The 288358-nt window shown below is 39.8% G+C and overlaps 9 protein-coding genes, 1 long non-coding RNA gene and 1 other non-coding gene across 28 annotated transcripts in view; 6 read left to right on the top strand and 5 right to left on the bottom strand.

The window, feature by feature from the left end:
- Positions 1-10136, bottom strand: part of camk1ga (calcium/calmodulin-dependent protein kinase IGa) — a 14729-nt gene extending 4593 nt beyond the window's left edge. The window contains exons 1-8 of the mRNA XM_044349179.1: positions 10037-10136; positions 7728-7839; positions 2715-2840; positions 2345-2419; positions 1562-1700; positions 1177-1300; positions 505-580; positions 1-43 (exon numbers count right to left, since the gene is read on the bottom strand). The exon at positions 1-43 is cut by the window's left edge and continues 70 nt beyond it. Coding sequence (XP_044205114.1) covers positions 1-43; positions 505-580; positions 1177-1300; positions 1562-1700; positions 2345-2419; positions 2715-2840; positions 7728-7813 — 669 coding nt within the window. The 5' untranslated portion in view covers positions 7814-7839; positions 10037-10136. The remainder of the gene's footprint in view (positions 44-504; positions 581-1176; positions 1301-1561; positions 1701-2344; positions 2420-2714; positions 2841-7727; positions 7840-10036) is intronic.
- Positions 10137-12634: 2498 nt separating this feature from the next.
- Positions 12635-28910, top strand: usp48 (ubiquitin specific peptidase 48). 4 transcript variants are annotated; one of them, XM_044349163.1, is made up of 28 exons: positions 12635-12791; positions 13284-13421; positions 13914-14034; positions 14218-14359; positions 15570-15697; positions 15887-16011; positions 16443-16551; positions 16729-16862; positions 17014-17099; positions 17325-17504; positions 18517-18654; positions 18858-19007; positions 19440-19523; positions 21053-21164; positions 21409-21551; positions 22079-22153; positions 22297-22421; positions 23696-23818; positions 23958-24019; positions 24243-24353; positions 25545-25675; positions 26206-26312; positions 26613-26720; positions 26986-27180; positions 27353-27478; positions 27657-27705; positions 27815-27841; positions 28150-28910. In XM_044349163.1, the coding sequence occupies exons 2-28, from the start codon at positions 13288-13290 to the stop codon at positions 28170-28172; spliced, it is 3048 nt and encodes a 1015-aa protein (XP_044205098.1). In that variant the 5' UTR covers positions 12635-12791; positions 13284-13287; the 3' UTR covers positions 28173-28910. The 4 variants fall into 4 exon arrangements, with proteins under 4 accessions (XP_044205098.1, XP_044205096.1, XP_044205099.1 ...); XM_044349161.1 differs by having other exon boundaries at positions 19323-19523; XM_044349162.1 differs by lacking the exon at positions 12635-12791 and adding an exon at positions 12858-13111 and having other exon boundaries at positions 19323-19523.
- An 837-nt stretch (positions 28911-29747) lies between these two features.
- On the top strand, positions 29748-39800 carry zbtb40 (zinc finger and BTB domain containing 40). Of its 2 annotated transcripts, none has more exons than XM_044349170.1 (12): positions 29748-29897; positions 30842-31031; positions 32294-32730; positions 32883-33076; positions 33477-33690; positions 33843-34247; positions 34497-34703; positions 34883-35047; positions 36401-36615; positions 36771-36927; positions 38013-38254; positions 39282-39800. In XM_044349170.1, the coding sequence occupies exons 2-12, from the start codon at positions 30880-30882 to the stop codon at positions 39495-39497; spliced, it is 2604 nt and encodes an 867-aa protein (XP_044205105.1). In that variant the 5' UTR covers positions 29748-29897; positions 30842-30879; the 3' UTR covers positions 39498-39800. The 2 variants fall into 2 exon arrangements, with proteins under 2 accessions (XP_044205105.1, XP_044205104.1); XM_044349169.1 differs by having other exon boundaries at positions 29748-30095.
- A 1325-nt stretch (positions 39801-41125) lies between these two features.
- LOC122980821 (probable transmembrane reductase CYB561D1) lies at positions 41126-49738 on the bottom strand. 2 transcript variants are annotated; one of them, XM_044349193.1, is made up of 4 exons: positions 49311-49738; positions 48865-49204; positions 47546-47583; positions 41126-45004 (listed from the first exon to the last, which is right to left on the bottom strand). In XM_044349193.1, the coding sequence occupies exons 2-4, from the start codon at positions 49019-49021 to the stop codon at positions 44498-44500; spliced, it is 702 nt and encodes a 233-aa protein (XP_044205128.1). In that variant the 5' UTR covers positions 49022-49204; positions 49311-49738; the 3' UTR covers positions 41126-44497. The 2 variants fall into 2 exon arrangements, with proteins under 2 accessions (XP_044205128.1, XP_044205127.1); XM_044349192.1 differs by having other exon boundaries at positions 48865-49738.
- Positions 49739-50817: 1079 nt separating this feature from the next.
- On the bottom strand, positions 50818-67577 carry atxn7l2a (ataxin 7-like 2a). The gene is made up of 10 exons (XM_044349171.1): positions 67398-67577; positions 66283-66351; positions 65072-65411; positions 62792-63042; positions 60765-60847; positions 56973-57184; positions 56209-56389; positions 55143-55264; positions 52675-53653; positions 50818-51246 (listed from the first exon to the last, which is right to left on the bottom strand). Exons 1-10 carry the CDS (start codon positions 67525-67527, stop codon positions 51229-51231), a joined length of 2385 nt encoding a protein of 794 aa, XP_044205106.1. The 5' UTR covers positions 67528-67577; the 3' UTR covers positions 50818-51228.
- Positions 67578-70783: 3206 nt separating this feature from the next.
- Positions 70784-85734, bottom strand: sypl2a (synaptophysin-like 2a). The gene is made up of 6 exons (XM_044349191.1): positions 85514-85734; positions 85208-85282; positions 77870-77988; positions 75914-76112; positions 74115-74288; positions 70784-73200 (listed from the first exon to the last, which is right to left on the bottom strand). Exons 1-6 carry the CDS (start codon positions 85526-85528, stop codon positions 73075-73077), a joined length of 708 nt encoding a protein of 235 aa, XP_044205126.1. The 5' UTR covers positions 85529-85734; the 3' UTR covers positions 70784-73074.
- Positions 85735-86822: 1088 nt separating this feature from the next.
- zc3h11a (zinc finger CCCH-type containing 11A) lies at positions 86823-97240 on the top strand. Of its 3 annotated transcripts, XM_044349167.1 has the most exons (18): positions 86823-86928; positions 87281-87321; positions 89278-89349; positions 89772-89919; positions 90287-90406; positions 90679-90802; positions 90911-91093; positions 91225-91290; positions 91399-91572; positions 92632-92709; positions 92831-92917; positions 93091-93153; positions 93246-93776; positions 93922-93995; positions 94089-94617; positions 94878-95050; positions 95284-95486; positions 95899-97240. In XM_044349167.1, the coding sequence occupies exons 4-18, from the start codon at positions 89866-89868 to the stop codon at positions 96116-96118; spliced, it is 2679 nt and encodes an 892-aa protein (XP_044205102.1). In that variant the 5' UTR covers positions 86823-86928; positions 87281-87321; positions 89278-89349; positions 89772-89865; the 3' UTR covers positions 96119-97240. The 3 variants fall into 3 exon arrangements, with proteins under 3 accessions (XP_044205102.1, XP_044205101.1, XP_044205103.1); XM_044349166.1 differs by having other exon boundaries at positions 86825-87321; XM_044349168.1 differs by lacking the exon at positions 87281-87321 and having other exon boundaries at positions 86835-86928.
- Positions 90474-90592, top strand: LOC122981566. Its single transcript, XR_006403279.1, has one exon. It is a non-coding gene; the product is annotated as a small nucleolar RNA SNORA26 (small nucleolar RNA).
- A 2411-nt stretch (positions 97241-99651) lies between the features above and the next one.
- LOC122980814 (zinc finger and SCAN domain-containing protein 12-like) lies at positions 99652-103324 on the top strand. Its single transcript, XM_044349183.1, has 2 exons — positions 99652-100037; positions 102300-103324. Exons 1-2 carry the CDS (start codon positions 99677-99679, stop codon positions 103109-103111), a joined length of 1173 nt encoding a protein of 390 aa, XP_044205118.1. The 5' UTR covers positions 99652-99676; the 3' UTR covers positions 103112-103324.
- Positions 103325-108871: 5547 nt separating this feature from the next.
- Positions 108872-253604, top strand: nfasca (neurofascin homolog (chicken) a). 11 transcript variants are annotated; one of them, XM_044349149.1, is made up of 34 exons: positions 108872-109183; positions 109509-109869; positions 177765-177828; positions 187194-187368; positions 191823-191840; positions 194285-194390; positions 199315-199511; positions 199846-199968; positions 202336-202506; positions 202910-202957; positions 208127-208238; positions 208923-209107; positions 209197-209328; positions 209981-210124; positions 210805-210916; positions 211100-211266; positions 212306-212453; positions 213224-213348; positions 214922-214966; positions 215578-215679; positions 216240-216437; positions 217223-217293; positions 218108-218330; positions 218600-218715; positions 218931-219141; positions 219648-219770; positions 219904-220077; positions 222064-222090; positions 225615-225851; positions 226541-226663; positions 231094-231240; positions 233311-233439; positions 234794-234863; positions 248434-253604. In XM_044349149.1, the coding sequence occupies exons 4-34, from the start codon at positions 187275-187277 to the stop codon at positions 248660-248662; spliced, it is 4107 nt and encodes a 1368-aa protein (XP_044205084.1). In that variant the 5' UTR covers positions 108872-109183; positions 109509-109869; positions 177765-177828; positions 187194-187274; the 3' UTR covers positions 248663-253604. The 11 variants fall into 11 exon arrangements, 10 of the variants coding, with proteins under 10 accessions (XP_044205084.1, XP_044205083.1, XP_044205089.1 ...); XR_006403086.1 differs by lacking the exons at positions 108872-109183; positions 109509-109869; positions 248434-253604 and adding exons at positions 152436-152738; positions 234105-234156; positions 235998-236359; XM_044349148.1 differs by lacking the exons at positions 108872-109183; positions 109509-109869 and adding an exon at positions 152436-152738.
- LOC122980828 lies at positions 170819-172854 on the bottom strand. The gene is made up of 4 exons (XR_006403091.1): positions 172542-172854; positions 172036-172111; positions 171593-171706; positions 170819-171095 (listed from the first exon to the last, which is right to left on the bottom strand). It is a non-coding gene; the product is annotated as an uncharacterized LOC122980828 (long non-coding RNA).
- Positions 253605-288358: the final 34754 nt, after the last annotated feature.

Genomic DNA, 288358 nt, shown 5'->3' with positions numbered 1-288358 from the left:
ACGAGTCTCATTATCTTCAAAGAATGGAGGGTAGCCACTCAGCCTGCAACACAGAGATAACAAGCTAGTACCACTAACCCGTTTGTTTGTAAATCCCTTACCATCTACATTTTGGATCAGTTTTGGATGATTTTAGCAGCTATGGTGCAGTGTTTTGCTCTTGGTTACAGGAATAGGGTAAAAAAAAAAGTGTTGTAAATATGGTATAACTCTGCTTTCACAGATCTGGTGGGATTTTTCACTATAGAAACAGTCAATGACCTGTAATAGTATCATTCCTCCTGTAACAAAGCTGGAGAACTGACTGTATAACCTCTGGCCTTAACATACCACAGTACCATAAATTATACAGGAGACATGTTTCTGACATTTAGGTTACTGTTGAAAGTAAACTTTCAAATATAAGTTTACAGTGGGTAAAATATCTCCTCTTAGTTCTCCATTCTGTAATGAGTTTTTATGAACAGTCTTACGAGGTGCCTTTACGTACAGAAATGTACTTACAGGATATAAGTGATAACTCCAATGGACCAGCAGTCCACTGTTTTGCTGTAGGGTTTCTGGGCCAAAACCTCTGGGGCTGTAGAAAGACATAAAACACTGATTATCATGCAGCTAACAGAGCAAGAAGAAGCCCTGCTTAAAACTGATTACTTTTACTTTGCTGGTTGCATAACATTTTTCTTTCTATATGAGCCACTGGTGTGATAAAGGATCATCAAGATGTCATATAAAAGGTCAATAGGTACAATTCTGCTTATGGCTTCCAGCTGCCAAAAATGTAACTTCACATATGATTAGTGTCATCAGATAAAGTGCTGTTTTCTAAAACACAATTTAGAATATTTTAATCTCTCCACTTGTAGAATCCCACTTACGGAAGATTCAAACTCATAGATGTTAATTATCATTTCAGGCACCACAACGCCCATTTATTTCTAGTAAAATTTAACTTGTTATAATTATGATACTTTTTAAGCAGCTAATATCTACATTTAAGGATCATACATTTGCTCATTCAGTACGATACTTCCTCACATTGGCCTCTGGTTGCTTGGGCTATTTTTATTTTTTTTATGACAACCACTCCTGTAGATCACTCCTGTCCTCTTTTTAGAGTGTGAGGTGTATTTGCAGTGTTGGCTTCATGTACATGACCCTCTCCCAATAACTCACCAACATATCCTGGTGTACCACAGGCAGTGGACATCACACCATGCTCCAGTGTCTTAGACAGACCAAAGTCACTGACCATGATCTTAGCATTCTCATCTGTGTTATAGTACAGCAGGTTTTCAGGCTGCTCGGAGAGAGAGAGAGAGAGAGAGAGAGAGAGAGAGAGAGAGAGAGAGAGAAGGGGACAGAGCAAGAGAGATGATCAGAAACCACTTGGTTTAAGGTTTATTGTAGGATTATAACATTCTCATGAGTTATGTCATCTTGATAATGATTCCAACATAAAATGTTCAAAAAGCATACAGTACTTCAGTTACTTAAAAAAAAAACAATTCACATCATAAAACATCTATGTGTGCGTCGTGAGTGTGTGTGTGTGTCTTACCTTCAGGTCCCTGTGTACGATGCTGTTTTCGTGCAGGTAGCTGACAGCCTGCAGCACCTGTTTGATCACTGTGCTGGCGTCCTTCTCGGTGAAAACACCCTTGTCTAAAATGCGATCAAATAGCTCCCCACCTGACACCCTGCACACACACACACACACACACCATAAAGAAAATCATCAGTGTTTCTATCTTTCTAGGGATCCTGTTGCCTTGACAAAAATGCTGTTGGTCAGAACCCTCAGAGCATTCTTTTACATTTTAGTGGAGGTCTCACAGTTTCCAAATATACCAAAATATGTCAGCTTGAATTTTGTGTGAATGTGTATAAATGATGCACAAGACATTCAGTGTTATTATTTTTGATGGAATGGTGCAGCCATAAAAAAAAAATTAAAAAAATTTCCAGCCTTAAAGCTATAGGGCAAACTAAGGACATGTATATTGGGGGGTTTATGGCTTTATGCAGCAAGCAGATGCACAACATACAGTTTACAATAAGTGATGCTGTCAGTGTTGACTTTTTGGTAAGAATGTTACTAACTTTACACTAACTTGAAGGTACATTTTAGAGAAAAAAAACAGACGTTTCAAGGTGTTAGTTTAAAAAATACATACACTGTAAATCATAAATGATAACATGACTGAAATTCTCATTTTCACTAAATGTTCTCATATCCTTCATCATTATTATTGTTATTGTCAGATTTCATTGCACTCAATATGACATCCATTGTCAATTGTTTTTTCTACCAAGGTAATCACTCAATAATGAGTGTACTTACAGTTGCATGACCAGGTAATAGTGTGTTCGACTCTCGTAGAAATCCTCCAGTCCCACCACATTCTCATGCTTTATCCTGACACAGTGAGAAAGAGATTGAGTAGTCACTGCTGTCCTCGGGTGCAGATGTTACATGTTTACAGTGTTGTAGATGCTTGCTGTCATCCTGGTTAAGTTCTTATTCAGAACAGGTTGTTTATACTTTATGCATGTTACAGGCACTCATTTATTGTTTGTGAGTAAAGAGTAAGTTAATGCTGACTTCTAATGGAACAGAAAACTGCTGCTGCACTGCTCTCTGTTGGATACAACATAATGGAAATCACTTGTATGTGTGTGTGTGTGTGTGTGTGTGTGTGTGTGTGTTTTACCTCCTCAGTACATTGATTTCATTTTCCAGGTTGCTATGAGCGAGGTGTTTTTTCTTCAGACATTTCAGAGCGTACAGTTTCCCTGTGTTCTTCTCTCTCACCATAAAAACCTCGGAAAAAGAGCCCCTGTACAAAAGAGCAACCACAGAGACATGAGAGGAAGAGAAGTTAATAAAGAGACAAATATCATCCATCTATGGTGATGCATGCAAGTTTCAGTCTAGTGGAAGCTGTCTGCACAAAAATCATGTGCTTATTTAAATTGATTCTTCATCTTCGCAGAGGTGTTTTTAAAGTCAAGCAATTAAAGGACCAGTGTGTAAGATTTAGGGGATGACTCCACTGGTTGCAAAAAGAAGTCCAATCATATGGAAGTTATGAGAAAATGACCCTACTTCTACCCCAGTAAACACTTTCCTAATGAGTTTATGGTCTTAATCGCTAGTTTCAAGTCTTCTTCAATGCATCATGATGTTCATTTTGTAAATTATGGTCCCATTTAGAGTAAAATAGACGATAAAGCAGGGTATGCTTTAGGGCATGGCTACATTGTGATTGACAAGTCCCTACCACGGCAGTAATGTTGATTGAGTAACGTAACCATGGCGTAACCCCAGATTCACAGAGTATAGGTGTAGCTGCTGCTATTTCAGTGTGCTTTCAGTTCATTGGTCACCTAAAAAAGTCTTTCTCAGCACTTGGTTGTACTAAAAGACCCTCTAAGGAGTCAGCTGTTCAGTTTTTCTCGTAAGTACATTTTGTTTTAATGGTTTTAAGCCTGGTTTTCGCTAGGGAAAATTAGCATTTGCATTAGCATTATCACAGTTAACTATATGTGGTGCTACTGATCACTCTTGTCTCAATATTTAGTGATAAACATTCATTAATGTGGTGTTTGTTCTTATTATGTCTCCATATGTGATGCTACAGTAATTGCTCATTGCTGCACTTTCCAAATAGATACAAGTGGTGATGATGGAGCCTTCAGGTCATGAGTTCAGTGTGCAGAGTGCAAGAATGAAAGATGAAATTAAACAGTATTTTCTATGCTTGGCTTGTCTGTGCTCTGTTCATTTATCTATTTGCACATAGTGTGCCGGTTTAATATTTGCACATAGCACTTCGTTTTCTGTCAAACAACTGCAGGGTTATTAAAATGGAACTATATAGAAGACACAAAGTGCTAACAAACCTAACTGTGATATGTTCAGTTTGAGATGTCAGATCTGAAGATTTGCAGTTGTGAAAGATCAGTGAGTAAATATTCACACCAAATAACATAAATAATCTGAGCACAGATAGAAGATAAGTAATTTATTCATGTCTACTGACATTTCATATGTGTGTCTGCAATACTGAACATGTTATGACATCTCTCTGCCCAGTTGCTGTAGCTTTGTGCACAGGTCTGATCCACTGTAAGTGGCTGTCTACAGGGTTGCTCCACACTTCACTCACCATCAGTTTAAATATGGTGAGGTCATATTCAGAGGCTTGCTTGTTGAGTTCAGCAGCTACTGTTCTTTACCTCTTTACAGACCATTTAATCTGCCTTTTTCGTGTAATTTGTGAGGTTAAACTATGTGAGTAATTGTGCTGCAACTCCAGCAATTATTTTTCATATGTCTACATCACAAATTTCATTTAGAATTATCTGTCAATGCTTTTCATATTGTGTACATAACAAAATCTCAGTAATTAGAACCTCAGCTATGTTCATGTAAATGTGCTTGTATGACCTGACCAACTGTGTGCTTTGAGTAATGATTTCAAGTAAAGTAGAACAGTCTAAAGCTGATGTCAGTACCTATCAACCTTCAATGTCAATTACATTAAGCCACATACTGTAACCAGCCTAGCACTGATCAACACAGCAGTGTCATGTTGTAATAAATCACTGTAAGCCAGGCTACCATGACTTGACATCACCTACTGTAACTGTACTGTAGCTCAGACAGGCAAAGACAGTATGGGCAGCTGGGTATCCATCTTTAGGCTCACACTCAGATGACATTGAAGGCGTAATCCTACATTTTGGCCATTGAGTCTGAACACCTGCACTGATGATACTGCAGCTCTGACCTAAAAAGCCTAAAACCCAAGCAAGGTATCAAAAAATCATGTTATTAATGCATAATACAATCAAGACCTTCTGCTGCTGTTATATTTTTTGTCATGAACTGTGTTCTGAGTTAAGGTTTGACTCATAGACTTACATTTGTTTTAAGTTATATCTGGGTCTATATTTTTATGTATTTTTTAGCAGAAAAGAAGTCCTTTCTGATCCATAATTCTTAGAATAGAGTATATTTAAGCCTACATTTAGGCAGATGAATAACTTTATCTTTAATTTTCATAACCTTGTGAAATCACTGTACCCTATCAAATCCTATCACTTGAACTAGTTTGAGTATTAGTTGGGAGAATAGCACTGTCCTGTGAACACGCTGATTCAGACATGTTTTCTACCTTCAGATACACATTTATGAAAGAATAAAAAACTATTAGCGTGAAAAGCATGGAGATATGAAAAATCAGCTTATTTATAACTTTATTTGAAAACTGAATACGCCCTTGAAAAGCCATATAAGTCAAATATGTTAACAAAATAACACATGTTGACTCAAACACATTTCTACCTCATGTTTTTTCTAACACACACCTGCACCTGCTTATACCAGCTGTCTTCATATACATTAAGTACACTCACACACCGATATAGCCAGCCAGACTCTTAATCCTATAATGAAGTGGTACTAGGATGTTCCTGCGCTGTCCTATTCTGACGTCAGTGCTCAGGAACCTCAGACCCACACACACACACACAGAAGCCTGACTCATTCACAGCCAGTCGAGGAGGGAGCGCTTTAAGCAGCTTTGAGACTGCAAGACAGCTCTGAGACAGCAACACCTTCAGTTCATTTAGCAAGCATTTGTTACAGGTCATTCTATTGGCTGGTGTTGTGAAGCCAATCTGGTCTCAAAAATATTCTGGAAATGATGCTTATGATGCAAATAAAAATGAGATAGATAAAGACAATGTACCTTAACCACATTTATTTCACTTACTAAACCTTAAAGAACCACATCTGTCTATTCACATATAAGCCTGAGTGTGGAACCTCAATATTAGCACTGAATACTTTTAAAAAAATTTTCTTTAATTATTATTTGATTAAATATTTCCTGATTTAAATCATAATGTCTTTAATTTTATTCTGTATCTAATGTATTTAAAGTTAAATTAAATCATATGCAATTCAGTTTTAATTGTAAAATTGTATTTAAATGTAAAAGGGTGAAGTGGCCTTTTATATAGATAAAAATAGAGGCTTTTTGAAAAGTATCATTTTGCTATTAGTACTGAAACTCAGGTATCATACTGGCACAGGTCAAAACAGCTGTTCCATTAACAAAATCATCAGGGAGTGCATAATAATATTTACATAAGCTCTGAAAATTTTCTCTACACAAAACAAAACAAAATCGCACCTGAACAAGTTTATTTAACTGCAAAAGGCAAAGTTATAATTATGATCATTATATGATTAATTGTGCAGCTCTTCTGTCCACTAACAGGTCAAAATGTAAAGTCCTCTACCGGCAGGTTCAGCTGTGAGTGGATTACACAGACCGAGTAAGAAGCTCCATTGATAAAACTGAGGGAGATGATGAAAGGATTATCTCCAGACTGTGTGCAGATCTGAACCTGCCGTCCTCCACTCCATACTCTCAGTCCAGTAACAGCCCTCTGAAGTTGGACATAATCATTTAATATTACTGTAAAACAGCTGCTGGAATCAGGAATTTGGCTGCAACAAAAACATGAGTCCCATCTTTGATGATGGTTCATAGTATTCGTACTCAATACTCATTATAAAAATCTAGAGTCAAGCATGTTCAACAGGGGAAATTTCAACCTTTACAAGGAGATGAATCAAAAGTTGTGCTAATCAAAAAGGATGCTCTGGGCCTGCTATTTTCAGATTGGTTTTCAGAGACCACACCCACCACTTCTGCTGCTTGTTGTGCTGCAGGAGAATACATCTGCAGGATTTTATGACACAGCCACTCATTCCCACAGACCACTGTACCAAGCCTATCTGCAGTCTGAATTCTGTGCAAGTTACCATCACCAGGTGACTCCAATGAGATTCCATTAAATGGAGCAAAGCAGTCAACTGAAGCTGCACTGCTATATACGCACCAGATGCCTCACTCTCCGCATCATCTATCGAATTCATCCTCCCAATTTGGCAGTCTATTTAAGCTGCAAAATCTCCCATCTGTCCCTCTAATATGCCAGTGCCACTGCTGCACTGCACCACAGTGTTGCTGCCTGCTCCTCCAGCCCAACCACCACCCCCAGCATCCACCTGCAGGTGGAAGATATTTACTCATCACTCCCCAACATCTCTGTGGAAATGTAATCTGCAGGCAGCGGTGAGCTCGGAGCCTACACGCCAAACTCCAACTATGTTCTGCTTGCTGTAAATAAACATTTCAAACATGAGTTGTCTGACTGAAATGTCTTTCTAGTGTGAAAGAAAGAAAGAAATCAGCTTGGATTTACAAACTGTTGTCAGATAGCAGTTTGCTGTTGCGTGGGACGAGTGAACAGTCACATCACACACTCTCACCGGTTTCACCACACTGTTTTGCAAAAGCAAGTCATTTTGTCCAAGCCTGCAATATTTCCAAATTGAATGGTTTAATTGGGAGACTGATGAAATGAATGAATGAATGAATGAAAATTGAAGCAGTCATTGTGCTTTCCCTCATTAACACAAATAAAATCACACCTGGACAAATGGCATTCTTTAGAAAAATTCAATTCAGCCAGGGAGCATTGTTGTCCTGAATGGCCATTATTGGTGAATTAATAGTCTTCAATCATAACTTTTTTTTTGTAATTACAAACTTTCCTACGATTCTCTTACTAAATAACTAAAAAACTTGCAAGCCTCTCCTTTCCTTCTCTTGTCCGCCTTTATTTTCAACAGCAGTACTTACGATCCCATCTTCCCCTTGAAGTCAAAGACATCTTTAATGTTATTGATGCTTTTCTTCCAGCTGCAGATGATCTCCTTACGCCCCATCTTGGCTCTGACGTTGCCGTAGACTCCTGAAGCACACATGACATGAATTGTTTATGTCAACATATATTTCTTATGGGTTAAAAAAAAAACACTGAGGCACCATCATAGATCAAATTGGAAAGCCACCAGTACTGATTTAAAAACCTGGAATGATTTCAATTTGATCAGTATCACATAAATGTTTCTTTTCAAGTTTCGTACTGAATATTATGCACCCACTTCAACATGTCTCTGTCCCCTCAATCTAGATTGAATCGTGGCTGATTAAATCATTACAACAGCAGGTTTTTTTTAATATTGATTTGGTCTGATGGCTTTCCACTGCAGGAAAACTATTATATTTAAACTAAATAGTTATTTGCAGTAGATAACCTCAGTGTACATCTTCACATGCACCTGTTTAAATCCGGTTTTCTGCTCCATGTGCCTGTGATTACAAGCATGTGCTGGGTACACAGACCCCAGTACATCTATCTGGAGGTATGTTTCATTTTTTACAGTGATAAAAAATATTAGTAGATAAACAGCAAATCTATCTGTTACATGTTTAATAATCTGTTATCTCTGTTACCTTTCTTAAAATGATGGTAGAGGGAGTTTGCATTCTTCAGTTTTTAGGCTGATTCCAGTATGTTTTGACTCAATACATCCAATTGTGGCAAATATCTAAACGAGTAAATGATTGATTATTTCCCCATCATAATTTTATTCTTGCCAGTGTGCAGAATCAATGTCCAGAGAAAACCATCAATCTCCACATTTAGTTTGATTTTAAAATGTACAGTTAATTGAATAAATAAAATGATCAATCAAAATAATAAAAAAAACAGACTTGATTTGTGGTTTATGGTCAAATTCTTCTGGGGGAGAGTGGACCTGCACTCATTACCTCTGTGTGTTCAATCCTGGCTGCAGCGTTGACTGCAGTGGCCTCACATACCTTATAAACACAGTCAATGTGGTGTGACATAAGTCCTAACCTGACCCTAACCCTTGCCTGTTCCACAACCCCTTAAGATGTCACCCCACCTTCCCCTTGTATTCTGGTTACATAAACAGTTGCATGTCCATGACTGAGGTCAGTCCTAGCCAGGTAAAGCCCATTTGTACCTATCAGTTACACAAGATTCAAAAAAGCAGAGGATTAGAGAGGTAAATAGCAGTGGTTAGTTAATCTTCCCACCTATCCCTCCTGCCCTCCCTCCTTCTCATCCCCTGTACTCCTTCCTTGTGTCTGCTGTGGGAACAGATTAGCAGCTGATTCCCTGAGAGGGCAAGAACTGGGTTGTTTTATAATCGTGGCCTTGAATGGCCACTGAACTCTGAACTTCATAAAACGTTTGCTGAAATGCACCAATATTATGTATTACATCCTAAAAAAGATATGCTAAATGATGAAATTCAGGAAAGTTACTAACTCAGAAAACCATTGTCACATTTTTTGAGTTTACATTGTGATTATGGCAAATGCAAAATGCAAGAACATTTCGCACCAACATATAGTGACAGGTTCCTTTATATGTTAAATAAAGTTATTACAGGTCCATTTTAAATTTGTAAGAAAGAAGAAGAGAATAAAGTCTCAATTTGTATTCATACTATTGTTAGCTAGTCACTGTGGAGCAGAATCCCTTTTATTATATGTTTGTTCTTTCGTTTCTGAATCCCTAAAACGTTACCTTCGTTGCCCTTATGTTAACATTTGAGACGTTCGACCATTTGTAAGGAAAAAATATGCAATTTGGAGAACCCGTAATTAAAGAGGTATAGATTAACAGGTCGTTTAAGCTGTTTTTGTAAATCCAAAAACCAAACACCAAAGCTACACAACACTTTAGCAAACAGTGTATCTAGAACTGACATGTTGAAATACGTGCTGTTCATCTAAACGAAAATCAAGAGTGTTTCCCAGAAAATTCATGTGAGTGAGAGGTATCTATCAAGGATGTCACATAAATTATGCCTCCAATTAAAATTACAATTCCTATAGATGATTAAACGAAGTTTGGTTTCACGAGAGAATAGTTTTCAATTCAACAGTTTCAGCGGGAAGTACGAGCCAATTCGTGTCCCATATAAGATTAAAGTTCAAGTTTAAACTATTATACAACTAAAGATAAGAGCATAAGGCATATTTCTTAACTAAGACTATTTTATTTTATCCATACAGCTTGAACATGTCAACAAAATAGTTTAGTCTAACTCTAAATAAAGATGTTTTACCTGAGGAGCGGAGCAGAGGTGCTGGTGGAGGTGTCTGGCTCTACCTGGCTGATTGAAGCAGGCTGCTCTCCTCAGCAGCAGCAGGGGGCGGAGCCTCATCCATTCATCTCCTCACGCGCTCAGCACTCAGCATTCATGCTACATTCAAAGACTCTGAACGCCTGTTGCAAAGCTGAAACAATCTATGCTACTCATTTTATTCATTACGACTCTTCCATTTCATCATTTTAGTGTATAGTTTTCTCTCTGTCATACTAACCGTGAAGGCATCTCTTATATCTATTCACAATGCTTTTAATATTGTTTAGGCTATATTTTTCTTTATATATGGGCAATGTGTTTTATATGTTACCCCCTGAACAGTGGGCGTTTTCTTCATTTTTATTGTTTTTAAAATACATATGATTCAACACAAGCTGGACATTTTGTCAGTGTAAGACAGTTTGGAGGAATCCATGTATTGTGATTAAACGAAAGAAAGTCCTCTGAAAAATTTGAGTTTGGGTAGGGCTGTAAGTAATGATAATTGTCATTGCTGACTCTTCAATCAATCAATCGTTAACTGTTTAGTCTACAGTAAAACATCCAAAATCATAACAAATAGCTATTATAAGCTCTCAGCAGAGCCAAAGGTGATGGTAGGCTTTCACATGAAGGAAGACATGATGAAATGGAGAAAAAACCAGGGAGGAGAAAAGTAAGAAAATAAAGAGAGATTGTATTAATTGTATTCTAATGATGAAGATAAAAATTATTGCAATAAGAGCTATCAGCTAAATGGAGTGGAGTAAAAAGTAAAATATGTGTTTCTTTGGAATGTAGCGGAAGAAATATCAAATTAACAAGTGGAATAAAAATGACTGCGATCCTCAGCAAACAAAAGATATTCCCTAAATGTTATGTTTCTCTGTTCTTACAATGATTATTGACAGGTTTAATCAGTATAATAGAATGTAAGCATAAGCAATTTATGAGACATGGAGTTTAAATTAAAGGCTGTGTATGGTGATGAACTTATTGAAGCCAAAAGAAACCCTCTCCTCTTCTCCTTGAAAAAGCATAGATCTATTCATGTATGTTTTCAATTGGCAGATACACTGCACATGGACACACATGCTGAAGACCTGTAAACACCGAGAGCTATTGAAATAGCACAATGATAATGTTGCAGATTATTATCTCATACACCTAATCAGCAAACCTGACATAATGATTACATCACCTAACCATATGGCCATTCACTCTCCAGGTACAACCTGGATCTAGCAGTTGTGTAATGACAAACCATCTGTATGACTATGTGCATCGGTTTCTGCAGAGTCGTAGCAGGTGCTCAGTTGTTTGCCAACCTTCCAAATATGCTGTCATGAGTACAATCTACTCACAACCAGTTCCACTTCCATGTCAACATTTTATCATATCACTAAAGCCTTGGAAAGGACATGCTGATGTGAATTTCAAGATTCCCATTATGTCATGCTTCACTTCAGCAGTCTGTACAGCCTGAAGATACGCTTCAGTACAGTATAAGCTGATTATGTATAGGCTATCAGCAGCTAATGCAAAGGGATGTCCAGAGAGGCCACATACAGTAACTGCATCATTAGCTGTTATGATAGACAACTTAATAATGAATAATAAACATAACTTGAAAAGGGCATCAAATATTCTTTTACAATCAACTTATAATAAACATAATTTGAAAACGGCATCAAATATTCTTTGATCTTCTGAATACAACCAGCAGAGAAAAGAGTTTGCTTTAGTTCAAATATAGACAATATTGAGGTACACTGCATGAAAAGGTTGTGTATTAAAGGGCAGGATGTAGAATAGAACAGATTGAAACAGACATTGAAATAAATAACAAATAGTAAAGAATTTCAAATAAACACTTGAATTAGAACGAACAACAAACCATAAGAGTCTTTACATTTATAATATGCTCATATGGCAGCCTTACTTCAGGCTGGCTATGGTTACATCATGAGGCATTAGCATTTAACAACATGGTCAATAACTTGAAAAGGGCATCAAATATTCTTTGATTGTCATCAACTTTTATTAATGAGACATACACCCATATATAGACTTTGGTTTCCTCGAAAATTGTAAACAGCTCACTGACAATAAATGCACATATATCAAGTGGTCATGGAAATTCATGGATAAATAGTATAACTTGAAGGAAAAAAAGCTGTATCAGCGTCACAGTGGGCTGTACAGCTATAGTCTAGCCAGGTTAGTCCAAGATCTATGAACTATGGATTGAAAAAAAAGTTTTAAAATAATGCATAACATTTTCTTTATATAAAAAAACAATTCTATAAGACCACCATCTATTTATCCTTTCACGTTTTTTTAATTTATTCAAATAAGCCATCACAAGATATAAGCATAATAGAACTAAAACACATATTTCATTACTAAAGTAAATTAATAAGTAATTAGTGAAAAAATAAATATATTGTATGCACAACAAAACATCTTGCAATTAATCTTGAGTCAACAGAAAACAAAAAAAGGAGAAAATTCGGGTCTTCTGTCTTCAAGTGAAACAGGAAGGCAGTGTCCGCTCCCTCCTCACGTCACAACAAAGAGACGTCGTCTACGTCACTTATTGACGTCGTGTTGATTTTGAGCAAAGAAATAATTTATTTATAAACTGACGCAAGGGCGCTAAATCTAAAATAAACCGTGAATAAAATGTGAAAATACATAAAATATTTTGGTGAAGCAGCTGCACGCATGAAAGGTTCGATAATATTTGACCTTAACACAATAAACTCGTTACGTTAGCGTTAAGTAGCGTTAAATGGAAACTTAAGGGGAAAATGACTTGCTAACACTGCCGGTCGGGCTAGCTACATCTTAGCTAGCTAGCATTAGCACTGGGTAGTCCGCACTTCTGACGTGACCCTGCAAATAGTGATTGTCGTGGTTTCTTGTATTTCAGTTGCTCTACGTATTGTTGCGATGTAGTGGGATATGCTCATTTTTAAGTTCAATGGGATAATGAGGGAACTACAAAGCTAACATTAGCTGGCTAGGTAAAGTAGCACTGCATTGCTAACGGTAGGTTGCTTCGTAAGAGGTCTCTTCAACCTGCTACAACCTATTTAGCTGCTGTTAGCCGGCTATGTTAGCATTCCTGGAACTAGTTTGGCAAACCTTAGGCCACTGCATTCTTACTTTCTCTTGTCCGTCCACTCATATATCTGACTTTGTGGTTAATGTTACATCGTAGGAATATGGCGCCCCGCTTACAGTTGGAGAAAGCGGCTTGGCGTTGGGTGGAAACTGTGAAACCAGAAGAAATCAGCCAGGAGCACATCGAGCTAGCATACCGCGTCCATCTCCCGGCCTGCAAGAGAGGAACCTGCAGGTACTATATCAACATTTCTTAAAATACCTTCGTTGTGCTAGCATATTCCAGTGAAGAATACTAGCTGCAGAAGTTAAATTTGATTTGATTTTAAAGCTCCACAGAGAGATGCCGAGAGGTGTGTATCAAAAGTCAGATTCATTTAAGTGCTTGTGGACAAGCCCTCATAGCTTGTACAGCAACTTTACAGACGCTGTGTGGAAGGTCATGATGATCCACTCTGCTTTTTAAATCGGCATACCACTGAATAGCTCTAACATACATCATGGTAGACGGTGGGCATCACAGAGAACTCAGTCCCACTGTTGAAATGTTACTGAACTTTATATATAAAAATGGTGGGTAGCTATGTGTGCAGAACATCATTAACCTGCCACATTTTAGATGGAGTTTGACATGGCTTTTGTTGCACGTAAGAGAGCTGCAGGTGGATGTTACTTCTGAAGTATGTAATGGAACTGTAAGGTTAATGATCATGCCTTGCTTTTGCAGGAGGAATTGCAAAGGGAATCCCAACTGTCTTGTGGGTATTGGTGAACAGGCGTGGCTTGGGGAGATTGATGAAAATGCTTTCCACAATATCGATGACCCAAATTCAGAGCGTCGAGACAAGGTATTTCTTACATCGGCCGCTCATACTGTAAATTGTTCACTCATCTGTCTTTTTTTCTCATACTGTATCACCAGTCTGTTGTCGCTGAAATAATAAAGTCCTGGGAAGTCATCATAAGGCCAGAGATGGAAGGATTTTGAAAAAGACAGTTAACCCCTCTCTCACTCTGTCTCCCTCTACCAGAACACATTTGTTGGCCTGACCAACCTGGGTGCAACATGTTACGTCAACACATTCCTTCAAGTGTGGTTCCACAACCTTGAGCTGCGAAGGAGCCTCTATCAGTGCCACAATTCCCGAGCACAGGAACACAACATTGAGTCAGGTAAACCTGACAACTTCTTTATGTTAGTTCATTGTTCTAGTTTAAATCAACATATTTGAGCCAGATTTTGTATAGTGTTGTTGTGCATACACCTAAAGCAGTGGATATACTGCCAGCTGTTAGTATTATCTAAAGATGCACCAATTGATCAGCCACCGATCGAATTGGCTGGTTTTCAGATAATCGGCAGTGACTGGTGACTGGCCCCGGTCAGTCTCATATATCCGATTTTTTTGCCCATCATATTTTCCACACATAGCTGCACTATAGTTCACGTCGTGCACACAGCTGCTGCAGCACAGACAACACGCACACAACATGCACGTCGCCCTCACAGCGCACAGACAGTACAGCCCCACACACAACGTGCATGTTACACACACAGCCACAGACAGTACAGCCCCACACACAACATGCATGTTGCGCACACAGCGTGACAGCCACACACACACACACACACACACACACACACACACACACACACAACATGCATGTCGTGCCCACAGTGCACGGACAGTGTAGCCCACACACACAACATGCACATCATGCACACAGCGTGACAGCCACACACACACACACACACACACACACACACACACATACACACATACACGCAACATGCACGTTGTGCACACAGCGGCAGCTGTAGCACAGACAGTACAGTCACACACACACACACACACACCATGTCGTTGGTGTGGAAATTCTTCAGTGTGAGTGAAGAAGACACAAAGCTCGCAATTTGTAATACCTGCAAGTCCAAAATAATAAGAAAGAAACTCTTTCTTTTTTAAAGTTTTGAGTAGATTCTAGTTGGGATTCAGTACATTTTAATTTTGGATGTTGCTGTTTGTTTGTTTTTCCTGTTTTTGGTGAGATGTCTTTATAAGCCCTTCTCTGTTATTTAAAATCCCATCAGCACAGTCCTGTTTTACTCTTTATATGTATTGTTCTCGAGTGTGTTTATGTGTCTTATTTGTACAAATAAATAAACTAAACTAAACTAAACTAAACTTTAGACTCATCTAGAATAGAATAACATTACCCAAATAAATTTGACAAAACTGAAGGCCCACTTACATGTTGGCTAGTGTTTAGGAGTGTGTGACTGAGGCTAGCGTGACACTGCAAACTCATACTTCAACTGCTCTGTAGGTTGGTCCTTTTTTCACTTTTCATCCTCTCTAACAAACTTGTCTATCTATTTCAGATTATGAGCCTCAGTCCATCTGTGAGCATCTTCAGTATCTGTTTGCCCTCCTGCAGAACAGCAACAGAAAATACATCGACCCTTCAGGGTTGGTCAAAGCACTGGGCTTGGACACAGGACAGCAACAGGTGAATCAGAATTTAGTCTCTTAACAACTAGATGATTCATTTTCTGCTGGTGAATAATCAGTTGTTTCAGCATTGCACAGGATTAATAACTTACTACACAGATAGAGAGTGCAGACATGTTTCTGAGTGGTTATGTTGTGGTAGCTTGGTTTCTTCACAGAGCATTGAATTCAGACTTTTCTCTTTCAGGATGCCCAGGAGTTTTCAAAGCTCTTCTTGTCTCTGTTGGAGGACACGCTGTCTAAGCAGAAGAACCCCAGCCTGCAAAATGTCATCCAGCAGCAGTTCTGTGGACAGTTCTCCTACGTAACTGTGTAAGGACAGTCAGAGCTCAAACCTGACACTAGTTAATTATACTTAATAAGTGCCGTCCATCAGCACTCTTGTTGTTCAGCAACAGTTCATTTTGATACTTCAGCACCCACAGGCCAACCCAAGCTGAAATGTATTCACATTTATAAACAAAATGGCAGCACAGTAAGTGTTGAGTATTTTGAAGTATGAGGACATTTATAATTAACTTAGTTAAATGGAAGAGGGAAGAGAAGAAGGAAGTGTAGTAGATAAACAGGAGATAAAAGGATCTATCACTGTCTGTATTCTTGCCAAGTTTTTTTTTAGTGACATCCCACCAACTGTATGAGAACTTTAATGCTCAGAGCAGATGTCAACATCTGCTGCAGACACAAAATGTTTGGTGCTTTATGTGAGTGATGTATCAGGTCTCGGTTCGGTTGTTTTCTAGCTGTAACCAGTGTGGACGATCCTCCGCACTGCCGTCCAGATTCTACGAGCTGGAGCTGAACATCCAGGGCCACAAGAACCTCACAGAGTGTGTCACAGAGTTCCTGAAGGTAACATTCATCCCCTGCCACATTGTGTTTACATCCACAGCAATCAGTCATATTTAGGATATGAGCACCACTTTATTCACTAGATATGATATGTTAGAATGATAAACCTGTCCAGTTTGAATTTGAATGTCTTTTTTTTGTTAACATTATAGTAAGCTGTTTGCCTCCATCTTGCAGGAGGAGAAGCTGGATGGGGACAACCGTTATTTCTGTGAGAGCTGTCAGAGTAAACAGAGCGCCACCCGGAGGATCAAACTGCACAGTCTCCCTCCTACCCTTAACCTGCAACTCATGCGCTTTGTCTTTGATAGGTCAGCCACTGCTCTGCACTGCACTGTGTGAAAAAATCCAGACAGTATTGATAGAATAGAATAATCAAATTTAAAAACAGCAAGTTCAAGATTGGATCAAATGCCTGCTGGTGAAGGCCAAAGTTTGACTGAACGTTTGTATCTTCTCTAGACAAACAGGCCACAAGAAGAAGCTCAACACTTTCATCAGTTTTCCAGAGCAGCTGGACATGGGGCCTTTTTTGGAAGGGAAACAAGGTATTAGCAGTATGAATCTGTATGAGACACACACACACACACACACACTTTGTACATGATATGCTGCCAGTGCTAGGTCAGTGAACGGTGGCATGTTTCAGCTTGTGCATCCTTTTCTATTGTCTTAAGAAAAATTCACTTAAACTACATCATGTCCCCATTTTTTGTTGATGACTGGCGATATGTTGAAAAGTAAACATGTTTTATTTGTGTGTGTTTCTCCAGACCACAAGTGTGTTTATGAACTGAGTGCAGTGCTGATCCATCGGGGCATCAGCGCCTACTCAGGACACTACATCGCTCATGTGAAAGACGCTCGTACCAGTGACTGGTACAAGTTCAATGATGAGGAGATTGAGAAGATGGAAGGCAAGAAGCTGCAGCTGGGCATTGAAGAGGACATTGGTGAGTAGTATTAATGGACACTGTACAGTCCCCACTTCCTGAAATCCACAGATACCTTGTGTACTGTTATGTTCTTATTCTGTTTGCAGAGAGACAGCCCGACATGAAAAGACTGAAATGAGTGTGTACTGCTTTCAATTTATGGCCCAGCAGACATACTACAGATGATTCAATCAAGACACTAAGGGGGTGTTTTGAGTGTACAGATTGGTCTAGATTCCATGCACTAGAGCTTGATGAGGCTACTGTTACCAAAACCAATCACATGACATTCTGTGTTGACAGTGTGATAGCCAAGAAGGATGTCGTCGTCTATCCTAATAATAAACCCTATATTACAAAAGACTGCATAAACAGGAAAAAGCAAGTCCTTAGAGATAAAGACAGGACTGTCAGTAGTCCACTCCAGAACTTAAACAACTCCTTACAAATGCAAAGGAACAACACAGGCAAACAATGGAACAGAGCTTTCAAACTTCAAACACTAAACTTTGGGACACAATGAAATCAGTAACTGAAAAAAAAAAAAATCACCTTGGATGAAGGTGGTAATTTTGGATGAGTGTGACAATATGTTACAGTCTCTGTCAGACACTGATGCCACCTGCTGGCTGGAAGTGGACCCACCTAATGTTCATCTTCTTTGTCAATAGGGTTGAAAAGAAGCTGAACTCTAATATGTAAATCTTACTGCAATACAGCAATGTGCAATAAATAAACAAGCACTTTTGCACTTAAATTCTTTTTAAGCCATTGTGTTGTCAATGTCAAATGTATAGTCAAATGTCCTTTTATGTTTTTAAGATATTTTGATGTGAAGCAACTTTCTAGCATTGTGTCAAATACTTGTCGTGTATTTGTGACGTGTGATTTTATGTGACACAACAGACCGTAGCACTGTGCCCAAGACAAAGTTCCCCTCAGGGACAATAAGGTTTACTCTACTCTATAAGCTTTGTCTGTAAATGTATACACTTACTCAAAGTTGTTAATCTTCCTTCCTGGTCCCTAGCTGAGACAGTGAAGTCCCAGACAAGAAAGCCCAAGTGCAGTAAAGGCTACCACTGCTCCAGAAATGCCTACATGCTGGTGTATAAGCTCCAGGAAGAGGAGAGCTCAGATCCCTCCAGGACCATAGTCGAGGTGCCAGGTGAGTAGTAGTAGTAGTAGTTGTTTTATTCCTCGACCCAAACAAAGATTTTAGCCAGACAAGGAACCGGCGATCATTAGCGGTTTCTATCTTTGTTTGCACCATGGAATGAACATTTTAATCATAATAAAATACAACCTGCAGCCTGATCTATGTCTGTCAGCTTGTCTGATGGTTTCTTTTACCTCTGTCCTGTCTCACAGCCTTCCTTCAGAGGTTGGTGGACCAAGACAACCATAAATTTGAGGAGTGGTGTAGTGAAATGGCCGACATGAGGAAACAGAGTGTGGATAAGGGCAAGGCCAAGCATGAGGAGGTGAAGGAGCTCTACGAGCTTTTACCTGCAAGAGACGGTCGGTACATTCCACATTCACCCACAATCCCCCTTGATAGAAACGTTAAAGAGAGTGTACTTGTATGTTGTGACTTCCAGTTCAAAACACACTAGAATTACAGACAGCTTAGTACAGAGACAGTCAAAGTAATGGAGGAGGGGTATTTTACAACAGCTCCCTTGTCTGTAGTAAAACTGCTAATGCACCACATCACTGTGTTGATGTACAGAGAGCCAGATCTTATCACAGATGATGTAATGGAATTATTGAATCAAGATCAGAGCTTACGTGTTTCTTCATGTGGGATGTTTTTCCTCTGTGCTTCCTCCTCAGGTGAGCCATATGAGTTTATACCCCTGGACTGGTTGAAGAAGTGGCTGGACGACTCCACTGCCACTAAGGAAATTGACAACTCCTTCTTCCTGTGTTCTCATGGCAAACTACATCCAGACAAGGTGGGAGAGTCCAAGAGGGTTTCCCTGCAAGCTGGTCAGCTCCTATATGAGCGATATGGTGGAGGTCCGAGACTGGATGGTAAGACGAGCAGAGGGTCTGATCTCTGGTCAAATCTTTGGCTTCTGTAATACTGATAAAGTATCAGTATCTGATCAAGAAATCAAATATGTAGTGTAGTGTCCATTTATTATTATCATAGTATTATTGTGTGTAAAATTTGTTGATGTAAAATTCTTGACTGTAATTTATCAGATCACTAACATCACTAGCTCAAAGTGAAAAAAGTAGCTGTTAGCTTGGATATACTTGTGCCAAAGGGACATTCTGTTATTTTAGGAAATACCGTTTTTTGCAGTCAGATGAGAAATTGTGTACTGGACATTAGGATGGCACAATTAATTGAAATAAGATCATGATCTTGATTCAGGCCTCTGCAATCTATTTATGTTTTCAAGTGCATTAAAACAAACGCACCTAGAAATATCCCTAAACTGTATCAACAAATGATAAGTGTGAGTTTTTCCACGTGACAAACTGTGAGCAGGAAGAGGAGGCAGGACGTAGATGTATATAAATGTAACGTGTGTCAGAGACTGAGAAGTAAAATGCAGTGAAAGAAAAAGCTTCTTGGGAACAACAAAGTGTTGAAGTTGTAAAAAACCGGCGATGGTGAGGAAGAGCAAAGTACATTTTTGAACCCCCAGTTCTGATAAAAATGCAGTGTTTGCACTGTAAAAAGTTGGGCAGTCTGCTGTGTGGAAATGATGCAGCTCTGGTCACCATAACAAAACAAGGGATTAGTGCTTTGCTAGACAAACACTACTCAGTGACATCCCACAACTGCTTTTCATGTGGTGCCTCCTGCTCTAATGTTACATTAAAGTGAAGTTTCAAGCCACAGTAAAGGCAGAAATGGGAAAAATGCATCATTTTGATGCCACAGCATAAAACTGAACTATGGAATCATACATAGACTTCATTATGAATGGTCTACAGACTGTGAGAATCCTTGAAGATCACACCAGACTGAAGCAGGCTCATAATACCTGCTGTACATTGGAGGTGGTAGAAATTGTTTGCAACAGTGGATCAAACATTGTCAACACAGTCTCCCTTTTTAAGTGGACAAGGCCTTCGTCAACTGTCTGTTAGTTACAATTCTTGGATCGTTTTTTAAATACACACAGGAAAATATTTTTTAAAAGTGCTCCAAACAATAGAAACACATGGATTTTTCTTGAATTGAATCATGCAGTTGCATGCTTCATACTTCATATCTCCCTGTTTAAGGGTTAGGGTGAAAAAAATCAGTGTGCCCTTTGCTAGTAGCTAAAGATCATATTGCTTGGACTGTCTTCATGAAGACAGTATGGTGTGTAATACATGTATTTTTTGTTAAAAAACTGATGTCCCTAAGTATTGTGGAAGAAAATCTGATCTCATTTCTGAGTGGAAAAGAATTGTGATCCTCAGTTTGACCAGAATTGTACAACCCTACTGGACCCTACTGGACGCACATCTCTGCCTAGAAATGTCTCCGATGCTAACTGCTCCTAAAACCACAACGTTGGTCTTCTATGTTTTACCACTGTTGTGTTTTTGTCCAGGCTCTTCTCTGTGTCGAGAGTGTGTTGGCCAGCGATGCAGGGTGCTGCGGCTGAAGAACCAGCTCAATGAGGACTACAAGGAGGTCTCCAATCTGGTCAAACGCACACTCAGGTAAGTTCAAGATTAGATCAAATGATATTTTAATGATTCATTTCCCTTCCGTCATGTTTTTGGAGCCTGACAAGACTTTTCTATGATGCAGCAGAGAATATTGGTTTCTAAATATGAACAAATTGTATTAGGGCTATTTTGGGACCAATCCAATTTCTCCATAATAGAAAACCTAAGTCCTCAAGGGGGCTTACAGAATTGCTATCAGTACTTATCACTGTGTGTGTGCATGTGTCTGTCTCAGTGGTGAGGGCTACTGGGTGGGCAAAGCATCTCTGCGAAGCTGGAGGCAGTTGGCTTTGGAACAGCTGGAGGAAGATGAACACGAAAGTAAACACAGTAATGGCCAGACCAATGGACAGGGACCACACACCAACAACTGCAAAGGTTGGAAGAATGGATGTCATTTTGTTTCACCTGTTTAGTCTTTTATTTATGGTGGCTCTATATTTAATGATCATTACAATAATTCAATTCATTGATTAACAAAAGGCCATTATAAACTGTCATAGGCTGGTATAGGCTGTAGAACAACATCATTTCAACTGGAAGTCAGTGTGGTAATGGTGATCTGCACATAAATGCTGCACTTGTGGAAAGCTAGTTTATGTGGATTAAGGGATCACCAAAGTTGGTAGGCGTCATCCTCTGGGAACCATGAATGTCTCCAAACCAAGTTTCATGGCTTGTCAATATTGAAATATTTCACTAGATAAATGAAAACTTTGACCTGCTGGTGGCGCTACAGTAAATGTCAGAGGATCATCAAAGTCGTGAGGATGACAAATGCACAAAGTGTGTTTTTAGGTGTAAAATATGTCATATTATTAAGGGCATGGTTGATTCACATTATGCCCCACTGCATGTGTGTTTGGTGTCTGTGTTTGAGCATAAACATTCTTTGGTTTGATTAGAGTTCGGCCCAGAGCTCTCAGAGGGCAACGAGGAGGAGATGAAGACTTTCAATGAGGATATTGTCTGCAGTCACGGTAATTTTCCACATGGCATTTAGAATGACATTGTGCAATTCAAACAATAAATAATTTCCATCGCACTCATACTTGAATCTCATGTCTTTGAGGCCATCTAGCTGCTGTCGGTTGTTAAATGCATATGTTTGTTCTCGCTGTAGGAGGCCTGAGTATTCTGGAGACTGAACGGAAACTGGTATCCTCTGAAGTTTGGACCAAGCTGAGGGTGTACTTCCCCAAAGCCCCAGAATTCACCCAAAACCAAGAGCAATGTCAGCAGTGCCTGGTGAGTGGACATTTACAAACCATCCAGTGTTGCACCACACGGATCCCTTACTTGGATCTTTAATTTTTCTTGTATTATTTTTCTAAAAGTATTTTCTCTAAACCTGCATGAAAATTGTTATGTAAAGGTGGAATTAGCCATCCCGCCATAGATGCCTCTTGAGTAGTAATTGATTTATAGCTCAGACTGGGATAGACAGACATTATCAGGCTGTATTCTCTTTTTATTATATAACCCACAGTTATTGTGTTTACATTCTGTGATTCACTTTGTGGTGTAGAGTGACAATGTGAAAGTTTGTCTTGTTTAATTGTTGCTGTTCAACCATGAATACCTGCAGAAATCCTGTTTGTTTTTTGATATATTAATGATCATTTTTTCAACTTGCTGAATGTTGTCTTCACTACCAACAATCTCCAACAGCAGCATAGGAAACCCTAGCAGGCCAAGCTGACCAATCACAGTTCTTGTAGTCCAGGTGGTATCTTCATTACCTGATTTGGAGGGGGTGCATGTTAGCTACAACAGCTGTGTATAGGTTCTGTTAATTCACTGTTACCCCTTAGCTTGGAACCGTATCAACATAACTTAAAGACCCCCTCCAATGAAAATCAAGTTTTTAACCTTGTTAACATGTCAGTGTGGTGTTTTTCATATGCTGCAAGACATACCAGGAGCGAAATAAGCAGTCAACGCCGTGGTTGAGCATTTCCACTTTGAAACTGCAGTGTACCAAGGACAGTCTCAAAAAAATGGATTCAGTCAGACAGGACATCCTACATCACAAATCTAAGGAACTAGTCATTTATAATAAAAGATAATGATATGCAGAGTCTACCTCCTTGAGTTTTCCCCAACAACTGATGCACAGTAGAGTAGCAAACCGTTGAGTTGAAAAGGCAAGTTCGAGATATTGCTGTTTAGCCAAGTTTCCATCAGGATAAAAACACAGTAGTTCCTCATCTCTCAATTGATTCTCAGCCTCAGTCAGATCAGATCCATTTTGTTATCCAGTGAGCGAACGTTATTTTAAGGATTTTAAAAAGGTAATTATACTTTTTTTGCAGAAAAACCATATCAGACACACATCATTGTTCTGAGCAGAGTATCTTTATACATCTTAATACATGTCTGGAGAGGATCTTTAAAAAAGCTTTGGTCATACAGCAAGCACAGAGTAACGAGTCATGGCATCCACAGTTGGGAAATCTGTCAAAATAGAGTGAACCATTGGGTTAGTTGTGGAATTAAAATATTTCCTCTTGTGTGTCCAGACATTAGAGCAAGAAGAAAAGGACAATGAGGCTGTCAGTAAGATGATGGCCCTGGACCAGAAGAACCAGCTGCTCAACCTCTTCCATGAGAAGAACCGGCCAACACTCACCAAGTGGCCTCAGGTAGCTACAGAGCTGAGCACCAAACTGTCAGTCTGCAGGACTCTTTTTTTTAATAATGAGTAATAAATATATTACAGTGTGGAAATGACACACTGTACTTTGATTCAGGTTGAATAAATCCTCTCTGTTTTGTCTCCAGGACACAGATGTGCTTTATATTGTCCCTCTGTTTTTTGTGGATGAGTGGAGAAAATTCATCAGGTATGTTTGTGTCAGCAGTGAAATTAAATAGTGCTACTGTTTTTGTTGCCACATTGTCAGAACTAATTTTCACTGCATGCACCCAGGAAGCGGGTAAGCTTTCTATAAAAGAGCAAGTAAAGAGATCACGTGTAATTAGTAATGACTGAAATCAATTGTCATTTTTTTGGGTTGCATTCATTTAAAGGTCATTTTCTCCCATCTGTGTGTGTGTATTTTGTAGGAGGCCCACTAAATCTTCTCCAGTGTCTAACGTGGGTAACAGCCTGCTACTTTGTCCCCACGGAGGCTTCATGTTCACATACGACTCCCTGATCAACGGAGATGCACAACAGTGAGTGCTGCTTATTTAACTGACCGATATGTGCTTCTCATCCACAACAAAAATCCCTAAAACATTTCTGAGAAAACTGTGTTTCCATTAGAATTATATTTGTTACATGATGGGGGGAAAAGCTTTTGGAGCAGCAATGAAAGCCCACTCTCCATAACAAACAACAGTGTATCACCACATACGTCTCTCAGTCATACTGACAACATGTTTGTCTTCCATCCTACAAAGATATTAATGGATGAACATGGCTTCCCAGATAAGGCATTTTTGAGTGTAAAAATTAAAAAAATATAAAAACATTGGAATTGAACAAAAACATTTTACAGGCCCTGGTTTTGGGAGACAAACATCATGTAGACAAACTTTGAACAAAGTCTGAGATGATGCCACAGCCACTTTCCTGGATTCTGTCTGATTTGACACAGAATGACCCAATCATGTAAAACAAGTGTATCACTTTAAGTGATTTTAAGCTTATATCATATCTACATGTGTACATGTGAGAGAGAGCAGCGGTCAAGTGAGCTAGAGAGTGAATGAAGAGAGTGAGTGGAGCTGGTGAGAACTTGAATCAGATAAATACAACTTATTTTCTCATTGTTTCATATCTGTTACGTCTTAAAGCACAAACAAACACGCACACCGCCACACAACCCTGCAGGAAGGTGCTGCATTGCTGGATTTTGTGTGAATGCAGCTTCATCCTGTCTGCTGTGATCTCTCTGCTCTGCATGTGTGTAGCTCAGTCTCACCCTCAATCTAGAAGACACACACACACACCTGCAGCTCTTTATACATCCATGAGACAGAGAGCAGAGCAGAGGAGAGAGACGGAGACAGCCATGTAACCTGGTCGCTACGCTATAAGTCCAGACCTCACACCCTGCACACTGTTATTGGCTGGCGGCTACACACCCACTGCCCAAAGGTTGATGCCCAGAAGCCTCCACAACACAGCAAAATAATAAGGAAATAAAAAGATACAGGCAGAGGGCAGAGTCTCGGTAGACAAATGCACTACCACACACTTCTAGTGGGTCATAAGTGATGATTGAGAGGGATTATTTTTGAGTCTATACATTGTTTTTTAGGAAAATCCTCATTGGATGAATAAATCCAATGAGAGCCCTGAACTGAAGTCTTTGAGTGGACACTATTGTGGTCTCATGTTGTGCTGTTTATCCTGCACAGTATAGCTCTGCTCTGGCCCAGCGAATGGGACGTGATCAGCAGACTCTTCATTGTGGACCAGCCAATCTCCATCCACTGCTTCAAACAGACCACGCCCACTGGTCCCACCACCCAGTACACCACTCAGCCTGGTAAGAGTGCAACACTGGAGGGAGCGATTCACCTCAGATGTTCACTTTAAAAATGGTTATTGTATTGTCATGAAATTACAGTGATATAAAAAGTGTGTATCTTGCTGCTATGTTGAGGGTGGCAGCTGTAGTCAGCTTGGATTTACAGCTGTTACAGTGGATTCCAATAATGACATTTTCACAGTAAAATAAAATGCTTATGGACAGATTATGCCGTAGATTTTAGGAGTTTCTACTGACATTTTCATACTTTTTGTGCCCTGTGAAATTGGGTCAACATTGGAAGCCAATACCCACCATCAATCCAAGCTGAGTACAGCAGCCACTCCCTGCCAAACACATTTCTGTTAACTTGTCTTTATTGTCACTAAATGTATAAACTTCAGCTACACACTTAATAAGCCACCTTTCAATCCTTCAGTTTGATACTCAAAGGGTCAATTCTGGGTGGAGTATTTTTTCACCTATTTTGGCTTTTCAGCATCCTGGATTCATGTGATGTTTATGTGTGTGTGTGTTCATGTGCTCAGATCTGTGTTGGGAGTGCAGAGAGGGCTTTCTTTTCCAGCAGCAGAGGGACCTCAGAGAGTACACCCAAGCCACTATTTACATCCGCAAAGTCATCGAAGACAAGAGGGTATGACAAATATATGAAGACAGTCTTTTCACTGAAATGTGTTTGTTGCTGGGCAGTAGACTTGACATCAATCACCTACAAAACTCATCTTCAGGGTCATGGAAAATTTCAGGATACATGAAAGAACGTCTGGGGAACTTGTAAATTCATTACATTAGATTGAGGTAGTTTGCTGCCAAGTTGGCTGAGCATTCCCATGGAAGCCCAGTATTCATGTTAAATGATGTTTGACCCAACCTCAAGGCCCTGCAGTGGGTATCAGGCATTGTTGTTAAAGTGTTGATGTTGTCCTCTGTGTAGATGATAAAAGAGGCAGCCCCAGAGCTGAACGCCAGCAGCTCCGAGGCAGAGGAGGACAAGGAAGAACACCCAAAGGTGGATGGAGAGAAAGACCCAGACTTCAGTCAGGTAAGTCATTCATCATATGATAGCAGTAAACTAAAGGATCACTTCAGGTACACACCACATGCAGAGCACACATAACAATTTACTGCTGCTAGCAACAGAAATTCTATGAGGCAAGATAGTAGCAGCAGACTTTGATTACATTTATGTTTTTGGTTTTATTTAACACTCTTTGACGGTTATGGGCCTTTCTTGGTGTTTGTAAGACAATAAGCAGAGACATTGTCTAGCTCTAGCCTTGATAGATGGTCTGATTTCTTACTTGCAGTCACAAGATGGTGCAAAGCGGCTTAAGTTGAGTGACGACAGTACTGCAACATCAGGAGAAGCAGCAGCAGCTGTTCCTGTAACCAACGTGACCAAACTAGGTGGAATCAGGAGAAGCACCCGGCACAGGAAACTCCGAGGAGAGAAAGCACTCATAGTTTCAGCTAATCAGACCCTTAAAGAGCTGAAAATCCAGGTGGGAGGCCCAAATCTCCCACGAATACAAGTCTGAAGCATTTGAATCGAATGTGAAATATAGAGTTTCTGACATCTTGAAGATGGATATGATGAAAGGAAGTTAGTTCACATAAAGCGGTTGTTACAGAATCAGTCATTCTTTGCTCTTTGCTCTACTTGTCACCCTGTAGATTATGCACGCCTTCTCCGTGGCTCCATTTGACCAGAACCTCTCCATCGATGGAAAAAGTCTGACGGATGACTCAGCCACACTGGGCAGCCTGGGCGTCATCCCAGAGAGCATCATCTGTCTAAAGGTACATCACACAGCAACCTGCATGCTCCCCGTCTGATCATCACATAGTACTATGGTTTTCTTGTGGCTTGGTTTTTGCAGAAATCTTAAACACTGCAGCTTTAAACTTTACTTTCATCAGATCATTATGATGGTGAATACAGACATTTTCCATATTTCATGCCATTGTTTCCTTACAGGCTGATGAGCCGATAGCAGACTACGCTGCAATGGATGATGTCTATCAGGGTAAGTAGCGTTTTCATTACCTCCATTATAGCTGGTTATATATACCTTGATAAAGAAAGCAGAATCATTATACTAGTTTCTTACATTGTGTCTTCTACTTAATTTACAGTGAGAATGCCTGAAGAGGGATTTAAAGGTGAGCATTCATTTTCTCTTCATTGGTTTTAAAAATAATTTTCTTTTTCATCCTTCATCAAGTGGGAAGTTAACATCTCCCCTTTATCTGCACTAGTGCTGTAGTAAAGTAGAGAGGGACTAATGGGACTGAATGGCCACTTCATTATTCTATTTGAATAATAATATGGACAGTGAGTCTCTTGCCTCAGAGTTTCCACTTCACCTTTTTAACATGCTCATGTTGTAGTTCTGTTTTTTTTTTTTTTTTTTTTTGGTGATGTGTTTTTGGTTCTGAGTTGGTCTAATCATTTCTGTCTATTTCTGCAGGCACTGGGCTTCTTGGGCACTGAGGAAATCAGTGCTGTAGCTATGCTTGAATTGGACGGATGACAGATGGAAAAAAAAGAAGCTTGAATTTGTCAAGTGTCCATATATAAATAAGTGCTTTAATTTGTTTTAGTAATTTTATTTTATTTTTTACGTTTTGAGTAGGCTTTCTTTTAATAAAACTGTGACTATGTTGCAAATCCGCTGTTTTTTCTCTCCATAAAGTTAGCTGGCCTTTGGTATTTAAAGCTCCTAATCATTCTGAAGGACTCTGTGGTAGTGCTTCTGCCTGACTAATAGAAACAGGTTAAGGAAGCTAAGTGGATCTGTCGTATTCTGAAGCTTGGCTTCAGTTAAGTTCTACTCTTACTTGTAAACATGAGCTTTGTTTTTGACTCTTTTTAAATTATGGCAGAATAAAAAATCAAGATAATGTTCTTTCTTTCCATTATGTGGAAGCTTGTGTTCTCACTGCAGATTTTTCAGGTTTGTCAAAAGAATGCACGAGTATGTTAAGTATTACAAATATAACTGCTCTTAAATGTTAGAACATTTATTACCTCTACAGCAAATCTATATCCATATACTCCACATGGCATTTAGGAATACATAACTACATGGTATGTATAGAGGCTAATTCTTGCAGAAATGTCAGCAGTGCAAACCTCATGGGTTGGAAGTGAGAAACAGAATGCAAGCAGTGATATGTACTGTTCTTTTCACTGTTATTTCTTATGGACAATAAAGTTATTTTCAAATCACCCTCTCCTCACATATTTGTAATTATTAGACTCAACAAATAGCCAGCTTTAATGCAGTAATTGTGGTAAAGTGTTTATTTCTGTATTGTTGAAATTAGGATCATTTTAGTCAAAACTAATAATAATTTCCATTATGTTGTCTTCTAAATAACTAGCTAAAGAACTGGAAAAAATTTTTTTTGATCTCCTCTGACATGAAACATTACCTGGTGCCCCTCTGTGGATCAGGCATGTAGACAGACCAGATGGAGGTTTTAGTGAAATATTTTATTAAATTCAAATGTGATATAGGATTGCCTATATCAGATGTTACACTGAAATATAAGCTATTGTCAATATGCAAATCATGTCTCAAACCTCATTTTTGGTATGATGACCTTACTTTTTTTTGTATTTTAATGTTTGTTTGTATAGGGACAAACAGCATGAACTTAAGCCACATACCACAGCATTTACAGCCTACGCGCTAGTTTGCAATGCCTGTACCAGATGTGCTTTAAAATACAAATGAAACTGCACAAGACTCAACAATACATATACATATGTGACAACACAAAACTGAACAAGGTACATACAAAGCAGCACAAAACAAAACCAACAAACATAACGTACATAAAAGTATAATTTTATCTTATTTCGGTCAAACTACATCGAAATTCAGTAGTAGACAACTTTTATTTACTATTTTGTGGAAAGAAAATGGTTTACGCTATTTTTTAAAAAGTATCGAAATAGTTATACTTGAGAAATAGTGAGCAGGGGTTTCATGTTAGGAGTCCTGAAGCCCATTGCGCGTTCAATGTTGTATTACAACATACTGTGTACCTTCAGTATATTAAGCTGTACCAATAACATGCTAAACTACTTCCGGTTGTTACAGCGCCGCGTGCCCGCTGAAACGCAGCACGTTGAACCCGCCGCGTGTCTGTCGTCTTTGATGAAGGAGAAAAGCCGGATTCCCTCATGTCCCTCAATGAATTTACAAACGTAACTATATCACCAGACATACTTATATTAGTGCAGCTTGAAGGGCTAACTCCGGCTATTAGCCGGAAACAGAACCGTCCTCATTTGCTTGCCGTACCGACTGTCGCCATTTTCAAAACGGCCAAGCTTTATTGCGCACACCAGCGTTGTTCAGCAAAGAAGTTTAAATAAAGAGACGGATCGTTTGAATTATTCAAGGTAAATACATCCAGTGACTGGAGGCTGCAGTCAGGGGTTTATTGAGAGTATAACTGCTCCTATGTCCCGATGACTTTCACTGATCTAACATTAGTTCCCTTCTCTAGAATACATTAGCATCCGAAGCTAAAGCTAGTGACGGACAGCCTGCTACAGCTGGCTAGCTTGTGTATGTATATTATATAAATATAATATCAAACAGTAACTAAACCTGACAGCTGCTAATAAACTGCGGGCAGCTTGGCTTGTATTGTTGCGAAAGCACAGTGGCTTACAAATAGTACCTGACAGGCCACTCTTTCATACAAAAATCCATTCAAACAAAATAAATGCCGGTGATGTTATTGGTACAGATCATAGACTGTATATGCTTTAGATACAGTCAGTGATACAGATACACAACTCAAAGGACATCAGCTATTTGAATGTTTGCGATCCTTTCAATATTCAGCATACATTCAACGCACAAAGCATGTTTATTACACAAGTCAAGTTCCAACATAATGCTTGACTTGTTTCCTTTTCTTTCCTTGTTCCAATAATCCTCTATAGAATATCCTGACTTTTCAAAGACACGCAATTTGCGCTTCTCTGTATGACGTGTGTGCGATTTTACCACTTGAGCCACATTATTGATCAGTATTCAGGTTACTTACAATACTGTCAATGTTTGTTCATTGCTGAGAATGAATAAAAACTGTCAGTTTCTATGTTGAGTTTGACATGATGTTCTCTTCATACAAAAGAGAGCAGAGCATTCTGCCCCTCCAGACCATCTAGCAAAATGATGGAGCTACCCAACTACAGCAGCCAGCTGATGCAGCAGCTGTGGGCCCTGAGGAAGGAGGGCCACTTCTGTGACTGCACCATCCTGGTGGGAGACAGTCCTCATCGTGCACATAAACTGGTGCTGGCTGCATCCAGCATGCTCTTCAGGTAGGGTGTGTATGGGATTGGGCAAGAAGCTTTAAACATTTAAGGGCAGGTGTTCAGTTTTCATGTCTTTATAGACAAGTTGGAAGACTATTTTTCCTTTCAGAACTTAGAATAATGCTTTTTACATGCTGATACTAAGACTGTCCATTGCATTCCAATACAACTTTTATAGACAGAAAATAGGCAACAAACCCTTTGTTTTGGAAAAATAATTAGCTGCTTGCTGTTCCACTAATAATCAGAATCAAACAGGATAAAAATACCTGCTGTTAACAACTCAGTCAAAATAAACAGGCTCATTCAAAAAAAAAATTTCACTCTGTTTGAAAGGACTGATTTAAACCTTTCTAAATCAGTTTAATGAGATGAGAACTTCCCATGTAAAGACATTTCCAGTTACTTTCTGAATATCTATCTTAAGTCCAAGATTGCATTCTGATAAGATGCACCACTCTTTCCTCGGTTGTCATTTATAGCTATTTTCTATCAGTTTTCAGATTAGTGTCTCTCTCTCAGGAAAATCATTTTATTTTTGGGGTGACAAAATTACAATATAAAAACAATGTGAACACACTAAACAGACAACATCGACTAATGTCATGGCTGGTAGTAGACCATAACATCAGTTATAACTTTCTGAATGTGTTTGCAGCTGTCAGGAGACGTTCTACATCTATAAACTACATCAGATCTGTAGCAAACACTGTCACCACTGCAGCTACAGTAGCTAGCAAGCTCATCAAAACACAAGCAAAGACTTAAATCAACTCGAGTTATTTTGTAATCGTTCAATCCATCCATCAATTTTCTGCCACTTATATCAATAAATTCATGTGCTTAATAAATAATTGTAGGCGATATTGTCCACACTGCCTGACTGTGAAAAGGTTATTAAATTGTATTCTATGTGGTATTAAAAATGTCTTTAAAAGTGTGAAGTTCAGTTTGGTGAACACTGGCTGGTAAATCACATCATGTAAGTTTTTTTCATGCAGTTCATCTTATGTAATTTGCCTGATTTTCTGCACTTGCCAACTGCTGTATGTGGCAAAATAAGCAGGCATGTAGTATTTTTGTGCCATTAGAAGACCAGATCAGAGTCACCAGTCACCTCTAGTGATCTCTAGTCTGTTGGTTATCTAACAAATTTATTCAATGGTAAAGACAAATGGGTTAAAAAAGGGAGTTTTGACTTGTAGCAGTGGTTTTTGAATGGGAATAGAAAATAAGGAAGGAAATAAAAATGTCTTTATCTCTGTCAGGTCTCTCCTGGATGGCTCCGACACCATCTCCATCGACACAGCTGTGGTGTCTTCGCAGGAGTTTGGCTGTCTGCTGGACATGGTCTACACCGGCAAGCTGCCTCTGGGCAAACACAACGTCAGCCGCATCGTCGCCGCCGCAGACAGCCTGCAAATGTTTGACGTGGCAGTCGGCTTTAAAAACATCCTCACCAGCCTTGTGAACCAGCAACCCCCGGCTCCAGTCTCCTCTACACAGACCCCGACCCTCACCCTGGTCAACAAACTCCAGAGTACTAAACCTGAAGGTTCAGCCTCACCCGACAAGGAGGACGAGTCGATTTCAGACGAGACCCAGTCAAAGGCTGAGCTGAAGAGGGAAGAATGTCAGGGTGACAGTGAAGACGCAGAGGGACCAGCATGTAAAAAAGCCTGTCTGGAACACCCTGAGTCCTCAGGTCAGTGGCAGGTGGTTGCCATGTCAACACTTTCTGACTGCAGTAAAATGTGGATGGACAGACATGGTAGACTGGTAACTGGGTGTAATCTGCGTGTTAGTCTCTTAGGCCAATGCACAGCCAAAAAAAAGCTTCTCTGTCTTTCTCCACAGGTCCTGAAGAAGCCAAATCCTCAGAGACTGTAGTGGAGGAAAATGACAGTACAGCAGCTGAGGTGTCCAATGGTCCTGCCTGTGGTCTTCTGGAACATTCCTCTCAGCTGATAGAGCTCCTCACCAACATGCCATCAGTCCTGGAGCTGTTGAGCCAGGCAGCACACAGCAGCCTGGATGAACAGGAGAGACAGGTAGAACAGGTCGCTCCAAGTCCTGGAAAATCCTGAAATCGTTGGCATCACTTGTGAGGCAATTTATCAGGTTTCGTACAGCTGCCTCTGGAGACACAAAAATACTTTAAACTACTCCCCAACACCTGCTAACACAGCAAACATCGGTGGAGTTCTCTTTTTAAATGTTCTATCTTCAAAATGTTTTTCCTTTTACAAGTATTAACTTTCCTTTCCAAACGGCATTAATTACACAAATTGAATCATCAGAAAACAGGGAGGCTTCTTACTAAATTATGACGAAATGAAACTGGTGGGATTAGGAATAAAGACCTGTCTTTAATATAAGCCTGTTCCAAATTGAGGCTTGCTTCTCTCAGCAGTCAAGGTGAACAATTTGATATGTTTCTGCTCCCGCCAGGTTGTGTGTGAGTGCTGTGAGGAGGCAGATTCCAGCTCAGCGATGGAGAAGCTGATGAGCAGAGTGAAGGAGGAGAAGATCAGTGAGGGAGCGCTCCTCAAGCTGCTCCGCGCTGTCCAACAGAAAGCTCCTTCCTCCTTCCCCACACCACTGCTCTCTCTGCTGGAGGAGGTGGAGAAGAACACACAGGAGCCAGACACAAGCCAAACTGCAGGTAAAACAGGGCAGTCAGTCAATTGTTGTTAAACCCATTTGTAGTCAATAGACTGCTGTCACATATTTATCTGTTGTCGTTGTTGTTGTTGTTGTTGTTGAGAGAGGGACGATGGTTCAGATCAGTGTCGGAACCTTCTCCATTTTTCACAGCTGACTCAGAACAGCAGAACGGTAACAGCAATGAAGAAAAGCAGGAAGAAGAGGGAGAGGAAGAAAACAGCAAGGAGGAGACCGAAGAGGACGAGAAAGACGTAAACGCTACCACCGACTCCTCCTCCCCTCCACCCTCCTCCTCCTCCTCCCCTTCCTCCCCCTCCAAGCCCTACTCCTGTCGCTGGTGCAAGAAGGGTTTCGCGTACAAGTGTCGGATGGTGGCCCACGTGAAGCGCTGCTCCATGTCCCAGGAGTGCGAGCAGCAGTGTCCGCAGTGCCCCGAGAAGCTGGCCAACCAGCGGGCTCTGCAGCGCCACCGGGCCGAGGCTCACCGCAACACGGCACGAGTCAAGAAGAAGGTGGCCTGCGACCTCTGTGGAAGGACCTTCGCCCACCCGTCAGGTGAGCATGAGCTAGTACTCTCCACATCTGTATGCAACACACATCAGGCTTCCCACTCTCATCTGTTACAACTGGAATTGCAGGTGACATGCTGGTGTCGTGTTGAGAGTCTCACATGACTTCTTTTACATTCTCTCTGCTCTCGCCTTGTCATGTAGCCTACTGTAAAAGTGTGATACACAGATAGAATTTCCTCTCCTCTTGTGCCACGTTGTCATGTTTTTTCCTCCCTCTTGTCGTATATTTCAGGTATGATTTACCACAAGCGCACCGAGCACTTTGAAGAGAAGCCGTTTGCTTGCGAGGAATGCGGCGCAAAGTTTGGAGCCAACTCATCTCTAAAGAATCACATGCGGCTACACACGGGAGAGAAACCCTACCACTGCAAACACTGTGACATGAGCTTTAGCGTGGCTGCTGCACTGGCATACCACACCAAGAAGAAACACTCTGAGGGTAAGACACACACACACTCTCACACACACGCAGAGTAACAAAGAAAATGTTTCTGTTGTATTGTGAGCTAGCTTGAAATGTTCATCTGAATGTTCATCCATAAATATCAGAAATCTCTTCTCACTGGTGGTGCCAGTCCTTGCAGATTTTTGTGTGTGTGTGTGTGTGTGTATTTTCAGGGAAGATGTATGTGTGTCAGTATTGCAAGGCTGTCTTCGCCCAGTCCATTGAGCTGACACGCCACGTGCGAACACACACCGGCGATCGGCCGTATGTGTGTCGGGAATGTGGAAAAGGCTACAGCCAGGCCAGCGGGCTGACCGTCCACCTGCACACCTTCCACAGTAAGAACACACCACACACCCTCTCACAACCTTCTGCTGCTCTCTTTTTCAACATCATTTTTTGGCTTTTCTTTAACTTTGATAGTTTTCTTAGTTTTTTTTTGTAGTGCAGGTAATGATGTAGGTAAAGCATGTGTAGAGCTAAGGGACTGTATGATTAGGGGGGGTTATGTACTTTCTCTTTTTGCTGACCTTTTTGCTAAAGCAGAGGAGGGTCTTTGGTTTTTTTTCTCATCTGATTTTTTTATTTTATTTCCTTCTGTCTTTGTCAGATTTAAATATATAATAATAATAATGAATAAATCTAGTTATCTCAGGGCACTTTTCACATAGAGCAGGTCTAGACTGTACTCTACCAACAGTTCCCCCCAGCAGCTAGCACTTGGTGACAGAAGCAAGGAAAAACTCCCCTTTAACAGGAAGAAACCTCAAGCAGAACCGGACTCTAGGTGAGCGGCCATCTGCCCTGATGGCTTCTGTGTGCTACACGTCATAAAGGACAGCAGTCCAGTCTCTGGTTCAGATCATTATTTTCTCTTTAAAATCAACCAGTACTGAGTAGAACAGATATGTCAGCTTAGTGAAACACAACACATGTTGATCTTTAGAGTAATTAGTGATTTATTAGTTGTTGGTTCAGCATCACACATCGCCAACTTCTTCTACTAATGAGTGAACTAAAATGAGGTCAGTTTATTAATGCAGCATCTTTATTTCTCAGGTGATTTAAACACACACTAAATTGTTCATTTTTCAACAGTTAACCAACCTGTTACTGTTACTGGCCCTGTTTAGATTTTATACATCACTTTGTGCCTGAAACCAAATGGGCTATGAGTTTCTGTTACTTTCAGAGAGCGTGTTGCACACAGCTTCCTTTCTCTTCTGCACCTCAGTGTGCACTGAACTTTCATTTACTGACAGTATTGATATGTGCTTTGATATTAACTGTGTACTTTTTTGGAACATCATGTAAGTGGTTTGAATGTAACAGATACTCAGACATGTGATCTAATAAATATCGGAAGATGTTGAATATAATGTTGAAAAACTGTTTCAGGCTCAAGCCCATCAGAAGCTACAGAGCTGCTGCCTGTGTCACATCCATTCACTGAGGCTGTAACAAGAGTAATAAGAGTTAGTTATGTTTGTCATTAATATGTTGTTTTGACATAATGGGGGAGGGTGTTGCAGTTTTAAGTCTAGGGAAAAGTCCCACAAAAATATTAATAGTGCTGGGAAGGGTCTTATAAGATTCAGCTCCCCTCCCCACTCCACTCCCTCACTAAAATAATAACAGAAGACCTGAATGATCAGATATAATATGATATGTTTTCTCCCACTTCATGTCAGACTTGTCGGAGCCTCATGACTGTCAGAAGTGCTGTCTCAGCTTCTCTTCTTTGGAGGAGCATCGGCAGCACATAGAGGAGTTCCACCCAAAGGAGTTCCACAAATGTCCCACCTGCAACAAGGTGTTTACCAGCGCCGCCCTGCTGGACAAACACAAGGCCACACACACTGGAACCAAGCCCTTCAGCTGTGACCTGTGCAACAAGTCTTACCAGGTAGGATGTGAATGTTCAACTCGACTTCACAGGAGTAATGACTTCTCCACTCACAGCTCATTGTCACATGTGTTCCTGTGGGGACATGAGATGAAAAAGTGTAGAGTACTTTATATTTCATGTAAAAGTCTCTCCCTCTCCCTCTGTTGCCTCAGCAACTGTCAGGCTTGTGGTACCACAACAGGACCAACCACCCCGATGTGTTTGCTAACCACACCCGGCAGCTCAAGACTCTGGTTCAGTGTGATGTCTGCTTCAAGTTCTTCCCCAGCGCCGCCAGCGTGGCCAAACACCAGGCAGCTGAGCACCAAGGTGAGGACAGCACAGGCTCACATTGTGAGGTAGATAGTGGTCTGTGGGGCAAAACTGGACCTCCACCATCAATCATCTGACCCCAAAGGAAATCTAGCTTTGAGCTACATCTCAACTTTTAGGCATTTTAGAAATCCAGTGTGGATATAAAAATGTAATGACCAAAAAAAAAACTGTGAATCAGGTCAGATTAACACCTCCGCTGACATGAGGTCCAATGAACTTTACCAGAAGAAGAACAGGTGATAAATAAAACCACTTAAATTTCATTGCATACCATATCTCTTGAATTCAAAAACACATGTAATTCTTCTGTATAATGTGACCAAGAGAGATTTTTTATCTCACAAACACAAATATAAACCAGAATATATTGTTTTATAACAGCAGTGGCTCTTTGCAGATGTGCTAAGCTTCTTTAAAACACCCAGTTTCATAGTCGTCAAGTATTTTTTGCACAGATTCAAGAGAGAACATGATGTAGAGAGGCTGGTTTTCACTGTAGACCACAGTGTCAGGTCCTTCCACATCTGTCAGAAGTTTAAGTCTAGTTATATTGCAGGAGCTGTATGTACAGTTCAGACATCAAACAAACAAGTTTAAAAAAAAATGCTGATATTTCATTTGTAAATGAATTACAGAATGCATGTCTGTGTCTGTACTGCACAGGTAAATCTTCATTGGCCTCCCATTCAATAGTGCTGAAAAAAAGGTCAATCAGCTGAAAATTGCCAATTTTGTTATGATGGACAATAAACAGGTCACCTTTAGGACAAACACAGTCTAAAAGTCTGTGTAAAAAACTCACAAGTGTTTGGTTTTACTGTTAGGATCAATTAAATGCATCTCAGTAGTCCTTTTAGTCTTAACTCAAAAATCTGATTTCTGAATGAGATTTCTTCCCAAAAGTGTTCTTATCATTTGAAGTGTTCAAAGAGGAAGGCTGTGTTTGACTATTTGGCCCAAGCTGCACAGCAGAAGGTCAAGATTTCCTTCATTGTCGTGACTTAAGGCGGTACAAATGAATAAATAACAGCAGCGTGTGTTGTGCTGTCCTCGCTGACCCCTGTCCGTCTGTCCTCCAGGCTCGGCGGCTTCCACAGTGCGTTGTCTGTACTGCCCGGCCGTGTTGGGCGGGGAGGAGGAGCTGCAGGAGCACATCAGCAGCCAGCATGTCAGCCAGAGCAGCGAGGCATTCAGCTGCCCCCTCTGCTCCCTGGTCTGCACTTCCCAACTGGAGCTGCAGGAGCACCTGCTCTCCTGCCACATGGAGGCACAAGAGGAGCAGGAGGCTGGGGAGGAGCAGGAGGCCTCCACCTCCCACACGGTGAGTCAACTCAGATGGGGAAACATAGTGCACTCAAGCTTCCTACAAGCTTCTTCACTTCAGCCTCCAGCTGTTACATTGTTCACCTCAGCTGTCAGATGGGAAAAAGTATTCAATTCAAAATCATTCCTGAAGGGGAAACATGAGTGCACACTGGCAGCTTTCTACATTACACATTGCACCAAAGTCTAGTCACCCTTGACTTTCTAGATGATTGACACATAGACACCACAACAGCACATTATGTCAAACTGCAAGTGCATCTATCAATCTATCAATCTATTATTATTATTATTGTTCTTATATATTTTTACTTGAGCATGTACACCAGGCCAATATACACTTTAGCATTTTAATACTAATACTATTATATTACATATATTCATCATTTTTTATATATTTCTTTTTCTTGTTCTTATTATTTCTCCTTTAGTGATCATTATTTCTATTACACACTAGAATTTTAGCAAAGCCTCAAGTAAATTTAACAAGTAAATTAACAAATTAGCCTTTGAATCTTAATTGATTAATTCAAAAAAAGATTATTCCATAATAAAAAACAACTGTAAGCGGTATTCTAATGAAATAAAGTAAAAATACTGTTTGCCTCAGATAGTAGAACAGACAACAAGTGAATACTGAATCTATATAAGCAGTTAACACAGTTTTGTCTGTGTTTTACATTGCAGTGTATGACATGAACTACAGTACATGTCGATTAATTCTCCATTTTCATGATGTAATCAGTATCTAAATATCATCTCATCAGAATATACACTGACAAAAATGTAGCTGATCTTCAGATGCAAACAGAGAATTATTCCAGGTGTAAAAGCATCTTTCAAGCATCTGACCAAACCTCATTAATGATGTCACGATAGCCGTTTTGCCTTTGACAGTAGATGGGAACCCTGCTCTGACATCACTTCCTGGGGGTGTGGCCAAAGCGCAAAAAGTTTCACCCAGCAGAGAGCAGTGTAGCAGATTAAACCTGTATATTTAAAACCTGTCTTCTCTGTCCAATCAGGTGATCTCAACAGATCCGACAGGTGATGAGGGGGCGGAGTCAGCTATCTCTGAGGAGCAGTCACAGCTGGCAGCCGCCCAGCAGGTGTTTGTGGCTCTGGCAGGTGGAAGGGAGGGCGGTTCATCAGCGGAAGTGGTGGAAGTCAACATGTACGACCTCCTGAACAGCTCTGTCACCTTCATCTGCGAGGACAAACAATCAGGTCCTGACTCTTAACTATGAACTTTGACCCCTTGGAGGATCACTCTGAACACTGAGCAGTTTTATGGTTTTATTATCTTTTCTGGTCATTAACGCAACTACAACTCAGGCTAAACTGACATCATTCACAAGCCAAGTCCATGTTTAGTCCACCAGAAAAGATTTAGTGTTGCAGTTGTAAATACATGTGGTGAATGTGAATTTCACTGTAAATATTATATACAGAAACCCAGGTTGGTTTATATGGGATGTCCCCAAAGAGCACTGAAAGTCTAACACCAAACACAAAAGCAGAAAAATAAATATGAGCTCCCCCAGGCTGCCTTGTCTATTTCTGCTTCAGTTACTACACTTCCCAGAATGCCTTTCAACAACTTCTGGAGATGTAATGTGGATTTATAGTTTTTTTTAAAGGTGAGGATCTGGCGATAAGAAGAACATGAAAGTTCTTGACCTTGGAAACAGCAATTCAACCACAATGGTACTCTACTCACTGATGAAGAATGTGAGATGTGGTCATGTTTTGCTTTTGTTTTTTCATAATTTAAGCGTGGTCATTAAAGGAGAAGGCTTGCATTATTTTATACTTGAAACAATTCCACAAAAATACCAACAATTTGTTAATCCGCCTCTAAAACTCTGTCTCCCCTACCCTGTCTGTGGCTCTTAGCCCACACTGAAGACACAAATGATGAAACACATAAATATTTTAAGTTCAGTAATTTCCTAAAACAGGTGGGCATTTTAGTTTTCAGCTGAGGATTAATACACAGTTGGTGCACTACTTTGTGGCAGCAGGGCGGTGTTTGAGGGATTGAGTCAAAATAAACTAGTGTGTGTGTTCAAAAGTGTGACTCATTGATGTGTTTTTAATAGTTTTAATAGTGGTCAAACTGGAGGTCTACAGCACAGGGAGAAGATATATAAGGCTTTGATACGCTTTGGGCTAAATGCTCATGTAAGCATACAAACATAGTCACAATGACAATGCTAACATGCTGATGTTAAGCAGGGATTATGTTTACCTGAACAAATTCAATTAGTGTGTTAGCATGCTAAGCATTTGCTAATTAGCTACAAACCCACCGGCTCATAGGAATGTGTTTAGTTTTGCAGCCAGTTTATCATAAACCAAAGTACTGGACACATTCAAATCTTGACTTAATGTTTGTCTTAGATGAAAAGTCAGAGGATCACCAAAAGATATTTCAGTCTGGAATATTATTGTCAGATGAATGGCTAACAGATTAGCATGGCTAGAAACACAGAATATTCCCAGCCTTATCCTTTAAAAGTATGAAGCCGGAACATGAAGGTAGCATGTTGTGGCTGTTCTCTGCTCCTGTAGGTGTACAAACTGGTATCACTGTCTTGTTCTACACTGGATTTCTTTCTGTATGATTGTTAAATAACAGTGAAAAATTATTTATTTTCTGACAAGTCCTGTTTATCTCAATCTGAAACATTTGACGTGTCACTTTTTGACCACATTTGCTACTTCAGTCACACAGGAACATGAAATCACACCATCAAAACAAATACTAGAGATGGTTCATCACCAGTACAGCTTGTTTTTTTTTTTTTTAAAGATTCTGTTATTAAGGTGGATTTGTCTCATTATGAATAAAAACACATGATCAAAATTCAAATGTATGTATTTGTTTATTAGAGAAGGTTCACAGGCAGCAACCTGCTGGTAAGAATGGGGTAAGTACAAACCTCACAACCTCCACTCTGATCATCCCACTAACACACAGCACAGGCTCATACAGCAAAGTCCTGAGTAGTAAACTGAACCAACAATACATTTATCTGTGAGCGAGTCGTGCTCAGTAGGATATCAGAGTATATTCATGACATTTGATGAAGGGAAGAATAAATTCTAAGGCGAAAGATTACACAGGTCTCCAAAAGGTGAGAGTATAATTAGAAAAAATCACACAGTTTCTGGAGTTTTACTTTCCACTATTTTATCAAGAAAATTTTGACTTAAAAAGAACATTAAAAAAATACTTTCCAATTGTGTACATTCATTGCATTAAATGATTTTCATCCATCTGAAACCAGATTGAAAACCATTAACAAAAGCTGAAGGAACAGTCAAAATGTCAGACTAAACAGAGAAATTATTTCAGTAGGTCTAATATTGCCTGATTTCTCTTACAATTTCCCATTATTAAGTGCATTCTACATTGATGGGTGCTTTAGAAGAACCTTAATATGTTTGCTGTCTTAAAGCCATGCAATGATCTATAATGAGCTTAGTATTATGTCAAAAAGGAAACTACTGATTTGTATTTGTATGGGCTGCCTAGTAGTGATTAAGACAAAGTTGAGACAAGGTGCTGGAGGATCAGTACATCCAGTCGGTCTTTGTGCATCAGGTTTGCTCCAGAATTTAAAAATAGTTCACATTAATCTGTCCCACCAGGGTCTCCCAGAGTGTCGTCCTGATTATTGCGCCTGAAATAACAGAATCTGCAGCTGCTTTTCTGCAAAACTGCAAAGCAAAGCAACTTCTTTGTGCTATCTGGGACTTTTATTTTGCCCTGAATTCAGCCTGTCAGGTAGTACTTGCTCCCAGGCTGTAGCTCTCCCAACAAGCTCCATGTGCATCAGATGATTAGTTTGACGGTTAAAAATGGGCAGGATCTTAATCTCTGCCGAGGAAGATGACTTCAGATGCTCATTTATAAGGATGCCGGTTTGCTGAGACCAAGTTTTGATGAATTTGCCCTTGGCTTGATCTGACTTGGATGGAAAAGTGCTGTGATTGGTTCAGTTTTGAAGTCTTCTCATGTGACTGTTTTCAGAGGTATTGAGAGGACAGGACAAAGTGTTGAACTCTTTCAATTAATGAAGGGATTGGATTCATTTGCGTTAGTTTGGTTCCTGGAGGGACTGACTGATGACGTCTTTGCTAGAGGAAAGCTTGTACCTTTGCCTTTGTTTGACAAAGCAACACAAGAGCGAGTGCACATTCATTCACTGTTTACATAGGCAAAAAATCACAAAGAATACGGCTAACAGATAGCCACATAAAAGACAGAATGCTAAATGTCACATGTACACACTGAAAAAAAACAAAAAGTTGATGAACCAGAGGTGCTACATGTAGCTCTGCATACAGTTTATCTGTCACGTCAATGACAATAGCATATCATTTGTGTAATCAATTAAAGGCCTCAGTGAGGAAACCGTTCCGCCGATCATGCTAATGCTAATGTTGTGCTAATTAAGAGCACATTTCCCATGAACCTTATTGCTTTCTGTAATGATACATGTGTCCTTATCAAAAAAAAAACTTGGACCATGAGGCTCAGTGTAGCTCACAATACTCTATTCAATGGTGTCATTTGTTTACAACTATTGTATTAATTCTTGTGGCCATTCTCTATTAAAGCTGCAAAACTGATTTTTGTGAACACTAGAGGAAAGAATAACAGTTATAGCTAACAGGTTAGCAACTGTTGCTCTGTGTCCAGCAGACAGAGCAACATTAGCATTCAATTGGAGTAATTTTCCTGCTCATCTGTTCTGGTTTCCATTAACTCCTGAGAAAAATGTCTTTAGCAGCTAGATATTCCACTGTCTTGACCAGCTAGCTAACTATGTCCATCTGTTTTGGAGACAGTGGATCTATCTATCAAAGCTTTTTGCTGAGGCAACCGTCTGCTGACTGATGAAGGTGCTGAGACGACTCCACAGTAAATGTGCCATAAAGCCAAAACAATGAACGAAAGAGGCTAAAAAAAGCTTTGCAAAATCTGCAGGGTTTGTGATTATTCTTTGTGGGTTCATCACTGCAGGTGTCCATGTACGCATTACACATATTCATCCGCTGTAAGTATGAAAAAATATTGTATATTTGTGGAGTTTTAGTGCTAAAGGCTCCATGTAGCACCTGTAAGCAGACAAGACAGACACAACACAAAAATATCATAAATGAATAAATAAATACAATTTACAGGCTGGTATATAATCAACCACAGCACCTTCATTGCAGAAGCTGCCTCCTAACACATTCAGTGTTAAACTAAACAGCAGTCGCTGCTTTATATCCCTTCACAAAGAGTCTCTTTTGCTTTCACTGCATATGTAGTGCAAATATTCCTCTGGAGAGGCAACAGATGAAAGTAGTTCAATCGCAGAGATGTAGACCAGCTCAGCTCTGCCTCCAGCAGTTTGTCGGATTGATGAGCAATACCCCATGTGTCCTGTGGTGCACATTGGAGCATGGCGATTGACATACTGTGCATAGTGTCATCCCTCTGTGTTTCTCATTTCAACAGGAGTTGCAGCTTGAGGACACCAAAATGTTTTGAGCTGCAGTGATTCTACTGGCCTGATAGATGCTGGCTCTCTCCTGAGTGTATTGAAGTGTGTGAAGTTCAAGAGGTATCAGGGGTAGCATTTTTGAAAATTTGACATTTTTTGAAGCGCACAACTTAGTCATTTGTGCCCTCAAATGAATAACTTCTGCCCAAAAATGTGTAATTTGTACCCTCAAATTAATTTATTCCTCAAATTGCTTCAATCATTAATCAAATGGAATAAATGTGATAACTAACATAACAGTTAAAAATGAGGTATAAACTCATGAAAACATATTGCATTCTTAATTCAAGAATACAAATTGATCATTAGAGGGCACAAATGATCAAAATCAACTGTGGTGTTTTGAGTTTTGCATGTTGGGTCTCAGTGCCACCGAGACCACATCCCTTTGCCTAATCAGGATTTTCTGGCTCCAGTAACTGACACAGATGGCGGCAAGCAGTAAAACTAGATTCCAGGCTTCAAGCCTTCCCTTGAGAAACCTGTGTTTGAAGACAGACACTTGTATTTTCATGTTCTTCTTCTGTCTGTGAGACTACTAATGTATAAAGCAGTTTGCTTTAATGATTTCATCTTCAAATGCTGCTTTAGCCTTTGATTTTGAGTGTCTGGCCCTCTGAGTACAACATCAATCCACTATGGCCACGGTGTAAATACAATCTCATCCTCTGTGCCTCCTAGCTGGTGATCTTCTTGCGGGGCAGGTAGCCATTAGTGATCTGATTCATCACCACCAGGGCAGGAAAGAGGGGCAGCAGGAGGAAGGCCCACCATGCCACCCCTTTAACGGTAGCCTGGAACCAGTCTGAGAACATGGCTGACATCACGGTCACCGTGGCCAGCAGGTAGACCACTAGGCCGCAGGTGGCGTGGTACAGCTTCAACCTGTGTGTAGGTAAGGTCAGACGCAGCAGCTTGGGGAACATGACGCAGACACCACAGGCCGCTTGGATCAGGGTGGCTGCCAATGTGCAGATGCCCAACAGGCTGTGCCAGGTGACCAGGTGGGGGCGCTCTGACACGTTCTTGCTGGCCACCATGAAGCCAAGCCCAGTAGCCGCAACTATCAGGACCAGAGCCTGGCAGAACCAGTGGAGACGGACTTTACCCTTCCGAGACTTGAAGCAGAAGGGGGATCCTTCAGCTGAGAAGAGGAGGATGCCTTCAGTCATACACAGGCAGTACTGGAGGAGGATGAAAAGAAAGAAATGTGGTTAAAAAAAAACCAACCCAAACATGTCATTATTTTGAGCAAGTGTAAGTAAATGGATATAAAAAGAGGTGTTCCCATGTAAGAACATCATGGATGAGGTTGAGGCGTATTTTCTCATACTGGGAGATCATTGTGGCTTGGTGACATTTAGCTAATAGTGTGGTATGATTCACCAGTGAGGATTTTAAGGATAATTAGCTTAGATTAGATAATAGATTAGATTAGGTCAGGTTAAAACTACAGTGACCGGAAATGAGTGAATTTGATCAGTAATTTAGAACAGTGTTTATTCTGCGAGATGTCCAAATATATGATTTTATCAGACACCTGCCAGCCAATCAGAAATCAGTATTATTACAGTATGTTTGCATCATTGTACAAACATACATATCATTAAACCCCTGAACCGTTGAGGGTTGAGTTGTAATAAACAGTTTCACATACAGTAGGTCTGTCTGGTTGCACTGATACAGAATCGACTGTTGCATAACTTTCTGCCAAAGCAACTGTCAGTGGTTGGTCTGTTTGAATGTCAATCAAAAAAAACAACCTTTCCATATCAGAGGGGACAGCTGTTGTATGATAATGGTAGAAAAATAACAAACAACCCTAACCCTAACCCCCTAACCCTAACCCTAACCCTAACCCTACCCCAACCCTAACCCTAACCCTAACCCTACCCTTACCCCTACCCCTACCCCAACCCTAACCCTAACCCCTAATCCCTAACCCCTAACCCTAAGGGTTACAAACAGACTTTATGCTGAGACTGGGGTGTTGATGATATGTCATTTTTAATAAAAAGACTATCATCCCAATAAATCAGTTTAACTCTAGTGAGTGTGTGTGTGTGTGTGTGACACAGTGAGGTTATAAATAGCCTTCTATTGTATGTGCTTTGAATTCATTTCAGTGAAAGAAAAGGTGTGACGTCAATCAAAGATTCGCAGCTGAAAGGGAAAAATAGTTGTGATGTTTGTACGGTGAGTTATCATGGCTGACATACTGCTGACATACCGCTGGGACGACTGACTCATCACGCTGTACTGTCATGACTCGCAGAAGAAGCCGTTTCAGTGTGAAAAGCTGCGCTCACCAACATATTCTAGGTCAGTTTGTAACACAATAGCTGACGCAGTGATGCAACACAGTCGTCAGTGTTACCACTCCCTCCTCCTCCCAACCCTTCCTATCTATTATTCACAGTGGAAAGAGGGATGGAGACACGACGACTAGAGGGCGTGAAGGTGAAGATAAGTGGAGAGCTGACGGGAGAGTTCATATTCAACTGGAGAAATACTTTATTCAGTTATTAATTTGATGTCATTTCTTTCTAATCTAAATGTAATCAGCTTCTTTACATCCTGACTGAAGCTGTATGCGTGTTAATCATTACTGAAGACACCAAACTGTTGTATCATTCCTAATGATAATTCATCTACATGACTACATGGTTTTCACATCTCCAAATGTCTAAAACAGAGGACATCAAAGCAGATAGTAACATGACACTTTCTACTTATAATTGTTACATTAGATTACATTCATCTGGCAGATGCTTCCATTTCTCCCCTGCGCTCACACTGGGAGTGAGGAGGGTTTATAGTATAGAGCTAGAACGATTAACCACTTCACTCATTAGTTGACTGAAAATTAAGTGGCAACTAATATGATAATTGGTGAATCATGAGAGTCATTTCAGAAGCAAAAAAGCCAAAGTGTTGATGTTTTTTTCCTTTTCTTGACATTATTGTAAAATTCATATCTTTGGGTTTTCTGGTCGGACAAAACAAGATTCATAGTCGTCACCTTTAGCTCTGGGAAATTGTGATTAGGCTTTTTTTTTATTATTGTTTTCTGATGTTTTGTACACTAAATGATTATTAAAATGACATAATAATTGAAAATGAAAATAACTGTTAGTTGCAGCACTAGTTCTTTATCTTCAACAGGAGAAGCAGTGGATTCAATTAATCAAGCTTTCAGCACACAGTCTTCTTCAGGATAGATTGTTGTATATTTATCCTAAAGAAGGAAGTGTGCTGGAATGTTGATCTTCATCTGTTCAATAAATTCAGAGTTGTGCGGCTTTTTCACTTCTTTTGATGTCAGTTTGCATTATTTTGTCATAAGTAAGAAATGCTAAATTGTAATTATGAAACATGTAAATCATGCTTACAAAACATCAGCTCATATTATTGTTTCTTTGGTGAATGCAATGCACTTCCTCCACTATGTACAATAGCTACATGTTTAAAAAGTAAACATCTGCATCTCACTGATGATTTTAGAATGTTATATGTTTGTACTAACTGATCATCTATAATGACGATATAAGGATCATTTCAAATTCAACTGATAAAAGCTGAACGCAGATCCTAAAGCACTGTCAGGTTTAGTCACAGTAAAAATGACAGGTGTGTGTGTGTGTGTGTGTGTGTGTGTGTGTGTGTGTGTGTAAGAGAAGGAAAGAGATGGAGAAAGTGAAGTCATATATAGACAATAAACTTACTGCAACAGACATGCATACTGGATGCCAAGAGAACAGACCTGCAACAAAGAGAAACAGCACTAAGCAATCTGAGACTAACAGAATGTTCATGGATGTTATCGATTCATTCATGACAAAACTGTTGCATGATTCACAAAACTAATTGTTGTAGGTCTACAGTAAGGCTCCCTCTAACTTTTGTTTCTGAACCAGTTTCTATTGCTTTCAAGAAAATTATAAATGACTATCAAATGATCCAAAATGAAGAACCTGATATGACAGCTAAAGGACAGAGTGGGAGCAGATCACACAATACTGTATTTTAACTCTGATTGTTTTAATTGACTGAGAAAATAACTTGATAAGAGTGTGTTGTTTGTCACATATGTAATTGATAAACAACAATGTTGTTTATCAATCACATATACCAGTCAGTCACTGGTCCCAGCTTCTCAAATGTTAGGACTAGAAACAGTTTTTCTCTGTTTCACCTCATTGTAAATTTGACAGTTAGAAATTATTCATGTTTGAAAAAATATCATAGATGAATTGATAATGAAAATGATTACTTTCTACTCTAATAGAAATGGGTAGAAATACTACACATACCTACACAATTACAAGTCTCCAGAGTAATATTACAGCAGTACTACACATAAATATCCTAAACTGTAATACTACAAACATTGATCCAGTGAATCCTTCAAATGTATCAGGGAGGAGAATACATGAAGTTTGCATTACTTTATTAAATGTATCTAACTATGAAGGAAGCAGTCTGTCTGTCTGTCTGTCCTTCGTTTTTTCTCGACAACTATTCATCCGATCGACCTCACACCTGGCAGGTGTATTGCTGAGGACTGAAGGACGTGCAGTGTCCAGTGTGAGGCTGTTTGGTTCTCCAGACAGCTGCCAACAGCATTACTGGACACCAAGAATCAGCCCGTTTCTAACTGGCTCTGCTCTAGTATATTATACAATATATATTATACATGTCGGATTGCTAAATTTAACCTAATAAATTCACTGAGACATGGGAACTAGTCTTAAAAAATATGAAAACTTGACAAAGTTTAAGGCTGTATGAAGAGGCTAATGCTAATGCTAGAGGCTAATTTTGCTATTAAATATAAAGTGTACTACATTTAAATGGTTTATTCACATTAGTAATGCTTAAACCAGACAAAAAACAAATAATTACAAGAGCCCCAATAAAGAAACCCCTGATTAAATTGCTGTAAACTCTATTGCACTAATCCTGTACCAACCGTGGCGGTTTAAATAGAAAATAATTTGGATTTAATGGCTAAAGCAGGTGATAAATCCATGTCTGCACTCACTGGTTCCGGGTCTTGACAGCAGGGAGATGATGAGGCTCAGGCCCAGGCCAGTGACATGAGCCGCTATCACCGCCGCCCTCCGCATCCACACATACAGCCAGAAGTCCCGCATCCCCAGCCCCTCTCCCACCGGGCTGTACTCCACATCAGCCCGCATGCTGTCTGCCAGCTCCTACGGCGCGTGTGCTGCTAGGACTCTGCATGAGCGCCATACTTACTGAGTTAAGAAGGAGGAACAGACTCGAACAGGCGGCCAGATGTACATGACTGTAGTCAAGCTACACGCAACCACAACATTGTACTTCCGGTTTGTAGTTATTCGCGACAAGGCTATCCCAGCCTAATCAAAAAATAAAAAGTGCATTATATAAATGTGTAACGGGGACGCTAAAATAAATATATTGATTGAAAGATGCTGTCCAATGTGGTAGAAGGGAAAAACTAACTTCCGGTCGTAGTTTAGGATAATTTCACGATACAAATGACTGTAATCCCTCCGAGTCAAATCCAGCCCTGTGGATTAAACATGTAGGTCAGACACCGAATGACATGCAGAAACATGAGCAGCAGCAGCAGGACGGCGGCTGGACATCAGCCATGGATGTATAATAAGACCTTATAATAACAGCCATGATATCAGCTGCAGCAGCAGCCTGACAGCTTGTTGTCGACTTGTTTGAACATCACCCACACATCATCTGTAAACAAAGTCCCGGCCGTTTGACAGGCTGTCGCTCACATAGTGACACAAAATCATCAAGGTTGCAAACTTGTAAACGTCTCTGCTGATGATAGTTCGTGTTTTGATTTCACTTCCTGGTTTGAATCTATGCCGAAGAGCGTGAGAAGTGAGATTCTTCATTTCCATTTCCTGATCAGCCACATGACGGTTGTTTCTCTCTACAGTGACCTGCTGATAACATTAAGCAAAGTTTGTGCCTCGTGTATTATAATGAATGATAAGTAATCATGTAATGTCATTATGAAAGGCACAGACTAGCACCAAGGGCTCCATATAAACCAGGGAGATGGAACTGGGTACATTTACTCAAAGCTACAGGAAGTACACCTATTTCATTTTTATTATCCATCCTCCTTTTATAGGTTCTGATTAGTGCCCAGACTGTTCTGCATTAATCATTTGGATCATAGCCTGTATGAAGTGTATGGTTACCATATATTGTATGAATTGATTCACTATTCAGTATTTTGAGATGTCCAATTGTTTTGTGTTGTAACTGGTGTCAGCAGCACAATACATTTCATCAACTGAGCACAGTCCCTGCAGACACCACTATATATATATATATATATATAAGTAAAAACAAACTGAATGCAATACAGTATGGTGTGGAATGTGAGTCAGGAGTTTTAGACAGAAACAAATTTATAAATTAAAGACAGCCTGTGGAGACTTTACAAACAGTTACAATATGCTCCAGCCTCCAGAATGAAAGCTGCATATTGCATTTTAATGACTAAATCATTCTTCCTGTCACTCAGAGAGCTGCTCAGTTTCCTCCTTTCCTCTCCTCCACACTCACCTTGTGTGCAGTGTCTTCTCCACACCTTCACTCTCCTTCCAGAGCTTAAACTGAACTGAGCTGTAACATCACTGCAGTAGAACAATTAGTATTATTCCAAAAACTCATGCTGTGTACCCAGGCACTGTTCAAACTTATATTGGAAACTTATTTTAAACTCTATGTGGGATTCAAAAGTTCCTCTAGATGGCCTACACAGTATGTCAAGCTGAATGTTTGGCAAATTTAAAATACAATTATTCATGAAGTGTCACTCACAGTGAGCATTTTATAGCTTCAATGGAGTGTTGGAACAAGGAGAGGCAGAACATCAATGGGATACAGTCACACACTGTGCAGACTTTACTTGTGAAGAAGAGATAAGAGCTTAAATATAAACACATATAGCCTTAAAAATAAGTCACAGAAACAAAGTGTAAAGGACATTTTTAATCCATTTTTATAAACCAACATATTTAATTTAGCAGCATAACCGGATGGTCTTGAGGTATTTCTAAATCCATACTCTGAATTTCATCCCACCCTCCCTCTCCCAGTTCTCCCTCAGACATTCATCCAGACACAGACCCACACACCCAGTTGTGATTCACACCAACAGATCCATACTGCACCAACTCTGCACATACAAACACAACCCAACACACTCATACATGAGCGTATGCTCGATAGACAAAAGGCAGACGAGTGTGCGCTCACGCACACGCACACACACGCAGGCAGGCACGCACACACACGCACACACACACACTTGAGTCCTGTTGCCTCAGTCTTGGACTGAGCAGAGCTGGCTCCCTCATAGTGGCTTGTAAGGCAGGCACACTTAATGGTGCAGTTTTGGCTGTGGGACAAAAAAAAGAAGAAGATATTATTACTTTAATTTTGACAATTGTTTGTACATTCACTTCAGAATGGTTAATAATGGAGTGAAATAAAACAAAGTGACATACAGGGTGTTAGAAAAGTCAGAATCAGAGCACCAGCTGATTTTTTAAACAAAACCGTTCATTTTTCACAGTCCTGGGCTCTGAACATCATCAGGGAACCCTAACCCTAACCTTTTAAGTCATGCTGTATTGTGGGTAGCTTTCAATGTAAAATACATAGCTGATAAGGCTTCAGCTTCAATCTGCTAACCTCTGTTAACACCCACAGAGGACCTGCGCTTTCTGGAAGGTCGAAATTACAAGGTCTTCTTTAATGGGAAAAATATATCTCCAGACGGGGTTAATTCAGTCACACAGCTCACCGTGTCCACACAGAGGAGTGTGGTGTGAGCAGCACATTTAGCAGCTTCTACGCAGAAAGACATGGTGTTGTTGAGAAATAGCCTGCAGGTAGGCTGACTAACTTTTTAGAGCTAAAATTGAGCCTTTATTACTGTTTTGCAACTGTCTGAGTTGCATTAGAGCAAACTCATGTCTGGCCTATAAAACTAACTAAAAGATATAAAAACCAGCCTGCAGAACACATGCTGTCATATTCTGATTAGTAACTGATTCCTATGTGATACAGATTTTTTTTAGACATTATATGTACATTTCAGCAATGATAGGCATCTCTTTTCACGTTGGCAGAATTGTCTGCAGAAAAATGGGTTTTGGGTAACACTTCCCGCCTGTGGTCTTGGAAGGTGGCTTTGAAAAGTTTGTAGCTGGCTCCTTTGCAGAGGACTGCAGCTGTGGTCAGCTTGGATTCACAGTAGTTACAGTGGATTCCACTGGTGACCCAGTTTCACATCAAAAGTTTCTCAAAGTCAGCAAAAACTTTTAATACCGCTACTACTGTTCAATACTCAAAACAACCGTGATGTGGAGTATTCCTTTAAAATCACAGACTATACACAACAGTGTGTGTTCATGTCTACAGCTCTGGTTTGCTTAAATTTGGCTTTTCACACATTTCTGGGCATTTATAAGTTCTTGAAGATGTGTTATATGGGCATGGAAAACAGTTCTTTAACAAGGTAAAAAAAAAAAAAAAAAAAAGCAGCTGCAAGCCATGCAATCATGGTTAGAAAGAAAAAAAAATCCACATCAGTGTTGTTTTTTGTCAGATTGCAGTGTTCACCGCCTGCTTCTTCACAGCCTGTAGAGGCTTTACAGATGCCGTTACCTCCCTCTACACTTGATTACAAATCATGAAGATAAATGTTGTTTTGACCGCTAACAATACGCCTCAGCCTCCAGAATAAAAGCTGCATATTGCATTTTTAATGACTAAATTATTCTTCCTGTCACTTTCTTGCTTTCCTCTCCTCCACACTCACCTTCTGTGTGCCCAGTTTCTTCTCCACGCCCCCGGCCAGCCCCCCGCCTTTACTGTCCTTCCAGGGGTAGAAGTTAGAGCGAGGAGAGGAGGAGGAGGTGGCAGAGGTGGAAGAAGAGGAGGAGGAGGGCAGGCGGTGCGCTGAGGGTTTAGAGGAGGGCGAGTGCTCCTCGATGCCGCCCCCTTTGCGTTTCTTCACCAGCCCCTGGTGCTCAAAGCCCCTCCCACTGCCCTGCCCGTGCAGTCCTGAGTCCCCCATGCCACCCCGGCTGTGGGAGTTGTTGGTGGCAGAGGAGGGGTCTGGGGGTGATGAATGGCCCAGAGGAGGGTGTGTCCGTCTGTAGGTCCAGACCGCCTTTGCAGCTGGTGAGTGGGACTCTGAGGGGGAGGGCTGGGGACGGGGTTTGCTGCTGGGGGAAAGCGTGCCATTGGTCTGTCCGTGTGGGAGAGGCGAGGGTATGGGGGCTTTAGATGAGGAAGATGAGGAGGAGGAAGAAGCGGAGGGTGGGCGGCCCCGGTCCTGGAGGACGATGCAGTTCCTGTCGGGGCCTGAGTGCTCCCCTTCCTGGGAGGGGGCTTTGCGCTTGCGGAGGGCAGCGGCAGCGGCGGCCTCCTCTCGCAGCTTCAGCATCTGCTTGCTGGGACGCCCCACTGGGTTCTTGGCTCGCCCAGGACCCCCCTGACGCACCGCTACAGGCTTAGCCGGAGACACCAGATGACTGCCACCCAAACCACCACCACCACTGCCCCCAGAGTTCTCTGATTGTATGGCTGTCGGGGGTCTCCCTGGCCCACGACTGGAAGAGGAGGAGGAGGAGGAGGAGGATGCAGTTTTGAGGGAGGAGCTGATATGACTTCCTGTGCGGACTTTAGAATGCAAAGAGGAGGAGGACGTGGTGGCTATGGAGGAGGGGGATGAGGAGGTGATGGTCTTGGCTGAGGGAGGTGGAGACTGAAGGTCTGTGGCTTGAGGTATTTTCCTGGATTTAGAGAAAATAAATCCGTAAATATCTATAAAAAACAGCTTGATCATAAAAAAAAAAAAAAATCTTTGAACTGTTTGACCTCGATGACTCTGATTATTTTCAGATATCACAAAACCTTGTTGTGTATTATTGCAAGTTGTTAACTAATGCATCAACCTTTGTTGAAGGTTTCTCATGGACACCCAGGTGATATTGATACAGAACTGATCTGACCAATCCACGTAAAATATTTAATGATACAACTGCAAAATAAAATATGACTTATTAGTTTCTCTCCCTGTTTTTTGTGCTTTATTTGACTTCATTTCATTTTAAGAGTATGCTAATTTTGGTTAAAAAAAAACCCAAAACAGTAGTGAAGCAGGATTACTGAGCAGCTGCATTGAAACAGATTTGCTAGTAACCAAGTTACTGACGGTCAGCTCGGAGTCCTAGCTGTAGTAGTAGTAGTGATGACGTAGTTCCTTGTGGTCTTCAATTGTTAGCTACGTTAGCTAACGTTAACTGGCCGACTAATTTCACTTGAGAATATTGTCCTTTCCGAAATGTTTGTTTGGAGTTAGTGTGTGTCTTGCTATAGAGAATCTATCTATTTTGTGGCGCCAACACAGCATCCATACACTGACGTACAGCCAATCATAAAGTCATCTGTAAACACAGGACCCAAAGCTGATCCAGATCTGGTACTTACTCTGATGATCTGCCTAAACCTTACTTCTTAGATTCGGCTTTCTTCCTTATGTGCATGTACACGTAGTTAATATCAGCTGATATTCAAAGGAAATGAGTCTCCATCTTACTGCCAACTTCACAGACTCTTCCCCACTCCTGTTGTGGGCAGCAGAAAACACCATCTGCTTCATCTATTACAGACTGAGCAGTAGCTTTCACTGAAGTTTATCTGCATTACCAGCACAAAGGATCTGATGTAAAATAGCCCTCACACCCATCAACAGTGGGTGACAGTCTACAAAGAAACTGGATGGAGGTGGAAAGAGAGTGGTACATTTGATCATCACCCATCATCATTCACCACTCAGCATTTTAAACATGTCATTGATGATTAACAAAATTTCATCTGCGTGATCGGGAAGGTGGAAGAGTGTCATTAAAAGTAGCAGCCAATCGGGGCTGAATATTTGTAGAGTAGGCATGTCATCCATCTGGCACTGACAGCTCAACCAGTTCAAACACTGTACACAAGGCAGAGCCACTAACCCTCATTACATAATTAAGAGCCAATCATGGATTTGCCTTTCCAGGGGCTTTAAGAAAAATACATTTATAATTAGCCAAGAAAGCCTTATTTTCAGTCACCCACAATTAAAATAGAATAGCGAGGGCCATTTAGAAAATGAGAATATATTAAGTAGCTTTTGATATAGTGAGGAAAAGTAACTTAAGTTATTGTTTCCTTACAAAAAAACTCCAAAGGATTAACTCCATAAAGGCACAGCAGGAATGTGAGGTTAAGGTTTCTTACTTCCAAAGATGGGCGCTGATGTGCTGCTCCAGCATGCTGCTGAGAGCCGACCTCAGGTGGTGAAGTCTCCGGTCAAACGTATAGATGCCATGACCCAACGCATGGCTGCCGAATGAACATACCTAGAGAGAGAGAGAGAAGACTTGTTTAGAAATCTGTTACACGATTGTCCTCTCTTGTTATCTGTAACGTTGAGGGTCAGCGGTTGCTTAGAAACAACTTCCACATCTGACATCCAGTCTTTTTAATGCAACTATGAAGCCGCAGACAATCGCGTTTCATTGGTGTATTGATTCTGTTGCTTGATGTATTTCTAGGTAAAATGGGAACTACCTCTGCAAGAAATGTGAAAATGACTATTTACCAATTACCATCCATGTCTTTATCTGAACACAAAGTGATAAATATGGCATGTAGAATTTAGGGCCCCTTCTAGATAAAAAAAAAAACAGAACTCCCTGACACTTTTATTCTCTGAATGAGTATATGAGAATAAAGACACTGAGGAATGGACTGCTGTAAAAAGAAGAACGAGGAGTATTCAATACAAGACAAGAATGGAAAACCAAGGTGAATATCTAAAAGGACTTGTCTGTCTAGTCAGGTGTGGAACGTTAAGGACATGCAGGAAGATTTAGCTGGAGCATCGGCCCACTGAGTGTTAGTCGCACAAACATGATTTGCCTCACGATGGAAAGCTACCTGTGATCTCATCACAAGACCTCAGTGTGCAACATAACACTCATAAGCCAGAGGATTTTTAGAACAAAACTACTATCGTCTGATGACACAAAATGTAGTTAGTAAAAATAAAGCATTAGGGGTGAATGTCACTATGCTTTGTAGGTGCGTTGTATTCATGGATGTCCATTTTAAACTGGAATTCACACTGGATAATGAAATATGCCTATAGTAGCTCAGAGCAGTTGTTTTCTAACACATAAGCCATAACAATATGAGAAGATGATAGTATGCCAGGACAAATGTCTGCCCTCTACAGGTCAGAAAATTCAAACAACAACAACAAAAAAAGAGTTTGCAAGTTAAACGAGTTAAAACTGCTCACCGCTAGCGGTCTGGGATGTGCGGCAGAAGATGGAAACTCGACGGGCTCCTCGGGTCCTTCTGCCTCGCTTTCATCGCTGGAGATTCTTCCGTGAACGAGAGGTGAGGGGGCTCGGAGACTTCCCTCATCCTGCCGCTGCTTCTCCTCCTCCGGGGTGCTCTCTGATATGGCTGTGGACCGACTGAAGAACACAAATTCAAAACTGTTGGTTTTATCTGTACAGTGATTGGCTGTGTTATGTCTCTAACATACAGGAACATAATCTACTTTGTTGTGTAGCTGCCACTTGGAATGAAGAATTTGTACATATTAGAACATGGATCCAGTTCTAAAATTATCATCTCTAACTTGTCGTGTGAAGAATCTTTGAATATCTTGAAAAGTGCTCTATAATAAAAGTATATTATAATTGATATTATTGTTATTAATAAGTAATTTAGTCAAGACAGAGAGAGCAACAGAGCGCAGGACAATGAGTGAGAATAAGGAAACAGAGCAGCTATATTTGGTAATTACATAATGTCATTCCTTGTAATTCTGTGTTTGCTGTAAGAAAGGAGTACAAAGAAGTTTGTTCAATATATCTTCCTGTGTACTGCATTTGCAGGAGCTAACCACGCATCACTGCTCCAAGTCAAATAATGTTTGATCAGCTGTGGTAGTTAAAAAACAAGAGTTATTACTGTGTCTGTTATGTTGGTGGTTTAGAATCTCTAGTAAAGGTCCTTGCTAGTCACTAGCTAGTTTCAGTAAAGCTCACCAACCTGAAAGCAGGGAGGCTGGCCAGAGGTCTCCTGCAGTGTGGAGCCCCAGCCTGCTCCCTGGGGGCCTCTGGGCTGGGGGAGCGTCCAGTAGAGGAGCCTCCGTCCAGGGATTGTGCCCCTTTCTCACGAACCTTGGTTTTGAGTTCTGCCACTAGCTGGTCGAAGTTCTTGCTGCGGCCCACCACCTTCCTCCGCTGGTGAATGGAGTGGATCTGGAGGACCAGGACGCAGGATACAGGCAGTTAGACATTAACTCATTAACTTGATTAACTAAGACAGTGAGCGGTTATGACTGTGACTACTGCCCAGCAACTGTTGCACAAGCTACCTCTGCTGTTGGTCCTACTAACACTCTGTACACATATACTACAGGTTCTATTTACTCTAATCTCATCACATAGCCAAACATAGCAGGTTGTAGCTTAGAATACAGGACATGGTTAGCAATATGACATGTAGAAACATAGAAAGTATCTTTTCATTGATTGTTTGCTGGTGAAGTGCATAATTCAGGGAATTACCATTCATATTTGCTCATACATCATTTCCTCAGTGTGCTTTCTGTGGTTACCATAGTCACATGACGGGCCATGACGGTAAGTTGAAATAGTTGAAGCACTATTGACTCTGACAGCAGCACTAAATAGCTGTGCACATTTGCAAGAGTGGCAGCCGCCCTCCTCCTCGCCACTGCTGGCTTGTTTACACTAGAAACAATGGAGGCAGCAGCCTCTCAGGAACTGACAGCAACTTCAAGCTGAAAAAGGGGGAATGTTGAAGGTACACTTAAAGACAGTTAGGCTCAGGTAAAGAAGAACCTGATTCTAATTAGCTAACAAGCCACTGACGACCATCAGCTGTTTCCCACTTTACTCCTGACAACTTTGTTACATGACCATACTTTCTTCTTGTTGGTTGTTTCTTCTTCTTCACCACGCAAATGATTTTCTGATCATCCACTAGACTTGTGCTCCTCGGTCTACCAGCTCATTTGTCATATTCTAGTTTTCCTGTGTGCACCTGCTTTTTAGAATGAACCCAACTGTTGATTTTGGCAAACCAACTGCCTTTGATATCACTCTGATAGATTTATTAATATCTTCTTTACTTGCATGGTCACCTCTTTACTCCCCATATTGACAGAAAATTCCCCCTCAATCTAAATTCTTGACTCTCCATCAACTCCATCAAGTCACGTGTGAGCTTTTTTATGCTGAACTAACATTGAAACGACACACAGCTGCCCAACAAACATTTTGGAACCCCTAAACTTTGAGCAATACATGTTCAAAAAGGCCATATCTCCTGCATAATACTAGTCAAATTAAAGCTGAGACTTGGCACTTTAATGTGGTATCCGTTACTTTATTTCAAATTGAATGTGCTGAAGCACAGAGCCTGAAGAACAAACAATATGTAACTGGTTTTGTTCTGTCTTGTTTTTTTAGTTTGACGTTCTGTCACTTTCTATAAAGTGATCCTGGAGAAACTATATTTAATTTAAACTGTATTATGACAAAATAAACTTTTGAGTTTTGACCATTAATCTCTCCAACTAAAAAAAAACATATATATATATATACACTGTATATATCTCTAATAGTAAAGTGTTTCAATGAAAGGGTTCAGCTATGACTCAAAAACTAATCATATCATTAAGTTCATTAAGAATGGTGGCTGCTGTTTATTTAGTCAGCTCCATAGTTCACTTGCAGGTCACAGCACAGTGTGTTATGAGATGTCTCACTGTTTTAACTAAGTGTACCGAGCATTTTTTGACAACTGCTGGACTCAGAGCAAGTCAACAACAAATTGGGGACAAATTGGGATTCAGGCTTTTAACAGCTGATATACTTTCATCAAAAAAAAAGCCTGGATTGGCCCTGATCTGGCTCCGTATGCTACTAATCACTACCTGATGTATCATTTATTCTAGGAAAATAATGTATACTGAGACAATAATAATGTGTTGTCTTCAAGTTGCATTAGTCTTTTAGCCATTCACACATAATGTGAGAGCTCATTCAAGAGGCCTAATTAAGTCATTAAGTAGCACTATTGCTGTTATCCTTGTATTTACAGTGCTGCTGTGCTAACGACAAAACAACACATTTATCATTTCATTCACTAGTAATCGCCACAACTTTTGCATAATGTTTTCTTCCTAGTAGCAGGTGGAACGCCAGAAAAAAATCAGGCATCTACTGAGAGCCTGTTCACCTCCAGAGCAGGTATAAGATGGAAGCTGTGTTCCTGCATGTCTTTCCCGTCACTACTGTCATTTCCTGTTAATCAGGTCATCCTGTCTCTACTGGGCTGGATGTTGCCTCTCACACTCACTTCCTCCTTCTCTCATACACACACACACACACAACCATATAAGGACTCTTCCTGTGCTGGGAGCCATTTTCACCGCTCAGTGTCAGTCAGTGCAGATCAGTAGCAGGAGCAGTGACTATTGTTTCATTCATTTTAAAACGACTCTGATCTCATATCATTATGGCTCTTTTATCCACTGTTTCAGTGGTGATTTCATTCAAAGTGTGATGGATGGGGATCAGACTTTGGATGTAATAGATGTGTAGTAGATGTGTGTGTGGCTCTGTATGCGAGGTTGCACACATGGATCTTATGATTTATTGAGATGAAAGCGACTATCAGTTCATCAGCTGCAGAATAACAGCTTCACACAAATACAAAGCACATATGATAGAAGACAATATATTGGTAATTATTCTTCAAAGAGCAATTAACTTCCACCTTACAGCAATTCGCTCAGTGCATTAACGGCTGTATGACAAAGCAGAGATATAAAAACACACAGAAGGTTCAACTGATTGCCAGAGGCATCCACTAAACTTGTTCTATCACTGCATTACTCCAAGAGATCGCTTTGAGTTTTTTTTTCAAATGTCAGAAATCTATGTGGTAACTTGTTGGCATAAGATTTTATGTCATTCTTTTAGCGGGCATAGACATACAGGTATCACACAATATCAAACACACCCAAATGAGGGAATCATGTGTTTCGGAAGCAAACTCTTCCCTCAAGAGTTCCACACACTTGGAGAATCTATTCAGAGGAGCAATCAAGCTGTTCTGTTCTGGACGACACCTTACTAACACACTCCAAGTTTTCCTTTCATTCCTCACACATTTATACATCACCTAATATAACTAGGAGACTAGTTTACCACAACTGTTGCTATTGCTGATCAGTGCATCCCTGCAGGACATATTGAGAGTACTTCTGTGAGACTGACAATAAGAAATACATTAACAATCTAACTCTTTAAATGAAATCAAAATTCCAGATGAGTTCCAGATCAGTTATTAAAATCATCATGGGACTGACAAAATATATTCTGACACTGTCTGTCTTAATTACCATTTACTTATTTATTATTGTATAGAGCATTTAGCCACGTAGAATCTAAATGCTTCTATCACTTCTCTCTTCCCATAGCCATGTTTCTGTTTGTTGTTTACTGTCAATGATCTGATAAAAGGCACAACGCCAAAAATATCTGATTTGTTGGCCGTTGTCCGTGTGATGAAGTGACCACAAACTCACAGCCTACTTCCCTGCTCTCATGTGTACTAATTGGGTCTAAAGCAAAGGGGACAGAACCAGATGCTGAAATGAAGCCTCTCAACTATTTACTGATCTACACAATGAAAACAAAACTAAAAACAAGGAAAAAGGGGAAAAAAACGAGCAGTGACATGAAAATCTGAGGCAAAAAGAAGCAGGGCAACAGTATGGTGGGGCTGAGTGTGTTTAGAGCTTACATTGCATGTGAGGAGGCGAGTGCAGACTTTCTTCCGGTCGGGGTCAAGGACGCCGCAGTGTTTGTCCAAGTCACATTCTCTCTCTGAGGACACACAGAGAGCATCTCAGCTACATCATCACACAGTCAACAAACAATCCAAAACATGTCAAGTTTTTCTAGAACCCCCGTCCCAAAGTGTTGCCAACAAACATCTAGTTAAAAAAAAACACAGACATTTAAAAATTCTAGAATTTTTTTACTTAAATGTGTTGTACAGGCTGGACTAGCAGCCACTTGACACCTTGTCTACACAGGAGGCTTTTCAGTCAGATGGAACAGATACACTTCTATTTTAATGAATACAGCTGTCTACACAGACTGCACCACGGCCTGTGTTTCAGTCACGCTTTACACAAATAATCACAACCCATAGAGTCTCTTTAAGTTCAAGTCTATTTTCTTTAGTTTATCATGTATAACTACAATTATTGTGTACTGGACTCTGATTACTGCCAAAACACGGGTGAATTCACAGCAATAGTGAGCCAAAACGCATCCTGCATAGACACCAGCCCTCTAAAGACTGCCTTTTCTCCCCCAAAACAGAGCTTTTCTGAAATAGTCTGCAAGTGTTTAAATCTTAAAATGCTGGCTTGGTATTTCGTGTGTTCCGGGAAAACTGAGCTTTTGTAAGCAATGACATAAGCTGCCCAGTGAGGGGCCGTGTGGCAATGAAGTTTCTGCCTCTAACTTTCCCCTGTGATCAATCATATTAAATGTAATTATAGCTGCTGCTGTCATTAAAATAGTTATGTTGATATTGCCAGACAACTTCACGATTATAAAATAATGATTTTATCACCACAGTCCAGCATCTTGGGGATTACTACTGGTTAAGAGTGTTTAAGAGCTGCAATTATAACACTAGAATCAAGCTTGTTCCATTGTCTGACAACAGAACCAGGAAAATATGTAAATGAGACCAACTATATCTTGAAATCAGCTGTGTTAAAACACAATACAGGTGATCACAGAGAGCAGGAAGATTTATAGGGCTGATAGAGTAACTGACTGTGGCTGAGACATTTTGCTGTTTTTCCTCTTCTCTGTATTTTAAATATGAGCACAGTATAGACATAGTCTGACAAAAGACATAGCGGATACGCAGAAGTAGAATGCTCCGACGAAAGAAAAGAAAGCAGAGTAAGTTCAACTTGAATTAACTTTTGTGCTGATCAAACAGCATAAATCTACTTGGCGTTTAACTTGTGACTGTCAAGACAGTGGAAGGCAAGATTGTCACCATGCTAACTTTTCAGAGTTAAAAACTGTGCCGCGTGCGTTTTGGTGAAGTCAACAAGCCACGTATTGCTTGAGTTTACACTACACTACACTGGCCTTAGGACACTACAGCAGTTTCTGTGTGGTACCTGTGTTGTAGCTGAACTAGCAGCTCTACTATGAGAGGCTCTCCGGTGTGTGTGTGTGTGTGTCTGTAGGGGAGTGTCAGTACATAGCTGTATCCCTGCTCATGGTAAACGTTACCACAGTTATCCATGGGCCTATTTGTCATGTTTACTGCCAAAGAAAAGTAATGACTCTCCCATTTATGTACCATATTGTCTCTCTGCCATCTCTCATCAGGCTTGCTAACTCCACCAGCAGTTATGTGTTACCGTTATGTTATGCTACAGTTAGCCAGTGTTCTGGTTTTTATACTTGGCGCGGCAGCTGATATACAAAATATACCTTGGAGTCTTAGATATTTCGTCACGACCAGGGAGGGGCAGAAAATTCAGCTGAAATTAATTTTCAAATGCAAGCAGATACAAATAAGTTCATTTTGAGCAGAAAAGGCGATTATTGTGTTTGAAAAACCTCCTGTATCATCATATGCCAACATAAGCCTATACGATTATGTGTGCAGTGTAAAAAAAGGTTTAGTGTGTAGTTACCCTTTAAACATGAACAGACTACATGATAAGTATTCATCCTTTAACCTCTCACTTTTTTCCATATTACCCAAATCTGTCCATCTGTACTCACTGGAGGCCACTTTGTTGTAGGGTCTAGGGATCCGGTGGCTTGGCACCGCAGGGGCCAGAGAGGAGTCCTTCCTCTGGGTGGGGGGCCTGTCATTGGGTGAAGGCCTGCTAGGTGGTGTGCCTCCGTGCGGCCAGGGGGGATCTCTGAGGGATGGTGGAGGAGAGCTCATCGGAGGCTCCAGAGGCGGCGGTTGTTTGAATACTGATGACTCTGTGTGGCTGCTGTGGGAGGACTTTTCCAGCGGGGAATGTCTGGGTGATGGGAGGAGAAGGGCCGATAAAGTTAACTTGTTGGATTACCTTTCAGCAGCTGGCAAAATCAAAAAACGTCTACTTTTTTAAAACAAAACTGTTGTCCTGACTTTTCAATGCTTTTTTCTGTGTGTAGAATCTCATAGTACATGTTGACCAAAAATAATAGCTACAGTTTATGTTAAGCTGCAAAAATCACATGTTTAGATTCAGTTTGGCTTTGATGTGATTGGCTGAGGGTCAAGCAACCAGAGCCAACAGACTGTGTTCAGAGACACTGTTATAATCAATCAGTATTTAATCTTCATTTACTGACTGAACCTATCACATGCCTTACAGCCATGATAAATGGATCCTCTCTCATTTTTGGCTGGATCACAACAGTGGGGCCAGCCCTAGAACATGTGAATGTCTGTCCCTGACTGACTGACTGACTGACTGAGTCACTGACTGAGTGATGGGGTTATGCCATTGGCTGGCTGAAGCCTGGGACAGCCAAGTATCCCAGAATGCATTTTGCACCAACCGGTAGCAGAGCCAGGCTAAAAGCTGTTGAAATGTTTGCTGTACTATTAATCTGTCACTTTAAGTTTTAATATTTGTTCAAGTGAGAAAGTAACCACTTAGATTCCCAATATGTGGTCAGTTTATCCAAATAATGCCCATTTGGAAATTTGCTGACATTTTCAGAGATGTTTTTTGGAGCTGCTGGCCAGGTGAGACCAGCTGCTCATCTCAGCTGCTAGCAGCCCGACTCCTGAGATGATTGGCCGGTCAACGTCCATTGTCATCCCAGAGAGAACATGATCCAATGAACTGATCTGTGCAGCTCTGTGGTCATTTACAACTGGCTCTAATGTCTCTGTAGCATTTGGATATGTAACTCCTTTTGGAAGCTTCATGTTTTTACTGGTCAAACAGTTTGACTTAGTCTTGTTTCCTTGTATTTTTCCATTCTTAACTTAGTGGATTTAACATGTGAAGCCCTTTGAAGCTGGTGCATATCTAGTTTGTAGGATGCCTTTCACCAACTTGGTCCAAACCTCCTCTAACTGGATTCCAGTTTTATCTTTCATAGACTTTTCATTTTGCTGACTTTTGATTCCACGTCAATTTGACTACGTCTCTCGTTTTGATTTCCTGTTCTCGTTCTCTTCCTTCTATTTAAAAGAGTCAACATCCTCAATCACAATCTAATTGTGCACAAACCAGCAAACCTTTACAAACAGCAGTCAAATTATCTCCTCAACTGCAAGACATTCAATTTTCACTAACTGAAGCAAGAAGTTGTAAAATTTGTCAACAAAATTGGGTTGTGTGATGTCAGCATGTTTATGTTATAATTATGAAATGCAAAAAATCATTGCATACAATTTAACAACGCTAAACTGGCTAGGACTATAAGGAAGTGAAACAATAGGTCAGCTGATAGAGAACCTTTATGAGTGTTCTGTTGTGTCCTAGACAACAAGAACAGTAAGAATATAATATGGAATTTATATATATATGATATAATGACGAACTCATATCAATTTGCAACATTTGGGAATATAATTCCTGATGTTGTATCACAGTATACACATACTGCTTCTACTCCAGAACCGGAGGTGTAAAGATAACAGCCAATATGTCCAAATAGTAACGAGATAACGTTGAGGTATTTGTATTGAGGTTATTGTAGGTTTACTGATCTGGTACCAATTTTGGCCAAAGATTTTGTCAATGTTGTTCTGCTCTCTGTACAGAAGAAAGGGTATGTACGGAGACTTACAACTTAGAATAACCATATATTTTCACTGAAGTTAACACATTTTCAGCCCGAGTGGACATGTGAATGTTTCAGCCCATTTCTCAGCCCTATTGCAAACAAGCTTTTTCAAATTAAGTTTTGAAAAGTGGATCAAAACGTAGGACAAGACTCCAAACATCAAAGATTTTGTCAATTTTCTTATGAAGTTCTTTTCTTTTTTTTCCAATGACCCCTTATTTCTGCTCTCTACTTTCTACCCAACTTGCCCCGTCCTCTTACCGTACTCCATCCTTGGAGTTTTTGGAGTGTCTGTACTGGGGTGGTGTGGAAGGGGAAGGCGGGGTTGCCCGTAACGATCCAACACCTTGGCCTCGACCCTCCCATGATGAAGCAGAAGCAGCGTTGGTCCCGTGGGAAGGAGAGTGGCCATGGTGGGGCCTCTGCTGGGGCTGGGGAGCAGGGGTGGGAGAGCGCAGTCGGGCATACAGCTTGGCCAGAGGGCCATGTCTCCTCTCGCAGTGCTTTTCAAAAGCCTGCGGCTTCACTACTTGGCCACAATGGCTGCACACCACCAAGTAGAAGTCATCATGGCCAGGGTAGAGGCCAAAGATGGACATGTCTGTGAGGAAAGTGGAAAGAAGGACTGTTGAAAGAGGAAATATAACAAATGTACCCACCAGGCTATAGAAATTAGCTTCTCACTTAAAAATAAAACATGTGAAATGCATTAGCAGCAGTCTCTCGCACAAAAGAGATTGTGATCTCAATGAGATTACCTGATTAAATAAAGGTTATATGCGTCAGCCTGTGATAGAATGGCGGCCTGTTCAGCAGGGTGCACCCCACTTTGTGCCCAATGTGAGCAGGGATAGACTCCAGCCACATACAACCATGAACAGAATAAGTACTGAAACAACTGAGACAAATCCCAGAGTAGATGTATACTAGGTGAGAAAAGGCGGGTGACAAAAGGTAGAGAAAACTTAAATTATAAACCCAGAACAAATATATCAGCTCCAGGTTATTCTTATTAATCATCTAATTGTTTTAACTTTCATTCCCATGTGACATAGATTGCAGCATGAGTGTGACTAGGTGAACATATACACATACTGTGACGGTATTCTTTATGATTTATCATGTCATGCTCTGGCACGCATACACAATAACACAAAGGGGGAATGTCTGTCAGACAGCTGCTGCTACAGCCAGGCTAAGTGCCAGAAGGTGCCTAAGCACAACAGTACCCAGCTCTAATGCTCGCCCTGGTCTCTGCAAACCAGCCAATTTATTTACTCATTGTCTCTGGGTAAGGCTGGAGACCCAAGAGAAGCTGAGGCACAGGTCATTGAGACTTTACAGGTCAGTGTACTCATACAGTAATGTAAACACACAAGTAAGGTTTTCAGATTATGCTTTCTTGTTTCAAGATGTTCCAAATAACAACAACAGCCTTGACTTGTCTTGTAGATGATAGCGTGAAGACTTACCCTCCTTGCAGAGTGACATAGCCTCTGCAGCCTTTTTGCCATTCTTGCTGTAATCATCCACATCAGGGCCTAAAACATCACACATTAGATACATGTTCAGTAAGCCCCTTGGGGTCAGGTGTTATCCTAAAGTTGAATATCAAGTTCATCTTTAAGACAAAGCCTAGTCTTACTGTACAAATTCTGCACATCAACAGTCCCTTAAGCTATGTTATATAAAGGACTGATTTGCAGGTCAACTGCTTATCCACTGACTGTGCTAGTCAACCAAAAGGACCCTGAGCAGTACTCAATTCAATCGTAGTTTGTTAACAACAAAAAGTAGCTAATGTTGTTGTGAGGTGTAGAAGGACTTTATTTGATAGTTATTGACAGAGTAGCACTTGGAGGGATGCCAGACAATGAGTGAGCGCACATACTTAAAAGCTGGGAAGGGCAAGAACACTTTTTGGGGCACGAGTCACACATGAGATTTCCTCTCGCATACAGAGATGTTAATATCGGTTAAATAGAGGCGGTGACGCTGGCAATCAAAGGGGAGCATTAAAATGAAGCGAAAAGAACACAGAGTAACGTTTGCTAATATCAAAGGCTGGGCCAGCATTTACATGGTGGCAACAGCATCAGACTCCTCCTCCGTCACCGGTGTCTACTCTGAATCCTCTTGCTAGCGTTAGCATGCTAATGCTAACTGCCTCGTCCTCAACGGCTAGTCTGGCTAGCTAGCCTGCTAGCCTAGCTTTCCACGGCAAGAAGTTGCTCGCCCCACCATCCACACTAGCCTCCTTCCGCTCTGATGCCACCGCTGCCCGGCTCGGTTCACTCAAATGAAACGCACCCCTTTAACGCTGGCAGCTTATATTATGACCACAGCCGTAAAATGTGCACTATAATTGCTACATTTTAATAACTATCACTTATTTTTTTCTTGAAGACAGCGTATGCGGGGGGAGCTGGGAGAGAGCAACATGTTACCCACCCAGCACTAGGACCCGGCAGGGTCTTTGTTTGGGTAACATGGTTAGCTCTGTCCTCCGTTTCCACGAAAATAAACCCCGGTGCTTTGGATAAATGGCTTCATAGCTGCCGGTGTTTGCGTCAATGTGCTTCCTTACCTTCCGCCGCTGTCACACCGGCCCACTCGGCCCAGGCAGTCCAGCTTTGACCCACGAAATCATCGAGGCTAGGCACCCGCCGATCCAGAGCAGCCATTACTTTTACTGCGCGTTCACGCACCGCCATCATCACTGCGCGGCAAGCAGCTTACGTCATATCTCGCGCTCTCGACAGGATAGGAACTTCCTGCGTGCGCGTACTTGGGACACCCACACCCGGAGAGGCAGGGTGCTGGCATAGAAAGACTCTGTGATGTCATTTCGTCTTTCTTTACAACTTTCAAATATTAATGCAGTGTGGCTTCTGAGTCTGAAAACACAACAATGCGAAGAGGAGAAGAAGAACAGGGAGATATGTTGAGCCAATTAACAAACAGACAAAAGCACTTCAAAATTCGAATTAAGTAGGCTAGACACAAGAAAACATTTTAAAGAGATAGAAATACCTGTAGAAATGTAAACTCATGCCCAGGTAAACACATAGCCTATGGGGCAAGGTAGTTGCATTGAACTTTTCACAGAGGCAGTTATACAGTGAAGATATGCATTAGAACAACACTTGAAAACCCCACAAAATAGGAAAACAAATCAATGAACCCCAAGTTGAACTCCAAAACTGAGAGGAATTAATAGAGCCTTTCCATTATGTATAACCAATAAAGACAATGCAAGGGCTTTTTTTTTTTTTTAAATACACTGTTGGGGCCTGAACCCCACACATCTTCCCTTTGTGCATTGTGTATCTACCCTGTCAATTCCAAGTTCCCATTAGCACTCCACACAAACACCTAGAAAGCAGCAAGTACTCTTGATATGGAATTCAACCTGGCCCTAGGTTAGCTATGTGTCAGTTAGTTTTTGGTATTTGATTCAAGACAACTTTATTTGGGAGTATTCACCATGTCAGCATAATATAGAATAACATAGTCAAGGTCTAAATATTGACACAGTGCTGTTATAAAAGACCCAGGGAAGTTGCCCATTTCCCCCTGTTGAGCCTCCAGAAGAACTGTGTCTCTAGATTAGAGTAAATTGAGGACTTCCTTTGCTCACAATGTGCAAAACTGCTGGCTCTTTTTTTCCCCAAGAGGTGATGATCTATTAGTCTGCATTAAAATGAGACATGCTTCTAATATTCTCTACCCTTCATGTCTGCTAATAGGGGTAGCTAAAACATTAGAAATACCTTTTTATATACAGCAATGCAATCAATTACACACTACCGCCAACTCAATAAATACTATAAAGATGAAAAACTTATATAAAAGTTATGTGATGTGATGACAATTTTCTTCTAATTACCACCATCCCCAAACAGAATTGTACATACTGTAAGCATAGCTGCATCCCCCACAGAGGCCCCAGCTGTTAGGCAACACTTGACAACAGTGCAAGTTAACCTTTTACGTCCAAATAAGCTTCTCTCCTGGTTCTGACTGTGACTCTGATTGTGAATCACTGGACTGATGTTTACCTGTGTGTGACTCATGTAATTTATCATCAGTTGCACGATTGTGATTGAGCCTATATTTGTACATCCGTATGTATATTCTCACCTCAGGACAAGCACACTTCTGTTGACAGCAAGAGTGTGGGACAGGGAGAATATGTTCTTAAGTGGTGATCAGAAGTCACAGGTCCACACACGTGGACACACCTTCCCCCTTTCCTAATCCCTATAAGTGGTTAAGCCTCACACAGCCAGGGCTGTGCTGCAACACAAACACAATTCACTATAAATGATGTAACTGTAACTTACATGTAAACTGTGTGTCTGGGGTCTTGTAATGTCACCTCATAAATCATATTTACATCAAACTAAGGAAAAAGATGGTTTGTGTACATTTGTCAGTGGGAATGAAAAGTCACTTTCATTTGTCTGAAAGAGAAAATAGTGACAAAAGCTGTAATTAAACATGTTTTATATATATTTTACAGTTACTCTAAGTGATCTCTGAGTTTCAACTAAATCCTAGATAAATACAACCTATCATGTTATCAGTATGTCCAAATACAAAGCACCTTAGCTTAAGAAGTCTGAAGCCTGTCTCATGGCCAGCCCAATTGCATCTATCAGTTACTGTCACTGATCTGGACATACAGACAGGTGACAGATTAAAGGAAAAACAAATATAAAATGTCTTAGTAAGGTGTTGGGCCTCCATATGCCGCCAAAACAGCTTCAATGCACCTTGGCATTGATTCTTGGTGGTGGAGAGCACTGTCTAACACGACAGTCCAGAATCTCCCATAGGTGTTCACTTGGGTTGAGATCTGATGACTGTGAAGGTCATAGCATATGGTTCACATCATTTTCATGCTCATCAAACCATGCATGACCCTTCATGCTCTATGGATGGTAGCATTGTCATCATGGAAGAGACCACTCCCATCAGGATAGAAATGTTTCATCATAGGATAAAGATGATCACTCAGAACAACTTTGTATTGATTTGATTCCCTCTAAGAGGACAAGTGGACCCAAACCATGCCAGCAAAATGCCCCCCACAGCATAACAGAGCCACCAGATCCCCTCACTGTAGGGGTCAAGCATTCAGGCCTGTACCAGTTGTTCCTATGTAACCTGTCTGTATTTCCTGATGATTAGAAATCATGCTTGAATAACATTAATACAATGTATACAGGTTATCCAACTGATAATAATATATAGACTGCATTGGATAGAAAATATTTGCATACTTTGACTGGAAATGAATATCAGTAGACCCTTGTTGGAGATGTGAAGGGAGTGGTGCCTCTATTCTATGTATACTTTTCATGTCCAGCACTTAAAGATGTGTGGTAATTTGGAGTGCTAAAGAAGCATGCAGTTCCCAGCTTCTGCAAAATTGCCTTTGTTGGGCTCAACCACTGAACTTTTGTATCTTAGAATGATACTCACATTGAAAGAGTTTGCTGTAATTGTTCCCTCTGTCCATACTGACTGTGAGGAGATGTCTTCATAATGTGATTCCAGTTTAAATGATGGGGGCAGTATGTTTAATATGGCACTATCCATTGTAAACACTACTTCCCTCATGTCCTCCTTGTTTCTCCATGCAGGAGAGGAGAGACGATTGGTGTTGAGGCAGGACAGGAAAAGAGAAGTGACAAAGCTCTGGGATGAATCTGTTATCAGGGAAGGATGCCACTGGTTCTTTCTTTTATGGTTTCTCTCATATCTAGCTGAGTAGTACTGTTAAGTGATTCATAATACAATCAGGACATTTGAGGCACTATCTGCAGCACTGAAAAATTTCTGAATTTGTCGCCACCTAGTGTTAGTATAAAAAAGGACATTTGCAGACAGTAGTCACTGACTCTGTGGATTTGACCCCGAGACACTGAATGAATGGGCTGAAAGCAAAACATAATGCAGACTGCATCGATTTTAAGAAGAACTTTCATTTTTCGACAAAAAAACAATACTATTAGACCAATTCAAAAGATGCTAAAAAAAACTTGACGGTTCTGCACATAGTGACTTTAAATCATCAAGGTGGTGAACAAGTTTGCAATATAATTTTAAAGAAAAGTCAGAATCCAGCATTTGCAGCTCTCATGTTTTACATGTCAATACAGACAGACCATTGTTTCCTTCTGCACAAAATGGCATAAAATACATAAATGAAAAGTCCAATGTCAACAATCCATTACATAAACATCCCACATATGACTGTGCTCTAATTGAACTATGATTTCTTGTTTATAATTGATAAAGAAACTTAATTATATATGTCATTTCAATATGATGTGGAAAATATATTACTTTACTCATAGTGACTCAAACAGCTGCTCATATATTACCTATAGAGGCTTCAGCTATCAAATAAAAAAGCTGCACAGATGGCCCAATAACTCTGATCAAAATCTATTCATGCACAGTTCCTTCATAGACATTAGATCTCTCTTAGTGCAATGCAAGAAGTCAGTGTCTTGACAGTTATCAACAGTGACTCAGAACAACTGTACAAGTTCAATACAAAACCTTCTGATGTATGGCAACGGCTGTCAAGTTACATGTACTGTATGCTGGAACAATGGGCAGGAGTCATGAAGGAATACAGCAGGATTACTGGCAACCACATTCTGCCACTTCTGTTACTTGAACTATTTATCATCACAAGATTAAGCCTTAAGCTATGTAGTGGTACAACAAATTTAACAGCAAATTTGACAAAGTTACAAAAAAAAAAAAGAGAAAAAGGGAAAGCTGCACATGGACACTTTTTTCCATAGGGAAATACAAACAGAAACCCAACAATGGCTTTAAAATATGCAATGGACCAATTAATGCAGATAAAAAAATACATATGAATTGTATATAAATAATGTAACTGCAAGTTACCTTTTGCAAGATGGTTTGAACATGGATGAATCTTAGTGTTATTGACTAATGTAAATGTAACATTGTGATGAAACAGGAACTAAACATGGTTTGGCCTCGTCAGTCATTTATACTGTGAAGCCATGTACAACAGCTACTGGAGTAAACATGTAGAGAGCTGGCCTTGTTCGGGATACAGGCTGAAAATAAACACGTGTGGCCAATGCTGTCACAACCTGAAATATCAGTCAAAACAACACTTTCAAAATAAAGGCCTCTGCTTCCCCACTTGAAGTACAGAGAGGTTCAGTAGATTGTAGTGAGTTTTTGTCTTTATACTTACAGTGTGTATTCTTTTTGCAATGAACGGTGAAGTGCAAGAAAATTAAAGTGTGTTAAAATTGGAACATTCATGTAGTTATTGAGTGTATATCATGAGATTAGAACATCAGTGGGGGGGGCAGGGGTGACATAGATATTGGGGGATGTTTGATCTTTAGATGGTCTGATGCTTTGGAGGCAGAGTTCAAAGAGTAGTCTACTGATACAATAAAGCTCCTGCTATCAGGTTTTCCTTTGACTAGAGGAAAAGGAGCATTCAACAAATCTTGAACTTCAGGCTATGACTTATTTACATTGACATTGAGTAACTGAGATCTTTAGCATTACTGTATTTGGAATCTGAACTGTAGCACTGTACAGATTACATAATGGAAAAACGAGAAACAGAACAGGTCCTTACTAGACTCAAAAGAAAATGAGTTGGGTGCATTGGTTTCCACCAAAATTGTTTTCTTCTGGATGTTGGTTCTTATAACAACACGTCTCAGTTGGGAGGGTCATTAGATTTCAACTTGCCTTTTTTCCCCCTTGCTGAAGGCGAGAGGGGATCTTGGTGTCTTACATCACAATTTCATCACTAGATGTTCCCTGAAGGGCAAACATCAAGGGAGGATACTGTGCTAATGTGGAAGCGAATGCACTGCAGGCCTGCTGTTTTGAACACCTAATAGATTTAAACTCTACATTCACAGCAACTCTTATTGTACGTAGTGTGTAAGCATTTTAGTGTGTATTTGTATTTAGTGTTTCCAAGGCACATGGGAATTGGGAGTTGATGACAGCTTATTAAAAAGAAAAAAAAGAACAAAAGGTTGCTCAGTCGTTAGGGACTAAATTAAGTTGAGCTGAAGACCCGTAGAAATAGCTGAGGATGAGGGTTGGGGGGTATTGGGACAATTGTTTTCCTTTTGTTTCCGTTTCTGCAGGTTAACATTAGAACCAGTGTTGGGCACAAAGCATCTCTGCTGTGGGTACAGGGCTATGCTTGAGGAGCCTCAGTGAACTGGCTACGGCCCAGGGACCCCTCCTTCCTCCATGGTGGCCGGTGGGTTGGGATCTTTGTGGAAAGGAGTCTCCTTGTAAATGAACCAGCAGTTGCCTGCCCACAGGATCAAGTTCAAAAAGCCAAAAATCTGTAGAAAGACAGGGAAACAGAGGAAATAAACGATAACAAACAAATAACTACTGTGTACTTCTATAGCTCAGTGTTCAGGTTTTCCTCACATGGTCTTAAAGGATTGCTTATCTAATTGGTCGTTTGTAAGGTTACACTTTGTGCACTGGATTGCATTATATTCATGATACTGTGTCCTGCCCCCTGTGTGTTCCAGTTCATTTATACTATAAGCTTTAAAGGTTTTATCTGCCTACATTATGTATGTCTATCTGTTGCAGGCACACACTGCTCAACACCACCACCCCTAGCAAAACTGCAAAACACGCCACAGTGTTCTGTAACAAACACAAAGATGTCAGTCAATGTAGATATTCAGAAGTGAAAATTCAAAACAATTATTGCATTGATGTAGTTATTTTGACTCAAATAATGAATCCAAATGCATGAAGATCTTAACTCTTCATTTCTACAACAAATATTGAGGCAGTTCCAGCAATGGAAGGTAATGTGGCTTTTTAGTTTGAACACTAGATGGCACTGTACATACTCCATGAGTGTTCATATCCAACATAACCCAGTATCAGCTGCCCAAAAGTAGTATGTACTATACTGTATTAAAATGTGTACTCTCTTGGCTCTTTTAGAAACAATGACACTGTGGTTTTAGGACACTAACAACTGTTGATAGTGTTGTTTTACATCATCACCACCTGATCTACATAATTCAAGACAGGAGAAATCATGCTCAGAGTAGCAGAAGTAGCATCACTTCCAGGTGTATGACAAGCTCCTAGGAAGAGTTTCCCAAGGTTGGAAATTTGGTAAAATACTTCTCCTATAGGTCAAATATGGGACACAATGGGAATTTTCAGGAACTTGAGAATAAGATGATAATGTCTGCAACCGTGACACTGGTTTAACGTGACTTACCACAGAGGCGTTGAGGCGGCCCATAGACGGAAATTCTCCTGCCTGACAATGATTGCTGCAAGACTCGATTAGGTGCTCAGGGTTAGTGGCCCATTTGACATCAGTCAGGCCTTTGCCCCACGCTGAGGAGGACACAAGCCACAGGAAGGCAAAGGCAGCAGTCACCACCAGGTCCTGGCAGGGAGTGCAAAGAAAACACTGAGCATGCTGACATATACATCAACATCACAAGCTAGTTCTAATTGCACGCATATGAAATAAGTATGCTCCTCTTCCAAGAACATAAATCCCTCAGTCCTTATACAATTGGTTTCATTTCAGTGAAATATGGTTGTGATATGGTTCAGTCAGAATCAGTTCAGAATTAAGTTTAATTGTTTCACAATCAAACGGACACTTTCTATATGATGTACAATTATTTACTTTTCAGCTGAACTCTATTCTGCTGTTCACATTGGGACTCAAAATCTATGAATGCCTCTCAATTTCTCTGTGTTCATGTAAGAAACACTTGATTATGATTATACAGAAGGTGGAGGGAGAGGTTAGGGCTGTGTCCAGAGTCTGATTAGGCAATTTAATACAAGATTGGACTGCCAGTAATAAATATGGAATGGGTGGGTGGGTGTTGGTGGATACTTTCCATAGCATAGCATGGGTTTTAAATTACGACAGTTTTTCCAAGCACTTTCCAAACCAACACCCCATCAAGGAGTATTTAAAACAGTCCCTGCTTTACACAGCTTTTTATATTTTATAACGTGCTTCATGGTTGGCTAACCCTTCGAGGCTAATAGTGAAGCCCCTTAGAGGGCTATGGTTGTACCCATAGAACTGGACTTACAATATGGTTGCTTTCATCAGAAAAAAAAACTGACATAAATAAACACAACCAAAACAAAAAAAACAAGACAAGCTTGATTTGACCATGGTGAATTTCCTATCTAGAGAAAGTTTAAAGGTTCTAAAAACTATGTTCTCAAGCAGCTTCTAATTGTAAGTGATGTAAGAAGCTGCATAGATGAATGCACGAGTTTCTAATATCATTTCTTTACTATGCAAGGTTCTTGTATTTCTGTTTTTGTCCTACCTTTATTGTTTGTTTAAAGAAGGCAGGGCTCGTTTAGAAAAAGGTGATTTTCAAGTGTTTCCATGTATCGATTGGGATCTAGCAACACACACAGTCCTGATAAAGCAGATCCGCTGAGTTTCATAAATATAACTAAGGATGATTTTTCCCAAAACTTTAACTTTTACTGTTGCTTATTTACTGATTGTCGTAGAGAAATACATTTGAAGTTTGAAAAATAACGTTTTCAGGGGCTTTAAAATCTCTTAGCTAATTTTCATTATTTTCTGAAAAGAATACAAATATATAAATCAATGGCTGTGTAGAAGGTAGAAAAATGTATTAAAATGACTCATATGGTTTGCTTTGGACGGAATTCGGCACAGGTGATATTTAACATCCTCAAGGTGCATCTAATCCCTGAGCGTCATTGCTTATCATGTGTGTCTGAGTTATTCTATGGACAATGACACATTGAGAATAAAAAATGGCCATTTAGTAGATGATTCACAAGGGCAGCAGTTACAAATAATGCCACTGAGATGCCTAATGATGCATGGCTCAGTTCTTCTCCCACAGATATGTAATGCAGTGAGCCGAACCAACTACAGGATACAATCCTGAAATGTATAAAACAAGGCTAACTCACACCCTACCCAGGGTTAGCGGATATGAACAGGGTTAGAAGCTATGAAGAAGGCTTCTTGCTGATCCGGGGTAGTGTACTCACTATGATGGGACCGCGGGAGGTCTGGCGGTAGACGTTCTGGTAGCCCAAGTAGAGGATCAGTGTGGCGGTGCAATAGAGGAACCCAAACACACCCACACACACAAAGAACTCTGCTGAGGAGGAGAAGTCGCCCTGCAGGAAGGTCTCATTGGCTTGACTGCCATTACACGTTGGCATTTGGTATGGGTACGCTGACAACCTGAAAGGAGATAGAGAGGAAAACTTTAAGCAGTCCTTCTGGTGACTCTTCTGTTTTTTATAGTCTGTGTGATTTCAGAGAAAAGAAATCCTCACCTGGGTTACTCCTCTCTCCACGGACGCAAGAAGAGAGAATATAAAAAGATTAAGCGAGATCTTTCACTGATCTGCATGGTTGTATAAAGAATCTTCATAAGGATTGGAAGATTTGACATTTTCTTCCAATCATTTCTTTAAATCATTAGCTATTAAGATGAACAGAATATCACAATGTCTGTTTAGGCGAGAAAAGTTCATTGTCTAACTGATGTTAATCACACTGCACTACATGATAATGAGAAGTAAAACTCTTTAGTATAAAACAGTTTAGTTTTCGAATTTTGGTTGAAGAGAAGACTTCCTTGAAATTAGAATTGTAAAAAAAAAAAGGATTCCCCCACTGTGTCCGCCTGCAAGTTCCCACTCAGCCCATAGACTTTACATTGTGATGACGTCACAGATTTTTAAATCGTTTTTCTTGGCTCGAGGAAAGTTTTACAAATATAAAACCTCCATGGATCAAAATTTTGTAATAGAAAGAGCCATAATTGACCTTGTTTACAGTTCGAGGTGTCCTGTCAACAGTTTTACAGACGTCTCTTTAACAATGGTGGTCTAAGGGGAAAATGCTCTTTGGGCCGCAGGGGGGGGTTTTCCGCTGCAATACCGTGAATGACCACTAGGAAAAATTAGCTGCAAAGCTGAGCGGCAGCACCCTAATCAGCTCTTATTATACATGCATGGGTAGGAAGTGGAGACGCGTCGTCCATCTTTATATACAGTCACAATGCTCTAAACAGTAACAGCAAAACACCCATTGCATGAGCACACGTGAAATTTTCAGTGGTGCCGCTTTATTTTACCCACACAGCACCTCGGTGACAATCCTTGGCAAATATTGTTCTTGTAGAAAAAGAGAAGGGCGCAGAGCAGCACCGCCGCACATGTTCTGTTTCTTCACCCTTCTTTCTGCTAACCACAGATAACTTCAATGCTGGCAACGTTTCCTCTGTCCTTCAGTGTGATCGCCACTTTGACTGACTGCCTTGTCTTTGTTGACTTTCAATAGAATTGTATGGTGGTAATACATACTTATATTTATTGATAGACTGTACATATGGTCACTCATTCACTCATTCAGAGATCCAGTGCAGATATCTAGGGTCAGCTGCTCAGTGTTTTACTTTATCATTATGTTTATTCTTATTATCTTGGTTTGATTGTGGGCTCTTAGGGCGTTTTCACACCTCATACACATAATGCACAGCACAGCTGGCTACGGGAGCTGCTTCAATCCAAAAAACCTGAATCTCCCTCTGGGGATTAATAAAGGTTTGTCTTTATCTTATGATCATATCATGTTATTATTTTGCAAAACTGTTATCCAAATGCATCATTCTGAGCAAGCTAATTAGAGTTTGCGAAGAATGATGTTTGTTTTACATACTGTGTCATAAGGTTTGTCTGATATAATTTATAGTACTGAACACCATTTATGAGGTGCTGCAGACTTACTCATAACATGATAGATAACGGAATTTGAAAGATATTCTCATTTATGACACTGATTACAATAGGTTGAATCCATAAAGATATGTCAATGACAACATCAGTATTGTGTGTTCTCCTGTATTGAGAAACTAAGTAAGCAATGAAAGAGTATTGCAGGAGAGACAATGCAAAAGCTATTATGACTATTATAACACTTCAGTGTTCTACCTGAATGGGTATGCAAACACAGGACTTATAGGCATTGGATCCTTGTCAGGACATTTCACTGTTAAGTGGGTTTTCCCTGTGTAACCTCCAGTGGTGGCGAAGGCAAAGATGGTGAAGACCTGTGGAATAAGAGGAAAATGGGGATGAGAGGTTTTAAAGGAGAGGCATGCTTGCTTGACTGACACACTGAACAGTGGTGGTGGTGGCTGCTGCTTATGAAACCTTTTCCCTTTCCATATAAATCAGACATGTTTTTTTTTTTCACCTTTTGAACTAACTTCCCCTCTTCTCTATCACTCTCTTCCCTGCAGTTGTCACATCCTTTTTCCCACACAGGAAACTCCCTCCCACCCTCTCAGCAAACATGGTAACCCTTTAACATGCAGCTGCCAAACCAAACTTTCAGCTTCAACCTGCCAAACTCCTGCAAACAGTCACAGTTTACATGTTGTTGAATGTCATACTGTGTAACTACACTATTTCTTTGAGCAATGTTTGCTAAAAAAAAAAAAAACAAAAAAAAACAGTGTCCAGCTGTTTAAAGGAAAGTATTGAGCCTTTTATAAAAATGAAACTAAATATTTGTGAGCTGTGCTAAAAGATTGATGTCTTCAGTATGAAGAGTAGGAAATAGATTTTATTTTTCTCATTATGTTTTCACAATGTTTGAATGCATTTATTTGTCTTATGTAAAGGACTGGCACTCCATTTTACTTGTGAGGGTCAGGTGACTAACAAGTATGTTACTGCAAGCATAACACACAGTACTTCTAATGCAGCACTGATAAAAAAAAAAAACTCAAATGTGCCAAAACAAAGCACAGAAAAGTACTTAAAAGGCTTTAAATGAACTGAGACTGATTATCTTACTCTCTAGAGGCAGTTTTTTTATATATTGCATAAGAATGAATGTCAGCAAATAGGTTTTTTTTCCAGGGGAGAAAAACAAGCTAATATCGTCAACTATGCTGACAGAGAGCAGAGACCAGTGGGGTAACCCAGACCATTTCCTCAAACTTTATCAGAAACTGACTCTGCAGAAAAACGTTGCTGCTACTCCAGGGTTGCAGGGGGAGTCTACTGCAGCACAGCAACAACTGCAATCAGGGGTTTCCATTTATGATATTCACCCTTACAGTATACAAGACAGCTTTGGGTTCAAATGCAGCCAGTTTGTGTCTGTTTTGGACTGATTTCTCTATTGGGCTATAAATTGAAGCACAGGCAGCAAGGTTTGGAGAAGATTTGGACAGTCTTTCTTCATCTCCCGCTTTGAACAGACCCATACTGACGTTCACTTGTCAGGGTGTAAAAGCAGGGCAGGGTCAAAATTTCATGCCTGTGCAGTATTCCACATCGTAGAAAAAGATTTATAAACCAACAAACACAACAATACCAAACCTCCTACACCCTGAGGAAGAACCAGAGACCCTTTCTGAACCAGGAGAAAGTATGTTGCGGTGCTAAATGGGTAAACAGAGTACATCTGTCTAACTCCACTACAATGTTGTCGAGATCCTGGCTGCTGCGATATCATCCTATTTATAAAGGCAAGACGTTAAGTGCTAAAGTAATGACACAAACTAGGACCAGAGAAGGTTGTGATTTCATATAGCAGCTCTCTGTCATACAGCCAATACTGACAGACATTACAGACATGCCACCCCTGTAACTAATATGTAGAGAGTAGGAAGGAAATATGTCAAGTCTTTCATTAAGGCTCTCATGACTACTTTTTTGGGGAAACATGACTTACATGTCTCAACATTGTTGCACTGCTAACATAAAGTAGTATAAAAACTTGCAGTACATTGGCATATACTGTTGTAGCTCTGTTACCAAAGGCCTCTATACACTGTGCCATAGCAGCAATCATGCAGGTTCATTGCTTGTCTCACTTTGCAGGATAGTCTAATAAGATCTCAGTTGCCGTCTCTGTCAGACTGTATAATATCAGTTTTGAAGCATGTCAGACTGTGTGATTAAAGCCTGTGGACTCATCATGCTAGGATGTAGCAAAAAAACAAGCCATAGATATCACATTAATATACATATTAATGTGATGTGGTATCTACATACAGTATATATGACCATTTACAATGTCATTGGCCAGCGCGCTCTGTTTCTTCTCATGCTTTATTTCCATTGGTTTGGTTTCAGAGCTGCATCGATTAGATGATTAATCAATTAGTTGACTGACAGAAAATTAATCTGCAACTTTTTTGATAATCGAATAATCATTTCAGTCATTTTTCAAGCAAATATGTCAAACATTTGATGGTTCAAGCTTCATAAGTGTGACAATTTGCTGCTTTTCATATAGAACAGTAAATTCAATATCTTAACATTTTAGATTGTTGGTCAGATAAAAAAAAAAAAGCTTATTTAAAACATTCCTGTTGTCTGAGAAATTGTGAGTGCCATTTCATAGCCTAAACGATTAATCAAGAAAATAATCAGTACATTAATGGAAGATGAAAATAATTGTTAATTGCAGCCCTAGTTAGATAAGAGTCCTAGCAGCAGTTCCACTGTGTTTCCTGAGAGTTTGGTCCTAGATTTCTGACACATCCCGTCTTTGATCACCAAAGCTCTAAAGCAACCTCTAAAGAAATACATCTGTTTTACACACACATATGCCATCTCCAATGAGTACACAAACTGTTGTTTTCACATATTTAAGACTTTGGCCCATTTTATCATTTCATGAACCTGATGAATCACTGAACACATTCATCTTACCAGTGTTAATAAAAGGTCCTTAATCAAATAGTTTGGGGTTGAGTGTACCACGAACACCTCCAACTCTGACCTACATGCTACCCACAAAGCTTTTTTCTGTCTCGTTGTGTTGATTGAAAGGAATGATACAGACAGAAGGGGTAAATGTGTGAAATAGTAAAGAAAGTGTTGGTACATACAGTATATGGAAACATTGTAATTATATCTCCAAAATGTCAAGTGTTAGGAAATGAGGAAAACACTCAAGTCCGACCAACACTGGATTTCTGAAGTGGATACCAACATTTAAGAGTTTTAAAAATCTGGAAATAAAAATCAAAAGCATTTTTGATAAGGGTCAGTTGAATGTGTTTCTTCAATTGTGACCAAGATATGTACTGAGCTGGAATTTTTACTTGTCACTAAATGACCTGAATTACTTCAAACATATAATGTACCGCAATTCCCTGTTACTTATTGGCCAATATTATGCTGATATATTATATGTGTGATACACCACAATTGGTCAATAATATCCACATGGCTGATGTATCGGCCATCTCCAAAACACAGACTTGCTGCTGAATGATGGTGCATATTATGCAAAATGTTTGGAAAGGTTTTGATCAGCCAAAGTGGAAACCCATGGAGAGCATGTAATACTTTATTACTAGCAGTTAAATTGGAGATACTACTGCTTTTTATATGATATTGATGATATGATAATAAAAAAAAAAACCTTTTCTCATAATCACATGATGATGTTGCAGTAACTCTGTTGAAAACTATGCACAAGTATGCACTACCTGGAAACACTGTGGGACAAAGGGCATCCCCTCATACACACACACACACACCCCTCTCCCCCCTCCCAGGACATCCTTCCTCCAATGAAAAGCTTCTGATGAAGGCATGTGATTCTTGCTTCCGTACTTTCTCTCAAGAATAATGTCCTTTGTTCACTTACACCCACATCTACCACAGCACATTCCCAAATCATCAGTATCCTTTTCCACTACTAACAGTTGTATACAATGGGCCAAAGCACAGGGCCAGGCACTGAGGTGAACAGCTTGCAGGCTGCACTAGTGCAGTAAAGACAGCAAGATAAACAGCAGAAACATGCACAGAGGAACAGAGTGCAGTATTTAGCGAGCTTCCAGCCCGCTGAGGATTTTCAGGAATGGGTTTCATCTTTCAGGTGTCTCTGGAGCTCACCAACATTTCTCAGCTTTCATCTCAGCCTTGTTTGACCCACCCGGGCCAATCTGACAGCACCCCAAATAAACCCTGCAGCCAGGGCAGGCGTTCACTGTCCAAAGTCCAGCGTCCCACCCAGCCTCCCTCAGACTGACTGAAACATTCCTCGCTACCTTTCGTGGTCAGGGAGTAGCAGGGCAGATAGGAGACGGCAGCCAAACAGAGTCACAAGATTCTGACACTAGCAGTTTAGCATTTTCATACAACCACCTTTACTTGTTTATAGCACATCACGTGAATGTATGGCAACACCGAACCATAACAGACCAAGTATGTCACGATAGCAAAAATAGCCAGACCACCACCTCCCCTAGACCACCCTCCACCTGACACTGAAAAATTGCACTTACTGGCTAATGTCCATGTTTACAGGCTGTGGCATACAGACCAGTTTGACATTCAGTAATATAAATTATAAACATCTTCCAAGACCATGTAGAGGAGGGAGACAAACAGTTTTTCCCAGTGCTGGAATACTAAGAACGCCTCACCCTGGAAGAATTCAGCCTATTTCAGCCTTGAGTGTGGACTAACAACTAGTTGAACTTGCTGAACTGCCTGGAGAAATTGGAAATGGCTAGAAATACAACAGGCTGGCTGCAGCTGTGAAAATCAGAAGCTCTGGGACTATCATCAAGGAGCAAAGATCCTCAAACTGGAAAAGCGGAGCCACTGAACTGATGGCCACGTAAGCACATAGACAGTGGCAGCCCTATTCAGTCACAAGGTTCTGACAACAAGTGTTAGCGCATGGAGGGAAACAATGAACCAGACAAGGACCAGAAAAGAAGATGTAATGGTAATAAAGCCAATAAAGCCAAATGAGATGTTTCTGACAAATCATATATGGTAGATTTGGATATTTGTGTACGCACAGTGTAAAAAAAAAACATGGATGTAGCATCTGTGACCTCACCGTTTCTGGTTTCCAGAAGGCTTTGGAGGAGACTGGAGTTTGGTTTTACTATGGCTTGGTAATGAACTTCAATACTTCTTTGGTACCAACTGAAATGTGTCAGTCAAATGATCAAAATCTGCCAAATACTGAATGCTGGCATTGAAGGGTCTGTTTTAAAGCATTTTTTCCCCCAGTTTTTGACTTCATCTTACTTAGGAAAAGTTCTTATATGGCTGCTTGTGTTAAGACAGCATTTAACTTTTGAGAAGTTGGCTTTAGTTAAATGAAAAAACAGGTTTTGTACACTACATGTTCATGTTCCTCAAAAGGTTTCAGAAAATGTTTTATTTTGGTATCCCTGCCAAAACCCAGGCATCATTATTACTATTAAGAAATTAAAACCATACCCACCAGTGATACATGTTACCACTCAGTGCAGTGGTGCAGGTTTGTGGGGGAAAGGTGGGAACACAAGAACCAACCACTGCAGTAAAATACAACTGTCAATCAAATTAACACACATCCTAAACATACCTGTCATATGTCTCTTAAAACCTTGATATTAGTTTAATTAAGCAGGTGTTGTCAATGGGCATTAAGACACACATTAGAAGAAGGCTACGGCTACTGTTATGAAATGTATTGACTCTGAATTTCATGAGAGATGTTAGTATTTTTTTCAGTGACTTCAGTACAGTTGCAGTTTTCTTGGCACCAGTAAGCAAACATGACCTTTTAACTGTGGTTATTTTTTTCTATGTGCTTGTTCCTCAAGAGTTCAACTAGGGGTTCAACTCTTAATCGATATAATGCTTTGCATTTTACAAAGAGAAATTATGGAAAATGGTAGGACCACGCCCTTCCTCATGTACAAACTTGTTGAAGTCAGTTTCAGTATTGAGTATACCATGGCCTTCGCACAATCTAACGCACGTATGCTGCTTTATCCCAGTGGTAGTATACTTATACCAGTAAACCCCCATTCCCCGGGGAGATGCCCAGAGAATGCTGTGCAGCAGCGGGAGCCAGCAGAATTTACAGCATGTTCCCTATGAAGTGAGCTCTGCCCTGTCAGACCCAGACTCTCCCTCAGCTCTACATCCAACAGTCAGGAGGAAAACTTCATCAATACAGTGTAAACAGCATTTGTCCCAGCATTGTTGTTCCAGTCTAAATTTCAAGACCCTAATTTTCCACTTTGACATTAAATACATATACAAGCAAATTGAGCGAGTGAAAGGTATCACCCTCTTTTAGGAATAAGTCTGATTTATTGCAATTTCGATCTGTATTCAATAGTTTTGGCCATCATTTATGACTGTAATAACAATATTGTACTCACAAAATTAATATCTCAGATCTGGGAATGCAGTAAAATTGCTAAGAAGAAGCTCAACAGGGCAAGAAATATGAGTAGTCATGTATAGTAGGGTTAGCCACCGACCCCTAACACTGTGTAATAAAGTTTAAAAGTGGCAAAGCTAAGCATCTTTAACCTTCCTGGAGAGAAACTCCACAGCAGCAGAAAAGACCTGCTGAATATGTTAATTACAAATAGGACATGGTTGCTCCTGCTCCACAAGCCCACGCCTTAAATACACACAGCACTGCCTGCTGTAGCGAAGCAGTTAGCATAGTAGTCTGCATCATACGAAATCCAGAGCACTACCACTATAAGCGGTCTCATAAGAGGGGGAATTCCTGCACTGTTTCCTATTTTAGTATATAGTCCACTCAGATTACTCATTACAAATTCTATCAAACAGACTCACACAGTAGGGATATTTAGAGTATGTTCTACTGAGCAGCAGCAGTTATATCCAAGCTATTTGATTCTCAACAACAGCCACACAGAGCTGCATATGGCATCAACAACACTCCTGATCTGGGTGGCACTGCTCAACTGGACTACTTCAATACGAAAGTCACAAGATCTGTTAAATTTCCTTGTAATTGTTTCAGCTTACAGTCTCTTGCAAGCACATAATCAAGTTTTACTATGAAAAAATTGTAAGGGTTTAAAGCAAATGGTTGACTTCCTGCTTTGGGTTAACATTTTACTTGGGAAATCAGTAGCTACATACATAGTAAATCCACAAGCTATGGCACAATTTAACTCATTGAACCAGGTCAAAAGCCAACACTTCAAAGTTACAGATGAACAAAGCAGATGCAGAGAAATCTGCAAAACTTTTTGAGTGTTTTCCTCAGTCTTTACCCCTTAGCATATGTACTAGGATTTCTGGCTAACAACGCTACATACATGCATGGAGTCCGGGATATGGAGTTGGTGGAATGGACTACTGGAGAGGGAAATGTCAACATCACGAGGATCAAATGAGAGGAATGCTGCGTAGATGTGGAGGCTGAACACAAATATATATCTTGTGCCTAACACTAATTCAAATACAGCTAAGTCAGATACATTATGTATTTTACATCTATACTTTAATGCTTACCCATTCTAGGACACGAATAAATCCAAGAGGTTCTTTCAGTGGTCCCAGGTCCAGAGCAAATCCAGACACCAGTTTCTGAGGACAACAAACAAGATGTGGAAAAAGACAAACAGAGGCACACAAACATATCGTTAGCCAGGTGTGAACGAATTGGCGCCCATATTAAGCACCCAAGCAACTATCGTTACCTGTTTGTCACCTTGCGGCTATATGGCCCTACCCTTGTTAGCCAACCCCTGCTAGCGACATGCTAACGCTAACTCCTGTCAACCGACCTGGTTAACGTTACCCAGCTAACTCACCTACCTGAACAGTGTCCATTGAGACGTGCAACTATTAAAGTTTGTATTTCACTTCTAAAGTTGTCAGTTTGGTTGTGAGGCTAACTTAAAGTTACTCCGTTTGCATTCAGACAGTGGCATGCGATTCAACGGCTACTACTGACTGTCAGCAGGCAGCAGAATAACAGCCAGGCAGACGACTGATAAGACTACAGACTACAGTCAAACTCTGTTCAACCGAACCGCAGCACAGCAACTGTCCAACGAAACAAATCACTTCCGGCTAGCACTTCAAAATAACAGACCCCCCAGCGGTTAGAAGCATCTCCCTGTTGATGTTTCCACAACCTGAGTGAGGAGAAAATAATGCATAACACCGGCCACATAACTATACAATATTTAAAGAATAACTATGATAATGATGATAATAATAATACACAGTTTAAAATCGGTACAAACCGCACGAGATGATCTTTTAATTGAAGTATATAATCTTACTAAACATGTAGCAACTGGAATAGATTTAGAACATAGGAGCGAACAATATCACTGATATATCAGGGAATAATGAGATCTTGGGTGGAAATTTGAGACAACGACAGCAAATGTTTTAAAAATGTATCCTGCCATGAAATTGTTATGAAATCTGGAAGACAACCTTTCAACAGACAAAACTTAAAATAAATGCTACTTTGCCAGTGACAACTGCATCATCATCATCGACTGATGCAGTTGTCACTGTCAAAGTAGCGAGTGACATTTAGACCCAGCTTAGTGCTGTTGTCATTGACCATAACGACGTCATTAGCATTTACAAACTCATGGCCAAAAGAATTCTCCTTTGATTTCACCAATCTTGCTTCTCCTTTCCCTGACAAAACTGCTCAAAACAGCTGATTCTCAAACTGTTAATAGTTCCATGTTTTTACTAAAGCTGTGTTTGAAAAATACATATTTAAAACTATGTAATACAGAGGTGCTGTTTTACTTATATTCTGAATCACTCTACAAAATGTAAACCTTAATTTTTGGTCGTAGCCTTTTTACCAAACATCGTTGTTCTTTGCTATACCCCACTGCGCAGGAAAGTAACGTGTTATCTTTTCTAGATTAAAGGACGGGAAAACCTTAAGAAAACCTGTAATATGTTGTAGCAGGTCGAGTGTAGAAAGAGACACACTGAAAATCGGGGTGATAGTTATAGGAGAGGAGTGTCGAAGGTGAGTTGGAGAAAGTGGACAATTACGTTACAAAATGATACAGTAGGTGGCGATAGTTTGTTTCACACCATTAAAACCAAAGAAGAAGAAGCAGTACACTCCGTATATTTTTATCTTGCAGCCGCCATTTTGCTTCACTCTGAGTGCGGCAGGCAACGAACTGGGACGGAGTGTTTACTACATTACACAGCCTTTAAAACTCTTTTAATACTCGAAACTGGTAATTAACACCGTATACTTTGTTTACATAATCTTTGGCTGTTACATTGTAGTGTTAAAGCGAATACCACGGTAATTACAAAATAAACAGCCGTCTTGTAAAGCTCTGTTAACATTTAGCTAGATGGTTTAGTAGGCCTCTGTTTTCTAGCATGGGCTTTACGAGTCAAGTATTGAGATGATAAAATCAGTTTATGATAACAATCAGGTTACATATATTCTGATAATAGTCAGTAGTTAGCTTACCTAACTAAAAATCCAAATTCGATTGTTTATTTATGTAGCATTATTCTAATGTCTGCCGGTCCCTATACGTTACAGTAACGTTAGTGTCTTTTCTTCATCGCTCGTAGTTCGTTCCAGCTAGCGTTGGGCTACTTTTTATTATTCAACAGTAAGTATGTGGTTGTTTTCTTGACTGTCTTGGTTTTTTAAGCTTTCACCATACATATAGACGGATGACAAATTAAAGGAAAAACCTGAATAAATGAGTGGAGAAATATAACGAATGCAGATGCTTTCACATAGGTGTACTGCATGATACAATTAAGCAACTAATATCCAATCATGCTCTGTGGCATGTATAACAATGCTGAGCAGTACCAGTTGATTCTGGTCTTGAATAAAGATAGAAGAGGAAACGATCTAAGTGACTTTGAAAGAGGGTTGATTGTTGGGGCACAGATGGCAGGAGCTTCAGTCACAAAGACTGCTCAACTGGCTAATGTTTCAATAGGAACATCTGCATTTAGATCTATGGGAAAGACATCAGTAAATAGGGTCAGAAATTGTGGTTGACATGGCACATTTGATGACTGTGATGGTCGCGTGATATGTAAGGAAAAACAGAAGAGCAACTCTTCCTCAGTTGAATGAGAATGTCAATGCAGGACGTGATCGGACCGTGTCAGCAAGAACAATCCGTCGACAATTATATAGAGAGGGACATTACAAGGTTGCAGTGCATAAAATCATAAAGATGAATGCACATCTGACAGTTCAGTGGTGCAAAAACCATAGGCACTGGTCTACAGAGATGTGGAAAAAAGGTCAGATGAGTCATCCTTCACTGTATTCTTCACAAATGGGCGAGTGCATGTGTGGCGTTTACCAAGAGAACAGTACTGGCCTGAATGCTTGACCCCTACCTGCTCTCCACTACCATCATCAAAACACCAAATAAGGGAATATCTTCATCCCTCCAGTAGAGGTCAGAGACTTGTAGAATCAATGCCAAGGCGCATTGAAGCTGTTCTGGTGGCACGTGGTGGCCCAACACCTTACTAAGACATTTTATGTTGGTTTTTCCTTTAATTTGTCACCTATGTACTGAACCTACACTGAAGGTGACCTGTAGCATATGTTATTTGCCAAGAAACATCAATGATTAGTCAGTTGTATCAGTTATTTTGCCTGTAATTTAAAAGTAAGGTCTAGTGTACCAGGAGAAGTATTTGTGTAACAAGTAATGTGAGGTGGTAACTTTGTGAATAGTTTTTGTTTCATTGTAAGTACCATTTTGTTACTTGAGAGTTTATTTTTTCCTGTTCCTTAAAGATGGAAGTCAGAGTTTCTGGATTAGATGCTTGAAATATCTTAGCATGGGTTGATAATGCAGTGTAATGACAGTGGGGCTGTTCACTGAGTGGAGTCATTATTGGGAGCATGTTTGTCTCATGATGCTGTACCTTTGTGTGGAAATGTCCAACTCCTTCCTTTGTATTTGTGCACAATTGTTTGTCTCTTAATAACCCTTTTTCAGTTCCCCGGGGAGTGTTTTTTGATTGATTTGTAGGTTTAAAACCATCCTCTTGGCAATGGCCCTTTGTGGGGATCCCTGGATATGGATAGCTTGCCCCCCCCCCCCCACATTGAGAATACATGGGAAGAAGATTTTTTTTTCTCTTCAGCATTGGTAATCAACAGCTGAAAATATCTAGAAGCTTGAGTAACCTGGCCATCTTTTCTGCTGCCATCACCTAAATGTCACCAAGTGTGCAAAATGCCACCAAGCCCAAGAAGAAGCTGAAGATTTTTTTCCCCCCCACCCACCACTCCACGTTTGTCCCCTTTTTGCCACATCAATTTAAGCATTTTTGGATCTTCTTTTTCTTTTCTGGCTGTTTATATCACCCTATTCATTTCTTTCATTAGTTACATCAATTAATAAAAAAAGATAATTTAAAAAAAAAAAAATCCCCAAAGGACTCAATTGCATCCACCATCAGAAATGTTTAGCAGTCTGGCGGAGATACAGGTGTCTCAGAGAAGGGATGTCGTAGGAAGACAAGTGTCTCTGGGCGATCCACCCCCCTTTTCCTATTATCTCATGGATCAAGTGTTCCTTCAGGACTCATTACCGCCACGGAGACACCCCACCAGCAGTCTGCACAAGAGGGAGACAACTTCTCAGCCACCTCAGGTAAAGGTGGCAGAATGCCAAAAACAAAATCAAAATTGGCTCGTTAGTACAGTTTAATAGACTTAAATTAATCTTTAATCAGCTTAAGACCCAAATATGTTTGAGAAGGCTTATTGGCCATATTCATTGAAATTAGAAGTCTAATATAATTCCCATAAAAACACCCATCACTGATTAGCCAGCGGGTCATATACTTAGTTGCGTTACATGTTTTCCTTAATTCCAGTAAGAATCCCAACTGTACAAGTTGGAGCAAGACATGCTTTCCTGTTCAAATAATAATAATGTATGAAGGAAAAAAACTACACGTGGGTCTCTTGGTATTAGCTTAACATGTGCAGACATGTTACACAATGTTCAGTGTACGATGCAGTGGAGTAGGGTTTCTGTTTCTGATGCGTTGCTGTGCTCTGTCTTGTTAGGGAGAGTTCTGTTGGCCCTGAAGAGAACCAGCTGCTGGGTTTAAAGGTCGTGACCTCATCACCTCCGCCACTCAAGACGCATACCGGCCTTACTATGACCAACCATGGAGATGACTGCTACTTCTATTACTATTCCACCTGCACTAAAGTAAGTAGAGCTAACATGCTTTACACACATATAACCAGTTTAAAAGTGACTGGTGACTAGAAGGCAGAGTATGGTCTTAACTGTAGCCCCTTTTTACACAGCCGGTTCAAGGCAGGAATGTTGCACTGTTATTCTGCCTCGCCATTCTGTTACTGTTTCTGTCTGAACTACACACACCAGGCACACTGTTGTGTTACACATCACGTCTCTGATTCCAGAATGCTATCTAAAATCACACATGGGGGGGCATCATGCCAGCTTTGTTTGGTTCAGTGTAGAAAAGCAAAGCCGGCATAATGACGGGTCTTCTTTACAGCAGTATTGCGGGATCTCTGTATAACGGGTTTGTGTTTCATTTACTTTGTAGGGAGACAGCTGCCCATTCAGACACTGTGAGGCAGCTATGGGCAATGAAACCGTCTGCAACCTCTGGCAGGAGGGACGTTGCTTCCGTACTGTCTGCAAGTTTCGCCACATGGAGATCACGGTAAGCAGAATTTTAAAAAAAAACATGTTTTAAACTGAAGAAAGCTCAGAAATATCTCCTTCAAGCTTTGCCCACTCGAGGCTGTACGTGTCTTGAATGGCCATTAACGAAGGGTAGAAAAAGTCTCCCTGTAAACCTGGGTCAGGAGTGCCACTCCTGCCTCTGGACCTGTTGGGAGGAACACTAATATTTGCAATCTGACAAGTCTGATAAAAAAGCCCATCTTTTCCATGCATTCCTTTACATGTTGTTCATCTCTTTCATCAAAACAGAAAAAACGAAAGGAGATACCTTGCTATTGGGAGAACCATCCAGCCGGTTGCCAGAAGCCACACTGTGCTTTCTTCCATGAAAAGGCCCGTTATATCGACGGCACCTTCGTCCCACCTGATAAAAGTGAGTAAACTTTGTTTAAGCAAACGCTCTGAGAATCGAAATGTAGAGATTTTTAAGGCCACATCCACCTGTGACAGACAGTGATGATAATCAGTGTAATTCTCCCAGGTCAAAGCAAGAATGAGGAACAGCCACACGAGGAGCCAGCTCCCCCACCGCCCGCCCCTCTCCCCAATGCAGCCAATCCACAGCTGAGAGGAGTCATCAAGACAGAGAGTCAGGAGCCAGTACCGAGCCCCACCCATCCACCAGTGGTGATTAATCCAGCAGATGATGATGAGGACGAAGATGGTGAGCTGGATTTGATCTCAAAATTACTAAGTTGTCTCTTTGTATTTTGTATTGTTTGAACATTCCTGCTTCATTTTGAGACAATATATTCCCGGTAGTCCTTTACTACTCATGTGTCTTTATGTTTCCAGACCAGTTCTCAGAGGAGGGAGAGGATGGCAAGGTCGTCCCTTCACCTAGAAAGCTACCTAAATCAGGTGAGACTGGAGCCAGAGACTAAACTAAATTCTCTAAACTCTCCACTCCTGCAGGACCTGTATGGAATGACTATGTATTTTTTGCTGGACAATGTTGTGTCTTGACAGATGAATCGCTGAACTTTGGAGTGAGCACCCTGGAGGAGATCCGGCTGAGGAAGGCCCTGAAGGCCAGCATGAAGAGAGCTGGTTATCCCATCCAGAGTGCTGACACTTCCGCCAACGGAGAGAAAGAAAACATCCAGTCATTTTTCCGACCAGCCCTTTATGAAGCCAGAGATGGTAAACACTATAAATCTATGAGATTGTCATCATTTCAGGGTGTTGGATATCTAGATCTGTCATACTCCTAGATTCTACTTGTTTACTTATTTGATATTATATCTTTGGTGTGATTCAAAATCGAATTATATTTTTAGGAATTGATGAATTTGTTCAACATGGATACTGCTAGCATAAACATTGTAGGTATGGGGTCTGAAAGGATACGTTCACAATTTTTCAAGTCTGTCTTAAACCTGCAGTGCGGAACTTTTACATTTAATGAACGTCCGTTACTTTCAAGCCTTTGCCAAACGAGTTCACACAATGCTGATTTAAGCCTATCACTGCCAGATAAATCTCTCTGTATTTCACAGTATACAGAGTTTTTAAATTCGCAACATTCCAATGCTGGCCGTTTGGCCGTTAATTGTACAGCTCTTCTAGACTCGGACATACTGGGACAAATCCTGGTGGGCCGGTGGACTGTCAAAACATATCCATTATTCAGAGTGCGCATGAGAGCGTGCTGCATGCCTGTGTCAGGCAATCACAGCCGAGCGCCCCCCTTTACTCTCACTGTCAGAAGGGGGAGACAAAATTCCCGCACTCCAGCTTTAAAACAGATCATGTGCTCATACCTGTGTAGACGAGGTATGTAGACTTACTTCTGAACAAAATATGTTCCAAAGTTTATCTGAAGCTCATATGAAGCTCCAGTATTTTTAGTGCATAATTCCACTGTTGTTTCCCCAGAAACCTGTTGAGCTGCTAGCTTGACAGTTAGCTAGACTGCTGTTGCTACTGTATGTAAAAGCAGCATTGCATTGTTTGGACAACACCGTGACTGGTACATGGATATTAACAGATCAAATGGACAGGCCTAATGCACTGACATATACTGCTCATGATGGCTTTGAAGCAGCATCTTACTTGGCTCGTGCTAGCTATCTGATTAGGATGAAAACAAAAACATAAATGTTCATTTTGAGTTTCCATAAATATTCAAATGAACATATTTAAAATGAAAACCATTATTACTCTGTTCTCAACCAGTACATGGTTTCTCTTTGAATGTAGCCCCACTTGTCTTTGAAGAACCTGGAAGACCAAGAGGCAGCCTGGCTGAAAGGCTTGGAAGGAAGATGCCCATTGCAGGTAAACACCTGTTCATTAAATTCATCTGAGTTTATCAACAGATTTTAAACGCCAGTGCTAATAATAATAATAATCATCTTAATAGTACTGAATAAAAGCTCATAACTTGTCTTTGGTGTAGATGTAAAAAGAGAAGGTGTCTCACTGAAGAAGAGTCTAGCTGAACGTCTGGGTGGAGTCGTGGATGAGGAAGAGCGCCCTCAGAAAGGTGAATATAATGAAATATCAAAAGCCTTTTACTCAGTCATGCTGATGATAGATGTATCTTAAGGTGAGAAGAGCAATGTTGAGACTATAAAGTGTGTATTTTGATGGGGCTCATCATTTCTGTCTGGAATGAATGATATGTCTATTGAACCAGTTTTCTTTCTGCTCCTTCAGCTTTGAAGCCTATCAAAGAAAGACTTGGATCGCACGCTGGTGCTGTTGCACTCACTGAAGCAGGTAAGATGTCTGAAGAGTATAAGACATTACCTTCTTTCTGAAAATATATTCATCATCACATTTCACAAACATTGTAAATTGTTGTCCTCCAGCTTTCCCAGCAGCTGAGACCAACATGGGATCAAAGAAAGCTGCTGAGCAGATTCGTATCAAAACTCTGGAGGAGATCAGACAGGAGAAAGCGGCTCAGTCTCAGAGCCAGAAAGATGGCCCTTCAGCCTTGGCTCCAGCAATCACCATTACCAAAACCACCAAGGGTGTAAAGCGAGCCATCACTGTCAAAGATGACTCCATCGGCCACATAAAAACGTTCTCTGAGATCCTCCACGCCAAGAGGAAAAGGGAGGAACAGGAGCAGAACCGCAGTCCTAAGAAGGCTGAGCACACTGCTGAGAAAGCTTCAGGCAGGATCCAAGGAGAGCCCGGCGCATCTGAACCTGAACCTGAGGCTACAAACACAGGGGAGGTTAGAGTAAAGACCCTGGAGGAGATCCGCAGAGAGAAGGCAGCCAGGATTCGGGCTCAGCAGACCCTGGACGCTGAAAACAAGAAGAGCCCTGCTGCTGAGGAGAATGGTGCTAAGAAGCCTCGTCTACTGCGTGTCAAGAAACTGGCTTCCCAAAGTAAGACAGACCTTATATTTTTATAGCTTTGTTCCTTGGGTACTGACACGTGTATTGCATGCATGCATGATTGTTGTTAGTTCTCCTGTTTTTAAGATTAAACAGCATTTTGAAGTTTCTAACAATCGTTTTCTGTTGAACTCAGCAGGCAAAGTCACATCTGAGAAGAAAGCTGAAGTGACAGAGAAGCCACTGAAGAATCCTGCTGCTGCTCCTGAGGTATGCCTTTTAAAATACTGCACCGTTGGCTGTGCTTGCTTGTTATTCTGTTGACTGTAAGTGATGGCAATCGTATCTTCCTGTGTCTTTTAGGTCATCCCTACCACCAACAACGTCAAGGTGAAGACCTTCGAGGAGATCATGCGGGAGAAACGCCTTCGCAAGCAGGAAATGGAGGAGCAGGCTTCCTCCAGCAGCCAGGACAAAGCTGAAGCTGAAGCAGAGCCATCACAAAAACTGTCAACAGGTGGCACCCTGAAGAGGAAGATTCCCACTAAAGTCACCCTTACACCACCAGGCTCTTCATCACCTTCCTCCACCACCACCACTGTGGTCCCTGACACTACCCCGTCTGCTCAAAAAGTACCTGTTCGTAAACTAATCCCCCTCAGATCCAAGGCTGCACCTCTGAATAGCACTGCTGCTGTCCATGTAAAGCAGAGCGCCTCACTACAGCAGGGTCAGAGCCAGTCCTGCTCACAGAGCCCCAACAGCTCCAGAGAGGTCCCAGACAAAAACACTGCACCATCACCAGCCCAGCTGGCTCCTCAGGGTCCCACTGCTGATAAAACACTCAGCAATAATCAGAAGAAATCCCCAGAACACACTGCAGACACCAAAGGTACCTCACCCTTTACTCTGCATACATACAGTACCTACATGTGTACTGTGAGCTTTCTGCACTTTCCTGATAAATGTGTTGTGAATGACAGCCCAAGTTTTCCTTTATTAGGTTACGGGATTAGTTTGGCCTTGTGAACGTTTAACTGAGCTTAAAACAGGCTTCCTATGTAACAAATCAGCACAGGAGAGATGAAAAAAAGAAGATGAAGCAGTCTTTTATGTCATGATATATCATTACGACTCCGCTTCCTTTTTCAGTGAGGCCCAAACTGAATGTGAAGCCGTCTGTCATGAAGCCTGCGGTGCAGGTAAAACCAGGCCCGAAGAGGAGGGGAGCAGAGCGATCTGCTGTAGCGGCAGTCAAACCTCTGAACAGCACCTCCACAGTGCTGGAGGAGCCGCTGCAGGAAACAGCAAGCAGAGACAGACCGGTAAGTTAGAATACTGGGCCAGTGATTCAGTCATTTTTATTTCCCCATCTGTCTTTCTATGCAAAGATGTTTTTATACATAGAAGAATCTGATGTGACACAGTTCAAATATATACATACATACATATATTTCCTTGATTGGTTGATCTCATCTTTCATTTAAAGAAAAAAGTTCAAGTTAGGATGTGTTAGTGTCCTGTTAGTGACTTTGAGTGACTTTTGTTGTTTCGTCAGGTGTTCCCATCCTCCAGCACAGAGGCTCAGCTGAGCTCTGCTGTTCCTCATAGTCCCAGCACCCTGTTGGGGTCAGGCTCCAGCTCCAGCCCACTGAGAGAGGAGCTCCAGACTGTCCCCGTCTTCAAACAGAGTCCAAGCCAAGAAACCAAGCCGGCTGGCAGCGCCGCTGCTGCCAGAGAGGCCTGCACAGTCCCCCAAAGGTAAGGGTCCACAGAGAGCTTCAAACACTAACTTCTCTTCTTTGTAACGTCAGACTTTAGACAAGGAGAAAACAAAGGAAACATCTGTAGACAGGTGTGGGGAGTGATGTATTCATTCCTGGCAAAATGAAAACAACAATTATAATTGTGTACATATAATTTCTATGATCACCAAAAAAAGTTGTTAGAGGATACAACAAGAAAATGTTTTTCTTGTTGACTTTTTGATGTTTGATTTACTGTGAACTTAGTTTACTAAGTCAGGCCTGGTGGAGTTTGTCCAGTGAGTTACAACTCTTGTGTGATAATGATATTGATGCCACTGGTTTTTATTTGTAGAGAAGTGAAAACTGATGAGTTGTCAGTTGCTTGGTACTAAATAAATATTAACCAGCTTCTCTGTGCGTTTCAGCCCGGTCATGAAGAGTCCCACCCAGCCTAAGTCGCGGAGACCAAGTGTGGCCGTGTCCCGCACCGCCTCCTCCTCCAGCGCCGCTGCCTCCACCTCGGCTGTGGACGACTTCGAGGAGCTGATCAACGAGTTCACCGACGATCATCTGGAGGACGACGTGGACCCCGGCATCGGAGAGGACGACCTGCTGCAGGAACTGTCAGAGATGATCGACAGCTGAGGGCTCCATCAAGCACAATCAACACCCGACTTCTCACACCCTCGACCTTGTCTTGTGATTGTGTGTTTCTAAGAAGTGAAGACCATCACCCACTATTTACCATGGAGCATTTTAAAAAGACATTTTTCTTAAAAGTTCACCTTATTTTAAACTTTAGGTTTATATTTGTTGTTCTTTACATTTTAGACATCTTCTCTCATACCGTTCTTTATTCATTTACTGCTCTTCTGATCATTTTATAGCCCTAGTGTTATTCTACAGAGCTTGGATTTTCTTTATCATGTTTTATGATCACTTTCTGGGCTCTGAGAAGACAAACTGAAAGCAGTTCTGGTGCTTGGGAGATGTAGTTTCGACCATTCTCAGTTGGTCACCAATTCCTGAAAGATGTTAAGTGTTGGAAATGATGAATGAGTCATTTTAGAGAGAAGTCATATCTGTATACTGTGTATGCACCGGGAAGAGCAAGCTGAATACAGCAATGATGAATACTGCTGCACTTACAGTAGCCCCGCCCCCCACCTACTTGTTTTTATATGTGACAACAAGACTGTTGTCATTAGTTTCCAGATTATGACATTTAAATGTATCAATTTTACTTTCATGATGAGCAGCAAAAGTCACAACCTCAGAGGAAGTAAAACAAAATTTTCCCAAAATCACCAGTCATCATGTTAATGTTAAGTTTTATTCATCATTTTACATGTGGTTTATTGATTTTCCACACAGATCTTATGGAGTGCACCGTCTGCCTGTGACTGTCCTTTTTATAATGTTTGATTGAAATGCGTTTGTTTTGTTTTTTTAACAGTTCTTTTAGCCAGTTGGCTTACTTTGAAACAACTAGTCTGGGATAATGTGTAAGCTCTCTGGTCTTTGTTAATGAACACCTCAGGGACTGTTTCTGATGTTTGTATGTTCTTTATATGATTGACAAACACTGTATTTCATTTCAGCAATGCTGCATTTGGTTGTTTTTTTCTCTTTTATGTTAGCATTGGTTTATCAATGTGGTCTGAGAAAAGATGAACTCGTTTGCTCTGTCCTGACCCTTTACCAAGCGTACTGTTCAAAGTGACTTGTATAGATTACTGTGTAAATAAAAAATGCTTTTAATTGACAGATAATTCTCAATACAGGTCTTTTTTTTTAATGCCAAACAAAGAAGACAATGACTGAGGTGAAGGTATGTCAGTTAAAAACTTTACAAACACCTCTTGGGATAATGCAATACAATTCAACAACAGCACAACCTCCATAATGACCTTTTAGCTGGGTGAACTTCATAAACTGGCAACTAAGAGTGTTTGTGGGATAATAAGTACCTACTCCAGTTAATAAATAATACAAGACACTGACATGAGTGCCTTTGAAAGAGTACACAGATTGTTCTGTTCTTTTTATGCACACAGTCAGTATATCCAAAACATATTTTACCTGTTGGTGAGTGAACTGGGTCCAACAATTGAGTCCTATGAAGTAACATCAACTGCATTCTTGAAAAGCAGATTTCCCATACAGTATGAAAGTACAGTACATACAGTATGAAAGTACAGTACATACAGTATGAAATGGAGGATCTCTTGCTGCAGTATCTGTCAGACTGGAACTGAAGAAGAATTCTTTCTTTCCAGTGTTTCAAATACCCAATGTGGCAAGCAAAGTGCTGACATGTTTGTTTGTCCATACTGCTGTTTAAACACCAGGTTGTTACTTATGAAGTGAATTTGCTATGTAGCATTTCCTTCAGTTCTGACCTGTTGAATGTACAGTATGTGTGTACCAGTAGTGTTTTCACTTTTAAGTTTACTATTGAAAAGTAGAGGACACTTATTTCCTTTTTGCTTACTGGTCCAAGAAATGCATTTGAATCTGCTTCCTTTGTATGGAGTGCCAGTGTAAAAGCAGTTTAACAGTACTGTTCATTACACACTGACATCATCAGATGTTCAGATTATTAGACATTGTCACATGTTACACACATCATCAGAGGGTAGCCCAAATTCTACACTTAATACAAAATAATACAAAAAGTAAATTATTATAGTTTTTATTGTTAATTAATTCCATGTCTTACTTCCATAGTATGAATGATAATAAAGTGGAAATGCTTACCATCAGCATTAGATTTACCTGGAATTAATTGGATTGTTGCATCCTTTGTTCATGAATGCATTTGAATATGATAATAGATAGACGTATAAAGATTTCGAAGTCCATACCACAGTGTGAAAATATTGCACAAAAAGTTCATAACTCAAGTAAAGGTTTGATTTAAGTATATAAGTGTTATCAGCAGAATGACTCCGTTCAGTGTTATATTGTCATATATTATACTATTGGATTATATTTGATGCATTCATGTGAATGAAGTTTCTTCTGTTAAGAATTACTCGTGCAAAACCACAAGTGACTCCAGTATGTCACTGTAATTCCTTCTGAGACGAAAATAAAATAAAACAAATTCAAACATATTAGCAAGCATATAGAGGAGCTCTTTAAGATGCCTGTGCCAAGCAGTCATCACTGAACAACAGTCTCACCATAGACAACTCCTTCATCGTCTCCTTACACATTATGTTGATCCTGTAGCCTCGCATTATTAAGCCACATAGTATCTCGTTTCCACGCCTTAGTAAATCATTGCCACAGAATTTTTTTTTACCCCAAATGCCACCTGAGGTGCTCTGCAATAATCCATCCTTGCCACCAAAGAGATATTATTTTTAACCAGTTCTGGAGAGGAAGAATGTATTTTTGTTGAAGACCCCCTACAGACATGCGTCTAGACATATGAACAAAAAACTCTGCTTTGAATAATAATTTGTGTCTGATATAGTTTTTCCACAAAAAAGTTCAATTATCTCATTAAAATCCTTAAAATGACATCTACTCTGTCTCCCCCTTTATTAAAAAATCCAGAATCTCTGAATATGTAATATGTTGTGTCACATGTCCTACTCGTAGGTACACACCTTTACCTGAGATTTTGATGAGCACAGACAAACTTTCCTCCTTCAGCAAATGAAAACAAACTCTGCACATACATCATTCTGCACAGAACAACATCCAGCTGAAGGGACAAGAAGAAAAACACATTATTTGAGGAGGGGGACAATATTCTGACTCATAATTACTCTGTACACCAAACTTCTGGACCACAAATCTATTTTGACATTCACAAATACCTCATCAGTCATTAATAAAGGTTTTATTAAGAGCAGACAGAGTGTAGTCTAGTTATTTATGGAGAAAAAACATCCACACTCTCACTAAATTATGGTCCAAAAGAGAAGTTTATACAATGTGATGTGGTGATTTTTGAATTTTTCAATAAATATAGGTCAAATTTGTACATTTGTATGTACAAAAATGTGTATAAGCTGTGCAAAAATGTAAAAAATTATACATTTTATATCCGTTTTTGTATATTCTGTGTCGCTTTAGGAAAAGCCAGGCTAAAAGAAATGTGTATATGGTGTTTTTACAGCTCTCAAATGTAAAAATTGGTCAAAGTTGAACAGTATGCAGGGGTTATCCATATTATTCTTTCCACATATGGTGCATGGCGGGCAGGTTGTGGTGCAGTGTGCTCTCCCGCCCGGTAGATGGCGCGACAAACTACCAGTGTACCTGAACACTGACAGAACGCTAGAGCCGGCATGCGTCTACTTCCGGAGCAGTAGATGTAAACAGAAGGACGTTCCGCCTCTGGAGACTGCAGCAGAAAACATGACCAAACTGGAGCTGTTGAACGTGTTTCTGAACGACAGGCTGACAGCGGCCGCAGAGGAGATTTTCCGAGCCGTTAAAGACACGGTGGCGGAGTATCAGAGCGAAATCCTGCGCTCCAGAGAGGAGAACGAGCGGCTCAAACGGCTCCTCAACGTAGCCGTCCAACGGCTGCTACTGCAACCAGGTGAGGACCGGTGGAGCAGTCGGTGTCTGTTCTGCTGGGAGCTTTGTCAGTCAGGTTCACTGGTACACTGAGCGGCTCGCCAATCCCACTCAGAATACGTCCGTTTTTAATGCTGGTGGCTAGAATTAATGTTTTAGCTAACGTAACAGCCGGACACTCAGTGAAATTATTTTGGGCTCAGCAATGACTCAGTATTACCACTGTACAATGGTAATGTGAAACATTTCTCAAACAAGATAACTCATGCAAGAGCTACTTAAATCGTTTCAAGATTAGAGTGGGATTTTAAATACTTAAAGAACAGGTTCACAGTGTTGCAGGTGTGTCTTAAAACAGTCAGGTGTCCATATGAACAGTGAAAGAGGTTTTCCTCGCTGTAATCATTCCTCCTGTTCATACTATTAAAAGATCCCCTTTACATGTGCTTTGTGTAAGTGATGGAGGCCAGAATCCACAGTGTGTCCACACAGTCATTTTCTGCAAAAATGCATTTAAAAGGTGATGTGAAGCTTATATGAGGCATCAAATTCCCTCTTTGTGTTTCCTCAGACAGTGTTTCCCTGTTGAGCTGTGGTGGAAGTATAGTAACAAAAAGAGGGACTTTGGCACTAAAAAGACTGTAATGTTGAAAGATATCTACTTGATTTGACTCATTTGGACGCTGAAGCTTCATATTAGCTTCAGATAAACTTTTAAATACATTTTTGCACAGAAGGAGGACTGTGGATTTTGTCCCCCATCACTTCCATTGTAAGTGCATTATGAAGGGATCTTCTAATGGTCAGTATGAACAGGAGGAATGATTACAGCAAGATAAACATGTTTTAATGTTCATTTGTGCTCCTGACTGTTGTTTGAAGACAGACTTGAAAAATGTGAAAAATGAAAAATGGTGTGAACCTGTCCTTTTAAAAATATTTAGGCTATATTTAGAAAATTATGGATGATTATGAATATTGTGGCAAATCATTTCAAATATCAGTGTTACAACACTGCTGTGATATTTATTGTGATATTTATTTTGTTCATATTGCCTGCTCTGACTCAAAAAAATGATCTATATTTGGCTAATAATAGAATTAATACATTGACAAGAAACAATTGCTTCTCAAAGCATGTATCAAGATTACAAAACCCCAGTAGTATATTATAATAATCATGCTATGATTCATAGTGTTGATCTGTAAGGATGGAACCCTGTCATAGTATAGGCTGTACAAAAGCTACATCTATAAAGATATTAGGCTTGAGTTTTAATTTATGAATAATCTCATGTTTTGTATTATGGTTAATCAAATAATTGTGTGATAGCACCCACATTTCTTTCCAACACAAGTGGTCCACCAACTCATTCCTGGGTACAGTAACATAATGTCGTCTTACAATATCAGCTGGAGAAGCTACTGTATAGCTCTGTTATTGATGCCAATGAAGGAGAGAAACATATTGTCCTTGTAGGCTAGTTAATGGGATTAATACGGGACATGTTGAAGGGACGGTGGACTGTACAGTATGTTGTACCAGAGTAAATGAGTGGTATAGTGATATGACTGGGAGTACAGATGTAAATGAAAACACTGAGAAACTATAGTTTGGGAAAGCTTTAGTCATAAACATCTACACTAGCAGTTGAGGACAGTCACAAACACACTACTGGAACTACAGCTGCAACTAATGATTATTTTCATTATAATATCATATTAATCTACAGATTATTTGCTCAATTAATCGTTTTGTCTATAAAATATCAGAAAATGATAAAAATGCAGAAATTCTTAGAACCCATGGCAACATCTTCAAATGTTTTGTTTTGTCTGATCAGCAGCTTTTAACACAAAGATATTCACTTTACTGTCATGTATGAAAGAAATCCTCAAATTTGAGAAGCTTTAACCAGCAAGTATTTGGCTTTTCTGCTGACAAAATGACTAAAACAATTATTTTCATTAGTAAAAAAAAATAGTCGCTGATTATTTTTCTGTTGATCAACTAATTGATTGACTAATGGTTGCATTTGGAACACAGATAAAAGATATATGCATACATTTAGCAGTAGAACCTTTTCAATCAATTCATTGAAGGGTTAAAGTTGTTTCATGTAATTCCTGATAACCAATGCAAGAGTAAGTTTGCAGATTTTTGAATGGAGTTTGGGTGAGACACTGAGAGAACAGAGTGATAAAGACACACTTATACTTATATTGTTTATTATTTTAGATTTGAGATGCACCAAGCGTGACTGTGATGTTTGTAACTTTTCAGAAGCTAACTCTGTCCAGCTCCAAGAAGATGATCAGCCCTGCGAGTCTGAATGGAGAAGCAGTGTGGAGCTGCTGCCACAAGTTAAAGAAGAGCCCAAGCTCCAAGACATTCAAACAGACTGTCCACATGAAGGAAGTGACTCGGTGGAAGGAAACTGTAGTCATGTCGAGCCGCTACAGAGGACACATCCTCCACCAGCCCAAACAGTGTGCAGCAGAGAAACTGTCTCTCCTCCTCCACTAACATCCCAGGAGATCAAGACAGATAGTGACAGAGACAAACACCAGCCAGCCAGCAGCATACCATCCTCTCTGACTGTTCACTCAAACTGCAGAGCTACTCAGAGCGATATTGCAAAGAGTCACAGGACTCAGAAAACAGCTCTATCAGGATCTGTTAGCATGCAGGTGAAAGGACTATCTCGCTCAAATGGGAAACAAAGCGCACACGCACTGCAGATAAAGAATGTAAGATCCCTTAAGCCGCCTCCACCTCGCCCCTCTCACCCAAGCCAGAGCATCCAGAGGTGGCACAGCTGTAAAGAGTGTGGCAAGGGCTTCAGCTTCGCCTGCCAGCTGGAGGTACACATGCGCTGGCACACCAAGGAGAAGCCATACAGCTGCTCTGTGTGCCGAAAGAGCTTCACCACGGTCAGCATGCTGAAGAGGCACCACCGCATCCACACCGGAGAGAAGCCCTTCCGCTGCCACGTCTGTGGGAAATGCTTCAACCAGTCAGCGCACCTTAACACCCACTTCAGGCTCCACACCAGAGAGAGGGCCAGCTGGAGCCGAGCACCGCACTCCAAGTGAACAGAGTCTCCAGAGATCCTCAGACAACATGAAACTAACCTATCTGTAAACTTTGAAATGCTTCAACTGGCCAAACGTCCAGGTTCAAACAGTGTACAGTAATGGTGTTTGATTGTGTGTCTTCTCTGTTGTGCAATACAGTGTGATATGTGGTTCATTGATTGTGTTGTTGAACACACTTTTCAAAAGGTATTAAAGGATCATTTTGCGCAACCTGGGTCTTGTGATCATAGTTTCAGTACGGCGGCCCCTAAGGACAAAACACCTGCAAAAGCACAAACATTCACTTTTGTGTATAATCTCTCAATTTTTGTGCTTTTGCTATGTATGTGTTTTGTCCTTATTATTTTACATGAAAAGTTCATTGCTGAGATTTGCAGACATGGCATCACTGGTAGCCACAGTTTTACAAGAGTCCAACAGGGTAAGCAACATGAGCAGAGACAGTCAGCCAGGTTATAAACATATACAGTGGGGTCCAGAAGTCTGAGACCACATTGAAAATCTCTAATATTTTCACGTAAACCTGGAAATACTCAGACAATTTGAGTATACGGAATCATTTAAAAACATTAAGTTATGACATGTAAAATGAAGAAGAAATATTTAAGATTCTGCTCTATTTCTAGGCCAGCAACTTAACCTCTTTGTACAAAAGGTCAGATTTCCTTGAGTTGTGTCCCTTCCACTGAAGCATTGATTTGACACTCAGGTGGATTTGATCTACTCATCAGAGGCTCGTTCAAGTAACTCAACTGCAGCCAGTGTTCACCTGTTATAAATATGGCTGTGCCTCAAATTTCCAGCATATCATTGCTTACTAAGTCACATTGTGATAGTGGGAAACATGGCATCAGAACTAAGTGAAAGTGTCAGAAGTCAAATTGTTATTCTAAGCAAAGAGGGGCTTTCTCCATGTCAAATCATGGCTATACTCAAGGTTTCTAAGGGGGGAGTGCATGGAACTCTAAAACACTTTGCAGAAACTGGATCAGTTGTATCCAAAACACAATCAGGCGGACCATAAGTGACCACACCATCAGAAGATCAATACGTCAAGCTTAGCTCCCTGAGAGATAGAAAAGCAACTTCATCACAGATACAGAATTTTCTAAATAAAGAACACAAGACTCTAATCAGCAAAAGTACTGTCAAAAGAAGGCTGTCTTGTAGTGGTCTCGGAGGACAAGTAGCAGTTCCTAAACCACTTCTCAGGAGGGAAACAAAGCCAAACGCTTGGGGTGGGCAAAGAAATACCAGCATATCATTGCTGGTGACTGGAAAAAAAAGTCATATTTACTGATGAAGTTTGAGATTTATGGCAATAACAGAAGGATGTATGTAAGGAGACGAGCAGGAGAGAGAATGATGGTGGGAATATTCAAGTCTGGGGTGTTTTGCCTACTCTGGAGATGAACATCTGCACCTAATTGATGACACCCTGTCCAAGAAGAAGTACCACTCCATTCTTCAGAGACATGCTGTAAGCTCTGGTTTGCATCTTTGTGGTGAAGGATTCATACTGCAGCAGGATAATGAGCCCAAACACACCTCAAAGCTTTCAAGAACTACATGAAGACCAAAGAAAACCAAGGAGTCCTGACTGTCACAAACTTTCCTCCACAGTCACCTGACCTCAGCCCCACTGAACATTTATGGGAGCACTTGAAGACTGAAAAAGCCAAACATTCTGTGACACATTGTTAAAGATGAAACCAGTGATTTCCAATCTTTTTGGCTTTTGACGTCTTACAAAAAGCAGTGTGTAGTTGGGGTCACATTTCACATGTCTATGAGTTGTTAACAGCCAAATAGTGATTTTTCCCTCTAAACTTCTCACATGCTTTCATTTCAATAAATGTTCAAATGATCCAATATTTCAGCAAAAATCAAAGATTAGAGAAAAAGTCCAAAAACTGAAAACAGATTTGTGTATCAGAACTTTGTTTTTTCTTCTTTCCTCTCCCATTAATCATCTCACCACCCCTCAGATTTATCTGCTGACCCTTTGGAGGGGCCTGACCCCTAGGTTGGGAACCACTGGACTAAACTAGCTAATTGTATATAAAGTAGTTGAAACTAGGTCCACCTCCAGAAGCTACAACAGTAACATGCTGCTCTAACACTGATGCTTCACTATTAATAATCTAATGATCTCATATATAATAATAATATATCAGCCACTACTTTTACTGCAATACTTTACCTACATCAGGCTCATAATACTTATGTACTTTTACTGCAGTAGGATTTTTCATGCAGGACTTTTACCTGTAATGGAGTATTTTTGTATTGGCGCTACTTAAGTAAAGGATATGAATACTTCTTCCACCACTGCTATTCTGAATTTATATGTAAGGTTTTGAAATGTAACTGATAATTAAGTCTATTAACTCTTAGCCCCATTTTTGCCTCCCATGTAATCTTTTGCACTATATAATTACATTTTCATCAAAAATGATAAAAAAATCAACACAAACATCAACAGCTATGCCTGGTGATCACAACATCTCAGAAGACCTCAAGGTTAGTTTACTTGCTTCACTTACTTTTGTAGTTTTCAACAAAACACAGGTAATTCTTATTTGCTTGCTCCTGCAGACAGACATGTTTCTGTGCCTTTACCAACAGAGGTGCAAACCCTCTGAAATCCTTGCAGAAGATAGATCTGTCTATCAGTAGGAGAGGGAAGGTAGTTTAAAGGGACTGCACACCCACACAGGTGTCTTCATTCCTGGTGATCAAGATCTCTGCTCAGTTGGAAGTTTGGCAGAGCTGTGATGGGAATGATATAAAACCACCAAGTGTGATGATAAATGAATAAGAATGAATAAGAATATGTATGAATAAATGAATAAGAATACAAGAATGCCATAACAGGTGTAGAAAAGGAACGGTGTAGTCAGTGAGATGTCAATCAATCTCAGTCTATATATGCCCATTCTGTCCTGTGAAAACACCTGTGCAGGTGGAACACAAGTGTGTATAAATAGGACATCAGACTCTTTTCATGGCTGACATTTTACTTGTCATAGCATGTAAATCATGGCTGCCTTCCATATAGTTCCAGAGCCTTGGTATTTACTTGTTGCACAATACTCAGAGTGGCAATATTTATACAAATTAGTTGCATATGTTGTTTTTAATATCTAACATTCAGAGCCTGATAAATTACAAAAATAGAATATCTATAAATAAATAAGTCACCTGAGAGGTATGAAAAAAAAGTTTTAACTCCTGCTTCTCTCAATCCATGCATGTTGTACAGCAGCACTGCCATCTGCTGGAGATTGTCTGGAACTACCTATTAGAAAATAAAGAACACAATAAATAGAACTTCTTATGACAATAAATGAGCTCTCTCTCATAAGAAACATACAGTATAGAAACTCTTCTATCATTTTCAAAACATCACTTTGCTGAATTATCAGAAAATAATTGTCACACAAGCAAGCACATGAAATCCTCCACATGTGGAAACTGGTGAAGGTAAGTTAAATCCTTGTCTCAATGACTTTGTACTGAGTCAGTTCCTCTGAATAAATCAAACTATTGAGTTTTTCTGGTTTTCCATTCATGCACATAATAAATTGTTCTGTTTTTGGCCACAAGATGAAAGGACACTCTAATGTCTAATCTGCTTGTATTAAGTAAATGTGTATCAATGTAATTAGAATGATTATTCCTTTGCTGCTTTGTAAATTTTGTCAGTAACATTTATGTTTTATAAAGATTTTAATTGTATATTTATGTAGGCTATAATATTAAATGTGGTGAAAACCACATTGTCTTCCTAGTGAAGTTTAATAGTTCTGTATTGCTGAGATATGCAGATATACTCTAAGTGATAGGGTTAACCTCAGTTCTTGTCAATTGGCATCCAGCTCACTAAGCTACCTAGAGACCCAGATGTTACATGCCATGCAGAGGTGCTTATATTTTATGATGTGTGTCTCTCTTCCCCTCTCCATCTCTCACTCACTAGGCTAAAATATCCTGACTTTTGGATGCTGGTAAGCTCTAAAAATACTGAATCCCACGTTTCCCATAATGCAACAACATAGTCTTTCTTTAAATGCCCGTCTTTCAAACTCCACATGGCCAGTTTGTAACGCAGACTTTATGCAAAAAAACTGTAGTCTCCAAGCCCTAGCCTGGATTACTCCAGTGATGTCACTAGAGTCATTTTCTCGTGACCATGCTTCTTCAGAGCCACACAAGACATCATATGTCATATGATTATATATAGTTGTTAATTTTTTTTGTTGGTCAAAATTCCATCTATGAATCTTCCTAAAGACATGTTCTCAGCTGCTGGCAGAGATTTGATAAAAAAAGATACAGGCTCTGTCCCAATACAGACACAACATGAAAGATATGAAGTCATCAAGTTCATGCCATGTTGGATTCAGTGCTAACATCATCAAATGCTCCAATGTTTCAGTAAGTCTTTCTGATTTATACTTTATATAAATGGTAAAACTACTATAATGATTAGATTGTCAAGTTGTACAGATTATTCTCAGTATATCACTTGGCTACTTTCTCCCAAAGCTGAAGAAGAGAAAAACTCTCATTCTGCATATGATTATCACTTAAAACTGAACATCTGCTCTCTTTTCATTTATGATATTTCTTTACACCTAATAGCATTGTCAACGTAATTATTATAGGTAAATATTTTTTTTGTACAAGCTTTCGTTTTGCATGCTTCAATGTAGTCAGAAAAGCATGATGTGGAATAAAAACTAATGCTTTCACAGGGATTAATTACAATAAGGCGTGAATGAAATAATTAATGGTGTGATGCATGTAGCCCTGATGCATAATCTCTGGAGTCCAGCTGTTGGCTGTTTTTTCTGCTCATGTTAATGTAAAGTTCCAGGACAAAATGTGATTCATAGACAAAATACAACTCAATTTCCTTGTTCACATTGCATGACCGGAAAGGAGCAGGGAGAAGAAAATCTTATTGCTTACTCCTTGCTCAAAACAAAGCTAGATAGGATAAATAATAGAAATAGATGGTCTGTGATTTTTGGGTATGACATCACTCTGAGTCATTGCTGTCAGCACAGCTGAGAATCACACTTACACTCTGCTAAAACTTATTTTTAGTTTTGAAAGAGACATAAGTCCTACATTTTACTATGAACCTTTTGACTTATAGCCTATGTCTACAGCTATCTATATGTAACTTGCATATGGTTAGACACAAACAGGTCTCAGCAGGTACCATAGCTGAACAATAAAATAAATTAAGTATGTATATTTTACAATATGATTTGTTTTAATGTGCATGCCCTTATTGCTTCCGTGTACACATAAATATACAGTACCAGTCAAAAGTTTGGACACAGCTTCCCCATCACCTGAATGAGAAAGTGTGTCCAAACTTTTGACTGGTACTGTATATAACATAATAACAGCTCTTTGAAAATCCATTATACACTTTTTTAACCAACCAAGAGAATGCATCCAAACAGGCTGAGAACAAATTGAAAATGTGACAGAGAGTCAAACTGATCATTATTCCAAGATGATGACACACACTCGCTTTGAAGTCTCACCATTAGTTTTTTTTAGGATATTATTTTAATAGTCTAAATTAGCTACTTCTGCTGTTTTATTCATTTGAAGCGTTTAATTGTGCTAACAAGTGAAACCAGATAGGCCTATAACAAACTGTAGCTCCATGAGCTGAATTGATTGTATTAACATTGGGTTTTATATAGATGTAACTGACAGTGATGTGCCCAGCTTTTTGTGTGGTGACAGTGACAGGCTGCTTATAGGGGCCAAAAAACAAACAAACCCAAAAAACAATTGATACTATGCTTGCTCACATTGGTTGCTAGAAAACAGCTAACTGTGCTAATTTAGTGACAAACTGTGTATTTAGCCATATTTTTGCATGTGCTTTGATACAGTGAGCACAGCTACGAATGGATAGAGAGTTAAAAAATGTTTTCATGCTTTATAAACGATTAAACTGAGTCTTCAATAGATCCAAGCTGACAGTTGCTAACTAGCAAGCCGGAAACTTCTCAGACTTCTCATCTTTCATCTGGGGTGAGTTTGATCTCCAAAACGGATTTTTTTTCTTTTTTTGTGAAGTAATTTATTCCTTTAAACGTTCAAATACATTTGAAGTATGTAAAATAGGTAAATGTGATTTTAAAATGTTATTGACTTGTGACAGTCTGAACCAAATGCGCAGGCTACATTTGTAAAGTAATTTCACATTTGTTTCACACACGGCATTACATGCAGTCTTATAACTACAGACCCGTGTGATCTGCTTGATGATTGGGAGCTATCAGAAAACGGTTCCAAAGACTAAAAGGTATCATAGTTTTATAATTATGCACAATTGTAATTATTATTTTGGCCTTAGGAATCGTGGTTCTCGTCAGACCCATCACCTCCACCGCCTGCCCGCCAACCCCTGGTGACGTGTGGAGTATGTGCACGCGACAACACACCGGAGACGCGCGCTCGCGGACCAGAGAGAGACCAGCTGAGCAGCTGAGGGAGGGAGGAGTGCAGAGTCCATGAGAGAGAGGAGAGAGAGAGAGAGAGAGAGAGAGAGAGAAGGAGAGAGAGAGAACGAGAGAGAGAGAGACCAGCACCGCATTGACAGGAAACACGGAGTCAGAGCTCCGGTGAAGCCGACAGTACGGAGGAGGTGGATAGTTTCTAATGCCGCTGCAGAGCTGACGGTGCCCGGTGCAGCAGCGGCCAGAGGAGCAGCACAGGTAAACGAACACTTTCTACTTTCTACTCCGGCGCTCTGTAGTTGTAGCTCCCATCACACTGACGCATCGGGTGGTGTCCCGGTTCTGGCGGGGCTGGACCGGAGTGATGATGAGATCCGAGGATGTGAAAAAATGACAGCAGCACGGAATGCTGCAGCTCCAGTCCGGTACAGAAGGCGCGGGAGGCTATTGCCCCGGGTATCTGCAGTGTCTCCCGGGCACCCGGTCTAGGCTACACGGGCCCCCGCCTCTCTCTGCGCATCTTCTGGATGATGCTGCGGTTTTGTGGGATTTTTGCTGCTCTGCGCAAATTGCAAATAAAGATACCAAAGTCCGGCGAAATGACCGGGCCCGGCCTCGCCGTCTGCATCTGCAGAGGCCCGTGTGTGTATGATGTGTGAGGAGAAGTGTCATTGCAAAGGACGAGCGAACGGGGACATTTAAAGGGCTGTCAAGTTGGGCTTGTTTGGTTAGGCCCCGGGGCTGCAGCCTGGGCTGCACACAGGGTGAGTCAGGTCTGTCTCAGCACTGGAAGTGGATCACAGCACATCTGAATGTGAGGGAGGCGACGCAAAGCCAAAGTATATATAGTCAATTATATCATGTCACCCCATGGTCGACACAAAATAACACACACTCCTAACAGAAGTCTAATCCCACAGTATTTCCATAGGAACTTGTATGTGTCTGTGCTACTCAGTAGTGGGTTTACATGGTGACCTTGTTGTGCTATTTGTTAATGCCTTATGTGATCACTATAGAATGTATTCCTTTAATAGGCCCATGCTATCTGTCTGCACTTTCTAGTATGGATACAGTGTTATCTAACTATGGCTTATTTGGGATTGACAAAACTGAATTTAGTTACAGACATATTGTTTCCATAAGGGATTATCACCAGTGGTGTGTTCATGTTTAACTTCAAGGCATTTCTTCCTTATAACCCCAATACTTTTACTGACTAATATTGTTGTTACTTTAAGTTCATAACTGATATTTCAAATGATCTCTGTTGTCAGGGATTTTGTGAGCAAAGATAAATATAGTAAATTGCTGGACAAGTTCAAGTACATCAGATACACATATACCAAGTATAGCCTACTTATGGAGAATATGTGATTCTTCTGTTTTAAACATTTTCCTCATGAAAATACTTTGAAGCGATAAAAGTCCAACATATCCACCTCATAACTTTAAATCAATCAGAACAAATTCTGGGATGTTTTTCTTTGGCCCTTAACAATATTGAATGATATTTATATATCTCCTGTGGTATGACTTTACTATTCCTATAGTGTTCTTATATAGGGGCTGTGGCCTGTGTGTGTTTTGCTGCGACTGTGTAACTGTATAGAAAGGTTTGGTTATCGACTTGTGTAATGAGAGCCTAATGCATGTACCTAGCCATGGAGAGCTGAGGTGTGTATACGTGAATGTACGTGTGAGTGTATAAAGTATATAGAACAGCAGGAAAGAGAGGAGGCTCAACTCTTTCAACTCTAATTTTCCCAGCAGAGGACCCTTGAAGTGCAGAATGAATGGTGGTCAAATGGAGATTGACACATAATAGCTATTTTTAACTAACAAGTTAATTTTGAGGGCATTTTTTTTTCCTTTGCTTTATGCTGTGAAGCTTATGCAGTGGTGCAAAGAATGAAGTCACACATGATCTGCTACATATTTAATAATCTTTTGCTAAATGTGAAAGATTGACTCAGGCATGGAGATTCTCATTCTGTTATATTTAAATACCTAAATAATATAAGTACTTCTCCCTCCAAACTGTTTAAGATCACAGTTCTGCTGTTTCTCGGAACAGATTTTTTTGCCAGCATGACGTCATATTTGTTAAGTAGAACATTGAATTAAAATGATCTCAATACTCAGCACAAGCTAGAGTGCCTCCCTCACGTGACGGCTCACTGCTTCAACACACACAGGTTTTGGTCTTGTGCTAGCTGGCTAACTTGCTATGACATGATGAATTCATTTATAAATCAATCACATAGAGTTATCAGCCAGTGCGAGTAGCCACGCCCCCAGCTCTCAGGACATCTTCGTCTTTTCAAAATTCATCTTCCAAACTCTGTTTATATGAAGGGTGTTCAACCACATATCAACATAGTGATCATCAATCAGTGTATGTGTGTGTGTGTGTGTGTGTGTGTGTATGTGTGTGTGTGTGTGTGTGTGTGTGTGTGTGTGTGTGTGTGTGTGTGTATGACTGACCTGAGCCTTGGCCAACAGTTTAATGGTCTTACATAAGAATAGGAGAGGATAGCATCTCAGTCTACACACACACACACACACAAACACACACACACACACACACACACACACACACACTCACATGCACGCACACATATGCTCACACATGCACAGGGCTTACAGGAAGAGGCCAGATGTTCATCAGGCAACAGAGCCATCTACTGTATATTATACATAGAGCCTTGCTGATACTAGATTTTTGGGGCTAATGCCGATACTGATATTATATATATTTAAAAATATAGTAAAAAGGATCAAATATACATAAAATGCTGCCTAGAAAACTAAAAAAAACCATGATATAACCGATTATATCTGGGATAGGCCGATATTGACTGATAATATCGACTGACTGATATATTGGTTGGGCTCTGATTATGTGTATATTTTTTCAATGATACAGTAATTGGTAATTTCAATAACATAAATACATGAAAAGGAAAAAAGAAAATGTAAACATCTAATCATGAATGAGAAATACATACATACACACACACACACACACGCACATTAAGTTACTGAAAAATTATAGCTTGGTCCGAGTGACCCATAGACACTGTTTTAGTTAGCTAATCTCAATATGTAGCTCATCTTATGTTTCTTTTGTTAGCAATAACATAACACTATTCAAAAATGTTTGAAATAGTGATAAAACATTAACCTTTAATTATAGTTGTAAAGTTGAGTCTAAACCCTAAACCCAACCAAATTTATTTTAGTCTAACCTGACTGACCTCAACTGTTTTATTTGGTCAATGTTGTAGTCAAAGTTGTTGTGGTGGTTATCCTCAAACCTAACACTAATCCTACACGTGATTTACACACTACAATAGACCTATTCTATAATTATGCAGTTGTCAAGATTTGGATTGACCTTTTGTTTGCTATAGGGATCATAGGTCATAACATCTTTATCTTTATTATGTTTTTAGACCCATAGACAGGGTGCAAATTGCTGTTAGTTTATTAAAATGTATTTTGTGTTTAACAATTTACCCAATAGGTTGAAGATTTGATTCAAAAAGTAAATATGAAAATGTGAGTGAAAATCATTTGCAATGCAACACACATTGAACATTTCTTGTTTTACTACATCATTTGAGGGATAATCATCAGTCTTTCATTATCAGAAGAGGTTTTGCTTGTTACATTTTGCTTGTAGAGAGAAATGTTTGGATATATATAATGAATGTACAGTCTGGGTAAAAAAAGTTTTTAGCTGATTTGCTTCTTTTAAGAAATCTTGAAACCAAGAAGATATGCAGAGTAGTCAGTTTTCTTATGTGAGCAGCAGTCTGAGGACTGAGAAGGTGAAGTTGGCAGGTCAGCATTATTCATATAACAGGGCAAGTCACGAAAACCATTCATGAGGCTGCTGGTCTAAACACACACAAAGACATACCAGCATCGTTATGATCATCAGCATAGCTTGGAAGCAGTTTAGTTCTAATGAGAATGAAGATTATGAGAAAAAGATTTTACAGCTGTGATTATCATTTTTACTCAGGCAGCAGCGTGAGAACCGCTGAGATTCCATGATTAGTCTCTGATAATAATGACATAGTTCTGAGCTTTATCTTTGTCTTTAGTTGCTTTGAATGAAAGCATATACATATTGTTATACTCAAAAAAATATAACTAAATTGCCTAAAATGTGTAGTCTGGCTTCCTGTTATGGATGTATATTTTACACAGTAATTTTGATTCGTTCAATTAGGGCTGGGCAATATATTGATGTTATATCAATATCTTGATATGAGACTAGATATTGATTTGGATATTGTATTTTGGATATTGTAATATCATGATGTGGCATAAGTGTTGTCTTTTCCTGGTTTTAAAGGCTGTATTATTGTAAAGTGATGTAATTTTACGAACTTACTGGACTGCTCTAGCTGTTCTGTTACTTGACTTTACCCACTTAGTCATTATATCCACATTACTAATGATTATTTATCAAAAGTCTCATTGTGTAAATATCTTGTGAAAGCATCAATAGTCATCTCTACAATATTGTTGCGATATTATCAATATTAAGGTATTTGGTCAAAAATATTGTGATATCAGATTTCGTCTATATCTCGCCCAATGGTAACAAACTAACATGGTTAAGGTAAATTCTTTATTGTGCATCCATAAAGATGATAGTAATGTTATAATTCTGCTGACTCCAGGATTATCACACATTCAAAATGCCATTGACCAACATATGTGCCATACTGTGGGTACAGAACATTTAGTATTTGTTAGTTAAATTCTAATGAAAATGTTATTTAATATAAAGGGGCACTCTTATACATGATGTTCAGCTCACTCATCATGAGCAGCAGTACTAGTTTTTAAATTTGAAAAAATATCTTGACTTGAGAATGGAATTGGAACTGGAAGTGTGGGGTTTGAAAGAACTGGGCATGTAGGGGGCAGAGGGGGTCTAATTAAACAAGCTATTGAGTTGCATTATGGGAAATGTAGGATCTAGTTTTTTTTTTTTTTTTTTAGGAGCTTGACCTGCACTAGGACCTAAAAGTCAGGATTTCTTGGCCTCTGCTGCACTGATTTTGACCATACTCTTACAAAATATTTCTCACCCAACTATATGGAAGTGCACTACTAAATCACTGGAGTACCCCTTTAATACCCACACAGACCCAGTAGAGAGAAATGGTGGTCGAAAAATAAGATATATAAGTAAGTATGGTAAGATTTTCATTCTTCCCAAAATGTGGCCAACTGCAAAGCATTAATCAAAGAAATGCAGCCTTCTTTTTGCAGAATCTTTTGTACAAGTCATTGTATGCCCAACGGTATTTGCACCTTTTCAGCAGTTTGAGGACAACTTCCTGGTGATAAACTTGGAAATTTTGCTCCTAAGAAGTTGACAAGGAATGCAACAAATGCACAGTGAGATTTTACCTCTGTCAATCTATCCCATTTTGGGAAGAGGCTCAGGTTCGGCCTGAAGGATTTGCATTCAGAGAGAGGACTGTGCCCTTCGGAGAATCCAATCCTGGAATTGAGACTTTCCTGATGAAGGTGATATGAAGTTTGATGCCTACATTTCATGGTTATTACACCACGGAACTACACTTGAAACCATTGACAAAAAGATTCTGGAAAAAGAAAGATGTAGAGACCAGAAGATACACAGACAAGAAAAGACTATCTTGCAAAAAGATGACTATCTCATGTCTAATTGGCACACTGTTAGATGTACAGTTATACAGTTATATAGTTGCAGATATAAATATAGTATGTTCAAACAGTCAGATTAATTCCCCTCTGTCTTGACTCTCTGCTATTGGCTTCCACTTCCGCAATATGGGCTACAGCGTCCTGGGATCTGAAGATCTAGATCTATCAGAGCATGCCCTGCTTCTGAATGGAATATATTTTTTCCGCCATGAATTAAAGATGTCAGGGCAGTCAGAACAGCTTCCATGTTACCGTGACCTGGAGCCAAGCTTTGTTTGGTGGGCTCCAGTGGGCTTGTGCTATCTGTCAACAGTGGTTTCATGGTTGGGGATGTTCTGTACTGAGACTGGTATGGTGGGTTATGACAGAAGATGAACATGACACGCTTAAGAATGTACCAAACCTATATCCAGATGCTGTTTCTTTACTGAGAAATCTGAGCCCTGGGTATAAGTGTCAGCTGTTTGACTGACTTCCTCTAATGAATGACAGAAGAGGAAGCAGAGAGGTGTGTGAACACTGTGGACGCCAAAATATGTCAAGCTTTTCTAAACTGCCTCAGGCCAGACATTTTTCACTATGCTTCAACTATATATATTAGCTATTAACTATATATTAGCCTATGTCATGTTGTTCAACGTGCTCTAATGACAAATGTCTTTATTTTATCTGTTCCAAATGGCAACACTCAAATGGCGGAGCGAAAAGCCTGCATCCCACTGCCTCCATGAACTGTGTTGGTATCCCTCTTTGAATTATGTATCTTTTGCATGTCTTTGTCTTCTTGACACAATGGGCCTAATGCAAGAACAATTTTATTCCTATCCTAAAACTCTTTGACTGACTGACTTACTACTTTACTTTTTTCTGTGAGATTTACTCGTACAAGTGTTTCAAGTCAGATTCAACAAACTCTCTTACCTGCCTGAACTTGTCGTTAGTTGCTGGTTTCAGCCTGATGAATGTCACCTGATCATGGGGAAGAGCAGTTTGTGAGATGTGATTATTATCATAATCCACGTCCCTAAAATTGCCATATAAGGCTCCATGTCCTGCTCCATTTGTGGGCGGGTCTCATTCACAAGAAGTTCCAAAAGAGTAAAAACACCACACAGCTTCAAGTCCTGCTTTCAAAAGTCAGAAGACAAGCACATAACATATTTAGGAGTGACGTTAGGGCACAGTTAGAAAATGTGAATCCAGCTAACATCATCAGATTATCTCTGCACTGTGACAGAAATAAAGAGGGAGTGCTTTGACATTAAGATAGATGCTTTCACTAACAAAGACCACGCCATATGAACGGTATAAAAAGTAGATTTATTTGGATTGTCGAGAGGGTTCAGGATTGGATGAGGATAGTGTATGGTGGGCTGGATGGGGGTCAAGGAGAGGGATGAAGGGGAGCGATGGCATGGGGATGACCGGGGACCAAATGGAGTCACAAAGAGGCTGGAGCGTCTAGGAACCCGGGGGTCGAGACTCAGGGCGGGGGACATGTCTCGATGAGCTTTCTGCTTCGTCATCCCCCAAAGTTAACTTCATTGGACTAAGTGAGAACAGGCTCTTTGAATGTTGCTGAGGTAGATATGGAATCTTGGGAAGACTAGCAGTCAAGAATTTTATTTATTTAATTTTAATAGGTGGTCTGGGATTTCTTATTTGGAAGTGATTGAAGCGGCTCCACTGTGGAAGAATTGGCCAGAGTTCGGTTAGGAATGTGGACTGACTTTGTCGATGTGGGGAGACAGGTTGCCTGTGCGGAGAGTTTGGTAGTGGGCCAGGAAGTCTGAAGTGAACGTTTGGCATAAGATGTGGTTCGGACAACATGCCGAAGTGTGCATGAAACAAGGCAGGTATGGTGCCCCTGAGGACAGTTTTATGGAGACGTTTCATTTGGCTGGCGTAAATGTGCATGGTGGAAGATTTAATCTTGAGAATGGAACGGGCGAAGGTGGTGAAGCAGGAGAGGGTCAGGATGTTGAGTGAAGGGAACGAAAGACCGTGGGAGGCATGGAAGCTGAAAATGGAGGGACCGGCTTTCAAGTGTGAATCTGAGTCTGGTGCCAAGGATGAGGGATGAAGGGATGAAGGGATGCGTGTGAAGTGGTAAGATGTGCGGCTCATAGACGGAAGGATGAAACAAAAACACGAGGCAATTAAGACGTAGTGAGCAGGCATGTGGGGAATACAGCCTGGCCCTAGCTAGGGCTGAAGCAGTCTGTTGCCGTGCCGTGGTGGCGGCAGGATGGAATCATTGGTGTGCCAGTGCGGGGCGCTGGGTAGGGAACCTGCAAGCAAGTGGTCGGTTGGAGCCTTGGTGGAACTGGAGGCTGTGCAGAACTGGAAAGCCTGGCTTTGTAGGCCATGGAGGGGCGGAGTGGCAGAGGCCAGAGTGAAAGTGTTCGTGGGCACAGTGTTAACGATGGCTGGAGTGAGGGGATCGGCAACGGGGGGTGCTGAAGACACAGAAAAAATTTGGGTGTTGGGGAAGGGAGGGGAACAGGGATAGAACAGTAGGAAATTGAGTGGGTCCATCAGAGGGAGCACCATGGCTTGGTGCAACAGTTGCTGTGGTAATGGCAGGACCGGAGGTGGCTGAGGGAAGAAACATAAAAGAAGGAGCTTCTGGAGCGGGTGGAACCAAAAGCGTAGAGGTAGCTGCAGCTGAAGGAAGGGAAGAGGAGAGGATGAGGGGATGTATGTGCAGCCTGCGGACATGGGGATGAGAGAAAAGACAAAAAACACGAGACAGATCAGACAGGGAGGGAGCTAGCCCAGGGGAAGATACAACCTGGCCCTGTGAGAGGGCTGAAGCAGTTGGCTGCGTCGTGACGTCATCGACGTGCAGCGTACGGGTGCCGACATAAGTGTGTCGTAGGTCGCGTGAGAACTGAGACAAATGAGAGAGAAAGGGGTTAGACATGATTATATAGGTATGCACGGATGATTGAATTAGTGAGGCGCAGGTGATTGAATTTAGTGAGAGAGAGGGACGTGGTCTTGTTCCTGAGCCTTTGTTATAATAATAACTCCATAAAAAACATGTGACAGTCACAGAGAGTCACACATATTAGAGGAGAATATTATAGCCTACAGGTGATGTTATACTGTGACACAGGATGATACTGGACAGAGAGCTGCAGAGAGACACACAGGCAGCTGTTGCAGTGAGAGAAGTTTAGCAACTACTGAAATGCAGAAGTTGCTGCGCCAAAATATGCCAATAAAAATCATAAAATATAAAAAACCTTTCAGTAAATTGGGAGCCATGAAGATGATAATATGGTACAAAGAATTTTAATTTCGTATTAAGTTTGGTTTAGTTTTACGTTTGTTAAACCTTTGTTAATTTTGGTATCATATTTAAACTCCAATTCAGTTCAGATTAGGACATTATAATTGTAAGTGTTTCTCCCCTGAGAAGAAAGGCAGAGACTGTTCATGAAACATGCGACCACTGTAAATTTCGTTCATATTTAAGAGGAAATTCTAAGTGTGAGAAAATTGATGAATACCATAAATGTCCTTAGATCACTCGTATGTGCATCTTAGGAACAAATTTGTTTGTACAAGTGCTTCTGCATGAGGCCCGATGTATTGTACAAATTTGAAGTCACATTCTCTCCTTGAAGGCATTGATGATGTTGCACTTGGTTGTACGTACACAAAAAGTAGTTATATGAAGAATAAAAAAGATGGCTTTAGAGAAGTTCAAAGCCTGCCTTATTGCCAATCACTGCATTAAGTGGTTGTGCTTGTCGAATTGTCTGTTTCGAAAAGCTACAATAACCTTCTCATTTTGTTGTTGGAAAGGTTTCAGGCACTGTTGTTCTATACATGTTTTCTACATCTCTAGACACTAGTGTATACCATCATAGTTCCAGGCTAAACTACTGTGTGCTGCTGTGGATGTATGTAGAGAAGAAGCAGGGCTGCACAATAAGAATATATTAGAATGCAGATCAGGCACATTCAACAATGATATGATGGTTTGCGTGATGTGACAGCATTACACCATGTCAGGGCATGTCTTTAACTGTACCTCAACTCAGAACAGAGCACTGATTTCAGCTGTCAGCTGCTGTGGCAAAGATACATTTCAACAAGTTGATATTTGTGACGCCTATGACAGTCAACCTGATTGTTATTTTGTTACACATTAAAAACATGAGGTTGTTTTTCTTGATATGGTGTCCAAATTTGTTATTCTACAAGACTTTTTAATGCCTGAAGGGCATGGGAATACAGCAGTTGTGTTTTGGACCTTTGAAGCATATCTGTCAGTTGCTCTATTACATGACAATGTTTGGTAGCCTTTGATCAAGAACACAGAGGAGGAAAGAGGTTGTGTGGATGTAAAATATCTAAGTAGCTATAATCCAGCAGTAATTTCCCTAAATCTTTTTACTGAAGACCCTGGGCTCTTGCTGAATGTTGTTTGATCACACAGTGCTGCAGTACATGTGTTTGAGCAGCAGAGGCCAGTGTTGTAACACATAATACATGTGAGCGCACCAACAGGTGAACTGGTTCATGAAGCTGCTGTGAATGATTGACAAAGAATTAAAAATAAATGTCTTACAAATATTAGAAATTTATTCTCACATTATTAAAAATGTTTTTCTTGTAAATCACAACTTTATTTTTGTAATATGATGAGGCTTTTCTCTTGAAATTGCATCCTTGCCTGATTCCACAAAAGCATGCATGAAACTATTATTACTATTACTAAGAATTATATCAGTTTTTATATCTAATGATGGTGCTCATATATGCATGTTATATTTATGTAACAAAGCTCAGTATATAGAGTACACAGCAGTAGCAGCAGGCTGTATGGCTGCTTTCCCACTGATCCCCTCTCCTGGCTCCCATTCAGTTAAATGGAGCAGCCAGTGCAGATGGGACATAGCCAGGCCAGGTGGATTGTGGGTAAGATGGGGTGGTGCCCAGTTATAGGTAAATTAATTCTGCATTAGGGAAGCCTGCTGGCCTCACTATGATCACCTGGCATGGTGTGTCTGTCTAGGCACGTATATGTATGTGTGTGTGTTGCTCACCTCACATGAGATTTAGAAGAACCCCCCCTCCTGGAGTTTTAATACTTCACCTGGCATCAAATGTAGTCTGAACCGCAGGCCAGAATCCAGTCTGACTCAGCCTGAGGGACACAGAGGCGACTGCTATGGAGTCATTCAGTCTCCAACAGTGTGCTGCAACAGTAGCTGGATGCTTTTCCATTTAATCCTCAGCTGCTGAATGATTTTTTTTTTGTTTCACAAGGATAACCAGGTGGACTTCTCTGAGTTCATCTTTGTGTGGCTTCCATCTGACGAGAGTTGCTTTAATCATGTGTCTTTAGGCCAAAGTGAAACTGGAACTTCCGAGTTTTGTTCCAGAAGTAAGGAAACCTCCATCAAAATCACTTCATAATAACAGAATTTCTAAAAGTTTGGAAATTTTAGTGTACAATATTGAACATTTTTTATTCTGTACTTTCATTCAAGAACTTTTATGGTGCCACATTTTTAGTAGTGAAGTTGAACAAGTTTCTGACTGTTTTTCATTAACTATTGTAATACCAGCACCTATAGCCTGATCTACAGTGCTGGGTACAAATACATTTCTTCTGAATTGATTAGTCTTTCTTACAGAAACTAGATAGTGGGATGGACCTGAGACCCAAGGAATCAATTCTGAAAGAATCTGCTTTTGCTTTTGTTTATTGTGTGGCTCTCTTATGGTCAGGACACTGATGCTGATGATATAAATTCATAATTTAGGCTCTGTCTTTTCATTTACCATTTCAAAAGTTAATCCAGAATGTTCTTGACAGTTATCTCTCTGGCTATGAGCTACAACATCATCCCACCTAAACAGCCGTCCTTCTCTCTCACCTTTCCCCCATCCGTCTGTAGTTCCTCTCAGGTTACCTGAGCTGTGCCTTCAAGTGTCCATCACTTTTTGCTTTTCAGCAGTTTCTATTTTTAAACACCTCACAGAAGCTGCTGTTTTCTAAGAGGGAGGGGGAGGGAGGAGAGGAGAGGAGAGACAGGGAGAGAGAGAGAGAGGGAAAATGCAATGGATGGGAAAGAGAGGGTAAAGGAGAAGGAGGCAGATACCAAGATGGAAGGATGAAAACAGAAAAACAAAAGCTTGTGAGTGTCTGGAGTGAAGGCCGATGGCACAGTGCTGTCTGGCAGGCTGCCAGGTGGAGAGGATAAATGGAGGATGGAGAGATCAGACAGAGGGAGGGAAGCATCCTGGAGTTAGGTATTGCTCCAGGGCCTCAGTTTCCATTGAGACCACTGACTGGATGAATAGAAGCCAGAGAACAGGGAGGAGAATGTGTCTGACCGATATGATTCCTAGAAGTGATATTGTTGGATTAAAGCTGCTGATCACTGATATTAAAACCTAACCACTGACATACAAAAAGATTTCAGAGATTAAACCAAAATTTACTGTGCCAGTATCATTGTCTTCATAGAGAGCAGACATGTTTCCCTGGAAAGAGCTTCATCAAAAGAGACGTATTAGGCCAAGCTTATGACTATCTAAAGCTCAATCAGAAGAAGATCTAAATGAAGGTGAACATCAGATGTTATTACCACAATCATCCACTACTACTGGCTTTTACATGACACAACTTCTAGGTTGTCAGGGTGAGGCACAATGTACACATATATGTTTGCATCATCTGTTTTTATCTCTAAAATGATGATTTATGAGTACAGACTTATGCTAATGCTGTGTTCACTGTGAAGTGTGACTTCTCAGACTGGTTTATAATTCTATGAGACAGGATTTTACAGCTCTTGACATTTATCACATAGTCATTTTATCCTCTGTCTGCACAATCATGAGGTAAACAGTAGAATTATACATCTAACAGGCATGTGTGCTGGCATGTTAATGTCTGAACATGGCTCAAAAAGGAGATTCCAGCTATCTCACTACCTCAACACTGAATAAATACCATCTAACAATGAGTGACAAAAACTGCTGTTCATTATAAATGTAGCACTATATTGATTACATCAGTCTGTAGTTGCTTTGAACATGGACTTGGCTGATATGAGGTATCATGTTTTCTATTTCAGGCAGTTACATATTACATATTATTCAGGAGCAAATCCTGTATATCAGAGCTTTCAAAAAAATTGGAGTTATGCCATATTCATTATACTGTGGCATAATGAATATGGCGTAACCCATAAGTAGGTACAATGTATTGACCTAAACTTTCAAAATAAGACCGGCCTTTCTTATAATCGTTCTGTTAATTTCACTAACTACACTATGTTTTTGTTTTCTGCTCAGGTTCAACCTGCTTTTAACAGCATTTTTCTGTTTTCATTATTGCATCTATTTATTCTTTTACTTGAGTTCAAATTGATAAATTGATACATAAACTGAATCCTTCCATACAGCCAACGTATGGTGAAATAAATGACAGAATCAGTCAGATGCGGCTTTTATTCAAAGTCTAATATTGGCCCTATATATCAGTCTAACCCTGGAGGAGACGGAGACAGGAGCAGTAAGGAAAGCCTGATGGTAGACAAAGGTCATAGCTCTGCTCAGTCGATGCGCACTGATGATATTTTAACAACAGCTTCGCCACGGGCTGCTTTCCAAATGTAGCTGCTCCGTGGTTAAGATGAAAATACACTCAGCAGATCTGATCTTCTGAGACAAAGCGTCTGAGTCGGTAGAAGCTACTGTTCAGACAGATGTTATTGGAATAATTCAAGTTCTTTGTTTGTCTCTTCTTTCTGTTTGAGATCATTTCTCTATATCTCTTCATTTATTGCTATTTTATCTGAAACATTCGGTCTCTCTCTGCCTACTCATTGACTCAGTCCTCAGATTGACATCTTTTCATGTGCAGACAGTAAAAAGGTGTCCTTCACTGTGGCTGTTTGAAGTGCAGCTGCATCAAAGCTAACCAGGGGATTAGAGGGCTCATCATATATCCCGTCTCTTTTCCTACTTTTTGCTTTTTGTCTTTCTACCCCCGCTCTTGTCTTACAGTGACCAAAGGCTGAACGGATGTACAGTACTAATAATTACATTTATGTGTTGTGTCACTGTGAGAAATGCTGCGTATTAATTTTAATCCAGGATGATTCTCTGTTTTGTAGCACTGTTGCAAATATGTGTGTGTGTGTGTGTGTGTGTGTGTGTGTGCCCTGCAGCATTACATTAGGCCATGCATATGCATCAAGGGCAGAAGTGACACATGGCCTTTTCAGCTGTGATAAGGACAAAAACTAGGAGAAACTCGCCACTGATAAGTTTCCACATAACTTGATGTGCATGCTAAACAGCAGCCCTCCAAATTAAAATGCTCTTTACCGCAACTGCTGCTGTGTTCTTCATTTGCCTGGATGAGAGTTGCAGGTCTAGTGTAGTGGATGCTGTTATCTGTTTTTAAATGATCTGTCCAACTGTCCAGAGGTCTCGTCTTGTTCTTTTAAGGAAAACAAAATGTGTGTTCGTTTGGCGATTATTGATTAAAACATACTTTAGATCTTGCACAGCTACTCCAATGAGTGTGCACACTATTTCACAATGTAATAAGACTTACAAATGACCATATGTACAAAAAAGACTGTAGTTGCCAAAAAACTCAATTTTCCTGTAATATGTTACATGCAATTCACTTTTCACTGTGGTGCATTGTGTGTGTGTGTGTATGTGTGTGTGTGTGTGTGTGTGTGTGTATGTGTCCATCAGTATAGCCTTTAGCGTGCTGCTGGCTCTGCAGAGGAAGCAGATGCTGGTGTTGTGCAGAGGAAATGGGCCCATTATAAAGCCTGCAGAGTTAATTATTAACTCAGTCCATCCAGTTTTATCACTTTTTGTTGAGTGCAAATCTGTTTCGCTTCATGCTAATCAACTAGTCTTCAGCTCTCTTTTTGCTGACTTTATGCAACTAAAGATTTTTTGCTGTAGCCTATACCTAAACTGTAAATGTACTTTTTTTCATTTTTGGTCAGTTTTTGATCTAATCCAGTTTTAAGATGCTGCACTGCGGACAAAAGCTGTAGTCCATGTAGGAATGTTTTGGTAGAAGTGGAAGCTGGTATGGTTATTTATATGATCAGTTTTAGAGGCAACAAACAAGCTGCTAATCTTCATTTTTCTACATTGTGTCTGTATTGTTTTTGTCTCACAACAGCGACACACTGATTCAGCATTAGAGCAAGAACACATTGTACATCACATGTGAATAAACTTCACTGTGTTTGACTAGGTTTTGAATCTTGGCTGCAGCTCACCAGAACAGACAGCGTATGTCTCCCACTCCTGGACACATTTGACTTTTCACCTGATCTTCCAGCTCTGTTACAACCTGTGTGAGTGTAACTAAAGCTTGATGCCTAAAGGGCTGTTCCCACCATATATATCCCATCTGTCACTGCACCGAGTGTCCTCCCTCAGCTGATTGACTGCGTCTGGCAGGCAGGTGAGGAGTGTCTGCAACAGAAGGCTTTCTTCATTGTGAAGCCAAACCAACTAAAATTGTTAACAAAGGACAACCTCCCTGCTCGCTGCATTATCCCTACAGGGCTTTCCCGCTGCTCTCTGACACACTCTCACTGTTGTATCGATCACGGTTAAACCATCGCTGGATCAATAACAGCCTGACACCTGATATGACTGGCTTTGACACCTTTGAGCTGCTGTGGAAGGGCGGGGTTTGACACACACACACACACACACACACACACACACACACACACACACACACACATACACAGTCTTTCAGGTTAAAGTAGGAAGGAGAAAACTGATGATTTTGACCTGAAGTGTTACAGGTCAAGAGAGAGAAGGAGATAAAGACAGGGAGGGCTGATGACAGTGACAATGATGATGTTGACAGTGACGGCATGTAAATCATTCTTAAAGCTCACATATTTCAATTTTTACCAATTTTTTCTTTTTACTATTGAACAGAACAGAGTGAATTACAGTAGTAGAGATGAAAGGAGACAGCAGCATAGTTGTGGGGGGGGGGGGGGGGGGGCATAGTTTTCACTGGTTTCCAGGGGAAACATCACTGTATTTTATTGCTTTATCATCGCTTTTCAAAAATACAAGCTGTTGTGTTAGATTTTATGGGAGTAATTGAAGCAAACGTGTGCATGTGTGTGTTTAATTTGTACCTCCGGACTAAGCAGTGTGTCTGAGATTACTATGATCAGTAGAATCACCGCCCCACACACAGACCATTAGCAGGCAGTGTTAATGGCCGCTGATGGTATAAGGTTAGAGGTCATCCATCTCTCCATTAGGGAGCCACATGTTAGCAGATGTGTGTGTGTGTGTGATTGAGTGTGTGTGTGTATGTGTTGTCTTCTATAAAATCAGTTTTTCTAAAGAGAAGCAGACCACTATTGTTAGTTAAATAGTCCCTGTGATTAATTTAAGCAGGACCTGGACACATACACACACATTTAGCAGATGTTGCAGATGGAGGTCTGTTTCATTGTGTTGCTGAAGAAAAACAGAAGCAAATAACTCTATAAAACTGTATTTTATATGACATGGATCTCATTTTCTAGAATGGTAGTGATACAGATCTTCTGGAAATTCAATTGGGAACTGGCGAATGAACTGTATGATATTGGCAAACTTAAATATTGTGGTATTTTAAAACATACTTTATATCTTCATTTAAATATATAGCAATATACTATGGGTATAATTATAGATGCCCTTAATGTGTATATGATGACCATACAAGTTTAATAATTCATTATTCTTTTATTGAGCTCAGAAAATATGATTACTTAACTACAATGCAATCTAAAAGTCTCAGTCTCTATAGATATTATATGGATTTAATGCTCAGCTCTACTCAGAAAACACTTTCATCCTATTTTGGTTGCAGTTTACACTCCTTCATTATTCTGTTATTTTCCTTTTCATTTTGTCTTAATGACTTTGTTACGGTGTGCAGTAGCAATAACAAGTTTCCAAATTTCCTCTCAATGTAGTATTGATGCTTTTAAAATGGTTCAGGTAGGATGAATGTCATTGTTTTCAACCAGCGCCAAAAATCACATCATTAAAACCAAAACATCCTGTTTTAGAGTCAGCTCAGCTGTCATGATCAGATTTCCACACTGTAAATATTATATATATTATATATGACAAAACCTGGTTATATATCATCACAGTTATATCACCTCAGACTTTTCCTTTGAGAAGGAAAAAGTTGTTTGTCCTGTACTTAAATATTTTTAGTACCAAATTTTTATGGTAAATGAATTTTATTTCTCTTGCTCCAGAAAGTTCTTAGTAGGGATGTGCAGAGATCCCAGTATTTGTATTTGTATCTGTATTTGTTGAGGCAGCAAAATTATTTGTATGTGTATTTGTATTCGAATAAAAGTGGAAAGAGGCTTAAAAATCCTGTTTTTGTTTTTATGACACTTTTAATTTTAGAATATTAAAGTGGGACAATAAGTGTTCATGAATAAACTTCCTTACAAAGGAGGTCTTGAACTGGAGTCTCCCAGATCATAGACGACTGCGCTGACTACTCAGCTAAAACTTTACTCATCGTCTTATGCAGACAGACCTCTACCTATTTATACACCCATAACACAGAGACAGCACACTGTGTAATGTGTAGAAGAACTTCAAAGGCGATTATTGCTTTGCACTTTTCATTTATTGCCTATTTTTTACAACCTAACTTGGTGGAAAGGAGAAGAGGAACAACAGGTTATCAGCAGGTTGTCCATTGGGAGCACTTTGCTTGTGTCAGTAGCTCAGCGTTTATCTCTGGGGAACACCTCCAACAAATCATTTTTAAAATATTTGTATGAAACAAATATTCGTATGAAACCCACTATTTGTACTTTGCCGAATAATGTATTTGTATTCGGGCAAGCCCCTAGTTCTTAGTGCTTATTTGTCAGTGCTTTATAAATAAAATTCTGAATAAAATAATAATAAAAGTAAATATGACAAGAAGGAATGAAGATGAAGAGCTTGCTGTCTGTCCAGCCTGGTACTCAGAGCTCTGTTTCACACCAACACATGAGCTCGTCTTCCTGCTGTTTGCCTTTAATGCCAACAAACTGTCAATGTCTACATTCACTGAGACTCTTGTTGCATACATTAACCCCCATGTCCACTGTAGCCTCTCCATATCTGCAGAATTGTGCTAGCTTCCACGCTACAGTACGCATACAGTACACTCACAATACACACACAATGCAAATATACACACAGTACAATACCAACAATACATCGCATGTCCAAGACATACTGTGGTCCTTTCTTTCTCTTCAATGCAGCGATTTGAAAGAAGCATATAATGCAGAGAAAAGTGAGCAGTGAGTGCATTGTGTGTGTGTGTGTGTGTGTGTGTGTTTCCAGCTGACAGAGACTGGTGTGGCATGCTCCGTGTGTAACAATGACATGGAAATGAAAGAGAAACTCATGTGGATACATCTGAAAACGTTTATGTATCAAATGGAATTTTGTCCCCACTGAGCATTTATTGTTACTTTTATTCTTTGTTGGGAAATAAGATAATATTCATGATGATCATGTGGAAGGAGCTGAATGGCCTGAATGGACGAACTAGTCAGACTCCCTGTTTAACCACAAATCTGTGTTTCTTTACAGCCCATCACATGTTAGCAGTGTTGTCATCTTTCACTTTAAACTGTTAAACAAATGCACAAGTATTTTTCATAAAAAGTGGAAGATATTCCAGTAACTTAGTTCAAAACTCTCTTGTGTGCTATACAAACGGAGAGCTGCTTCCTCGTACAAAACTTGATGAAACATTCAGCAGTTTCAATTATTTCACTCCCTGATTCTGGGTCAGTGTTTGATGAATTCAGCAACTATGGTGCACAGCGTTAAATCTCTCTTCCCAACTCTATTACATCAGCATGTCTTAGTGCATCTGCAGTATAGCAGACACAGACCATGAGAGACAGAGGGTGAGAGGGAGAATGGAGTGTGTCACTGTCCCCACACACACACACACACACACACACACAATCACCTCACTCTCTCTTTGCAGTCTGTCAGCAGCCTCTATAACCCCCCCCCTTCTTTCCTTTCAGCACCTCAGCAGATGGGCAGTAGTGCTCCTTCTCTCTCTCTCTTTCTCTTTCTGTGTGTGTGTGTGTGTCTCTCTCTCTCCCTTGGTGGGGAGCAGTCTTTTGATACTTGTACCGACCCCGCGATCTACATCCCCTCCCATCGCCTCGAGGGCTCACTCCCCATTGTTTCTATTGTTTCGCTTTGAAAGTGGGTTAAGAAAGACAGCAGCGGTGGACAGAAGGGATGGAGGGCTGACAGAGATGGGGGGGGGGGGGGGAGTGATGGAGAGACATAGAGAAAAGCAGATAGAGAGAGAGGAAAAATGACCAAATCAGTGTGTAGGGGAGGGGCTGTGGGATTATATGATTGCAAGACAGGGAGATGATGAAATGACGGGGGAGGGGAGGTGGGGCTGATTTGTAAAATAGAAACAGATTGTGGGAGAGATGAGATATGGATACCAGGGGGAGGATAATGGATAGATGGTGGGAGTTAGTGAAAAGTAAAAGAGGGGTATCAGTAAGATGCTTTTTGCTGGTTGTTGGTCATCATTGGCTCCTTACATATGTATAAAAGTCAATGAATTTAGAAGTTTAGAAAGTTCAAAAGAAGAGTGTGTTTGTGTTCATATTAGACTGAAAGAGAAAAAAGCAAGACTCTATTCTGTTTTGAAAAATGAATTAGAAAAATTAGGTTTAAAGAGAATAATTCATCCAACTTTTTTACCTATTTATGTTCAAATGTTCTGTATCCACTACAAGTAAATATTGTACATTTTAAAAAGATGCTGGTAATGCTGTTTTGCACACTTAGCCACATGACTGATTGATGGACTGTATAAGGAAACAACATCCTGAAGAAAGAAAGAGAACTTGGTAAATAAATTGTTGTGTACTGAAGAGAAAAGAAAAGCCTTCTTTGTTTTTCAGTGCGATGAGTGCTTGTGGTCTGAAATGCTTGCTTATGTTATGTCCTGCAGGATTTGCTTGGTGCCAGGACTTTTGGTACAGATGTGATGCAGGATGTGAGGTCAGGCTTGGTCCAGGCCGCAGATGCTGGAAGTCCACAGACCCCAGATGGAATTCATCCACATAAAAAAATGAACAAAAAACTGCCAAATTCAACAAAGCTCCATCTGTGGAGAAAATACACACTTACATGAACATGAAGATGCAGTTGTGATCCAGATTTTTCACATTTAAACATACTTGGGGTCATCTATCTGATACTGTAAGTTTTCTGTTCACAAATACGCCAAAGACGCACACACACACACACACACACACACACACACACACACACACACACACACACACCTCTGCAGTCCTCATTAACGCTCAGTGTGTATTTGAGGCTGAATGCCTCTTCACTACAGACGTGATTTGTCTGCCTGATTTCCCTTTCATTTAACTCTAGCACCAATGTGAGTATGTGTGTGTGTGTGTGTGTGTGTGTGTGTGTGTGTGTGTGTGTGTGTGTGTGTATCCCATGTCTTAGTTTCTTTCAGGCTGTATAATACAACACTTAACCAAAGCAAATGGCACGTCTGTCTGCTTTGATTTGAAGCGTAAATTACCCATTATTAGAGTCAATGTCATTTTTGGTCAGAAAATGACATCCATTGATTTGTCTAATAGTCTTCTGCATTTTTGTCAGCCTGCTTCGCAGCTGTTCTGCAAGTAATTTCAAGGTTGCTTTTTAGTGAAAGGGCTTCAATACTGTTCAGATTACTCTGTGCTCAGCTGTGGAGAATTATTCTATAGTATCTGTCACAACAGCTTTGTGATAGCTCTACTGCAGTAAAACTAGTAGATTATAGAAAATAGATTTTCTGGTTCGTCCTGCTTTCTATCACAAACATTTTCTTATTTTAAAGTAAAGTACAATAAATAGTGAAAAGGCAAGTGATAGAGTATGATGTTGTTACACTGGAGCCATGGGTATAGGATTTTATTTTCTGTAAAAAATATCATGATCACATAAGACTAAAACTATTTTATGTTTGTTTCCACAATATAAATACCACTTAATGTCTGTGGATGAAGCTGTAAAATCTTGTTACTAATGTAAATTGTGTGTTTGGTTAAAATCTGGTAAAAAAGTAACATGAAGAAAATTTGTGTAAGCTGTACCAGAAGTCTTTGTTCATCAGACTGAATTACCATTTAATTTAACTTCATTCAGGTGTTTTTTGTATTTTTGAGGCAGGTATTTTGTTTTGTCTTGCTTGAAAAAAAAACATCCTGTCAGTGTGATTTTCAGTTGACACTGAAGCTGTGGTTGCTAGGAGCAGGCAACCCTAATGTTTTTTATGGTGATCAAAGACATGTGATATATTAGTTGCTATTTCTCTAAGAGCGTCAATCCCATCCAAACTTTTAGCCATTTTTGTGGCTATTTTTCTGCTCATTTTTAAAAAATAATGTAGTTATTTTTCTGGCTCTGGCACAGGAAGATGACATACCCATTCTTAACCCCTCCTACAAAGCTCTGATTGGTGGATTGTTTCTCCAAATGGGGGAAACGGCCATCAGTGAGCACAACGCCAGAATTGTTGAACAAATGAGAGATGTGTAGAGTCTATTGTCTTGAACCAGGCTGTTTATTTGTTCATTTATCAGAACCCTATTAAATCCAACTAGAACTTCCATTGAAAAGTAGCTAAAATCGTGAGACAGAGGGGGTGTTAACTCAACCCCTGACATTTAAATAAGTCTTTTAGGAAAAACGGGATTAAATAAAATGACACCACAGACATTTAGTGTCAGTGATTCAGCATAATGCTGGACACAGTGAGCATGTAGTCCCAGGACAGTGTCCCGTCCTTTAATTCCTGGCTTGTTCTCTGGCAGTGCATCAGTAAAGATACATTTACGTGGCACGCAGTACTATAGGATACATAATACTGCATGTTATCCATCATTTTATACCAGTAACTAACTATTGTGCCTTCAAAATAATGGACTGATCTGTAGTTAGCATGACTGATTAACATTTAAATAAACTTTTCAGCACTGACAACACTTGACAATACTGTTTCTAAATGACTTGAAATTGATCCTGGGGATTTCTGCACCGTAGTTTCTTGAGAACTTTGTTGAAGATTTAATGGAGAGTCATGGAGCCGGGCTCTTACTTTGATTACTGCTACTGAACACATTTTATCTGTACCATGACCAAAATATTCCCCAGATAGACCATAATCACCCAGTTCTACATGGAGGCCAAACAATAATTCTGTGATTAATTAAGGTCTTAATCCCAGTTTAAGCCTTGTGCATAATTACTGAAGTGCCTCATACACAGTAAAGAGGCCTTTGAGCTAATTTGGAGTGGGGTTGATTTATGCTCTCTGCAGCCAATGAATCTGATGACTAATATGTTTTCCTGATCTATCAGTGGTGATGTGTTGTCATTCACAAGGGACTGCTGTGTGTGTGTGTGTGTGTATGTGTTTATGTGTGTGTTAGAGAAAGAGAGAGAGAGAAAGAGTCCTCTTCATGTAGCCCTATTATGTATTCATATGTGCACAGGGAGTGTATCAGGGCTGTGAGTGCCAGACGTTCAGTCTGGCCTCAGGCAGTGAGCTGTCATGGCAATCTGTGGTGAATGTACTCTGGGTTACATGCTCAAAGTGCTAAACCTTTTTTTACTCTTAAATCCATGTCTTGAGTGCAAAATGTTGGTTGCTTTGTATTTTACATAATATATAATTTTCCACTACATTTATAGGGTAGACTAAATATTCTTAGTATAGCAAAGTGAAGTTCAACTGCAGTACAACTGCAGCCTCCAAAATGATCAGAAAGTTGAATCAACACCTCTGTAAAACAGTTGAAGAGAAACTGAACAGTAAACAGTAGGAAACAGTAAGATTTATGGAAGAGTTGTGATATTAAACTACATTATGTGCAATGTGCACAGTAGATTTTGCTGTGATTTAATTGCAATAAACGAATCAAAAGGATGCCGAAATAACGACATCATGATTTGTAAAAAGTCTGAATTCATGCTTTGTCAGGTCTGTCCACAAGACGACAAGCAAACTACTGTTAAAATGCTTGTTTTCTGAAGGGAGTTCAGATGGATCAGAGCTATGCTTTGCAAACACTGTAGCTGCTCCATCAACACTCAAAATCATCTAAAGGCATAAATACGGCAGTGACACGTTTATATGCATAGATATTTACTAGTGTAAATTTAAAATTGTTTAAAGTTACCGGCATTTAGGTTGTTATTGATGACAGCAGCTGAGGGGGGTGTGTGTGACTCTGGTGTTAGCTGCGGTTAGGTTGAAATGCAAAAGTGAAGATAAATCAATTTAAAAGTTAAAAAAATAAACTCCTCCCGCAGGTAAACGGCTCTGGATTACAGCAGAATCGGGTGTGACTGGTGTGGTGGTCTGGTGTATGTTTATTCCTCCACAAATCAGAAGCAGCAGCACCAACATGCTCCCTGGCTCTCTCCTCCAGAGCTGGCTGGCTCTCAGCAGCTGTCTGTCGGCAAGCCACGGCTGAATCCCCCAATCCAGCCCCACCATGATATGTGCAATATTTTCGCTTGAAATGTGTGAATACGTGAAGAATTTGGCGTCATTTGCGCCGTGAATTTCGCGTATTTGCGTCATTCGCCTCGTCCAGCATGAATACATGCAAATTCACATCTATTCACATCTTTACATTGACTTTATAGGTACTATCATTCATGTTTAGTGTGAACACAACATTAGACATTCAGTAGGCATACTGTAAATGTTCTGTAAAACCAATACAATATGCCTTTGACTGAAATCTGTTGAGTTGGGTGATAATTCTCAGTGATTTTTTGCACTTTGAGAACTACCCTTTTATATTACACACAACAGTTTCATTCAGTGATGATCAAAAATATTGATGAATGCCGGTTTGAGACTTTCCAGAGGCTTCCAGAGGCCCTTTCAAGAATGTAGTTCTGTGCTGTGATGCTGCTTCAGGCTGATTTTTTCAGGGGAAAACTGGTCTTACAGGAACTGTTTACCTCAAATTTAAAATTCAGTCATCATCCTCTCTCCCCAGGCTGAGCGTCAGGCTGAGTCAGAGCTGAGCAGCGAGTTCCCATCTTGAACAGTTTCCCAGCAAGCATTTAGAAAACCACTTGTTCTGCCTGAACTGCCTTTGCTGGGAAATACTTAATGGTAAACCGTGTCTCTCCCTGCTGCAGTCCCATCTCAGTCTTCTTCCAAAGAACTGACATACATGGAGTCTGGCTGGTGAGTCCATAAAGCTGAAGTGACATTTTACTGGCTGTACAAACAACAGTGGAGTATTCATGGATATAAGGATGGTAGTTATGGACAGAATGTGAACATGAAATAGACATCTTAATTGTTTTTAAAAGTATTTAAGTTGTAGAAACTTTTGATCACCTTGGATTATCCAAGTCAGTCTGCTGTATGTTAAAAGCTAGCTTCCCTAATTCTTTCCTTCCTGTGTAGTAACAGAGAGTGAATGATGTAATGTGACAAATGAATGGTAGAATAAAGTGATGGAGAGAGGGAAGAAAAGAGAGACAGTGGAAGATGAATGTAGGAAGAGATGAGGGATGAAAGCAGATGAGTTTTGCAGAGGTCACCCGTCTGTTCCTGTGGTCCTCGCCCACCAATTATCCCCTGGACCTTGTTATCTCAATGCACTTAATTAGGCCAGCTCAGGCCATCTACTAATTTGATTGGACAGGGCCCCAGCCTTAGTCAGGGTGGACAGCCAATCACCTCAAAGGTTGTCCTCCTGTGGAAAATGGGTACCCAGAATCATGTTTGGTTGAATGATGATTGGGATGTTAGAATACACAGACAGACAGGAATGGATACAAGACGAGCTGGGGTGAAACACACACACACGAAAACACGAACACATACATTGATGTGTGATTGTAGATGCTTATAAGGGTGTGGTGGAGAGCTGTATCATTGTTAAACCTGCTAAAGTTCATGGCCATAACATTGAAGGTCAGTGGCTTTGAATTAAAGATTAATATTGCAGTGTCATCCAAAAGAAAAAGTGTTTGAACTATAAAAGTGGTCCAGCTAGTACACTTAGTCACCAGTTTGACCAGTAGGTTTCAGTAACAGATTCCAATATAAATACCAGTTATTAGGAATTTGCACATGTGTTGGATTAATAATAGGGGTGATATAGATAGCCAGAGCGGTGGCAGCTATTTAGGCAATGTTGGAGAACCTTGCTAATGCAACACAATTGGTGAAATACAGCTTCTTCCCTTCCATTCTTTTCATTGACAGGTCTAATGCTTGGTGGAGCAGGCAGATTCATATGTATTCATATGCAAACAGGTGATGAATGGCGCGTCTACATCCATTTATGGCTAAATATGAGAGTGGAAATATGGCTTGTGCACATGTGCCCAGTTCCATGATGATTAGGATTTATTACACAGAACCATGCATATGTTGGGTTCTCTTTTGTCACCCATGTGTAGCTCTGGGTTTGTAGTCAAAATTTTACTTCAAGGTAAGGCAAGATATGACTCTTTATCGAGAAAATGGCTTCATTCTGCCATTAACATTTGAATATTTTGTAGAATCATTTGTACAATTGTGGAGTACATTTGACTTCAGCCCACATAGGTAGATTTTAGTGGTCAATCAGAGCACTAAAGTAATCCGCATGAAAGGTCAATTTGACTGAACTGACTGATTATGTTCTTTGCCTGCCAGTACATTGGCATGCCAGTATCTTTCTTCTATATATGCGCACTGGGAACGTAAGCGTACAGAGCATACATGCATAATGCACACGCTCAACTACACTGCTAATGTACAGACAGGATGATTTGTTTCAGACTTTACTGTATGCGTGCATGTGTGTGTGCTTGCAGTGCTGTGGGCCTGTGTGTACAGTAATCTGAAGTCAATGGAGCATGTCAGGTCACAACTGAATGCCAAGGTAGGGATTAGAGAGGAGTCAAGGACATTAAACTGTACAATCTCTTCAGCTAGTGACCTTCAGCACACACACACACACACACATACACACACATACACACAATCCTGGCCCAGTGTTGACAGGTTAACAATGTGTGAGTGATGGAGGTCAGCCTTAATAGACTGAGCCTTCACCTAATGTCATGTCATTTTCCAGCACTCAGTCAGATTGTGCTGTCTTTTAGTTACCACAGCTCAGTCAAGTGTGCAGGTCGAACATTTGTGGCAAAACCAAACTGCTTCTTATACCTTAACTCTGAGTTGAACTCTACAATATATGGAGCCTTAAGAAAAATCAATACAATGGTCCCATTATAATCATATCAGAGTTTATATTGTGTGGTACCTTATACATGTTTCAGATTGGAAGGCAGGTGTCCATTAAAGTCACACGATTGGAGCAAGTCAATTGATAGACGATCCACCGTTCTATATTTAGTAAGGCAATGTATATTAAACTGCAAGTAACTATGGGAACATGCTGATACTTCACACTGCGTTATTAGTAAATCAATACAAAGTAACTTAAAAATGTTTACAGTTGTGTTGTTGTATTGTGCAATTATTTTTATCAATTATTTTCTCATATCGGGACACTTGCATAATTACTCACTTTTTGTATATAAAGCTGTATTGATCTCAAAGTTTTTCTATCACATTTGTTTAGTGGCTTTGTAAATACATTTACTTTAGTCTGAAAACATGGACTCTGAAGCAGTTGAGCATGTTAGATGCTTGTTGGACCAGTCAGGGAACTATGAGGAGTGGGTAGATAATAGTGACTCCCAAACCACATGAATAATTAAACTAAGTGCAAATTAACTTGCAAATAATAAAATGAAGCATAATTCTGTAACTCAATGGGTTAATTTTTGCCTCAAATTGATTCAGAAATTTGATTTTGGGGACATTTACACAATTACTGTGTTTTTCCTGTTTTTCCAAAGATCAGAAGCATCAAAGACCAATGACAGCCCAGGCAGTGGTGTGGTTGTCCAGTGCGAGACAAGAAGGATGTCTCAGTTAAGGCGAGAAAGGTCCTTTAAGGCTCATTCTGGGATGGTGTTGCAGGATTGATATCATATTCCTTTTGATAATACTGCATCTTGCATCCAATGTATTAGGTATAGGTACTTTTGATTTTAAAGACAAAATTGTTGTAAGAGCCACTTTTTTCATGCACAGATCTTGACTGACTGTGAATTGAGAATAGGTTCAACAGTTAAGTCATAGTTTATAGCCTTTCATTTCAATAAAGCATTTAACACTTTTGATTTGACTAATCTGCAGTTTGGACTAGTGGAGGATTAACTTAATCAGGTATATTCAAGCTCAGTACAGAAGAGTACTTAGATGATGACAATAATCCTGTCTCTGACCCTTGGTGTGTGTGTGTGTGTGTGTGTGTGTTTGTGTGTGTATATGTGTCTGTGTCCTTGCTGGTTGAGTTAACATGTGCGATGACCAAATATAACCCAAGCCCAGGGGTCTCCTACACACTGCACTGACACATAGGTCAGCCAACCACACACACACACACACACACACACACACACACACACACACACACACACGAATGATGGGGACCAAAATCCACAGTGTGTTCACACAGTCATTTAGTGCAAAAATGCATTTATAAGTTGATGTGAAGCTTATATTCAGCTTCAGCAGTCTGAGTTAGTCATATCAAGTGAATATCTGCCACGTTTACAGTCTTTTTAGCATCAAATTCCCTCTTTGTGTTTCCTCAGACAGTGTTTCCTTGTTGAGCTGCGGTGGAAGTATAGTAACAAAAAGAGGAACTTTGGCACTAAAAAGACTGTAACGTTGAAAGATATCTACTTGATTTGACTCATTTGGATGCTGAAGCTTCATATTAGCTTCAGATAAACTTTTAAATCCATTTTTGCACAGAAGAAGGATTGTGGACTCCTCCATCACTTCCATTGTAAGTGCATTATGAAGGGATCTTCTAATGGTCAGTATGAACAGGAGGAATGATTACAGCAAGATAAACATGTTTCAGTGTTCATTTGGGCTCCTGACTGTTGTTTAAAGACAGATGTGAACACGTCTTTTAAAAAATCTGAATAATCACAGCACTGCAGGACTGAATTATAGATCAACTATAGGTCAAATTTCAAAGCTGTTGGGCTCCACCCACACCTCCCTCTCCCACATTGTTAGATCACAGCGTTTCTTTGGACATTTAACTTTTGCCTACTGATATCCAAACACACACCTCCTTTGATATCATTCTGCTAGCTACTATGCAACACATCCTCATAATTAAACGACACTATAGGTCTAAAATTCAATTTAATTACATTTACACCATCTGGTAAACAACATGATATGACAACACTGTGGTGAAGGTCTGTTTAGGTTTAGGCACAAAAACCAATTGGTTAGGTTTAGGGAAAGGTCATGGTTTGGTTTAAAATGATCATTTTAAGCATGGTTTACACTTGTAAACTTGTAAAGTTGTGCAGCCTTCCTCGTCATGGTAACAGGAAAACACCACATCATTACGTTTTTAAAAAACCGTCCCAACTCGCAGTTGGAAACGAGAAGAGAACAGCAGCCTCCTGCAGCAAAGTCCACATTTTGCCATCTAATTTTCTAATATAATATCTACATATCTAGCCATCCACCCAACCCGTCTCCTCCTAACAAGGCAAAATCATCTGATCAAGGCACCTTACCTTGATGTCATCTGTACTGTATCACTTCCTGGGTCATAAGTGCTATGGCCTCTAGATAGCATAAACATAAATATAGGTTGTTTTTTTCCGGCCTGAATTGTAGACCTATATTGTTGTTTTTCTTGTGAGTTTAAGATAGAGAAACATACATTTCAAAATGTATAAAATAAGTCCCAATTCCTTCATAAAACCAGTTGCATCTTGTCTTAAATGTCTCTTTTTGTGTCCCAAATGTGCTAATGAATAGAATGAGGATGGAAACTCAAGGTTTAGACGCCTGTTGTTTTGTTAAAGCAGATAAGCCGTGTCTGAGGAGGCGTGTGTATGTGTGAGCAGTTCCTAGTCTAATTGGTTAAGGGATGTGTGAACTGTGTTCTGGCACATGTTTTCTGCTCCTCAGAATAACAAGCATGGCTGCAGGTGTTTCCCAGAAGTGGGGGAGGTGTGTGTGTATGTGTGTGTGTGTGTGTGTGTGTGTGTGTGTGTGTGTGTGTATGCACTCCAATTCCTCTTCACCAAATCCTGATGGCTTTATAAGCAGCAGTACACTTCTCCCCCCACCAAGTTTGAAATGCGTGACTGCTGATTGAATGTGAAGGCTTAAATTGTGTGTTCATTTCCATGTTAAGACATTATGAGGAAATGGAAATTACCCATATTTAACATCTTTTGTATTCACAGAGGCTTTAACACATTGAATCCTGATGCAACTATCTGCTAGAAGAAGTGTGATCATCATGTCTTTATAGACAGAAATCTCTATCCACTAATCAGAGGGTTGGTGTTTCAATTCCCAGCTTCTCCGATCCACATGTCGGAGTGTTGAAGGGAAAGATACTGAACACCAAATTGTTCCAAACGGTCAGACCAGCACCTTGATAATACTAACAAATTATACTAGTGAGCTGAAAAGTTCCTTTGTTTTTGCTGTAACTTTGCCCATTACCACAAAGTTTCTGGCTTCACTAGTTGCAGCGCTATCACCTTGCTCAGTTAGAATGCCCTCCCAAACACTGACTGTCAAATCATAGCTTAGCAACTGTAAATAGGTATGGGAAGTCTGTCAAGCTCTGGAGTCTGTTGGGTGGTAAAATGATTATGGGTTTAAAAACTGAAAGCACAAGAACAAAAGGACAAGGAATAGATTTAATACTGTACACAGAAAAACACACTCTCCTTCTCCATCTTTATTTAACCTTGATAAACAAAAATGGAAATGAATGAACAGGATATTTCTGTAGACATTTCCTCCTATTAAAGGTACTAAAAATACCAAATTCACTTAACACAGTTTTGTTACAAAAACAGTTTTGGATACATATACAGTAGACTTGTCAGCATCAATGCAGACGGGATAATGCGTGTGTTTACTCATGCATGCCTCCGTGTGTAAATGTGTGTGAGAGTGAGTGTGCTATTGATTGGCGCAGATGTTCCACATGGCCTCCATGCCACAGATGGCCAGTCAAGTCGCCTTCTCTTGTTCTTATGTCGTCTTGGCATGTCATTAGACATGCAGGGGCTTGTACGTGTTGCATGTTTGCGTGTGTGTGTGTGTGTGTGTGTGTGTGTGTGTGTGTGTGACAGAGAGACTCCTTTGGCTACTGCTGACCAGCTGCTACCAGAAGCTATTGTCTCCAGACGCCTGTACTATATGGCTGTGTGTGTGTGTGTGTGTGTGTGTGTGTGTGTCTGTGTGTGTGTGTTTGTGTGTGTGTGTGTTTATGTTGTTGTGTGTTAGCATAAAGACAGAGTGGAGAAATGTGTGTGAAATGTATTTTACATTTGAGTAAAATGTGTGCTTTCACCTCACCAGCAGTAATATTATTCTATCTCTGATGTGTATTACCTACTTATGTGTGTGTGTGTGTGTGTGTGTGTGTGTGTGTGTGTGTGTGTGTGTGCGTGCGTGTGTGTGTTTGTGTGTTTAGGGGGAGTGGGTTAAGGAGGCTTAAAGGGCTAAATGAATGAATTACCCGTGCCTCCGCTTGGCCCTCGTGGCCCCGCCAACTCATTAACTGTAGAAAAACGACCACACCTCCTGTTGCTGGAGACAAAGACATGTGGGACTGGAGTGTGTAAGTGTGTATGTGTGTCTTAAGGGATGAAGCATGGTGGTTAGGCAGGTCTTTTTGTGGTGGGGGGGTTGGGGGGGGTTCAGGGTACAGACAATAGGCTTGGCGCGCGACAACCTTTATTTGACTTGACAATCAGGGAAGAAGTGTTTTAGGCCTGCTGGACACACACACACACACACACACACACACACACACACCACTGCTGCCATGTCCTGCTGACACTGTGTCTAGTCTGTGTGCTCAGTCGTCCCCCTGCCCCCTCGTCATTTTACTTCTCGAACCTTTTCATGACTCTCTGCATTGTCTGGACTCCCATGCCAACACTCTGACACTTGTCGCCTACTTTATTTGTTGTTTGAAGATACACACAGCAGCCTGTAGGCGCTGTACATAGGTACATTTGTGCATTTTTGTTGTTTTAAATCTAGAAAATATTTAGAAATGTGTAATCTATACCTGCATGGCGGGGACACATAGTGAGTAGTACACGGTCATATTATCATTATTGTTTTATGTTTGTAGTTTTTGGCATTATTGGTTGTATTTTTTTATCGTTAGTTACATGCATGGTTCAATACTGTCATCTTCAGCAACAGCATCAATCATGGACCAAACTGTGACATATTAGCGTTGTTTTCACACAGAAAGCATTCAGTGACTACAGCCTTCAAATGTCCTCAATACTTCTCTCACTCAAACACAAAAAAGCAACACAACTCTGGATCTGCAGCACATTTTACACATTTACTCACTTCAGAACTCTTCAGTTTATGTTCAAAGGCTGACATGTATTCATACGGACAGCAATCTGCCAAATCATCATATATTCAACCAACCCCCCCACCTAAAAACAAGACAAAATGCTGCATTTCTATGACTGCTGAAGTTCTATAGGAGAGCTACAAAGCTTACTGTATTTTATAATGACAAATATACACATTTCTTACACTATCAACCATTAAAAAACAACATATATACAATAAAAAAGTGATTTCACTTCACAGATGGCCATGAAAAGATCATCATGTGCTGCCTGCTGTTAGTGTTTTTGTCTCAGTGTGTCTGATTGACATATGAGTTGTTGTGTTCTTTTCTGCTGGAAGGATTTGCTTTTGTGTGTAAAATGCACTGCTGTGCCCAGCACTGTGTTGGTAGAGTTGTAACATTGTACTCACTAAAGTATTGATCAATAAGACAAAGTCCAACATGGAAAAGACCTGAGCAGTCAGACAAGGTTTAAACAACCCTCCAGATTAGTAGAACTTATTAGCAAGAGGAAATGAGGGTGAACTGTAAAGTAATTACCCAAACTGTCTGTTGTAAACATCCATCACACTTTACAGACCAACTCTCCATGTCAGATTTCAATTACTGTACTTGTGTGCACACAGTTTTCCTTTGCAATAATGGGTGCACTCACTTTCAGTTTGACTTCCAAATAAAGTGGTTTGGTGCCGTAGGCAGACATTTTATTTTGGGTGGGCCAGTACAAAAGTGAGAGGGCCATCCACCTTTTCCCAGAATAACTGACTCATGAAAAGTCAGAAGAAAAAAAGAACAAACATAGATAAACTGAAAAACCAGTGACCATTTTACTTTGCAACGTTGTGCATCACAAAGGCAGTAACAGTAAACCACTGCCTATCCAACATGCTAAACCAACAGAGTATCACACTATGAAGGCTTTACAGAACAGTAAAGGCCTATCTAGCCTAAAATACAGTATATTTGCACCAGCAAGACCAGCTGCTCATTGGCTCTACAGTGCACTGCATTGTTAATTCACTATTCTATCGCACAAAGTGGCAACTAAACATAAAGCCAGACAGCAGAGAAGGTGTTAACTTAGACAGAAATTGCACATGTACCATATCCCAGGTGCACTCATTATAACCTACAGCCGTTGTTGCTTAAGTACCGGTCAACTCACGAATAACCAACAGAAAACTGCATCCTCACAGTCTGCTCCAACCAAGAAAACTCTCCATACCACTTTGGTAAGAAGCACTTTGCTTTTCCATTCTTGACTGTGCAGAGAAATACCTATAAATATGGCTGTGAAGGTGGTTCATAAATTGCACATAAATTGGCAGATGAACCGGCGTCACACTGACTTAGAGTAAGCGCTATACCGCCTGGGAGCCAACGAATAACCTCGGTGTGGGCTAATTAGTCTGATTGCCTCAGTTAATGGAGGCAGTAGCGTGTCTTCTTCCTCAACTCTTGCTTTTAAAAAAAAAATCTTAATAGTTTTAAATATTCCATACATAAGCTGTTTAAAGAAGGGATGAAATGATATTTGAATCTCTGTCAGTCTTAATAACATTTCACTCTTTGTATCATGTTTGCACCATCTGTTTTTATGTCTTTCTTTGTACTTTTTGTCACTTACTGTTCTGTCATGCACCTGTTAAGGGTTTCAGTCAGACTAATCTAATTTCTTTCATGTATAAAATGAAGGGAAATGCCACGTGAGGGCTGTTTGCAGACTTATCTGTCAGAGTCTTGTTTTGACTTGTGTCCACTTTACGTCAGAGCGCCAGATTAAATGTGATTGTTGTTGTTGTTGTTGTGTGTGTGTGTGTGTGTGTGTGTGTGTGTGTGTGTGTGTATGTGTTTAGGGTTGGCCATGGGCGGATATTCAGCATCAATGTAGCCATGGCAACAGTAGCTCAATTACCGGTGTGTCTCTTGTTTACCTCCAGACATCGAGCCTCTCTTTCTGCAACAGCTGCTCCCTCATCATTCCCCGTCTCTCACTCTTTCATCTTCTCTCACTATCTTTATCTCTCTTTCTCTCTTTCTGTCACCATCTATCTTTTTCTAATTTTGTGTCTGACACGATGACAAAACTCGATTCAAGCTTTAATCAATCTGCAAGTCAAGTGAGCAGAAACAGATACGTATGTGCAAATCAACTTGTTTTTTCACAGTAAAAATATGTCAAATTCTGAGCACTTGAGAATGTGAGAGGGAGATAATTAACAGCTTTTAAATAAGTAAAAGGCTTCAGCAGCACAAACCCATATCTGAGACATGTTTTTTATAGTAAAGGTCTAATGGCTTAAATGAGAAAGCTGATGGAAGGAAGAAGCCTCCATTAGCATAATGATTCCAGTGGCACTTAGTGTTGTTTACAGTGGGAATGAAGCTGGACACAAGTTGCAGCATCCACAAGCACTGCAAACCCTGTGACATTGTAAAGTACCGTCCACTAACAGGGACTTTTTTGGCACCATGAACTACAATATACGGCTGCAGGCAAGGTGTCTGATTTCCTGAAATAGTTTCTGGCCTTTTGGAAGTTCCTGCGGTGGCTTTACCAGGGTGACACTTCACTCTAATCCAGTAGAGTTCACATGTGAAGGATACAAACTGACAAACAGCCCTTAAAAACATCTCTTAATCATCTTTTAAACCAAATCCTTATTAATAACCTGTAAAGCACTGCATTTGATGTCTCAGTTTTCCTTTTGTTAGCCTACAGGACAGCCTACTTCAGAACACCTTGAATTTTGTAATTAAAAGTTATATTTAAGAGAATCAGCAACATTCAGGACTTTGTTCTGCTGAGGGTCAAATTCAGTTGATTGATCCCTTAAAGTTAGCCATAAGGGATTCTCCTCCCAAATGTGGAAATAACCTTGCATTAATGGAAGTTCTTGCATTAATGGAATGGGTTGGCGTGCAGCACATCAGTGTGTGTGTGTGTGTGTGTGACTCACATGTCCCTTGGCTGGCTCTCCCTGAGCTCAGTGTGATTTTACCCCGCTGAGTCCTGGAGGTGGATGGATGGCTCCATCTCTTCAACCTCCAGCGGAGAGGCCAGCTGTCTACTCTGCCAGTCCCACACAGGGTGCTCCATCCCGGGCTTACCCTCTTGACCAAAACCCATAGTTGCCTGGAGGTCAGGGCTACCAGTTGGCTGATACTGAACATAGTTTAGCAAGAATACCTCAGCTGTGTGTGTGTGTGTGTGTCTGTGTGTTATCTGAATATGAAAGAATTTTCAAGTCCCAGTTCATGTCATTATAGGGAGTATAGAGCAACTGACATGTTGAGCACACACACACACACACACACACACACACACACACATGCACGCACACATGCACGCACACTCTCAGGCACGCACAAACATAAAAACACATTTTTGGCTGGCATCCCTGTTTGTTCTAATGAAGTGGCTCTCTTCATTAGAGTGAAATAAACAACAGAGGATTGTGGGAAGGTTGAGAGTGTCCTTGCTGTGCTGCGCTTCCAGGGAACCGCACTGCATGGGGTCAAAGAATTCTCTGCATTCTATGTTTTTTTTATCTCTTGTTCACCCTGTTGCTCAATTTCTCTCTGTAGTCAACATGTGTGTTTTTAAAGTGACCTCCCCGACAGGCATTTTTAATCTCACACTCCCATTCTTCTCTCCCCCCCCCCCCCCCCCCCCCCCCTCGCTCCCTCTCTCTGCCTTTATCTCTGTGTCTTCACTAAATTTTTAAACAGCTCAATTAGTGAGCTACCTGATACTGATGAAGAGGCCTCCTCATGTGTGACCAGGCATGCGTGCGTGCGTGTGTGTGTGTGTGTGGCGTATTGTCATTCTAGTTTAAGTATTTGTGCTTTTTTTAATGTATTTTTATGTCAAATGTTACAACTTCAGATTAGATCATGTTTTATAGGTATTGTGTAAATGGAAAAAATAGGTAGATTGAATAAACAGCTTTTTGAGAGCATTTTTGCTTTGAACCCTATCTGAACCCCGTCACATTATCTCATCATGTCCTTCACTAAACTTTCACATTACTACACCACTGATGTATCTTGTGTAAAGAACAAATATAAAAGTGAAAAGAAGCTTCTAAGTTTCTAATTATACAAGAAGCTTAACATCTCGTCATTGCCATGGCAGCTGTAGCGCTTCACTCGTATTTATGAGCAGGAAAAAGGAAAAGTGACAAAATCAAATTCATTTTTTTATTGCTTTAGAGTATCAGTACATTTTCTGACAAAACTAAGGCTCAGAATGTCCCAACAACATATTGATGGTATTTCTGAGCGGCCTAACTTATTCTGAAAATAACAATATCTGACATGTAGCTAAGAGATGTAGTTAATATGCCATAGACCAAATAAAGTGGATGAAAACAACACAAAAACAGCTGAGCTAGTTTCTTGTTTTTTACAGTGTTTCAGGGGAGATATTATTTTTTTTGGCATCTATTGTTGAACATGTACTTTGGGTTGGAGTATCCATAAATTAGATGTCTGCAGTTTATCCACTATAAGAGCATTTCCCTTGCTGGAGAATCATTCCAGTCTGTTGCAACCACATTTTTTTCCTCTCTAAAAATCTGTGTGTTTCTCATCAGTGCGATGTAGCTGTGTGTTATTTGAGAGGGAAACGACGGGGACACTGTTTGTACAATAGTTACAGTCTGTTCCTCCTCCACGTTTGGCACAATCCACGATCCTCCATCCACTGGACAAAGCCTTATTGATAGCAGCCCACATACTGTATCTGCTTAGCATGGATCAGCACTGGAATAACACACACACACACACACACACAAACACAAATCCTGACGTGAGAATGGGAAGTACTGGAATTTTTTGTATTTGAGGGAAGAGAAAAAAAAACACATTCGCATACCCATACACACCTAACAAAGAGTGTGTGTGTGTGTGTGTAGGTGTCTGACATTTCACATTCCAAATGATGCTGTTGTTCCAGTTGGATGTATGCAGGTAGAGGACACACACACTCACTCACACTCACTCATACAACCAGTGTATCTGTCCCACACTAAATTTTCATAGTCTAGTGACTAATAAGTGTTTTTACATCTACATAACTTCATGACTTGTTTATGTGTGTGTGTGTGTGTGTGTGTGTGTGTGTGTGTGTGTGTGTGTGTGTGTGTGTGTGGAGGCTCTATTTTGTTATTTGACTAGAAAACCAAACTCTCTCAGTGCCCAGGGTAGGATCTGCCCCCCACACCCAGTTCAATAACCACAGGACATGGCTGCACTGTGTGAGTGTGTATGTGTGTGTGTGTGTGTGTGTGTGTGTTTAGGGGTCAACGACAGAGTTAATTAACGCATGCCCCCCCTGGCCTACACTATAATGAGTCCAGTTATTGTCTAGCTATGAAGTTGTCCTCATTTCTTCTATCCTCTCCTAGTTCCACTTCCTTTAGCTCCTCACTCACCACTCAATATCGTTTCATTATTTTCCAATACAGGATCCAATAGGATACCAAAGTAACAAAGTAATCTTTTTTAATGTAATATCCAAGAATGTAAATGCAGGCAAACAGTTGATAAAACAACTGGAACTTGATGTTGTACCCAAGTAACACTTTCCTTTCAATATCTGTGTTAATAGTGAACTTTAACATAGCAGAGTCCAAGTCCTTTCAGTGCATTGACCCGATAATTAAACCTGCAGTGTGGAGTTTTTTTTTTACATTTAAATGAACTTCCATAACATTCAAGCCCTTGCCAAATGAGTTTACACAATGCTGATTAAGTCTATCACCGCCAGATAAATTTCTGTATTTCACAGCATACAGAGTTTTCAATCTGGTGTTGGGTTGACATTCCTGTGCTGGCCAGATGAATGCATACTGGGCATGCTCTATGGGCAGAGGATGCGCACTGGAGACTTCTGCTGGCTGAGCTGGCTAACTTCCAGTTAGCTCTCTGCTAACTTGAATGGAGATAAAAATAATTTAATTGTGTGGCTCTTCTAGACTTTCCAAATGTTATCGGACCAAATGGATCAAATTCTCATAGTGAAACAAGTCATTTCACGGGGGTTGTGTGACGCTCAAAACAATTTATCCAAAGTTTTACAGCCAAAACAGTATTGACGGAGCAGGCTACGGTGGAGCCTATGGAGTTAGCACGTGTTGACAGTGTTTTTGAAATTAAAGACAAAAAGTCTTTAATTTAAAAGTCCCGCACTCCAGCTTTAAATATTCATGGTTTATAGCCATGCAATGCTTGATCTTTGCTGTCTTTATTTTACTGTTCCAGGATCTTATCAGGTCAAAACTTAAGACTTTCAGAAATAGTAATTTGTGAATTAATAATCATAATTCAAGTTCAACGTGAGCATAGCTTTCAACTGCACCCTACAGTCATCATCAGTGGTTGAAGTTTGCTCAGTCGTCATGGAGATGGCTCAAATGTCATCATGTGACATTAGTATGGACCTTTGGTCATGTGATAACAGGTGTCATAAAGGGGTGGAGATGGAGAGTCCTCACCACTGATCTTTTATGTTGTAAAGCCAGGTATACATGGTGTGATTTTGGGCTGTCCCCAACGTTGGTCCTACGTCACACTGTTAGAGAGGTTCAAAGATGGCCATTGTCACGGTCATGTGACCAAAGATAGCCTGGGACCAAAATTCTGACAGTGTCAGAAATTTAGGATAACCATCACACAATGTGACTGCTGCTACAACCTACGTCTACTAAACAACCAATAGGAATGCAGCATGAAATGACATAAATGTGACACTGGCGCTAAATCCAATGATGGAGGTAAAACAAGAAAAAACCAAATGTTTGGGATTCCAACAAATAGGAAAATCTTGTTGAATTGTGGCAGCAGAGGCCTTGTTTGCATGTGTCCTCCAGCTGTTATCATGACCGCGCCAAGAAGGACGTAGCATGGAAAGCTTGATTCTTGCTTCATTGTTTACCACTATAGCGGTGCAGACATGCGTCGTAGCCTACGATTCAGTAGGTATGATCACTGTACAGCCTGCATACATCAAACTTGATGTTGTACCCAAGTTTATTAGATCCATGTCACACAGTGTGGCTTGCAATAAACTTATAAGATTGCTGAAATCTCACAGTCTGTAGGCGCCATTAAAGGAAGTGATAACCTTTCCATTTACACTTGTACACTATCTAAGAGATGGTTAGAGTTACTATTGTGATACTGATCTACAGCACTGTTATCCTCTAATTAAATATCATTAAAAAATGGTCTTATTATACAGTAAAGCTACTACCCAAAAACATGTGGATGGAATATTGAGTGTTTGTCAGACTAATTATCATAGTTGTGATCTCTAATTCCTGTTGGCCAGTAGTGTCATCATCAATTGATTTTCATATATAAAAGCTATAGCATCAATATATAATTGACATCAATCGTTACTGTTGTGTTTATGATAACATATTACATACAGTGCAATGCTTTCAGAGATGGAGCCCTAAGACAGTAAACACAGTTTAGATAGACTTGAGAATTGTTTGGTTATTGTTTGATTTGAGGTCATATGCTGACCTCAGTCTTTATTGTTTAATTCATCGCAGTGTGTTACATTAAACTGATTATAAAGTTATTTGACACAAGCATAAAACTGACCAAGTTCAGAGCTTGGAACAGGATGATTTATGTTGTCCTTGTGTGTGTGTGTGTGTGTGTGTGTGTGTGTGTGTGTGTGTGTGTTGAGGTGTGGGGGGGGGGGGGGGCTTAAGTGCACTTGTCTCAAAGTGTGTTTGTCTGTTTGCTTGTCTGTTGCAGATCTGAGCAGAGGTCAACTGACTGGAGTCCATCTGGGCACGAGTTGATGTTGTCTTTGCTTTGGTTTGTGGACTCTGTGTGTGTGTATGTGTGAATGTCTTGGCGCACGTCTTAAGGAAAAGCAGAGGGGGGGGTCGAGGTTATCCTATTGTTGTCAGGGCATATGTTTTAATGATATGCGAGGGTCATTTGCATGTCACAGCTAGCGGCGGCGGGTAAGGGGGTTATTGATTGTTTGGGGGTGTGGCTGGGGACAGAAGGGAGTTGAAAATGCTGGCCAGGGTCAGGAGGTCAAACCCGGATACACACACCAGTGCAAAACACATAGATACATAAACCTGAAAGTCTCTCAGGCCTCAGGTCAGTTTGAACTCTACAGGGGTGTGGGGGATGGGGGGGGGGGGGGGTTTAACATGCCCTGAAGGCCCAAAATCCTGCTTCATCCACCCCCTCCCACTGACCTTCTCTCGCTTCCTCGCTAGATCTCTTGCTCTTCCTTCATTGTCTCTCCTATTAATTTAATCCCCACATTCTGAATTTACTAAGTAAAAAATGATAAATATCACAGTTCTGTTGCGCCTGTTTATGTGGGATGACGTATACCTTTAACATCCTTTTGGCAACATCACATAACTCCCTGTTTAGCTCCACCCTATCTCCACCCTATCCCGCAGAGATCTAATGCTGCGTAGATTTCCAAGTTAATGACATGTAAGTGCTGATATCATTGGACAACTCAAGTTGATGGTATGTTTGCAGAGTTGTGTGAGGTTGTGAAATGAATGTGGGTTTAATTACTGAAAGATGGATTTTGGCTAACATGAGGCATCTGTATTTGTTGGGGGTTTTTGTCAGGAATTTTTTTTAGCACCGAGCCAGATATTGCAAAGTTCTGTAACTGTATTCACAAGTTGGAAACTGGTAATTACAGTAATTAATATTAACGCAGCGTAATGCAGAATATGGGAAAGCATGTGTGTAGCTGTGCAGGACTTTTAAATTGGATGGCTCTGCGGTGCTCTTTGTCAGTTTCCTTGTGCCTCTTCATCTGTCATGACCTTTTAGAAACTACAGCTCAGACAGTCAAGCCACATTAAAATGATGCATTTCATTGTAACATGCTCAGAACAACATGGCATCACCACCTGCATCTTTAATAATATATCAGTTAAAATAACTGTTCATTTAAAGGAACAGTCTGACATTTTGGAAAATTTGATTTTTTTTTTTTGTATGACCATGTCTAAAGGCAAAAGTGTTTTTCAGCTGTTCTGAATGTCCCCACCTGAAAGAAAAGAGAGCTTGAGAAAGCAGTTCAAACCTTACCTGCTTTCTAGACTGTCACCCCTGAATGAAAGAATCATTTTCAGTGAGTGCCCCAAAACAATAGAAGTTTACGTTCAAGTGACAAAACCCTCTCGTGGCAGTAAGAATTATGACTCTTGTCCGGAAAAAGGAGGATACGTTATTATAGAGAGAGTCCGCAGAAGGAGGAGGTCGGGATGGATGGATGAGTCAACAAAACGTTGGACTTACATATGAGAGATCACTGTTCACTTACTGTTCAGTGGTCAGTGGGTGACCACAATGGTTCTCTAACTTAAACACGGGGTTATTACTATAACTATGTCAATGAAGATCCCCTAACCTTAACCCAAACCATGATCATTCCCGTATGTTAACCAAGTAGTTTTTAGCCTAACGAAGCCTTGATAAAATGTATTTTTCAACAGTGATTTGTAAAAGTTTTTGCTAATAAGGGCATCAGATCAGAAGACACTTCTATGTGTCGTTCTAAAGGTTAATTACAAACAGTGTGTTTTGTTATTTATTTTGGATTGGATTGGTCTTATTGCCACTTTCACATCTCTGCACATGTGACTAGTCGCTGGGTAACAGGGTCATGACTAATGGACTATTTTTGAAAGAATTTTGTAAAAAAAAAAATTCAGATTTTCCCTGATTCTACTGTTGAAAGAGAGGTTTTGGGTTTTGTTTGATCTGACAAGCACTTGATTTGAAGCATACTGAGGCCTTAACTATCAGTTGGACAGGAAGTATGATATCAATTTAATCTCTGAGGAATATGTCAAGGGTGTATTTAACCTCACTTTACATAATGCCTGGAAATAAAAGTATAAATATACATCCTTACATACACATGTTTGTGTATTTGACATACACATTCACCTTCCCGTGAGAACTGTCTATTTCCAGCAAGCAAATAAAGGTATGCAGTGTGTTACCTTACATAGTATAGTAGTAATATTTAAAGGGTTGTGTTTACTATTTTATTACTATATCTTATCTGTTTGCGTTGTGTGTTTGCCACACACACGCACACACACTTCTTTACTGACTGACCTTCCTTCCAGCCATGTCTCATCCATGAGAAACCTCAGATAGCCTCCAGCTGAGGGGGGGGGGGGGGTCTTCCTCGCCTGCACTGCATGCATGGACAACTCAGTGTATGTATGTATATGTGTGTATGCATGTGTGCTCTACATTCATGCATGATCAGCCCTGAGACCTGTGTGTGTGTTTAGCGTGTGAATGTGTTCATGCATGGCTGACGTGTGCTTGAGCTTTTATGGATTACATGTTCATGTGAGGAGAGTGTGACATATTTTTATTTCCCAGATCTGTGGCTTTTTTTCAGAACAGTCCTCAGTTAATAAGGTAAGGTTGGAATATGTCAAAAGTAATGACAGAGAGATCCAAGTGATATCTGTCACAGGCTATCAGTGTCTTTACTTAATAAATGACTTTATTTTCTGTTGATTAGAATAAAAAGACAATAGTTATCTAGTTGCTATTACTCACTGTTATAACACACCACTGATTCAACTTTTGTTCAAGAAAACAGAAACACCTGCTGTGGGTTTCAATACAATATATAAATGCTGTAAAGTACACACTATTTATGAATCTCATAGTTTGCTATTTTACATGTAGCAGATGTCAAAGGCGTCTTATTGATGTTTCCTTGTCTTGATTTGTTCTTGTGCTTTTAACAATTGTGCTTTTTTATTTATAAGACACCATAAATGCTTTTTTTTCTCCTCATTGTTTGTTTCTTTAGTAATACTTTTCTGACTTACTAGTGCACAACTAACAATTAATATAATCCACAAGATTGTCCTAATGAAATGATTCCAGGTAATGTGAGCAGACATGACAGACCCTGGAGTGCTACCACTGATTTTACATGTGAAAAAGAAATTATCATTTTCAAAAAAAAGAAATGATCATTTTGAATGTTTTTATCAGAGCTGTTGTACTACTGTCCACTCTTTATTTTCCTTCTCCATTTTCATAGTGCAACTTTACTTATACTGCAATAGTGAATGTTAGTATGGTATTGTTAAAGTCCCCTAACCCTAACCCTATAACCCTGTAACCCTAACCCCACTCCAAAATGTTTTTCTTCTTGTTCCTACAGTTGGATGTTTAAGCTCATAAAAATTCCAATTAGAAAACCAAGTAACATGTATTTGCTTTGCATCTGTGTGTGGGACAGTTGTGCATAGCTTTTAACATGTGTGCGTGTGAGTGTGTTTGACAGCAGCGGGCCGTGTGTGTGTGTGTGTGTGTGTGTGTGTGTGTGTGTCTGGGGCTTATTAATAATGTATGAGGTGGGAGGGGTGAAGGAGAGGGGCGGTGACAGATGGAGAATCAGTGTGTGAGAGGGAGAGAGAGAGAGAGAGTGTACGAACTGAGAGACAGCGAGAGCTCAGAGAGAGGGAGAGAGAGAGAGAAAGGGACAGAGAGAGTGAGGAAGAAGAGAACAGACTGAATGAAAGAGATGGATGGAGAGTAGTGTTTTCCTGCATTTTTACAGCCGTTTCATCTGTCCTGTTTGTGTCTTTCTAACGGATTTGACTGACAGTCGCTCAGTCTTTGTGTTTTCTGTTGTCTGTCGGCTTCCTTGGATGCTGAAGGATTGATAGAGATGGAGATACAACACACTCAGCCAGCACTGCTTGTTACCTGGACGCAAGAGCTGCACTGAGAGAGGTACTGAGATATATATGTGTGTGTGTGTGTCTATGCATGTGTGTGTGTGTGTGTGTAAAGGGGAAAAAATCCACTTTAATTCAGTTTTCCACTTTTATTCCCCTACAGAAGTGGAGTTTAGCAACCTTTTCAGGCAACAATCTGAATGTCAAACTTACAGTTAACACCATTTTTGTGTATATATGTGAAGTAGAACTGTATATGGGAAACAACTACTTGAACTGATTTTTTTATTATATACTTTAAAGCATCATAAAGGTACTTCATTGGCATGATCTCAGATTGTATTTCAAAGGCTGTAATAGTAGTCATTTTACTGTCTTTGCGCATTAAACAGAATACAGTGTTCTGTACTTTACCGCGGGTTTGAATCCCGTACAGCTCAAAGCCTTTGTCACTCGTTTTGTTCACTCTTTTTCTGTCCCTGCTTTGATTCTTCATTGTTACCGCTGGAAAGAGACAAAAGCTGAACTCCTCATATAAAAAAAGATATTATAATAATATAATAAGGGCTGGTGCTGCTGTCTTTGTGTGAGTGTGTGCCGTTGTGAAACTTTGATTAATTCACTGATCAGTTATGCTGCATGGCATGTGCTTTACTAGAGTTCATGTCATTGTGGATTGTGGCATATTTGTACTCGAGGTGTTTTTTGTGTATTGTACTGGCTTGAAGCTTTTTTTTTTTAAATGTCTCTATGTTGGTTGTTTCATTGATTGTTCAGGCTGTTAAAATGAAGAGACATGTGGTTACATCTGTCTATACTGCTAGCCCTGCACACACACACACACACACACACACACACACACACACACACACACACACACACACACACACACATGCACACACATTACCTCATTGGGTGCAAACAGTCTTATGGCTGCCTGTCTGTCTGCATTTCCATCTTTTTCTGTCTTTCTCTTTTATTTTTAGAATTTTGCAGTTTGGAATCTGTATGAGTAGAATTAGCCTCAGCTCCTACATTTGCAACAATACGTCTCGTGTGATGTCACCAGGGACTGATATTAGTTATCTGTCTTATACTAGTGAACTCCGGCTTGTCAGAGTTCATGACCCACCTGACTCTTGTCAAGCTAAACTTTGCAGAAGAACCTGGAGCTACAGTAAATTCACTATGTCATAGTCATCTACATTTGAAAACAAATCTGCCATACTAGAATACTATGTCATCACTAAATGACTGCAGCCTTTTACCAGTTTGTATTTGGCTTAATGTGGTCTGGCAAGGCTCAATAGACATGTCATGGATGAATTAGCTTGGCACTGACGCCATTTCTAGTCTGCTGTACAATAGATACAGTTGTCTTCTTCAGTCACACGTGAACATCAACCTTTCTTTCACCTAGTTGGATGAATGCACTACTCATTGGGCTGTCATTGGTTTGTGCTTCTGATTACAAAATAGAAAAACATGATTGCTGTTGTGGAAATGTAGTCATATCCTATAATATCCATCAGAACTAAAACATAGGACATACTGCTCTAGTGTCATGCTTCTTTTATATTCTTAATACGCAGTTGAAATATTTTGTTTGGGAGTTTTGAGACTTCACAAGTCAAGTCATCTACTGTAAACACTCCCAGTAGACTCTGATTGGTCTGATAATAGTCTTGTTCTGGCCTGAATCCATTTCCTGTGGATGTTTTTTTCAGAGTAAAATCTTCCAAGTTATGGTTTGATGCCACAAACTTTGAACGTAGGCTTTCTCAGCTGCTGTCTATTTATTATATGATACATTATATGACATTCTTGTGCACAGCCAAAATAATATTAACATCATGTATGGGATCATTTTTACTGCTCAGCTCACTGACTCATTAGAAACTAACTATTCTGTCTGTCTATATGCCGCTGGACATCCAGAGAAAACCAGTAAGATGGTCAGGTACAGAACATACCATGCACTGTAAGTGTTGATTGTATTGTTGTGAAGATTTGGTTTGCTTATGCACACATCAGCAACGAACATGTTGGAATGTGTCCTTCAGTACAATTCAGTGTCAAGTCTGTGCCTATATTTAGACAAAGTCATTAAAAAGTCACATGCTATTAATTTATTTATAATGTAAAGTGTAGAATATGTATGGAGCTGGGAGTAAACTGTCATTTGATTGTATGGATGCTTGCTGGCTCAACTAAAACAGGGTAACATGAGGACATATTATGACCTTTGACCTCCACTGAGGTCTGATCAATAAGAAAGGTAACGTTTCATTTTAGTGGAAATATTCAGTGAGGAAAGATTGTCTGTCTCTCTGTTAGTAGAACTTGTCTTTGCCTCATGGCCTGACCAGACTGTATACCTGTGTGCAATGAGTGTGTGTGTGTGTGTGTGTGTAGGAGACCTAAATGGCTGTGATGACGAAGGCTGTCTGAACATGCTGTGTGTTTGTTGCATATGTGGGAGGATTTGAACACTTAACACACATTTATTAGCTTTGTCACACATGTTTATTCATGTGTGTGTGTGTGTGTGACTGATGCAAGTGGGAGGATTATTACATTTCAAGTGTTTTTTTTTTCCATGTGCAGGTGTGTGTCTGTGTTGTGATGTGGACAAGTGTTTGTTGAAGGATGCAGGAGGGTGGACAGTATGTGGGAGTGCCAGAGCATCAAATACACATAAACACAAGCTCACAAACACCCCCTCACACACACACACATATGCACACATACAGTCCGTTCTTTGTTCTGAAGCAATGTGAAGAAGAGGTTAATGCACCCAGAAAACAGGAAGAGAGAGAGAGAGAGAGAGAGAGAGAGAGAGAGAGAGAGAGAGAGAGAGAGAGAGAGAGAGACCCTAATGGACAATGACGGGCCTTTCATTGCAAATATTTGGTGGTCTCATACTAACCATCCCATCCCCCTTTCTCTATCTCTCCCTCTCTCTCCACCCCCCTTCTCTCCATTGCCAAAGGGAAAAGATCAGAACAAATTGTCACTCTGTGATCTACCCACGTTACATGGCTTTTTTTCTAGAAAGAACAATGCTAAAGGCCATTTATCTGATGCCAATCATGTTGTTGTTGTTGGGAAGCAGAGGAATGGATGTGAATTTGATTTATAGTTGTCTTGTGGATCATTTTGACATCAGTAAATCATTACTGAGAGACTTTATTATATTTGCTGTGGAAAAACAAGATGAAATGTGAGAAGAGGTGCAGCCTCCACCTCTCAACTGCATGTCACAGTGCATGTTCAAACACAAATATTAAACATTAGCAAGATACATTCAGGATCAGGCTGCAGTGCTCAGGCAGTTTAGTAATGTTACCTGCATGTAGTGTAGGGTAAAGACAGGATAGTGAATGTGTGCATTTAACCATGTTCTGTCTCATACTAGTGGTTAGATGCTATATTATTTTGAATTGCTTATCTTCAGGGTTTAGACTATGGAGGTTGGACAAACAAGCATTTTCAAGACTTTGCCACGAGAACTTATCATGGACATTTCCTGACATTTAATATACCAATTAACTGATTAATTGTAAAAATAATTGCTAGATTAATTAAAATGATCATTAGTTGATACCCTAAGACAGTTTCTTTGCCTTAAGACTCATGTTTGTTACTTCGAGGTATCACATTAAAATTAGACTAGTAAGTAAAAACTGAATAAATTGCTACTTTAGTAATAAATGACAATAAAAAATAAATTAAATACACTATTAACATCCTCAGATTAGGCAATCATAGTGCCATAATTGACTTCTTGACAACACTACAAATATGACCCTGACCAATCATTGTTCACAACCTTTTGCGAGTTCATAGGTTGTTGAGGATGAGGGTCAAGAAAATATCAATGACGGTTATAGAAATGCGATGTGTGATGCTGGCAGTCTTCTGTTCTGAAAAAAAAAAAAATCGATTGTGGACCCGTTCCTGGGTGTCCTGAAGAGGACATGGATGGACAATATGTGCTGTCTAATCCATCAAAGAGAACTTGAGATAACAAATGTGTTAACATGTCCAGAACATTACATAAATGTAGCTAGGTACCAGGTTTACTGTATGTAAACAGAAGGTCTGGTGGAGGGAGGTGCAGATTTTTTTAAATATCAAGAAAAAAAGTTCCTAAAAACATGATATTCAGGACTCTCATATCAGTAAGTCATTTTTGAGTCAGATTGAAATTGGCACTACACAGTAAAATCAGCAGTTTTTTAAATATATAACAAATGATGTCTTTTTCTTATTTTGAGATTAAATTACAACTGTTTGATGTCTTAGAACAGAAAATAATAACAGGATACAGTCAAGATGAGTAGTTGTAGTTTTTTAGTTTTTCCCCCATTATATTAATATATTAATATATTACATTAAATATATATTACAGAAAGATTACAGAAACATATTGTATTCTTGTATTTCTTCTCCATTGCTGCTGCTTTGGCTGTTATATTTACGTAATCATAGAGATTTAGCTCTAGATGAACCCTCTTCTGCCATGTCTAGATAATCTGCTGGCTCAAAGTGTGCGTCTATGTGTGTGTGTGGGTGTGTGTGTGTGTGCACATGTGCAAGTGTGCCAGATCGCGCTGGATAAGCCCTCATCAGCAGAATATTTAAAAAAAAAACTAAACTAAACAAAACATGGCATGCAGCAGAAACCAAGTTTCTGTCATGAAATATTCTGCCTGAAAGCTGCATGTAAAGTTTAGCAGGAACCAGAAAGCTGAAGATGATCTTGTGTGCTGATGGTTTAGTTCACATGAACAGAACAGAGGATGCTTTGGGTTGCAGGTCTTTACCTTCTAGAACTTACTGCTGGTAGAAGTGAATTGCAGTTTTTCAGTGCAAGTAGGTAGAAATATCCTAACTTTTATCATCTATTAATTATTTTTTCCTGTGTTCACTGACAAAACAAAGCTTGATATGTCAAGATCAGAAATGAAATATACTGACGCCAAGGCAAGACAGGAGAAATGTGACAGGATTTGTATGATTTGATGATGGGTACGCATGTGTCTGACATTGTGACACTTGTCTTGTCTTGTGTTGGTCGTCTTATGTAAGTTGTTCTAAAAAATCTGCATTTCATCAGAGGGAAAATATTCATACTAATATGTACAGAAATCTAGACAGTGAATATAAAAATGTAAAAAGGAGAGGTTAATAAGGGGTTAAAATGAGTGAGAGGAGGATGATGGTAAAGAAGGTCAAGACCCAGACTTGGCTGATTCCAGGTGGGAATACAGATGTTGTGCCCATGAGCCAGGTACTTAACCTACATTACTGCACAAGCATCCATCTGTGTGTGTGTGATATTAGGCTCAGGGATAGATCTGTCTGCTGCACTAAGACACACTACCAGAGACTAACACTCACACAGAAATGCTCTGGAAGGAGAGGTGGTAACCTACATTAACCACCATGTCACAGAGCGTATGTGTGTTTGTGTGTGTGTGTGTGTGTTGGCTGTCAGTTTAGAACTGTCTGCTGCTATTTGTACTTTCTTCACATGTAACAGAAGGTGAACATGCACAGACACAACACATTTAATGGCTGGGAAGCCCATTTATGATTGTCAATTAGCCATTTTTTAAATATAACTATAGAAAAAGTCCAAGTTGTCCCAAAAGAATTTGGTTTCAAGTTAAGATAACTTACTAATCTTGCAGAGTTAGATGAATAGATGGATAGCACTCTCATGTCTGTGTGTTAAGTGGAGCTGGAATCTGGATCTGGTTAGCCTAGCTTAGCATAAAGACTAGCCTGTCCCAGTGAAAAGATACACCTACCACACTTCACAAGCTCACATGGCAGGGCAGTTAATGCTGAGACTGAAGAACTGGAAAATAAGCCAAATGGTACACTACATGAGCAAAAGGCTTTATGTAAAATGACAAAAAATATATATGATTGATGTTAATTATCAAAGTTCGGGTCAAAGGCAGCACAATGAAGACAATCTCATGGGCTGCACACACATAATCACACACAAACACACACACAGAGGCCTGGGTTGTTGAGTTTGAGTGAGTGATATCCACCATGACTGAAAATACACTTTAAAAGGTGACTTGCACCATGGTAGTGAATGCTTTCAACCAAAGATTGAGACAAAATCAACATAAGGAAACTTGAAGATTACTATTGTAAATAATGAAACACAGTAAATCAGCTGTTCCACTGTGTGTGTATGTACCTCTGTTTAAATGTGTCATAAATCCAGAATAGTAAATGGTCTGATGGATGCCCTCAATCTGAAAATGCAATCTGGGGGTGACTTGTTCTCATGTATTTTTCCACTCAATGATTCTCTTGATTGGTAAGGACTCAGGGCTCAGCTTACCACTGGCCATTGCTCCACTCACTCGTGAAATAGTCCCTTTAATTTGTGACCAGCGCTGCAGCTGGAACAGGCTGCATTTGATCCTCTCTCATTTGAATTTTACCCACTTACCAGAATATGACACGTGGATAGGGACATGTCTGCATTAGTTTATGTATCTATCCACCACACGTGTTTTCATTTCTTGACGACATTGGAAAACGATTAAGAACAAAGTAGATTAATAGGAGCGTATATCAGTGATACATCTAATATACTGCTAGAAAATGAGATGTCTCGTGGTTCTTCAGCAGCTCCTGAAATGTGTGGTGTACCGCAGGGGTCAGTTCTTGGTACACTTCTGTTCTCTGTGGACACGTTCCCGCGTCATTCCACTGTTGTAGTCCACTGTAGAATATTGTAAGGCACTTAACAATAGACTGAAGTTTTAGTCCACCCTCCCTCCCCTTACAGATATATTGTGTTGCGTGTGGTTGGTATATAGCACGTTAAATGGTTCATGAGCATGACACACTCGCGTATGTAAAAAGTGCGTCAATAACCTAGCATAACTGCCAACACAGATGTAAACAGCTGCTCTCTGCTCATCTGCCAAAGTTCAGAAAAATTACAAAAAGTGAAGATTCCTTGTCTTTGGAAGTGATAACTATCCTGCACATCCAGCTGAAGTAGACTTTAGAAGCATGACAATAACTGTACTGAACATTTACATTTTTGAACATCATCTGAAATAAAAAGCTCAATATGATTTTTTTTTTTTTATATCCAAGAAACGTAACAAAAATCAGGTCCTTATTTCCACCTTACCTCCTGGATAAAGATGAGCATGCTATTTTGCCATAAGACCAAGCCCTTTATGTCTGCAGCAGCTCTGCTCCAACTGCTCAAGGATCTGAAGAGTGACATTTAATGAAAAACAAGACAGAGATTACATAATATGTCAGTTTTTGACTACAACCACATTAAGCAAGCAAAACTGAGAACATATAATTTATTTCTTTCCATCCACACCAAGCCAGTGGTTTTCACACCCAAAAACAGAGCTCCAAAACTATATCCAGAGTGAATAAACCTGAAAACACAGTTTATGCATTTTTAGTGCAGGTGGAAACTATCAGACACCTGGTCAGACACTGGTGGCTGAGAAGTCAGCTTTCTGTTGCTTCTAACCCACTCTGTGATCATTCATTTGAATTGTTTGTCAGACAACATTTGGGATTATTAAATAGAGATTTGGTTGACATCTCAGTTTGCAGTGTGTCCACTGACGGAGAACAAAGAAGAGGAGATGAGGAGAAGAGGCATTTTCTTATTGGTTTGATGTTTCAGTCATTCAGCAGCTGCATTAAGTGGACATGAGGGGTTAGTTTGGATGTAGTCGTAGCCTCTGTTCACTGACTTATTGTTACCTTCAGGATTTTAATGTTGTTGCTGGCATCGCTGGATTTTTCCTAAGATGATCATTTCAATGTTTCAGTGTTTTTATATAATATTCTGTTTGAGTGCTTTGTAACTATAATGTATTTATTTACTCTGTTCTGTATTTAACACTCTTTGCTTTCTTTTAAAAAAAGAAAGTGTTGAATACTAAAAAAAAATGTACAGTGCTTTCTGTCTCCTCAGAGGGAAGGATGAGTGTGTGTGTGTATTTTGTACTTGATAGATATCGCCAACGTGTTAATTAGATTTGTCAGCAGCTCCATGCTCTCAACCAGCCCTTGTGATATTTTATAAGCACACACACACACACTTACAGACTCAGCAAAAAAAAAAAAAAACCCAACAAAACGACATTCACTCTTACAAAAGCATGCGCACACACACGCACACACACACACCATCATCCTGCCTAATCCCTTTCAATGTGTGTCCCCCACCCACACACACACACACACAGACATACAAAGGCACACTTTATCACACCTTTTAACCACTCCACCAGAGCAATAATCACTGACACACACTCGCACACTGACATGTCAGTCATTTTAACACCATGGTCCCCATGGGACATGGGGGGGGGGTTTCCTCACACTGTTTACACGTGCATGCACACACATGCATTCACACATACACACACGGACACACAGAGCTGTTGTTATGTCAAGAAAAAGCCAGAGAAGGACACGAGGACCTGAAACAAAGAGGAAACATGGTGCTTCACTATTTTAAAGTTGAAATAATCTTTATATTATCTATATATTATAGAGCAAACATGATGTAAAATAGCATTAAAAAGAGTATGACAACATGATGAGAAAAGAGAGAGGGGAAGGTTAATGAAAAGGACAGTGAAGTCTGCTCATCTGCTCATGAAAATGAGAGACTCAACTCTGACCAGCTGTGTTTTCTAAAGGAAGACATGAGGGAGAGATGGGAAGGACAGATGTAATATCATCCTACATAATGAATGAATAGACAGAGAGATGGAGGACAGGGAGGTTTCTGTTCACTCTGTCCCTATAGGTGGACACACACTCAATAATAGACTTAATGTCATTTTGCAGATGATACAAGAAAGGAGGAGAAAAAGACCAGAGAGGGGGAGGAAAAGAGGGAAAAGAGACCTGAGTAAATGAAATTTGGTAATGGTATAATTATGGAAGAGAAATGGGAAAGGACAACTGTGTGTGTGTGTGTGTGTGTGTGAGGCTGCGGCAGACCAGCCAATGGCAAAATGACTTAAATCACCGTGGTAACCTCAAGGCAGATGGGTCCATGCTGTCAAATTAGGCCTGGTAGCTTACCAAACTGCATGCACACATACAGACACACATGGATGCATACACGCACGCACATATGTGCACATGCACACACACACACACACACGATGTGTTTCACACAGAGAAATGTGAGGAAAAAGCAATTTAAGGAAGTGTTTCAGTTAGAGATAGACCTGCAACTACTACAACTCGAGACAGAAAAACAGACAAACAGAAAAAATAATCACCAACTATTTTGGTAATCAGTTTTAGTTTAAGAAAATATGCCAAAACTTTTTGCTGGTTTTAGTCTTTCAAATATGATGATCTAATGCTGTTCTTTTTCATACATGACGGTAAACAGAAGATATTTTGGTTTTGTTCAAACAAAAGAAGACATTTAAAGATGAGTTTGGGAAATTACTGGTATTTTCATTATTTTCTGAAATTTTATATCCAAAATGATTATTACTTGCAGCCCTAGTTTCAGTGTGGTTCAAGTTTTGCTTGTTATTATTTTTCATTTTCTTTATATTATTTTATCTATTGTTATTTTTTTTTAAAAATATTTACATTAACAAGATTAACAGAACATTTTTCTAGCAGAATGCCACAGCCCTGGAGGTAACCTACTCCCAAATGTGAGAGAAGTTTTTGCAAAGTTTAGAAGTAGAAGAATTACAGTAAATTGCAAGAAAAACGAAAGAAGCTGAAAGAAGTTCTGTTCATAGTAAAAACAAGTTTGTGGAGAAATTGCCAAAATGTCTACAGATAAAACCGTAAAAATCAGGATAGGTGTACACAGGAAGGGTGAACACCATATTTACAGTGGAACAGTCCTTTAAAGCAGACAAAAGGTGTGCCCTGCATGAAGGAGCTGCATGAAGCCTCCTCATGACATATTAATGGAAGCCCTACACATGACCTCAGTAGTCCACTGAGGAATCACACACACATGCACACGTCACATCAATGTACCGTATGTTTGTGTGTGTCAGAGGAAGTCAAGTGTTTGAGTTGTCTTGTTAGTCTGAAACGAGCATTGATATTATTAGAAGTATTATTATCAGCCTGATATTGCTTGCATAATGACTTTGTATTGGCTCTATCATGTTTGTGAGTGTACAGGGATCGATTGAATGGGCAGTTTGCAGATTTGTGCAGACTTATGTGCAGTGCTTATATAGCATGATATTGCACTGAACCGAATATGGCAGCTTGGACTGCAACAGACTGAACATATGACTGAAGTGAAGTCAGCCAGAATCAGCACTTGACGTCAGGCGATATGAACAGTGTGGCATTCACTTACTGATGTACGTACTGAAGTACATTTGAACAGTGATGTGTTCATTTACCAACGTATGTACAGAAGTGTATCTGAATGCTGATGCTGATGCCACTGAGCTCAGGAAAAGAGTGGACAAACTACATAGTGTCTACGAGTCTTGGAATAGAACTGAATGAAGTGATTGGAGTCAGTAAAGTGATTCATGATTTCCACCTCTACTACATCCACGGTCTGCATACATGGACATGTGGTCATACATGCAGATGCCATACATGCAATACATGCACTGAGAGAGAAGTTGAACATACTTCCAAACTGGCTTCAGCTTTATGCCAAGCTGCTGGCTGCTTACTATCAAAACAAAACTCTATCAGCAGCTTTCAGAGCTGCTGAAAGCTGCTGCTGAAAGCTGCTGCTGAAAGCTGCTGCTGAAAGCTCCAAAACAGCTATCAGAGAGTCAGAATTGTCTACTTCATACAGTATATTTACATCACATGTGAGCTATTTAGCTGGAGGTGACTGACAGTGGCTTACTGCCGTTAGTCTTTGCACAATGATCTTTTCCAATCTGATAGAAGGACCAGGTCAGCTATTGTTCATGCTAGTGTTTAAACATGAAAAGACATTTTTGTACCACACGCCTCTTATGAGTGTCTAGTTTAGACAGCACTACGCTAGATTCATGTTTATTCATTCACTCTCTCAGTAAGTCACTTGGGAGCTTACAAGGCAGACTCTTGTTTTTGTCTTTGACTTTGCTATTAGGCTGTTTTTTTTAAAATTAATTAGAATATAAAGTATAGAGACTGGCTTTTTATTGAAAGAGTTTTTTGTTTTTGTGTGTACACAGTTAGATTAAGACAGAGAGTGTTAGCTAGGTGATGAAATATGACTGTGGGGTATTATTATTATATTATGTGTAATAATATATTATACAATTGGGTGCACCTTGTTCCTTGAGTCAGGTCTAGGATGCATGCACACACACACACACACACACACACACAATCCAGCTGGTGGCCAGACTTTGAAATGATGCCCTCTGGATTATACAGTACTGTTTTTTGTTCTGTGAATTCAGCTTTTTTGCATTAAAACACGCACACACACGCACACACACGCACGCACACACACACACACACACACACACACACACACACACACACACACACACACACACACACACACACACACACACACATACACACATAGATAAAACACAGTGATTGCACTTTTGCTTCATCCCTTTCAGGCCTGTATGTTCTTCCTGTCTCTCTCCTTTATACACACACACACTCCTCAGATGCAGGGCTTTGATAATGGCAAACACACCTCCAGCCTCACACTCCCGCCAGTGTTGGTCTCCCCATTCACCTCCTCCTCCTCATCTTCATCCCTTCTTACACCCCCCCCCCCCCATCTTATCTCCCTCCTCCTTCCTCCCCCCACTTTCATCCCTCCTTCCCCTTGTGGGGCTGTTGCTAGGGAGCCCTGGCGACCGGGGAGTTTTCTCATTGGACGAGGAGGAATGGAGGTGGTGGAGAAAGGAGTAAGTTGAAAAAGGAGGAGGGATGGAGGAAAGGGGGTGAGTGGGGGGGTTGGAGGAGCACAAAGTGAGATCCAGATGTGCTAATGAGGTGGCATAGTGACCAACATTGCTTCAGCGGGTGATGGAGGCATGGAGGAAAAGATAGGATGGATGGAAACATGGAAGTGAGGAGAGGAGTGAGTGAAAGAACAGAGGGAGTGATAAGCTGATAAGAGAGGACATGGACAAGTAGAAATAATACGCTAAAAAATGGAGTAATGAAATTAGTTAAAAAGAGAAAGATTGAAAAGGAGTTTTGCATTAGATGGAGACAAACAACAGTCAAATATGATGAGATCATGTTTGCAATGAGAACAAAAGATTGACAGAGATGAGAATAGAGGAGAGGAGGAGGATAGGGAGAGAGAGAGAGGGAGAGGCAATTTAAAACAAGATGGGGAGTGTGAGTAGCGGTGGGGGGTTGAGGGAGATAGAGAGGAAGAGATAGATGGAGTGAGAGACAGAGGGCTAGACTGTACCCTTTCATTTATTTTGGCTGGCACAAAGGAACATTACCTCTGGACAAAAACACACACACTCACACACACATATTCTTGTATTACTATATATGTGAGGGCCTGCCATCGACGGCTCATTTCTTAACATTAAATTAAAACAAATTCTGAACCCAAACCTTAATCTTGAAAGAGCCATTCACCTGTTTCTGCATGTTTATTCCCATCTCCATGTCACATTTTAAAGCATCTTTTGTCTAAAGCAAATCACCTGTTTGCCATACACTTACATTGGCAGCAATCTGGAGTCTTTTTCAAGGACACCTGCACTGCACTAACCTGCCACCTGAGCTACAGACATTATATGGATGTTCTACCCTCCAGGCAGCCATTTCTTTCCATTGTACAATACTATAGTATCCAGTAGAACTGAAAAAAACTTGATTAATCAACAAGTAAATTGACAGAAAATGAACTGCTATCACTTCTGATAATCAGCTTCTCCAATGTGAGGATATGCTGTTGTTCTGTTTCATGATATGTGCAGTGGATTTTTTAAAAATGTATTTATTCAGGGAAATTTCACTGAGAGGAAGCCTATCTTTTACAGGAACACTCTGATCACATTCACACAGTTTCACACATTCACACCTAGAGGCTCTGCAGTACAAGTCAAGTCAGTTTTATTTATATAGCGCCAAATCACAACAGAGGCACTTTTCACATAGAGCAGGTTTAGACTGTACTCTTTAATTTACTGAGACCCAACATTCCCCCATGAGCAAGCACTTGGTGACAGCAGCAAGGAAGAACTCCCCCTTAATGGGAAGAAACCTCAAGCAGAACCAGACTCTATGTGGGCAGCCATCTGCCTTGACTGGTTGAGTTGAGAGAGAAAGACTGAGGAGGAGAGGGGAGAGAGCGAGCTGGACAGCAGACAGTCTGCAGCTGAAGGTCTCCTGCGAGACAACCACTGTCTGATCTGCCGGCCGCTGAGCAGCTCCACTGGAGCAGTTGTGCTCAAGGGCACCTCAGTGGTAATGTGGGGGGGGGGAAATGCTGCTTTGTCACTGCTTTTTCACTTTTCCCCACCCAGCACCCCTAAGAATTATGTCCCTGCTGGGTGATTCTGCAGTGCACAAGTTATGCCACTGCCAACATTCAGTGCCAATGCAGGAAGTAGTTATTTAGCAAGACAGGAAGTATAGATGGGAAATTCCGGGAAGTAGATGGGTACGTAGCACATTTGACTTTCATGCCAGAGCCAGGAGTTGGTGTCCCATCCGAGACCAACGTGTAATGTAATTTTTTCACCTTTATCCAATCTTTTCCTAACCTTCCCTAACCTCACTATTTTAACTGTAGCCATACCTTAACCGTATCCAAACCACAGTTGTTTCCATTCAGATTTCAGTTGTAAACCAGCACAAACTACAGGATCACATTCTGATTTGTCTAAAGGCTGGTCTTATGCTTATTCAGGAGGCAAAATATTCTAACCCTAAACTCCAGTATACTACAACATAATGTCATTCATGGCAACATTTTGTTTATGCTGACCTGCTCTGTTCGCAATCACCAGTACATACTCATTATAATCTTAAAAATAATTTGTAATGCTATATCGGTGTCATAATCAGCCTTTATATGTGCATTGGTTTCCTAGTCGGACAATATTTTGTCCTTTCAGGACACACACACACACACACACACACACACACACACAGGTAGGCAGGCTGCAGTGATGATTCAGCTCTAATGAGCCATTTCCAGTGGAGCAGAGCTGCAGTGGTCCTGTCATAAGCCTCTGGCTGAGCCCTCAGAGCCGACCTAACATTTATTTAACCTCCAGCTGGCTGCAGCCCTCTCATCTGCTACAGTGCACGCTCACTGAGTCACTAGTAGTGCTGTTTGATGACCTGCTCGTGTGGATTCCAAGCTAAATGCCATACAATATAATGAGCATCATTTGATGTTGAAACATAATGGCAATGGTTATGTGAAATAACACAAAAATATGACATTGCCTTGGTCAGGATCATGTAATAAATGGTCAATAATGTGTGGACTTGTGAATTTAACGTTGTTTTGTTGTTCGATTTGAAAAAAAAAACAATTCTTGAAAACCATTTGTAGTGCTGCTGAGCATATTTGGGTGGCTGCCAGGTCCCAGTGGGTGGGTGTGGTTTTTGATTGTGAACAGTGTGCCTGGAGGGATCACTAAATGGTCTCTTTGTATGTCATGAATACATGATGTCGTGACAAAGGTGAGAGGGGATGTCTTTAGTGTGATTTGGATGTCAGCAGGAGGTCTTCAATATTTCAGATGAAGTACGGAGGAGGAGGGTTCTTTGTTAAGTCATGTAGAAACACACCAAAGAAGAAAACTGTCAGGAAGCCTTGCTGCAAACAGGTCCTGGTGATTTTTGTTGAAAGGATACTGTAATGTACTGTAGATGTTCTATGTTTTATTTACGTCCATGTTTACTTGCTTGCAGTCAACTTCTTCAAATTCTTGCCTTTTCTGCTGCATTGCTGTGTTAATTTGCATGCTACCGCCACCCGTGGATCTGTGGAATAATGTGAAATCATAGGCAGGAATGTGTATTGCATCACTTGCGTGCTCCTTTGTGTGCCCTTCTGTGGGTGCATGAGAACTAACAATACGAGGACCCACTCATAAAATATTGCTCCATAGTGCTACTAGTGGTCAAAAACACTGGTACCTTTAATCTGCAACTGAAAATGTTCCAAGCAAATGTTTCCTCCAATTGAAAAACGTTTGGTAAAAACCACCAATCCTGAGCCTTTTTAGAGGTAAAAGTCTTCAGTAGGGATGAATGGGTTTGTAGTATTGAGAGATGAGCTAACACATTGATGGTTTTGGTCTTTAATGGGATTTGTTGACGATACCAATATAAAGGATATCACCAGCTTTAAACCTTTGAGTAACCTTTGACAATCAACCCCCCCACCCACCTTCACCCCACCCCTAATGATGATTATTATCTAATATTAGTGCTCAATGGCTGTTACTCGATATACAGTATGATTGGGCAGATGAGCAGGCCTTTAGAGCCATGTATTGTGGTCTTTATTCACGTATGTATTCAACACATGCCTTTGTGTGTGTGTGTGTGTGTGTGTGTGTGTGTGTGTGTGTGTGTGTGTGTGTGTGTGTCTCTCCCGCTAACACACACTAGGATGGACTAATGTGTGTTAGACGGGAGACTGACCTTCCTACTCCTTTCTTAGGCTTTGTTACAACTTCTGGCATGTTATGACCACTCCTGTCTTATTTGCACCTCTTCTTTTTTTCTTTTCTCTCAGTTTCATTCTTCATCTCAACAACAACATCTCTACAATCTTATTCATCTCTCTCTCTTTCCTCCTTATTATGTCAGGTTATGTGTCAAGTCTGTTCACTTTTCTGCAGCTATGGAACACACCTCATTCACATTGAATTAGTAACTTTCCCTTAAATGCACTTTCGGATCTGTACGTTTTTTTTAAATTGTAGATGCAGAGGTACTCAAATACATGATAATATCTGCCAATATCCAATATAATATCCAAGATAATACCCAATATCCACTATTCAGAACTCCACCTTTGTGTGTCACTTCCATCTATTTCTTTTTCAGTTCTTCCTCTGTCCTCTAACACCACATCTTCTCTGTCTCTCTGTTGTTTTTCTATTTCCTCGTTTTGTCTGCTGATCTCTATCTGCCTGCGTCTTTAACCTCTTTCCCCGTTGTCTCTCCTCCCCCCAGCCTCCCTCTACTGTCTGCCTGCCTCCATCCTGTCTTTGTGGACTTGATGGGTTGAAACTGACAGGGGGTAACAAACTGATTGGGGTCCCCCCGCCTCTTGTATTTCCTGTTCAGACAGTATGAGCTGACTTTGGTTCACAGTTCTGGATGAGCTGCAGAGGATTTGGATGGCTTGACATGATGTGGTCTTGTTGTCTGCTCGGCTTGTTTTTTCATGTGTGAATTGTTTTGTGTGTGTGTGTGTGTGTGTGTGTATAAATATACAGTATATGGGAGACACAAAATTGCTAATACGGGTTGGACTTATACAGAGTTCATGGCCGATATTTCTCTTTTATTAAAAACTAGTATCTGATATGATGGATATGATGCAGTAGGACTGATGTGATATTTATCATTCCAGTGATTGTAGTGTTGGCTCATTGCCTACTGTCCCTTAATGCCTCACACCACTGTTGTGTTTGTCATCTGCAATTATAAGCTGTAATAGATCATTCTCATGAAGGACATTTTGACTCATCACAGCAAGATAAGCACAAATATAACTCATAATATTAAAAGGAACCTGCTCTGATAACATTATGGCGTTTTTCCATTTTTTGGGGGGTAGTCACACCGAGCCATGACTTGAGTCAAGCTGGCACGCTGTGAGTGTTTTTCCATTACACAGCAGGCAAGTAGTTTACCTGTTGGAGGTGTACTGGTTGTCTGTAGCTCTTCATCAAACATCATCATCACTGTGGCTGTTTCTGCTTGTACTATTCCTCCCTGCATTATTTCTAACTGATCGCTCAACAAAGAGCTCCAAATATCTCTGTTTTTTAGTGCTGCTAATGAAGCTCTGCTAATTCGGTAAGGAACGCATTTCCTGTAAATTCTTCGCAATAATAGTCTCCCATTATTTGGTCATTTAAAAGCTTTTAATATGAAGCAGTAAAGCAGGAAATGTCGGGTTTGCATCTGTGGTAACTTGACCTGACTGATACAGCTGCAGACTGATATAGGCTTCCGGATAGCTAGGATAGCTAGCTAATCAGAACACAGTGCGCTCATCGAGAGGGGGGCTTTAAAGAGACAGGAGCTAGGACTGGAGCTAAGGACTGCCTGTTTCAGATGGAGGCTGAACTGAGAGGCTGCATAAAGGGTCAGTATAAGATAAATGAACTGTGAATCATGCAAAGTGACTCTAGTGGAGTCCCAGAATAAAAATATAGAGCTGGAAATAAGCATAATAGATCTGCTTTAATGATGGCTCTTCCATTTACTAGTAAGCATCAACAGTCTATCAGCATGAATAAAAGCAGAGCCTTGGAACACCTAAATGGAATACGAGTATCATTAGTGTTAGTATTCACGCAAGTGTTTAAAAGGTCAAAATGTCTACTGTGAGAAAGGTTGCTTGCTGTTTCTTTTCACAGACTATAGCTGGTGTAGAAGAGTAGATTTCTTTTGGTGGAAGGCTTCTTTAAATAAATAAATGTGGATATCAGACAAGGAGAGGAAAGATCGCCCCACTCTGCACAGTTAATAGTAGTAGCAGCTGTAATTTTACTATGTATGTATGAAAAGAATGATGTATGAAAGATAAGAAGACATAAATGTTCAATGTAGAGAGATGTAGACCAAGAAAGGAAATTAAAGTGCAGAAATAGGATTAACAATTACCAATTAACAAATAGGAAAAACAATGGTAGCATCTGTTTCCTGTTCAAACAAGCCACAAGATGAGGCAAAACTATGTGGCTGTGTGACATATAGTATTAGCTCTTTTCCACAACAACTTACCGAAACATAACATGTTGCCATTTTCAAAGGTTCTGCTTTTTTCTGCTTTTCACTGTTCCCTCATCACCTCCGTTTTACTAGCGTATGGTGAAAACACAAGAAACGGCTCAGGTTTTTTCAGTTTTTACACCCAAACACTCAATATTGGGAATGTTTTATTTTTGCCATCAAAATATTCAGATCGAAAGCACAAAATATCAGCTTCAGTCCAAATGTATTGGGCTTGCAAGTCCAGATCAGTCGAACCGTGCTAATGACAAGTCTCACAGGTATCCCTGCAGGTGTGTGTGTGTGTATTCCCATTGCTGCAGGTGGCGGTCATCATTTATTAAGAGGCCTCGTAAAAGAGGCTGTGTGGACACAGGAAGTGCTTCAGCTCACATCACCCCAGGAACTCTGAGATTGATTTATCTGGGATCGAGCTGCAGGGCACTTCCCCTCAGGGCTGGAAACACACACACACACACACGCACACACACACACACACACACACACACACACACGTATTTGAACAGTCAATCAACTCTGTATCCTTTCCTCTCCTGTGTCTCTTTACAGCTCCCCCTCTCTGCTGTTTCTTTCTTTTCATCTCTCCCCTCTTGAATGACCCTCAGGGCCATCTTTTTCATTTTTTATCACCTCTCTTTCTCTCCATCCAACCCTGTCATTCCCCTCCTGCTCTTTCTCTTCACTGTATTTCGATAAATAAAACCAGTGAAACCTGATCATCTTCCCACCGCATCCCCACTTTGTCTCATCTCCTCTCTCACTCTCTCTTTCCATTCGCTCTTTCTCTCCCTTTCCATTAAAAGTGGGTCATTCTGCAACATCGAGCCACAGCTCCTTCCAAGCATGACATCCACATACATACACGTATCGCCTGGCAACCACTCGCTCACCCCGCACCCCTTCCATCCTCTATTCTTGTTTCCTCCATCTTACCTTCCCTGGAGGTTGTGCTCGGTGCAGAGGGCTGGGTTTGCAATTTGACACTGCTTTGTTTTGTCCCTGCTCTGCTTCCGTAGAGGGGCTGAGGGTTAATTGAGGAGGCTTTGTCTAGGAAAGGAGGGTTAATTTCACACATACACATAATGTCAATAGACATACAGCGGAAGGTTTCAGCAACATTTTACAATGCTGCAGCTAATCTAAAGGGAAGTGAAGCATTTTTCTTAGAGGTGAAATGTAGAAGTTAGAGTTTGATCAATGTCATTTAATGGCTGATATTGATGTTTTGTGCCACATGACAAATTCTTTAACATTATCAGGCCAACAAAGTCCAAAAAATATTTAGACTTTAGACATTTAACTTAGGAGGCAGCAACAGCATGAAAGTTCATTTTTGTACTTGGAAACAAAGAAACAAAAAAAAAAAGACCACTTACTAGCTTTATCCTGAGCTTTCAACATTGCATCTCACAGTCTTCTTCTGTGGATGGAGTTAAATGGGGAAGACTCCATCTGCTGAGAAATACTGTTGAAAACTTTTTCCTGAGAACCTGAACCACATCTCGAGGTCTAAGCAGATGGATTTCAAATGATGATCATGAGATATGATTGAAAACTCTGGAATAAGCAAATGAGGGGGGCTTTTTGGTGTTTTTCTTTTTCTTTTTAAGCATCCAGGAAACCAGGTCCTAATACTATTACTACTACTAGAGTGAGATATTACTTACTAGTATTTGTATATTGTATTTGTAAGTCCAAAAATTCTTGTATTTTTTATTTATATTTCATGCTCTGGATTTGAGTAGCCGTCATTAAAACAGAGCTTTTCAGCAGCCAACTCTCATATCTCAGATTTTTAGAGCCTTAGTTGAAAGTTCATGCTTTCAATTGCATAACACACAGCGATAATGTTTCCACAGATGTTATCACAGAATGTACTCACTGTGATGGTTTACCCAGCATAAGCAAGTTTTAAGTTTCCGCCTCTTTCCAATTGATTTGAAATGAGGTGAAGTCAGTGACTGTCTGCAGTGCAGGAGAAAGCTCCACCAAGGGTTGCGTCAGAAGATTTCCAATGATAATTTCTGCTTAGGTTTTTTATCAGTGAGAAAATCACTTTCGTAGAAAAGAAAGATATGCACACACTTTGTTTGGCAAGATGACATCCACAAATCAACACACTAAACACAGATCTGTTTTACTGCATCATTTAAAAATCCTGTAGTGAAAAGAAACATCAGAAATGAGGTGAGGGAACCTAAAGCTCAAATATTTCTTGGTTATAGGATGACATTTCATGATACAAATTTAGAAACAACGCAGTAACATTTATGACTTCTACTGCTGCCACCACAAATCAAAAAACATCAAAACATCAACCCAACACCTCTTACACAATGGTTGTCATAGCAACCCCTTTTAAAGGACATCTATACCAAGGAAATGATGTCATTGTCATAGACATTTCCCCCATAACGTCTTTAGCATGTGACCTGTGACCTTTGAGTGTGTGCATGAGCCATTTATTGCCATGACCTATGTGTGTGTGTGTGTGTGTGTGTGTGTGTGTGTGTGTGTGTGTGTGTGTGTGTGTGTGTTTGGCATAGTAATGGATTAGGTTAAAAGGCCATGGCTGGAGGCTGAATAGGAGGTTGGGGGGTGGGTGATAATATTCATGTATGGAGGTGTACAGTACATATAACACACACACATGCACACACAGAGCCTCTGGGACAGTCATTAGTGAATTGGTGAGTGCTAGACCTGTTATAGATCAGCAGGGAATAGCAGGTGATAGACTGGACATCAAAGTGCCCACATGCACCTCATGAATACACACTCCTTATTGTCCCATGAGGCTGGTGAAAGCAGGTCAGCGAAAGCTACACTGAGGTGTGTTTGATGGATCAGTCATTTCTTTATTCACTTCACACATTAAGTGCGGTCTTTACTTTTTACAACCTGTGTAGAAACAGTGTTTACTGCTGGATGTTTTATTTAATCAGAGCCAGCCTACTGCTTCTTCTGTTGTTTCAGTTTAAAGAAACACTCCAGCATTTTGGGAAATATTCTATCATAAAATTAAAAGAATGAATCATTGCATCAATATAAATATTTTGTACCAAAGGTCTTGAAAAGGATATCACCTTGAAAGCGATTCCTTAAAGAGTTTGTTTTTATGCCTGTTTAATGGAGATGTCTAAATTGCATAGAATAGATGGTTCAGGATGTCAGTATTCTACTTGCAGATAATGTATACAGTGGTAATGTAGTAAGACAATCTGTACTCTGACAGAAGTCCCATCTATTGAGATCTGAGGATAGATTTACAAAGCATGACTAATGTGCTGTAATCAAATTAAGATCAGATGTTGCTCAGTATTTTCAGCTTCAGTTCACCATATTCACTGTAAGTCATTATTTTACAATCCAAGCTCTCTTGTGGATAATTGTGTTCACTATGTGTTTATTCTCAGCTGAGACGTAATTACAAAAGTACAGTAAGTTAACTCAACTGACTGATTGCAAAAGTCCCTTATGAAATATAACTATAAACACAGAGCATTGGGTCCTGAGAACTAAGACTAAAAAGCAGTCCTGTGTAAAAATAAAGCTAAAGGTGACCCTCTGGTGATCATATAGGCTGAGGGTATCCTGCTGATCAGGCTGATTGAAGTGGTAGCTAGAAATAGCCATTCAACCAAAAACCAGCAAAACACATCACAGATAACATAATATGTAGTCTGGTCAACTGATCATCATCAAATGTTAGAAATTTAATGTAGTACAAAATTGAAACACTCAAGACCCAAGTAAGTCAGCTACTTCAAAATTATATCCAAGTACAGTAATTGGATATAATACAGTGTGTCTGAATCCATACAGAGGCTTTGGAGATTTAGATCAATGTAATTAACACACATACAAAGAACTGTACATTATGGAACCATTTACACACAAATACACAGGCAACAATCAAAATGTGGAGTAGCAGAGGCTGAAGGTTCCAGTGACAGTCATTGTACACTAAATGTTTTTAAGTGTAACCACTGCATGTCTTATGCAATCCGTCCATTAACTATAATCTCCAGTAACCTCTGCTCAATGAACCCTCCTTAAACCAGCACCCAGAATCATCGTATTTCAAATATTTTGTCATTTTTGAATATTGTGCTGCTGCAGTGGCGAGGTCAGTTCAAACAGAGTGTTGTTGGGGTGAAGTCAGATAAGGTTGAGAACTTCAGGCCTGTTCCCAGTACAGTGCTGCTGCTAAACAAGATGACAAGGAGAGTCTGTATTGTATGTTTCAGCATTATTACACAGCACTGCAGCCTTACTCACATACACATTCTCCTCAAGTAGGGCATACTACTACTGTGCCCCTTGGCAATGCACTTAACCCAGTTAAACATTTCTTCCCCAGATGTTCAATATGTGTCATACTGTAGTCAGAGGGGATATGTTGCTTAAATACACAACGGATGAACTCTTTAGTCATCAGATCGAGTTAAATATGATGCAATAGCTTATAAAGGCTGATAGTTTAAAAGTTCAACCACTCTGAATGTGCTTTTTACTACACAGCTGTGTACATGATAAATTTATTTATACTCCTACTGTATGAAAAAGTTCATTGTAAAGTGAGCTACTCTGAACAATTCTTACTCTTGTGAATTAGTTATGAGCTACAAGTATGTGGATCCATTAAAGGAACATTTCTCTGATTTTTCCACATCAAAGCAGTTGCACGTTTGTATTGTCTACAGCTCAGTGTTCTCTTTAATTAGCTGTAACATCCCATGTTACTTAGATGAGCCCAAAATAGCCTTCAGTAGATGCAAGCAGAGAACACTGTTATTTTTTAACCTCTTCCACTCCCGCCCCCCTACTATAGACCCATTTTTTGGGGGGACAGGGGATATTTAGGGGGAGATAGCAGGTCAACAGTATATACCAAATACAAGTGGTATACACCATCTGAAAGCAAGTAATGAATCTGTAATGAACATTGTGTTTTGGTTAGGCACCTATTCAAATTTTGAAAGTTTAGAGTGTATAAGGGCTTAGAACATCATGATGGAAGTATTTGATGACCACTCCCATGCTCAGTTATGTCTCATAAGTTGTTTCATCAATTTTTGGGTTGATACCTTTTGCTATACAGATTTGGTGCAAAACCATTTTTAACCACTCGAGAATTGATGAAAATGGTCAAAAATCCCTTCAAAATACCACTTTAAGACACTGAGACCTTGAAGAACACCATAGAAAAATTCATGCTGTGATTTCAGATCAAAAACTTTTGACAGATTTGGACATTTCTGTAAGAATTGCATTTTTCAGCAATTGGATGGTGCATAGAAATCCCCTTATTGTCAATATACCTAGGAAAGCCATACATCCTCTGAATGCCTGAGTTCTCTAGTTTGTGGTTGTTACGTTTCATGAGGCTGTGATTATCCTAGAGGTCACAATAGGTTATTTTATACACTGAGGTGAGAAAATGGTCACACTACAATGAAATGGCTACTATGGGGACTAACATCATCATGCATGAATACAGTTGGGCTCATTGAATGCACAAGAGTCTCAGCTTTCCAGTCATACCAAATTTATGCAATTCCAAGATGGTTTAGGGACCCCAGTATGCAGAAATATTCAAATAGACCATTTTTAGAATAGGTGAAAATAGCACATTTACACTGCATGCAAAAAACTGCCCAAATTTGCCCAAAATTGCATGAGATTATCTTAAAGTGGGCATGTCAAGGGACCTCTTTGAAAATAGCCATGCTAGTTTTTCCCTCAACAAAATTTAGCCTAACTTTGGAGCGTTATTTAGCCCCCTTCCTGACAAGCTAGCATAACATGGTTGGTACCAATGGATTCCAATGGATTAGGTTGCCTAGTTTCATATGATACCAGTATTCTCATTGTAGTTTTAAAACTGAGTCAGCTACAGCCTCTGAAAGACAGTAATGTTACCCGCGGACACCGGCGTCCTTGGGGAGTGAAAGAGGTTAATGTTCAACCATTGCCAGACACAGAAACCAGGAATCGTTGCTGGACTGGGTTTAACCATGGACGACAGAATCATTTTGCTGATGATGCTGATGATTCTGTTGCTGTGAAAACCAATCAGTACCAAGTTCAGTTACAACACATGTATTGTGATCTGTCTTAAACTACACTGAAAGACACAGGAAGTCATGTTTCTCAGCAATTCTTTGGGACATTTGCTGAATAGGCATTTGTTTTCTGAAGTGCATTACTAGATCTATATCTTTTTACACCCAGTGGATGTGCAGTATTGAGGATGGACATTTGTACTTAACTGTCTAAAAATCAAAAGTCAATTATGTTTATGCTTGAAATTGACTTATTACTATAAGTAATACGTTGCCTTCAAATAATTTGACTTATCATCATAAGTTTGTAAAGTAACAGTATGGTTTTAATGTATTGACTGGGGTATTTTTGTCACTGTAGCACAAACACAGTGTGTGTCTGTGTGCATTTTATATTCTCATACAGGCTTTTCTACAGTCCTCCAGGCAGACTGTGTGAGTTTCTTTGTATGTGTGAAGGTGCAGCAGCAGCAACACAGAAAAGAAGGACAACAAGAAAGAGGGAAAGAGCATCCTGTGATCCTAAGGGCAGTAGCTGGCGTACAGACAAGCTCTTTGAAAGCATAAACACACAGTTGAAGAAACAACACTGAGGCAGACAGTCCTAAGGCGTGTGTGCGCTGCTGTCTGCTCTGCTGTATCTTCTGCTTCTTCCTCTGCTTAGGCTAACAAAGACTAATGAGAAATCAGCATATATGACTGTAGTCTGTTCAGACTTCTTTTATTGCAATGGTGTCTCTTTGCACAACAAATTTGAGCCGACCAGGCTCAAGTTAAACATATTCTGTATTATACCATGGTCTAACTTATAACCTACAACCTCTGATATGACCACAGACATTCAATATGCTTGTTTAACATAATATCTTTGGAGAAACACTGATTCCATATATGTCCAACCCTTGTGAGAAGCTTTCTGTTTAAACTGATAAATGAACAGTCCGGCAGAATGCTCACAATACATTACATCGCCATTTGTTTGGTCAACAGAATTCAAGAGATTTTAATATTTTTATTTTCTCTTTATGTCTCATCAGGTCTGCTAAGCGGTTACGGCAGAGTGGGTAGACAGGCAAAAGATAAGTGTGCACATCAGTGAAGGTAAGTTCTGTTAAGTAGACTACTGTATTAATAATGTACATTCATAGCAATCCCTCCCTTGTTTTTTACATATTCCTTGAGCTCACATATGAGGCAGAGGACATTTTCACTCTCATTCATCTGTAGAGGTTGCTTCACCTCATAAGTAAAGTCTTACAGTGTAAGCATGATGTTATGGAAATGTTTCTCGTATGTGACTGGGAATATTGATTATGTATTGGCAGCAAAATAGCGTCTGCACTTTTTTGTGCTCTTCCTTACCTTTAGCTCACCTAAAAGGAAAAACAAGTATCCAGCTCATGATTACCAAGCTTCAGACTTTGGTACTTGACTGGCAGCACTGCTTGGCTGTCTTCTGCCTCACATTATTGACACACATCAAGCTGTTTGTGACTTATTAAGCCTATTGCCTCAAACATGTCCTGAGTGGAAAAGCCTTAGAAAGGTTTTTCTGTATTGTTTTTCATTCATTTAAGTATTCCTCTTTTCAAGTGGAAGCAGCTGTGATTGCAGCAGGGAAGGGCCACCAACTAACAGGATACAGCAGGAAAGACTGGTGTGGTCATGTGTATGTGTTTTACCGTCTCGGGCTTTGCTTTTCCACCAGTTTGTGATTTACTGTGACTTCTGCCTTACTTGTACACATTTATGTGTGAGTGCAGTACTCCCAGCAGCCATGACAGGACTGTGGTGGAGTGCTGAGGGTAATTGTGTGTGATGGGTGAAGTACTATTTTTGGGGTGTTAGTAGAACAGATCTGGTGATGTTGTGTTGAGGGTATATTTAGAGGTCAGAGAAACGGTTGAAGGGGCAGTTTATGTATTATGCCTCCAGCGTTGCCACTGCCTCAGAGAAATAAAAAAAAAAATTGTCAGGAGAAATGTACAGTATTTGTTTTTAGAACAAGCTTTTGCAGCAAGAAAAGACAGAAACTGATTCATTACGGACTGTTCTGTAAATATTTTGGATGGAATTTTTTCAATAAATGGCTGTGAAAATGCTAAAAGTTTAAATGAAAAAAATCATTACTGTTCATTAGGGTAGCAGCAGTTAAAATATTAGGAATGGGATTAAATGTTATGCAGGTTTACTATGTCATTTACTGTTCATCTTCTAGGAATAGAAACAACGTCTGAATAACACACTGTCATTCAACACCACCAGCACATGAATGCTTCATATCAGTTATGGAGAAAAAACTAACATTGTGTAACTAATGGTGGGACTCTCAGGTCCAAATCACCACCACACATGAAATTAGCCTTGTGACAAGTGTTTACCTTGGACATGGAAGAATTTTATAACTTAACAATTCTATAATAAAATGTTATATGCATTCTTTTAGAGAGTTGTGAAGGTCCGGTAGGAATAATAACCCATCATCTACATAAATATTAATTTGTGGATGTACCCTTGATGTTTGAAGCTGTAGCATCACGCTAATATAAAGCAGTCCACTGAACACAGGGAGGGCCTCTGTACATATAAAGATACAAACCTGCTCCGTTTGCAGGCATGGGCATTAAAATTCATACAAGCACTTCATGCACAATTACACACAAAATCATTAAATGGGATTGTGTGAAATGAGGGATTTTCCAGTTTTGGAATATGTTTACACACACTAAAATGCACCCTCCAAATCTACATGAAAAACATTTCACCTCCTCAGTCCCGTCTCCACTATGTTTGTCCCAGAAGAGCACCATTATCACTGAGCACCATCCAAAATCACTCTAATGGATTCCCCTAGTGCTGAGAACAATGGAATAATGGCAATTGGTACAAAGACTGTGTTTGTGTGTAAGTGTGTACTGGGTTGGGGATGGGCATAACTGAATGTGTATGCTCTCCGCGGCATGGACAAAGAGGAAGCACAGCAATTAATTTAATTTGTAATAACACATGCTTAAAGAGGAGATTACCGTAACATCTGTAAAAATGTGTTTGTATATATTCTACAATATCTGATCTACAGGAAAAGAGTTACTCTTCAAAGAGCAGAGTCTTTTCAGTCAGTCAGTTTGCAGATGTAATAATCATGCTTCAGTCATGCCAATCATGCTTCACAGTTCATTTAACAGTGAGGATTTTTTTTAGCTCTTGCATTTTAAGCGGTTCCTCTTATGAAACAAATAACCTGTGAAGGCTATGATAAGAAAATCAGTCTTAAGATTAATTGATTCATTCTACATTTGGCCTGTCAGGAGGGCGAAATGTAATTTACTCCAATAGACTTCACAGTAAAGAGGCATGATGATAAAAAATAATCGGTAGTCTAAGTGCATATTAATGACAGGGCTTTCTTACAGAAATCGCCCTCTCATCTTAAATAATGGAAGAAGTCATATCATATTCAAATACCAGTTTTCTTAACAGTCTCATTTAGCAAATTATGTTAATTCCCTGCAGTTTTTAGAAGTAGGTTAACATTTTAATCTTTCTGTGTCATGATTTCCACTCTAAGCGTGCTTCTGGCAAAACTCATCGAAGGTCACTAAGCAGTGCTCACTGATACATGATACAAAACATACTGTATACACAACATACAAATTAACAAGCTCATTTTAGAAATAGCCTGCACCAGGCCAATCTGTTTCTGTTGGAGCCTGTAGCATGAGAGGCAGAAGGGAGAGGCCAGATGAAATTCCATCCATTTCATTTCCAACAGCTTCACCCATTAATGCAATGTTAGGCGAAGTACTTGTGTACTTGTGTGTGTGTGTGTGTTTGTGAGTGTGATGGTAATGTGCACGTGATGTTCTGGACCTTAGGCCAAACTAAGGTAACTCTGACCTGGTTGTGTTTTGGCTGGTCTATTAGGTCACCTTATGTGTGTGTGTGCTGTCCTAGTATGTGTAAACCAAAGTATGTAAGCTAGGTCGTCTAGAAATGTGACACAACTTACAGTTGTGCACACTTCCACACTATCAGAGCAGCCAGCCAAACCAAACCTGCCAGCCCAGTGCTGCATTTGTGTCCCCCAGACTACCCTGTAAAATTCTCACTCTCTGAGCTACTGCCATGATGACCAGGAGTGTCCCAATTCCTCATGACTGCTACCGAGCAAGGGCACAGCTGTTGATTGCCCTTAAACTGGGCCCTTGAAACAACATCAACTAGTGCCAGCTTAAAAATGAGTGTTGACCCGTTTTCCCTGATTTGATACTATATGGTCCCTGGCCATATGTCTCCTCCAATACACTTGGAGTTGCCAGCAACTTCTCTCCACCTGCTGGTGATATACTTGACTGAGAGGCGTCTAAAGCCTGGACAATATCAGCTCAATAGATTTGTCAGACATGGGGTGTCAGGAATGAAAATAGGCATTGAACACGATAAACTGTCATTTTATCCTGTGTAGTCTGTCATAGCAGAAGCTGATTCCCGTTGGTCACAAAATGGCACAAAACGGCAAGATTAAACGTTACCAAAGGACATGAAAAGAAGCCTGATGAATGCTGGTGGAACGTTCCTTGGTCAGATGTAACCAAAATCTATTAGTTTGGATTAGATGGGATCCAGCATTTTTGGCGTGGACCTGGCCAGGACTACCACAGTGACTGTATAGTGGTGACCGTGAAACATGGAGGTGGGAGTGTGTTGATATGGGGCTGCATGAGTGCAAAAGGTGTAGGGGAGATGACATTTACAGGTGGCACAATGAATACAAGTTTGTATACCCAAATATTGAATGAAAAGATGACTCCCAATCTCAGGAAGGTTGGCAAGAGAGGAATTTTCCAACATGACAATGATCCCAAACTCACTGCAAAAATCACACAAGAGTTTTTAAAGAAGAAAAAAGTGAAAGCTATGACCTGGCCAAGTATGTCCCCTGACCTGAATCCAACAGAAAACCTTTAGATTATTTTGAAGTGAAAGGTAGAGCAACAAAACCCCTCCAGCAAAGAGCAGCTGAAAATAATCATCTGTGAAGAATGGCAGAACGTCTCTCCACAGATTTGTTGTAGACTGTTATCATCCATACCCAGGAGGATCCAATCTGTCATTAAAAGAAAAGGCCGGCGTACTAAATATTAAAAAATAAAAGAATCGCATCTCACTAATGAAGGGTGTGCTGACTTTTGTTGCAATTTGTTCTTAAATATGGACCTTTTATTATAGTTTAATTAGTCAAACATTCTGTTTTTCAAATGGATTGGCTTAATTATTCTTGGGTTTTGTCTAAAAGCAAATTTAAAGTGTATTAAATAGACAGGGTTTGTAACTAATCAATATTGTAGTGATATCAGCCAGGGGTGTACTCAGTTTTGTTATAAACTGTAGGTGAGTGCACCACCCAAGTCACCCCCTAAAAATGAAACCATTAACCCCTTAATGGTCTGATGACCCGCCCACGGGCACAACTATGCTATGTACACGACTTCTATCTTTAAGTTGGTACTCATGCGACACATCTTTGGAAAGCTAAGTTCTTGTGATTCTATTGATGCAAACAATTTCAAGATACAGTCACAACAGCAGGTAAAATCAATGCCTCTGTTAGACCACCAACAAACAAACAAACAATTACAAAATTCATGCTACTCACCTATGAAGCCTCATATTACTCCACTGACTGATACAACTCTGACAAAAATGGTCTTGTTACACTGGCAAAGGTTATCATAATCATAACTTGAGTTAGCATGTAAATATTAGCTACATCTCAGTATCATAATGTTGGCTGCACTCTGACCTTTCGATTTACACCTCACTTGACCCAATAGGGGCTTCCATGTCCTGTCCACAGCCTACAATAGCCAATGAGAGTCCACGTTGAAAGTAAGTGCCTGCCCCTCTTCTTTCGTGTAAAGACCGAGCCAATAGGAACCGATTCTGCCAATGACTGGCGCTTCAAATAGTCAGTGAAATTCCATATGCAGCTTTTGTGGTTTCTATAAAGCCACAACCAAATCATGCATGTACTCCTAATGGTTCAAGAACAGCTTTCAATTCACTTTAGGTATGCCTTGGATAGGCGTTTTAGGCTAATTTTACAGAAAGTGGAAGGGAAGATTGCCCTGTGGAAACCATCTGGAAAATATTGTTGTTGATATGGAGCAACCTCAGTCTGTCTGTGGATGCATGAGTGAATCAATATATACCCTTGTGCCAGAAAGTCAATCTGCTGCCAGCTTTGGACCTTGACATTGCCTCTCTCTGTGTGTGATGTTTAAACCTCAGAATTAAAGCTTCTATTGTAGTCAATAAATCAAAAGGCCTTGACCCACCTGTCATCCACATTTCACATCTCTCACCCGTTCCCACAAATCCCTTCAAATCTCCTGCTTTAAACCAGCTGTATTCACATGATGTTGTTTTCATAGCTGTACTGTAAAACCTCACCTTTGGGTATGATGACTAGATGAGCTAAACTGTTGAAATCCATATTAGACACTACAGAAAAAAATACAGTATATTGAGCCTAGCTTTATACTCATCTTCAAACTAGCTGTTAGTTATATACTAACTTTGAGCTTCATAGGACAGATTGTCAGGTTCTAGATTGGAATGGAATTGGAATTTTTTTTTTTTACATGGTGGTTCCAGTATTCTGTTCCACTCATGTAACTGGGAGTGGTCATCATATTAGAAACTCCTCTCATATAATCACATCCATTACAGCTCAATAAATAATTCTAACAGCTTTATTAATTAAAATTGCTGCTAGATAGAACTTTCCCCAGGTTTATGATCACTTTCTGTTGTATTGGCTGGTGTGTCTTTGGTGCAACTCCTCAGCATCCTCATCAGTCTCGGTCATTTTTAGTGCTGGGTACCATTTAAAATGTTTCAATACTAGTACTGATGTGATACCTGAGTTTCATATATTGGGAACTACACTTATTCGCTATCTTGCTGAGAGTTAGATGAGAGGAATGACACCACTGTCATATACCATCCTCTAAAGCTCACTAATTAACATGTTAGTGAAGTGTGAAGATGAGAAGATGTGGTTTAACAGGGGGTTATGTAGGGGGGCTATTTCTTGGCCAGGTACAGTGACCTCCCTGAATCCCCACTGGTTGCCTGTCACCTCACAACAAGACTCCAGGACATCCCTGCACCCAGCCAAGAAATAGTCTTCCAAAGCAAATACTGTAAGCGTATTCCCCAAATTATCTAAATATTCATTTAAGACAAATGTGTAAGCATTTAAGACAGCTCTAGAGCTTGAAAATTCATCTGCAATTTGTGTCACAGGATTCTTCCAACATTTGTGTAAAAATAGCTGGACATAACCATATACACCATATGCACAAACCATATAAAATAGGTTTATGCAGCCAGCAGTATAGCTGCTATTTTCGACTGCCATGCAAGTTAATATGTAATATGTAGTATGTGACGTTCACTGACCCTTTTTGTCGCCTGCTGTGCACTCAGCCTCAGTGTATCACTCTGTGCTATCATTTATAATGCACTGCAGTGTTTGAGAGAGTTCCACACACATGGAGAGAAACACTGACCTATTTCAGAGCTTTCACTCTCACTTCCATTACCTCTTCTCTGCCCTTCTCTCTCTCTCTCTCTCTCTCTCTTTCTTCTTTCCTTTTTATCTTGATTTCTCTTTCGTTCCATTTCTGTGCTTCTGGGAATAGATCTGTAATTCAAAGCAGATTTCTGTCTTAAGGCTCATATATGACTGTATGGCATGCTCTTTTCCTAATCCCTTCCCTCTACTGTTCTTCTCTGCTGTGTGTGTGTGTGTGAGCGTGTGGGTGTGCGTGCGTGTGTGTGTGTGTGTGTGTGTGTGTGTACTGACAATTCTAGTAATTAACTGAGATAGGATGATACTGGTCAGGTTTCAGAACAGCTGGACTGCAGATATGTGTGCTTTTTATGTGTGTGAGTGGGATGAGGGTGTACTGTACTTCCCTATTTGTGTGTGTGTGTGTGTGTGTGTGTGTATGTGTGTATGTGTGTATGATTGGCACCTCATGCAAGCCAATGCTGGGGTATTAGCTCCCCAGGGGCAGATTAGCTATTTAGTTGAATAGTGTTGGATTGACATACCACCAGATGGTTAATGCATAATGTGTGTGTGTGTGTGTGTGTTGGGGGTGGGAGGGGTGGGAGGGGGGGAAGGTGTTTGCAGGTTTTGGGTGAAATCTGACTACTGCCCTGAGGCCAAAAAGCTGTTGTGTCCCCTCTGCTGTGAAATCGGTCTGTAATTTCATTGCTCATAGTTTAAAGAGATAAAGACCAACCCTGAAATGTGTGTTTGTGGTCCATTTGTGTCCATTTTTGATATTATAATGTGAGTGAAACATTTTGCATTAGCATTGTAAGAATTATCCTAATTCCTTTTTAACCTGCTTCTTGCTGAACAGCAGCCAGTTTGGTTTGATTCATGTGTTTATTTGTCAGGGACAATGCTATTAATCAACACAAATCAGAAACAACTGTAAATGAGTCAGAGTTAAGGCCAAATCATAGTTTCTGCCTCTGCGTGAGTCTGTGTGATGTAAATTTCATCCTCTGCCCATGTCCGTGAGGTTTGTCCTAAAGTTTGTGACCAAGTGAACTGTATGCACTACAAGTGCACCGACTGTGCATGCACTAGAGATGCTCGCTTTGTATATTGTATGTATGTACTGTATTCTCCATCCTCAGTCCTGTTCTCATTGGGCTGTAGCACACACAACTGTCTTTTTTCAACTTTTTCTTGTTATTCTGCAAAGTACAACAAACAAAGGAACTCTTCTTCATGTTGTCACGAAGTTACTACTGCATGCGCAGACCTGCAATTTAAGAATGTATAGAAGGGCATGTATGTCCAGATGTCCACATGCAAGTCTGTAACTGTCTACGGTTACCATAAATTGGTCTTTAGCATAGCAGGCTAATTTTCATCTTCCTGGCCAGATGTTAAAGACAACTCAAAATTAGAACAAAACTGGCAAATGCTGAACTTTTCATGTGTAAAAGGAAGAATGTATTGTTTCCTCTATCTTTCCAAATGAATATATTTTTGGAATCATACTACATATTTGATCATTGTTACTGCATTCATATTTACCATTTTACATGAAGGATCTCAGTCCTTTTAGACATTTTAGACAAATTTTAGCATAAATTTACAGACCTATTTTTACTGGAGACTTGAAATAGTGACCTTATGGTAAACACCCACTCCCACACTCACACCTGTTTTTAGCTTATCCTGTTGTCATAGCTTTGAGCTCTGGTGTGATTTGAAGCAGAGTGGAGGATTGATCCTGGTGGGCGGATGGCAGCATGTGGGACAGGGATTAACAGTGGGCAGGAGGTCCTGGTATGGTTGCCAGTACACAGACCTGGCTGTCATGTGGAGTTGGTGGGGAGTAAATTAGAAAGCTCTGGCTGGTGGGCTGGCAGCTGAATAACGAGGCAGACAGAACAGTTTGGAAAAACATGGATGTACTGTCATTGTTTTTGTAAGTTCCTGCAGAGTCAATCTGCAGCTTTTTTACAGAGGTTTACCATTCGCTACCATCTTTGCCAGTTACTGAGGCTTAAAAATCCTAATTTGGGTAAAATGCAATGAAACTTGGTATGGATGGAGTTGAAGTAGCACAAATCAGGACTGCAAAAAGGGAACCTGGCTTTTCTGACCCTGATCTGTGGAAGAAGAATTGACTTTGCATTTAAATGTGAAATGGATTTTGACAGTCAGCTGCCCAACAAATCTCCTGAGACAATACTGGAAAGGGAGAAGATTTAAACATGACAGAAGGGGGGGCTTTTTGGTGAGATTTAAGGGCCAAATACAGTGGATGATGCACCTCATTTGTCACTGCAACACAAACAAAGCTGGCCAAAACAAACCAAAAGCAAGACTAAACTAAGATAAAGTTAAGACAAGAAGACAAAAGATGCAAAACACAGTAAAGAGAAGACGATAAGAGATAAAAAGATGTGCATCGTAACAAAGACGCTAGTGAGATGCCAGTGGTTGAATGATGACAATGATGCCTGCAACAGCCATGATGATCAATTCTTTAACAAAATTATAATATATAATATAATAATTTAATATGCTCCACATTCTGCTTTGTCTCTGGCTCCCAGTGAAGCAGCATTTGTGTGTTTGGAGCCTGATCCCACTTTAAGAATCACTGCTGCAGAGCTTCTTCCTGGCTTTGTTTCTAGGCTGCTCTCTCCAGGGAGCCACACAGGGACTCAGCTGTGAATATAGGCCAGAGTCGACACACTCTCTCGTGCCAGAATGCATATACACAGCCACACATTCACATACATACACACACACACACACATACACACACGTGCTAAAATGAGTTTATACTGTACATCTACTGTACGGTCTACTACGCTGCCTTCTTTCTTACCATCTGTCCCTGTATCTATACTCACAGGTCCTCGGGGCGGCTGTCAGGAGAAGCATCTAGCCAGTCAGGAGAGGTGAGGGGCGAGGCCGGCCAATCGGAGGGGGAGAGATGTTGGGGCAGGGCGGGCATGCGGCCCTGGCTCTCATGTCATTACTGATACTACTGTGGCACGAGGCAGCACCCATCGAAGTCCCACAAGACCGTAAGTCGCTCAGCAGTCATCAGATCCACTTCAACTCAACATGGTGAACTGCCATACCATCACCCACATGAATGCGGTTAATCCTGAAGCTAGCCGATAATTCATTTCGGTTATCAATAGGTCCTTAATATTCTTATTTGCCCCGCAAATCGATTTTGGGAACAATGTTTTTATGTAGTCACACTGGATGTGAGCACTGACAGTTTGCACTTTTCACTGCAGCTGTTCTGTCAAACTGTGCAGGCTTTATGGTACTATCAAGAAGAGAGCTGCAGTAGAACATCCTGTGCAGTGATGTCAGTGATGTCACTTTCCTCTTTGTAGTGAATTGTGGGGTAGAGCAGGTAAAGACTTTCTTTAAATGGAGGGATTGTGCTTGACAAGGCAACATTTTTTAATGTTTTTTTTTTTAAATTTGTTGTTAGATCTCCAAACATCAACCATATCACCGCTAACATTAAATATTGTATAATAGGATCAATCAGAAACATTTCCTATGGTAGGTTAATTGAGCTAGTAAAGGGGCACTGCAATGGTTTTACAACTAAAGATCACTTGTCATGAGGAGTCCTGCTCAGCCTGTGAAAACAGTTGTATAATATCATCCATGGCTCTGAGGAGAGCTTTGTCAAAGAAAATCACCCTGATGACATCATCATCATCATCATCATCATCTGAACTTGTGTTTGTAGACTTTAAACCAATAACAGAAAGCCTGCGTTACTAACTTGGTGAAGTGGTGAATGGTGAAGTTTGAAAGATGTAGGCATTTACCAGGTATGGAAAGATGCTACCAAGTTGCATTATAGAAATAGTAGGATCCAATGTTTTTGGAATGAGATAGCGTATCCAAACTTTTGACTGGTACTGTATATTAAAGGGTAGAGTATACTGGCCTCTGCTGCATTGGAAATCTGCATTGGATCTTGGAAAATGCTTATTTAGAAGTCACAGTGAAACGGCAGTTAGAGCGTCTTTAGCTTCAATAATGTGACATATTTACAGGTAAAATAGATATGTGGGTAGGGGTTTGAGGGATCCTTCAGATTTGATTGGATCACTCAAAAATGTGCATGGTTGAGAAAATCTGGAGTGACACAGAGCTATAGTGAGATATAGTGCAGTGTCCATCTACACCTTCCTCACCCGCAATGTCACAGGAGGAGGATAAAGGAGAAATTAACAAATTAGACCATAATGATAGTCTTTTATTAGCTACTATGACACATGGGATGATGGTCAAGTGTGGTTTTACATAATGGGGGTCAGCTGGTCACCAAATCATGTGTGTATGTGCCCCCACGTTCAGGATGAGTCATATATTTACATTTTTTACAGGAAGAGAAAAGAGACGGACATTTCACTATAAAACACTCAAAAATAAATGTTTGTTTGATATATAGTCTGCATATACCTTAATAAGACACATAAGAGACAAGAATTTGGAAAATACATATTTTATTTCACCAATCTGCTATTAAGCATTGCAGGGTTTAGATAGGTCCTTTGAATAAATGGATGGATGAATGAATGAACCTTCATTCAGCATTTTCTTTCCTTTCAAATTTAAAGTAACCAAAAATAAAAAGAATTTAAATATCACACCTCTTATTATTCAATGAAATAGCAGAATCATATACAAGTGCTGGTGCGTTTTTAGGGGGAAAAGCCTTTAGAAAATGAATTATAATTTGCATTTAAGTTCTGTGAAATTGCACTGTTTCCCAGGCATGTTATGCATTCCATTTTAAAATATGAAACCATAATGTGTATTGCAGGAGCTTTAGCAGTGATCACATTAACATGTGGTTTTCATGAGAATAGACTGTCTCATATCTAGTTTGCCACTTCTGGTCTTCATTGATTCCAACATGCACATACTCCTATATTATATAGATATAATCCCAAAATACACACACACACACACACAATCACACATATCCTCATACTCGTCCATTATGATGAGTAAAAAGGCCTGGATTCTGCTGTTAAATGGATTCCTGCGGGAATTGGGAACAAAGGCACAAAGGAGAAAGGGAAAGTCTTGCCTTCTCTTTCTCTTTTCTTACCCTCAATACACACACTCCTTTTTTACTGAGAAGACAGACACACACACACACACACACACACACACACACACACACACACACACACACACACACACACATTCCTTTTTCACAGAAACGATGAATGATGCCAAATGGCTCGCAATTGTACAATGAAAAATGATTTGATACCGAGAGAGGCCCAAGGACACCTGTCTTATATGTTCCATACACAACTGCACTCATACACATACACACACATACACACACACACACACACACACACACACACACACACACAACCACAGCAGTCAGCTGTCAGCTGCTCAGTCTTCTATTTCTCTGCCCCCCTATGGTGCCATCTCACTCTGTTTTTTTTATAAGCCTGACCTTTCAACCCTGGACTTATGATGCTCTATTGATCTGATACACACACACATGCACACACCCTGCCTTACAGAGACCATTTGTATAATAGCCTTATAACCCAGTGACCTCTCCTTAATGTATTCGCAACACTCTGATAAACTGACTGTCAAAGATTCTATTTATTTCTGACAAAGCGTAAATATAATGGGTTGGTCATTTCTAGGTGTGTAAAGATAGACCAAACTCACATACTACATGAAAGACAACAATTTCTTAGTTAATAGTTTTTATCACTTTTAGTGCAAATTGCAAATTATAGAATTGCTTAAATGAAAAACTGTCTGCGTCCATATCTATGTAAAAGTATGCTAAAGAATAAAAGGATGCCTCTATGACAACTGAACTTGGTTTGATTCAAATTCTCCAAATGTCTCAATTTATACACCTCCACAGAGGCAGATATTATTATCAGACAGCAGGTAATGCAGTGTCCTTATGGAAACATTACCAATCAGATTTAGTTATCAATAGTGATCCATTTTTCAGCTTTGCAGTGCACATCATCACAGTGTGGTAGTGCAAAATAATGCTCCATGACATGCTCTAATGACTCTTCCTTGATAGCCTTCTGTCAGAGCTAACTAAGGCAGCACATGCTCCTGAGAGAGAGGCCCCACCCCCCTCCTCTCTTTGTGTCTCCTTATCTGCTTCACAGCAAACTGCACTCTTGACCTTTATTGATGAGTGCTTTCCACACATCCCTACAGGACATCGACAAACACACACACGTACACACACACATAATATCTAAGGGGCATATGATAAATACTATTTTAAATCAGTAAATAGGTCTAAACACAGTAATCGTTATAAACAGGATCAAAACGTGACTAAAAATATGAGTGCATAATAACATTGATGTAAGCATGCATATGTGCACACACAGCTCAACTCATCCGTAACTGCCACACAAGCACAAGGTCAAACTCCTGACACAGGGTTGCTTCATTATTGTGTGTGTGTGTGTTCTTGTGTGTCAGTGGGGAGGAGGTTTAACTCACAAACAGCCTGGCAGTTCTGTATCACTGCTATTACTATTAGCATGTCTCCCTTAAGAAGAAGCTATTGGCTGTATTTCAGTCTCGTTCTGAATGAAAAGCAACTACCACAGAACACGATAATCCATCACAGTAAATGTATGTTTCGTCAAATTCTCCTTTAACTCTAATTACCTCGTGCTCCAGTCGAGTGGCTTCTTATTAGTGCTCCGTTGCATCACACTCAAAGTCACCTAATATTCACAGAAAGGAAAGCATGTGTCAGCTCACTTCATTGTCAGATCCTTGTGTATTTTATTCAGGCTTGGTTTCAAGTTTGAAACAGCCTCATCATATTCAGCACAAAAATGACAAAATGAGCAGGTAAATATAAGCTAGATATAGTAATCATGTACAGTGTGCCAATTGTGAAAAGTTCCAAAAATGACACCACATAGCTAAGTGTTCACTGACACACATTGAATCAACTCACTATGCCTCAGATACTACCTCAGAGTATATTTCTCACTGAAACATTCTGTAACAGTGGTATCTCCTTTGACATCACAGAAAGCAACATTTCACTGTGCAGCACATAACGCTTTAAAAATGATTTTTATCTCTGATTGATTATTTTCTCCACAGATACACAATATTACACTGTATTAGTGTATTTGATGTATAATCTAATCCATAATGTGTGTGCTTTCTCTCTCTTCTCTATGATATGGAAACTCCCTACAGGTGAGTCCTCAACCGTCGTTTCTCTGTTTCAATCAATAGATCACTGTACTTTCTCTCATTTATGTAACAACTAATATAGATATTTTCTTCCATATGACCATATACGACCTACCCATAAGCTATCACATAGATAGTAACATGCAAAGTTATAACATAGGATTATTAAAGTGTATATATTGTATGTCTACATGTCTCTAATATGATTAACAGTCATATAATCCTGCTTCTGTCTCCCTGTGGCTTTACGTTGGACTACCAGCAAAGATCCTGCAAGACTGTAAGTGTTCCTTGCTAACATGTCACTGCTAATGTTTCTCTCCTACAGTAATATTTTAATCAGGCACCACAGCCCTGTAACACTAACAGGTTAATTCCACTGAGAAAATACTGGACATCACACTTAATGACTGGGATTTAAACCAGTAGGCCCATGTTAAGCCTGCTTAATTTCAAAAGGCTGTTTACCAGGGAAAAATGATTTGTGTGTTTTCAGATTTTTTTTTTTAAAGAAAATTGCCTGAAAAGAGAGAAAAACAAAATCTTTTCTTCTTTATATTCTCTCAGTTGGTGTCCATCACAGCCTGGTTACTCTGCTGAGTCACAGCTACACTGTTTAATACAGCCAAACTCACAATTTAGCTTTTCTTTACACATTTGCTGTTATCAGTCATCTGCATGAGCAGAAATATCAATATGATCAAGTCCTATAAATACTACCTGTGAATCAGACAAACAGTCCTTCCTGCGCTGCTGTGCTGAGACGTTGAATCAAGTCAATCAAATATTTTATGACCAAAAAATTGTCTGACAAAGTCCGTATAAATACAGCTTAATAGCAAGCTGAGCTGTGTAATTGACTATGTTGACATTTAAAAATAGTGATTATGGAGAGAGATGAAAGTAACAGAAAGTTGTTTTGTTGCTGTCACACAGCCCCATCCTGTCTGATCCTGTCTGAGCAGGTTTACTTGTATGTCATCATTTTCAGAAGCTCAGTTTTCTGTTTTCTCATATACACTCAGATTTATACACTCAGTGCAGTGGACTGTTTTCAAAAAGCTCAGTTACTGGTTGTGGAAAAACTCATGTCTAGTGTGAACAGTAGGCCAAAATAATGTGTTCAGAATCAGCTGTGAAACACTAAATGAATCGAAGGAGCAGTTTTTAAATTTTTAAACAACAAGCCTTGTTGTGCACAACAGCAACAATCAATGTGTATGAATATGAAATCCAGTAATAACACAACACTTTTGAATATCAGATGACTGTGTCTTCATAACTCAGAGGTAGCTTAAAGAGCTGTGTGGTATAAGCTGTTATAAGCTGAGGAATAATTTTCATACCAATTATCTCTCATAGGCAGGCTTTTATCACAACCAAGCATACTGTAAAAATACTCTTATGGTTGCCATAGCAACATAGGGGATATGTATAATAGAGTGTTTTTTTTTCAGTTGTGGATGAGATTAGCTGGTAGAGCTTCAATTAAAGAGGAAAACTGCTCTCCCATCTCTGTCCTCTCTGTTCGACAGGAATTCATTCTCATAGTCCATAGTCTAGAGCTTCATTTTAGGGCACTGAGCTTCTCCTTTAATCTAGCAGGCAGCTGGCCCTCTGAAGTGCTTGTAATCTTGTGTGTACAGTATGTGTGAGTGTACATGTGTGTGTGTGTGTGTGTGTGTGTGTGTGTGTACAGCGTTACATTCAAAGCCCTGCAGGGCTCTGTGAGCTAGAAATGCAAAAGGGCAGAGAAATGTTGGCTGCGTGGTGCGTCTGTGGTGTTGAGGGGGTTTGGCTTAAGTGAGCCATTAAATATGTATAGACTGAACACAGCTGAGGAGAAGGACACTATGACTATATATTTCTGTTATGAGAATGTAAAGCAGACTGATGTATGAGACTGATAATGGCTTTACTGTACAATAAAAAACAAAAGAGAAAAAAATATGAATCATAAATGGTATAAATAAAGAAAATATTAAACATTAAATAGTAAAGAAATATTCTATAATTTTCCTATTGTGAACAAATCCCATGAAAAGAAAAAGTATTATGTTTGTATCCCTTATTCCTCTGTGCCATAGACCTCCATTGTTACTATTAAAAACTCATCAGTGAGCCACACTGTTGTACTGAGTGACATTCATTACCATGAACACACACACTGTAGTTTACTTTGACTCAATCCCACACACACCGTCCAGCTGCCAGAAATACTCACCAGAACACCAGATATGGATTCATCCACCACTGAAAATAGTCCCCAACAAATGCATTATTTCCTCCTGTTTGAGTAATGTTTGCTAAAAACTACAGTGGCCAGTTGTTTCAGTGAATTACTGAGCCTTATTTAAATAAGTGAAGCTATATATTTGTGAGCCGCTGGGCTGAGTGCCAGAAACAGTGTAGGGAAGTAAGAAAGTACTGAGAGATGGACTACAGCATGCTTAGCTTTTGTCTTTTTCATGGGATTTGTTGACAATGAGAAAAATATAGAATAACACCAACTTTATCCATTAAATCTTCAGAGCGTTTTTTCATCCTGGCAAGAACGGAATTTTCTTTAGAGAAGCTTCATATAAATTGATATATTGAGCTATTGAAAATCTATGTTGTCTCTAACGTGCACTGAAATGCCATGCAAATGTATGTGTGTGTGTTATTTCTACACGACTGTATTCATGTAACCTTCTTCTCTCTGTCTCTCCCCTCCACCCATAGTGAAGCAGCCCCCCACTATAGTGAAGCAGTCAGTGAAGGACTACATTGTTGACCCCAGAGATAACATCATCATTGAATGTGAGGCCAAGGCCAACCCTGTGCCAACGTAAGCAGTACACACGCATACGCGCGCGCACACACACACACACACACACACATGCTGAGGACAGATAAGTGAGCACAATGGCCTGTACTCACTTATCTGTCCTCTGCTTTAAGGGATAAATCCACATGCAGACAGGAAAGACGAGGAACCAGACCCTCTCATATTTAGTAATGTATTATTATACCTGGATTCACTAGACATGCACCACACATGTGACATCCTTTAAAATTGACCCATCTTACATAGTATAGGGGCCTTCACTTTCAGGTAATACACAGACCTCGTTATGGAGGTCTGCAGTTTAATTTACCTATTGCTTTACTTAGAATGTGAAAGTGTGTTTTTTATTGAACTTGACCCTTAATCAGAAATCAGGATAGTTGAGTAGTGGTAGTGAACAGGTGGAGCAGCTCACTATTTAATGAGCAGGCATGGGAGATTTTGCAGGTGGCTCAGGAGACCTGGGCTGCTTTTCATTATGCTAACATGTCTCCTCACTTCCCTCACTCACTTCTCTTCATCATGTCTTAGTTCTTCCCAGATAGGATGTGAGAGAGAGAGACGCAAGGACTGAGGAATTGAATTATTCAAACGAGACGTCCTTGTTCACTCCAGCGTCATTTTGAGGAAACGGCAACTACTCGTGACGCTCAGCACCTTAACTGTCAAATATGAAGAAGTCAGCTGTCAATAATATGTAAAACTTGCTAAGGAACGATTGAAACTCTAAAGTTTAAACTTAAAATTCATGTACAATTAATCAATACTTTACACTGTTACTTAATCATTTCAACATATTGATAGCTGGAAGGAAAACACCTGATAACTGCTCCAATGTTTTATCATTTGATTATTAAACATTGCTATAAATCTAGATCTATAGCAGCGTCTGGCTGTCACAGAATGAGATACAAATAGACAATTTAATTACTGAAAGAACAGAACTGACATAAAGGAACAATAGAAACAACTGTAGCCTGCAGAATATCTTTAAATAAAATATTGCTTATTTAGTTTATGCAAGTCTGACATGCTTTTCAGTGAGACACACAAAGTCTTTGATATCTATGAATAGATATGAAAAGCTGCTGTTGGTGCTTTCATTAGTAGTAGTTTTCCTGATATGCAGTATTACAACAACAGCCCGACTGTTTACTGTCCTGTTAGATCAGCTGACCAATCAATAAATACATTGGATCAAAGAGGAGTTGCTGTCTGGTAAAAAAAAACTTCAGCAGAGGATACACCTGTGGTTCCTCACTCTAAGCTCCTTCAGGAGCCTCCTCCACTCCTCTGAGGTGCATTTAAGGGATTGGAACATCCTCGATGACGACGGACGGACGGAGAATGATTTCTGGGTCATGGCTGGAGGATGGAGGAGCGAGGACGGGAGGAAGCATAGATTAAGCCAAATGAAAAGCACCCCGGGCTGAAAAACTCTCAGTAACATAGACGTGACAACTTGACAAACTGACAGGCTGCAGACTGTCTAGACCAATCATACACAGCTGGAGAGTAATCAGGAAAATGCAGCACAGCTGAGGACAAAGCGATCCAGTGGAGATTCATGTGATGCAGAGGTTCCACTCATGACACACTTCTCTCTTCTACCCTCCTCTTCTTCTACTTCTTCTTCCTCCTACATCATTCATTCTTTTTTTACTTAGGCCCATTGTCTTTCGCTGTTCTCTTTTCTTTTCTCTAACTCTGCTGCCTTTTGTCACCCTGGTCTGTCTGTCCTTTGTGTCTCCTTGCCCTCCCATCTCTCTCTCTCTCTCTCTCCATCCACCCCTGTCTCTCTGGCAGTGAGAGTTATGAGGAGTGACAGTGCCACTCAGATGTGCTATCCTGCCACTCTGCCCCCCTCTGTCTGTCTGTACCTCTTTCTTTCTCTTTCTCTCTCTCTCTCTCTCTCTCGCACACACACACACAAACATTTTAATTTTAGACAACCCTTTTTCAGTGACCCCCCTTCCCCTTCAGTTGAATAGTGTGGAACCCTAATCTCCTTTGCTGCCCTTTAACAACCCCATAAACTCAGTGTGACACCTGTCTGCCTGCCCTCTACAGCCTCAACCTGACAAGTGGTCTGTTGTGCTTTTTGCTGCTTTCTCTCTCTGCCATCCCCCACAGTGTCCTTCCCTTACCTCCGTCACTCTGTCTGGCTGTCTGCTCCAGCTGCTGTCTCTTCTCTCTTTGATGTTTTGTTTGTATCTAGACCTGCAACAATTAGCCGATTAGTTAACGAGTCGTTGGACAGAAAGATAATTTTGATAATAAGCCTCAGCCTCTCAAATGTGATGATTGAATGCTTTTCTTTGTCATACATGATAGTAAATTGATTATCTTTGGGTTTTGGGCTGTTGGTCAGACAAACAAGGCATTTCAAGATGTCACTTTTGACTCTGGGAAATTATAACATTTTCTAAATGATTAATTGGTCACTTAAGAAAATTATCAGCAGATGAATCGATAATGAAAATAATTACCTACCCGTATCCATGTCTTCCTTTTTCTGAATTCTGAAATTCTTATTTCCTTAAACAGTTTATTGCTTATTTTCTGGAAAACTGTTAGCATTACAAACAAAATGTCCAAAAACTGATTTACAGCAAGGAAATAATAACTATATGTTTTTATACTGTATAATCTTCTCTACTCTATATAGAGTAATCTGTGCTGTAGGGGGAAGTAAACAAACAGCAGTTACTGTGGTGGCATCTCACATGTAAACCTGCACATTAATGATGTGGTCTATGTAAATGATTTCACTTTTAACTATTTTTGTACAGTTTTTGCCAAAAAAAGATTCTCTTAAATATACTGTACTACATTGAAATGCTGTTCAAACAAAAGTTATGTTAACTAGGAAAAGAAGAAAATCTGGACATTAACATATAAAAGTAAAAAAAATAGACAAACTACAAATGACAGCAATTGCTAAGTTAGAGATTTACTTTAGACTAGGTCTTTTCACCTGTAAATCACCCAAACCAGCTCACTGTACCTCCAGTAATACATTTCAACTCTGGAAAAAGACAGGGAGCAAGATTCACACACCTCTGCTCTATTTTATTTTTAATTTTTAATTTTAATCAATCTCAATAAAATCATCATGGAAGACTTACCTGAACCTGACACGCTTTGATTAATCTCCAAACAAAAGAGATTTGATTAGAAAGGGACCAAGGAAAATTAAACCTGATACAAAACACAGTCGACATCATGCTGCATTATGCTCCACCTGACAAGTCACGGTTGAAAAAAGCTTCAGATACATAGTGAATGAGGATATGGGTTATTAATTGATTCTCATGTAGATCACAATGCAAGAAATAATATATTACCTCCTCTTCCTTTCTTCTTCTGTTCACCAGACGCGCATGTACACAAATGTGGTCTCACACTCAAAAATGCACTTAAAAATCTGTATTGACGTACACCCAATCACAAGTGCAGAAACATACACCTCATACACATGCAACAAAATATTTGCATAATTCATACTCAGAAGCAAACACACACACACACACACACACACACACACACACACACACACAGTGTCTCCAGTGGTTACATCACTGGTGGGTATGACCAGCTTAGGACAGTGGCACATTGTTTATTTGGAGACAGATTGTCTTTACATAAGACAAACACACACACACACACACACACACACACACACACACACACAACCTCACAATAAGGCACTCACAGCCACTCACATACTAGCTCTCCCCTTCCCAAGACAGGCATTGTGCTCCAATAATGCACTCAGTTGACTATTCATGCTCATGAAACATTCAGCGAAGGGGATCGTTCACTTATTCACCCGCAAACAGTCTCTCACTACGTAACACACACCACGACACACACATCTCTGGCCCCCAGTGCTTCAATAGTGGCCCTTTGTTCAGGCTCAGCGCTGATCTGTGGCTCGAACAGACCCAGCTCAACTGTAGCTCGTCTAAAAATGACAGGAAACATCTTTTGAAAATCCCTGCTCTTCACTAAAAATAGAGCTGTGTTATGTAAGCATATTCACTGTTCTTCACTAATCAGGGAGCTCTCTGGAAACACCACATGGAACAGGATTAAGCTACAGTACTATGACATGCACAGTGAAGTGTTGTGGTAGATTTTTGTGTTGCTGTAATGTGCCAGTTGAGTAATACGAGATGGCAGCCACGTGACAAGCGAAGGACTTTCACATTTTCCAGTTGTTAAAACAATTAAGAGTCCATGTTAACATGCTGATAGTCTGGTTGCCATCCCATCACGCCAAGATAACTTTTGCATTAGTGCCAAGCACTTTTGAAGCATACAATTTTTTCAGGTTTTCACACTCATTTCCTACCTTCAAAGCCATCGGTTTCCATCTGATTTATAAGGAAAGTCCACATGCAGAGATCTTAAAATTGCTGAAAGAGATACTGTAATATATCCATCAAAAACAGTGTTTGAATAATGGCTAATTTAACAGAATTTGAAAAAAAAATGCAAAATGCATCAGGAAATAATTAGTGAACAAGAACAGTACTTTTGTTAGAGAAGAAAACAGCAGGATGTATGGGTGCAAACAGGTTTTTAAAACCTTTCCCTGAATACACTCAAATACACTCCACAATTCCAAATTTCTCCAGTCTTCTTAACCCTCTTTGGATCTCCAGATGTTCTGAGTTGGACAGTTGGTTGTAGTGCAAATGGAAGTTTCCATTGTACCAACTTTGAGGTCTGTTAGCTGCCTCATATACATGAGTTGGTTTTTGGGTAAGAATGCTAGCTGATAAGGTTAACGAAAGTTGATTATCACCAGAAAGATTGTATCGACTCAAAATGAGAGGACAGCTATAGAATGAGCTTCAGCTCCAGTGAACATCAACGCTACAATGCTAACTCTTTGATTCTTTGTCTTTTGGCTCAGGTTCTCATGGCGAAGGAACGGGAAGTTTTTCAACATCGGGAAAGATCCTCGGGTGACGATGCGGAAACGCTCCGGAACCCTGGAGATCGGTTTCCGCAGCGGAGGACGACCAGAGGACTATGAGGGAGAATATCAGTGTTTCGCCACCAATGAACATGGAGTGGCTATTTCCAACAAAATCCTGCTGCGCGTCTCCAGTGAGAACACACAGCCACACCCACACAGATATTACACACAATGAAATGTCATTATAGAGAAAAAAACATTTAGTAATGTAAATGTGCTTACTTTTAAATATCCACCAGAAATGCCCACATTTTATCAGTACGACCAATCAACTGTCAAAGATCAATCAAGGATGGCAACAACTAGCTCAATAATGAGCTGTTCTTGCATTGTCTTTCTTTGTCTAATGGACAAAGTCCCACTATCCCCACCTAACCATATCTGACTGAAATTCTTGTCATATATCATTTCCTCCTTCTCCTCCTCCTCCTCCTCCTCCTCCTCTTTCCCCTCTCTGTTCTTCAGAGGCTCCTCTGTGGCCTAAGGAGGTGCTGGAGCCAGTGACAGTGACTGAAGGCCACCCGCTGGTCCTGCCCTGCAACCCCCCACCAGGCCTGCCTCCTCCATTCACCTTCTGGATGAACAGCGGTGAGCAGCAGTTACACACAAATACATACACACATATACAGAATATACTTCCCTTTTTCTGTGTGTGGTGTAATTCTCTTTAAAATATGGACAGAGTTTTTTGTCTGGCTGTTATTTCCTCTTTTCTGTCACTGCTGTCACTATATTAACCTGTAAAAAATCTCACCCAAAAATCTCACCCATCACCTGGTGCAGTTTTATCATGTTAAGGTGCACTGAGACATGTGAGCAGTATTCTTCATGGTGGAGCAGCAGTGGGTGATAACTGTATGTTTATGGACTTGTACAGCAGAGAGGAAGAAAGAGGCATTCTTTGTTGAAAGATATTATGTCTCTTAACACAATGACAACTTAAAATGAAAAATGATATTTGTCACTGATTGGCTGACTGCTTTATTCTTGATGACACGTACAACCATCTTGAGTCAAGTCAGTTAGCATCCTTGAAAAAGAAAACAGCTGGCTGCTGACAAGTACATTTTATTTCTCATCAGTCCTGTTGTATTGTTGTAGACCAGAGGTCTTTCCAGTCATCCACTGACAGTGTTTATTTCCCTCTTTCCATAGCAGTTGGTTTCAAGTCACCTCTAAGCCTGAAGCTTGAATTTAGTCTTTTCTTTTAGCTCTCTTTTCTCTCAGTTTCTCACTCTCAGAGACTTTTCAGTCTCTGGCATCCTTTCTTCACCTCTCTCCTTCACTGTCTTTGTCCTTTTTCCAAGTGGGTTGCTCTACTCCTGAGCCAGTGTGTGTGTGTGTGTGTGTGTATTTGTGTTGCCTAGTAAAAGCTGAAAGGGCAGACCTTAAGTCCAGCCAGAAGCCATTACACAGCCACCGTGAGAGAAAAATCACCATAGTTAAACAACCATAAACTTGATTAAAACAGGTAATTTATTTAAATGTTGTATATTAAAAAGATTAAGATAAAGATTACCTTCCCAGTTAAAAAAGTTGACAGTGCAGCTATGTTGTTCTTTCACCTTGTGTGAATGTCCCCCCCTCAGTTCACAGCCTATATGACACATACATAATCATATACACTCACATCAACCACAGTACACCATATCAGCACGGCATGTAGCCCAAACACTGTTACACACCAACGCATTATTAGCCGGCTGCTGATTGGTCCTGGGGCACCATCTTGACGACCATACGGCTCACATCAGTTGGTGTAGTTACAGAGTGTGTATGACAGTCTGTCTTTGTGGGTGTGCTGCAAGTTAACGTTTGCCTGTAGCAACTGTGGGATGACACATCGGCAGGGTTAACTTGAACAGACGTTGAACTGGGTTATATGTGAAAATATATGCATCATGTCTGATGTAAGGGGGTTGACGTGAGGATACATGCTTTACTTTACATTAGTCTGGATGGAATATATGAAAGATAAACAATTTACAAAGTAGTGGTTGACTTTACAGAGTGTTTGCTTCGACATTTAAATGTTATTTTTTAGCATTTAATCAGATATGACCATAGTTTTTTTTATTGTAGTCAGAGAACAGTAACCTTTCACTGCTTTACAGACATGTGCCCAAGTAAATTGGGATGAGAAGCCATCTGTCATAGTGACGGTGTGGGATTGTAAACCTGGGATTATATTCTGTGGTGGTCTTTGCATGTCTTGACAGATACATTTCTGCTTTGTTTCAAGCAAGAACATCACTGCAGAGGATTTATTCTTGGAATCATAGATATATAATTTATGTATAGTATATCTAAAATAAAAACTTTAGTTATAGGTCTGTTTAGTCATACTTGTTTATTGATTATGTGGTATTCAGGTAATTCAATATAAAGTTAGAGGGCTCACAAAAGACAAATTATAAAAAAGATGGTCAATATGGAAGAATTTTATAGGGATTTCTGTTTTAAATTTGAAGTTAAGTGTGAAGAATATGCAAAAATGCAAAATATAGGTAGATGATGATCTTGTTTTAATTTAAAATATAGTTGCAATGTATTCAATCCAAAATGTAAAGACAAAACTTAAAAGTTCAGAAAATGTCTGACACAGTAGCCAATCAGTGAAACAGTAAGTAAATCTGTCCTGGCCGTTGCAGATTCCAAACTTGGATCTTGTCCAACTTCATCATCATAATCAGCCTCAGAATCATAATGTATGTTTCCCACTTCACTCTTGAAACCTGATTTTAGCACTTATTCAAGAGGAAGACTGTTAAAGCCAGCTGTGTTTGTCTTGGTATGTCTAGAAAGCCATCTATATTTACATGTTGACATGTTGGTTCATCTACTATCACATCTATTTTCACAAGTTTCAAGAATTGGTGAAGTGTTGGTTAAATGACCAAACCCTTTGGTTTGATTACATCTATCTCTTTCCTTCTTTCCTATTCATTCTTTCAGGTATGTCTCCAATCCCTCAGGATAAGAGAGTATCCATGGGTCTAAATGGAGACCTGTACTTTTCCAATGTTTTGGCCCAAGATGCCCAGACTGACTACAGCTGCAACGCTCGCTTCCTCTTCACACACACCATCCAGCAGAAGAACCCTTTCACACTCAAAGTTCAGACCAGTGAGTAGACAACACACACACACACACGCATAATCCATGCTGATTTCGGAGTTATATCCTACATTTATGAATATGTTTATAGTCACTATTACAATAGGAGCTACTGATGTAACAGTGTTTAAACTCTGACCTCTCTTCATGTCTGCTGAGTGCGTTTTGATGTGAGGACTACTCATCAGTTCAACACAAATGGAATATGACATATCTCCATCTAGAGGTGATGTCATGACATGGCATGAGATGCATGAATCCTAACATCTTTGATGACATATCCTCAGGTTTCTGCAGACAGGAGAAGATTCTCTCAACATGATGTGACATCTTTGTTCAGTGTCCTCAGGTTCCGTGAGTGTGTTTATGTGTGTGTGGACTCACGTTCCACTGTGTGTGCTTGTGTTTTCAGAGGAGCCGTATAACGACACATCTTACAATGCCACTGACCCCTACGGTGGTGAGTCACTTCCTGTCTGGACAGCTCCACTTTCTGTCCAATTACCATCCGATAGTAACACGGCTAGCACACTAACCTGCTAGCTCAGTCAACGCTCAAGTCATCCACTGACCTCAGACTGACCTTAGACACAAATCTAACCCTCTAACTCTACCCTACAGGTGTAGATTTCACTGAGTGGTTTCATGTGGAAAAGTTAATATGGGTTGTTGTGTTTCTTTTAAGGAAAAATAGAATTTTTGGATTGATATTTTTAAACACCAAATCTATATGTATTCAGTATGTCCTCTGGAGCAACTGCATTTAGATCATTCAAAAAGAAAAAGAAAAAAAAAATCTTGTCACATCTAACAAGGATCAGACAAGACAAGATACTGCCACATGACACTTGACAAGTGCTTGCATTGGTGCTTCTTACATACAAATGCGCACACTAATCTAATTCTCAGATCAGTCTGGGAACTCTAACTGGCTGAATTTAGAGTTATCAGTGTTTGTTTCATGACAACCTTATTGGCTGATTTAAAACTGAAATGATACACCTGCTTGTAGAACTGACACTGCTGCTTAAAACACTCTTTAAAACTGTAACTTCACAACTGAAAGTTTATTTTTAGTGATAACATGGCACAGTAGGTGTCAACTTTAATGCCACGACATGTCATAATCATTATAATTAGGCTGTACAAAAGATTATGACCAGTAATATTCACTTAGGGTGCATCCCAGGTCTCTTAAATTAATCCACGTTTCCCTCACTTGCGTCTTTTGTGTGAGAAGAGAGGAAACAAGGAAATTTGTTTTTAAAGACATGAGACGTCTTTCCTCCAAAGCGCCACGTGAAGCGACGTCTGATTCTGATGACGGCGGCAGCTGATCTGCACACATGCACACTGTGATAATGCTTATAAAGGTGCACAATTATCACTGCCAGAGCAGCTGTTTTCTCTCTGCAGCCTGTTAGCTGTTTAACAAACACCTGCACATGAATTAAAAACCAGCATTCTGTATTTATATTGTGTACTGACTCCTGCTCAGAGGCACATCAACCATTTCTACTGGCAGAATGTGTTTATATTATTAATTCATTATTTGCATCTGCATTTATTAATATTCTGATAGTGAATTCATTATTTAATAACCCATAATTTAATAACCCATCTATTAGGCTAAATGTTTCAGGGAAAATGGAAATTATGTAACTCATATCAAACCTGATGCTCAGGAATTTTCAGCCTCACATGTGACTGAATGGTGATAAATGATGTAAAATATAAATGTGTTTAAACTGTGTACTTTAATTTTTACCAGTAATAACAGTTAATGGAGGAAATAACAGATTGTTAAAAGAAAAATCTTTCTAATAAATGAAGAACATCGTTCATGGAAGTTAACACAGATTTTAACGAGATGATGAATCAGAAAACACATAGGCTACAATATAAAACTTGTGAGTGATACCCTTGAGTTTAATCTGTACTCTGTCTCCACTTTGGTATGAAACTGCGGTGATGTTGTGATGTATCAGATCAGTCCAATCAGTTGCAGCGTCTAATCAATAACTGATATACAATAAGAGGACGTGTCGTCTGGTAAAAGACTTTCGTGAAGACTGCTCTCGTGTTTCCTCGCTCATAGCTCCTCAGAGATCCCTCCTCGCTCCTCGGAGCAGAAATAGACCTAGGACGCCCGTCCAAATGGCAGACCAGAATGACCAAGATTGGCTCCAAAATAGTTGTGATGTCACAAATCATGCTGACAGGTTCAAATCTTAAACTGAGATTGAAGATGAGCACAGAGAAACTTTGCTTCTTCAGCGGATAAATATGAAAACAACCTCTGCATGTATCATTCTGCACTGAGAAGAGAACAACATCCAACTGAAGGAACGCAAAGAAAATCGTGTTTCTGACTGGAGGGAGACTTTAAACTACAGTATGTAATAAAATCAATGTCTGAACAATCGATTTGTCAGGAATTTCGAGAGATGTAAAGTCATTTCATCATCTAAACATTGCTGTTTTATTGAATCCTGCATCAGTCGATGTAATCTGACCTCGCATGGCATGGTTACACTGTGATTTTTATGGCAGTATGTTTAAATGTTGCAGTTCCTTGCCCAAAACTCTTCAGAATTAAATGTGTAAAACCCTCTGACCCCCGTCTTGGCAGATGACAGCTCTCCACTGAAACTCCCGAGAATAAATCTGAAAACAGTAGCAACAGTTTATGTTACAACATCAAATTTCTTATAATGAACCAGTGTGGTGTTCATCAGCTATTCATTAAACATGGAATAAATCAAACTGCATCATATCTAGAATCACAGGGTGGGTGAATGACCAGATGTGACTTCTAATAAAAGACAAACCAACACATCTCTCTGTAACTCTATTATACATCTAGATATATCCATCTCATTTAGTTTATAATGTGTTTATTCCACCTTTCAATCAATGTTAAATGATCACACATAATGAATAAACATACAGTCATTAAGACAGAAATTACCCTTAATTCAAGTATATTGTACATATAATTGAATCTGTATATTCATAGGCTGTACAGCCATCGAATGAGCCCATTGCTGGAGGGAACAGATCAGCCAAATTGGCAGCATATGTGCTATTGGCATGAGCTGGGGGGAAGTGAAGCTCAGGGGTAGAAGGGATATGTCCCCAAGGGAGAAGACGCTCCTAGTGAGAGAGCAGGCTGGCGGCTCTGAGGCCCAGAGGGACTGCAGACACGGACAAGACTCCAGCAGAGAGGAGGATTAGGTCACATGATGAATATTTAGTCTGATTCATGCTGTGGTCATTAATAGTCATATATGCATGGAAATAAGGTTTGCTGCCTCTCACCTCTGCTCTTCAACACATTTCTGTGTAAGTGAGGGGGAGTGATAAGAACAGCTGTTCAAATGCTCACACGCAGCCACTCGTGTATATATGCTAGCTACTTTACCACTAATCTCTTATGAACGCACACAGAAGCAAAAAAACACACAACTCTTGTCTTTTTTGTGGGTGGGAGGGGGTCTAAGGCTGCAGTGCATCCTGGGAAGACCTGCCAGCATCATCAGCAGGATGTTTTTTATGTTTCCGGGGTCACCATCTACCCACTTTATCATTTGTGTACATGAGCACTTTGGCATTTGTTACTGATAACCCTCAATGCTTTCTTCATGTATTTTTCTTCCTCTTGTAATTGTTCTTCTCTTCCCAGTGTCACTAATAATAACAGATCCTCTTCACCCTCTCCTGTCTGTTTGCTGGCCACTGGAGAAGCTAACTGCTAACAGATGCTTTAATCCCATACAGATCTACATCACAAAAGAAGGCTAATGCTAATTTGAACCCACACACTTCCCAACAGGCTATAGCTCTCTGCTGACTGGATTTTATGTCCACAGTGTTAATAGCATTTGTGTTGGGATTGGATCAGACTGGAAATGTGTCTAGAACTCTAAGTAATGATCAAAGACTCAGACAAATTTGTCTATATAAGATTAAAGATCAAAAAGTAGTTGCAAATTATTATTGGATATGTTAATGCCTTATTTAGGCTTTTTTGATATCATTATTGGCAGGTTGTAGATGCTGCTCATGTTGATGGACAGTCATAAATGATTGTATGTAGTCTGAAAATAAGTGGTGAACCCAAATAAGAATGTGAAGAGTTAGTTCACTTTCAGCTACATCCCCAGTTACAATGCAGTGCCTCCCACCTTATTTGGAAGATTTGGAAGAGGAAATAAAGGTACAAAGTAAAATTATTACCCAAACTGTCTGAAACATCTTCACTGTTTACAGACCCACTTCCCACTTCAAATTTACAACCATGTTGTAAATTGCAGGTGCAAATAGTGTTAAGGTTACAAGATATAATGTCTTAAAATGTTTACTATTTGCATGTGACATGTATGAGACCAACAGTTTAAGTTAAAACACTTGCAGTTGAGGAGTCAGTCACTATGACGCACTGAAAGGGTTTGAAGTGTCTGTTGAACTGTACGAGCTGAATACATTTGACATTTTACAGCACTTTCAAGTTTAAGCCACACTGGAAGTTCCATTGTCAGTATGTATGTAGACAATATAAGTAGTTGAACTGATGAAGAATAGGAGCTAAAATCAGCTGAAATGTTAGTTGATGGCATAATATTTGACTCTGTTTTGTTATGAGTTATGTGAAACTAAGAAAAGGTTCCTAACTCTTTGCCTAAATAAAGTGAGTTTACCCTCAACTATATGCCTGTTTAAAATGCCACATGTGTTTGTGTATTGTAGTATGCAAACAAAGACGACACTTAGCAGTTTGCTCACATCCCAGCCTGCCGAGCTGAACTGACACTGTTTGACTATTTTACAGTCAGTTTTTTTTTTATTTCAGTTTGTGTTTGTGTCCCACCAACTGAACCAATGTTGATGCTAAACTATGGCGCTAAAATGATAGCAACAGTGCATTTAGCATGGGGTTATTTATAGATTTTTGTGATCCCCTCTCCCTGCCAGTCATTGCATAATGTGTGTGGAATATAAAAGGCCTTACAACCTAAAAGCCAACTCACAAGAACACCAAGGTTCTGTTCCAAAGGCTTTAATGTTGCCAAGGCAGCCAGTTACATGATGCGACTGCGACTTAATGCTTTAGCCAAGCCCTGTGGGAAGGTTTAATATGGGGGCTGAACACTAATGCATCAACTATGTGACCATAATATACTTCAGTTTGATTTTACACTAATCTCATCACAGCACAAATACTGGGCAAGTTTTATCAGCTGCTTTATTTAAGCTTTTAATGGTAATCTTTGCCATCTCTGTTCCCTTGGCAAACATAAAGCAAGATCAATGACCCCGTGTGTTGTTTCTGCATCCCTTAATGTCTTCCTTTGAGAGAAGCCAGAGGGTGTTAGACCCGTTTACAGGCTTCTTTGGCCTCACAACAGTCTGCAGAGAGAGCTAAAGCCTGGCGGAGATGGAACACAGCCATGCCACAAGGAAATGATCAGAATAATAGTGTTAGATTTATGTGACAGAGCCTACAAATAGGACATTTTAGGTCCTAGTAGGAAGTGAGTCATGCAACAAAGATAAACTACAGTGCTCTTGGATTTGATTGTGGATGAGTTTGTGTATGTATTAACCCCTCCCTGTTCCTCGCCTGCAGGCCGTAAAGTAGCCGAGTCCACACCGACCTTCCTCTCACCGTCAGGGAGTGAGAGCTCCAAAATGGTGCTACGAGACGAGCATCTGCTGCTGGAGTGTATCGCTGCTGGACTGTGAGCTCACACACAAACACACACACACACTGCACATGATAAGATTAAACATTAATTGTAGTGAATCCTGCTAGGATACTGAAAAAAAGTATGCATAGGTCATTTCAAAAGACCAGTGGTTGGTGTTTTGGTGGTGCTGTTTGAAGACAGTGAAAATATACACCATATATACACATTGTTGTATACACCAGTACAATGACAATAAAGGAATTCTATGTTCTATATGAAAGTCTGGAGAATCAGAGTGTAGCTGTAGCTGAAGCTCAGACATCCAGCTGTAGGAACAAGAAGAAAAATACATTTTTGAGTGGAAGGGGACTTTAAATCAGGAGGTGGAGGAAGAGGAAGAAGTGAATACATTAGCCCACAATCACATTAGACCACAACCAAAAGTGGGTTCTGATGTGATGGCCTCCTCTTTGAGCATATGCAGAAGTAGAAGATGTGGAAAATGAAAACAAAATTAAGATGAGTACACCGACCACAACATTCATAAAGCTCTGCAATACGCACAAATTTTTCACTCAAGTTGAAATATTTTTACCTCGCGTGGACGCGTATTTGCGTCTATTCAAGTCTTTGCATCGAATTTGTATGTAATTGGTCTGAAAACACTTGAGTCTGTCATTCACATCAAACCCACATGTGTGTCTCTTCTCTCTCTGTCCTTGGCTTCCCCTGCAGTCCCACACCTACCATCAAGTGGTTTAAGAAGGGCGGAGACCTGCCAGGAAGGAAAGTGAAGTTTGAGAACTACAACAAGACCCTGAAAATTATCAACGTGTCAGAGGAGGATGCTGGGGAGTATGTATGCATGGCCAACAATCATTTAGGCAGCATACGCCACTCCATCTTTGTTCAGGTCAAAGGTGAGAAGGTTATGGTTAGTGTTTATACAATATATAACCTTGTGTTTGTGTATGTCCATCATGCTAACCTGACTTCCTGTGTTCCACAGCGGCTCCTTACTGGCTGGACAAACCAACAAACCTGGTGCTAGCCCCGGATGAGAACGGGCGCCTTGTGTGCCGGGCCAATGGCAACCCTAAACCTAACATCCAGTGGCTGGTCAATGGCCAACCTATTAACAGTATGCACAGCTATTATTTTGAAACTTTTTCTGTCTTTCTTTCTTTCTTTCTTTCTTTCTTTCTTTCTTTCTTTCTTTCTTTCTTGTGATCTAACAAGTTTATTAGCTTAGCTTGTAGTTGCTATTACAGTAAATGTTTTCCACAATATCTTTCAAAGAGACCATATACAATTCAGATAAGCCCCTTTCACACATAGTTCCTGGTAAACTACTGGGATAACTTTTCAGGCACCTCTAGTGATTTTCACTACTCAAACATGCACTTACTTTCAGGAACATTTCTGTCTTGTACCTCTTCACACGTCATGGCAATGCCAGAATAGATGGGGCAAGGAACAGTCAAGTAAATGGTGGTAATGGAACACTTATGGATGCCAACCGCTATAAAACTCAACTGCATTTGTAACCTTTTTTTTTTTTCCTTTTGACTTAAACGTAGCTTAGCCATGTCATGTGATATGCTACTTCAGTACACTTTAACAACAAATATTACTGGAACCACTACAGTGTCATCAAAGACACTACCACTGACTATCCCTGTAACAAATTAGCCACAGTTTCACACACTGACCATACACGGTCCAGCCACATACTAAGTTTTGACCTAGTCTTGTTTCACTCTCTGCATCCTTTCTCCTCCACTTGACTCCAGACTCTCTGCCCAACCCGAGCCGTCAGATGATGGGTGACACCATCATCTTCCGCTCAGTGCAGATGGGAAGCAGTGCTGTCTACCAGTGCAACGCCTCCAACCAGCATGGTTATCTGCTGGCCAACGCCTTCGTCAGCGTCCTTGGTGAGACACAGAGGGTGGATGGTTGATTTCAAAATGTAAACAGAGCAGTAAATAACCTTGGGCTGGAAGTGTTATGCATCTTTTTCATGCCAGGTAGCTTTGCTCTTCACCAGGTGGTCTAGCTGTAAAATCTCTGTGAAAGTAGGAATATGAGGGCTGTGTTGAAGGGATACCTACGAGATATACAACACTTATCTTAGCGTTATATTAGTCTTGTTGTTAAAAAGTTAGTTATTATAGTTATTAAAAACTACATAAAGGATTGAACTTCACAAAGTTTTATTTCATGAAACAGCAATAGCAAGTAATCCTCTGTTTACAATAGGTTATTATTGATATTTCTAGCAAATATAATTCTTATTACAATTCATATTTGCACAAAATTACAGTACAGCTTTTGTGCAAAGCTACGCCAAACAAATCTTGGACCTGTCTCTGTAGTAGACACAAACAGATGAAATTGATATCAGTCTTCCATCATACTCTGGGTAAGAAAGCAAACAAGCATTTTATTTTTTAATTGAATCCAGTTAAATCAAATCTAAAAGAACCAACATCAGGACAGAGGTTGATTAAACTTCAGATAAACCTCTGGAAACTCCTGTGGATTTCACATCACTTTAAAAATGTAAAATGTAAGTAATGAAGTGGTAAAGGTGTGATCCATTCTCCCTCTCTAGACATGCCTCCAAGGATGCTGGGCCCTAAAAACCAGCTGATTAAAGTCATTGAGAACAACAGAACCTTCCTGGACTGTCCCTTCTTCGGTTCCCCTCTGCCAGAGTTACGCTGGTGAGCATCTAATGCCTTTTTCTTTAATTAAATCCAAAAATACTAGTTTGCCATAAACCTCCACATCTGCGTTTCCTGCTGAAGTGTCCTTGAGCAAGACACTGAATTCATAACCCTATACTTTGTTCTTGATAGTTCATACTTTCTTTTATCCATGTCCATGTCTTTTTTTTATGTGTATAGGTTTAAGAATGGACAGGGCAGTGGCCTGGACGGTGGTCAGTACCGTGTTTACATCAACGGCTCTCTGGAGATCAAACGGGCCCGAGCAGAGGATGAGGGCACTTACACCTGTGTGGCCAACAGCATCATGGGCACGGCCGAGAACCAGGTCCGCCTGGAGGTCAAAGGTCAGACATTACATCACTGAAGCACTCTGCATCACATCAGACTCACATTATGTATCCTGTTATGACTCAGCATCCAAACTCATCCTTTAAAATGATGATGCAATAAAGTTCTTGATTTTCATAGATTTCATTTCATTCCACAGAAAGAAAAAAATGTGTGAGCTTATTTTTTTATGTTTTATCTTGCATTACATGCAATGTGTGAAAGATGAAATATGTGAAACATGAAATGATGTCTTTTCTTTGTGCCAAATAGCCCACACAGCTGGATCAAATGCAAATCTCTTGTGCCTTTTATTAAGACTTTACAAGTGCCTCACCTTCTGTTCTCTGACAGCTATAATTATTCAGACTACATACACTGCAAAAATATCCATCCTAGCATTCAGGGTGAATTGAAAAATCTTTAAAGAAAGTCAACTATCTGCAAGGATAGTGAGATAATTTTTAATTTTCCATTGCAATTTTCTTTAGTGAAGTGTCAAGGATCCTTATCTTTAAAAAACTTTCCCCAATCCTACAAAAAATGTGTTTATATCCTACGAATTTGCTCTGTCAAATATGTTTTCTAATCCAGGAAGTGTGACACTGGTGTTATTTCCTACAAAATATTTTACATTTTTAATGAGTTATACGAAATAACTTCATTCATGTAACTAACTAACATATGTATGTTGTATGAATGTAATTAGTTATAGTTGTAGGAAAAATAATTTCATGCAAGTAAACAGAAAAAGAGATTTTAGGTGCTTTGGGGGTAAATTGAATGTCTGGACAGATGGATGTATTTTGCAGTTATAAAACATACTGACAGTAAATCTAAGGGATTGAAGTGGCCTTAAAGTGACATGTGTCTATTGATGTGAATGATCTTTTTTAGGAAAGGACTGTATCAACATCTAACTCGACCATGTCAGTCAATCATCAGACACAGTTTCACCTTTCACAGATTTTCCTGGATGCATCAGAATGTGCTGGTTCACACGGTTTTGTGTGTTTGCATGTGTGTATGTTTCCCTTCAACTTCACTCCACCTCAGAGCCCACTCGTATAGTTCGAGCCCCTGAGCACCAGTCAACCATCAGAGGCTCCATGGCTCGCTTCGACTGTAAGGTGAAGTCTGATCCCAGCCTACCCATCACCGTGGCTTGGACGAAGGATGACAAGCCTCTCTATCTGGGATGGAGGTAACGGCACCTTAGGGTGGCCCTCAGTAAAAACTTGGATTTCAAGACCAAATATCACTACCATGTACATTTTTTATTTGTTATCATTTTATTATCCACAAATTATTAACACAGTCATACCTGTCAGCTGGCACACTCCAGATGTGTAGTTTCTTCTGGGAGAAATTCCTTTATTTCTCTGCCCCTCAAAGATAATTCAGTTGATCAGTTTAATCACATTTGTTCGCATTTTAAAATTGGTCCCAATTAAATTATAAAATTTTCTCAACACTATATCTTTTCAGTGCAATCTGGCAACCTACTCAGTCACGTCAAAGATAAAAAAAGAAGTGGTGATGTCCAGCTGTGGGTGTGTTGTCTCTGTCACAACAGTTGTAGTAACAGTGCTGGGAAGCAGAATGTCACTTTTTGTGATCTAACTACACTGACATTTCTTTCTTTTTCTGTGTGTAGTAATCCTCACATGGTAATCCTTTTAGAATCTTTGTTTTTCTTGTATAGTAACATAAAAAAAAACAATCCACAAAAAATATCATATATTTTAGAAACTCAAAATTGGTACATAAGCAACTATAATCAGCTCTCAGCAGAGATATAGCTTTTCTTCCAGAGCAAGCAACAAAATCTAGTCTTTTTTACAGAATTCTCTGATTTTAGAACAATATGATTGGTTGATTGATATTATATGGATAACAGATTGAAAATGTGAAAAAACAAAAGCATTGAGGATGCAATACTATACCAATCCTTTCTCTGTGTTTGTCTCCCAGGATAAAGAAGGACGAGGAGTCACTGACCATCCCCAATGTCAACGAGGGTGACGAGGGAACGTACACCTGTACTGTTAAATCTGAGATAGACCAGGACTCAGCTTCAGCCCGCCTCACTGTGTTAGGTACACTCACATACAGAACAGTTGAAGTATCAACACTATAGTGAAATATTAATCCATTAAAAGCAAAGGTCCTATTGTTGTAATTGATAAAAGTGTCAATAATATAAGTATTTGTTGCGAAGAATGCATAGACACACTAGATGAGAGTTACAGTTGCTTTACAAGTATTCCAGTATCTCAGGTGATCTGTTTACTGTATATCATATATACTTTGTAAATATACTTTCATATATACTGAATACTTGTTACAGGGCCCGTCTTGCCAGTCCAAAGCATTACCTATTATCTGCAAATTAATCAGAGATAAGATGGAATGTACAAATAGAGTTACAGTACCAGTCAAAAACCTTCTCATTCACTTGAATGGTACTCTACATATAATAATTACCATTTCTTTGAAACAAGAAGTGTCACAGTAAGTGTCTGTTACAGTATCCAGCTTATAATCTAAGTAATGTATCATGTTTTACAATATAAACTCACCCCTTCCCCTGTAAAGTAACAACTAACCACAGCTGTCAGTTACATATAGTGAAGTAAAATTTACAATGTTCCCTTTTGAAAAGTAGGTCTCACAATTGACATACTCAAATTAAGTACAAACAAGCACTTTAAAATGGTTCTCACACAAGACGTGAGTCAATGTATACATTAACAGTGCATTTCCTCACTGAAACACACATAAACACACACATACACGCACACACACACACACACACACACACACACACACACACACACACACTCTACTGATTTTAGGTCCTCTCATTTAGGTATTCTTTAGATATTTACTGTAAATGTCTTCAGATTTTTTCTTGACACTGTACTGTGTTTCAGCTCTGTGCCTTCCATTGGAAATCATGCATGTTTTATTGTGTGCAGTTTACTAAATACTTACCTAGCTTAGCTTTAACTCCCACTGATTCAGCAGTTTGCATGCAGCAGATGGAGTGAAATACTGTAGTGTTGTGTAGCTGACGTGAAGTTTGAGCATCTCATGGGATGGTTGTTTTGACACTTGAAATTTTTCAATTGATGATTATATTTGACTCATAAATAAGCCAATGTTTTTGTAAAAATTCAACATAATTAGGCAGTTGTTGTCTTGCCATTTTGCTGAGAACATGTCCATAATCTTTTAAGAAAATGATCAGCACTGCTGTACAGTAAATCTGTATTTTAACTAATTTTAACAGCTGCCTACTTGTCTTGTCACCATCTTTGTTTTGGTCAAAGAATTTAGACACACCTCAAGAATTTTCTTTATTGTACACTTGAAAAGTCTTCGGGGATTATAGACACATAACAACAACCTCCTAATCCTTACATCTTTTTATTTTTTGCAAAATGCAGCACATTCCAGGGACTTAAATGTAATCATCAATGATAATATTTACATCAGTGTCTCAAACTGAAGCTCAGTGAAACTGACTTATATTAATATAAATGTGTACTGTGCATTAAATCACGTGTTAATAATAACTGTGCTCCCTTGCTGTTGATTGGCTAGTAGACTAACTTGCAAACTCTAACCTTTACACCCACTTCCTGGTCCTTGACCCCCGCCCCACAGAGGAAGCCTCCCTCAACCCCTCAGTCTCTAGTGCCTTGCCTCCAGGTAACACACGGCTCAGGTGGAATTTTTTTTCTTTTCTTTCCTGTCTTTCTTTTCTATTTATTTTGTCTATTTTTATCTGTCTCTATCTTCACTTGTGCCTGTGCTATATTATAATATTTTTATTAACACATTCTTATAATGAATATTTTTTATTATGAATATTCTTAATGCAGAATGGATTTTTATATGCACGCATTGCAATCCATCCTGTCAAGTCATTCAATCTCATATTAAGTCTGAAAGGTTTTGTCCATATTGTTGGTATGTGGTAGTTTGGTATGATGATTTTGAGTTGTTCGTGTTATTAGTTATTAGGGTTAGGCTTTTCGATATCTTAATAATTTCCTAAAACATGTGAAACTGATTTTGAAACTTGATTTGTGTTTCAAAAGAAAAATGAACTGGAAGGAGATGTGGAGCTTGTTGGGTGTTATAATAAAATAATTAAATCGAGGAGTGTATTCTAACTTAACACTGAAGGACTGATTATGAGAATAAATGGCATTGTACAGTATGAGTGACAAGTATTTTGCAGCATGCCTATTCTTGCATGTGTGTGTTTGTCTATGTTTGCCATGTCTAAAGCCAGATTATCACCTGTTTGTCTGCAGACCGTCCAGACCCTCCCATGGATCTGGATCTGTCAGACCCAGCAGCCCGCAGCGTTCGCCTCACCTGGATTCCTGGAAATGACCACAGGAGCCCCATCACACGTCAGTACACAACACACACACACACACACACACACACACACAGAGATTGAATTGCATTTTATTATCACATTTCTCATAGATTTGTGTTACAAGCATACACTGTGCTATATTTAAGTATGTGGAAGCAATGCAGCTTTCATCTCTCAGTAAAGGAGAGCTAAAAAGGGGAAGTAGTAGAGTTTGTCTCAGGTTAGAAAAGAAATGATAATGGAGGAATGTTTAAATAGAAATACTCATTAATAAAGAAATGAGGTAAATTTTAATAGGACACATTTCTAATCCATCTGAGAAATATCACTTGGGGGGCCTATTAGTTATGAAATTCTAATTATAATCTGTATTTATAGGAAGGTTTGTAAAATTAGTGCAATAGGGTCATTAAACAAACTGGAGGGGAGATGAAGGGATGAAATGATGTCAAGATATGAGAATACATGAAGCTACACCTGCATGTAGTCCACCACTTGCTTACCCCTTCCAGGACCTCCAGATACCCCCAGAGTTCCACTGCTTTAACAGTAAGTACTCTATCTTTTCTCATGCCGGGTGTGTCTCTGCAGAGTTCTTGGTCCAGTTTGAGGAGGACCACTGGGACCCGGGTAGATGGCAGGACCTATCCACTTACCCCGGGGACCTCAACTCTGTCATCCTGCAGCTTGCTCCCTTTGTCAACTACCAGTTCAGAGTCATTGCCATCAATGCAGTGGGCCAGAGTCAGCCCAGCCGCCCCTCACCACGATACAAGACCAGCGGAGCTGGTGAGCAGCACCACATACACTCACTTGAAATAATGTGTGTGTTTAAACACTGTAGTTTATCTGCCTTCGAATCAGACACAACATTTCATGTACTTAAACTCCCCTTTCACACAAAAACGTGTTTTGCTTTTTGTTACTTCTCTTGAATGTTTGAGCCTCAGTATGCAGAGTGATGTGTGTGCAGAGTTTGACATTAGAAGACTTTTTTTCACAAAAGTGAAAGTTGAAAGTTTCTCTGTGCTTACAGAAAATCTGAGTTTAAGGTGTGTACCTTATTAGAATGATTTGTGACATCACAACTAGTTTGGAGCCAATCGTGGTCCAGTCTGCAACTTACACAAGTGTGATATGGAAACTTGAAGCTTCCAGTGCACAAACACTGAATATGGACTATTTAACTACAGTTAAATAAGGAGACATCTTGTGTCCAGCAGTTCAAGTTGAATTGAAATATATTTGTATATTCATAGTTTCAGGATTTTCAATGAGGTAGGCTAGATACCATTTTAAGAATTTCCAATGGAACATGGAACTGGTTATGGAACTTTTTTCATGGAAAAACCACATCAGACACAAATTATTAGTCAAAGCAGAATAAGTTTTGAAGTGATGGGTGTTTAATTTTGGAATAAAATTGTAACAGTCTTTCATAATAAGAATGAGTACAGATTCTGGAAGCCACATTCAGAAAGCTTCAGGTCATAAATCTGTACCTGTATAGTGGTTTGTTGGAGTTGATGTTGTTCGATTTAAGTGAATTTTGAATTTTGTTATGTCATATTAAGCCCCAGATGCCATACCCAGAGGTCTACGAGGATGGGGCTCCAAGAAGGACAACATGGAGATCAGTTGGGAGGTAAGACATGTACAAGGCAGGAAAGTACATCTTGTAAGTGTACTATTGCATTCAGTGACTATTAAACAAATGTAAATTATAACAAGAACACAAAGAGTTTAGTCTGTATTGTGATCATGGAAATTTGAAAATAAAATCAAGTAATCTGAAAGTAGTAGGAATAATGTACTGAAGACATTTGTATAATTATGTCTCACTTTCTTTTTAGAGAACACAAACATTCTAAGATTACATTTTAATTAAGCATTATTACACAAGAGGGTTTGCTTTACTGTCATTGTTGGCACGACAGTGATGCGGTCAGGAATGAGGCGCAATATACATTCTGTATAATATCTGTACATTCTGTATATCTGTATAGAAATAGCTTTTCAATCTGTAGGAGGGATTTAAAAATATTCATTAAAAAAAACTCAATACAAGGAATAATAATTGCTCTGGTGCATCATTGAAGATCTCCAAATGTGTCTGTCATTGCTGGGAAGTACTTAGCTGTTTTTGGAAAAAATTGTGTAATACAATATCAAAACCAATCCAAAAGAAGAATTTTGCCTAAAAATTGCAAGTCCCTCCTGCCCACTTGAAAGTGTATTGCAGAAATTAGTAATTCAACACCATAAAATAAATGACTGTACTGGCCGAGAAAAAACCAAAACCTTTCAAATCTGACCTTTTATTGGTGATATGAAAGATCCCTCCAAACCATATTTATTGTGTCATTGTGTAAGTCAAATTTCATGTTAATTCATACTAGTATCTTATGAGAACCAGCATCTACTTTTTGGTCAGTGAGCTTCTTGTTTTATTTCTTCAGCCCCTGCTTGATCTGGAGAGAAATGGCCCGAACCTGCACTACAGTGTGTGGTGGAGACGGAAGGATTCAGGGGAGGAGTGGAATAACGTGACCACGGTGGGGTCCAAACATGTCGTCCAAAACACAGAAACATATGTGCCTTATGAGATCAAAATCCAGGCCAGGAATGAGTTTGGATCAGGACCTGAGTCTAATATGGTCGTTGGATACTCTGGAGAGGACAGTAAGTAGATACACAGTAGATATCAGGTTTTGAAAGTCAATAAAATTGATTTTTGCATGAAGGCTGGTAGATATTTTGTTTTGATGCTTTTCGAGCTGATGGAAACTCAGAGAATTTTATCAGTCAATTATTCTCCTTTCATTTTAAGCCATTAGTCCAATTACTGCAAAGCAACAAGAGCGCCTCTGAGGGAGTTTGATATTCCAGCAGAAAGAGAACTGAGCCTTTTTGACTCTTTACACATGCTGTGTTCTTTTTCATGTGTTCAGAGCCCACCGACCCTCCCACTGAACTGCAGGTGTTAAAGGTGGACAGCACCAAAGCGAACATCCAGTGGAAACCTGTGGACCTTAACTCTGTCCAGGGAGAGTTCAAGGAGTACAGAGTGAGACTGCCTGCATTTTCGTAATGAGAACCGACTGCAGAGTTGGCTTAAAAAAAGATTTGGATGTTTTTTTCTCCTCCATTCCCCTTTTCAATTTCTGACCTCTTCAATTTATCATGTTGAATCTCCTCACCCCACCTCTGCACTTCTTACTCATCAACTTTGTTCTTCCCTTCTTTCCTCCTTCCTTACTTCCTCCCCCTTCACCCTCCCAGCTGTACTACTGGCGTGAGTCCAGTCAGGTTCCGGGTCTGGTGGTCAGTAAGGAGAACAAGACCAAAGGTTTCTACAGCACTGTGGCTGAGCCGTCTGGCATCCTCAGCAACCTGGTGCCCTACTCGCGATACAAGATGCTCATGGTTGTGGCCAACAACGGCTACGAGGGTCCACCCAGCAACACGGTGGACTTCACCACTAAGGAGGGAGGTAAGGACACTCAAGTATTACATCAGGGAGAAGCTTACATGTAATGAAGCCATACCTCTGGTTCCAAAGATGAAGGTCTGGAGAAATTCTAATCATAACACATCAGATCACAAGATGATAAGGTGCCAAAAGGAGCACATTTATCAGATTTATATGGAATTTTTTACAAACTAATGCACAACCATACACTACATCCAAAAGTATCCATGACATCACACATAGGTTCCTAAGGGGACATTTTGAAACAAAACTTAGGAGTTCAATTTTAAGAGATTTTTTTGGAGCTACTGGCATGAATGTATACAGACACTGTAGACAGACAGTCTACAGATTTTTTGAAGAGCAGTTAGTACTGCATCATAAGGCCTCAGCTTTCACTCATTATGATGGCAACTTAAACAGAACAAATTACTTTTCTGCTCTGTCCTTTTCCTAAATCCTAGATCCCACTTTTATCTCTTCTCTCTCCTTATTTGTGTGTTTTTGTGTGTTTTGTGTGTGCGCAGTGCCGGATGCTCCCAGGTCCTTCAGGATTAATCGGAGGAGTTTTGATACTCTCCACCTAGAATGGGACAAACCTCTGGAGCCCAATGGCATTCTGATTGGATACCAGCTCAAGTACCAAACAGGTGAGCTGCTCTTTATCTGATAAATCCAGGAACAATCTGCCTTAATGGAAACACAACCAGACCTGCTTAAACCAACACTACATCTGTCTCTTCCCTCACTCTTTTGTAAATGTGTATGTGGTTGTGTGTGTAGTCAATGGTTCCAGGGTGGGTCGTCCCCAGCTGGAGACTTTCCTTCCTAACATGACAGAGTTCACCCTTCGCCTGCAAGACCGATCTACCCGCTACAAGTTCTACCTCTCAGCGCTCACCCAGGTGGGAGCAGGGGAGGTCTTTGCTGAGGAGTCCCCACACTTTGCCAACGAGGGTGAGTGTTTCTACATTAAAAAGACCAAATCTCATATTCATTGTTTCCAACAGGATAGGAACGCCTCTGAAACTGCATTTAATTATTGTACAACACCAAACTCTCTATGGACACCAAGGTTGAAAATTATTATTTAAACAATTTAATGGTACTGCTGCATATACTAAAGAATATGTAGAATACAATATAATTTTCCCAGTAAAATCAATTCAAAATAAGGGTTTTCCATAGGCAACCAGGCAGTGTAGCATTTATTTGCTGTCCAATAAATGTATAGTTATCATCTTGAGGTGAAGCAACAACTGATAAAATACTGATATTGATGTCTAGTAGCCTGATAACATGCCATTATCTGCTTGTAGTGAGGTACATATTCACCAGATTAACTTTTTTTTAGTTTCATTTATTAGTTTTGGTTTTAAATGAGCCATAAAATTCACTCAGTTAGTCAAACAGAAAGCAGCATAATCGTCGGAATACTGATCTTTTTTTGCATCGTGTATTTACTGATGAATACTCATTGCACATATGAATGGGTACATGGTAACATCTTTTAGAGGGCTTAAGTTATATCCCGTCTCTACTACATCACTGTATGTATTGTCAATTATGTGTACTGGACAAATGTGTATTAATCCGCAGATGAAAATAGTCCCCAACAAGTACACTTTTTCCTCCTGTTGGAGTAACTATAGTGCCCAGCTATTTTAGGAAAGTAAAGTAGGCTTTTTAAAAATGAAACATTATATTTGGAATAAATGGGCTTGAGGCTGAGAGCCACAGACAGGGTAGGGAAATCAGAAAAGTAGAGTGAGACGCACTAACACATCGTTGGTTTTGGTGTTTTCATGGGATTTGTTGGCCGTAAGAAAATAAAGAATAACAGCAAATTTGTGAACTGAAACAAATTTCAAAACTTTATGAAAATCAACTTGCACAGACTTGAAACTTTCTTGAAACAGATAATCCAAGAGTTCAAAGAGTTGATTTTTTGTGACACACTTTATCAGAGGAGTTACTGAAGTTTTCTTCACACAGTGTGTCTAGGATTCTGTTTGCCAATAATTACACAGAGTAAAGAGGCAAACATCCCACAGGACACTCAGCCACCTCAATCACTTCACACTGCTGCATTGTGTCTTCTGCTATGTAATCACACCATTTCCAGCCCTTTTCTCTGCATGGGAACTGGGCTGGTTTGATAACGTGTATATATTGTGAGAGTCTGGTTTTGTGTAGCCATGAAACCTCTGTGTGTGTGTGTGTGTGTGTGTGTGTGTGTGTGTGTGTGTGTGTGTGTGTTTGTGTGTGTGTGTGTGTGTGTGTGTGTGTGAGTAGAAATAGAAAGAGAGAGAGGTGAGAGAGTAAACACTGGCCTCTTTGTTGGGGTATCAGATGGAGAAAGAGCTGCTCTTTCTCTGATGTACGACACCAACACTGACACACACACACACACACATTGATGATTACATTTGACTTGCAGAAATAAATAATCCAATGTTATGGTGTCAAAACTTAAAAGATTGTTTTAAACAGGTGGTTCACCCAAATAAATAAAAAATCTGCCTTACTTCTAGCAGTATCTAGTCATGCAGATAGTTTTGGTTTTATTTGTCCAGGTTTTGAAATGTCTGTCTGTCTCTGAAATTTTTGCCTCCCCCCTTATACAATAGAAGTGAATGGAATTTATTCACTGACTTTGAGAAGCAACATATTTTTCCAGAAACAGTTTAGCAGTGACTCTAGATAATCCACAAACTTCACTGCGAACAGAGGAACTATCTTTTCAGTAGAAAGTAGTTCTGATGAAAAGCTTTGACAGAGAATGATATCTCCAAACCTGAACATATTAAACCAAACTCCCCGCTCCTAGAGTGAATGAGAATATCTGTTGAACCGACCTTCCAGCCGCTGCTGTTGTTGTTGTCCCTCTCTTTCTTACACCTCTCCCCTCTTTCCTGTCTCTCCTGTTCTTTTCATTGGCAGAAAACTTTACTGATGCTACAGGTCTAGGTAATGGGGAACAAGAAGCACAGCGAATCTGCCTGTTGCCTTGCCCCGCTCTCATCCGCCATGTCTGTCCCTTTATCTGTCCATCTTAACACTTAACAGCAGTGCAGTCCACATTCAATCCATCCTGTATTGTCCAGCAACATGCAGTTCTACCACCCCCTGCAGGTCACACTGGTAGGCAACAGAGGGAGCTGCTTCCATTAGTTTTAACCCCACCAGGTTGAGATGTTACTGCCTGTAGGGTAGCGGCAGAGCTTCCAGCTCTCATGTTTTAAAAATAACATGCTGTCATATCTTAAAGTGCCAATAAATTGCTGTTACTTTACATTTCTGAGACAATTAAGACCTTTGTTTACATAAACAGACAAGATCTTCGTGCAGTACACCACAGAAAACTGTTCCATGACTGGCTATTCAAGCAGGTTAGTTTAGCATAGGCTTTGAGTTACAGATCTACAAGCCTAAGACATTAACTATTTCTGAAACTGTAAAAGAAACAATTCTAACTCAAGATCCACTGACTAGCGGGTGATAGATGAATATACAATACTGGCAATATATGTTGTATGTTGTCGCATGTAATTTAAAGAGGACCAGTCACTTACCATTAGACTGCAACTAATAGTTATTTTCATTATTGATTAATCTTTTGTTTATGATTTAGATTAGTTAGAACTCATGTGAAAATATCAGAAATAAGCATAATTGCCCATAGGTCATGTAATTTCTTATTCTGTTTAAACAACTGTCAAAACCCCCAAGTCATTACATTTATTATAATCTTATGCAATGGACGAAATGTCTAAAGCTCTTGGTGAAAACAGATCAGACTGAGTGTTTGCTGTTGGACTGAACTGCTGTCTATACTGTTTTGTTTTTTTTACTCATCTGTTCATTTGCCTGTCTGCCTCTCCTCTTCTCTCAGTCCTTCCTCTGTGTGTAAAGCTGCTGTTTATCTGCTGCTGTGTGCTGTCAGGGATTGAATGAGCCTAGTCACTTTACGCATAACCTTATTACCTTTGAATACAGTAGTTTCCTTTACGATCCACACATTTACTTAACAGGAATATGTGGTACAGAGACCATCTGTCCAGCATATAACATTTCCAATCCTTAGACCCTCTATTCGAATGAGGAAAGAAACCTCAGGAAGAGCAACAGAGGAGGGATCACTCTCCCAGGATGGACAGACATTCAATAGATGTAGTGTTTACAGCGTGGACCAAGATAGTAGAATTACAATATGGAAAAACAGGATGGAAAAATTATAGATAAATTAATAACAGAATATAGAGAGAGGACATTGAGCAACTAGATCATCTTCATGCTCAGGACACACACCCCAATAGCTGTAGAATCTTCATTCATACTGAACCTCTGATTTACTGAACCAATCCCTGATGGCTCACCTTTACAATGCAATCTCACAGCATCACTGCTCTTTCTGTCTGCCACCAGACACGAGTTAGCCATGCGTGGCAACTAATGAGTTTTTCTCTCATTGTCATTGAATGCAAAGTCATGATGGCGCTGCTGTTTTGGGAGTGCGCGTGGGATGGGAGGAGATGGGAAACATTTTGGTGAATTATTGGAAGGTTCTGGGAGGCAAACAAACCCCATCAGCAGTTGACTGGCTTGCTCACTCACTCACTGGCTTGATCGTCTTGCTTCTGAGCTTTTTCAAAGGTCATATCACTCTGCCATCTTTATCCATCACTTCTGTTCACCGGGTCAGTAGTACATACTGGGGATCACAGGTAAGATGGCTTGAAGCGTTTGGCTGAACTGGCCTATATCACTGGGCTGTACTGGCTCCTGAACATTCTGATGTTTCCATCATCCTGTCCTACTTTCTTTTTCCCTCGCACGGTGGTTTGAGGGCATGCTTGGAATATAATAATAAAAGCATGCTGGCTGGGGTTTGGGGTTGTTGTATGAGGGAAATGTTTGGGGTGGAGACCTCAGTAGTGAGACCATTCACTGGCTGGACATGACCTCAACTTCAAGGTACAGTAAAGAGCAAGCAACAAGTGGAAATCAGTGGTAAGGGATGATCCTGGTTTCCAACCTGGGAGGCCTGACTCCCCCAAGGGGAGACCATAGTATTACAAAAGTTTAAGAAAAAAAAATCTAGATAGGACTAAGCTGGCTTGTATAAACTCAAGCAGCCACTCAAGAGATTTGCCTTAACAAAATACAGTCTAAAATTTGTGAGATTAAAATCACACAATCGCTATAAAGGACTAAGAAACTGACAAAGAATTCAGTGCCAGCTTTCAGTTCTACAGAGTTTTTTTATCCTCTGTGTTACTGACACATTTTGGTTGGTACCCAAAATGTACTGGTGCTTGATACCCAGCCGTAGCACACAACTGCTCTGACACTTCTAGCAAGCTCTCCAAGTAGATTATACCTGAATGACAAAATACTGTACAACTGATAAAAAAAAACTTCACAAGTGATGACTAAGCATCAAGAAGAAGACTGTATTTGTCAAAAAGAAAATTAGGATTCATGAGGGCAGTAAATAAATGGACTGTCACTACAGTTTTTACTGCAATGACAGACACTGAAAGAAATGTGACATATAACTACATAAAATGAGTTGTATTTTCCCCAGTGATGTGAGTGCAACAAAGATGTCTGTATTAGGGTGAAGAGAGTCTGTAAATTAATTACACAAGGTCCTTTGGGAAAAAGGTACCTCTGGCTCTAGACTGGCAGGGACAATATTTAAAGGGGCACTCCAACAATTTACTATTGCACTTCCATAAAGTTGATTACATGTAAGAGACAGATTAAATAAAAGAAAGGTCACAATTTAGCAGAGGTTGAGATATCCTGACTTTTAGTTCCTAGTATGAGTCAAGTTCGAAAATATTGGATCCTACATTTCACATTATCCAACCGATAGCATTATTTTCCTTTGACCCATGTATGGCCTCAGCTTCTAACACAAGCTTTTGTTATAAATATGTAATCTTTAGGTTCAAGCTGAGAGAATCCTGTTTGACATTATCATTACTGAGGTAATCAATTTTCCGTCTCTTCCAGATCCAAAGAAGACATTATTAACTATTTTCACTATTTAACTTATGAAATAGGGTTTGGGGCATTCCAGACCTGGCTTTTATAAAATACAGTATCGCCTCATTTTCCAGTTCTTCAAAGAAAGTTTGAAAAACCTCATTTGCAGCGCATTTTTCTCAGACCTGTTGTAATATCAGCATACTTCCTCTTGGTGGCAGTGGCACCTAAGTCTGTGCAGGGCAATGATGATTAAGCATGTATGGATGCCAACAGAGAAGTGGAAAACACTCAAATGAACACTGTGATCATTTATTGACTCATGATGACCTCAGTGAGGAGTATGATGATGAGTGCTGCTTGTTGGGAATTCCTTGTTTGTTTCAGCTCAGGGCTTCATTGACTTTCTCCTGTGTATGTCAGTGTGTGTCTACCTGTTCGATGTTCCTGCTACCTTGTCTTTAACCCTCTGCTCTCTCCCACCTCCTCCTTTGTAGTTGAGCTTACCGACGCCTCTGTGGCTTCAGCTCTCACTCCTACTCCTCCTCCTATTGCTCCTCTTCCTCCTACTACCATCGCTCCTACAACCATTAGTACCTCAACTACTACCACTCCTACAACAACGACTCCTACCACTACTACTACTACCACCACCACCACCACTACAACTGAGGCGACCACTACTACTACACCTCCTGTGCTGATCTCCCACAAGCATACCGACAATGTGTTGGGTACATGCTGTTGTCCCATTGTGGTTTTAATTGTCTTTTTAGTGTATTAGTTGACCGTGAATGACACTTTAATTCATGGATGTCAAAAGACCATTGCCTTCTCCCACCTGACAAAACAGGAAACTACATCAGGGCTGCATGCCAATAAACTGTACTGTACCTGCTGAACTAAAAGTGGGGAATTACTTCAGAATATTGGGATGTAGCCAGCAACTATCCTCCTGGTCAGGAAGTGAGAATCCAAACTTCTTTTTATCAAATGGATGTTGATAAGTGTAAAGTTCTTGTACCCTGCAAGTACCCTTCAACACTTAAGAGTGATGAGGGTTTCCTATTTCAACTAAAGAGGACTGTGAGTTCACCATTTTGGTTTTCAGGCTCAGCTAGCACTGGAGTCCATTCTAAACCAGAAGTAAGCATTGCAATAAGTGTTTCATGAATTGAAAAATCCTCTAGCATTTTATTGTGGGTGAATTTTCAGTCCATGAACATATTAAATGTACTTCTGGCTTTGAGCGGATCATGATTGGAATCAATCTTGATCAGTATGACCATTCCTGTAGGACTCCCTTAGTGCTAGAACCATGCATAGGTCTAAATGGAGCCCTGTGTGTGGTTATTGTAACTGTGCCCTCTCTGCCCCTTGCCCCTGACCTTTGACCCTTTACCCCTGACCCACCCTTGTGTAGTGGCCCCTGGGCGGGAGATCTGGAATCTGACGGTGGAGCCTAACAGTAACTACACTAATGTCAGCTGGAGACACAACTTCCCGGCCGACAGCAGCGAGTTTGTGCTAGAGTTCACACTGGACAGTAAGAAACCAGACCAAGCCCACTTTGCCCTATTGAATTCCAGATAGATTTGAACTTTCTCATTAGAGAGTACTACCATATTAGTGAGATATTAATGATGTTACAAGATTATAGGAGTAGGAGCAGACAAAGGGGGTTATTTTAGAGAGCAGGTAATTTGCATCAAAATAGATCCAACATTTATGGAAATGCTGGGACTCTACTGTACATACAGTACCATTCAAAAGTTTGGACACACTTTCTCATTCAAGGGAATCTAAACTTTTGACTGGTACTGTATGTATCTAGCAGACTCTCCAATTTTGGCTTGAGTTCTAAGGTTTAAGACTTCACCAGCTCTAACTTTAAAGCTGCACTAATCAATATTTTTTTATATGAACGGTGGGTCAAATGACTTATGTGTAGTATGAAATGGGTCACTTGTAATGATGAACACATGAATTATAAGCATTTTAGTATCTTTCAGCTAATTGATTTGATTTTCTTGCCAGCAAATTTACTGTTTGGGTCAGTCTTACTGCTCTCATCAAATTTTTTTGTTTGTTTTCAGTGAAAAGGCTAAGTGAAAAACCCACTGTTATACCTGTTCAGCAACAGACAGACAGAGTGAGTGAATGGCTGGTGAACATAGTGCAGCATTCTGCTAAACTGCCAGATAGATAGCTAGACATGAAAATCTACAACTTTGTGAGGGCATAATATGTCAAAAGTTTGTGATTTTCAACTTGTTATGGATTTCTGCCCTCAAGTGACCAAATGAAAAACAAAAATTGATTAATGCAGCTTTAAGAGAGAACAGATTTGTTTAATCTTTTCCAGAGGAACCTTAGCTAACCTAAGATGAGATTTATAGAACTGACTGGATTTGAAATGCATCAGTCATTCATTTACAACAACACTCTAGCCCACTCTCTAAAATGACACTATTGGTGCTCTGTGAGACTGTCCGGTTCATCTTTGTTCACACAAATCCCCATGGGACAGAAATGTAATTTTCGTGCTAATCCATGTGTTCCCTCCATCTTGAGGTGAAATTCAATCATGTTAGTAGCAGAATTTTGATTACAATTACCAATCCGATCCATGGAATGGAAACACCAAAGAATTACTCAGTGGCCGACTCATTAAACAATTAATGGCTCATTTTTTTCATACTGACTTCAATTTCACCTCAATGGCACATTTTGTTACCCAAAGTTCATTGCTCCAGGGTTTTGATTAAATGTGTCCTTCTTGTTATCTTTCCCATTCCCAAAACAACCTCAATGGAGAGCACTTCTAGGCAACCTTTACCTAACAAGACTAGCAAGTAATTAAAAAATCAGATGTTTGAACAGAGCAAGGCTACAGCATAATGGAGAAAGAGTATGAAAGAAGGGAAAGGGAAAGGAAAGAATCCTCTTTTGATGTAAAGGTTTTAAATAAAATGTGTGCCATCACAGCTCTTTTATCAAAAACAGAAAATATGTATCTCACACTGCAGATAACCTTCAGCTGAAGCAGCAGCTGCTGCTCTGTTGGCCTGTTATTGTTTTTTTTTTTTTTTTCAAATCACCCTTATTATTTAAGGATGTGATATTCACACCTAAGGGTTGAAGTCATTAATATTGTTACAACAGCAGAAGATACAGCATACCACAGTCTTTATGTGTGTCTTTCTCTCTTGCACTCTCTCTGTCTCTCTCTGTTTTTTATATGTTGGAAAATGTTGGTCATCATCATGTCTACCTTCATCACTAACTTCCTGTGCAGTGCACCATCACGGTGGTTCCTTTTCAACATGCTGCCTGGCTTTGAATGGCTCTTGTTGGACCAGCACTGTTAATGGGCTGTTTGGCTTGATTTCTCTGAATTGCTGTTTGAATGTGTCACTGTTTTTGGCTATCCATGCTTCTATAACATCTTGCTTTTGCTTTTGATTGGGTGTTACGCACTCTTGCAGCCTACTTTTATAAAACACATCATCCCTCCTTTTCTGGAATCCAGGGGCTGGTTGATATTGGATAGCCTGGCACAATTAGGATCTCTGTTATTGCTTTCCACCATTTCAAAGTCTGTGATCTTTGATTGAGCATGGAAAGAAGGGAGGATGTATTTTTCATGTACTTTGGCAGTGGCTTAAATTCTTAATGATGTCTGAATGTGAATAGAAGGAGAAAGGGGGAGAGGGAGGTAGGAGAGAGGGGATGAAGAGACTGATCTAATGGTCTTCACCCCTCCCTCCCACCCCCTGCTCTCCAAGGTCAAATCTGAAAGCTTTGACTCTAAGAGGGAATGGCAGGGAGACTCTGACACTCTCTCTGATGATTTAGTAGCATAAAAAAATGAATCTGGAACCACTTGTTACAGAGAAGGAAATGGGATATCTTGTCAAAAAGAAAGAAAATGTCAGGGTGTGGGCATCAGTGCCATAATGTGTAGATATATACACAGCCATATATTTGTAATTCAACCTGATCTCACTAAATTTGTGTGAAATTGAAATGAGATGTAATATCTTGCTTTACAGTACACAGTAAAAGTGAGAGGATTAGCTGCTGAAATGTAATCCCAAATGTTTTTTGACTCAACTTGGCCAGTAGCCAGTCAACATGATAAACAGATATAAATTGTCATGACCACTGTAATATAAATACTTTAGTGATAGGACATAATCATTATCACAATTTGCAGTTTTTTGTACAATGTATAAAACTCATCACCTCCTCCACATATGTTTCACATCCTTCTAGCAGCAGCTTCCAGGTAGGCTTTTAATTTCAAACATCAGTAGTAAGCATTGCGTTTTACTAACAGTAGTTAACATTGGTCAAAAGAGCAGCAAAGTAGAGACAATTGGACTTAGTCAATGAAAACTAAAAGAGATCCTGAGAGCAGCAGAGTGGTGAGTATGACCTGACTCTGGTGTTGTCCTGATACAATTAGTTTTGTGGAAATACATATTATGTTGAATTTACTGTGTGACTATTAGAGTACAGGTAATTCCACCCCTCCTTATGGTTAACCTTATTTGAGAATATTGTCTTTATTTGAATACTGGCTTTTATTTGAGAATTGACCTTCCTGAATTTAGAGGAATTGAACCATAACCAAACCCTAGATCTCTTATCTTTAAGTTATTTTACTAATGACGAAAGCTGCATTTTAAAAAAGGAATTTAAAATTTGTCACAGTAGGATTACATAGAGAGGAATGAAACCACATGAACTGTTACCACTAACTGCATTTTCCTGCATTTCACAGAATGTTGTGAAAATATGCTAATAAGGTTAGTTATGCACACTTGTCTTGGTCACACAAGCTACAACAGCAGATTGTGAGTTGCTGTGGAAAGACAAGTGTTATATAGCAATAGCTTGATCTGCTGATTGATCAAAAACAATATCAAAAAGAAGGTCTGTGGTCTGAAAGTAAAAAGATGTGCAGGTGTCTCAATAAGCTACTTCAAAGACATCTTTTTTTTATGAACCTGAAAACAGAGATAACCATGTTGTACTGTACATCAGCCGTGGCCTTACACATAGCACTGAATTGACTGATTATGTAAATAGGACTGGCATGTCTTCTCTTGTTTCTGCATTAGAACTTTTGTTTGGCTGAATTGGTATTGATAGCATGGCTTTGCAATGAGCTCTGTTGGATTGCTCCAGCCTTGTGAAATGGTAGAGAGCATGGTGCATGATGTCACCACCTTATGCTACCCCCTCCTTTCACCATCAGAGTCATGCTCATAGCTCGGCCATGTCATGACGGTCATGTCTTTCCGCTGGAAAGATGCAGGTTGTTGTCGCTGTTTTTTTTTTTGTTTGTTTTGACCTCATGGAGATATGTGTGGGCCTATGAATAATTGAGACAAACAATGCTTTGCCACTTTAGCCCAAGTACATAGATAGTTCTGTAATGGTCAATTCTACTCGGTGGAAACATGACGCGACCAATTCATAGGGCATTTTAATTGTGTGAGTCTTTGATGTCCACAGTGCAGTGGTTTTGCCTGAAGAAGCACCTACTACTTGTGCCCCTCTTTTCCTTCACTCCCCATTTTTAGATGAGTTTTCTCTGGAGAATTATGCCCTTGAGAGAAAATGTAGTCTCATAACCATAAAAGAGGAAAATGAACCAGAATTTGTCAGTTGAACAGAGCTTCAAAGAGCTGCACCTCATCCATTAAGTATAATGGCTAGAAGTATTAAAGTACATCATGTGTATGCTTCTATACTGTAAAGAAGTGAATATACCTTGATGATGGGGATGTGCACTGCATTGTTATCAGTCTCAATTCACTTCAGTAACCCTGCTATCACTCAGAAAGGACAGTCTCCCTGCAAAGCATCGTGATGCCGTGACCTTTGTTAGTAAGCTCAACCGTTACTGTGGAACGAAGGCCACACCCCCTGGAGTGTGATTGGCCCATTTCTTGTGTCTCCAAGGCAACAAGACGATGAAAATTGTACCAGTGAAAGAGCCCCCCATTACAGTGACGGATCTGATCGCAGGCGCCAAGTACCATCTGAGGGTTTACTCCCATGAGCTCAACAGCATCACCAGCAAATCTATCACCTTTAAGACCAAAACAGGTGAGACCACACCTGGCCAGGTGGAACCGGGTTCCAGCCAGGTGGGTTACTCTGGGTGCAAGTCTGTCAGTAGTAGTATCAACATTAACTCAGTCAAAGCTGGGTGAGTTATTATTGTTTTGTTGAAGTGTTTTAATACCATGCATGCTCTTCCATAGGTGAACTCAAGTGAGTCAGATTGAGACACTTCACTTCTTTATGCAGTATTTGGAAACCATCAAACTTAATCCTGATTTTCTTTGAGCAATTTATGAATGAGAGTAAAAGTTGCATTTTTGTGAGAATGGACATCTGACAAACACTGATGTATAAGCTATATAAAGCTTTAGATCTTGATTTTTGTTTTTTGTTGTTAATTAGTTGGCAAGCTAGTTCAGATTGCCAACTAGTTAGCAACATATTTTATAAAAACGTTAACTTGGAAATACTAGTCACTACTAGCTCCCTGCCACCTAACGTCAGGTATGATGTGTTAACAAGAAGCAAGAAGCCTTTCCTGACCAGGTATGGCAAGTTTGCTAACTAGCTGTGGAAGTAAAATAATGGCAAAATTATTGACTGATCCTTAATGATCAATAATCAATAGTACAGAGCATACAGTGATAGCTTTGCAAATGCAGAACAAGTTTAGAGAGTGAGGACAGAATGGTGGGTGTAATCAATGTTTTGAGCTTTTGGAAGATTTACTGTATATCGGCGCAGACAGTAACATAAATTTATTTGAAATGGATGTGACGCATTGCGAGGCTCTGACTTCCAAGTTACCAAGTGTTCTCCATGAGATTATTGGTTTAAAAGACTCAAACTGTGAAAATGACTGGAGTGGATTTCTGTTACTGATTCATCAGTGTATGTATGTATTTTATAAACAGTTTGGTAATTTAATGTATATCAGAGCAACATATTTTATAAGCTCGTCACATGTTTTGTATGTGAAGTCTTAATTTGTAAAGAGCTAGTAACTGTAGCTGACTAATGAATGTACTTAAGTAAATATACATATAGATATAGTAAGTTACATTTCACTGGAAAATGAGATGACTATCAGCTGCACGCATAACATGTTTCCTGTTGAGCCTTAGAATCTGACAGAAATGGTGAGATTGATTGATCCACACACAGTCAAGACTTTGCTCTCTGAATTCAATCAGTAAGTCTGTTCCTCAATGCTCTCAAATTTAGACTTATAAATTCATTAAAACAAAAACCATTGTGTGCTTGCTCAAATGTTTTGCCTTTAAAAATATGATGTTACTAACCAGCTGAATTACCAAAAGTCAAAGTCAGTCAGCCCTGTTGATTTAACAATGTTGGTCCCTCACAGTGAGGATGACTGTTATGCTATGCTGTAGGTTAAAAAGTGCAAGTAGGTATTAATAGGCATTGTTATCCAAAAGTTATGGACCTCCAATATGGTGACTGCTACATGAGCTGAAAATCCCCTTCAAGCTGACTGGCTATCAGTCGATTCCTCTCACACATCAACAACACTGTTCTGCTTGTGGTAGATTGTCTATAAAAACATTAACTTACTTTGTCTGCTATGTCTGGTATATAAGACCTCTTAGAAATTGACCCACAGTTTTGATATGAATGTGTACATATTTTGATGGAAATTAGAAATGTTGCAGTAAATATCTCTGTAATTATTTTGTTCTTATTCAGTGCTAATATCCATTAAATTTCAGTTAGAATTTCCGGCAAATTGTGTTTTTTCAGGTTGTACTGAAACCTTTCTGGCTGTATTGGAAAGTGAAACGATTCTCTTCACACCATAAACATCTGTCTCACACGCTTTTCTGATTAAAATTCACACACTGTGTAATGGAAGAGAAGATAAACACCTTATTGTTATGGATGTGATCCTTCTGTACATCATCATCCTGGATATGAGCTTGGGGGCAAAAACGAGATGTTGGTTCTGAGTTGTTGACTTCTACTGAGCGCTGTGGGATGTGAACAGATTGTCTGATGTGTTAGCTCCGACTCATTGTGGGCCTGAAAAATACTCACTGTCTCCCCACTCTTCTCTCTTGTCCCACCTTGTGTGTGTGTTCTGTGTGTCTCCAGCCTACATAGACCAGGTAGACATAGCCACTCAAGGCTGGTTCATCGGCTTGATGTGTGCCATCGCTCTCATCATACTGATCCTTCTTATTGTCTGCTTCATCAAGAGGAGTCGCGGGGGCAAATACCCAGGTAAGGCTTGACACTGGCTGTCTTAATGATACCCAAGAGAGGACGAGTGCTAGTCTTGCAGAGCCGTCTGGCAAAGGCTGACAGGCTTTTTCGTGGACCGGGACAACATTAGTAGAAGAGCAAAGTGAATAGAGCCACTGGTTCCTTAAATAGTTCTCCCACTGTAAATTTACATTTACAAGTTTTCATTTAGTAATACACTGAAAGTCTCTCAACACATTGACACAGGAGTCTCCTGGATAATTTAAAGTCCCCCTCCACTCAAAAATGTGTTTTTCTTCCTGTTCCTACATTTGGAAGTTTGAGCTTCACTGTACAGAATAATGTATATACAGAGTTTGACATAGAAGGCTGTTTTCACATTCACATTCTACATGTCACCGCAAAAAAATAGCTATTGGTTCAAATGACCAGGCCAACATGCACCTACATGACGGAATATTTGACAGATCAGAGTCTAAACAGTATACATTTATGTTTTTTGTGCAATATTTGCACTAATAAAGCAGTAATTTTATTAAACAGTTACCATTATTATCTTTAGATATGCTATTTTCCACAATTGAAATTATATTTTCACTGTTGATACAAAATAAAAAGAGTCTTCATATAGCATTGTTGGTGATCTACAAAACAGAAATTAGATTAATGTTAATGTTTTGCAGTTTCTATAATGTCCAGGTGGTGGTTGCATGACTGGTTTCACAAAACGTCTAGGTAGGTGCTGAGCTGTGATGCTGTGAAACTTTTAAACTAACCAGTGGTGAGCAAAGTCAATTAAGGACTGTAACACAACAGTGACAAACTGAAAAAGAGTTCATAACTACACTGTGACTAAAACATGTTGTATACTGACTGAAGCACTGAATCTCCTTACAACCCAACCCAACATTAAACAGCTGATACTTGTAACCAGGTCAATGCAGGTTTAAATACATGCACTGGGTCCCAACCACATACTATATATAGATGCAGCTTGGAAAACAAAGTAATAAACCACTGCAAACACTTTTTAACATCTGTTTGTGAAGTTTAGACATTTGAAATTGGCAGCAGTGTACCAAAGTTGCAGTATACATCAGTGAACAAAGCATAGCCTATATAGTATATGCTTTGCAGTGTTTGGGACACAGTGTTAGTTAAAAGTCTAATAAACAAACACAAATATATGGAACGATCAGGAATCATCAGATGAGGACTAACACTTGCTTTTTATGTTCAAGTATAACTCCAGGAGTTTCACCAGATGTGGATGGTTTTGTCTATCAAATATAACCATAAATTCAATAAAGCTCTTAGCAAAACACTGAATATTTTTATAACATTTTAACTATTCTTGTACTTTTCTCCTCAGTCCGTGATAAAAAAGATCTCCCATTGGACCCTGTGGATCAGAAAGACCAGGATGGATCCTTTGATTACCAGTAAGTATCACCAAACAGATTCTCTCTGTTCTCAGCCCGCTTTAGAGCTGACATGTCCGAATTACACCTGCACCACCTACATCAGTAGCTTGCTACTGTATTTTTGGACTGTTGTCTTTAAAATAAATTGAATGGTCAAGGGAATTTGAAGTAAATGGATTAGGTTTTACTGCTCAACCATGTAGTTTTGCCACATCTCATACTGTATGAGGATGTGTGATAGTAAAAGGCAAAAAGTCAAGGGATAGTATATGACATGGCTGCAGTATAGGACATATTGAACTGAGGAAAGTTTTCCTACATTGTGACACAAATACATGTCTGTTCTAAATCAGTTTAAATGACATTAAGGCCTGGGGTTTAATAATAATTATGTGTTTAAGATTACATTTACAAAATTGGCTTAATTTAACATCCAAGTCCAGACATTCAAAAGGTGTCATTGACATCTTTCATTTAATGCTGTAAGATCATTCAGCCAATGCTGCCGCTGAGGACATAATGTTAGTCTCAGTTAGCAGGTAGTATTTATGACCTCACTATTTTATACCACACAAACATATGCCAATGGTAGCACCCACCCATGTTGTGTGATTAGTTAAAGTTGAGAGTTGAAGGCAACAGAAGAGAGATATAACTTCTTAAGACCAGTATTTGGGATGTATCTGTCAAAAAATCCAGCTATCATCTTACACAATTTAGTTGTTTGCTTACTGAAAGAGAGGGAAGAAAAAACTTTTTAATCAGTCTCCCACTGTTCTGACATTTCTAAGGACCGCATGTTTTTAAAAGAACAATCTGAAAATGTTAGTGTGGATGAAACTGTTTAGACATGTATATAGTGTTCTTACATTTGTCATCATTAGTGTGGACATGGACAGAGATTAAAGTTTTCTATCTCAAGCAGCTGAGGCTCAATGCTATCCTGCTATCCAATGTTCAAATTGCCATTATAACACCATCTTAGTACGTTTGACATGAGTTCTTAAACCTTGCCACATGTGGTACAGTGGTCTTTAAAAGAAAAATGAGCATGCAGACCATTTTTATGTAATATGGGGGTGTATACAGTATACTGGAGTATGTGACTGTACTGTATGTGTTGGTAAGTGATGTGTTTTTTGCTCCTTCCAGGTCCCACTGATCTCTGTGGCCTCGTTCTTATTTAATGAGAACGACTCTGTCTTTTTCTCTGTCTGTCCACTTTGACACTCAGATTAACATGCTTACTAAATCGGAGATGTCCATGTTCTCACTCAGCAGCGTGAGAGTGGCACTACAACCTTTACCTTTAGTAATTGTAGACTCTGTAACATCTGAAGAAAAGCCTCTGATTCTTATCCTTTGATCCTACTGACAAAAAGACGAGAATAAATAAGACTATCTACTTTATACATACTGTATGTAAATCACATATACATAGGTTATCATTATGTAGCTCTACTTTGGTGTAAAGTGCTTTGTTAAAAGTATGAAATTAAAGTTTTTGATTGATACAGCATTGCATCACGTGGCATTTAAATAAAATAACAGCTCTATATCAGTATGCAGGGTAGTTTCAAAAGAGTTGTGATCAGCATTTATTATCACCTGAGTGGTGCTATGCTGTTAATACTGTGTGATTCATCCATCTCCAGTGTGTGAGATCCTGTTTTGTTTGTTAATCAGTAATGAGTCTAACATTAATACCCAACCCCTCTCTTACAGCCAAGGTCACTGCTTTACCCTGATTCTGACCCAGACTCCATCACTGGTCCTAATCCCTCAAGTCTCTTCAGTTCTGTGTGTGTGTGTATGAGGGTGTGTGTTTGTGTGCATGCAAGGATTTACATGCATGTATCATCTGGAGCTCCTCTGTCCTCCTTCCTCTGTCTTTCTCTCCACTTCTTGTCTCTTGCCGTCTCCCCTGTTTCCTCACATCTCGTCCCTCTTTTTTCCCCACGCTGAAATGGGTCATCTGTCCCTGACAGGAACGAAAACGAGAACAGGTACTTTGGTTTTGGCACGGCATCTCTGTTGGCCTGCGCATGTCGGGGAGGGGACCAGATCTTTCCCCTGAACTGGGGAGAATGGGGTGTGGATAAGGTGTAGAACAATCCACGTGATTAATGTTTTGTTGGCTCTTTGGTTAGTCTGCAAAGAGTGTACAGGTTCCATTCATGCAGTCCAGCTAGTCTGCATTAGTTTTTAAAGCACCATTTGAATGATGTGATAGAGGTGACATTATAGAAAGCTGACACCATAGCTATTAGATATGATTAGCAAAGAGATGGACAGGATGCAGCTGAGTGCAAGGCTTCAGTTCCTTAAGGATGTCAAACAGTCAATTCAGTAATCAATAGTAGCCAAACCATCTCCCTGTCAAAAACCTAATCTTCACACCTGTTGATATGAAAACAAGGCTGGAGCTCCCTGGCTCCAGAGCATTCTGCTTCCATAAAGGTCACATGACATTCAAGTGACGAACACAGAGATACAGTAAAGGACAGAGCCATGCATTAGTCACACCATGAATGTTCATTGTAACTGGACTTCCAACACATTTTATTCATCTAAGGCTGTCCCAGAACTAAATCTATAGACATCAAACCCAGAGAAATGAAGAACTGATACCTCGGTTTCAGTTAGCAGGCTGACAACCTGGCTCAGTAAATAAGAGACATATTGAAGTGAATTAGTAGAGTAAATACACAAGAAAACAGAAAATGGGCCGACCACAAAGCATTAAACACCTCAAGGCTCGAAAAATAATACAAATCTTAGCCCTCTCAAGAAAATACTCAATCTCTCTCTCTACAGTATCTAGACTGTGGCATGATACATTTTAGATACACTGACTTTTGACTATTGACTGAGACACTTTGATACACAGAACATAATGCAAAACCAATATATGAAATCACCACAAAATGCAAGTGTTTATGAGTGTAAGGAAACATGCTGCCATCTGATAGCCTATTGCTTACCTTTTTTCTTTCCAAGAGTGACATGAGAAGGTAGATATTAGTCTTATGTCTGTGTCTGTCATGTCTGTCGGGAGGTGTTAAGCTTAGCTTAGTTTAGCGTTAAGACTGGTGCCAGAAAGAAACACCAGCCCAATACTGACCGAAGTTCAAAAAAATAAAATAAAATAAAGTAAATATATAGTACTAACATGTTGGAGGTATTTTTTGACAACCACATGCTGTCAATTTTAAATTTCTGATTATTAAACAAACAAGACAGTTGGTTAATCAGTCAGCTTTAGAGTTGTTTGTAGGTGTTTTTTGGACAGAGCCAGGGTGACTGTTTGTTCCTGCTTCCAGTCTTTATGCTAAGCTAAGCTAAACATATCACAAGGTTGATATTCATCTTTTAATATCACTTTTGACAAAGAAAGCAAATAAGTGTTTACTTCAAACTGTTAAACTATTCATTAAAAAGTCTGGTTGCCTTGTGATTAGCCAGTGTGATGTTAAATTAACCAAATTCAACAAAGTATCTTTTTGTGCTCAGGTTTGGACAGAAGAAAACAAACAGACTCTTTTTCAGTTGAAACAGGGCACTTCTTGTTCTTATTTGCATGGTGATAACTTTGTTAGGTCAGTGCAAACCAGTGCAAATAAGAGATTAACCCCAGAATATCCTCATCACACTGGTGACATATATTGCCTTCTTGGTACATAGAAAATAACATAATTATGCAGTAATTCATGCAAGGCCAAGGTGAAGAGAAAATATATTTTCGATGAGATGCATTATCTCCCAGAACACAGCAGAGCAGCAGCTGAGGTTGTTCAGGGTCGAGGAAAGGTTCAGACTTAAATATAAAATGCCTCTGGTTGATCACAGCATTGATTCAGCCTCAGGCTATTATAGAATCACATGGAGAGAGCACATTATCATTCAAACCTCAATTAAAACAAACAGACCATGGCCCCCTGCCACACAATGAAAAAAGTTTAATTTATTCTTTTATTGTGTGGTTTAAAGCTGCTTTTTTATGGAGCTCAATACTGGAACAGTAATTACACTACTCCATTGATCTTAATGTAATATGACCGTGTCAGTGTCTGTAAATAAAAGACCAAAGATGCATCCATCCCTATAACCACGGATCAGCTGTTCCAGCAGTACAAGCAGACATAGTGAACTAAGAAAGCAGCCTGAGTGAAGAGTGTGGGAGGTCTTGCACCTTTTTGTTCCAGCTAAGAAACAACTAACATGTTTTTCACCCTTTTAGAGGTTAATTGCTTTGTTTTTCCTCCGCCGGCTGACATTTAAAAAGCATCCGCCACCAGGTGCACAGGGTGAGAGATGGCGAGGGAAATCAATTTGGGTTGTAGTGAGAGCAAGGGGGCAGGACAATCTATGTTTGGCACAATTTGACACCCTTAAGGAAATGATTTAGGCAACAAACAACTGGAGAATATTTGGAGGACAAAACACAGAATAAACACTTCTAAGATGTTGAAAATACAAAATAAATTACATCTGTCATTTTAGTATTTCCCCTGTAAATAGCTTCTCCTGTTTTATCCATCTTGTTTTACATTCTGTCTTATTTCAGAGGATGTTCAGTATTTTAGTGCACAGTCGAAAAAATCAGCATTATTGTTGCTACATAATTAAGTTGTATCTCACACAGGCTCCGTCCTCTAATGAACTCTATGGGTAATACTCTCCTCCAATCAAATGCACGCAGTTGCCCACTGAAATTCACTCATCCTTTTCACTTCAGCAACAGCGAAATCACCTCACTGATCTTACCTGTCTACGGGTGGAGTTGCTGCTTCAAACTCATTCCTGCCCGACGTGCCCCAGTCTCACCATTTAATCCAGCCCTCTGCAGCCAGACGCCTCGGCTAAGACTCTCCGGACAGCTTCTCCAATGAATTGATGACAACCTCTCATCTGTCTCTGCAACTTTGCTGACCTTTGGAAATTTGTGGCCGACTTCAGTTCATGTACTTCCTGGTTCCCATGAAGACGGGAGGTTTCAGACCCATTTTGTATCTCCGCATCCTGAACCAATGCATCGCACAAAAGATGTTCCGCATGCTAGCCATCAGGAGATTGCTGGAACTGGTTCAACCACTATTGACCTAAAAGATGCTTATTTTCATGTCGAGATGGTGCTGAAACACATGAAGTTCCTGCGTTTCGCAAGAGGCACAAGCACTGCTTTGTGAACGTTCCCCCATCAGTGCAGGAAGACCTGCGTTATTGGGGGTCCCCACAGCATCTGCTGACGGGATCACCCCTGGGTCGAGTGACCTCCTATATAGTGGTGTTCACGGATGTGTCCCTGATGGGTGGAGGAGCACCTGTCTTGGCAGAGTGATAGGTGGTGTGTGGCCTTCAGGAGAAAACCGACACATCAACCTCCTTGAACTTCAGGCATGCTCCTTGTTCTCCAACACTTCCTGACTCTGGTTCAGGGGAGACAAGTGTTGGTGATGGTCTCAGAACACCTCTTGTCTTGAGGGCTGTCCACATTCCGAGTCTGGAAAACAGGGGCACCGACCTCATGTCCAGGGGCGGCCCTCTGGCAGATGAGTGGATACCGCACCCTGAGGTGGCACAGCAGATTTTGAACTGATTCAGGAGAGAGTGAGACAACAGAGAATGTTGGTCATTCTGATAGCTACGGACCGCCGCTCAGCACCGTGGTACGCAGAGATGACCCAGATGTTGGTGGCCCAGCCCTGGTCCATTCCCCAAGTGCTGGGGGCTCTGTCCTAGGAGGTGGGCTTGATACATGCGCTGCCCACATTGGGCCAACATCTCTAGGCTTAGCTCCTGAGAGGGACAGGATGATGTAGGCTGGACTGTCTGCACAAGTGGTTTTCCTCCACCCCATGGGGATGCCAGGGAGGCAAAACTGCACCTCTTGTGGCCAGTTTGTGCATTGCATGTTATATTGAATGCACGGCCCCCTTTCGGCACACTGAACAGTTGTTTGTGTGCTATGGAGAGAGAGTGGCCGGTAAAGCCCTATCTAAGAAGCGCCTAGCTAGTTGGCTTTGTGAGTGCATCTTCCAAGCTTACGGGCAGGCAGGTAAGAACACCCCAATGTGGTGTATACCACACGTGGTGTAGCAGCATCTACGACCTTATTCAGTGGGGTGAGTGTCAAGGACATAAGCACAGCAGCATCTTGGTCTATCCCTCTGGGCAATTATACACCGGCAGGGTGAACATTCATTGGGCGGAGCCTGTCTGTGATAGAACGAAGGTTACAATATTGTAACCCTAGGCCTATAAGCACAGGCGGAGCCCTCTATCTATGTACCCTGCCGCTCCTACGCCGTCACTGAAGTGGTTTCTGGATGGGTGAGCAGCAGCAAGATGCTGCTTTATATATTTTATGGACTGAAGTGTATGTGACTGGAGGAGTGTATTACCCACAGAGTACAGTAGAGGGCTCCACATGTGCTTATAGAACAAGGGTTACAATATTGTAACCTTTGTTATTTTCCTTGTGTTGTCCCACATGAAAATTACATGGAATAATGTAGTCAAGTTTAGTTGTAGTCAGATGTTAAAAGAATAGTTCAACACTTGGTGAAATAAGCTTATTAGTTTTCTTTCTGAGACTGAGATGAGAAGAACGAAATCAATCTCATATCTCTGTGCTAGCTGGATGTGGTTAGCCTAGCTTAGCATTAAGACTGGAAACTGGGGGAAACAGCAAGCTAGACGTTTTTACATTTCTGTTTGTGTACACATTAAACAAACAAGATATAATGTGTTAAGTATTGACCTTTGGAGGTGTTGGAATGTGTGTTTTTATTATTAGGACAGGATTTTATTATTTATAAACCACATGCTGTCAATTTGACATTTCTGATTATGCTAAACAAACAAGAAACAGTGTGTTAATCAGTCTGCTTTAGAGTTGTTTGTAGGAGTTTTTTGGACAGAGCCAGGCTAGCTATTTCCCCCATCTTCCGGTCTTTATGCTAAGCTAGGCTAAGTACGTCCTAACTAAAGCTCTGTACTCGATGCACCAACTTGAAATTGTTCTCTCAGAAAGAAAGGGAATAAGCATATTTCTCAAAATATCAAACAATTCCTTTAAAGGATAGTTCTGATTTATTACAGCTTGGGTCTTGTTTTTGTTGTTATGGCCATCATTGCTACCCATAATGATAACATAGTACTCACTACATGAATTGCATAGATCTTTTCAGACTGAATAATACATTTTACACTTTACAAAGTGTGCTACCCAACTACATCGATGAAAAATAGCCACAGAAAAATTATGTCAAGCTTTGATTAGTCTGACACAGCTGCACATGTTGTACATGTTCTTCCATGTAAGGCAGATGCCACAACCTTTTGCCTTTGTACTGAAGTTTTTTGAGAAATTCACAATGTAGTACAAAGACAAGAGGTTGTGATATGTAGCACAACAAGCTAGTAAAGCACTGTAAATGAAACCGTGTTCCCACACATGGTCAGTGGTGTCTGCCTTGCACATTGTGGTCACCTAAAAACATACTTGTTCAGCGTTTGGTTGTAATAAAAACCCATCAATGAGCATTAGCATTAGCATTATCACTGTTAACCATAGATTGCAAATGCACTGTGCTAATCAAGCTAGCAGCTAGCGCTATGATCAGTGCAACCCTCTCGTCCAAATATGGTCACTTCTGGCTCCAAAAATCAAACATGGCGACGGCCAAATCCAAGATGGCGATGGTCAAATTGCTACACTGGAGGCTTCAAAATGGCAGTTTGCAAACCAATGGGTGACGTCAAGGTGACTACGTCCATATTTTTTACAGTCTATGGTTTGGCTCTGCACATGAGATTTGTTGACAATAAGAAAATTATAGAAAATCACCAGACATATCCTTGAAGTGCTCCTAGCAACCACTAACACAACTTCATGTCAGGTAGACACATTGCTTGCTACTGATTGATTAGGGAAAAACAATACAAAATATCCCCATCCCACCAACAAGAAGTCAGATGCATAATGTCAATATGCATGAATGAAGTAAAAATGAAATGGTGGAAAGTCTGACAGTCAGTTTTGTGCCCCGTCAGACTTGATTATAGCTCTGTCACCATGTTCTTAGATAATAGCAGTTATTTTGGTGAGTACAATGTTATCATAATTAACAGAAAATATGACTAAACTGTGAAAACAAAATGCAAGATGTAGCAAACTAGAATTTCCCTGTAAATCCTACAGTAGATGGACCCTATGCATGCAATGGAGCCCTTTTCACATAGAGATAACAAGCAACTTTTTTTATACAAAGGCCAAAATGTGGTATCCTTTGGTTAACTTACTTTATTCTACCTCCGACTTTATTGCTTTTATGCCTTAATTTTGGATTATGATGGATTCAATCTATTTACCTTTACACTTAACAAAGATATGTAAATGTTATTGTTGTTCCTCATCTCCCTACACCCATACTGTTATACCTCCTTTCTATTATGTTTATTTAGCTAATTTATTTTATGTCTGGTTATCCATGTGTCTCATGACTGTCTTTCTGTTCTACCTACCCCATCTTATGTCTCTGTCTTTTGTCTCTTTTCTGATTTATTTTCCTCATTGGTCCAAAGGTCTCTTGAAAGGTATGAATAGAAAAGAGTCTCCTGCATCACCATCTAAGTCCTCCTAATCCTGTTCTTAAAAAATCTCATTTCCTATTGCTCATTTGCAGTGCATTTTAATCGATTAATGTCTGTTAGAGTCAGTTAAACTTGCTAACATGCTAATGAATTCTATCCATCAAATTAAAGCACTTCAAAGCATGGTTAATCCGATTTTTGATAATAACAAACTCATCTAATGTTCCCAATGTAAATCTGTTAAGTAAAAAAAACAACAGAGTTGCCATGACTTTCTGACTCTATAGTCATATTAGTCTGTGTATGTGGGAGTCATTTTCATGAGATTTCTTGAACGCGGCAGATGGACAAGTTTGTGTATTGTTATGCAAGGAAGGTTATCTGAAACTCCCACCCATCTTCTGAGTTACTTCCCCCACCTTTGCTCTTCTACTCAAAAAAATCACCTAATCAGATAATTGAATCATTCCCAACTTTGCTCTCTTTCATTCTGAAGACATTTTGAAGTCACTGAAATAAAAGGCTCTCTCTTAAAACCCTCCGGCTCACTGAAGTTGTCAGTGCAGTACGGTCAACAAATGAAAGAAAGCTTGGCAAATACGACTGGGGCAAGCGGTTTGAAAAAGGCTCTGCCTCTTGGCCAGATTTATTTAATTAGCTGTAAGAGATCTAATCTTGAAGCATTTCAGTGGCACCGGTGCATAGAGAGATGTCCTTCTGATTTACTCCTGGCACACTCAAAGGATATCGAACCACAGAGACAGCTTCTATCTGCCAGCTGCTGTGCTGCTCACCTTACTGCACACTATGTCTGAAGAATCGATGAGTTATGAGGACACCGGAATCAACAACTTACAGGCCTTCTGGGCACTTTTAAGAGCAACACTTTTTATGCCTCAGCGCTGGCGTCAACCGTGGGCAGAGGCATTATGTTTTCGGGTTGTCTGTCCATCCGTCCATCTGTCCGTCCGTCCCATTCTCATAAACGTGATATCCCAGGAACGCCTTGAGGGAATTTACTCAAATTTGGCAGGAATGGAAGGCAAGGATGAACTGATTAGATTTTGGTGCTCAAACGTCAAGGTCACCGTGACCTTACAAAACACGTTTTTGGCCATAACTCAACAATACATACACTAATTATGACAAAGTTTCACACAAATGTCTAATAGGATAAAGTTATGAAGTAATGACATTTTATAACTAAAAGGTCAAAGGTAAGCTTCACTGTGACATCATTATGCTCTGCAAAAACACTTTTCTGGCCATTATTCAACACCATAACTATATTTCACATTTGATTGGTTACTGAATTGGTGACACTAATCTTGGTGCCCACCTTGAAACTGTGGTGATTGTTTAGATTTTCTGTGCTGACAAGTTGAAGATGTGTGGGAAGCATCCATGTGTTCTATATCTATCTAGAATCAGCTTTATTGGCCAAGCATGTGAACACATACAAGGAAAATACACTTAATACCTTTTATTAAATTCCTTCACTACAAATATCGTTGGCAGAGGCATACAACTGCAAAGTGGTATTTCTAGTCTTTCTTAACTACAACTATATGCACAGCAGTCCATAAGGATTTGGATAGTGACACTTTTGTGTTGTGTTGTCATTTTACTACAACACATTGGATATGAAGTGAAATAATAAATATGAGGTTTAAACTTTGAGCTTTAATTTGAGGGTATTTCTATAGGTCTTTCAACTCCAGAATGACCCATAAAACAACATAGTTTGTCAGAGTCACAAAAACTAATTGAGTTTTTTCTGTAACCTCTATGGTTAAGGTTTGTTTAAGTTTGGACAACAAAAATTACTTGGTTATGTGATTAAAAGAAACCGTGGTTGACTTTGGCACTGTACGAAACAGGATGTGAACAAGAGTCTCCAGTGTCAAAGTGAGACACAAAACCATCCATCCTAACCTCCTACTTCAGAAGGTGACTGAGCAAACTCAATCTGCTGATACAGTTATGTTACAATTCAAAGCTCCAGAACAAGCAAATACAATGACCCTGAGTTGAAAATGTTTTATCTCCTCCCCAAGAGGTTTTGCAGTGCTATAATGACATCAAGCTACTTCCGCCTTTGCTTTTGAGAAACAGCGGCCATTATTCACATGACCAGAGTTCACTTGTCAAGAAAGCTCTTCACACAAATTACCAATTCTGTTGTTTTTCAGGAGAGGACAGTTTAGTTTACATTTACATATGGAAATGCTGCTGAATTTGTTTGAATGTAACTTTTCAAACCCGTAAGGACTACAAACAGAACTCCATTCACCTCCATTGAACTGGAGTGGAGGCAGAAATCTCAGAGACAGACAAATAAAACCAAAACTATCTTTATAGCTACAAACTACTAAAAGTGGGTGAGATAATTTTTTTGTAATTTGGGTGAACTGACCCTTTAATATACAGCCAAAGCAACCAAGAAGTTTTGAAGACCAAATAAGAATATTCTGGAGATAGAAAACCCCAATCCCCTGAGGGCTACAATAAAGACAGGTAGGAGACTTTATATTCATCATTAACTGCAAAGAATTTGAAATCAAATATTCAATATGACTTGATGACTTGTCTGATTATTTTCTGACCCCTAAAAATGAGACAGTGTTTTAAAAAGGTTATGTTGGATGTCAGCAGCCAAAATTCCGCACTTTAAATGATGGTCATTGGTAAATTTCAAATTCAACATGCTGGAGTACAGAGCTAACACTAAGAAAACAATCACTGTCCGCTGCATAGTCATGAACTTGATTCTCTCTCAGGTGGCGTATTAATCGATTAAAAGATGTCAACCTTTCTCTTGCATTTATCCACTCTGTGCCCACCTCTTACACACTTCATCTTGTGTGTAACATCTTTTCATCTCCTCACCTTATGTATCAGCCTGTGTTCTGAAAGGGTTCATTGTTTCACTGTCTCTTGCTCTACTCTGAATGATTTTTTGTGGACTGATAAAAATATGAAATAAATTTTGGGTTCTATCAGAGTTGAATCTGCTAGATTTGAACTGTGTTGGAATTTGATCGTGCTGGATCTGCTGTAGTCCATTTGTAATCTTCATTAACATGTATGATTTTTAAAATATATTGAGTAATGTGTCTGGTTCCTGAAGTGTTTCAGCATGGAGCATGACGATTCTGAGAGGCTACAGAGTAGATTCTGTCCTCTCCAGGTGAATCTCAATACATGATGTTTGATAACCTTGAAATGCAATGCACAGACACGAGCAATGAAGAGAAGTCCTGATGACAAAAGATCTTTTTTGCATCCTTCTTGACGTTTAAATGCATTTTAAATGCTGTTATGCAACTGGCTTGATCCCAGACAAGAAAGCTAATGCTAGTCTGTAGTTCTTTTTCCCTGTGCATGAAGTCCCTCCCTCTCCCCCACTCAAAACCCCCCCAAAAAAACAGAGTTAGGAGACATGCAGCCATGCTCTGAACTGAGATCAAGCAGGTGGCAACTTCTACATATGCTTAGATCTCATGTCAGAATATGGCCATCAGAAAGCATGTGGATGCAAATGTCTTATTTGATTTTATGTAGACAGTATTTATCTCTTATTAACAACCCTGTCTCCTACATAATGCATTTACTTACATGCAAACTTTACAAACATGTTTTTGAGGAAATGTAATTGCCGCCTTGATTGTATTTTGAGGTTCTTGTTCTGCACAGAAGTCATAGATAGGTAGTCATCATGGATGATGATCGAGCACATGAATACACTGGAAACCAAAGAGTCCTGTGCCCCACGTGTTGTTAGCTTCAGGCTATAACACTTGGTTAACGTCAGGGAAAGATGGTGGTTTTGGTTAAATACTGAAAAAGTCAATGCATCCTGTCTCATGCTTCAAGTCAGCGTTTTTCAATATTTAACCAAGACCACCATCTTTCCCTAACCTTAACCGATAACCTTAACCGTATATAAGTACATTCAATTTAATAATTTAAAAATGTATTCCAGGTAGCATTACATTTCCTACAAATCAAATTTACTAGTACAAATCAGTTTGATATGAATGTAATTTCTAGGAGACAGGGTAGCTTTTAAAACATAGCAATGAATACTGTAGAACGAAGAAGACTCTTCAGTTTTTTAATGTAGATCTGCAGGCATCTTCGGTATAAAATGCTGCTATTTCTAAAGGATAGTTTCACATTTTTTCAAGTCTATCTTAACACTACTCACATACCATATGTCTGTTGAGAGAATTATCATTCACTGTAATTAGTTGTTGGTGGTGAAGCGATCCCTTCGTAATGTGACTATACTGTAAGAAGTGGGGGACAAAATCTACACTCCTTAGGTTTCAGCAGTCTTAGCTAGTGAAACCAAGTGGTTACAGACTTTTTTGTATGAAATTGCCTCTTTGTGTTTCTCCAGACAGTGGTGGAGGGGTACAGTATGTTTCTTATAGTCTTGAATGAAGAAATGAAGATACCCTCTTGATTTGGCTAACTGAGACTACAGAAGCCTCACATTAGTTTTGGACTTAAATTCATGGAAAGAGCACTGTTGATTTTGTCCCACATCTCTTAACATTGAAGTCACATGAGGAAGGGGTCGCTTTACAGCCAACATAGACAGAAAGAATGATAACAGTAACCAATAACTCTTTAAATGCTCATTTGGTATGAGTTTTATGTTAATATCGGCTTGAAAAATCGGAACCTATCCTTTAAGCAAAATATGGAAAAGAAATGAATCATAAAAGTAGAAATTCTAGTCTACAAAGGCCTGAGTGACCTCAACATTCAGTCACTTCACCGAGAGTGAAGAGAATAGAAAAGCTAAAAACATGGAATTCACACTTTTCTTAACAATCATTTCTTTACCTGCAATTCCCATAACTTTTCACTTCCCTCTTTAACCCCTGCCGATGGGGGCAGCAAGGTCCCGAACTCCTGCTGATTCCTTGTAACAAAGTTCTGCTCCCATTTTAACCCTCTCCTTCTTGCGCATTTGCAGCAGCGATGAAGACAACAAGCCTCTGCAGGACAGCCAGACATCGCTGGAGGGCAACGTGAAGGAAAGCGACGACAGCCTGGTGGACTACGGCGAAGGCGGTGATGGGCAGTTCAACGAGGATGGCTCTTTCATCGGCCAGTACACGGTGAAGAAGGACAAGGACGAGACGGAGGGCAACGAGAGCTCCGAGGCCACCTCACCCGTCAACGCCATCTACTCACTGGCGTAGCGCTGTAGCGGCACATCGGGGACTCAGTGGCACCCTCTGATTTGAGGGCGTTATGACAAACCACGACACCATACACCAGACACAAACACACACACATGAATATATTAATATATGAATATATGAAACAAATTAAACAGAAGAATCACAGCAGGGCCAGTCTGGAGACTATGTAGGCTTTCCTCTGCAGATAAGCTGGAGGAATACAGGAGTGGCACTAGACCACAAGCCTTTATTTTACGTTTCCAGCTCTAAGAAATTGGCCCTTCGGAGGTGACATTTGGACAAAGTGGACAAGTGCTCGTTTTCCTGTGCGCTCTGCCTGCCCTTTACCCACACAGACTTGACGTGTGCCTTTGGGGCAGCTTTCAGCATTTGGAGGCATCAACAAGCATTCTTTAGAGATTTTTCTTTGGTTCATTTCTGCTCTGAACATTTTCAGTGTCTCTGCTCTCCTCCCTGATTGGCCCCTCATACCTCTGTGTAGCATCCCGGTAAAGTAGACACAGAGGTTACACACACACACACGCTCACACACTAGCCCCGTCCTGTAACATATCAGCTTCTAAACATCAAACTCAACAGGATGCTGGCAGATATGTTTATCATATTGATATTTACGCAATGAAAGATTTTAGTTTTTCCACAGCTGGTAGATGAGTCATTGAATCTTAATGAATGCTGTATACAGTCCTGGCACACATTTTAGTGCCCTGCAAAACTATGCACTATCACCTCCTCCATACCATTTTGGGTTTAATCTGGTTAGGAAAGTACACATTTTGGGTTTCCTTTTTTGTCACTCGCAGGCTAAATCACATGCTTTTATTCACTTTGCCTTTTATGATGTGGTAGACGTGTTTTTCTTACCTCTAATCCAATGTTGTAGTGCAGATGCTCAAAATGGCCGACACAAGAAAAGCCATTTCTGCCACAAGCAGCAAGCGCTGCTACAGTATGTTGTTAATGAATCCCATTTTTTAAAAAGACTAAGTATAAATATTTTTTTTGGAGCATGTAGTAATTTAGTGAAAGAGACATGAGAAGGCAAAAGAAAGGAAAGTCAGTTTTGCTTGAGAAACACCAGTAGATCAGAACCCAGTGAATTCCCTAGTTAGCATGCAGGCTAATGCTGCATTCATGTCAAAGGGAACAACTGTCAGTTGACAGTTAAAATAATGAACATTGTAATTGTTCGGAGCTGTAAAGCTTCCATGATTCTGTTTGTCTGGTGACATAGGTTTCTCATTTGGCACACACATAAATAGGTGAGTGGTACTTTTAAAAGTATGTTTTATACCAAACCAAACATTGCTACGTCAATCCAACATGGTGATCACATAATCACTGTATATATTATTCTACCACTTTCCTACAGTCATGTTCTTATTGGTGACACCAGATAAACTCCAAACTCTTCAACGATGTTTTCATCTTGTAATATAACGTCTATGTTCTCTCCTGTAGGACATGAATGCAGCATGAGAGGCTGGAATCCTTAAAGGGATAGTTCAGATTTTTTGAAGTGAGGTTGTATGAGGTATCCATAGTCAGTGTATTACCTGCAGTAGATTTGGGTCGGCACGCCCTCAGTTTGGAGAAGCAGGCAGGAGTACTGGCATGGAAGCTAGGCAATGTATTGCTGTGGATGGGGCCAGCAGAAAAAATGTATTTAGCCACCTAAAAAAAGGCCCACCTAAAAAAAAAATCAATATCAGTCTAAGTGTACACTATATTTAGAAAATTTTCATTGCTTTACCTTGCCGTCAGACAGCCCTTTCCTTTGGCACTATATTTTCTCAACCGTAGAAACTTATGTATTCCTACGCATGCCACACACTGTATTACGCCGCAGATCAGCTGTTTGGGTCAGAATGTGCTGTTGCGAGATCATACAGTTGATCTGCTGGGGATCTGCATATTTTTTTTGCTCAAGTTGAAAGATTTTTGACTCACAAACTTATCATCATCTCAGATTGTGAATTAGTGTCCTCTTGCGTCTTTACATTGACTTTACATGCAATCACACCGCCTCTAAAATTCTCTTCACATTTAGTCTGAACCCACCTCTTACAGGGGAATCAACACCTCTGGCCTTCCCACTAGTTTTTATAAACTCAATGAATTTGTAAACCATTACAGATGAAAAAACAGTGCTAGAATTGCATAGAATACTTTAAAAATGACAGCATGAAAATACATACATTAAATTCACAGCCACCTTTGAAATGAAACGTATCAGCACTCTTTTTAGTTTGTGCAGAAAAAAGAAAAAGGAAAATTAACAAATCATTTTTAGGGGTATGTACGCTCAGTATTTCACTTACCCTACAACCATCTTCGTCATGTCGTCACTCTGTTTGCAATTACTTGCTTGTGTTTCTTAATTTTATACTAAATGTCCACAGAGTGCTCACTGGTTTCACCAGATTGATCATTTTGGCACTCGTACTGTAGTTACCTGCTATTCAACAGCACTATTAAACCCTCCAATACTAAATCAAATAGATCTTAACTGCAGTTAGCAACTGGAGTTCACATTGTATTTCAAATATTTATTTTATATTTCTATTTATTACATTATGTGGATAGTATTAATATATTAGTCCTTAATTTAATAATTGTTATATACATTTTTGACCAACTTACTTTGTTGTTTCACACCAGAAATAGCCAAAATAAAGATGTCTCCAGAATCTGTTATTGTTCGTCATGAGAGGCATTAAACACAACAGTATGTTGAAAATATTTTTGTAGCAGCTGGCTTTTCTGCTGTACACAAAACAACAACTAATAATACCTGTCATCCTACATGAAAAAAGGTCATGTTTATCTGTCCATTGTGCTGCTCTTCTCGTACTCATGTTGTATTACTGTTATTCTGTATTGTTCTTCAGATTTATGTAACATAACATTTCCACCACACAAAAAATGAATATTGTTGCTTATTATTTATTTGGCATATATTCTGTACATGTACGTCCTGAAAAAAAATCTCTTATCTTTGTAAATATTTAAAAGTTGATTTCCCCCAAAAAATGCTTTATCTGAATAGGAAACAAAGAGTCACAAATCTGTATCCACCAAGCAAATGTGACTGGTGCATCTTTAGCCTGTCATGCACCTTCCTTTGTAATGTAGCTTTGACTAACATTTGCACTCTGAAAAGGTAACAAGAATCATCCCTCACTCCATGTTGCCCTTTGCTTTGACATTGTAATATACAGTATGGGACTGGCTGTGGCAAGTCTATCAGTCACTTGTTTGATGATAGTTTCGATTCTATATTGTGAAAAAGGAATACGTTTGATTCTCTATAATGTAAATAAGACGCAAGTGCTCCTGCAATATACCGTCTGTAGCATTTGTCGCACACGAACTGCTTGTAGGCCTAAAAAAAACATGCATTCGCTGAGATATTGGAACAAACTCCCCTTCTTTTCACTGTTATACATTTGTCTTCTATCTGAGACTGCATCTTCTCCTTCTTCCCATAATGCCTTTCACCTAACATGCCTATTGTTACATAGCTGTGTCCCAATTCAACAATTCAGGGGTCACCTCAGATATATGCACCTCCTTAGCAAATTTCACCTGCTGCTGAAATTGAACCCCAGGAACCCATCCCCCAAAGTGGGTGAAGACCAGTTGAGACCCATGACAATAGCTAAATGTTATGTTACTGCAGTGGAAAAGGGCCAGAGGTGGATACTATATTTGTACCGCCTTGTGACTGACAACATGTTTGGTCCACTGACAAGAACAAACAGTGGAGTTTATAGCCTCCATTCCATTTTTCATTGGTCCATTTCATGTGATATATCTACAAGTTGACAAGGATCACCTAAACGCACCATGAAACAAGTGATGGGCCCACACTGGATTATGATGAGGGGTGATTGTATCATGGTCACGATCCCTGAAATGGAACACAGCTCTTACTGTATGTCCCAGTGAAAACAGTTCTGGCCTGGTTTTTCTCACCTCCTCTAAAACAAAGAGATATCTTTATCCTCCAAAAAACACACAACCTCTCTGTCACTTATTCCCCCTTCAAAAAAAAAAACCAACAACTCCATGTTCCTGTCTTTCTGCAGAACCTCAAAGCAATATCCTCTGAGTTTTAATCAGCTGGGTGTTTTCTCTGATGCCATTGTTCTACAGTGTGTTCACTCTAACCTTAGTGTTGTTAGTTTGAGCAACGAGCACAGACATCTTGACAAAAACAGGAAACCAGCGCTGAACTAGAAGAAAACAGGAAGAGAAAACACACAGAGCTCAAATATTAGGTTGAAATGCAGGTCTGAACTTTCTCACTGGACTTGTTGGAAGTGTTTTCTTCAAGATGTCTGGAAACCTGCACCCCCTCACCCCCCCTCCCCTAACCTCCCTTGGCCTTTTCTCTTTTCCCCTGAGTGGATTACAGTGGGGAATTGTTGAAAACTGGCTGTATAACAAAGAAAAGAGAATTATGCATATTTGCTGATACACAGTGCTTTTTGTCTTGTCTTTTTGTTTGTGCATGTTGATTTGAGGAGCATACGGAGCCGAATGTCTCTTTTCACTGTCTGCATCGCCTCAGCTCACCCTTCATGTGAGAACAGATAATGTCAATGTGCAGTTTCACAGCTTTGTGTTTCTCTTCATTTCAAAATGCTGCAAATTCTAGAATTTTATTGGTGCACATACGAGATTTGCAACTGGATTTTTTTATGCTGTTTGGCTTTTTTAAAATGAATTCTCATATTAGCATCTTCTTTTTATCATGTGTATCAGAGCAGCTCGTCAAAGTCTTGCTTCGACACGCAAAATAACAGCTTTTGTAAGGTACATCTACTCAACAGAAAATGGCATAAATATATTCACCATGTATGCGTGTATGATGAGATGTTGCAACTTCTGCTAGCGACGCCTTCTTTATAGTAAAGCTATCTCCTTTTCTCTACCTCCTGACGTCTGGTCTCTGTTCATCTTTATGCTTTTGTCCTTTTGTCAAAGCAGATGCCACACTTTATTGTAGTTTCAAAGAGCCAATGAGAAAAGAGGCTGGCTGAGAGCTGATCATTTCATCGCATGTTTTAGATTATTCTTTGGACATCAGCTTTAGCCAATTATCCAATCAGCCAACCATCACTGTGTTGATATTTACATCTGATTTGCACCAAGCAGCCATTTCCATTTCCAAATGCTGAAACCACTGTTAAAGTGCCTTTAAATAATATCACCCATCCACTATCTGTAGTTGCCTGGTGCAGGGTTGTGTGGGGCTGGATCCCAGCTCACAATGGGTGAAAGGCAGGGTGCACCCTGGATATGTCACCAGTCTTTCACATGGCACACACATACATTGTATACCTGGGCCATTTAGACTTCCCACTGTTTGGGAGGAAACTTGTGCAGGAGGAAAGAAACCTGGAATGTGGATGCATGCTTCAAGCTTCAGAGCTTATCACTGCACCACTGTTCCACCCCCTTCAAGGACAGGTTTGCATATTTGTTCTATGCAAACATGTATACCAAAGTTTATCCAAAGTTAATATGAGGCTTCACAGTCTTGAATTAGTCAAATCAAGTGGATATCTTCCAAAGAAATTGACACTTCAAACAAAAGGTATGATGAGACAATGAAAGAACTCCATGAACTAAAAACAAGTGTGAAAATCACTCAGAAAGATGTAGATGATGTGAAAAAGGAACTTTCTAATTTGTCTGCAGAAAGCAAATCAGCGAGTGGTGAGACTGATACATTGAGTGAATGTTTGCAGTCCATAACGCTGAAAACAGACTATCTAGAAGGCCAGTCTAAAAGAAACAACCTGGTGTTTGAGGGAATCGAGGAATCACCAGACGAGGGATGGGCCGAGTCCGAGGAAAAGGTAAAGGTGCTGCACATAGAGAAACTGCAACTCCCGGGGGAATCCACAGTCCACAGAATGGCGAAACAGAATGGCTCCAGGCCTAACATGGACAAACCAAGGCTGATTGTTGCTAAATTTCTGAGATTCAAGGACAGATCTGCAGTGCTGAAGAAGGCAAAGAAGCTTTAAAAGAATGAACATTTTTTATCAATGGGGACTTCACTGAGACTGTGCAACAGAACAGAAGGGACCTGATGCCTGCCTTGAAGGCTGCACAAGATCAAGGGGTAAATTGCTTATCTAAGGTGCAATAAGCTAATTACACACCCTGCAAAGCGGAGGAGAGGTTGATGGTTATATAGTTTATTCCCTGCAATTAACTGATTTGTACAATGATGACCTATGCTGGACATCAATATGGATAGCTCAGAAATGCTTAATCTTCCAAAGAAGGGGTTAAAAGTTGCTCACATAAACATTTGCAGCCTTAGAAATAAACTGCAGGAAGTTGGGAGTCTATTGCATGCTAACAATATACATATACTAGCTATCTCAGAATCACATTTAGATCAGTCATTTGATGACATTGCAATAACAATACAAAGCTACAACATTTACAGAAAAGACAAGTAGTTATGGAGATGGTGTTGCAGTTTACATTCAAATTCATATTCCTGTGAAGCAAAAGGAGGACCTTATCAAGGAGGACATTGAAGCTTTATGGATACAAGTACATTTGCCTCATTTAAAACCTATTTTAATAGGATGCTCCTATAGACCACCTAATGCCAACTCTTTGTATTCAATAACACATGTAAGATGCTGGACAAAGTTTCACATAGCAATAATGAAATGTATCTGTTGGGTGACCTGAATGGTTTTCCTCAACCTGCTCACTTAAGAAAAAGCTTAGGGCTGTAACCAGTGTGTGTAATCTGTCACAGCTAGTCAACCATCCAACCAGAATCCATAGTAATAAAACTGGGAAGTCCTCTTCTATATGTATTGACCATATTTTCACCAATACAGCTGATTGATGCTCAAAAGCTATATCAGTTCCTATTGTGTGCACTGATCATAATATAGTAGCTTTTACAAGGAAAGCTTAAGTTCCAAAAGCAGGTCCAAAAATAATTTATAAAAGATCATACAAGAAGTTCAGTCAAGATTACCATGGCACAATGTATGTGGAGAGGAAAACCCAGAATTAGCATTAGATTTATTCATGAAGCTATTCCTTTCAGTAGCTGAAAGGCATGCACCTATTAAAAAATGTACTGTTAAAACAGCTAAGGCATCCCTGGATTGACGATGGAACTGAGTAAATCATTTGTATTGTACATTGAAACACTGTAAAGAGAAAAGCAATTGAGTCTGGCTGTCTGGTTGACTGGCAGAATTACTGTAAACTCAGAAATCAGGTAACAAAGTTAAACAGAGAGAAAAAGAAAGTCTATTTTCAAACAAGGATTAATGAAATTAAAAATGACAGTAAGTGGTTGTGGAAAACATTTAACAATGCCTTAGATAAGGGGTCTAACAATGCATCTACTTTTATTGAAGTTCCATTTATTACAAAACCATATGACATAGCTAGATATTTTAACAATTTTTTCACCTGTAAAGTTAACAAATTAAGAAAAGATATGTGTTTTGATGATGTGCAAGGTGTTTCTTATATATTGGACTGCATCATAAAGGATAAAATGTGTAGGTTTGAGGTTAGTACAATTGAATCTGTGAAGGTTGCTTTTGGTAGGTTTGGTAGGAAGGTTGCTGAAGCTTTCAGTAGCTATTAACAGCAGCACATCTGGTGGCCAGTCCAATTATTCATATTTTTAATCAAAGTATAAACTGGGGGGTAAGTCCACAGGTTTGGAAGGAGGTTGAGATCATCCCATTACCTAAAAATGCAAAAGCTAATCTCACAGGTGCAAACAGTCATCCTGTAAGCATTCTTTCAGTTCTAGCAAAAATCATGGAGAAAATAATCTTTAATCAAATACATAGCTATTTTAGTGAAAGAGAACTGAATACAGACTTTCTGCATGCTTATGGGGTCAATATTCATGTACAGATACATGTAGATGTAGATAGTGGATGACTGTCCAATGGATATTGACAACAAGAAACAAGTTTTTACTAGACTTTAGTGCAGCCTTTGATGTTATTGATCATGGATTACTGCTAGAAAAACTTACGGCATATGGCTTCTCATCTTCTGCGGTGACCTGGATAAAGAGCTTTTTATCAAATAGAACACAGAGTGATTTTTAATGGTGACCTATCTGATACTGCAAAGGTACAACCTGGAATACCACAAGGGAGCGGCCTTGGGCCCCTAATGTTCACAATCTTCACTAATGACTTACCATTGGTCCTGGATGGGGCCAAGGTATCCATGTATGCTAATGACACAACATTGTACATTGCAGCTACTAATGTGGAGGACTTGTCTATAGCTCTGAACAAAGAGTTACAACTAGTATCAGACTGGCTCATGAAGAACAAAATGGTCTTAAACATATCAAAAACAAAGTGTATGGTATTAACAATATCAGTCAAACCCCAAGCTCAATCTATCACTGAAAGGAATAAAAATTGAACAGGTGGAAGAAACAAAACTGCTTGGTGTCACATTGGACAGTCATCTATCATAGTCAAGTCACATAGACAACATAATATAACATAACCAAGAAAATGGTTGTGTTATGGATAATTAGGAGATGTGCTGAGTTCTTCTCATCAACCTCTGTGGTCCAGATTATCCAGGCACTGGTTCTATCACATCTTGACTATTGTCCTGCTGTGTGGTCAAGTGCAGTGAAAAAGGACTACAGTTTGTACAAAATAAAGTGGTGCGCCTTGCCCTCTAGTGTGGAAATAGGTCCAATACCTTACATATGCATAAATGTCTGCCATGGCTGATGGTAGAACAAAAATTGCTAGCTATTCTCACTTTATTTTTTAGGAACATCTGTGTCAACAAAAAACTTAATTGTTTGTACAATTTACTATATTACACTAGTAATAGACATAACTATTCTACCAGGCAGGTGGTAATGGAACGTTTTACTATGTCTAAATCTAACGCAATGAAGAAAACAGTTATGTACAATTATATATGTCAATATGGCACTCCTTACCTATTGCAATCAGAGAAATTAAGGGCAGAATGCATTTCAAAAAACAGCTCAAGTTACATCTTAATAATTTTTCAGTAGATTATAAGAAAGGTTAGTGCAGGTCAGTGTTGAATTATTTTATTATTATAATTATTTACACTATACTAATTATATTAGTATAGCGCTATGTATCATCATAGTATTATAGTAAGATTATTGCACATTGTGCAAGAGACTATCTAGCCTCTATCACCTGTAGTGCCATGACTGTGGTGTCATCCACAAGCTAGCCTCTGGATTGTCTAATCAGAGAAAGCAATTTTTTCCCTTTTCTTTTCTTCACTATTTTACTTAGGTTTTGTGTCTTTTTTTCTTTATGATTTTAAATGTTTGTCCATTGTTATTTTCTTTTCATTTTATCTTGATTTCTAGAGTATGTATTTTGTGTTAATGTTGATCCCAGGAAGAGTAGCTGTTGCCTAGTGTAATGGCTAATGGGGATCCTAATAAATTAAACTAAACAGTTACCCTCCATCACAGCTCAGCAGGGAAACACTGTCCAAGTAAAACAACAAAGAGGGGATTTTAATGTAAAAAGAAAAGATGAGACCTCATACTAGTTTCAGATAAACACTGGAATACTTTTACACAAAACACACTGTGAACTTTGTCCCCCATTACTTACATTGGAAGCACATTAGCAGTAGGAACAATTACAGCAAGCAAAACCTATTTCAGTGTTCATATGGACACCTGACCATTGTTTTAAGATTAAGGTTTTTCACCCAAAATGTATTTTTAGTGTTGTATACATACCCCCTGGGGACTTGACAGTTGAATGCAAAAAAGGGCACAGCAGCTGTTGGCAGCTTGAATACAGGTTACAATTAATTCTATTTGTGACAAAATTTTACAGAGTAAAAAATCAAAATCTGCACAGAAACAACTTTGGCTGTCGGATCAATAAAATGGGCTGTGGGTTTACTGTACCTATTTCATCCAACTTGGTGGATCACAATCTCCTCTCTTAGTGGCAGTGACCAGTCCATGTCTCTTTATGAGTTCTCTCCAGCAGGCCTTTTTAGCAACTGATTTTAGACATAAAGGGACACTGACAAAACTCAAACGCACTCTTATAACATTGCTGAGTTCACAATGAATAGTTTTTTTTTTAAAAAAGATCGAAGTTAGTTAATTATTAAAGCACACATGACCTGGGGTTAAATGTGATATTTACTTAACAATGACCTAATTATTTGTATAATTTACTTCATAGAAAATTATCAGCTGGACTGTGTTTGTGTTCATGAGATTATACACATCATCTAGCCTAAATTAGCTAGATGGAGTAAACCATATTTATACTGCTAGCTTAATGCACTATTCAGCTGCCAGAAGTAATTTTGAGATGGCTTTCTTTTTGTCAAAGGTTCCCCAAAGATCTTGGACTAAGGGAAGCTGGGGCTATAGCTGTCAGATGGAAGAATTTTGAGCCGAATGACACTACAGCTCTGTAGCTGTCATTTCAAGGCAGATGATTTTGACAGAACTGGGCAAATAGTGCGTGTGAAGGAAAGTGAGATTCCGTTTTTGCATCCTTTCCAGATCATCTCAACAAGGTTAGTGTATTTTCAGGTCATAAGATTGTAGTGGTCTTTATGGTAAATGGTGTTAATATACAGTGGAAACTGACTGGAATGATGAGCATACAAATGATCTCTTGCAAATGTAATTGGAATTACCAGTAAACCTGATACTGAAAGTCAACGTCCCTTTTAGATTTTTCTAATATTGATTTCTTACTTAATTTGTATATAAGAAAGTTGCCCAGTAAAGCCAGGTCAACTAGGACATCAACACAAGCTGGTGAGGCAGGTGATGATCATGTACCTGTGTAACCACTGAACTCATCAGCCTTAGTCAGTGTAATAAAGCAGTTCTTATCCACAGCACTTTTGCAACATACTTGGAGTACTTGACTCTCTTGGCAATGAATGATGGGACACCACTAGACTGCTCAGAGGTTTTTTATAATATTCTTCCTCAGTAAGGTAAACGCCCATAATAAAGGATTCTCCTTTTAGAAATTAAATTAAATGATCAAATATCAAACAACAGTTTATAAATGCATTGATTGGCCCATGTTACTTAAATGATTATTATGTACTGAGTCCATTGAAAAATGCATAATATACTGTATATTTAAATGGATTAGGGTACAGGGGCTTATAAAAGGTGTTCACACCTTGAGTAAAATTTTAAGGAGTAGGCTTTGTAGTAGTGAAATTGGGCAATTATGCTAAGGTCATTGTGATATTTGTATTTACAGTCTTGCCCATTTTTACTATTATAATTTGATTTATTTTCAGTTTTTAAAGGGTATTTATCTATGACTGGCTTCATCATTAACATCGACAACCCTAACCTTGATGATTCCAGAGCTGCCAGGACCATTTAGAGCTCTTATTCAATTGCATCAGGGCATCAGGTAGGAATTACATTTTGAATACACAATGCCATATGCAAATTACAGGTGGGTGGAACAACAACCTGAGTTCAGTTCAGTTCAGTTCCAGAGCATTTTCTACCATCTGATGGCCCACTGTGGGGCTTCTCCAGGGAACACCGGCAATGTGTTGGCCCAGGATGAGACGGTCTCCTTGTCTGCAGTGGACATGTCATCTGTAGTGCCGGCTGATGACTCTGACACTGCCTCCGCTCCATTTTAGGACATCTGTAGTGTGATACTGGACCACTCAAGAAATAGGTGTTGGAGGCGAGCTGCAACATTATTTTTTCATTTAATGCTGCAGTGATTTCCCCAATAACATTATAGCACAACTGTTGCATAAAAGCAATTTTAAACCTGGAGTTGTAGCGACTGCAATGGTCTAACTTACTGAACATCTGCAGCACTGAACATTTTCTAACAGCAAGGGTAACTACACAGCCATAGGTTTCTTTTAGGCTGAACCTATAAACTTTTTGCACAATGCCACTACATGGCAACAAACTGACAGCGTGCCACTTACATAAATTAAGTAAGCATCATGTATCCAATAATGTAGCAAAGTGTGATATTAACCAAGTTTAGCTTCATTTATAAGCTATCATTACATTCACAATCCTTCAGCCAAGAACACAATAGGCTGCACCAGCAGGTCCCATTTCAAAAAGTACTTCAACCATCAAAAAGCAAAATTTATAAAAAAACACATTAGTACGACTAACATGTGTCAGCACATCTTCAAGGTTTAAAACAATAAGAAACATCCACTGAGATGGGATGTGTCATTTGCATCTGCTACCAGACTTTAGCAGAATTGAATGAAAATCAGAGAGGAGTCTTAGAAATGTAGCTGCAGGATTTTAGTGAAATAAACTGTAGCAATATTTGCACATTACAGTAAGCACAGGACCAACTGCTTACTGTAGGTTCGACAATGCTTTACATCCAAAGACATATTTATCACAAAAGTCATAGAAAGTGTGGATACTATATTTAATTGAGGTTATAATGTAAATTAATGGCATTTTTCTGTTTCTGCAGAGCTGAAGTTTCATCCCATAGCAAGATATGATGGAACAAAACTTCATTGCTTGTTGAAATCTGTCTCTGGAAGATCTGATGTGCTTACAGACACACATACATAATTTTGCAGAGTGGGTCATTAGGAGGGAAAAAGTAGCTTACTCATCCAGGAAATCACTCCAACTGGCTGTGCAATCCACATCATAAGTAGGTTATTGCACAATTCTCTTATTTACTTAGCAAACAAAAATTTATAGGCTACAGACCAACAAAGCTTAAACTCTAATATAGGTTTGAACTTTAAATAAACAGATCTAAAACCTTATGTTCACATAAAGAAGTATTAGTGCATGTATCCGATACATGACTTACACACCCTCATTTATATGCTTGACATGCAAAAAATATCCCTCAAGGCTTATAATACTGTAGTGAGTTACTAAAATTTATACAACACAGCTTGAAAACAAGTTGTGAAAGAAGACATTTTTATGACCAACCAGCAGACCTCCTGCACAGGCTCAAAACAATCACAAATCACAGACAAACAGCAGCAACAGGGATCCATTCCAGAGAGCAGGTTCAACAAACTCTGAGTCAAACCCTGAACTTTGAGTTGATGAACCCCAAGATAGGAAACTCAGAGTTTTTGGTTCCAGAACAGCTGATCAGAGTCAGTTCAATCAATTCTGAATATGTTCACTCTGAGTTAAGCATGTGTGTAGTGAGAGAAAAAAGCTATCATCAATGGAGCTCTGATGCTACCATTCACCATGGCAACAGGTAAATAAAAGGTAGAGCCTCTATTTTAATCCAGTAAACATAGAGATATTAATGCATGTGTATACAGACGGTGCACATTTATCTTTAAAAAAAGAACCTGTGTCAGAGTGGCAAAGTGGAATCTGTGTGTCAGACTGCAGCCTACATTACATTTTAAATATATTTGTTCAGCTTTATTTTGATGGGGACAAAACACAGGAAGCAGCAACTGAAGATGAAAAATATAGTTAAAGATTTAAAACATATATAGATCAAAGACATGGAGACATGACTGTAAGCTCACAGTCTGATCCAGTAACAATGTGTTTGGTGATTTGCACTTGAAAAGGTGTTGAGATTACACATTATGTGCAATAAACATGTCAGTGCAGGAGCTGCTCTAAACTGACAGCTGTCTTGTGTGCACAGAGTCACAGAAGGACATGCAGAGGTTTTACTCTGAGTTGAGGCTGAATTCATGCTGTCTAATATTTGAATGTGAAGGCAAAAACCGCAATCCAAAGAAATGACTGATGTGCATAAAAACTTTAGATAGTACTTAGTAACAAACTAATATCCAACCAGGATTTTGATTCTGATAGTAAACCTCTGCTAATGAATGCGCTTCGATATGCGCTTTGATACGGACTGAATGAATGAAGACATGAAACTCTGTAAGAGAAAGGAGAAAGACAGAAACTCAGGGTTTGTTGAAGAAAACCTGCCAGTGAGCAGATTATCTTCACAGAGTCAGTTACCATGGTGACTGACCGAGTGCTTAAAATGGCTCTTTTTCTGGAACTGAAAACCCAGAGTTTCCCTCATCTCAGGGTTAACAAACTCAAAGTTTTCACTAAACCCGCTTTCTGGAATACACCCATGTGATTTAACAACCAGCAAACAACTTATCAAAGCCTCAGCTAGCAACAACACAACAGCTTCAGCATCCAGACAAACAACAAACAGCACAAAGAGTTAAATAACTTTACACATGGAGAGCCACGGCAGGACATTTAACCAGCATGAAAGAAACTGAAGCAAGCGAAGAGACAAAGATACAGACAGACACGAAGAGAGGGGTGTATCTGACACGTGTCATTTTGAATTCCATGCTCTGTCTTTCACAGAAATGAGGTAGCATTATCTTACCTGCTCTTGCTCCTGCTTCTGTGCTGGTCTTTTTTTAAATGTCCATTTTGCTACTGACAGGTAATGAAGCAGCTTTCATGCAATGTTTGCCATTTGGTGTCTGATGCTGTATCAGCATCATTTTCTGAAAGTTACCACCTGTTAACCTTGAAGAAGAATGGAGGCCTGATGATTCCAGCTGTAGGTACTGTCAAGGTGATCTGTTCAGCAGTGCACTGCATTCAACAACCCACAAACATTTCATTAGCAGCTCATCAGTGCAGCATTTCCCTTTTCAACCACATGGTCTGGACTCAAAAATGAGTTTGTCCAAGACAGGGAACTACTTTGACTCTTACCTAGTTGGACTACAGCCCAATTATTTTATGTTTACATATGACTGCACTGTATATCTGAACATTGGTCTCAAACATTTGACACATTACATTCTATGTAGTATTGCATTATTACATTATAGTACTGAATTGTGGTATTGTATTATATTTTTGTATTGTATTATTATATTGTACTATTGTATTGTATGTGTCAGTGTCTAAAGTGAATTGATGAAGATGTAAATAAAATAGTTGAGATTTACAATATTTGTGACATTGTGTAATGGCAGCTGTCCAGTCTGCAGAGTGGAGTTATCATCTTGGGGTGTTCAGATGAACTGACTGGGTGTTCTTCTCTTAACTGGAGTCTGGGGAGCAAAAATGGACTTGTTTATGTTAGAGAGAGAGAGAGAGAGAGAGAGGTTTGCGGCTTGGGTCAGGTTCAGGTGGTTGATTAATGCATATTTTTGCAGGTTGGGCAGTGTGGATTGGCGTCATAAATGGGTCAGGTAGTATTAAAAATCCATGACCTGCGCATCACTACTAGGTTCTGCTAATGCCAGGCTTAGCTGCTGCTGTGCATGAAGCAGACTGTCATCTGGTGGTGCACTGTACAGCAGCAGTCCAGGGGAGGGGCGGAGTGTGACGCAGTGACAGACAGTCAAAAGCGGCTGGCTGGTATTTGTTTATTTGTTATTTTCTTTCACATGAACTATTATGTCATATGTTATATTTATGTTATATATTATTGATGTAAATGAATAGTTCCTAATGTAAAATATCAGAAACATTTTATGCATATATTATTCCCGCGATTGTATCTGGGTTGCAGTGGCCCCCACTGGCCATCCCTTGGTGGCGCCATTGTTGCTAGCCCACCTCAGCTGGCCCAAGACCTTTGCCCAAATTAGGATTCATGACCTCCAGTGATGGAAAAGACGGCAGTGAGTGTCTAACATAAACTCCAGGATTCAAAACGACCCTTCAGAAAACCTTCAGGTGATGTCATAAATACTACATCCATGCTTATCTGCAGTGTATATGTCAGCCCTATCTAGTCCAGATTTTATACTGTTACATTATACATGATCTACCCACATCCTCCCCAGCAGAAATCAATGATAGTACGTCTATGACCTGCTCTACCAGAAGTCCTTGCACATCACATTTGGATAATGGATAGCCCTTTTTTCTGTCTGGTGCCAGGTACATCTACAAATCCAGCAGCTCACTATTTAAACCCTTTCATGTAATAATGTCTAAAAGCCTGCATTATGAAACTTTGATATCTTTCACAGGTATTTCGCATAAAAGCTTTTACACCCCTGATCCTCACTGATCATTTTTTATAGTCATATTTCACCACAAAGTAACCAAACCAGAATGTTATAGTCTATTGATTTATCCCTTGTACCCTGGGATAAAGTGGATTACACCATTCCCATTAAACTGCCATGACCACTGCACTCATTTTACACAGATGACATGCACAAAACCAGCTCAAAGACTAATAAAACACACAGCGACTGTAAATCTAGTTGTGGGCATGACAGAGGTAGAGACAGAGAGCAAGAGAGAGTAGTCGCTTTGGTGGTGACATGTTTTATTGAAGATGGCCTGATCCATTCTGCCTTGACCCCCTCAAGGCTGGTAAATATTAATGTCTCAGCCCCCAACAGACGACCATTCCCGCCGTCTCGTACATCAGTGGGTAAAAGCCATTAGCAACCCAATACGTGGACTGGCAGAGAGGAGTGGACCGAAGCAGCCGTGGCCCAGTGTCTCAGAGGAAGTGTTGGGTGATTATTACATCTTCTTCCACACAAAAGACTCAGGTTTCTGCAGCAACTGAGCCAAATTTGAGCAAATAATTAAGATTGGGTTAAGAATGCTATATTGTGTGTGTCAGGTTTCCAAGTTTAGCAATAGGATGGCATATATTCATTCCTTTAATGAAATTCAGAGTAAATGTCAAAGTTAAATATGAATTTTGTTATCATTTCCTGGATGGCCAGAACATTCTTCAGCCTGTGGCTCAGATTCTGGCAGCGATAACATTCTGTCCTCTGGATCTGCTGCTGAGTGAAAATATCAACTCTGAGCTAACTCTGTTATTATTATTACTTGCTCAGCTGGAATTGTAAAGATTAACAGAATGGAACTTTCATCACTGTTTCTCAAATATTACTTTTATGATTTTCATCATATCAAACCCCAGTTTTTAAAACCATTTATTGCCCCAATCTTTCCATTAATAGTCATTCAGTGTATTAGCATCCTTTAGTTGCCCCTCTATGTAGATATGTCGACCTTTCACAGAGGATTGCCTACCCATACACAAGGGATTCACAGGAAAAGATGGAGGTTAAGATGTAGGTACTGGACATAATGCAGAGGACAGCTGGCATATTTCACATAATGGGGAAGACCACTGAATCATAACTTCAGTATGATGCCAAGTTCATGTAATATTGGAGTTTCCAACTGGTAAATAACATTCATGTCAACATGCAAGTCATAATTATGACTGGGAGACTAAAATTTATCTGACATGCCACATGGTGCCTGAAAACCAAGTAAACATGGATGCCTCATGTCAGCGGAAGTCCATCATTCAATGTAATTAAACCCAAAGTCAAAGGATCAGTTGTTGTTCTGTGAATTCATTGACCTTTGATTGTTTAGGATATGTGGTGGCACATTATTTAGTTGGTGTTTCTTTTGTTTGTGGTGTTTTCTGTTTTGTTGTTACAGATAGCATACTCCCAGTCCCTCTCACTATAATTGGTGGACGCTAGGCTGCAGTAGCTACCATCTCTCACTTTGGTTTTATTGTTTTACAGATTTTAAAATGGTTTTGATAAAAGCCAATTATGCAAGGACCACACTAACTGTCTTGGTTTTATCACTGATGCCCCTGCACTACTAAACTACACTACTACAGATGTATTGTGAGTGCATCAGAGTCTGATATATCTTATTCCTCTGTGTCCTCTAGACCTCCGTTATTGTCCAAAAACTATTAAAAACACATCAATGAGTCACACCGCTGCACTGGGTGACATGTTCTGTGACAAGCTCTGTAAACAGAACCGTGTTCTTGCGCATGCACAGTGGCATCCGCTGTACAAGGAAGCTCTTTTGAGAATTACAATGTTATCGCTGTTATTACTCTTTGGAGCTGTTTCTAAACAAGCTATGGTAACCACTCTCTTCAGGGACAAAGGCACATGTCACCCAGTGCAGCGATTTGGCTCACTGACGTATTTTTAATAGTTTTCAGACAACAACGGAGGTTTGTGGTTTGGTCTGTTGAGTTTACGCCTGCCGTGTGAAATGTGTTATATAAATACATTTGACTTGACTTGTGGCACAGAGGAATGAGATATATCAGACTTTGATTACACACATAATAATTGTTAGTAGATCAGTTCATTGTTGGTTTGTCTCTGCACACGATTTGGTGACAATAAGAAAAATATAGAAAATTGCCAGCCTTATCCTTTAATATTGCTGTGTGTGTGCTGGATGTTCATTATCATACTCAGGCTTGGCATCATGTCTCATGTCATGGCCTGACTCAGTAACCAATCAATGTCTGGAATCCAATTCACAGTGTAGTGACTCATAGCGGGCAATTTGAAACCTAAAGTAAAAGCCTATCATATACTGGAATCAGCTACATGATATCATCATTATTGTCCAATTATCACACATCCTTGTCTGAATTACTATAAAAATCAAATCTGGTGTGAAATGTTTTCCACTGCAAGGTATGTTATTGTGTCAAAAACACAACTGAGTAACTACTGCAGACAGTAGACAACAGTAGTAACTCTGGCTTACATTACAGATTCCAGCTGTAGACGATGGAGAAGATGTTTCTAGTGTTGCAGCTGATGGAATGTTTGTCTGCAAGGGAATATTGTGTTTCATTGGGAATCCTAATGAATAAAGTGATGATAAAATTGGGGGGTGGAGTATAGCTGTGGATAATAGTGTGAAACACCTTAAGGGATAAGGTTGGTGTTATTCTATATTTTTCTCATTGTCAGCAAACCCCATGAAAAATTATAATTATTTTTTTCAAAATGGCTCAGTAATTTCCTAAAACAGATGGTCTGTAGTTCTTAACAAACATTACTCAAAGAGTAGGAAATAGTACATTTGTTGGGGACTATTTTCAGTGGCGGATTAATACACATTTGGTGTTCTAGTGAGTATTTCTGGCAGCAAGACGGTGGTTCTGGAATTGAGTCAAAATAAACTACAGTGTGTGTGTTCATGATAATGAAGGAACATGTCACCCAGTGCAACAATGTGACGTGTTTTTTATAGTTTTTGGACAACAATGAAGCTCTACAGCACAGAGGAATAAGATATATCAGGCTCTGGATACAGACACAATACTAACCAGTGGGAAACATTCATTGTTGAGTTTGATCTTTATATTGAATTTGTTGACTATAACAAAAATAAGCAATGTTCCTTAATGTGATTTCCCAACTATGAAAGACTCCCAGGACCTTTGTCTCTCTAGTCTTTCCTGTCTCTCTCTTTACTTAACAGTTATCCAATGAAGGCAAAAAATTTCAAAAACAATGTCACTCATTGGCAGACTGGACTTGTGTTGTGTGACGTAACACTGAAGTCTGATGTGAAACATGGTGTTGGACAGTCTTTTCTCCTTGTGGTCACAGATGCTGTGGTGTCTCCATTGGGAAACGGTACCATAAACACTGACAGATGCTCTGCAGTCACGCCAGTTACCCAATCAGATCAGCTATCTGTCCTGGGACAAACACACACACATACACACACACACAAACAACCAGTGGGACCTCTGATTTAATCTTGTGAAGTGCTAAGGTCGACTCCCCTGTTTCCTTCCAGAAATGAATCTCTTTAAAACAGAATCTCATTTTGAGTCACCAGGTTAGAAAGTGAGGTCATTGCCAAAAATCTCCACCTGCGCTCCATCTCACTGTCCTGAAAGTATTATTTATGCCCTGACCTGCTAATTTTGCAAATGCATCTGTCTGGCAAATATCTGCACCCCGCACTGAAGACCATATTCAGAATGAATGGGCTCACACCATGCATTGTCATTGGACTGAATGGACTTTCCATGGGGAGATGAAAATCACGTTCAGGCTTTTTCTCCACAGGCAATTGTCTGGAAGCCAAACAACTTATCTCAGCCAGATAAGACAAATGACGTGTAGGAATCCTGCAGAGACGCTTGATTTGTTTACTATGCACTAAACCTGCTCTGTATAGAATATATGCTGTAGATAGGTTTTGTGCAAGCAGAGCATCTGTTTCTACGATGATCTGAGCATTGCTCAAACATATCTGAATGCTCAAACATATCACATATCTGAATCGTACATTTGTCCTCTGCAGTCCTTAAGTTTATTGAGAGCCAAGTAGCCACTTGGGATCAGGAAAGACAATGTACAGTTTTCAGAGAAACTGGTGGTGTTCCTGCAGTCACTGCTCTCCTGCTGACTCGGGAGGAAAACCTTTGCTGCAGACAGTGGGAGATTCACCAGACTTGGCAAAATGTCCACAGATGAGCGTGATCCCAGCTGTGTAACTACAATAAATTAATTTGCAGCGCTTATCGACATTGCCGTCATGGAGAATGTTTCACCTTCACAAAATCAACTGGAGGAAATGGCAGAGGCTGGCTCGACCAGTCATCTCTTCACACGGGAAGAAAAAAACAATTACAACACGTAAAACATTATGTGAGGGATTACAGTATGACAACTGTACAGTGTCTATCATGTCATTTTATTCTTTCAATTTGGAAACTTGCAGGCACAAACAAATGTATCTCATCTACTACTAACATCACCTCTCTAGCATGAATATCAATCTCAAAAACATCCCTAAAATGACAAAACTTTAGTGTTTTTCTTACAGAATTCTGTTAGGTGAGGGAAAAGCTGTGTAAAAGTAAAACATGGAGAGGAGACTGTGTGACCTACAGGTTTGATTAAAACTTTTCCTTAACAAGTAGAGAAAACAGAGACAGAGAAAAGCTGAACCATACACTGTCCTCTCATATGAAGGAATTCCTCAGAGTTAATGATCTTGTCAGCAGGTGGACTGACCTTTCAGCAACCTCCTCCTCCTGACAGCATCATATGTGTTATTTGGACTATGTCCACATTTAGTCTGCTACATATCGAAACTTCTTTCTTTTCTGTTTTGGCATCCCATCCACCAAAAAGTGTGTTTCCAGAGTCTGAAAACAATGTCATCAATAATGTTGACGGTGGTGTTATGTGAAAGGTACCCTGTGGAATTTTTGACCAGGTTCCTGTCTTGTCTGTATCTCATGTCCTATTAGTATACACATGATGACGCACATGTACATCTCATACAAAATGATCATTGCATGAAAGGCACAAGCTGGAGCTACTCATGACTTTGAAAACAGCATGAAGGGTTGGAGCGTGGAGAGCAGCCGCTCACAGAGCTGGAGAGAGCTGGTTTTTAATATGAGTTAATGCTCACAGTCTCTGCAGTGAGTCTGATGGAGAGATGACAAACTGCAAGACCTGAGATCTGCTGAGCTGTAATGAGGGCATCAGTGTGTGTGTGTGTTCATTTGTGTGTCTCACAGTAGCTTCTGTATGAGTCATTCTCAGGCATGCAGCTCAGGCTGAGAGCTCCCACTAATGTAGATTTTTAGCAGTGAGCTACAGGAGTCAGAGAAGGATGTAACATTCAACAGTTTAATGACAGTTCAGTCAGCCAACTCATGAGGAGTAGATTATTATTTAAATGTAGAATATGTACAGCTTTAGTGTCTAGCATCTAGGCTCTGACCTTGTCGCTCCCCACAAGAAAACATTGGGCCTCATTCACTAATATGTGTGTAGAAATATTCTTAAATATTCTAAAATATTATCAAAATTATCATGATACGTCCGGCCAATCAGCAAGCAAGCATGTGAGCGGTGTGGCAGCAGGCATACAGCAAACTGACGACTTAAATACACTGTCATGATTATAAGGGTGTGTTGGATATATGTTACAGTGAGGGGAGTATAGCATGTGAGTGGAGCAGTGGCTCGAGTTGGACTGCCTGCACTAGCTCGCAGGCGTTGCTTCATTTAGTGAACTACTGGGCTCCACTGCTCATGCCGATATGCAGAAAATACTGGATAGAGGAACTGGATACAAAACAGTGTCACTGTGTGATGATGCTATTTAGTGAGGCACTACAGCATTATCATATAGTTTACTATCAAAATATAGCTTTATATTTGACACTGTATGGCATTGTATTACATTTATCAGTACACATAATGAAATGTGTATTTCTAATGTACCTTTCATACAGTATATGAACAGTGTTAGGCAGTGTTCAAATTATGAGGGGTGGCTTAGCTCCCTTAAAAGAGACCTGAGCTCCTGAAAAAATTTTGAGTTTGAGGGGGGAGGGGTCTCGAAAACGTGATAAATAACCATTACATCTCTAATGCTGCAGCCAGTCATATTAGAAATACATCAAAATCCTGTCATCATAATTATAAATGTCCATGTGCAACTCTGCCCTGTCAGTCCAGCAGCCTCTCTCAGCATTTCTGTCCAACATTAAAGCTGAGTGTCCTCTTTGTCTGTCAGCATGCACTGAAGACAAACATGATTTGAAATGGAATGAATGTCAAAAAACCCCCCCTCCTATGGCAATTTTTCATGCAGTGACAAATTTGTTATGTAGAATATTCCCAAATTTAACAGTATATGATGAGGTTTTTTGTTTGTTATATTTGGTATTAAAGGCGGTGATAGCCTAATAAAGCCTTCCTGAAGCTGTCCATGGTTCGTTTGATGTTTAATTAAATGTGTATGGTGTTGTTGTTTTTGTTTGTGTGGAGGCTATGATTTAAATTTATGTATTTATGTAAATCTGTGTTTAATTCATGTTAATTTATCAACATTGTCATTTAGACTTAGCAGTCATGAGACATGTCATAAGGATGAGTGTCCTTATAATGCAACTGCATCTTTGCCAGTTAAAAGTTGATGATCATCATAAAACGTTTTTCTTACAGCAGCTATTGTTATGTCAGTGAAATTAGCAGGTTACAATTGAACATTAGACACTGTAAGTGCTAAGGTTGATACAGCTGTTTGACCTGTTGCACTACCATTAATAAGAAGCATCCTGCATTCAGTAACATCATCTCTGTCAATTTACAATTCAATTCAATTCAGTTTTATTTACATAACGCCAAATCACAACAGAAGTTATCTCAGAGCACTTTTCACATAGAGCAGGTCAAGACTGTACTCTTTAGTTTACAGAGACTAAACATTCTCCCATGAGCCTGGAAAAACTCCCCTTTAACGGGAAAAAACTTCAAGCAGAACCGGAGTCTAGGTGGGCGGCCATCTGCCTTGACCGGTTGGGTTGACAGAGAAAGAGGGAGGGAAGGGAAGAGAGGACAGACAGGTACAATAACAACAGTAATAACAATAACAACAATAATAATAGAAATATGACTAATAATAATAATAGCAGGCGTGGGCATCAAGCAGGACCACGGCAACACAGGGTCTGCAGCCACGACCCACAGAAGCTTGCAATCCATAACTACAAGGTCCACGATCATGATCCATAGGAACCTGTGAGACAATCAATCAATCAATCAATTTTTATTTATATAGCACCATATCACAACAAAAGTCATCTCAAGGCACTTTTCACATAGAGCAGGTCAAGACCGTACTCTTTAATTTACAGAGACCCAACAATACCCCCATGAGCAGCACTTGGCGACAGCGGTAAGGAAAAACTCCCCTTTAACGGGTAGAAACCTCAAGCAGACCCCGGCTCTTGGTGGGCGGCCATCTGCTTTGACCGGTTGGGTTGAGAGAGAGAAAGAGAGAGGGAAAGGGGGAGGGGGGACAGAAGAACAACAATCATAACAATAACAATAAGTATAAGTATCAATAGACAGGGAAGGATGCCATCAGGACTGTGAAGGACCGCGAAGGCTCGGCCCAGAACCCAGGGTTTCCTGTGAGATGAGAAAGCACAAAAAACTCCGGGGAAGAAGCAAAGTTATTGACATGCATTGATGTTACATGAATGCATACAGATGGAGAGGAGGAGGAGGAGGAGAGAGGAGCTCAGTGCATCATGGGAAGTCCCCCAGCAGTCTAGGCCTATAGCAGCATAACTAGGGGCTGATCCAAGGCGAGCCTGGTCGGCCCTAACTATAAGCTTTATCAAAAAGGAAAGTTTTAAGCCTACTCTTAAACATAGAGAGGGTGTCTGCACCCCGGACTGAATCTGGTAGATGGTTCCATAGAAGAGGAGCCTGATAGCTGAAGGCTCTGCCTCCCATTCTACTTTTAAAGACTGTAGGAACCACCAGTAGGCCTGCATTCTGGGAGCGCAGTGTTCTAGTGGGATAGCACGGTACTATGAGCTCTTTAAAATATGATGGTGCCTGACCATTAAGGGCTTTGTAGGTGAGGAGAAGGATTTTAAATCCTATTCAGGATTTTGAGAAGCTAAAATAGGAGAAATATGATCCCTTTTCCTAGTTTTTGTTAGTACATGTGCAGCTGCATTCTGGACCAGCTGGAGAGTCTTTAGAGACTTGTTAGGGCAGCCTGATAATAAGGAATTGCAATAATCCAGCCTAGAAGTAACAAATGTATGGACTAGTTTTCTGCATCTTTTTGAGACAGGATGTGCCTGATTTTTGCAATGTTATGTAGGTGAAAGAACGCAGTCCTTGAAACACTCTACTTTTATGTTGGAACATTTCTTTTTTATTTCATTTTATTTTTTTGCCAGGCCTCTGAGCCAGCAGTATTCACTGCATCTGCCACATGCTGCCACTCTAAAGCCTGTTTGGCATTTATAATGCCCACGCTGAGTCCACCAAACAATATATTTTTTCTTGCCTCAACCTCCCCAACAAGAACTTCAATTTCACACTGTGTGAAATTTCTTTTTTTTAGCCTTTCTGTCAGCGTTTGCCATGGCTGTCTTCATGCAGTCAGTATGAATGAATATTATTATTTTTCTATAGGCAGCTGTGGGCGTTCCAAGGGTGGGACAAGATGCTCTCTCACGTTCGCCAAATTTCGAGTTGATTGTGATTTATCAAGGGAAACTGGTGTAGGACACTTTGTGCACACTATGTTATAAATCAGAATAATTTTGTAAGCACTTTCTGTGTTTCATCTGTACTTTTGATGTGAATCCTGTGCAAAATTTTAAAAATGAGGCCCCAGGTGAGTTGTTGTTATTGTCATTGTGTTTTGTCCTCTTTATTATCTACTTACAGCTTGTTTAGAGTTAAACATAGTTATCTACCACCTTTCTCTTGCTGAAACTGTTGTTATCTGCTTTCAATAAATTAAATGTTAGGAAGCTACCATGGAAATGGAAATAGTATATCATTTCTTCTTCACTGGTTTTCTGTGGCTGACTTGCTTGTTTGTCCTCTGTGCATGCCCAGTATGAGGAGAATTACTCATTTTGAGGTTTTAATGCAAACAGAGGTATTTGAAGAAACGAGCTGAAACTCCTACTGTGGACGCGTGTTGATTTTGGATTAGGATTAAGATCAAAAGTAACTCTGGCCCAGGGATTTGCCTTAAACATACACCAAACTTCAAACTGTCAAGAGGAAAATGGTTTGTTCTGTGAGAAAGAAATATTTTAGATTTTAAATTAAGGGCCTGAATAAAGTTTGTTTGTCTGGTCATTAATCTGTGCCAAGAAAGGACTATGGTTTCCATCTACTTTAGTGGCGGATGGTGACTCAGAAAGTTGGGGAGGACAGGAGGAAACCATCCCATAGTGTCATGTTATTTTACACTAGTTGGCTACTTATCTCTACTTTCTTATGTATTTAGGGCTGTGCAGAAACCTTTATGAATCACTTTGCCGCATATAGCATGGATGTATAAAGAGAACTGGATACAGCGTCGGAAGCGAGGCCCCGTTCATTCCTATGAAAGTTGCTCAGTGGCGCATGAAGCAAAAAAAATCAACTTCCAGGTATGAAAGTACCCGGATCTTCAGCATTGTGCGGCCCATAGAGCATGCCGACTAGTGACTTTCGCAATTCACAATGTAAGTCTATGGGAAAAAGTCTTTTTGGGCCAGTGTGCATCACGAAACGTTGTAATTACACGGTTTGGCTGCTATGTCAGATTTGCTTCAAAGCTTGGTGCTCTTCTTGTATCTAGTTCACTTTATACATCCATGGCATATAATGGTAGAGAACTGAAGATGAAATTTGGAAACTGTCATTGAACCAATGCAGTGTCATTATTATATTCTGGTTGTTGATTGGTTAGGGAGGATGTCCTCCCTTGGAGTGTCATTTTATGTGTTTTGGCCAATCATAGATTAGCATGAAAAAAAAGTACATTAAACTGATATAAAAGATCTCGCCCTAAAGAGGCCAGCAGGAGCCCGTCCTCCTCATCTCCTCTCATAGCTTCACACACACTGCTCTTTCCCCTCCTGCCTGACCTGCAGGTGTTGCTGTTGACGCATTTTATTCAGAATTTCAATAATGAATTTTTTCCAAAGAGAGAAAATTATTTTATAAATGATACTGAGATTTTGGCAATGGTTTATTTCAACCAATTACTTTTTTTTTTATATTCGATCGTCTCCCTCTTGCCTCTCAAAAATAGAGGAGCAGCAACCTCCTCTGCCTCTATGGACCAGCCTCCTCTGATCTGTTTCTATCAATTAACCAAACAACAAACATTGCTATTTTTAAGAAGAAATTCATACAAAGTTGCTGTTGGAAATATTTCACAGACACAGACATGAATAACTTCTTGCAGATAGTAATGTTTGCATACAGACAAAGTGAAGTCTACATTAGTCTTGTCTTGCTGTTCTGGGAGCAGCTCTGTGGCAGTGCACAATGATGATGGATGAAAGTCGGTAAAAAAATGGATGCTCTGCCATGCTGCAAACACAGCAGTGTGATGACAACATAAAACATGTTTATGTCTCCAATCCAGCTTTATCATGATTTATTCCACTTCCTGTACAAACCAGCACGTGTGTATGTCTGTGGATTTCAGTTTGTAAAGGCAGTAAATGGTTTTTAAAATCATCAGACTATCTTTACTCCTCCCTCCACTGTGCTGTGGTCTCACTCATTTGTTTCCTGCTGCTGCGATCTCTTGTCATTTTTTAATCAGTGAAATGTTTCTATTAATCTCACGGCAGACATCAGATCAATCATCTGTGTTTCATTTATGTCAGTCAGTTAGCTGCCTTGTGTCATCCATTTAGTCCACTACATCTCTGTCCATCCTCGTCCAATCAGACACTTCATCCAGCGTCAGGAAACCTGATTAGCAAGACTCGAGTTCCTTCTTGGTTATAAATGCATCTGTCTACCTTTTAGCCATCAATCTGTGTTATTTGTTGTGTGTTGTTCATTAGTCACAGGGAGAATAATAAAACGTCTCACAGCACAGCATGTAATGCCATTAATGTTCATTTGTCATTTGGGGTGGGGTTGGGGGGTGGGGAGTGAGGGGTGGGGGGTAATTAAAGGTGGTGCACTGGCAGCAGCCCTAGCAGGGCTTAAAAGGCACTAAGCTGCCACAGGCTCAATCTGTCAAGACTAAATTATTCATGTTGCTTAAGATGTCTGGTCACAGACGGGGAGAGAGGTGAGGCAGACCAGGCAAACTTACTGTACTGTATGTCTGCTGATTTACATTAGTCTAGCCTGAGAGTTAAAGCAACCCAAGAACAACTTGCATTTAGTTAACAGACAGAAACTTGAATAAGTTCCAAAAAAACTTTGGCCCAGGGATTTGCCTTAAACATAAACCAAACTTTATTTTAGTCAGGATGCTCACGTCAAGGTTTTAGGAGATCCACATGGACACATGAAAAAACTAAATTCTAAAGGTCTTTTCAGATGGTAAGCAACACTCCACCTGCACACCTGCTTGGATCCGGGGTCTCTCACTGAAATCCTCATGTGAATAGACAGGTAGGCAGTAAAACGCCAGGCGTTCTGTGCGTGGTAACCATGGAAACGGGTTCTGTGCACCACTGTATCCCTGTGTTTTCTTTATAGGCATAGCAACATATTAAAATAGATCCTCTAGAAATACTGAAAGAAAGAGTCTATGACTAAATAACATAACCACTAACTTTCAAATGAGTTCAGTTAATAAGTTTACTAGTGAGTTGAGTATGCTAGCTAGTTCTATGTGAGCAAGCCTAGTGTTTAGTTTAGCCATGGACCGGCATCGAAGATTGCTGCTCCAGCTGTGTCAAGTCATTAGATTATTTTTAATGAACAAGAGAAAGCAGCGAAGGTCACTATAGGTACAACCTATCCTGACTATATCCCAATGACTGAAAACAGTTAGAGCCTATTTCTCAGGGCAAGGATCAGTCTCTCGGCCATTGATTTGCACTGCATGTCGCGTACAAAAGAGTTCACAATTCAACTCTGGTGTGCGTGTGATGAGCATGACCATGACAGTTTCACGGGATTGCGCCCGCTTGTCACTTCGCCTGTCAGATTGCCCGCACCTCTCTACCTGTCTGCTCACCTCTCATTGACAATAAATTACTTAGGTGTGTCTATCACTCCCTGTCTAAAAAGACCATAATACAGGAGGAGGCTGGGGAGCTGGAGGGAGATAGATTTCTGAAGGCAGGCAGCAGTGTAGCAGAAAGGGTGCAGGATCCTACGTGGCTGTATGCAGACTGAGTGAGCACCAAATGTTTACATAGATCGCCTACTGAGAGAGACAGGTCATGAATATACATGATTGGAGGGTGTATGGAACATGTGACTATAAAATGACATCTGTGCCTGCCTGAAATACTGCAGATCTCTATTTTAAAATGTAATGGCATCCAAGAATTTCTAAAAAATACCAAATGTGTTAGAAAGAATTCCAGCAGGATTATCAGGTACACTCTCAGGCACCACTCTAGACAGACAGACCATTCACACTTTGTTCACTTGTATGTCTTGTTACTGCCAGACACAGGAAACACACGGTTACTGCATACAGAGAGGTCCTAGCCAGCCAGTGGATGGAAGTGGAAGTAAGGAAAAGATGGTGGTTAGTGTTGAAAAGTCAGAGCTTAATTTATAATATATAAAAAAGTCCACTATGTGACTTTGTGTACACTCGCTCAGTAAGATCTATTAGTTGAGTTGTGGCTTTCTCTGTGAAAGCCACAACTCAGTGGAATGTCCTACCTGATGATATGAAGAACTGTAGTTCAATCAATACATTCAAAACCAAACTAAAAAATATACCAATCAGCTGTGTGACCACTGAGTCTAAACTTTATCTATGGTCTTCTCATTAGCACAGGTAGTCTTGCTTTTAATTTGACAAGTTTACATTATTAATTTCTAATTGACATTGTGGGTGTATGTGATGTGCTGTTATGTGTAGCTTTGTATTTTGTATGGTGTGTTCTGTGTGTGTTTTGCTTTGTACTGTTGTTGTGCTGTTGTATGTTTTGATTGTGGGGGACTGCAGATGCAAATAAGCTTCAAGCTAACTCCGGTGCAGTGCATCTTTTATGTTTAAAACTGCACACTGTCCCAATCAATAAATAAATACAATAGAGTGATGTCACACTACTTCCTGTAGTGGTACTAAATATGGCCAGTACACAAAGAAATGCTGTTACAGTACAACTTCATTGCATATGGACATAATTAGTAAGAGATGAAGTTGCAGTGAAAGGGTCATTTAACAGTTTGGCTACACTGGGCACGTAATGTAGGCAGACCACTCAGAGAGTGGACGTGCTGCTTTCTGGTGGCAGCGTACATAAAGCGCAGGCTTGTGTAACTTCACAGTCAAAACAAGACGTTGGTTCTTGGTTTTGGGATTGTGTCTTCAGCTTTTGGACCCTGTGAAAAGTGTTTAACTTTAGCTTTTTTTTCACCGCGCTTGTGTGATATAGGTAAGTTAACATCTACAGCCGACCTGCTCCATGTGAAAAATGCCCTGAGATGACTTTTGTTGTGATTTGGCGCTATATAAATAAAATTGAATTGAATTGAATAATGGGCCTCTTTCACAAACAGTGCATATGCACAAATCTGTGCTTAAACCGTGCGTATGAACATTTTAAGCACAAATCCGGGATTCATCAATCATCTGCCCCTCTTTTTCAAGATCTCAATTAACTGCAGACTTGTATGTTTATTTATAAGAAATTTAAAAAAAATTCACTACTACCTAAGACTTTTCACACTTTTTTCCAAACTAATTAAATCATTCATTCATATTCTACTAGACAGTCTTCATCTTCCTTTATGTTACAGTAATGTGGCTAAATTTGCCTTTAGATACAGAGGCTGTTTTGTGGAATTTAAACTTACATACTGGCCATCACTCATCATCTTTGTTTATCTTTAAAAAAAAACATCTTACACAAAGACAGTGTAGAGTGTGGAGTAAGAATTAACTGAACAGGAGCATGAACAGAGTCTGTATGAAAGAGGTATTGTCATATTGTTGCACATGAAAACCTAAGAAATGTGCTGAGATTTCAAAGCTTTGCATTGAAATGTTCATATAGATGTTCACATTTGAAAACTGACATGAGCTTTCAACATGTGACTTTTATACATTTCATTGTGCAACCTTGTGTTGTAAAATGATAATAATAATAAAAAAAGATCTTGAATAACTTCTCACATCATTCTTATATAACCTCACAGGAATACAAGCTGCATTAAAAGATGAGGAAAGTATTCAGCAGTTGAAGGTGAGATGACTTCATCAGACATTACATTCACATGTTCCCAGAGCTTTGATTTTGAAGATCCATAGGGACACACTATTAGCATTAACATCACTTTTTAAGACACAGTAAAATGAATAATGACTATGTATGTTATAAATTTTCATGCTTAATTCATATACAGTAGTTTCATGTTCTCTTTTGTAGCCTATACTTACTCGTATGTTGCTCTGGTTTTAATTATCCACCATTTTTTCTGTTCATCCACCTTCATTAATGTAGTAGTCACTGTTGTATACACGTATTTGCTGCTGCAGCATTTTCTCCTGTGCGATGGATTAAAGCCAGAAGTGTAAATTAGGAGACAGAGCCCGACAAAGAAGGAGGGATGAGAGAGAGAAGGCAGAAAGACAGTCAGACAGGTATGAAGATGACCTTTTTGGAAATATTTTATTCTGTTCATCTGTATTTTGACAGAGCAGACTGAGCAGACATGATCTTTTTAAATGGCAGTCAAGTTGTATTCAGCTGTATTGTATTCCTCAGTTTCACTGGCACTGCTGCTGTCATTGCGATTGTAACGTCTGTAGCATTCATTAGCATCTATTATTCTGATCCCCAGTGAGTCTGCAGAGTTCTGAAAAGTAAAAGAAAAACATCTGGAGCTAATTGTCTACTGTTTTACAGCTATTTAGAGCAGCAGCCCAGTTTAAGTGAGGTCTGGGTGATACATTTCTGCTGGCACACTTAATATAATCACACATGAATAAGTTAACATAACTAGCCTGAATTAGGCAGGAGACCTCAGTTGTGATGCATCCTGACTGTCTCTTATGTATGACTGCAATTGCACACATACTGTAGTGTACACATAGTGTAGTATCATTCACTAATAAACTCTGTGTGTGGAAACCAGCTTCTTTCACCCCCTTTCACCCTGCCTCTATTCAGTTTCACGCTCCTGTCAGTCACCTGCTCTGCCTGCACACCCGTCCCTGATTCTCTCATTGAGTCACACCTGTCCCTTGTTCTCTCATTAAGCCCCAGTATACTGTACATATACACAGATCCTCGTCCACTGCAGAACTGTAAACCTGTTATTTGACCTTGGCTGTGTCTGAAATCGCTCCCTGTTAACTAATTCACTAAAAGACAGTGAATAATTCACTCCATAGTGAGCGGTCAGTTGAGATTTTGGACACTTATGAATGCATCATCAGTGACAGCTGTAGAGGGACGCAATGGTAATTTTCAACTCTATAGAATGCAATGCATTGTGGGGCTGTTAACTGAAAGCAGTGCACATGTCAGGGACACTACCTTTTTTGTTCAGAATTTGTAAACTCAAATAAAATGGTGAACAGTAACTATAGTGCATTTCATAGTAAATAGAGACTCAATGGTTAATTATTCCATACAGTGATGCAGGGCAGAGGATGTTAGAGGGGCAAATTTATAAAAGATGATTTTTGCAAATAATTAAATAAATATATGCCTGGAATGACTACTTTTGCAACATTGTTAAAGGGATATTAAAATGTGTGTATTTAACAGAAACCCATGACTGAAGTTGGTTGAAACACTGCTACATGACAGTTAACTAATGATACATGCAAGTTTATTTCAATAAATTCTCTTCACATGTTAACCAGCCATACTCTTACCTAGCCCTCTGACTGACATCCTCACTTGCAGAAGCTCAGCTTAGTGCTGCTGACAGAGATGCACTTCATCTGGCTGCATATTTCTCTCTTACCACCTCTGCATAGAAGCCATAATTACTTCAGTAATAACGGGCAATAAGAAGATGCTGATATTGTACGGCTAAGATACTATTACTATGTGTCAGCAAATTGGTTTAATATAAATCACATATCATATCATAATACTGAGACTTGGGAGACATCATGCACTTAAGCCATAATTCTAAAAAGTAACACATAAGCTTTAGATAAGGTGTATTAGACAATGATTTATAAAAGATTTTAACAGTTAACATTCCTTCATCCCTTTCCTCCCTCCCTCCCTCCCTCCAAAAATACTGAAAAAAGTGCTTGAACTTAACTATTTCCCTAAATATATAATGACATTTATTAAACATTCAACATAGTTGCATTCACTGTCCTGTTGAGCAAACGTAACATAAAATATGAAGAAAGTAAATATGTATGCTTACTGTACATGTAATCGTACATTAGGCATTACTTTAATGTAAACACAAAGACAAACACAATGACAACATCACTGCTGACTATAGTCAATGCAGATCAATTTGACTCAAAACTCAGATTCACTTAGTTTCCATTGAACGCACCTCATTGGCTGCTTGTTTCAGAATGGAGAAAAGACATTCTTAATTTCATCGTATTTCTTAAGTGCATCATATCGTTGTTGTCTTGTAGCTTGTGGGGGATAAAGATACAAACGTTTTTCTCAACTTTATAACTAACTTAAACAACTTGGAGAAACGTGTTACGTGACAGTATCCATACCCGCTTTACATGGGATGTTCAATGACAATAATAGTCCCTCCAAACGTTAGTTCCATGCTACTGAGTTCCATCAACTACAGTCACTTTACCTTGCAGTAAACTATTAACACTGACATATAAATTCTCTGTCAGCTACACTCAGAAACAAGATGAGGTACTGAGTATATTGTTGTATCACGCTGGATGTAGCAGGAATAACAGGAATTTATTTGTTTATTAAAAAACAAATAAAACTTGGTATCACTCATCTACAGCACATATTGACATCACTTGAAACACTGTGGCAGAGGTATGGTATCTAACAGCTTTCTGCAATGTTTGCAATTGAAACACTGTCTCAAAGGAAAGATCAGTCTAACAAACAATACCCTGGAACTACCACCGATGATTGATAATCTCACATAGTCAATCAGAAAAAAACTCATTCTAAGAACAGACAACAACATAGCTATACCAATTAGCAAATGGGAAAAAGATCTAGCTGTTACCACTGATACCAACACTTTGCAAACACTTGCAAAACTTACTTTATACTTACTTACTTACTTACTTTATATATACTATTCTTCATATATATATCACAACACTAAAATACAGCTAAATCAATACAAAATTACAGATTATACTACACCTAGTGTAAACTACACTAAATAGGACTCACAGAAAATGACACATGCCTAGACTGTACAGACAACACCACAGATGACTATATTCATGCAGTCTGGCTCTGTCCACCCATACTAGCATTCTGGACAAGAGTCACACACAAACTATCCTCTACCTTGGGTTGCAGCATCTAAGTCTATCCTCCATCTGCCTCCTTGATGACCTTTCCCAACTTGAACTGCCACTGAAATATGAGCAGTCCACCTTGGTCACACTAGCAATTGCTATGAACACAACTCAACTGGAAAAATAGAAATAATCTTAGACTATCACAATTGCTTAATTTACTCTTTGAATACATCTCAATAGAAAGGCTAAAGGCAAGAAACAAAGCAGAAATATTCACCAAGCTATGGACTCTTTTCACTGAATCCATCAGAACAATTGAATAGAAGCATCCCCACCATCCACAGGCCAAAAAGAACTCACTCACACACTCGCCCATACACAAACATAATCATGAACAAATACACACACACACACACACACATATATATACCACATGCACAAATAGCCAACTGCATGCTGGTGATGCTAATGCCCCCCGCCCCTTAAAAATAAATAAATAAATGTGGTTCATTATACAACCCACTACCAAGCTCTCTCAGGTCTCCCAGCCTCTTCCTTCCTCCTCTGATGGACCTTCATAATTCTTATTTAACACATCATCTCTCCTACTCATTCCAATATAAAATTGTATTTGAGATGTACATTATATTATCATTATTACTATACATTTGTTACATATACAATTTCTGATATCATATACTAATACTTTGATTATAACTTTTTAAAAACTTTTTTGTTTTGTGTGTGTGTTTTTGCCTTAATTAATTGATTAACTGATTAATTAATTAATATATATTTTTGTCTCTTATAATTTCTTTTGATGGCATTCCATTATTGGCCTTCTGTTAAATACGCAAGTCTGTCTGTATTGTCTCACCTTGTCATGTTTTGTATGTCCTGTCAATCACTTACTCTGCACTTCCAAAATATATGGAATAATAAATAATAATAAATGGAAGCTACAAAGTTTAAAAAAACAACTCAAAAACAACTCTGAATCTACAATGATGTGAAGCACAAAACACAACGTGTTTATTAACATTTAACTGAAACCACCACCTTGAACTGACTTTAACCAAAGCAGGAAATATAAATGTGTTACTTTATTCAGTCAAAAAAACACAATATCCACAGTCCAGCCAGCGATTACATTTACTGACTCATTGTAGATGGGAACAGGTACACAAACGGGAGACAGGGATGGATGGTAACAGGCTCTATTGGTTTGACTTTTATAATTGCTTCTCCAGAGTAAAAGTCGCCCATCCATCCACCCCAACCTCTTCTCTAAGAGGTGTTGTGGTGCCATAACAATGTCATGCTACTACCACCTTTGCTTCTGAAAGATTTGAACTAAGCAACAATGCTGTTTTTCCCTGGTGAGAACAGTCTGTCTTCACTAAACCACTACCAAGGCCCACAACCTCCCTTTGTTTTTATCCAGTTTTTGTGAATTTCATGAAATTCACAAAAACTGGTCCTGCTGCAGCTCCTCTAATTCACCTGTTCAGTATTTGGGTTGCATATGGTATTCCATCCAACAGTGAAACTATTTGTATATTTTAGTTTACACCTATGTTGATGAAGATGCAGTTGAGGTGAGTGAGGTGGAAACGTGAATAACCTTTAGAAACCTGTGTTGCATTTTAAATGTAAACCACTTCATCTCTCTGTCACCATGAGCACCCAGCACCCCCCCATTCACTTAACCTCTCCAGCCGTGCTCAGCCTCTGGTGAGACACTATGCATCATGAGCCATCTTAACACTTTATTTTGGGCAGCAGGTTCTAGCTCTCTCTCATCCATCATCTTCAGCTCATCCTCTTCTCATCCATCTCTCTCTCAGCACCTCTTTCTCTGTCTTCACTGTCTCCTCATTGCTTTGGCTTCCATCTTTTCTCTCATCATGCTGTCTTCACATTAAAAAATCTAGACAGATGCTGAGGTGTTCCTTCTGTTGTGGCAGTGTTGTCCTGCTCATAGTCCATCTGTCCCCTTTCTTTCTTCCACCCTTCATCCACGTGCCCCTCCCCTCTTCCCTCTGTCTCCTTTTTCTACATTTACATTGTCTGCCCCTCACACACACTTGACATTTCTTACAATTAACAAGCAGATAGGGGGTTTACTTCTGTCCATTATAACAATAAGACAAACCATGCAGCTAAATTTAGATCCCTGCATCGAAAACCATTCACATGCACAGACCTCCCACACCCTGATATACAGTAAGTTGTTGCAATCACAAAACTATTAGTTAACAAGTGCAACCAATTTCTTGCACAACAGAAATTCTGATTCCTCCTCTTGACTGAGAAGGAGCCAGATAATTAACATGAGCCGAGGGCAGTTAAACCAAAGACTTTTATTTGTGGAATTTTAGAGCCTCGAAGAGGTGAAATCAAGCTGCTCAGATTTGTTCCAGAGCATCACATGAGCACTGCCACACCGCCACACAAACTGCATGTTGTTACGATAAATGGTTAAAACCATGACATGAGTGTCCTGGCTTAAATGTGCAAGTTTTAAAAAAAATGTATATTTTAAATGCTGAATGAGTTTTTAATTTGGTTGTCAAAGTGAAAATATTTTGTTATTCCATTTGATGATAACAATTTAATTTAGTCAAACCAGCCACAAAACCTTATTCGGCTTCTTTTTAAGATCTTATTGTTATCATATTGATATTGTTATGCACTGATTGAATCATTCATTCATTCACTGATACATTGATCAGCTGCTAAAAGCACATATCGTACAGTGTCCTGGATTTGAAGACCTTCTGTCACATGTCATTGAGCCTGTCACCTACTGTGCACTTCTGTATCTTATAAAGGCAGAAATGCAGAAGATTCAGTCTACAGTCAATTAGCAGAGAAAAGGAGCTGTGAAGTGGAAATAATGTGTCTTATGTGCAAATTAGACATTTTTGTCCTTTTTGACATAACAGTGCACTTAAAGCTTAATAGGGACAGTATATACCCAGTTCTATTGTTAGATTATAGATAAAATGTTGGAGGACAAACTGTTTCTAGAGGATTTTCATATGTACAGACATTAATGTTAAATTTCAACAATATTTTTTTCAAGAATTCTGTTTTTGTGTGGAAGGAAACCACTCTGAAAAACAGTTTCATCATAGTTATTACATCATCCTTATCAGAAATTTAAATTTCATAAATTCCCTCAAGATCACGCATTAAGGAACAGAAACCTGTAATGTAGTTTATGTAAGTTTATTCGCATTATAGAGCTGAATTTTCAAGAATTGAATGACACACAGTGTGTAAATATTTACACTGTATAATGAGAGTGAAACTTGCTGATTACACTCTACTCCAGCTGGTACAGTTTCTACTGGTTAAAGTGTGGTAAAACTGAATTATTAATCATTTATTTACTTATTTATTAGACTCTAGGAATTGCCTTCAGGGCCCCTGAAGGTCCACAGAGGCCACTTTATGTCTCATTGACTCTATAGGATAAAGAGATTATATTTGTACTGCATTTAATATAAATATTTGACTTTAATTTAAAGATCTAAAACTTTGTTAAAAGTCACGTAATGCTAACTACTGATCAGCAGATTGTTGAATAAAAATGATTATTGCAGTTATTTTTGGTTGTGTTTTCAGCAAACCCATCTATTGGTCCCACACCACAGGAGACAGTGGGGAGGAGGAGGGAGTGATGGGGGAATGTGGCAGGGTGAGCGTGTGAGGGGGGGGTCTGTCTGTGATATGAGCTAATGGCTGTCCGCTGGCATCTGGCTACTGTGTGTACATGCAGCTCATTAAAGAGTCAGTGAGTAACCCCCCGAGAGAGCCAGAGAGAGGGGGGGTGGGGGGTGGGGGTGGGGTGTCACACTGTGATGACAGCAGCAGCATCAAATTAGCTCCATTTCCTCATGTTGTCTCACATTGATTTTTGTCACACTGTCTTCAGTGAACACTGGTGTTCATTCACTGCGGTAATGATTCAGGCTGTTTGTTGTTTCTCATGTTGCTGGAGACTCACAGGACCAGACGAGTGCAAGCTGTAGAAGTCATGACACACTTTTTCCATTGCTGAATTATAATCAATTACCAATTGACAAGCTGATGAGAGAGTCTCTTCTTGTTTGAACTGACAAGGCTAAAGAACAGCTCCTACCTCTCTCTGGGTGGGACTTTCTTTTTAGTTTTGGCTGCATTTCTTTAAAAAACATTTTTAAAATTTAAGTCTAAAAAGGAATTAATAGCCATTAATTGTGGGCTTCAATCCTTGACTCTTCCTGTCTACATACATCCTTGAGCGAGCCCATATTGATCCCATTGTGTGTGAAAAAATGTTGCTTTGAACAAAAACATGTTAAAAAACTAGACCATTATTTATTTATTTTTTTACCAATTATTTATTTATTTTTAAACTGTTCAAAAAGTAATCATGATCATTATCAAACTCCCTTACCCCATGATGATGTCCTCTTTTTTTTTCTTTAGTCTGCCCAACAGCCCAAAAGCCCAAAGGAAATTCATTTACAAAGACAAAAAAACCAAGAAAAGCAGCAAATCCTTAAAGAGCGTCTGAGAAGCTGGAACTAGTGAATGTAATTTTTAATTATACTCAATAATACATTTAAATATATATATATATATATATATATATATATATATATTTTTTTTTTTTTAATGAAACTATATATTTGTGAGCCATTTTTGCAGATTTACGTCTTCAGAAGGAACCAATGAGTTTGGGACTGAGATCCACAGAAAGGGTAGGGAAGTCAGAGATGAACTTATGCATTGTTGGTTTTGGTCTTTTTGTTGACAGTAAGAAAAATATAGAGTAACACTGGGCTCATTTTTTTAAACATGTGAAATGGCTCAGGCCTTTAAAAATTGAAATAACTACCCTTTCATTCCTTTCTCCCTCATCTCTCTCCTCCCCCCCAGCCCCCTCCCCCATCCCTCCACGTATACCCACTCTTCCATCCCTCTGTAGCTCCTCTGTGCCGCATGGCTAGTAGTGCCTCACTGAGCAGACACCCAGCCCAAACATTCAGTCCCAGCTGGGAATTTCACCATGTACTGGCTGTCTAGCTGGGACAGGATGGAGGGGCAGGAGGAGAATGTGCACAGCAAGGGGTGGAGGTTAAAACAAGCACATCTTTTATTAATTGGGTGGAGACTTTAAGTGATCTTTATTAATCATTCACATCGCACGTTTCATTACAGTCACTGTCACTTTGGGTTTGGTTTGGAACGTCAGGAGGGCAGAGGGGGCATGTTCATTAACGTTCATGACTTTGCTTTGTTTGGAGTTCAGTTTCAAACATTATTTGCCACAAAAACCTACAAACCACCTTTATTTCTGGGGCAAAAGTGAAGCACTTAGGCCCTGTTCAGACCATTCATTTAAATGGGGGCAATGCGTGGAACACTGCAGTGGTTCACGATTCTAGAAGATTCAAGATTTAGTGTATTGTCATTTTCTTGTGTATTTGCATAAAAGAGATGCTGTTCCTCCCAGCCCACAGCAGTGCAACAACAACAGAAAGGATAAAAATATACTGTATATCTAAAAATTCCCTTTAAAAAAATGATAAAAACATGTAAATCCCAAGAGAAAAAAAACCCAAAACAATGAGCAGTTAGCAGCATAGTGCATTAAAGTGCATTTAGAGAGAAAAGTACATGTTTAAGTTCGATGTAGACAGCTCCTGCATGTCAACAAGTGACCAGCACTGATGAGGGAGTTATATAATTCATTTTGTTGTTTCGTTGTTTCCTCTCCAGCACAGCTCCAGGCAAGGCCATGGTCTCCTTTGGGTCCACTGGGTTTAGCAACACTCAGCTTATTTAGCTCCCAGCCAGTATTTCTTGTAGCAAAAGTCTTTGTAACGAATGTCCAAAAGAAACGATGACACAGATATAGATGTAGACATGGACAAAGACACTGCAAAGTTGGAGAAGAATACCACCAACAA

This window comes from Thunnus albacares, chromosome 4 (genome assembly GCF_914725855.1).
Source record: "Thunnus albacares chromosome 4, fThuAlb1.1, whole genome shotgun sequence".
In the NCBI taxonomy this organism is placed as follows: domain Eukaryota; kingdom Metazoa; phylum Chordata; class Actinopteri; order Scombriformes; family Scombridae; genus Thunnus; species Thunnus albacares.
The sequence above is the reverse complement of the archived record's forward strand: the minus strand, read 5'-3'. Positions and strand labels throughout refer to the sequence as shown.

Excerpts from the sequence above, each read along its gene's own strand:
- LOC122980814 (XM_044349183.1), top strand. The coding sequence starts at position 99,677 with ATGGTGCATGGCGGGCAGGTTGTGGTGCAGTGTGCTCTCCCGCCCGGT. Across the intron at positions 100,038-102,299 it reads ACGGCTGCTACTGCAACCAG|AAGCTAACTCTGTCCAGCTC; the intron begins GTGAGGACCGGT and ends GTAACTTTTCAG.
- LOC122980821 (XM_044349192.1), bottom strand. The coding sequence starts at position 49,021 with ATGCGGGCTGATGTGGAGTACAGCCCGGTGGGAGAGGGGCTGGGGATG. Across the intron at positions 47,584-48,864 it reads GCTGTCAAGACCCGGAACCA|GTCTGTTCTCTTGGCATCCA; the intron begins GTGAGTGCAGAC and ends TCTTTGTTGCAG. Across the intron at positions 45,005-47,545 it reads CAGTATGCATGTCTGTTGCA|TACTGCCTGTGTATGACTGA; the intron begins GTAAGTTTATTG and ends ATCCTCCTCCAG.
- atxn7l2a (XM_044349171.1), bottom strand. The coding sequence starts at position 67,527 with ATGATGGCGGTGCGTGAACGCGCAGTAAAAGTAATGGCTGCTCTGGAT. Across the intron at positions 66,352-67,397 it reads CGGTGTGACAGCGGCGGAAG|GCCCTGATGTGGATGATTAC; the intron begins GTAAGGAAGCAC and ends GTGATGTTTTAG. Across the intron at positions 53,654-55,142 it reads ATCAGCGCCCATCTTTGGAA|GAAAATACCTCAAGCCACAG; the intron begins GTAAGAAACCTT and ends CTCTAAATCCAG.
- zc3h11a (XM_044349167.1), top strand. The coding sequence starts at position 89,866 with ATGACCAACCATGGAGATGACTGCTACTTCTATTACTATTCCACCTGC. Across the intron at positions 90,407-90,678 it reads TTCGCCACATGGAGATCACG|AAAAAACGAAAGGAGATACC; the intron begins GTAAGCAGAATT and ends TCATCAAAACAG. Across the intron at positions 95,487-95,898 it reads GCCTGCACAGTCCCCCAAAG|CCCGGTCATGAAGAGTCCCA; the intron begins GTAAGGGTCCAC and ends TGTGCGTTTCAG.
- usp48 (XM_044349161.1), top strand. The coding sequence starts at position 13,288 with ATGGCGCCCCGCTTACAGTTGGAGAAAGCGGCTTGGCGTTGGGTGGAA. Across the intron at positions 26,721-26,985 it reads AAGACCCAGACTTCAGTCAG|TCACAAGATGGTGCAAAGCG; the intron begins GTAAGTCATTCA and ends TCTTACTTGCAG. Across the intron at positions 27,842-28,149 it reads GCCTGAAGAGGGATTTAAAG|GCACTGGGCTTCTTGGGCAC; the intron begins GTGAGCATTCAT and ends CTATTTCTGCAG.
- nfasca (XM_044349149.1), top strand. The coding sequence starts at position 187,275 with ATGTTGGGGCAGGGCGGGCATGCGGCCCTGGCTCTCATGTCATTACTG. Across the intron at positions 194,391-199,314 it reads AAGGCCAACCCTGTGCCAAC|GTTCTCATGGCGAAGGAACG; the intron begins GTAAGCAGTACA and ends CTTTTGGCTCAG. Across the intron at positions 202,507-202,909 it reads CACACTCAAAGTTCAGACCA|AGGAGCCGTATAACGACACA; the intron begins GTGAGTAGACAA and ends TTGTGTTTTCAG.
- zbtb40 (XM_044349170.1), top strand. The coding sequence starts at position 30,880 with ATGATGGAGCTACCCAACTACAGCAGCCAGCTGATGCAGCAGCTGTGG. Across the intron at positions 32,731-32,882 it reads GGAACACCCTGAGTCCTCAG|GTCCTGAAGAAGCCAAATCC; the intron begins GTCAGTGGCAGG and ends CTTTCTCCACAG. Across the intron at positions 35,048-36,400 it reads CCACCTGCACACCTTCCACA|ACTTGTCGGAGCCTCATGAC; the intron begins GTAAGAACACAC and ends ACTTCATGTCAG.
- sypl2a (XM_044349191.1), bottom strand. Across the intron at positions 77,989-85,207 it reads TTATTCGTGTCCTAGAATGG|GTCTTCACCATCTTTGCCTT; the intron begins GTAAGCATTAAA and ends CTTATTCCACAG. Across the intron at positions 73,201-74,114 it reads GCCGCCTCAACGCCTCTGTG|ATTTTTGGCTTTTTGAACTT; the intron begins GTAAGTCACGTT and ends GTCTTTCTACAG.